General features: G+C 35.4%; 5 protein-coding genes across 7 annotated transcripts; 3 read left to right on the top strand and 2 right to left on the bottom strand.

Annotated features, from left to right (window-relative positions):
* Nucleotides 1-61,473: 61,473 nt before the first annotated feature.
* LOC123533912 (uncharacterized) lies at nt 61,474-92,424 on the top strand. Of its 2 annotated transcripts, none has more exons than XM_045315892.2 (9): nt 61,474-61,542; nt 64,407-64,494; nt 68,013-68,179; nt 77,580-77,704; nt 83,497-83,645; nt 84,553-84,625; nt 86,154-86,349; nt 88,546-88,630; nt 89,533-92,424. In XM_045315892.2, exons 2-9 carry the CDS (start codon nt 64,425-64,427, stop codon nt 89,745-89,747), a joined length of 1,080 nt encoding a protein of 359 aa, XP_045171827.2. In that variant the 5' UTR covers nt 61,474-61,542; nt 64,407-64,424; the 3' UTR covers nt 89,748-92,424. The 2 variants fall into 2 exon arrangements, with proteins under 2 accessions (XP_045171827.2, XP_045171826.2); XM_045315891.2 differs by lacking the exon at nt 61,474-61,542 and adding an exon at nt 62,987-63,013.
* An 11,985-nt stretch (nt 92,425-104,409) lies between these two features.
* On the top strand, nt 104,410-167,032 carry LOC123533792 (E3 ubiquitin-protein ligase CHFR-like). The gene is made up of 19 exons (XM_053520287.1): nt 104,410-104,597; nt 113,945-114,041; nt 118,398-118,446; nt 125,537-125,600; nt 125,892-125,987; nt 126,276-126,606; nt 126,837-126,912; nt 129,516-129,594; nt 129,797-129,861; nt 131,054-131,220; nt 136,533-136,621; nt 138,454-138,660; nt 139,348-139,506; nt 147,635-147,718; nt 148,302-148,372; nt 161,163-161,250; nt 164,310-164,429; nt 165,272-165,347; nt 165,853-167,032. Exons 1-19 carry the CDS (start codon nt 104,495-104,497, stop codon nt 165,890-165,892), a joined length of 2,061 nt encoding a protein of 686 aa, XP_053376262.1. The 5' UTR covers nt 104,410-104,494; the 3' UTR covers nt 165,893-167,032.
* Nucleotides 167,033-173,132: 6,100 nt separating this feature from the next.
* Nucleotides 173,133-217,341, top strand: LOC123534300 (oxysterol-binding protein 1-like). Of its 2 annotated transcripts, none has more exons than XM_045316470.2 (13): nt 173,133-173,349; nt 179,688-179,893; nt 181,546-181,781; nt 187,316-187,496; nt 189,169-189,268; nt 189,765-189,891; nt 191,992-192,186; nt 194,333-194,578; nt 199,026-199,143; nt 205,996-206,195; nt 207,199-207,365; nt 208,134-208,354; nt 210,550-217,341. In XM_045316470.2, exons 1-13 carry the CDS (start codon nt 173,228-173,230, stop codon nt 210,693-210,695), a joined length of 2,265 nt encoding a protein of 754 aa, XP_045172405.2. In that variant the 5' UTR covers nt 173,133-173,227; the 3' UTR covers nt 210,696-217,341. The 2 variants fall into 2 exon arrangements, with proteins under 2 accessions (XP_045172405.2, XP_045172406.2); XM_045316471.2 differs by lacking the exon at nt 199,026-199,143 and adding an exon at nt 200,869-200,986.
* Nucleotides 217,342-219,326: 1,985 nt separating this feature from the next.
* Nucleotides 219,327-221,689, bottom strand: LOC123533600 (uncharacterized). The gene is made up of 3 exons (XM_045315314.2): nt 220,955-221,689; nt 220,675-220,733; nt 219,327-220,376 (listed from the first exon to the last, which is right to left on the bottom strand). The coding sequence occupies exons 1-3, from the start codon at nt 221,244-221,246 to the stop codon at nt 220,095-220,097; spliced, it is 633 nt and encodes a 210-aa protein (XP_045171249.2). The 5' UTR covers nt 221,247-221,689; the 3' UTR covers nt 219,327-220,094.
* Nucleotides 221,690-230,443: 8,754 nt separating this feature from the next.
* On the bottom strand, nt 230,444-271,243 carry LOC123533751 (ubiquitin-associated and SH3 domain-containing protein B-like). The gene is made up of 12 exons (XM_045315580.2): nt 271,056-271,243; nt 256,257-256,310; nt 254,452-254,638; nt 253,203-253,395; nt 252,054-252,223; nt 250,470-250,678; nt 249,381-249,519; nt 240,405-240,543; nt 239,716-239,838; nt 236,245-236,337; nt 233,231-233,476; nt 230,444-232,892 (listed from the first exon to the last, which is right to left on the bottom strand). The coding sequence occupies exons 1-12, from the start codon at nt 271,163-271,165 to the stop codon at nt 232,645-232,647; spliced, it is 1,911 nt and encodes a 636-aa protein (XP_045171515.1). The 5' UTR covers nt 271,166-271,243; the 3' UTR covers nt 230,444-232,644.
* Nucleotides 271,244-272,266: the final 1,023 nt, after the last annotated feature.

Genomic DNA, 272,266 nt, shown 5'->3' on the forward strand with positions numbered 1-272,266 from the left:
AGCTAGGGGAAAAACACTTGACGTTCAACTAATTTGTTCTGGTAACTGTGCTGAGGACAAGCGTTGTGGTTATACAGGTTTGTCTAGCTAGCTGAGCTAGGGGAAAAACACTGAAATTTAACTTACTTGTTCTGGTAACTGTGCTGGGGGCAAGCGTTGTGGTCCAGGTTAGTAAAGTTTTCCCATTCACATTTTAACAAACGCAGCCTTCCAAAACGTTAACCCATACGGACCCGCACACAAGATACACACACAAAGCAAGCACACTTGGACAAAACGAACATATAAAAGGAACACCTTGGGGCATCGCCTACGAACGGTCCACTTGGGAGTTTCAACCGGTTTATGGAGCACCTTACCTTACTCTTACCCCCACAAAGTTCCAAAGTCACAGGACAGTGTAAAACAAAAGTTATCCCGGTGAATCCTCAACAAACGCTATAGCAAAAGAGGGCATGTTATGTAAAACACAAAAATGCTCTTGTATATTTATATAAAAAAGCAATCATTAAGAACCTAAAACATATGTACTCAATGCCTTTGCAGAAGACAGGACAACAGAGGAAACACCCTTAAAGGCCCGACGAAACGGACCAGAGACGGAAATCAAAAGTCAAAACAGCACAGTCCTGGTGGAATTTAAGAATGGAGTCTTCCGTCTGTTCCGTCAGACACAATCAAAGAAGAAAGCGCAGCGTACAATTGTAAAATGGTTGAACATGCGGTGTGTCTCAAAACAGTTGGTTCGTAACATCTTTTAATACAACGTTATATAACTTTACCAAATACAACTGGAAAATTACCGCGACGCAAAATTTTACGAAGTTTGTAAACCACATCTCTATAAAAATATGGTTTTGATATACCTTCTCGCAGAAGTGTATTTAAATTGTTATTGTATCTTAAAACCAAACTTGAATTACGATAGTTAAAGATAGCAAAGTATTTGCGCAGTTCATAATAACGGTAGCCTTGTTGAAGAATATTGATTACGGTCATTGAAATCCTCAACATGACAACACGCTCTTGCATGAGAAATATGATTGAGCCGCACCATGAGAAAACCAACATAGTGCATTTACGAACAGCATGGATCCAGACCAGCCTGCGCATCCACGCCATGCTGTTCGCTTTCTCAAAGCCTATTACAATTAGAGAAACTGTTAACGAACAGCATGGATGCGCAGTCTGGTCTGGATCCATGCTGCTCGCAAACGCACTTGGTTGGTTTTCTCATGGCGCGGCTCATATATCCCATGAATGGGGGAAATTTAGAATCATCCCTCATAAATTTTAGTATGTATAAAATTGTCATATATAGAGAGATGTAAATTTCGAAATGAAGCAGTAGTTTTCGAATGAATTTTTAATTTTATTTTAACTGGAGCTCCCAAGGATAAATAGTATACACCAATTGAACAAAAACGGACACATATCATCCAGATAGCGTGATGTATTATTAATTTAAGTTTTCTTAAATACTATTAGCTGTAATACACCTTCAGAGACAGTTTCAAACGGTTGACAAAATTATTAAAATATTCTTTATATTTCAGACCTTTTGTCCTTAATTTTATTAAATATTCCATTCTACTGGACTATGCTTTCTTTCTATAACGTATGTTGAGCCATACGTTTGTGATATTTTTGGTTATATAATTCGGGAAGGACTTCTGTAATTTGGACTTTTTTTCCTCTGTGATACATTTTTAGATGTTGTCTACTTCCTCCTAATTAGTTGTTTTCCTTAAAGATCAAAGCACGACACAAAACGAATAAGGAAAACATATCATTCAGTGTATTATGGTCATATTAACTGAATGTAAAAATGCATCACAATCTTGACTCAGATGGGACAGACTGATCGCGTCCGGCTTTCTAAGTTTAATCAAACTGCACTTTTTTATGCTTTAAACATGGCCAGTGATGTTAGAAATCAACTTACTGATGCTCAAAAGGCATAACCCCCTTATTTGTATTCATTTTTTGACACAAAAATAATTTCCGAAAAGTTTCCCTTAAAAAAAAAATCCAATAAAAAAAATTCCGACCTACCTTCCCTAATTTTTTTGAGCAAGTTACCGGAAACAAAGAATTTTTTTAGGCCTCTATGGCAAAGTTGCCACTGGAGGAATTTAAAAGAGGTAAATTGTACGCACCAAGCTTTAGTATTAACCCCCGCCATGTTCCAATATTACAGGACAGATTTAGTAAAAGCTATCCCGCAAGATTAATTCGTACCACACGCAATGGTATCAAATGACACAATATGTAAAACACAAACATTCTCGTGTAAAACAGATATAAAGCAAACCTAAAAAACCAAATATACATGTATTCAATGTTAAATAGAGGTCAAAGCAACAAGAGAAACACAATAAAACACAGGACCCGACGAAACAGACCAGTAGACAAATATCAAAACATACAAGCTCCAACGATCTTAAGAAATGTGTGTCTTCGATGTGTTCTGACAAATACAAATTAAGTATTACGGTCAACTGTACAGGGCTGAACAACAAACATGAGGTGCTATCTCATCACATGAAAATGAGATACATTGTATGGTCTGCGGCTTTGTGACAAGTAGCAAAATGAAATAAAAGCGATATTACTAAAGTATATACCACTGTTTGACGACAAAAGCCAATATGTAAACACAGCTTTGGAACAGTCTAAACACTCAACTAACTTGTTTGCCTGTTCCTGAATACAGACCTTTAGATTAGAAATGGCAAGGTTTTATTTTGACACTTGTCTAAACTCAGTTTTATTACGTTAGCATTGAACCTGGTAAAAGTAACAGAATCGAAAAACACAAAAGCTGCGCTGATAGATAATCGGTGGCTTTATCGGTATTCCATCTCATCCTTTCGTTTCATAGACATATTAGGCCGATTATAGGTCCAGTAATGCAGAAACCTACTGATTTAATTATTTTCAATACCTATAAAGCGTAAATGATGCTATCTTTTTTTCAGACGGCTGTTTCTCATCGTTTCAAACATTTTAAACTCTGTCGACGAAGAAATACTCTAAATAGAAAAAAATGACCTCTAGAAATGCATAACTCAAAATATAATATGTCACGACTCTACCTTTACAATGAAAAATCATGGTATAAACAGACCGCGAGTATTGATCATTTCCCTAAGATATTCCCAAATAGTAGCTGTTTATGGATCAATTACCATTAACCAGACTTTCAAAGAAAACCATAGTTATACGGACGAACTTCAATTATCTCATGTTGACCACTTCATCTAAAATGGAACTATATACTGTCACTTTGTATGCTGACATGATAGAAAAAGAAATGTAGGGACTGGCTTTAAAACTATGTTTGGTCAGGTTTAATGTCACTGTTGCTAATAAAACTAGAGTTTAAATAGCGGAGATTTTACCATGGAATTTAAAGCTACTCGCTTGAGATTACAAGCAGTGGGGCGACATTAGGAAGTGATGATTTTCGACCATGACATTGAAAATGTTGATAATGCCTGGATGTGTACACATCCGTCAACTTGTATCCGCTGAAAGCACGTCGACGTCAGTACCGACATTTTGCTTGTCAATGAAATCTAAAAGAAGATCCTTTGAAAGCTAGTAAACATTGTAGCAGACTCTGTTTGAGTTTATTATTCGGATAAATTTAGTAGGCTCCATGCATAATCTAAACACGATTAAATCCATCTCAGAACATCACATTGTATCGTTAATGAAAATGCTTTTGTTTTCTTTGGATAATAAAATGCAAAAACAGAAAACGTGGAAGTTCCACAGGTCGCTCAACACGAAACAAATGAAATGTTGCAGGCTCGGTTTGACCGGTTTGAGCAGAACTCGACATTTACACATGCTACAAATACAGAAACAAGAGACATTCGCAGACGTGTTCAAGCGGCGGTGCACACGGAACCTTCAATGATACACATGTGTGTAATTCCGTGAAAAGCTGCGTAAGGTCCCAAGTTAAAATAACTGGTTTGCCCTAAATGAGAAATCAGTGGGCAGAACTAAACAAACTGGAATCTAGAAAGAGGATCTGAAGTTATTGAGCCTGCATATCGCAGAAACTGTCAAAATACAAAATTAAAAAGCAGGCACCATATCCAAGGGGTGATTATACAATACCCAAAGCTATTGGAACAACCCAGGCCAAAATGTTTAAGTTGAGAAACTAAACAGTACCAATAATAGGATATAAAAATTGTGCTGAACGATCTGAGAAGATCGTAAAATAACAGCCCTGATTGAATGTACAGGGTGACAATTTACGGCCGCTACACGATGAAGTCAATTTACATGGAGTTACCGTCGATTTTAGGTTGAGTTTTGAAAATATGTATGGAACAATACATGTTTTAACAGGTATTGGTAGGCATTTATGTAAATTATAGAAACCTAATATTTTATTTTGTTCTCTCAAACTCCAATTTCTGTCCTTTGACATAGCATTTCTGTGGGTAATGAAATAATAAAAAGATAGAAAATATAAAGTAGGCATTTAAGAGGTATAACTACAGTAATTACATCAGATTACGAAGACCTACTACAATATATGTAAATATAGAAGCAGAACCTTATTAAATAATTAAAATAATAAATGGCCAGCATTAATCTTACATTCATCCAATATATACATTTACTGAACCAAGCAAGCACGACCATATACCATTAAATTATCGTTTTAGGGTGACAATAATCGCAAATACGTTGGCTATTTCGAATTTCTTATTTTTCTGCAAATCTATAGGTAACTAAAATGACGCGGATTAGTTATTTTTGCGAAATCGGTATCTTAAAAGTAACAAAAACATGTTTGAAATGCAGGAAAACGCACGGAATGGCACCCTCGAAAAAAAATCACGGGGGAGCATGCCCCCGGAACCCCCTACAAAGTTCCTTCCTGTTTTTTTAACTAGGTCTACTGGCCTGGACTTATCTTAAATTGAAAGCAATATACTTATTCTTTTATACCAACGTTGTTGAAGTATATGATAAGGTCATAAATATTCCGTCCTGTACTGCAGTTATTCCGAGAATCTAACAAGGCTAAAAAGTTACGAAGGATGATCACCTCGTGAAATGGTTGCTACATTTCATGGACCTTCTTGAATTTGAGCCGTTCTGACACGTCACCCTCTATCCCTATCCGATTTTAAAAGAACTTGTATGAATTAGCTACTTTAAACATTTTGTTTGGAATTCGCCTTTCTTATTCAAGACTAAATTCCACAAATATAAGTTTTATATTCCTAGGGGCTGATATTTTCGTTTCTGTAGTTATTTCACTTTTCGTTCATAAAATTGCTGATGATTGCGGAAATTGTAAAAAAAAACATTTCCTATTCAAATTTTACCACTAACAAAGATGTCAGAAAAGGAAGCATAGAGTCAGTAAGTCATTTTAAATGATTTTGAGTCTGATCTTTTTCAGCTTACTGCTGATAAATTTTCCATTGGTCGAGGTTTTGGTAAGATGACACAAGGAACCTGTACAGTAAACGGACAGTGTTCCTTGCGGATAACTTAATGCATAAAACACCATGCGGATGATTTATGATTATAGTTTCCATTGTCTGGTTAAACTGTGCTATGATAAACTGCATTAATCTCAATTAATGTAACAACATTTCTCAAAGGCTGAAAGTAAATTGTTTGTAAATGTTGTGTTGAAGCATTGTAGTCTAATTAAAAACCGCCTCGGTAGCCTAGTGGTAGAGCGTCCGCTTCGAGTGCGGGAGGTCGTGGGTTTAATCCCCGGCCGCGTCATACCAAAGACGTTAAAAATGGTACTAGTAGCTTCCTCGCTTGGCGCTCAGCATTATGAGGTTAGTGCTAGAACTGGTCAGCCCGGTGTCAGTATAATGTGACTGGGTGGGGTATCATGTCACGTGTCTACGGCCTGATATTCCAGTGAGGCAGCACTATAAAGTTGGGCATTGTGCTCGTTGCTAAAAGTAGACACCGTCGTTTATATTTCTGAAAAATTGTTGAAAAAGACGAACCCGAACACACGCACACCAATTAAAAGTTCAAATATAAGGAGGTTTCGGGACAGCGTGATAACTTTTAACGGTCGCTGTCTCCGTCATGTCAAACTCATTCTGCATATTTCTGTTACAAAATCCCCAATGAAATCCGTTGGGAACGTTTTCTAGTACATGTATATGTAATGATTACATCTGTGATAATGAATTTATGTTGACATTAAAACATAAACTTACCTCGCTGATATTTTGTGAATGTATATTTTGTGTTTTGTTTCTGCAATTTAGTGGCATTGGCAGTTTGCTGTATATTGAAACTGGTGTAAGGGGAGATATCTCCTCTCACCTATCACACCATATGTTCGAAGATTTAAGTTTCTTATTAAATCTTATTAAAGAATATGGATTAAATTCAACCCATTTGAAGTTTCTACATGACTATTATTTATTTAAGCAAGTAAGTCTGACCCGTATTATTATTATGATTTTTTTTATATTTTTAGTGTCTTCGTTTTCCTAACAGTAAAATTCTGATACCGATTAGGCTTAGAGGGATGACAACTATGAAATATCAGATCATAAAATTAAGCTCAGTGAGTAAGGCTATAGTCCAATTAGTTGGTTGTGTCAATATGTTGTGTTGTTTTTTGGTGGGGATGGGGTAGCACGGTTTTTCAACAGTATTTTATTTATGCAATGCGAAGCCAGTGTTTGTGGATTCTGAACCAATTCTAAATTGTTCCCCGCAAGTTATTTCTAACATGTCCACTTGAAGGTAAGAAAAGTTTTATGTCGGTAAGACGCTGTACAGCATATGCAGTAAATGAGCTTTTAACCGACTACACCATCTTAAAGGTGGAGGATGAATTAAATCATCATTATTTCTTTTATCAAATTGTCACTGAGAATATACAGCTTGCCAAAGATTGATCACACCATCATGGGATCCATAGATCTGCATTCTTCCTATTGTCGTATTGAGCTAAGTGGGTTGGTCAGGTGGTGTTATATGTCTGACATTTCAAACACTATTAAGGCCATTATAGGCATTTGGACTGAGCTGGATGATTTGAACCGTTGTGGTACAAAGGCCTAAAAAAATCTTTGTTTCTGGTAACATGCTCAAAACAATTAGGGTCGGTAGGTCGGAACATTTTTGTGAGCAACTGTTTTATTAGGAGACTTTTCGGAAATTATTTTTGTTTCAAAAATGGATACAAGTAACGGGCTTATGCCTTCAGAGCATCAGAAAGTTGATTTCTAACATCACTGACCATGTTTAAAGCATAAAAAGTGCAGTTCTGCAACTTTTTGTTAAAAAGTTGGAAAAAAGGTTCTCCATGGCCATAAAACATTAGGATCGGGCCAAAAATTTAGGGTAGGTCGGGATACCGGAAACAAACAATTTTTCACGCCAAATGAATCATATTCTAACATGTAAACATGGGCTAAATGACCCATAAAGTATTCAGCATATTTATATATATGGATCTTACATTCCTGCCTTTGTAAGAAAAAGTTTTTTTTTTCTACTCTGTGGACAGCAGCAAATGAAAAACTGAGCGTTATTCAGGTTTGTTACATATGCAGTCTAGAGAGTTTTAAAAACAGCTGTCATTCACAGACATGACTTGTACGGTCATTTTTCTTGTTTATCAAAATGAATTATGACGACAACTAGCTTTGGGTATTTCCCAGAATTATATTTGTTTATGACGTCACACTACATAATTATATAACTAGATCTAATAATGACATCATTTTATTGCACTCTATTTAAGATATTTTTCCTAAGGAAAGACAGCAGTATTTATGTGTCTCTGGCTTGTGATTTGTCAATTGTTTACTTTCTGTGTCAGGTATGCGAGAATTGTGAGATTTTAACAATGGTTAATTTTAAATAAATTATGTTGTATATGTTATATTGCAGATTGTGATTTGAGTCTTTCTGACAACAAGCTAGTATCAGGTCATCACTGTCATATTCAGTGTGATAAAGATGGAAAGATCACATTAAATGATACATGGTCAGTGGTGTTATTTTTCTTCTGATTTTGGAAAACCCGCAAAGGTTTTTTTTTTGGCTAATATTCGGAAACAGCATGACTTGTGGTAACTCTGTTAGACAAGAACTGAAGTAAAAGCAGCACACAAAACCTTAGGAAGACCTCATTAGCTCATCAGTTTGGGATCCATTCCACGTATCAGATATCAAGAAATAGAAAGTATTAAAAAGAACAGCTTGCTTTGTAACTAATAACTACTCTAAATCACCTGCAACTTTCACAGATATTTATAACCAGCTAAATTTGGAATCACTTGAACATAGAAGACAAAATGCTGATTTCACTTTTTCTATAAAATCCATTATGGACTGTAGATAAAACACCTACACACTACTTGACCCCTTACTCTAGACAACCACGCCATTACAACCATATGGCATACCAAATACCACACTCACTATCAGTTTATACATTATACATAGTGTGCTGCACATATGTAGGCATTTTAATGCTAATTTTGGGTTTGCACTTATTTTTATCACAATTTTCATTGTCCTCCTGAGTGGACTGAGTAGCTTGGTAGACTTAACAGTCAATCTCTTTTTAATCCTTTTAATCCCACGCATGGCCATTAGAGTCAGTTGTGACTGTTTACCATTATCAAAGAAGAAGAATGAGACCTTCACCGACATTGAAAACTGACAAAGGTGGGGTTGCATCCTGAAGTTTGGTCTCCCAGATTCAGTTATATATTTTTAGCCAATATTCTGTGTTGCTGTATAACCGGTTGTACTTTGTTGTCACTTATGAAGTAATTGTAGGGACATAAGCCCAGTTTGAAATCATTGTGTATCAGTAGTGTTCCAGTGCATTGACAATGTATTTTGTTTTTAGTTTACCTCGTGAAGTGCTCAAGGTGAGATATTGTGAACGGTCATTTTCCGGCGTTCGTAAGCGTTCGTCGTGCGGCGTGCGTCGTCCGTCAACATTTGCCTTGTGAACATTCTAGAGGCAACTGTTTGACCCAGTATTCATGAAATTTAGTCAGAATGTTTGTCTTGATGATCTCTAGGTCAAGCTAAACTTGGGTCATATGGGTTTAAAAACTAGGTCAGTAGGCCAGATCAAAGGAAAATCTTGAAAATTGATCAGAATATGTGTCTTCATGAAATATCTAGGTCAAACGTGCTTACATTGTCATGGAGTGTTACTCAGATGAACGACTTGGGGCCATCTTGGCCCTCTTGTTTCATGTAGTGCCAAGTAAAGATTAATGCTGCAATTTTAGCATTAGAATAATGCTAATTTAATGCCAGACTTGCTCATGCTAAGCACCACTGGTGCATTTCTTCTAGAGACATTTATGTAATTTTTCTGTCCATATATTAAACTTTAAAAAATAGAAATCATATAAATGATTTCTAGAAAACAGATACTTTTTACAATTTGTTACATTTATTACGTTTACTTATGACATCTTTTAATATAGTTGTTGTTTGTAAACGTGCAGTGTTTGTACATATATACAATGTACATGCATATAATTGATAGCATATAGGCCAGACGCCTAAATCACAAGATGGTACATTATTCAATATACAGTAAATATTTACCAAAGGAAAGGGATGTCTTCAAAAATGACCAATTATTAAATTTGATTATTTTCTTAGTATATTTTGCCTGGAATAGCTATCCCAATTCGGAGCTGTTAAGACTACCCAACAAATAACAAGGTTTTTCTTGACTCAGTCTCTCCTATTTACTTTGATAATGGGAGTGAATCATTAAGTCAACATGATTTTTGCATTAGAATTTTTTAATTGTGGTGCTTTATAATGCTTCCTGAAGGGGACTGTAGCTGAACGTCGTCCTGATGAGAACGAAGTCTTTGGTATTCTGGAAAAAATTGAGCTTCTAGTCAGATTCCAGACGTGGTCTTTTAACATACTCTCTTGGAGGTAAAGTGTTGCCTTTCCTCTCATAGTGGCTTGAGTAGCCGCTGTAACGGGAGCTAATATTTGGTAAAACATCAGATAATTGTTTAGAAACTTCTTGTTTGCTCTTTAGTTTTTGATCAAACTGAACCAAATATACCATCACTTGCAAGAGGTAGAGACATAACAGTAGATGCGTAGTATTTGTATTCACTAAGTCCTGTGTCATATAGAGCAGACTTTCTTCTTATAAGGTGGTGTAGAGCCCCTGATCTTCCAATTTGTTCAAGCGTTTTTGATGTGATGGCAAATAAATCACGTACATTTTGAACAGCACTGTCCACATTAGGATTTATTTGAGGAAGTGTATCCAAAAGACTACCTAGGGCTTCTTGAACGTAACAAGTAGTGATAAGAGCCATTCTTGAAGCAAGCTAACCTTGGAAAGCTAGTTGTTTCTAAGGATTTCATATTTCTAGCAAATAAAGACGGAGCATTCCCAAAAGCTGCCCTATGCCCATATCTCTTTGTCAATAGCACTTCTATTGTATTTTCAAGAGTAGGTACCTTGAGACAGTCCTCACACGATTCATGGATAGGAAAAGACTGTAACTGTCCCGAAAACCAGACATTTTAGATGGATCAGCTGAACGCCAAGATTGTCTCAAAATGTCAGTTTGATTCTTTTCTAAAGCAAGACCAGACTGCGATTTTGGTTTAGAAACTAAGGCATCATGTCCAAATTATTTTCCTAAGGTATCTGGCTGTGCTAAAACTTCTGGAGTTTTATGTTTGCCTGTAATATTTTGATATCTGCTAAATCTCAATTTTACCTTCTTCAGGCGAGTCGGACAAACCTGATTGGGAATGGCTAACCTTAGAGCTATTTTCTGACAAAATAGAAAGATGTGGCGAGATAGACCTGCTAAATGACCCATCATGTAACATTTGTCTCATTTCATTATTGCCAGGTTGCAAACTCAACTCGTCTAAATCTCTGATTTGATACTGTTCACTTAAAGCATTGTGCAAAGAAATTCTACCCGAAGTAGCATTGTTATTTTGATCTGTAGGGATTTGAGACTGTATTTTCTCAAATGTAGACAATAAAGTTGAAATCTTACCGTCCAGCTCGGCGTACTGAGATTCACTTTCTTTCAAATCTCGCTGAAATTTTGTTTTCTAAAACCAACAGTGAGGCATCCGAGGTCGAGGTTTTTGCTGTCGAGGTTTTTACTGTACCTTTATGCTGTGTATTTGATGATGAAGCTTTTGAGGGTTTTCACTGTACCCTCATGCTGTGTATTTCCTTCAGGCTGTTTATTTGAAGATTTCTTTCGTCCTTTCCCAGTGGAAGACGACTTTATAGAACGGATCGATGCATTATCATCATCCGCTAACTTCTGTTTCACTTATTTTGTCTGCCATAATTGCAGAAAATACAAACACACTGAGTCACTGAATAATGCTTAAGGCAAACTAAGTCCACAAAATTTTACCACAAAGTCAAAAAATTGAACAAGAAAAACACCTGTTCCGATCAATCGCAGAAACAAAACTCGATTCACTCAGTTAGTCACATGTATTTATTGTATAAATGTGACTTCCGGTTTGGGAATATCGTTGTCATCTTGACTAGAGTTTCCTCCCCTGGGTGAGGTTAAGTGTTTATACTGCGAGTTCCGATTTCTTGGAAACGAAAATCTTAATGTAGAATATATGTACAGTGGTAAGAAGAAAACGAGTAAAATCAAATCGGGACGCCGCCTCGGACGCCGATGCGAGTCCAATAGCTCTACATGAAAAACCTTAAGTGCTGTTTTTCTTTCACCCTGTTAGCACCCGAAGCTGTGTGGCTTGGTACAAGAGATGTCATGAAACACTTTAGTATTGTATGGTGCAAAAAAGGGGGACTACTTCTTACATTCCCAGGTGTTTTGATGGTAAAGACATGAATATCTTTAAGTGTTGTATGGGGCCAGAAGCTGGAAAAATCTACTTGCATTAATTAATTAATATATGTCTAAAACTTAAGTATATGTATTGTGTGAAAAGGGAGGACAACTTCTATGAAAAACATTACATACCCAAATGTTTTTTTAAATGCATCAGACATGACAATGACAATGACATATTTTATTTGCTCTAAGGCCACCGGCGTATGCAAAACAAATACAACAAATATTTTCAAATTGCATAGCATTTGCATGGTAGATCATGCTGACAAACATATAATATATAATATTCAGCTATAACATATTTTTACGTAACAAACAAGTAAAAATCAATTTAATACAAAAATAAATGGGTTCTTCCTACTTATGTCATTCTTTGCAACTCTTTTAATCCATTTTTGTTTTTCTTAAAAGCGAAGTACAAATATACTGGTACTGACTTAATCGTTTCTCCATTTTTTGATAGGCATTAGAACATTAAATTTCTTTATAGTTCGCGGTGATATATATTTTTTGGTATATGTAGCTGACGTAGTTCGGAATAAAATCCACATTTTAACAGAAAATGATACTCATCTTCAACAGAGTTGGAATTGCACATTTTACATTTTCTGTTTTGTCTTGGTAAATTAATATATCGATCTCTTTCAATTTCTAAGTCATGCGAACTTACTTTAAAATTAACGAAGGTATATCTAAATGTTTTAACATCTAGTACATCCAGATACATTTCATAGTTAAATTCATTCTTAAATAGCACATAGTTTGAAAGTTTAAGATTTGAATGTACTGCTACATTCCATTCCTGTAAAAGTATGTCTTTCAATCTATTTTCAAACGTTTGTTTTTAAAAATGAGAATTAAGACTGAACAAATTAATTAGCCCATACATACCCAAAGCCATAACTTTTAAAACAATGCCTAATGGAAGATACCCAATTATCATGACCATTTATATCATCATTTAGCATCATGTTATAAACTGTTTTTACCAATCGGCTATTCGGCATTTTTATAATCTTCAGCCGATATTTTATACATCTTTTATACGTGGTTATGTACAAAGGGTATATTGCACAGTCACCCAGCCTAGCAAAATTTGAGGCACTTTGTTAAGCACACATAAAAGGTTTACAAGCATAATACTGTGCCCGTTCAAGTTCATTGAACCTACATATTCTCCAAAACTCTGAACCATATAATAGTTGTGGAAAAATTTTACTATCAAAAAGTTTAAAAAATAAGTTTTAGATACCTGACTAAACTCATATAGTGATTTTAAAAGAGATATTACTATAATGTGTCTGTAAGACACAGGGTGTGCCCCCATTGGTACATTTGTCACAAATAAGGGGCAATAAATCAAATGTTTGCAATGTTAATTGAGTTTAGCCTAAAAAAAACATTCTATGAAAAGGATTCATTATTCTAGGCCATATATTTTTGAGCTATGAGCATCACAAACAAAAAATCCACTATTTTTGCTATTTCAAGGGTCATAACTCTGTAATAAGTGCAAGATTCTCAAGAAAAATGCCAAGTGTGAAAGGTCACATCATGATAAAGACTCAAGCAAGGTTTCAAGAATTTACTTAAATACTTTTTGAGCTAGGCACATAATTAGGTGAAAATGTGCATATTTTACTATTTCAGGGGGCCATAAAAATAGGGAGTGGAGCCAGCCAAAACCTCAAAGGTGTGCAAGTTTTAAACCATTTATATTAAATACATTTTGGGCTCAGAGCGTCAAAAGGTGAAAATGTGCATTTTTGACTATTTTAGGGGCCATACCTCTGAAAATAGGGGGCGGAGCCAGACGAAAGATAGGAGGTGCGCAGGTTCATATCATGACAAAGACTCGTACAAGGTTTAATCAATTTATATGAAATACTTTTTGAGCTGGGCACGTTACAAAGTGAGAATGTGCATTTTTGACTATTTCAGGGTCCATAACTCTAAAAATAGGGTGCGAAGCCAGACAAAAATTGGAGGTGCACAAATTCATATCATGATAAAGACTCATGCAAGGTTTTATCAATTTATATGAAATATTTTTTTAGCTAGGCGCGTCACACTGTGAAAATGGGCATAGGGGGCAGACTAAAATGAAAAATAGGGGGTTCGCAAGTTCATATCATGATTAAGACTCATGCAAGGTTTCATGAATCTATATCAAATACTTTTTGAGCTAGACGTGTCACAAGGTGAAAATGTTCATTTTTGACTATTTCAGGGGCCATAACTCTAAAAATAGGGGGCGGAGTCAGACGAAAAATAGGTGCACAAGTTCATATCATGATAAAGACTAATGCAAGGTTTCATCAATTTATATCAAATACTTTTTGAGCTAGGCGCGTCACGAACTTCGGACGGACGGACGCACGAACAAGACCAAATCTAAATGCCCCCACCTTTCATGAGGGGCACAAAAACTCTTTTGCCCTTGATACATAGTTCATGAACCATTGCGTTCATAGACAATTGTCTAGTAAAAGTTAAACCAACATAACAAATTTATTCACAACTGCAATATTTGTATTTCTGTACGTCCACTTTTCATTTCTTGCTAATACACCTGCATTATAAAAAAACTACAATTTTTATTTTTGTTTCATTAATCTTTAACTTATAAGTGTCACAAAAATCACGCAATATATCTAATTGTCTTTGTAGACCAAATATAGTATCTGAAAGTAATGCAATGTCATCAGCAAAGATGAATAAAATATAGTTGAATGGTTTCAGGATCAATCTGACTAAAGTACATCTCCTATTACGCTACGCATAGGATCTGACAACGACCTATTCATAGCCTCGTTCTGACGACCCTTTCGCTAGCCAATCAGAGCTTAACTTACAATATCTTGCAAATCTACCTGTAGACTTGACTTTTGATATTTACAATTCTTATGTCGTAATGTGTTAGATAGCCGGTTAGCTCAATCGGTAGCTATATAGGCCACTTGCATTGTAAGCGAGGGGTCACGGGTTCGAACCCTGGAATGACTGCACATTTTTCTTACTCTTCGACATTCCAACAAGTCGTCTGATTGGTTAAAATAAAAATAGCAATACTGGAAATCCAAAATATACAGAAGACGTATATGAATGGGTCGTTCTCAGATCTTCGTTTAGAAGATCAAGTACTTAAGTCAGATTGGTTTCAGGATGTAGCTGAATATCATTAACATTATTGTCAGTCAAAGTACGTTCTAGTTCATCTATAATAAAGAAAGAAAATAGTATGGGACTTGCTAAACAGCCTTGTTTTAAGCGTACAGAACTGTACATAAATTCGCTTCTAATATTAGTACACCTTACACAGGATTTCACAGTGTTACACATACTTTTCAGTGCTCTAAATAGATTACCAATAACACCATTCTCATTCAATATAGTCCATAAGAGATCTCTGTTAACAGTGTCAAAACATTTCTCAAAATCTACGAATGCGACATAAAGTTTACGTTGTTTATTTCTTAAAGTTCTATCAATAACAGCTTTAAAGATAAATGCGTTATCAACAGTTGAATACCCGGCCTTAAAACCTGATTAATGTTCAGAAATTTTGTGATACATTAGGGCGAAAAAAATTAATCTTGAAACAATTATACCACAGTATATTTTATTTAACACATTTTGCAATGAAATACATCTATAGTTTCCTACATCGTTTTTATCACCTTTTTTATGAAAAGTAACAATTATGGATTCACAACAGCTATCACGATACTCTCCAGTGCTAAAAATCCTATTAAACAATTTAACTAATACATGTAAAAAGTTTTCTATACCGTTTATAAAATATTCTAGTACAATATTATCAGGGCCTGATTTTTTTTATCCTGTTTGAGATGTTTAAATGCTAATCTAACTTCGTCTTCCGAAATCTCTGTATTAAATATATATAATTTTCAACTTCATATCAGGCTGCTTAATTTCTATATCATTATATCTTATATCATTATCATTAGCAATGATGGGATTAAGAAGTCCTTCAAATTATTGTACCCCTTTCATTGGTAGTTGCAGTATTTATAGACTTTTTGTTACTGTTGGTCATTCGTTTTAATTTTGACCAAAATGATTTTGGGTCGTTGACCTTTAATGTTAGATCATAGAGCTCGTTTATCTGATATTCTCGGTGTTTTATTGTACATAGTTTCTTAAAACCATGTATAATTGTAAATTGTCTTCAGATCTGTGATTCCTATACTGTCTTAATAACTTGTATTTGTGTCGTTTGAGTACGTTACATTCGTTATCAAACCATAGAGAACCAGCACGTCTTTTAACAGGTGAAAATTTGCATTCAAAATATTTACCAACTTCCTTGAGCGACATTACAAAATTAGAAACACATTCATTATATCATTTTCTGAATTATCAGACTGACAACACATATTGTGTAACAATTCTCTTGTAAAATATTCTGTTGTCCTTTCTTGTTTGTATTTTTGTGGTATATTATATTAAGTATTTCTCTAGTACCTTTAGTCTGTCGAGTTTTTGTATTAGAATCAATAGAAAGTTAAGAGGAAAGTGTTTTGATTCTCCACGTTCATCTACACAAAAATTTTGAACTAAATCAATAACATATTTTGAACAAATACAACAGTCTATAAATGTATGGTTACCTACATTTTTGTCTTGGCTCATTCTACCATTCATTATATATAAAGAATATATTTTACAAAAATCAACTAATACCCTGCCCTGTGTATTTACATTTTTGTCACTGGGCTTCTTAAGGTATTTTTGCATGTTAGGTTCGAAATTTTTTCTACAATGTAGAATTTAATTAAACTCTGATTTTTCAAAACTTTCGAATATACTAAGAAAATTCAGCAAAAAAAAGATAGGGTTGTGTGCTTGATTTTTTGCTAGACGGATTTGAAAAGTTTCGACCTCACGCATTTTTTATAATGGGAGTCTATGGGAAAAACGCAATTTTCATAACATTAGATTTTAATGAAACTTCTCACAGTTGTAAACAAACATGTGGCCTATAATATGGTGAAATAAAATGTTTAGGTCCATGTGCTTATTTTTGAGATATCTAGCTATGAGTAAAGCGAACCACCTATTTCAAGCTAATTTTAAGACATTATTTTGCATTATTTAACGTGTAAGATGTTTTAATATATCATTTTAACTTAAGAAAGATAGCAGCAGTGCCATTATAATACATTTACTCACGGGTTGTCCTTAACTCATAAACTGATTTTCGTTTCCGTACGCCGAATCCAGGCATTATTCTACGTTTTCCAGATAAATGACGTTACGCCATCACTTCCGGTTTATCAAACGTGCAGAACTACCTTAATATATCGTTATATTCTTCAAGCTCCCTAACATTATCTTCCGTAGTTTTACATTCAATTAATTCTCCACTTTTAGCATTTAGATCACCTATCATCATCATGTCAACATCTTTGTATTCACCAATGACTGATATTATGACATCTTCTAATAATGCAAATGGCGGGACATAAACAAAACATATAATTGTGTCATTACTCAATTTAGTCAAAATTTTGTCAACAATAAATATGATACCAATACAACAATCATGATTTCCACGTCTTATATACGGTTCTAGTTCATTTTTTTTCACGTAAACTGACATTCCGCCCATTGCTCGACCAAAACGTGCATTTTTAACAGCTGGTAAAAATAACAGTTATGAGGAGCTAGAAAATCCTTCGTTGTAGCATTATCTACTTCCCAAGTTTCTGCAAGGGCGAACACATCAAAACTATTTACATACTGTATAAAATCTACAAATTCAATTTTTTCAAAATACCCTAAATATTTCAAAATGCAATGCTAATACTGTTATTTAGGCATTGGCCTGCCTGCTAGTCAACATTTACTTCCATCGGATTGCCACTTTTTATGAAAACTGACATCACTGTTAATACCTTCCGTAAAATGCTCAGACTTATTCTTTCTTTAGCATTAACGAAAATTCTTCCGCTTTCATGTTAAGCATTATCCTGTCAAATGTGTAATTTCCCCCTGTTAAAATATCCTGTTTTCCCACGCTCCTCAGCTAAACATGACCTCTGTCTAGTGGTAAGTTCTTCTGAAATTCTGATGTTACGTTCGCGTAGACGATCTCTACCAACAAACAGATTTTGTTTATTTTCGACTGATCTAAATTTCGCTATAACAATTCTATTATAATCCCTTCCTGGTCTACCTACTCGATATACTTCAGATAAGCAATCAATATTCTATGCGTCATCTGGATACGCCACTTTACATACGTTGTTAATGACTTTGTTTTTCAGCGATTCCTCCGTTTTATAAGTAGACTCTTCGAGCCCAAATACACGTAAATAAAATCTGGAAAGTAGATCCCTCGGAAGCACCGAGAACAACGCAAATAGTGACAATTGCAGTTGGTTTTCAAAAGTTGACGTTCCTCTCTCTCTACAGCATCTTCAAGTGTGACAAAGCTTTCGAATTTCCGTTCGCAGCTTTCCTGGGTGGCATCAACGTCATGTCTTTGTTACACCGTATATCTTCAACACCAGACTCCAGTTTAAAAACATTTTCTTGCTAAACTTTATGTTCATAATCAAGCCGATCAACTCTGGTTTTCACTTCATTACATATAATTCGTACAGCCTCCACATCTGATTTTATCTTTGTAACATCAGTCACATTATTAATTTCCGCTTTTAACTGTTCCCAATCTAAATTTATAACTGCCAAAAAATCCTCTTTATCTTTATTGGGCAAAGGACCAGGATTTTATTCAACATTCCTTGAAAGTATTAGAAGTCTGGATGAAAATCTTGAATATATTAAGTGAGTCCTTAACGTTTCCTGGTGTGCACAGATTTTAAAATTTTCATAAATGTTAGGAGGCATATTACAACCATTTATCAAGAATGGGACTACGTTTGTAGTTGCCGCCTTGTCAAGGATAGTATTTGCAAGTTTAATACTTGTCCCTAGTGTCAGGATAAGCCAGATCCCCATCAAACGCAGACTAAATTGTATATCTGTACCATTTGTTAATGGTGTATACTTGTCATGATTTATATGTCCTTTATAGCCTCTGCCTGGCCCGAACATCCGGATCCTTAAACGGTATGCATCTAATTCAATGTTCATTTTTTGCCCGTAGTTTTAATTCAGTACAATCATTTATATCTAACGATTAAATACAGGTATACATGTGTAAATGTGTATATACATGTAAACTATCTACCGCCGATGTTAATCCGAAGGTCATCCAAGTATGACCGTGTCGAGTCAATATAATCAATCTATTGTCTTCTAAAAAACCTTTTGTAGAGTCAAAAGTATGTACAATTTTCAAAATATGTTTCAATATGAAGAACGTGCGTACCTTGGCATTTATTACAGTATAAATTTTATTAATATATGTCAAACATAAATCACTTTAATTTCACAAATAATCACACTGTGAAAAACCTTAAGTGTTCTATGGGGCCAGAAACTGGAAAACTCTTCTAAGAAAAACTTACATTCCCAAATGTTTTTAATGCAAAAGACATGACAAATCTTAAGTGCTGTTTGGGGCCAGAAACTAGAAAACTCTACTTACAATAATTAATTAATATAAGCTTTTTTGCCACACACAATACAGAAAGTTTTTCACCCTGTTAGCACCTAAAGCTGTGTGGCTTGGTACAAGAGATTGCATGAAAATCTGTAGTATCGTATGGTGCAAAAAAAGGGAGACACCTTCTATAAAAAACATTACATTTCAAGTGTTCTTTTTTCTTTAATGCAAAAAAAAAAACATGAAAAATCCTAACTGATGTGTTAAATGGGGCCAGAAACTCGAAAACTAAACTTACTTTAATTAACTAATATATGTCTAAATCTTAAGTATTTTATGGTGTGAAAAAGGGGGACAACTTCTATGAAAAACATTACATTCCCAAGTGTTTTAATGCAAACGACAGGAAAAACCTCAAGTGTGGAATGGGGCCAGAAACTGGAAAACTCTACTTACTTCAGTTAACAAATATATGTCTAAAACTTAAGTATTGTATAGTGCAAAAAAGGGAGACAACTTCTATAAAAAACATTAATGCTAAAAAGCATGAAAAAACCTAACTGATGTGTTCAATGGGGCCAGAAACTCGAAAACTAAACTTACTTTAATTAACTAATATATGTCTAAATCTTAAGTGTTTTATGTGTGAAAAAGGGGGACAACTTCTATGAAAGACCTTACATTCCAAAGTGATTTTAATGCAAATGACATGAAAAGCCTTAAGAGCTGTATTGGGCCAGAAACTTGAAAACTCTACTTACATTAATTAATAAATATATGTCTTTTTCCACACACAATACAGTAAGTTTGTTCACCCTGTTAACACCCAAAGCTGTGTGACTTGGCACAAGAGATTGCAGGAAAACTTTAGTATTATATGGTGCAAAACATGGGAACAAATTCTATGAAAAACCTATCTTTCGAAGTGTTTTTGATGCAAATGACATGAAAAACCTTAATTGTTCAACGGGGCCTGAAACCGGACAAACTCTACTTACATTAATTAATTAATATATATCTTTAGCCACACACAATACAGAAAGTGTTTTCACTCAGTTTCCATCCAAATTCGTGTGACTTGGTACAAGAGATTGCATGAAAATCTGTAGTATTGTATGGTGCCAAAAAGGGAGACAAACATTACATTCCCAAGTGTTTTTAATGCAAAAGACATGAAAAACCTTAAGTGTTGTATGGGGCCAGAAACTGGAAAACTCTACTTACATTAATTAACTAATATATGTCTAAAACTTAAGTATTTTATGGTGTGAAAAAGGTGGACAACTTGTATGAAAGACCTTACATTCCCAAGTGTTTTTAATGCAAAAAGACATGAAAAAATCTTAAGTGTTGTATGGGGCCAGAAACTGGAAAACTATACATGCATTGAATAATTAATATATCATGTCTTTTGCCACACACAATATAAAAAGCTTTTTCACTCAGTAGCCACCCAAAGCTCTGTGGCTTGGTACAAGAGGTTGCATGAACATCTTTAGTATTGTCTGGTGCAGGAAAGTGGGACAACTTCTTTGAAAACCTTACATTTCCAGGTCGTTTTTGACGCAAAAGACATGAAAACCCTTAATTGTTGTATGGGGCCAGAAACTGGAAAACTCTACTTACATTTTCATAATTCATCAAAATCATCATCATTAATACTTTTAATTGTCATTACTTTTTATTATTACTATATTAATATGTATTTTGTCACAAACAATACAGATTGGATGACAGACTTTAGCATGGTATGGTGCAAAAGAGGGGGGACAACATCATTCCCAAGTGTTTTAGTGCAATAGACATGGAAAACCTTAAGTGTTGTATGGGGCCAGACACTGGAAAACTCTACTTATATTATTATTATTATTATTAATCATCATCATCATCATCATCAATACTTTTTATTATCATTACTTTCATCATTATCATCATCATCAATATATTTTATTATCATTACTTTTTATTATTACTATTATTACTATATTAATATGTCTTTTGCCACACACACTACAGAAAGTCTTCTTCACTGTGTGTCAGGCTAGGAAAAACAGATTGGATGAAAGACTTGAGTATGGTATGGTGTTAAAGAGGGGGACAACTTCAGCCTTAACACCACCTTTGCACAAAAGACAACAACAACAACAAATGCTTATAGTAAGGGCGAAACGCTGCATTTATTCACAGTGAAGAGAGATGCATATAGAGTATACGTACAACCAACATGTATATACAAATACAATCCAATATACACAAACCAAGTGTTTACATTATAAATAACTACATAACCTCTAATCATAATAATCATAACATGATTTCTTAATTTTCATTAAAGGTTGTATGTAGTAAATGCCAGTCTATATCCGTCCTGGAAGCACCAAACCGCACAGTAAAAACATTCTTTTTGGGGTGAAAACTGTACCCGTGACATGATATTTATCTTTTTTATTATTATTATTATTATCATTTTTGCTAAGCTGCCTCTCTGGATAAAAGGTGACGGGATATTCATACCTTAGGCCCTCTGTATGACCTCGTTAAATTTAAAATACAAGTACTTAAAGACGAATGTAAACAGATTTTCGTACAATGAACTTAAAATATTCAAATATGATTTATATCGTGAGTCAAGTGCGTATGCAATACCATGTTTAATCAATCTTCATTGTTTAAAACCCTAAAAAATTTGAATTTGTATATTCGTATGAAATTTGGTCTTCACGGTAGGAACGTTTCGTGTAGAATGACCACATTTCACTATACGTATACCTTTATTGGTTATTTTCCGCTCCACGGAACACACAAAACTCGTTTATATATGTAAACTTTTGTGTCCCGGCTGTGTTAAGACAAACGTTCTCGGCTTTACGTTGAACGCTGAGAACTATTAAGTCTTAACACCACCTTTCCACAAAAGACAACAACAACAACAAATACTTATAGCAAGGGCGAAACGCTACATAGACCTACAAATGATAGAGGCTGTTATCATACGTTTTAACTCGTACAAATTCAAATTTTCTTCTTTTAACTATTAACTCTGATTACAATTTCTATTTCTTAGTAATACAACTTTTTGTGTGTAGAGTCTTGAATATATCTATCTTTAGAACTATCAGATTTCCATCTGCCGTGCTTTTTAAGACATCTATCAGAAACCCCTTCTGAGTTTGCTGCCATGCTCGCTCCACTAGCACGTAACGAATGTGTGCCAAGATTAAGTGTTGGTTCGACTAAATGCAATTTTTTTTACCATGCACTCACGTGCTCTTGTATAACTAAGATTTTTGTTTTGATAAATCAAAAAAACACCGATCTTTTGATCTGCAAACTGGTTTAAACAAATAGTGTTCTGAACTTAAATCTATTTTAGCACAATTAACATAGCGTTTTAACATGTCATACGTACATGCGACTGTGTTTCCTTTAGCGACCAAGACTTCATTTCCAGACCTATATTGGTCAGTTTTACTTTTTGTGACCTTCAAAATTGAATGATCAGCATTAAAAAATATGTCATTGCATTTCAAATTACTGACTTCATTATAACGCAGAAAAACTGCATAACTCAACAAAATCATCGCTAAATCTCGAAGATGCATAACGTCATTATTGCTTGAGAATAATGTGCATAAGTTTATTAAATCATTTGAAGTAATAATGTCTTTCTTAACACATGGAGTACTGTTCATTCTTTTGCCCGATTCCAGTAAATTTATCACAATACTGTTTTCAGTTGGATCAACCATGTCATTCATAAAATGATGCCACTTAATACTGTAGAAAATTGCTGAAAGAACTTTATCTGATTTGTTCATAGAAATCATGTAAGATATACACATGGCTACGTGAATCGCATTCGCCAGTAGAGATACTAAATGGTGCTTATCACAAAATGTTTCAAAACCTTTGAAATAAGATTTATACTTTCTGACTGTACTGTCTGCTCTATAGTGCGACAACTGATCTGACATAGTTTCTATAACGTCCTCCATATTGGGTACATATACTCCGGCATCTTCGAATTTGTGTCGTAATGTGGACTTAAGACCTTTCACACTAGTGCCTGTAAACAAAAAATTCCGTGAGTTTCCAACATGTAAAAGAAATTGTTTTTATCTGCATGAACCTTAATTTTAAGCATAATAAATTAAACTTCCATTTTGCATCAACAAACATCCCCTTATTTTCCTTGCATTTACATACTGCAATATGCTTTGGAAATAAGTAATTGTCTACTATATAAGACTTAAATTTTCCGTTTTCTTCTAAAAGTAAAGGCCAGTAAGAAGCAGATTTCCGCTCGGGTACAATTAAGGTACCACATTTATTCTATTTTGTGAATACATTTTGCAATTATTCTAGGTGGCGGAAAGATCCAGTTGACAGCTCCGTGCCAATTCCGAGAAAAGCAATCTATTGCTTCAATACCAGGTACCCACCAGCGGGCGTTAAAACGCATGCATTTGTTGTTAAGACCCCAAACTTGTCTAACAATGAGAAAATTGATGGAGTAATACTCCAGTCATCACTTTCTAAACAACGACTTAAATTATCAGCCTTTCTGTTACAAGATCTAGGAATCCATTGACATGACATTATGATGTCACGTTTGTCACAAACGTCATGTACATTTTGTATATCTAAATCGATTTCATGTAATTCTAAATTTCTGCTTCCTGCTTTAAGTATAATATCGACATTTTTATTGTCTATGAAAATGTTTACATTTTTTGACTTTAGTTTGTACACATAGCTGTACAATACCCTTCTTACAGCTTCCAACTTCCTCCACGTTGAACTTTACCTGTTTCTATATTGCTCCATGAGCCATAAATAGCTTTATCTCCATATTCAACAAACGAGTCTTTTTCAAATAAAGAATCGTGTCCTTCATTCATATTTTGTTTATCTGATAATTGCATGTTCTTTTGTAAAACAGATACCTCAGTTTTATCTATTGTCATATCCGAAGAAATGAACTGGTTATCATGTGACTCGTTGCTAAGTGCAAAATGACTCACTTCCGGAATCATAACCCGGCTCTCTTCCGGGAGTACATCTAAGTTATAATCTCGAATACAGAAATAACTTTTAATGAACTTCTCTCAATTTTATTCATTTATGTTAAATCTGATTAAACAGGGTTGTACACCTTACAAAAATGATAAAAAGTTGTTTCTATTGGAGAGGTTTAGCTCATGGAAATTCATTCACGAATGCGGAAATTTCCTATGCGCTCGCCGAATTTCAATCTCGTATAAAACATTTTGCGCAAACATATTTTATTTTCCTATTGTAAATTAATCTTTATATTATATATGAATGAATTTTGCCATAAACCCTACAAAAATACCATTTATTAAAAAAATACGGCTGCATTTCGGTTATGGAAATTTCCCGCGGGCTCACCAAATTTCAATCTTGTATAAAACTGTTTTGCGTGAACGTATTTTATTTTCCTTTCTTATGTTAATTATCTATGTTATATATGATTGAATTCTGTCAAAAACCCTTCAGAAATACCATTAATTAAAGAAATACAGATTTATACAGGTTATGGAAAGTGTATTCCAGTTTATAGGTGGATTCCGGTTATGCATGTTATGCATAGTTTTTGACCCCAGATGACCCAATATCGAACTCATACAAGATTTTATTGACAGTAATATTCTGACCAAGTTTCATTAAGATTGGACCAAAATTTTGACCTCTAGAGTGTTAACATGCTTTTCCTTTGATTTGACCTGGTGACCTAGTTTTTGAACCTAGATAACTCAATATTGAACTCGTCCAAGATTTTATGAAGTGTAACATTCTAACCAAGTTTCATTAAGATTGGGTTAAAATTGTGACCTCTAGAGTGTTAACAGTCAAATTGTTGACGACGACGGACGACGGACACAGGGCGATCACAAAAGCTCACCTATGAGCACTTCGGGCTCAGGTGAGCTAAAAAATTAAGTCTCAAATAACAAAATATTTCACAGTAGCTTCAGTATATTAAAAATTGGGAGTGAAAAAGTCTAGGGTTTGTTAAATTAGGGGTGAAAAGTCTATGAGAGGAAAAGTCTTGGAGGTGAAATGTCTGGAATTCGACTATACGAAGTATGGAGAGCTGTCCTACTCGACCCGGCGTCGGCGTCGGCGACCTTCCGCGTCCGCACCTTGGTTAAAGTTTTGATGCACTTTCTCTTTATCTCTGTAATTACTTGATGGATTCGTTTCAAACTTTAAATAGTTATTCCTCATCATCACCCACATCATATGGCACAAGGGCCATAACTTTCACACCAATATTTCATGAATGTAGGAGTATGCCTACTCGACCTACAGTTGCGACTTTACATATATTTGTAGCTTCTTATCTGGTAACTACATTGAAGTTTAACTTTAAATGATGATTCATTGCAAGTGATGACAAGGACCTACAACGATAGTTTCGATCCCAATTTTATATATGTAAGGTATTGACTTCATACTTTACATATTTGTAGAGGTCAATGAAAGGGAGTGCAGTGACAAGGAACTACAACGATAGGTGATCCCAATTTTTAATTAACTTCCTATTTTGACACTTCTAGTCAAAAGGACAACTCCAAAAGTATTGAAGATACGAGTTGTAACTTTATACAGTGAGTTATTTATTTATTTATTTGGGTTTTACGGCGCACCAACACAGTATAGGTTATATGGCGCCAAGCAGGACTATAAATTTTGGTTTATACAGTGTTATACAGTGAGAGGGAGTGCAGTGACATCAAGAACGATAACTCTAGATGGTCCCATCTTTAAATAATTTACCTGTTTCGAAAATCTTGTTTGAGGCGTAACTCGAATGCTATGTGAACTATTGACTTCATACTTTACATATTCATAGAGGTCAGTGAGAGTTAGTGTAATGTTAAAGACCCACGACTCTTGCTGATCACATTTCTACTTAACATAACTTCCGTGAGTTAAAAGCTCCTTCAGCTACAGTAATTTCGGGGAACATCCACTAATGTTACAGAAACCGCTCTGACATGGCAATTAACAGAATGGCACTGAATTCCCAAACAAAATAATCAAGTAACAAATGGTATCAAAATCGTGAATAAATGGTGAACAAATCGGGATTTGCCGATTTATTAACACCATTTGTTTACGATTCATTTAACGAATCGGAAGCAAATCGGGTTTTGCAGAGAAAGTCCCTCCCCCCCCCCCCCACCCACCCAATTCATTGCAAATAACTGATTTGTTTACCATTCATTAGAAACAGATATTTTGTGCAGTACCATTTATTACCGATTCATTAAAAAGTAAAGTTGTGACTTTTTGGGCGGGAAACATGAGTATATTGTCAGCCATCTTTAATGCATTTTGGCGGGATAACTGAAATACATAGACACCACATCCTCTAAAATACTGGAATTTTAACTGTTATGGAGTAAATGCAAATGTTTGATTGTCTAATATAGTTGTAAAAGGACATGTTTAAGTGCATACATTAACTCTTTACACTATATCTGAAGCTGTTAAGTTTTAGGAAATAATTACAAGATTGTCATATGTTTTCATGACAACTTTAAAGAAATTGTATAAATTAGATCTGATGCATATGTTCAAATATGTATCATATTTTTGAATTTTGCAATTGCTATACTGTAAATAGAATCAATATATTTCATGCTGTTCTTTCCTTACTAGAACATTTAGTTTGCCATTTTTATAGTTAATGCTACCCTTTCTGGTATGAAGGTATTAAATGCCTCCGCTACTATTTTCTATATAAAATTAACAACTTATAACATATTTTTATCAAGATTTCTAGCCTTTCACTTCCTGCGAGACTACCCTTGTCTTGAAGGTCTGTCTTTAGGCAATCAAAATATACCCAAAAAATATGGGGTTGACCATAATGCAGTGAAACCATGGTCACGTGACTGAGACACGTGATGAAAACGCTAATACTGCGTAGGTAGACATCAGGAAATACCTACTTTCACTTTCATTTTACAAGGCAGCTTCCAATCAACTTTTGAAGCATATAACGTAGCTTAAAATCATCTGCGGATATTCCTTTTTACAATCAAGCATCAATAAAGCTTATATCTGGCATGAAAATGGCCTTTTCTAGGCGGGAAAATTGCACTATATATTGATATGGACTACATTCGAGTGGACCACGGAGGCATATCCGGCTAATTGCCCCCTTCATGCCTATAAGAAATACCAAAGTTTTCAAAATCGTTCTGTTGCAGTCAATTATTGTACGTAAGTCAATTGTCAACAATTTTGCCAACTTTCAGTTTGAAAGAATGGCTACTGTCGGAATTATGCCCCATTCAGACGGACAGTCCACACCTGCAAAAAAACGTGTCAGGGGCATAGATAATGCCAATTTTTCATTAAATATAGTATCATACGGCCTTACTTTTCTTATTTCTATTATTCGTTTGCAAGAAACAGCTAAAAGTACACGAAAAATAATCGAATTCTGTCATTCTTACCTAAAATGGTGTCGCTGATGCAAAACTGAGATGTGGGGAATCACCTTAAAAATCAGAATTTTGCCTACTTTCCGAACAAAATCTCCAGTCTGCCCAAAATATGCAAATGATATGCCATGTTTGTCTTAAAATGGTGCTTACTGCTCAATTCTGATCAGAAAGTACCAGTTTTACATCGGTTGAAGCAATTTTCACGAAGTGCAAATTTTCCATTTTAGGTATGAAGGTATTAAATGCCTCCGCTACTATTTTTTATATAAAATTAACAACTTATAACATATTTTTATCAAGATTTCTAGCCTTTCACTTCCTGCGAGACTACCCTTGTCTTGAAGGTCTGTCTTTAGGCAATCAAAATATACCCAAAAAATATGGGGTTGACCATAATGCAGTGAAACCATGGTCACGTGACTGAGACACGTGATGAAAACGCTAATATTGCGTAGGTAGACATCAGGAAATACCTACTTTCACTTTCATTTTACAAGGCAGCTTCCAATCAACTTTTGAAGCATATAACGTAGCTTAAAATCATCTGCGGATATTCCTTTTTACAATCAAGCATCAATAAAGCTTATATCTGGCATGAAAATGGCCTTTTCTAGGCGGGAAAATTGCACTATATATTGATATGGACTACATTCGAGTGGACCACGGAGGCATATCCGGCTAATTGCCCCCTTCATGCCTATTTCTAGAGAATTACAATTCGTCCTCAAACTTTTTGTACCCATGCTTTCGTCCCTTAGAAATAATGCTGAGTTATTAGTACGATTCATTACCGATTCATTAGCACGATTTATTACCGAATTATTAGTGCCACTGATTTCCAAATTCCTTTCATTTCAACTTCAGCATACCCGATTCGTTACCGATTCATTATTTAGCAAAACAATTTAAAGTCCTGATTTGTTACTGATTTATTAAACGATTTGTTTACGATATATTACCGATTCATTAGCTCATTTGCATACCATTTGAATGCGTTTCCATAGAATCACGAGCCCCGCGACATATATATTTAAGCTTATATTAGAAAGCTAACGCTCATTCTACATGTAGTAAAATCATCAAATACACAGATTTCTAGGATAACAGTGAAACCGGAAATCACTGAAAAGTGTAAAATATCTGTATTTTCCTTCTTCTTTCAATATGAAGTACCTTTGGAGAGTCACGTACTTCGAACCTGCATAAAAATTGTACTTGAAGAGACAGATACAAGCGGATTTGAGACTGTAGCAGCTAAAACATTAATTTAAAAAAATTAAATACAATAAATTGTTACGGTTCAACTAATTTGAATAATTTACTATGGTAACAAAGTATACTATCTATCTCCTTAAAATCATTTTATGTGGGCAGCGAAGCGTGACCACAGATTTACCATACCACACATTTACGGTCAAAATGCTTATCCGAAACCGAAGAACAAGTAGTTCCATGTCCTCCATAAATTTTACGTAACTCAAGTCTGTTTTACCTTCAGAAAGCTTCTAAGATTCAACTTTATCAACAAAGGTACTGCTTAAGTACAAAGTTGTCATAATCTATATTTTATAACAAAAACAACGCGTATGAAAATGAGCATGTTTGCTTTGATCACATGACCAAAACAATTCTTCATAATGTGACCAACATAAACTATAAATAACCTACAAAAATAGTATAGTACTATATTGTACTTCAGCACCATCCGCGTAGATCTATAATCGGTATTAAACCAAGTTGCGTCTTTTGTAAACATTTTAAATTAAAACTCAGTTCCTGCTAGAAAAGTTAATCGAGATTTTATTATAAATAACAACACCAAAGAGCTTGTTTTGGTCACATGATCAGAAAACATCTAACTAGCACGGCTTGCGTTCTATTTTCGGATAAAATTGCACCCGTGTATCCGTTTAACTTTGTAGTATAGAAATTGATTTATGGAACGATATATTGCATGAAATCAACAGAAGAGGTCTAATCCTATTTATTTTTCATAGAGAAAGATACGATCCTTTCATAATATTTACGTATTAATAATTTTTATTTGCACGACTTAGGAAAATAGCCGTAGCGGAGGCGAAAAATTCGTATCTGTTTCCAGAAAATACGAACGTATGCACATCAATTTGATTTAATATTACATTCCAGCTGGTTTTTGTGAATGACATATCTTTAATGGGTATAATTTAATTGAAAGAAACATTATTTTTAACAAAGTCGCCTTTTAATCGCCGGTAGATTTGCGGTGTTTTCGTCCCCAAATAGTCACGTTCTGGCGTACGATTTCTTCTCGGAAAATTACACAATAGCAGGATTCGGAAGATTGCAGTGCAATCATTTGAGATCATTCAAACTAAGTTAGAAAAATTTCAATTTATTTGAATTTGAAAATAAAATTTGTAAAAAGATCCTTTGGAAGTATAGAATGCAACCAAGAAGAATAATAATAGCAGACTCGGTTTGATTGAGTCTGTTCATGAGAGGTAATGAAATGTGCAACACCTCTTACGCCCCCTAGCACCGGCTTAAGCAGAACTCTATTACACATATGTTGAATGGACTCCATGATCCCAAAGGACCAGAAAAGATAACAACACTAAAACATGCATATTGAGATGATTATGAGGAATATTATATTAATATACAGCTGAAAAATGATTGAATGCGATCTCATTTGAAAAAAAAATAAATAAATAAAAAATCACCTGTCAATGTCACACTCGTTTCTGATCAATAACTTGAGGACCACTTGACTCAGAATGTTGAAACTTCATAGGATGATTGGACATGTAGAGTAGATTACCCCTATTGATTTTTGAATCACTTGATCAAAAGTTAAGGTCACAGGAACCAGAACTTTGAAAACAGTTTCCAACCAATAACTTTAGAATCATTTGACCCAGAACCTTCAATCACGATGATAGGAATTACAAAGTCGATGACCCTTAATGTTCTGGGGTCACTTGACTAAGGGAAAGGTCACTGAGGCATTAAGATGGAAAACTCTTTCTGGATCAATAACTTTAGAATCACTTGACCCAGAATGTTGAGGATGATTGGACATGCAGAGTAGATGACCCCTGTTGATTTTGGACTCATTCGATCAAAAATCAAGGTCACAGGGGCCTGAACATGGAAAACGGTTTAACTGAGGACCATTTGACCCAGAATTTTGTTACTTCATAGGGTGACTGGACATGCCAAGTAGATGATCTCTATTGCAGCCAAACATTAGTGTCTCTTTGTCTTTCGCTCCTATCTTCTATTGACCTCTTGCCTATTACGACTATGCATTGGGGAACTAGGGAGACATGGGCATCTTCTAATTTGAAATTTAATTGCCCTCATTCGAAGGAGGAGGGGTATATTGCAAATATTAATGTCTGATGATGGATGTTGGTCGGTCTGTAGACAAATCAGTTTCCGGGTGATAACTGGAGAACGCTTGGGCCTAGGATCATGAGATCGGGAGATTTGTCATGACCAGCAAATGGCCCCTATTGATTTTGAGTTCAGTAGGTCAATATCACATTGACAATAGAACTTTTTTGCCAGAAAACTAGATTATGCTTTGGTCTAAGATCACATTTGATACGGAGGTCATTTAAGACTGGTAAATGACCCATGATTATTGATTTAAGGTCAATACGTTAAATGTCCAGTAGGCAGTGACCAAATAATTTCTTTTCCTTGTCAGTTAGTTCATGCAAGTGTTCTACAAGCTCTTGTTATAACTAGAATCTCCAAACGTCATATAATTATCAATTAGTCCATGACCATTGCTCACATTTACTGTTATTCCCCTTGTTCCAGTAAAAGCGGGGTGTTTCCCAGTGATTTGTTAAAAAATGCTTATAATTCAAAAAAGAATTTGAGCAAAATTAACCAAACCTCACAAAATTTTCAAAAAGCACATTAGCTTTGCTCATATATTATTTTATCCCCTTTGACAGAGTAAAAGCAGAATTTTACCCCTTGATTTGGTAAAAGAAAGGTTGAAAATGCTTATTAATCAAAAGTAGTTTAACTAGAATCACCAAACTTAAGCTAACTATTCATGCCCATTACCAGAAGCTGTCAACCGCTGCACACATCAGTCCTCTCAATGCTTTGATAATCATTAAGGACACGTCACGGCTGAGATAGTTTAGCATTATTACAATACATAATCGGTATTAAAATTGTGTTTCCAATACATGTGCTCATTAGATAAATCCTCAATATCTATGTGAAAATAAGGGATGTGTTTTGTATGATTACAACATGTACAAATTATTCTAAATTCACCTAAGGATCTTCTTCTACGCATATTGTCTATTAGTCATATAACCCGCCCGCTTAGATCAGTAGGGAGAGCGTTGGTCTACGGATCGCGGTGTCGCGAGTTCGATCCTCGGGCGGGGAGTATGTTCTCTTTTACGATTTGATAAAAGACATTGTGTCTGAAATCATTCGTCCTCCACCTCTGATAATTCATGTGGGGAAGTTGGCAGTTACTTGCGGAGAACAGGTTTGTACTGGTACAGAATCCAGGAACACTGGTTAGGTTAACTGCCCGCCGTTACATAACTGAAATACTGTTGTAAAACGGCGTTCAACCCAAAACAAACAAACAAATTAGTCATACATTCGCGAGATAAGCCTGCATCGGTTTACACAGTCTTCCTGTAATTTGATATTTGTTGGGATACTATAGAGCACGTTTATAAATATTTGACATAAGGGGATCCGCAACATGGGTAACAGATTTTTTTTAAATCTTATTTTAATAGTTATACTTATTAATGTTACGTATTTTTTTCAAAGTGTGATGCATTATGTTTTTTACTTTAACAAGGCAGTCTGAAAGACAGCTAAATCCCCCGCCACTGCTATGGATAGTGAAAGGATAAAACCTTTGATTTTAGCTGTGACCTTGACCTTGAACTGACACGGCTGACTCATGAATTCTGCACAACGTCTTGATGAGGTGATCATTTGACCAAAGTTTCATGAAAATCCTTCAAGGGGTTTAGGAGATACAGAGCTGAAACCTTTGACCTTCAATTGTGACTTGACCTTGAGTTGACATGGCTGACTCATGAGTTCTTGATGAGGTGATCATTTGACCAAAGTTTGTTGAAAATCCTTCAAGGGGTTAAGGAGATACAGAGTGGACACCAAATGGAAGGCTCAAACCTTCGACCCTTAGTTGTGACCTTGACCTTGAGCTGGCATGGTTGACTCATAATTTCTGCACATCGTCTTGATGAGGTAATCATTTGTCCCAGGTTTTATAAAATTCCTTCAAGGGGTTTAGGAGATATAGAGTGGACACGAAATGGAAGGCTCAAACCATTGACCTTCAGTTGTGACCTTGACCTTGAGCTGACATGGCTGACTCATAAGTTCTGCACATCGCCTTGATGAGGTGATTGTTTGACCCAAATTTGATGAAAATCCTTCAAGGGGTTTAGGAGATATAGAGCGGACACAAAATGGAAGGTTCAAACCTTTGACCCTAAGTTGTGACCTTGACCTTGAGCCGGCATGACTGACTCATGGGTTCTGCACATCATCTTGATGAGGTGATCATTTGACAAATGTTTTATAAAATTCCTTCAAGGGGTTTAAGAGATATAGAGCGTACACAAAATGGAAGGCTCAAATCTTTGACCTTGAGTTGTGACCTTGACCTTGAGCCGGCATGGCTGACTCATGGGTTCTGCACATCGTCTTGATGAGGTGATCATTTGATCCAAGTTTTATAAAATTCCTTCAAGGGGTTTAGGAGATATAGAGCGGACAGAAAATGGCAGGCTCAAACCTTTGACCTTGAGTTGTGACCTTGACCTTGAACCAACAGGGCTGACTCATGGGTTCTGCACATCGTCTTGATGAGGTGATTATTTGACCCAAGTTTCATGAAAATCCTTCAAGGGGTTTAGGAGATATGGACCGGACACGAATTTGTTACGGACGGAAGGACGGACGGACGGAAGGACGGACGCAGACCATTCCTATAATCCCTCCGCCACGGCGGGGGATTAAAAAGCAATTACGTTTAACACAAAACTTCATTATATTTTACGAAGTTATGGAAGATTTTTTGTATAGAATTTAAAATATTACATGTTTGTTTTGCACGTAGTATTTATGCTCTTAGTACTAGCACTAGTATATTTGTATAAGTCTTCGATTTTTATGATTCGATAAAACTGTCAAATCTTATACATTTCAGTTGGAAATTTTAGCAGAGTTGAAGAATCATGCAAAAATGACTAAACTTGAAAGCTTCAATTACTGGATTACCTTTTTGGATTTATTATATTAGACTTAAGTCGCAATTATATGAAATAAAGGTGATAAAATACATGTGTTGCTTACTTGTTTGATTGCAAATTACATCGAAAATTTGGTCAGATTCTGGTTGAAAAGTGGTTAGATTTAGGTTGGAAAATGGTCGGATTGTGACGTCTAACCAACGTCGGGATCCGACGTCTAAACGGTTCGCAAATCCAACCAAAATCCAACGTTAATCCGACTTCGGGGTCCGACGTCTATACGACGACTAACCAACGTCAAATGTTTACCGGGTAAATTTCATCTATATTTCCTATCATCTGTTAAACTAAAGAAATATAGATAGAATAAAGGAGAGATAGGGAGGGCGACAGTTGGTATACGCTACTTGTGGTATATGGTTTAGGCTTGGTCCCAAGTTTACAGAAACTTTGGCTTTTATAACCTGAATTTCCCGCTAGAACTGAAATACACACTTTGAATTAAAAGCATGCTATATGAAATTCAACATTAGAAAAAGGGATGTTGCATAAATGTCAATAAAAATACTGAGGAATTACACTTTAGATATACCAAAATATAAACAAACTTAGGTTAGAACTTGATGAAAAACTCTCTTTAGATGTAGAGTTTACAGAACTGTGTGTAAGAATGAGAATCATGCAATAATCTGGGAAACACTCTCAGACAGCCGTTATAAACACCTGCTTATCATGTTCTTCAAAATGAAATCTAATTTGACTCAAGCTTATCTATCCTCTCTTGTTCCTGATTCAGTTGATACTCGCTACCATTTAAGAAACTCGGAAAATAATCATGGTGTACCTGCAAGAACAACCTTTTATTTCAATTCTTTTCTTCCCTCTGTTGAACGTGACTGGAATTTATTGTGACCAGATAATGTGGACAGATCGAAACAAACTTCCACTTCTTCTTTGAATGCAGATTTTTTACCAACTGTCGAAAAAAATCTTTTTAATAAAGTGTGGAATTTCGATATTAACTTGGACACTGTTCAGTTTGGTTTCCCAGACCTATCTGATCAGGATAACATGACTATTTACTCATGTGCAGGCATACATTTCCAAAAGTAAGAGCTTCTTTTAGCTACTAAGACTGTCTCATTTCCTTCTTTTCTCATTCTTTCTTTCTATTCCTGACTTATCTATTATTCTGCAATATCTACTGACATACATATTTAACCAATCGGGGCCTCCGTGGCCGAGTGGTTAAGGTAGCTGACTTTAAATCACTTGCCCTTCATTGATGTGGGTTCAAGCCTGACTCGAGGCGTTGACTTCTTCACGTGAGGAAGCCATCCAGCTGGCTTACGGAAGGTCGGTGGTTCTACCCAGGTATCCGCTCTAAATGAAATAATTCACCAAGAGGCACCTGGGGTCTTCCTCCATTCAAGCTGGAAAGTCGTCATATGACCTATAATTGTGTCGGTGCGACGTTAAACCCAACAAAATGAAATCAAATTTAACAAATCATACTTTCTCTTCTGTCACATACTGTCCCTTGTCTACTGTTTACATTAGTAACGATTATTATTTTCATGTTTTAAGACTATGTTCCAAGTCCCATAAAATATTAAGCTCGATATGTCCGTATAGTACGGTGTTCCGTTTAGACAATCGTGACTTTTTATTTAATACTAAACCGCGATGCACGATGGTGCGATGACGAAAACGATGGTGAAAACGCGATGACACGATGATGAAATCGCGATGGTACGATGGTGAAATGTCGATGTAATATCGCGTTTTCATCATCGTACCATCGCGTTTTCATCATCGCACCATCGTGCCATCGCGTTGTCATCATCGTACCATCGTGCCATCGCGTTTTCACCATCGTACCATCGCGTTTTCACCATCGTGCCATCGCGTTATCATCATCGTACCATCGTGGTTTCACCATCGTACCATCGCGTTTTTCACCATCGTACCATCGCGTTTTCACCACCGTGCCATCGCGTTATCATCATCGTACCATCGTGGTTTCACCATCGTACCATCGCGTTTTCAACATCGCGTTTTCACCATCGTGCCATCACGTTATCATCATTGTACCATCGTGGTTTCACCATCGTACCACCGCGTTTTCACCATCGTGCCATCGCCTTCCGGTTAGAAATGCATAGTTGGTTTAAACTTTATTTCAGAAAGTTTGACATACATGGTATACAACAAAAAATACATGAAATTAATGGATCGGAAAACAAGTTATTTAAAACTTATATAAATTCCTTTCCATATATGAAATAACTACAAATCATCAAATACCATATTGTCAGGAATCATGGCTAGTGATAACTAATTTTATATGACAAATAAGAATTATATAACATGGTTGTAATGCTATCTGTTTCTACTAAATTTTGTAAAATAAAAAGGAGTGTTGCTTGAATCAAGTATATACTCACGGTACCGGGGTGCAAATCGACAGAGCAGAGCCGAATTAGGTAGTAAACCTTTTTGTTGCGAGAATGTAACGCTGAACATCAACGATTAGAGATTTATTCTGCTCGAAAGAAAGCCTATCGTTGCCATTGAGAAGATTGTTTACTGACAATGGAGTATTTAAGAAAAACCTTTCACGAATTGTTTGATATTTACGACAACGAAGCAGGTAGTGATCGACAGTCTCAGTGTTTCCACAGGTACAAAGAGCGGATTCAGTTAAAGATCTTCTTTGGATGTCATAATTCAGAGAACTGCACCCAAGACGCAATCGAGTATGTAGAATTTGTCCCTTTCTAGAGCCACAGTTAAACAGAGGAGAAGATTTAGATAAGTTTTTGTTTAGCGCTGATTTGAAAGCTGTTAGGGTAGCTGCTTCTTTTGTCGTTTGTGGTAATGCATTCCAGTCACGGATTGTTTTGGGCAGAAATGAAGAATTGTAAGACTGTGTCCTGGCGTTTACACTTCTTATGTTTCTTAGATTGTAGCCTTCATCGTTAATTTGATCACGACCTGGAATGAGATCAGACATGTAAGATGGAGATAGACCATAAAGCATTTTGTAGAATAAGATGAGACGATGTTTTTTCCTCCGCTCTGCGAGGGTCTCCCACTTCAAATCATGTAACAGTTTCTGGATATTGCATAATTTTGTTGCACCGGTTACTATACGAGCTGCTTCGTTATGGACTGCCTCAATATCATTTTTCAGAGCTTCACTACAGTTGTCCCAGACTACATCTGAGTATTCAAGAAGAGGGCGAATGAATGAAAAATACATTCGTTCAAGGCTAGAGCGGTTAAGCACAAATTTCAGCGACCTCATTATTCCAATCCTCTGCCATGCTTTTTTCAGTATGATGGAAATATGGGTTGACCACTTCAGGTCGTTTGAGAAAGTTAGTCCAAGATGTTTATGAGTAGATACCTCTGTGATTGCTGCATTGTTCATAGATAACATTGGATGATGTGGTTTGGAGTGTTTGCGTGAGAAGACCATTGATTCAGTCTTTGATGGATTGAAAGATACTAACCAGGACTCAGACCAAGAATGAATACTTTGGAGATCTGAATTTAAGGCAGTTGATGCCTGATTGGGATTTTCGACTATTATGTACAGACTGGTGTCGTCAGCAAAAAGACGAATGTTAGAGTTGGTAATAGAGACAATGTCGTTGATATAGGTCAAAAACAGAAGAGGTCCGAGTATGGACCCTTGAGGAACGCCAGCATTAATCTGAGACCAACTAGAAGAGGCGTTTGCATAGACGACACGTTGTTTACGGGACGACAGATAGGAAGAAATCCACTGAATAAGTGAACCCTTTACACCCAGTGAAGACAGTTTCTGTAAAAGTCCACGATGCCACACCCGGTCAAAGGCTTTAGAAATATCGCAGAATACTGCACGCACTTCCTTTCCTTCATCAAGGGCTCGGCAAATATCATTGTAGATAAATGTAAGCTGGTTGACGGTGGAGTCGCCCTTAATAAAACCAGATTGAAAAGTTGTGAGGAGGTTGTTGTTGACAAGGTAGTTGTAAACGTATTTATGGACACAGCGCTCCATGAGCTTGCCAAGACAGCTGAGTAGGGATATTGGACGGTAGTTAGATGGTTTTGACAGATCTGACTTTTTGAATAACGGTGTGACATTTGCAAGTTTCCAAGAATCTGGAAAGTAAGATTCCATCAATAGTTTGTTAAAAAATTTGGAAAGTGGTTCGGATAGTGCTGATGTGCCTTCGCGGAAAAGTTTTGGACTGACAAGGTCTGGACCACTGGCTTTTGATGGGTCTATAAGAGTAAGAGCATCTTTTACATTCTGGGGAGTGACAGTAATATTAGATAAAGATGAGTTGGTTAACATTTGGCTATGTGGTAAGGGACGATTTTGGTCGTCAATGGTAGATTGTGAGCAGAAATACTGGTTAAGAAGTTCTACTTTTCCCTGGTCTGTGGACGCTTCCATGTTGCCTTCGTATAAGGTTGGGATAGTTTTGGATGTTTGTTTGTGTGTAAGTTGTTTTGCTGTTTTGAACCATGATTTGGCTGAAATATTGGATGAGTTAACTTTTTCAATTAATTTATTTTGATAATCTAGTTTTGCTTTGTGTATCTGATTAGTGACCTCGTTACGTACTTGCCTAAATGTAGCCCATGATTCAACTGTGTTAGACTTTTTTGCCCTTTTATGTATCTTATTGCGTTTTCTAATGAGTTTACGTAATTTAGTGTTTAGCCATGGGATGTTATTTGGTCGGATGGTTACTACTTTATTTGGTATAGATTCTGATGCAGCTGATAAGATATTCTCTGTAATGTCTTGAGTAACCTTTTCGAGGTCATTACTGTCCATCAGAGTCTCCCAGTTAGTTGCTTGGAGTTTTGCTCTGTAGTCATCATAGTTACCTCTGTCGTACAGCCAAATCTTGCGCTTAAATGAAGTATGTTTAGGTTTGTCTAATTTTAGAACCGCAACGACTGGACAGTGAAAACGAGTGAGGTTTGGAATGAAAGGGTCAGCAACAAAGCTAGAAATGACTTGGTTCGTGTTCTTCACAAACATAAGGTCAATTAGAGAATTAGAGTGTTCAGTGAAGTGGGTAGGGAGTGTTATGAGTTGTTCTGCATTGTACGATGCCATTAGGTTTGTTATTTTATTTGAAGTGGTGTTAAGAACATTGATGTTAAAGTCTCCTGTAACAAGTATGTTATCACACGACTGGTTGAAAGCTTGATCTATGCTTTGTTCTAAGAGAAGCCAATGGTTATTGTTTGAGTCAGGTGGTCGATAGATACCTCCCAAGATAATTTTACGTTTGTTAACAATAAGTTCTAACCAAAGCGCCTCAAGACCAATGCATAGTTTCGTACACATGTATTTTTGTCAATAGAAAGAATCGAATGTATCTCAATGTATTTTGTGAGACGAAATTTACCATTTAGATTCTGCTGTTTTGCAAAATGTTTTACAAAATGTTCAGTGCTTAGTTCATTAAAACTGTAAAATCTTCAAGGCCACGTCCTTTGTATTTTACTGACAAATATACTGTACCACTGCTCATGACCACCGGAAGGCGATGGTACGATGGTGATAACGCGATGGTACGACAGTGATAACGCGATGGTACGTTGATGAAAACGTGATGACACGATGGTGAAAACGCCATGGTACGATGATGAAAACGCGATGGAACGATGATACGATGGTGAAAACGCCATGGTACGATGATGAAAACGCGATATTACATCGATATTTCACCATCGTACCATCGCACCATCGTGATTTCATCATCGTGCCACCCCATTTTCACCATCGTACCATCGTTGTTTCACCATCGTGCTATCGCGTTTTCGTTATCGTACCATCGTGCTTCGCGGTTTAGTATTAAATAAAAAGTCACGATTGTCCAAACGGAACACCGTAGTATAGGTTTATTTTGTCCGCGAGGTAAAGAATTCCACTTCTTATCCTGTCTTCTGTTGCTTTGATCAAAGTATGACATATGTATTAGTGTTTATACTTTATTTTCTGGGAATAAATATGTTTAAACTAACCACATCTTTTCAACCAACAGAAGTGGATTGAGTCCGGCTTGCCCCACTGTGTTCCTTTGTTTGTTCGTTTCGTCTTATGTGTTGGCTTTGTGTGCGTGTGTGTTGTTCGTTTTGTCCTTATGTGTTGGCTTTTGGTGTGTGTGTGTGCGTGTGTGTGTGTGTGTGTGTATGTTTGTGTGGTGCGCGCGTCTGCGTGCTGCGGGTTTCGTTTTGAGGAGGCTACGTTTTTGGTGCGTGGCATTCCCTGTTTGATATTTTTCTTTGTTTTTTGGCAATGAAACCTCGCTCTTCCCACATGTATAGCGTACTAAGTCGTTTTCATTGCTAAGCCGGGCGTTAAAAACGTTTTGTTAAAGAAATAATTGACTCTATATCTCATCTAGTGATTTGTCGTTGAAAAAAAATCATTGTTTGGAGTTCAGATGCGAAGGAATTATATCACGCGGGCACAGGCCGAGTGATATAATAATACGCATCTGAACGGTAAAGAATGATTTTATTCAAGAGGAAACCACTAAATGAGATATATCATTTTGATTTTAACACGCAATGATTTTCAAATACATCATTGACGACGTCCGACAGATAGTTGCCCGTTTTTGTTGGTTTCTTTTTCAACGCGCCGCTATGATGTTTGGCGCTATACGTAATAACTGTGACGTCAGAACATTGAATTGTTAAGAAATACATATATCTCATCCAGTGATTTGTCGTTGAATAAATCATTGTTTGGAGTTCAGATGCGAAGGAATTATATCATGAGGGCGCAGCCCGAGTGATATAATAATACGCATCTGAACGACAAACAATGATTTATTCAAGAGCAAATCACTTAATGAGATATATTATTTCGATTCTAACACGTTACCAAGGATTTTTAAGTACATCCATGGCGACATTCATTAAATAGTTGCCCGTTTTCAATTGGTTTCTTTTCCAGCGCGCCGCTATGCCATATGACGCTATGACGTAAGAATTGTGACGTCAGAACAGTGATTTGTCGTAAAATAATTCACTGTTTTCAGCCTTCTTTGTTTAATAGGAAAATGAATCGGATCGTGTTAGAATTCTTAATTACATCATTAAAAAGCTAAAATTCTATTGAAATGAATTGAAATAGTGAAATAGAAAACTCAAATTAATAATTACGATTTTAATGAGCTTGACTACTTTTTCATTTTATGACAATATACTGTTGTACCTTTCAAGATCTAAGAAAATGATAAACAACGTAAGGATTTCATGACCTTAATTGAATTGAGCTATAATGGTACTAAATTATTATAAAACCATTGGTGTTTAGGTCGATCCACACCACAGGACCGGAACGTAGAAAAAACAAAGACAAATATCAAACAGGGAGTGCCACGTACCAAAAACGCAGCCTCCCCAAAACGAAACCCACAGCACGCAGACGCGTACACCACAAACACACACACACGTACACATACACGCGCGCACACACAAAGCTAACACATTAGGACAAAAGGAACACAGTAGGGCACCGCCTTGGAACGGTCAACGGCAAAAACACCACTGGGAAGCTTAAACCGGTTTATGGTGCGCACCTAACCTCACTCTTACCCCCACCATGTTCCAAAGACACGGGACAGTGTACATAAAAGTAATCCCCTCCAGGTGAATCTCTAACACACGTAATGGAAACAAAAAGGCATGGCATGTAAAACACAAAAATGCTCGTGTATAAATATATAAAAAGCAAACCTTTAGAACCAAAAACGTAGGTACTCAATGCCTTTTCAGAAGACAGAGCAACAAGAGAAACACCCTTAAGGGCCCGACGAAACAGGCTAGAAGACAGATATCAAAACAGTTCTGTCCTGGTAGGATTTAAAAACTGCTTATCATAGAGTCCTCCCACTCTTCCGTCAGACAGAATCAAAGAGGGAAGCGTAGTGTCCAACTGTAAACGGGTTGAACACTAAACATGCGGTATGTCTCAAAACAGTTGGGTCGTAACTTCTTTTAATAAAACGTTTTATAATTTTACCAAATACATTTGGAAAATTACCTTGACCCAAGATCTTACGAAGTTTGTAAACCACATCCCCATATAAAACGGATTTAGAAATACCTTCTCGCAGACGTGTCTTTAAATTACTATTGAATTTTAAAACTAAATCAGAATTACGATAGTAAAATTTAGCAAAATATTTACGCAATTTGTAATAACGGTAGCCTTGCTGAAGAAGTTTACTTGTAATATATTGATTACGTTCATTGAAATGCTTGACATGACTACACGCTCTGGCAAACCGAATTAATTGAGAAATATATACCCCATAAGATGTAGCATGAGGTACATCCCCATCCAAATGGGGAAAATTTACAATACTAAAATTAAAATCATCCCTCTTTCATAAATTTTGGTATGTATAATATTGTCATAAATAGAGAGATGTAAATCTAAAAAAGAAGCATCAGTATCAGAATTGTTAGTTTTAATTACCTGAAGCTCCCTATGATAAATAGTACCCACCAATTGACCAAAAAACGGATTATTCATATTAAGAATATCATCCAGATAGCGTGATGTATTATTAAATGCAGTTATAATATCTGCCTGCGTATCTGGAGAAAGGCTCAACATAAAGTCTATTTCATAACAATTTAAAAACAAATCTGCGACAAGGGGTGCACAAATTGTTCCCGTGGGAATACCAACTACTTGTCTAAAAACTGCATTCCCAAACCTGATGTAAATGTTATTCAATAAAAAGGAAAGGGCTTTACAAACTTCGTCACAGGTCCATATTGTATAATGTTTAATAATAGTGCTAGTAAAAAAAGCTTTATCAAAATTGCAAGCGAGAAATGTAGCATTCACTCTGGCAAAAGTCTTTTGAATTAGGGCAGTTAGTTTGACATTTATTAAGTTATGTGGTAAAGTGGTATACAAAGTAGAAAAACCGTTTGTACTGACTGTAGATACCTTGTAATTATTAATTCTAAACTTATCCAGGATTTCGCCAGAATTTTTAAACGACAAAAATAAGTGTTTACCAGAGTTTTCGTATACTTTATTGCAGTATCTTTCCACGTGGGCTTTCTCAGCAGTTAGACATGATGTTAATAGTTTTGAAATATTTGTAGTTGTACAAGAGCTTGAATTAGCGATGAAGCGAGCTTTATATGGTTGTTTATGCAATTTAGGAATCAAGTACATGGTTTGTAGTTTTATTTGTTGATCGTCTATACGAACTTTTAAATTAGAAACTTCAGTGATGTGATCAGTGACCAAATTATTTTCAACAGAAGGACTCAATGTATAAGTTTTAGTGCTATTTAGTTCGTTTTGTAAAACATTAATATAATGTAGGCGTCAAATGATGATAATATTGTTGGCCGCCTTGTCTGCTGGAACTAAGACATACTTAGAATGAAATACTTGGATTTCCTTTTTCAAATGTCTTAAAGTAAACTTGGGTTTTGGTGGAAATAAGTGTTCATTAGGTTGATAAAATTTTATACGAGAATCATCAATGTTAAAAAAGTATGAAATCTGGCTCAGTTATAGATCAAACTCTATATTTTCGGAATGTATGTATCTTTTCCGATTTTACGCTTGTGCATTCATGTTAAAAGCACCACTTTGTGTCACCCGATTTTGCACATCAGCTGCTCGTTTCTCTGTCATAATTTCTCTAAAATATTGGCGATTTCATTTTTCACAGGTATTTAGATTAGATTTCTGATTATCAAACATGGTTCATATTTTATTGTTTATTTGTTTCATCAGTGATATTTTTTATGTAACTATATCTTACTGCATGTCTACATGTAATGTTTCATGTTACGAATTACTGGAAACTTAGAAATAAAACACTGAATGCAATAAGTGTCAGTATTGCTGTTTAATTTTCTAGTATCTCCAGTAGTCATTGGACAAAGCGAGATCATCTGCGGATAATTATACATAAAATATTATATATAATCATTGTAACGGTTGTGAGTTAATATAGCATATACACCGACCATCTTCTGCACACAGTACTTCCGAAAGCCACAACACAAGCACGGCAATTCTGCAGGCGCAAAGATCGTCTGGCCATAGATTCTTCTACACAATCTACCAATACCAGATAGATCGTTACCATCAAAATGCAAATTTTATGCATTTTGATTTGTATTCTGAAAAAAAAAAGAAAAATAAGTTCCGGATATAATCTTCTCTAAAAGTATTTTACATGTTATGTGTTTACTAATTGTAGTGTAGAGGGTGTTTTAAATATTTGCTCATCAAAACCGGAAACCTTACTCGTGACAAAGCTATCCAAACTTACATGTCTTACCGCAAAGTGTTTTCCTTTCAAAACTTCCAGAACAAGCTTGTCTTACTGCAGTATTAGGAGTCAGTCAATTGACACCCTTTAGTAAAACAGAATATATACCTTAAACCCCCTAAAAACGTAATTGAAGCAAATTTGAAATATAACTTTTCCTTTTAAAGTTTTGTAATTATAAGATTTGGAATGTTTAGCTTTCAGAATTCAGATCCAGTTCTTAATGAATAACTTCTATATATGTCCAATGAATTAAAAAACTAGCCCTTTCCTGTACTTTGATACGAACACAACATATATAGCCAAAGATCACGGCAAGCCAACAGACAAAAGTATTATTATCATATAGTTTTCCTTGTCAAAATCAATGTAGACTTGGCGATTTTGTTGTTTATGTAGTTTCTTTCTTTATTTAAGGTATGAGATACCTGATAGTGAATATTTTAAATGTTCAAAACATGTTACAGCAATATACTGTATCAAATGAGAGACTTGTATGCAAAATTTAAACAGCTTTTATCGTGCCGTTTTTTTTTATAAATTTTGTATAATTCATGCTATTTCCTGAAACCCAAGTAGAGACAAACCTCAAAGGGATGGCCACTGTCCAAAAGCTTTGCAAAGGATTCATTTTACCATCATTTTTGATAAAAGAAACTTCAAACTATTGGTAAACAATTATGAAACACAAAATAAAACTGTGAATATCATGTTTCTAGGGTGCCTCAAGTAAACAGATTTAATGAGACAGAATTCTACAACATTGAAAAATTAATGTCGAGTCATGTGGGACTGTTATAAATTTTGCTCACTTCATTCAAAAATAACCTTAGGGCAGAAGTAAAACTTACCTATATTTCTTCCACAATATGTAATCTAAAGAATAAAGGCAAAATAGAGAACTCTTACCGCGTGTAACTCACTACTTCTAAAGATGTCTAACTCTGCCCCTTCTGTTTCAGAGGTAAATTCACTTTGAACAGCAAGAAATTACTTATCAAATGAAAAATGTTTACTGTTGTACAATAAATCAATAATAAGTCTTGAAAAAGTAAAAACTTACCCAAGAAAAGGGAAAAATGGTTCCAGTGGAGCTTGAACCTATGCCCCCTGAAAAATTTAAGAGTCGAAGTAGGTTTCTTGTAAGAATGCTCTTCAGAAAGGAGGTACACTATTACACGGGTCATACTTTAAGTCAAATTGTACAGCTTTGCTTATACATTCTACATTATTAAAGGTCTCAAACAACATTTATAAAGTCCAAATCACAATATTCGGGATAAAATGGTTATGCATAAAAACTGACGCAAAACTACAATTAATTTCCAAACGGCTTATATTTTTAAGAATATTTACAAATTAATTAAAAGATTTTACAGTCTTATCTGATTGAGGTAAAATATAACTATCTGTAGACAAACATAAAATGAATGAATGAGTTAGGTTTTACGGCAAATCGACACATAAAGGTCATATATCGCCGAGAAAAAGTTAAATTGATACCGTTAATTGTAAACGTATCTAAATCATTGAAGTAAAAACGTATGTACATATATCGTGTTAAAATCCAGATACAAACATAATAACATTGTAAAAGATATGAATAAAAAATTATTTGAGGTTCAGATTTTATTATATAAGCATATCTATTTCAAAAAATGTAAAATTTTGTCGACAGAAATTTGCTCAAACGATTGAACACCAAAGTAAGAATTGTGCTTTAGATCGAAGTCTACACAGTCGGTTAAAATATGTTTAATAGTAAGCGGTGTTTGACGTGGTACACATTCAGGTTAATCTTCATTCTTCAGAAGATAAAAATGAGTCAAACGGGTATGACCTATTCGACAACGAGAAAGAACAACTTCCTCCCTGCGAACTGATCTGTTCCCTTGGTGCCATTCACCTAAAGTAGGTTACGGTCTGTGGAGTTTCCACTTTTTCTATTTTAATATATTGAAGTTTATTGAACGAAACATTGTTCAATGACGATTGACATTTAGTTAAATTGTATTTGTTGATAATTGGCTTAAAATCAGTATATGTTAGTTTCAATTTAGATTGTTGTAATGAAATGGATTTCTTTGCTGCGGTATCAGCATCCCCATTTCCCTTAATACCAACATGACTAGGAACCCAACAAAATACAATAGACTATTTAAAAGATTGTTTATGAACCATGAGAAGAATATTTTGAATGAAAGGATTTTCCATGTTTCGGTTGTGAAGTGATTGTAATACTGAAAGCGAGTCGGAAAAGATAATCAACTTTTCTTCATTATATTTTGAAATACAATTCAGGGTCATATCAATAGCTATTGCCTCGGCTGCAAAAATTGTAGCGTTATTTGGCAATGTAATTTTGATTGATGTAGGTGGCTGACGGCGGCACGCACAGCCAACACTTAAATCATCTTTTGAACCATCTGTGTAAATTCGAAAATGATCCTTGTAAGTCGACTTGATTTCATTATATTTGGACTTGAATATTTCAGGGTTTCTTTAAAAAACAAAGACAAGTATCAAACTGGGAATGTCACGCACCAAAAACGCAGCCTCCCCAAAACGAAACCCACAGCACGCAAACGTGCACACCACACACACACACACATACGCCCGCACGCACGCACACACACACACACATCCGCGCGCGCACACACACACAAAGCCGACACATGAGGACAAAACGAACAAACAAAGGAACACAGTGGGGCACCGCCTTGGAACGGTCAGTGGCAAAAACACCACTGGGGAGCTTTAAGACTTTTTGAAAAAGAACTGTGGAAAATTAAGAGCCCATGTTGGTGTATTCGGAACTGAATTTTCTTTTTTATTATCAAACTCAAAGTCAGTTTCCTTCATAGAATTGTTGATGCGAAATGCAAAAGGTTTAATTTGTTTTGATTTTCATCCATACGTATCGAGGTACTTAAGTTTTAATATGATTTTATGAGCAGGATTTGATTTGTTGGAAGCCATCCTTATTCCAATGCATATTCCAATGATAGTTTATCACGTTGGGTGTAAAGGGAGGATTCGTTTGCTTCAACATACATGCTTTCAACAGGCGATGTTCTAAATGCGCCAAGAGCAATACGAAGTAATAAATTGAATAGTTACTGAAAGTTATTTTGTCAGTTTCCTTTGAAAATGTTTCACTAAGGCAAATATGTGAAGGATTATATTTTGATAAGATATTAGAGAGAATTTCATTAAAGTTTGCTTTAAAGGTAAGATATTAGGGAGAATTTCATTATAATTTGCTTTAAAAGTTAAGGCCACTGCAATTTTCATACCTCATGTTTTTATTTCGATGTAAATGAGATGTGGAACCAAAATTTGTAGTCCTGTTTGGCGCCATATAACCTATACTGTGTTAGTGTGCCGTAAAACCCAAATAAATAAATAAATAAGTCCACGGCAATTCCATTGTATAATTTTACTTACCATTTACAATGAAATATTTGTTAAAATGGGAAACAAAAATTGGACGACTGGAAATTTAAACAATAGATTCATGATGCAATGACTCAGGAGGTGGGACCCTTTTGATCTTCACCTCCTTTGTGCTAGTAAAACTGAACGGAGGAGACAATGGCGGATCGTCATCATCCTCCCCCGTCAACCGGTTCAAATCAAGAGGGAACCAGATATGGGTTTGTATGTGGTCATTTGATTCCTTTCCAAACCCATCAGTTTTCAAGTCAATTTTTTGTCTGGGTGTTTGACTCCCTCCACGTTGATTAGAATTTGACATAACGTTTTATCTTGACGACGGCGTATTTGAATGTTTGGATGCATTTTGCACAACTGGTGGTAATTTGGTTTAGTAGCTGTCTTTTCAACTTGTGGAGTCTGCGCAGGTTTTGCTGTTACTTTCGGCATGTCCTTTAGTATGTCTGGGACAGGTACAGAATCGGTTTGCGTAGACGCGTCAAACACGTTGTTGATTTGATTTTAGTTGATTTTGAAATTGATGAAAATGTTGTGAGTGTTGGAAACATGAATTTAGCAATCGCGATTCGTCTGGCTTCAGGAAATCCAATGCCCTATGTGAACTTGACATGGAAGACCTTCTTTTCGATCTTCTATGTCTTGCAGTCGCGAGACCTGGCTGAATTTTCTCGCCGCAATTCACACAGCACAATGGACCATTGCATCTGTCAGACTCATGAGAGAAACCGTTTTGTTTGCATTCATGACAAATGTAATCTCCTTTGTAGTTCGACCCGTTGTGGCCAAATTTAAAACAGTTATAGAATTGAAGGGGAATTGGTATTTTTTGGTGACCTTTGTTTGGAGATAGCCTTTCTTACCAAAGACGTCTTAACAAAGAAGGTTGAAATGGAATGCCAAAAGTAAGTAGTATAGTGTTTGTAATAATTTCTTTTCCATCTCGTTTTATTTTGACACGTGTAGCTGCAGTAGCATGTTGTTCATCAAGGCCTTGCACAATTTCCGTCTCTGATACCCGAGTGAGATGTTAAGAGTACGGTGTGCAATGCACTTGCATGGATGGCCGAAAAATATGTTTTACTAAGTACGCTTTATCAACTTCACAAGAAGATCCCCAGTACGTAACTTTTTAACGGATTTTTGTACACCAGCTATACTTTAAAGATTTTCTCTATTACAAAAGGTGAGATTCTTGTCATCTTACAGTTTTCGACTGTCGACTGAATAAGAAGGAATCTCGGAAGCGGAATGTTTGATGTGAAAGGTTAGTGAGTATAATTCTCACTCCCGTGCGGTCGGAATTTGTTTCGGTATGCGGTCTTTTACATTTGTTTTGGTTATTCATATTAAATGTTTTGTATTCGTCACTCGCAGTCCCATCCGCCACAGAGTCCAACAAGGGAACATGTAAACAGAGCGGATATCCAGCTGATACATGTTAGGGATACTGTAGTGATATACTCGGCCAGGTATTTTGCATCTTGTTATATCACCAGCTGTATTGCAGAAAAGCAATCAGAGGATTCTACCCACTTGATTTGCCCTAAGCCACCGCCTTCTAGGAAACACAGATTGATGTACATATGAAAATGCATTGTTAAATCAATTTTTGTTAACGTAATATGAAGTTTGCTGAACGCAGTACAATGTGACAGTAGTAAAGTTACAGTTTGAAATGAAAAAGAAAAAAGAAAATATAAGCGTAAAAGTGAGATTTCCTAGAGCTTGACATGATTAGCCGATTGAATAAGAAATGAAAAAAAATATCAAGTGTTCGGTATACGTCAAAGAAGTTGGCAACAATAACAAAGATACATGAATTGCATTTGTACAACATATGAATCATTAAATCGTGTTTACAGGATAACTGCGCATTAGACTCAACCAATCTATTTGTATCAAATAAGGAAAACAGCGCGTGTAAATACGTTGATATGCATTAATTATCGCTACAATTTTTAAGTCATTAAGGACATATTGCCATCATAATCATTCCCACTGAGCATAAAAATGTAAGTTGTTTCACGCGCATGATTCACCAGACGCGAAATCCATAGATCCGTATAAGCGACCACTTTGTAATATTGCACGACGAGGCAAGGTGATTTTCATGTCTTCCCCGCATCATCAGAAAAAGCGGTACGAGTATTCCAACCTACGTGATACTCTCCCCTACTATGACAATATATAAGTTCCATCAAAATAACGATTACGATACTAAATTCCAGAAATAAAACAAACGTTGTTGTTATGGTGTATAGTTTCTAGATTTTGCCTAAATGATCACTTTAGGAAATTGTGTTATAATTTATGGATTTGATACACATACCCACGCAGGCACGCACACACATGTCGCCGTTTGGCTTGCTCAGTGTTTGGGGTTTTATGGGTTCTATAAGGGCTTGTCGGTGTAATGATGTAACACTTTAATTTGTAAATAAACAGACTTTAATATTCAATGATATATATGAATGTATAATTCATAGATATAACAGTTCTCAGATGTAATGGCGATTGTCTATTATCAATCTATTATATTGTATTATATTATTTTAATGTAATGTACAGACAAAATGTAAACAAACATGTAAACAAACATGGCGGTCAACGGCCGGAGGTCAACTTAAACAACGGTACAAAGAAAACTTACAAATACATGAAAACGCAACAATATATCAAATATTCATTTGCATATAGGTCTTGGGAAAAGATCACACAATGTTTTGCAATGCATTACCTGTAATTTGTAAATAAACAGACTTTAATATTCAATGATATATATGAATGTATAATTCATAGATATAACAGTTCTCAGATGTAATGGCGATTGTCTATTATCAATAGCCAATCGGCGTACACCAAAGACCTGAAACTAATTTACATAATAGTAGAATTCAATTATTCTAATATTTCTTCTACCTCATGTGTCTCTTCTGTTTGTAAATATATTGATCATTTTAGGAATACCTCTTTTGTTCACTTTATTCAAGAGCATAGTTCCAAATCTCGACACACTGGATACAGAAGTGATGGATTTTGACATTACCTCTACAGAAGTTTGTTCCGCATTTTCTCTCTTCTGATCTAATTCTTCACTCATTTGCTAAGTCCGAAAGAAAGAAACCTCAAATTATTTCGATGGACTAGTATATTATGTTAAAGAATATAATCATAAAAAAAACGCCTCGACCATGAAATAAAGGGTACTAAATGCATTTGGATAAAAATTATATTTTTCAACAAAGACATTCTAATTCGAGATTTTACAGATCATCAAATACAGATCCAAAATCCGCGAGTCAAAGATACAAAATTTTGATAATCTAGACTCGAAAATAAAACAATAAAATCGAAACGTGGACTTTTTTCAAATGCTTCATTAAACCGTTTTCGCCTTTCTCAATACCCACACATTTTCTGACGAAAGAATTTTATCCGACGACACTGAAAAGCGAATCTCTTGAAAAACATTTGAGACAACTTGTCGCGAATTTATGAAAGATATTCTCTTTCTCTTCTCTATTCTCTTCATGTTTCAGTCCAAACTTTGGACGATATGGTTCATACTTCTGGCGTGGCTGAGTTAGTATCAAGAATCGAATATTTATTTATTGATCTTTCATATAAACTCAGTAGTCCCCTCAATTCCCTCTTCAAGTACTATTCTATTCTTACCTCACAAGCTCCTCGCACATTTAAATCTGATGTTCCTTCGATAGTTAAAAACTGTCGTCCTGTATCTCATATCATCACTGTCAATCAAGAATTGCATTTCATTGGTGCAATAATCTTTCCCCTCCCTCTATAATCCGATGTTGTCCCGAATGACTCCACTGTTATCCTACTTACATACAGCTATCTTATTTCTGTAGGCTTTTGACTCTGGTAAAAATGTCGGAGCTGTATTTTATTACATAAGTAAGCCCTCAGTCGTGTCTGGCACACGGGACTTGTTTTTAAATTGAATTCTGACGGTGTTTTCAGACGTGTTTCTACATGGTTCGCTCTTCACCTCAGGAACAGAAAAAAAATCGCTCATCGTCTGAAAATGTTCCTCACTGCTGGAGTTCCAGACAGGCCAACTCCCGGGCCTGTACGTTTTCATATTTATATTGCTGATATAGTCATAGACATCGAAGATGATAATGCTCATCTTTTCATTGTAGTGGATGACCCTATTATGATTCGAGAATCTTTCACTTGGACCCTCAAAAATAACTTCTTTGGTAGAAAAAATGGTTGGTAAAATTTAATTTTTTTTAAATAAAAATCTTTACTGATATCGCGTAAAACGCAAAAGAAAATATTAAACATCGTCTAATTCAAATGCAGGGCATATTAATTATTATAATCAATAATCACAAACACTTTGGCATCAATCTCTAACATAATCTGCTCTGGTCCGCACATATCGAATACATAAAAAGTAAATCTTTAGAAAAAGATTATTATTATAAAAAATCAACTGAACTGATATAAACTTACTTCAATTTATAAATATATCATTTATTTACCTTTTGAGATACCGTCGACACAAGCTTTTAGGCCCTTGGTGGTGCACTTTTTCTTTTACTGTCAAGAGCCAAAACTGTGGTTTTACCTGTAAAATCCAAAATTAAACCCATGATGCGCAACTTCACATGCTGTATAACAATCCTAAAATGTCTGATAACTCTGTCAAATACTTTTGCGACATATACAACACAAATTAGTACGGACAAAAACATACAGTGACTCATTATCATAATATCATGTTTTTGTGGAACAAAACATCAAACTACTACTTTCCCCTTCAACTTCCTCCCCCACCCCATCCCCTATTTTACCCCTAACCACTTCCACACCCTCTTTCTATATTTGGCATAAATTTATATGTACTTGCTAGATATTTGAAGCAACAGCTTGTTTTTGTTAAGGGCCTACTTTGCAAATGCGTGGCTCTGAGGCTGTGTTTTTTGGTGCTCTATGCTTCCGAGAAATCTACCCTTACCTATTATCTTTGGTACAAATTTGTACGGCTGTTATATGAATAAGAAAACAAAAGGAAGTTGCTGTAATATGCAACATGGCAGACTTGTCAGCCATTTTAAAAATGGCCGCCAAAAAAAAAAATACCTCCTACTCTGTTATCACGCCAAATATTTCTCAAAACACACAATTATGCAACATATTTATACAGTATGATATGCACAGTTTATTCGTTTATGACATATATTGTATGTTACTGTGGTGTCTAAATGACCGTCAAATCTACAATGGCCGCCAAAGTTATGAATATTAAATAGTAATTTATTTCCTCCATCGAATCGTCATTGTACTATCAATTAAGAAATATTGATAATAAATATATGTTATAATTTTTGTCAATATTGTCTTGTCCGCTCAACGCAGTCATGATAGAGATTTTCAGTTTACATCGACACGTAATGCGAACCACGGACGCGAACTTGCTTCAGGGGTTTTCTCTAACTGTATATGAGGAAGTTATACATAACAGAACAGTGGCATATTTAGCATCCGATTCTAATGCCGTAATACTGATTCCATTTAAAACATCTGAGAAAAGACAGTTATAAGATTTATTAATATCAGTCTTTTTGGTTTTGAATTACCGATATATTTTGTCTTACAAGCATTCTTAACAGCGTGAGAGCATTTTTATTTTTTTTTTTTTTTACCCTTTTTACCTTTTATATCACTTTTTGATTAATGTATCTATTACAATCTTTCAGCTACCGTACTTTTGAACAAGAAGCTAGAGGATCGGTATCGAAAGCCTGTTCTTTTTTATTTGAAGTGCTGCAATATATTTATATGCTTGCTGTCAATAGCGTGTGTTCTAGCCAGTTGTCGCTAGCAGTGAAAACGGCTATTAATTCAACGATCAACATACCTTATAATCCAGGATTTGAACCATGATCTCTGCCCTTCCCATGCGCCGCAAGAGGTTCAACATATGTTACAAGTTATTACTTATTACAATAATTAAATATTTGATATCAAAGAATGTATATAGTGTGTATGGAAACATAGAATTTCGTATTATTGCACTTGCGACGCTGAACAGCTACTGTACGACGCACAATTGGTTAGGTAAACTGCCCGCCGCCACATAACTGAAATACTGTTGGAAAACGGCGTTAAACCCAAAACAAACAAAGAAACGAAATATTTTGAAAACAGAAGTCCAGGAATTCAATCTTTGCGTAACATCAGTCATCAAGACTGAGCCTGTTTTCGTTATTTTTCAAAATCTTATATTAGATTATGTTAATACGAAGTGGGCTTTTTGTGATTTTCAAACATGCTGATACATAACTAATTCAGGATGTTTTCGCTTAATTATGGTAATATATCAGATATGCTGTTCTTTTTTAATATTTTCAAACATGCTGATACATAATTAATTCAAGATGTTTTAGCTAAATTATGGTAATGTATCAGATCTCGTTTGGGCGGTGATGAAAGATACATACTAGTATATCAGAACTTCCTGTATGTTTAGACAAAAAACAAGCTATTTCATTAAAACTTCTATTTTATGGAACATTCTACAATTATCAAATTTAATGAAAATCAACGACATTTTCCGTACAGAAGTTCACCAGAACTCTGTATTTATACTATGTAAAACAACTAAACGGATGTTCATTTTATTCAGAATGTTTTGTTTTTTGTTGGGTTTGTTTTTTTCACAATAATATTTTGTACTGTTTTTTTATCTTGTTGCTAGGAAGAACAAGTCTAGAAATCATGAACGAACACAAGTTAAAACCCAATTGTTTTTATAGGAATCACCATTTCTCCAAATCCATGTTTCAATTTGTACTTTTTTAATACAGAACATATTAAGGTGAAGTATTATCGTAGCACCGTGGGTTCGAAACTTCACATGATGTATCGTTCGAGTCGCGCGGAAAATAGGTAACACCAGAAATGTCTTAATATCAAAATAAAATGTTAAAGCGAACGGATATATAAAGGACATGTTAGAGGCAAGTAAAATGCAGCAGAGTATTAAGATGACATCTGAAAATTGCGATTACGTGTGTTAAATGTAGCTGTTCTCAATCTATATATTTTCAACGAATGCATTGTACAATAGCAGATAATTATATCCCAATATACTTATTTCTACAATGAAAGCAAAAGTTACTGCACATATAGGTAAAATAAACATATATACCTTATATATATTTTCTTTATTGCGAACCTTTAAATATTTTGAGAAAACCTCTACTGTTACTTCGCAGTCCGCTGTCCGCGTCGAAGTAATTTGAAAATCTCTATTGCGGCCCGGCTGGCCCTGATTACGGACGACTTTTATGAGGCAACATTAATCTAAAGCGTAAGCTTGAATGTACGCGACTAAAAAAACTAAAAGCCATAATCAATTATCGAATATACAGAGATAAGTCTAATCAGGCTCAACTTGATTATTACTCTGAATGGGGCTTTTCCAAGACGTCATAAACTTGATTATTACTCTGAATGGGGCTTTTCCAAGACGTCATAAATTTGTCTCGGCGATATATGACCATTTTGTGTCGATTCGCCGTAAAACCCAATTCACTCACTCATAAATTTGTTGGAAGCAATAGTGATCTTTTATTTCCTTTCGAGTTATCCACCAAGGAACTCACAGAATTTCAGCGATTTTTTCATCAACAACATTGCCAATTTACGGAATATATTATAAAATTTATAAATACATTTCACGGATGGACCGATGCGGATAAGACCTATGTGAAAAAACCTGGTTTGGAACCCAACAGTCGAAACAAGTATATGTATGCTTGTATCCCATCTCCCGCTCAATTCAGAAGTTTTTGAAAAGGCGGTTGATATCCCGTAAGAGTATCACTAGATACAAACAAAATTGATAAGGGACTGCAGTCTGCATATAAACGTTCCACACAACCGAGATGGTTCCAATGAACTAAAAAAAAGTGGAAACTCCACAGGTTTGTTGCAGACACGCTTTGATTGATCCTGCTCGTGAACGGTTTTTGAAATGCATGCTACTGTCAACGCCCTCTAGCCCTGGTTTGAGCAGAACTCGGTATGTGTACAAGTACGTAGATATATTTTATACATCCGCAGAGCTGTTCATACGGCGATGTACATGGAACCTTCAATGATACATTAATGTGCAACTCCGCGAAAAAAGCAACATAGGTTCCTCAGTTAAAACAAAGGATTGACCCTAATCGAGAGAACACCTGGTTACACATGCCATCTATGCCCTGCAAATTTATTAATTAAAACTTTCAGGTCTACCTTTCACTCATATACGCTGCTGTTTTTGCACCATGTAGGTCTAGATCATCTGTCATTACTACGTCAGTTTTCAATTAAATTACCAAAACCAAAAAGAGATAAGTCAATAAATAAAATAAAACACAAAAGTAACACTTGAGTCTTTTTCTCAACTAAAAAAGGATTTCAAAAGCAAGCAGGTGGTTTAATGTATATAGATTCTACATAAATCCCAATATTTGAATACGAGTTCCCTTTATGGATGCATTATGCTTGACACGCTACAGAACTAAGGAAACTTCAGGAATTTTCTAATTACTTTCTTATTTTCATTTTACTTCTTTTTCTCATGCGTTTTTTTATATTTGTTCTGTTTTGTTATCTTTAATCCTTTAATTTACCTATTCCTTATTGTCTTATTTTAGTGTTTTCTTGTTTTCAATCACAAATCGTAAAAGATATAATAAGATTATTTTTTTAATGACAACACGAATAAAAGAGTTTAGTGAGTATTATGAGTCTCCCATTGCCTCTACGGTGCATCGCTGTTTGTTTTTTAAATAGCTTGATGAAATAATCATTATGATCTGCCTATTAGATTTTAGATGAAGTATAACGTACCTTGTTTACGTGATTTTGTCAGATAATTTTTATTTAAAACCACGTCCAGTTGTAAAAAGTAAGAAAAAAACATTTAGTGATGTGTGGATAGTATTGATTAGCATGTTCAAGTACGTGCCAGAACTCTTGTTTACGAAAAACAAACGAACGCGGAAGATCTGATGGGTACAACGCAATACATCATAAAAACACAACCCAAGACTAGGGAAAACACCTTATTGTTTATCAAATATTATTTAGTTTTATAAAACTGGTTTTCCTATCACTAATGTTAAGTAAGTTCATGCATTATTTTTTTAATGTAAAACAGCACAAAGAGAAATACAAAAATCACTATTCAAAAAGTAATTACACGAGAAATCTTTTTATCACATGTAAGAGTTTCCTGCTGAAATATTAAAAAATCTTCTTTCTTTACCTATTATAGATCAAGTAAATATGACCAACGTCCCCTATTCTTCAAACGACGTGAACGTCTAAACTTTATTACAATAGATGCTTGCATGCCTGTCTGTGTGAGACGGGTTTTCCCTACCCGAGAGACAATGTAGAGTGAAAAGCATTCCCGAGGGTCGGAAAAGCAGATCTTACACAGGCAAACATGTAAGATATTTTTTCACCTAAGTGCACGCTATATTAGACAAGAATTTTCCCTACGAAAAGACAGGAATATCTATTCCTAGCGCGCACTCTAACAAATGTATACTTTCCCCGCTAGTTAGGCAAGAAGTAATTTAAGAAACAATTTAAAACAAAACCGTGTTTAAACACTATTAATACACGATGGGCAGTTAAAAATCGGGCGTAATAATTTCACGAGAGCGCCTCGTGAAAGGACATTAGAGTACTCTAGTGACTGTCATTTTACTAATACCAAGCCTTCGAAAAAAACGGCAAGTTATTGTTCGGTTTGTGTCAGTCGATAAGGCTGATCTATAGACTTAAGAAAAACCTGAAGAAATCCCTAGTACTAGAGTATCAGTCTGTATACATAACAGATGATGTTACACTGATAAAATTGCGACTTGGGTCAATAGTTGCCGACATTCCAGGGCTGGAGAAATTTTTTAAACGTCCACTGTATTTATGAAAATAAACATTATAAACTCACATCGCCAGATGATATTTTTGAGGGCCCAGGGATAAGGATCTGGGCCTTGGTAGCTCGGAAGAATGAAATCGGTGATAGCTGGCGGGATGGTCATGATGTTGCAAACTTTTCTTTTAACTTTGATACAGCAGAAAGCTGTAACTGTTTAAATGACAATGTAATTGTTTCAAATATTTGTTTAGAAAAAGGCAGTGTAAATGCTTCAAATATTTTTCCTGAGGATGCTCCGGATTGTGTTTACACTCAAACTGTTGATGTCATAGTTGATCATGAGTATTGTTCTAAGAAAAACTATCGTGATGCTGATGTTAATCATTGCTCACTAGACATTTTAGTTGATCACGATTACTGTTCAAAGAATAACAGTGACAGATATTTTTACCAACAGAGAGTATTCGGATGATTTTGATCAGTCTTATTGGCAGAAAATCATATAGAGATACAGAGAGCTTTAAATGCGATGCATGATTATTGTAACTTATGGGGGTTTGCAAGTTAATAAGGATAAGACCAAAGTGGTTGATTTTAGTAGATCTACGTTAAAACGTGTTCCTGACTTTTTCTATTATGACAAAAGGCTGGGCATTTTTGAAGATTTTTTGTACCTTGGTATTAATTTTTAATTATAATGGCAGCTTTTTATAAAGCCAAAGCAAAACTTGTGGAACAGGCAACACGAGCCATGTTTTGGTTAATCAGAAATCCCGTAAACTCAGTCTTACTATCTCTATGCAGATGCATTTATTTGATACCACGACTGCACCAATTTTGTTGTATGGAAGTGAGGCCTTGGGTTTTTAAAATCTTAAGGTTTTAAAAATATTTCGTTTAAAATTTTGTAAATTCATCTTGAGCTTGAAACTATCCACACCAAGTTTTATGTGATACGGTGACCTAGGTATTATGCCAATAACTCTGCAGGCCAAATCTCGAGTATTATGTTATTGGAACAAATCATTAAATACTTAAGATGATAAAATTTGTAAAATATTGGTATAAAACTATTTTGTTGATTTACATTAAAGAATAAATACAATTTCATTTGGATATTCTATTTTAAAAAATGCATGACGAGTTTTAATTTTTTGAACTGAGTATTTTTTATCAAAATGTTTCAAACTTAAGACGTTTAAAATCAGAGGAAAGGTTCAAATGTCAAGATACACTATTTGTACAAAAATAAAAACTTTTTACATTTTGCTAAATGCGGGATTGTGTATAAAAAATACAAATTGTATTTCATTAAAGTATTTGTTATTTGTGTTTAATATAATTTAACTGAAAGAATCTTGTAAACTTTAAGACACTATTGCATATCGTATTCCGATTGTGAAAGAGAAAAATAGTTGCAGTTTGTGTCAAAATATTTAAGTTAGGGAATGAATTTCACTACATTGAATGTGACTTTTTCTGTGTCAGTACAAAAATATCATACCAAAATATTATTTTAACCATCCAAGTTCATTCACACTAGATGAATTGCTAAATTAAGGTAAAACTTGTTAAACTAGCATTATTTTGTAAGATCATTTTGTCCCAGTTTAGATAATTTCATTCTCCATAAAATGCACTGATCTCATAGTTTGATGCACATGTTTAACTTCTAGAAACAGTAACTTGATATATAGCTCTATTTTTAGATAAACGGTATGTTGCATTGATTGTCTTGTACACTTAGTATTGTCTTTATAAATACTGGTTCAATATGTGTATCAATGTTTTCATCACACGCATATTATATGCCCTGATGTTGAAAAAAAAGTTGAAACTTGAATATTTCAGCCACCCTAGTATATAAAAAAGTATTCAAACACGGTTTTCGTATAAATTATTTCGTTTCTAAAAAATCTTTTATTGTAAAATTTTGATAAAACATGATAAAACTGTTTATTGGAGCATGTATGGCGCCAAATAGTAAGTTGTTACGCTGTTTTGTTATACACGTCAGGACCGGAAATACGTCTTGCAAAATAGTTCCGTGAGGGCGCAAATGATGGCGAATTATTTTTCACAGCTAATAATCAACTCCGTGTGTGGTGTAAATTGATTTTGACAATTATTGTATTTGACATTACGTTTTAAACCTGTTTTTATATAAGATCAAAGTTGAAAGCGCTATTTCTAGATGCGTACATGGTGGTAAATGTTACATCGACGTGACTTCAACATAAAACCGCTTTTATGATTAACCGTTTCGCTGCCAACGGAAAATTCAAAATAAGCCAAAGTTATTTCGATGACGTCGCAAGCCGTTAGAGAATCCTGACATCAATAGCCACGTTCATCTTAACTGAAGCCTTAGTTGATTTGTTTTACTTTTGGTATATATATTTTTTGTAAATAAAGCTTTCATGAAGCCGCTCATATATAGAGGATATTTGTTTGTTTAAAATATGATTATAAATATCTTTCATGAGTGAACATCAGATGCAATATTTTTACTAGTGGCTTAGCCACGAGTGAAAATGTAAGATATGGTGTTCATGACATGGCGTCAACATAATATTGTCGTTGCTAGTCATATTAGAATAGTAAATTTGAAATGGCCTTATGTCACTCCCACGACGTCAAACATGGGATAAATAATGCCATGCTACAGATGATAAAACTTAGCCGAAACACGGTGATTTTGTATACTTTTGAAACTTCATGACGTCATCTAATAAATAATCTATAGCAAAGCAGTGTTTTAACACTGTCTATACACGATGAGCGGTTATACGTCGGGCGTAATAATTTCATCATGGCGCAGCCAGAGTGAAATTATTTCGAAGGACGTATAACCGCCGGAGTGTATAAATAGTGTTAAAACACGGTTTTGCTATAAATTATTTCGATTCTATGTCTTTGTTGTAAAATTTAGATATATGATAGAACTTTCCTTTGCGCATGCATGGCGCCAAATGGTAGGTCGTCATGCACTTTTGTTTATACACACCAGGACCGGAAATGGCAATACGTCTTGCGGAAGAGTTCAGTTTCGGCGAAAATGGTGAATTATTCTGCCAAGCGAATATCAAGCTTAGGTTGTGTGTAAATTAATCAAGACAATTATGCAATGTGAAATTTTGTTTAAAACATGTTATTAAGTAAAATGTTGGATCAAATTTGAAAGCACTACTTCTGGATGCATATATGTCGCTAAAAATCACGTCGACGTGACGTCAACATAATCATGACGTTGTGACGATTTATGCATTGCTTGTCATATCAGAATTCTGTTTACGGATGTGCGTTTAACGTGTTTCGTTAAATATGCTTCTAAAAGTTAATTGTGCTGCAAAGAAAACCATTCGTTTTACATTTTTCTAGTATTTGTATTATTAGGTATGCGAGAAAAATAACATATTCATTTGTAGCAGTCCTGGACGGGAATATCGATGCATTCTGACACATGTTATTAAATATGTTGGCCTTATATAGAAAAATACATAAATAAGATACGTCACGATATTACAAGTTTTTTTTTTACTTTTATACCCGGTAATCTATATATTTGCACACGATCAAACATTTTCATATTGCGCATTTGTTGTTGGAAGAATTCGTACGAATATTATTAAGAGGTAGAGATTTGTTTACAGACTTTTAAATTACTGATAATTATTTTGAATATGAAATAATTTTGTTATATACAAGTAATAAAATTAATAAATAGTAATACATTTTGCGATGGAAATATTACTTTTTCTTAATGTTTAATAAGGTTTTTTTTTTCTTTCATGACTCTGTACTAGAATAGCCACTATATTGATTCAGAATTTGTCAAAACATTTCGACTTTGTGACAAATGTCAGTCTATTTTAGAAATTTTCTCAGAGAACTGATAATATTATATTATAATATTATCAGTCTAGTATCATCCGAATTGATCTCATCTAGATATTTGTTCTGAGAAATAATCTTACATGGAGAGAAAAATGTGTTTCTTGATACAAATCTAGCTCAGGATGTTAAAGAAGACTTAGGAGTTTGTAATGTAATGGCATTTGTGTTGAAACGTTGACAATGTATAACCTTTTTAAATCAATGATCAGAGTTTAACACCATACTTGGAAAATAAAAGAATAATGCTTCTATTAAAGAAAAATTGTAGTCTTTTAAAATACTGCTTAAAGTTTATGAATGAATCTGTCTGATTACGCATTCGATGAAATTACTTTTTCTTACAAATTTATCTCCTTAATAAACAGAAGTAGCAACATCATTTTTATCGAAAAAGGATCTTGACACTACAGCCAAAATCTGATATAATTTTGAGATCATATTAGAATTTTGCAATCACAACAATCAGCTTTCTTACCTAGCGGGTGCTACAAATGAAGAAAATTGAAAAACTGAGATGGTTATTTAATTCTTTCTGGTTCAATTTTCAAATAATATATTAACTCAAATGCTAAGTAAAATAACTCAAACATCATACATTTTTACATGCCCTATTTTTATCCTGATATTTTCCTCTGTATACCCATTAACATGTTCAGACTTTTCTATTCATTGTATTCTAAAACCGGACTTGATCAGTTCTTCACAGGGGCGAAAGGTTACACAGTGCCCACGGTTTTATGATAGACAGACGGATGGTCCAAATAAAGTACAAAATGGGGACAGGATTATTATTCACACTTGAAACTAGATGATTCTTAGGTTGCTTTGTGAAATCAAAATTTTAACGGGTTGAATTACACCTAGTAGTATTAGGAAAACCGTGTTTTAACACTACTGTACACGATGTTCGTTTATATGTCGGACGTTATAATTTCACGAGTGCACAGCCCGAGTGAAATTATTTCGAACGACGTATAACCGCCCGAGTATATAAACAATAGGCTTCTCCTATAAATTACTTCGATTCTGATTTGTCTGTTATTCTAAAACTTAGATAATATATGATAGGAATGTTTCTTTGCGCATGGCAGGCCGTCACGCTCCTTTGTTCATACACACCAGGACAGGAAATGGTAATTGGTCTTGCGAAATAATTCAGTTTAGGTGAAAGTGTTTGGGAGTTATTCTTCAAAGCGAATGACCAGCTCAGTATGTGTGTTATTTAATCAAGACAGTTGTGCAATATGCCATTTCGTTTCGCCATTCAACGTTATGTCAATTTTACATACCGTTACTTTCATATTATGTTTTTTTTTGAAAAGGCATTGCGCCGAAACGTCGATGAAATAAAAATCAAACAAAAAAGGCTGAATATGTGTGTTATTAAACATCAATTCATTCATGACGTCACAATTATTATGCAATACCGTTAAACGACCCAGCGGCGCGCTGAAAAAGAAAACAACAGAAAACAGGCAAATATTTAATTGATATCGTCAAGAATGTATTTTAAAATCCTTTGTAAAGTGTTAGAATCGAAATAATATATCTCAATTAGTGATTTGCTCTTGAATAAATCATTGTTTGTCGTTCAGATGCATATTATTATATCACTCGGGCTACACCCTCGTGATATAATTCCTGTGCATCTGAATTCCTAACGATGATTTTATTCAGCGACAAACGGCAAAATGAGATTTATTACTTCCAAAGTACAATAATTGTTAAATTATTGTGTTGGTAGAATCATTGAAAATAGTAGGTAGTATCATTAAAAATAATACACGTTTACTGATTTATTTCCCAAGGAAATTCAAACTTTTATTTTTTCTGACCATTTTCTGTTAGACAGCATTGATTTACCGAGAAGTTATATTATACAATTATTGCCTTTTGGTGAGGTCGATAAATTCACATATTGACCGAACCTAAAAGGCAACAATTGTTTTATTATTAATCCAGCCTACTTAAATAAGTATAAAACTTGACTACAAGTATCTGTAGCCTTTGGTCATTTTTCGCGGTAAATTGTGTACGCCGTCGCATTGTTTTGACGATTTCGATCACTTTCCTTTCTCACAGTCTACTTAGACAGGTAGGTTGGATCAATCCCATTCCAATGACAGAAACAATTTATTCGTCCCTTCTTGTGTAACGTCACAAAATTTTGGACGACGAAAACAATCAGAAAAAAAATCGCAATATCAATGTACAAAAATGACCAAAGCCAACAGAGCCAATTGGGCACTTGAATAAATTCAACTCAGACAAAAACTTTTGTTATTTTCTGAATAGTAACTAGATATGTCCTCTTTCGATTTTCTTTGTCTTTGCATTCAATGACTGGCAATATTATGTAACAAACATCAAGGAATTGATATGAGTTTTGGCAAAAATATTTTGATAATTATCAGAAAAATAACATCAAATAAGTACGGAAAAATTTGTTATAACATTAATGTTATTCAGTCTATTTTCAGCCATTTTCCAAGCTCAATAGTAATTCTAACATCCACCATTCAGATTTATTTTATTTAGAGCCTAAGCTGATCTCAAATTATGTTTTGTCACATATATTATCTTTTACCATTTCTGTTTTCAGATTTTGTTGAATCTAGACATGCACGAATTACTCTTACTCTTTGTCACGACACTGATGCTGTGTCATATACACGGAGAGCCCAACATCAGTAAGCTCAGTCTATTTTTTTGAAAGTCACAAAGGAAAATGATCATAACTAATATATACATTTGTAAAATATATTCTGATTAACATTTTACAACAGGTTTTAGCACTTACAAAACGAATCACGTCGCTATATGTTAGAACATCCATATCAAATAGCTTTACTTTTTTTCCTTTAACGAATTCAGAAAAATGATATGCTGCTGCTAGTAGCTTTTAAGTTATTTCAACATCGTGACAATGGCTACGTCTTTAAAGGCAGTTTACATCATACTGGTCAAAAGAGAATGGGCTGTTACATTTATCTTTTACAACGCTATATTGACGTCCAAGTAAATTATGTTTTATGAAAATATGTCAACTGTTATCAAAACATAAATCAAATCATAAAGCCCGACGTTACTATGAGCAATGTTGCCACCACAAACATGTCCGACGTTACTATGAGCAATGTTGCCGCCACAAAAATGTCCGACGTTACTGTGAGCAATGTTGCCACCACAAAAATGTCCGACGTTACTGTGAGCAATGTTGCCATCACAAAAATGTCCGACGTTACTGTGAGCAATGTTGCCACCACAAACATGTCCGACGTTACTGTGAGCAATGTTGCCACCACAAAAATGCCCGACGTTACTGTGAGCAATGTTGCCACCACAAAGTTACTGGGAGCAATGTTGCCACCACAAAAATGCCCGACGTTACTGGGAGCAATGTTGCCACCACAAAAATGTCCGACGTTACTGTGAGCAATGTTGCCACCACAAAATTGTCCGGAGTTACTATGAGCAATGTTGCCACCACCACAAAAATGTCCGAAGTTACTGTGAGCAATGTTGCCACCACAAAAATGTCCGACGTTTCTGTGAGCAATGTTGCCACCACAAAAATGCTCGACGTTACTGTGAGCAATGTTGCCACCACAAAAATGCCCGACGTTACTGTGAGCAATGTTGCCACCACAAAAATGTCCGATATTACTGTGAGCAATGTTGCCACCACAAAAATGCCCGACGTTACTGTGAGCAATGTTGCAACCACAAAAATGCCCGACGTTACTATGAGCAATGTTGCCACCACAAAAATGCCCGACGTTACTGTGAGCAATGTTGTCACCACAAAAATGCCCGACGTTACTGTGAGCAATGTTGCCACCACAAAAATGTCCGACGTTACTGTGAGCAATGTTGCCACCACAAAAATGTCCGACGTTACTGTGAGCAATGTTGCCATCACAAAAATGCCCGTCGTCACCACAAAAATGCCCGACGTTACTGTGAGCAATGTTGCCACCACAAACATGTCCGACGTTACTGTGAGCAATGTTGCCACCACAAAAATGCCCGACGTTACTGTGAGCAATGTTGCCACCACAAAAATGTCCGACGTTACTGTGAGCAATGTTGCCATCACAAAAATGCCCGTCGTCACCACAAAAATGCCCGACGTTACTGTGAGCAATGTTGCCACCACAAAAATGCCCGACGTTACTGTGAGCAATGTTGCCACCACAAAAATGTCCGACGTTACTGTGAGCAATGTTGCCACCACAAAAATGCCCGACGTTACTGTGAGCAATGTTGCCACCACAAAAATGCCCGACGTTACTATGAGCAATGTTGCCACACAAAAAATGCCCGACGTTTACTGTGAGCAATGTTGCCACCACAAAAATGCCCGACGTTACTGTGAGCAATGTTGCCACCACAAACATGCCCGACGTTACTGTGAGCAATGTTGCCACCACAAAAATGTCCGACGTTATTATAAGCAATGTTGCCGCCACAAAAATGCCCGACGTTACTATGAGCAATGTTGCCACCACAAAAATGTCCGACGTTACTATGAGCAATGTTGCCACCACAAATATGTCCGACGATGTCAGAGGGCTAACACCCCCGTGGTTCTGTTCTTGCGCATCATAATATATCAGGCGACAAGCCTATCGAACGCCTTGATTCTTTGTTACTTAGATCAGTGCTTCAGTAATAAACGGGTCAACTAAACTTTGTCATATTCAAAATATTTACAACGACCTAAAAATAAGAAACCTCATCCACAACAAGAAAACACTTCATCTTTTATCTATTTTTTTAAAGAAAAAATGACTGCACACTAAACTACTCGTCCACCTATTAAGAGTAGATAGCTTTTATACGATCGAGCTACATTTGATCCGCTGCCGTACACAACTGTGTCGTGGTTCTCACATTCCATCAGTTATACTTGAGTGTGATCGGCTACAAGAAGATACTAAAATTAGCAATTTTCAAGTTGACTAAACTTTTAAACCCGTCCTACATTATAATGTCAAAAAGCGGAAAGGATATGTTTTGCAACATCGACATCGTTTAGACTTAGTTCTTTCTCGCAAAGACATTTTTTATTACTTACACTGTTCTTGCCCTTTATATGGATTCTTTTCTTTTAAGGGTGAGACAGCTTTATTAAATGTACAGGGATGGATATGTTTCTTTCTGCTTAAACCTCTGAATTAGTCAGATCCTTCCAGTCATTACGTCATGTCCCAACTAAGTGACAAACCTTCCTTAATAATCTGTCGTACCTACCTTAAAAATCGCGTTAATAGAAATGAACCGCAGACATTATATTCCAGTTCCATCAATATAAATGTTACCGTGGTGAGGTCCGGTCATAAGCAACTAAGCGAGCGGTACCTGTGCCGGTTGCTAGGGATTTACACGTAAGCGATGTGAAATACTATCTTTGATTTATTACAAAGGAACATTTCTAATTATCAATGTTTCAAAATATGCACTCAGCTTTTCTGAAAATTACTGATTCCTCTTTTCAATAAATGCCACGTTCATACGAGTACGAGTTAATACATTTTACATTTCTTTTTGTATACCCAAAAATTAACCCAAAGGAGGCGAATTTTCGTATGCTTTCTATGAAACCTTAGATGCAAAAAGATATAATTTAATACATGTATTGTTGTATTCAAGGACATGTACATGAACCATGAAATAAAAGCTTTAAGCCAACAGTTGTCTGTTTCCTGAGTAAACAGAAACATAAATTTATATATTTATGACACGAGGGAATTAAATCTGTAATAAGTGGATTGAATTTCTCAATGGGTGACTTGTTGAACTCCATAACTTGTTCTTCTAATAGGAATGAACAACATGTTTCTTACTTGCGGCCTGATAAAGAGTCGCGTGAATGAAACAGCACATTTTGCATATTTTGATACATTATTTGAAACTGTCTAATAGTTAGAACATACCATTTGCATTTTTTGTTTCTTTATTCTTTCTTCATACCAACTCTAATTTTGTATAACACCAAAGTAGGTTATGCTAAAACAACAGTTCTTGTTTTCAAATGATATGGCCATTAAATTAAACGTATTCGGTTATATTAAGGTATATGTATACGGTTGATCAAAATGAATTACTATAGCTAATTGTTACATTTACCTGTTTTGCAAAAGACCGTTTTATTACATTAAATATTGTCATACGTATTCGAAACAACACGTCATCACTTTTACAGCGGAAGTAACATGTAAAGCCGGACCAGAATATACCTTTACAATTGAAGGGCAAACTAACACAGGTGTCATTTTTGTCAGTGGCGTATGTGCGTCAAAGACAACAGATACAGCAATTTCTGAATATACATTTGCAAATGCCGATTGTAATGGTTCTGCCCCGGCACTGGTAAGTAAATAACTTGTTATGAATTTCCATCATACTAGCATAGAAGAATAAATATATGTTTCTTTAGGTGAAAGAACTTGACATTTCAGAACCGCCGCCACAGCTATTTAATAGGATTTGAACCAGCAACGACCCTGTCTGGATCTTCAATTTGGCCAAATCCATTAAAGACTGTCAAACAACATTATAAAGGATCAAAAATATATTTTTGATAAATTCAATGCACTTTATAAACTGTGAGAAGGGCAAATAAATATAACAACGAATAGAACAAGTACGAGGAATCTTTTTAAAGCCGGTACATGACACTTACTTACAGCTTTTGTCTGTTTTTTTTTTTTTTTTTTGTATCCAGCTAAACTGGAGCGGTGTTTACATGTATTTGTCGAGCTGTGTGGAAAAATCGGCAAAATTCTTTTAGCACTAGGTAGCATCCTGTTGTGAAATGCACGAAAATTGCATATTGCCATTACATCCGCAAATACATGTGTCATAATCTACATGTATTTTGCACAGAGAAAGTTATGGTGTCCTTTCTTCTTTATGTAAAAAAGATGTAAAATCTCCGAATTACTCAAAAAATAAACGTCTTCTTTACTAGTGCATAATGAAATCAACAAAATCTCATATTAAAGCAGCCGACTCGTAATTTCAATCTGACCGGTGATTTCCATGCAACTCGTATCATAGTATGCAGTTCTGGCATCCTTCGGCCATAATAGAATTTTGATTTTTGCATAACAACCGGAGAAAGCCAAAATTGAAAATGAAAAATAGTTGTGTCGGAAACCCCAATGTAAAAATGGTTACAATCATGAAAACAGTCACAAATGTGAGATACTTAATAATTTTACAATATATGTAAAAAGGATCCAAAAATGTGAAACCTACATGTAGTTGTTCTAAATGTAAATATGACGCTGGTCACAAACGTCATAAAGACGTCACAAATGTAAAAACATATTTTTTAGTCACAAATGTAAGAAAAACATTCCTACAAATGTAAAACCGATTTTAAAACACAAATTTGATTTTGAAAACACAGTAGTAAACAATAATGGGCGAAAACTTGCTTCAAACCAGGTCAACACATGTACCCCGTCAGCACTGATAACGTTAATAAACTTAATCTTACAAACGTGAAGCAAGATCAGTGGCTAGATAATGTGATAGATAGCACGAAGCTGAATAACAACCCTCGGCAAATGTTTGCGTCATTGCATACATGTACAAGGGCACAGCATAATTTTCCTTTCTTGTCACAAGAGACGGAACACTTAGAATTGGTAAGTCACACTTGACTGAGCAAAACTGATCGCGAAAACTGTTGTCATTACAAGCTGGCCAATCAAACTCCGTGACCTAAGAAATAACCTCTGACGTTAAAATCACTTTTTTCCAAATTGGGGCGACTCTCTGAACGCGTCCGCAGATTACATATAAATAAACGCGAGAAGAATTGAAAAAATGCGTTTTTGAAACATGCCAAACATCTTATATGTCACAAAGGATAACATACGTCGTTACCTTCGAACGCATGGTCAATATGTGAAAATATAATCCAATGCGACCCTCTAATTGTGCGCAACAATTTCACGCATCGAATGCTCGGATGTCGCACTCACGAGATTTAGGACAGACAGTACTAAATTGCAGCCACAAATTGCTTGATCATTGACCACTAAGTTATTTTGTGTGCGAGGACGTAGACTGTTATCGCATTAAATCAAAACACGAGGATGCTCACTAGAAAAAAATAAAGCGAATATATGTCAATAAGGCAGTAGCAAGGGTTCCAGTAACATGATATTTACACAACTGCCTCAATAACTCAGTGGTAGAGTAGCCGTGTTGAGTGTGAAATTTTAACGATGTGTGCCAGTCCATTGCACAGCTAAAAAAAAATTTCTTTACTGAAAACTTTAAAAATCTTCTTATCTGAAACCACAAGGCCTAGGCCTTTGATGTTTGGTATGTAATACTGCCTAGGTCTTCTCTACCAAGATTGTTCAATTTTTGCCCCTAGGGCAGAATAGAGGACCTGCTGTGGGGTCCCAAGTTTTACAAAACTTATATAGGAAAACGCTTTAAATTCTTCTTGTCTTAAAGTACAAGACCCAGTCCTTTGATATTTGGTATGTAATATTGCCTAGTAGTCAGTCCTATGCCAAAATTGTTCAAATTATGCCTCTTGGATGAAAAGTGGCCCCGCCCGGGGGTCACAAGTTTTGAATAGACTTATATAGGAAAAGATTCTTTAAAAATCTTCTAGTGTTAAACTTCAAGGCCTATGCCTTTGCTATTTGGTATGTAGTATTGCCTAGTGGTCATCTACCAAGTTTGTTCAAATTATACCCCTAGGTTGAAAAGAGGGCCCGACCCTTATATCTCTCCTTAGGTTAGACCTAAAGAGTAGATGACCTTGAAGTCAAAAGTCAAAGTTACTGTAACCTTTAGTTCTCTTCAATGCTTATATGTAGAACCCTCAAACTTAGCAAGGATTTTGGTCCAGACCAGAAGGTGACCCTGAAGGCAAAGGTCAGGGTCAAGATCACAATGACCTTTAGTACCAAAATGCTTGATAATTCGGCAATGCTTGACACTAGGACCTTTAAACTTAGTAGAGAGGTTGATCCTAACTACTAGATGACTCTGAAGCCAAAGGTCAAGTTCAATATGACCTTTAGTACCAAAACACTTATAACTCTGTATAGATTGGGTCTAGGACTCTCAAACTTAGTAATTACAGTCTGTGTAGTAAAATCGATCATCTCTTCTGACAACGCTCACTGGTGTGTAGCATGTTAAGTGGATCAAATGCTTGCACGGCTGGCCATTTCTCAAGCCGTCACAATGAGCCCATTTAACGAAGATCAATGAAACACTTTTTGACACTCCTGAAGTGGAAAATTTTGCATACACAACACTTATCTTCCTCTTTGTCGTAGTCTGATGATGTTTTTTCACCGCTGTCTTGAAAATTGATATGTGGTGGACCTGGCTGAGGCTCTAGGGTGTTGTAACTGAGCTATCCTTGTTTCTTCGGATTCATACTGTTTGGTTTCAAAGTTTTCTTTTTTGTTTTATCGCGTCGGACATTCTGCTCTGATTCATGATCTTTCAGTTGGTTCAAAATACTATTTGTGATTTCTCGACCTGAAACAACTTTACTAATGGTGTTACGTGTTTTCTTTTCTTTACTTCTCATTTCTCTAAGCTTTTTCTTCTTCTACCTGAAGAGGTCCTCGTGCCGTGGTGATACATGGTCATTGTTGATACCTCCAGGTACAGTATCTTGGCTGCCGTGATCTAATTCATTGCTTGATTCTTGATACACTTCTGCTGGTATCAGGTACTCCTGACGAATTGAATTGAAGGGGGACATATGCCTATCTTTTTGAAACGAGACTGAACGGGCTCTAGAATACACCTTGCATACTATTTCACAAACATTGTATCTACTGATTACAGATGTTGTCTGCCCCATTAGCTGGTGGCATGCAGCGTCATACATTCGTTGGAAAAGCACATAACAGTAAACATCCAATGACTGAAGCATGTGCGAAGTGTGGGCATGCAAAATACAATTCCTTGATCCTTAGCCCACTCATACAAACCAGCTAAAACATGAGACCTGTGGTCATCAAGAAAAACCAGCAACTTCTGTCCTTCACGACCTGAGACATATTTGATAAAGTGTGTTGTCAGATACTGCCTTAAAAAGGAACAGCCTGAGTCGATTACTGCACCAACGGCACCTGAAAATTTTCCTTGCAACAGTTCTTGTTTAATTCTTTTACCAGGAAATATTAAAAACGGTGATATACTTGACCCATATGCACTTGCACCTCCTATCAAAGTGACGGTTTTTCCTTTACCAGAGGTAATAACCACTAGACAGTAATCACAGCTAAGCTATGATTATGCGGGGACTTATGATCAATGATGAGCCCTTTCTCATCAATATAATAGATTAGGTGGGGTTTACGTTGAAATTCGTGTTCTTCAAGAGAATTTTTGGCTTTGCAAAGTATGCTGGACAACAGCTTCTAATGCCTTTCTACCGCGGGCGTTTTCTAACCCCCTTGGCTCTAGAACTCTAAGTTCGGGCCATCTTCCCAAAAACCTCTAATCAATTTAATTGTTAATGGCCGATTTTTTAGTTCTTTTACCTAGTTGAAATGCAAAATCAGCAGCAATGTTAACACCTTCTGAACGGATATAGCCATATCCAAGACTTGCCATGAATTTAAAGCGATTTTTGTCGAGCCCGCTTGCGGTGAGCTCGACTTAGTCGCCACTTTTATGGCGGTTCGGTGCATGCTCGTCTATGCGTCCGTCCGATTTTGTCCGGACCATGACTTTGACATGCATGGAACAATCTTGTTTATATCTGGCGCGAATGTTAACCTCAGTGTAAGGAGTGTACTGTGCTAACTCCATGTTCTTATCTCAAAGGTAAAGGTCACAGTTTGATGTCAAAGGTCAAATTGAAGAATGAGTTTATCCGGAGCATTTCTTCTTAATGCATGGTGGGATTTTGATGCAATTGGCATGAATGTAGAATTAATGTAATGACCATTATGAGACGGATTGCCCTGCCTACGAACACGGTCCCTAGGTGTTTAGGTCAAGGTCACACTTAGAGGTCAAAGGTCATACACATGAATCACTTTGTCCGGAGCATTTCGTTATATGCATAGAGGGATTTTGATGTAACTTGGCACAATTGTTAACCATCATGAGACGGAGTGTCATGTGCAAGAACCTAGAATTACTTGCCTTTTTGTTACTATAAATAGCTTATGTTGTATTTTTTTATTACTTGCCGTATGGAAGAATCTAGACAACTTCCCTGTATTTCAACATGCTAGTTGAGGTTAATTGTGACCTATCTCTGCTGGTACGGATTTTTATGCGGACTCACTCCCATTCCTTTTGACAGCTGGCGGGCTCGAGATGCTGCTCTTGGGCATCTTGTTTAACTTAAGCTCTGCATCTGTGGAAAATATTGGTGTTTTTCCTCCGTGAACTGCTATTTCATGATCAACTTTGCCTAATACCCTGTCCCTTTAAGTTGTTGCAGGCACCTGGTAATTGACAGCTGCTCTTTTTACAGGTATCTAGCCCCAGTCTCAGTATCTTTAGAGAGAGGCTGGCGGGGGTCAGTATGTAATTCTATTGCCTCTGTCCCATTTTAACTGTAGCATACTGTCTTTTTAGCTTTTATTCTTTTATCATTGTAACATATCATTTCTTTAACAAATGTTTCTCTGACAGCGCCGCCCAGTGATAGTCGGAAATCAACGGTTGGGTGAAAGATGTAGATGTAGATGTATCTTGTTTACTTTACATTAGTGGTAGGCTTTGGACAATGCTTCTCTTTGTCTATGTTCTACTGCTTAGCAATCGTTAACGATTACGACTAGCAGGCGCATTGTCAGGGATAGCTTAACAGGTCAGGTTAAAAGTAAAAGCAGAAAGTTGAATAAGAACTAATACAAGGGTGGCAGCTGACCAGCAAATATTTCTAAGCTTGGACTGGCTTGCAAAGACACAGGGAGACTGTTCCACAGATATTTACTACTGTGAAAAAAAGCAATTTGCATGATAATGTGTCTTTGAATACGGTATCAAATAGTTCTTCTTAGGTGACTTTTGTCAACAAAAACAAGGTGTTGTTGGATCTAATACAACATAGTAACTGCACTGATCTTACGGCGTTGTTCTTTGGTTTTTCAGTTTAGTTCATTTTACATTTTGAAACACTACTGGTGTACTGTTGTCATTATAAACATATCTTACTGCAGATCTTTGAACTTGTTCTATTTATAGAGTCAGGTATTTTGCTTTGGATGCCATATGTTGGAACAGTACTCTAACTGGGATCTAACAAAAGTTTTATTTGCAACCACTTTGACTCTTTCATTTGGGATTTTGACATTTCGTTTAAGGAATCTTAGGGAAATTTTTGTATTGGATGATATGTTGTTGATATGTTCTCTGGATTAGAGCCTGCCTTTAGGCTGTTTCAAATGCTCGGAATTATCCTTAAAAAACACACTCATTAAAAGTGAGAGTTTTCAGAAAAGTCACGAAACCCTGATTTTGATAAGTTGGCCTAATACCTTATTTGTTGCATCACAAGATGTTCATTGATGAAATGTAAACAAAGCAGACGTAAATTTTGTCCTGAAAATGTAGCTTTTATTACAGAAAATTCTTATATAAAATATTTTGAGAAAAGGGAAAAATAATAAGTTTTAGTTGATTTAGAATGAAATTATGCCAATAATACCTGGTTATTTTCGCATAATTTGTCTTCTTCTACCAAGAGAAAATTTACTACGATAGTAAAAACAATTCCACTGTTTGCGCATTCGCGGTGAAAAGATTTCGCGAGGTATACGTCAAGGGAAGGAAAACCTCAAAGATTTTTTTTTCCATATGTGTTTAAAATTTCAAAGGTATTGAATTGAGAAATTAAAAGAAGGACATTGGCATAAATCTAACTCCGGCGTTAGAAGATTTGCTTAGTGTATAGTTGTGGTTTGATTAGTTTCACTGAGACCGTTAGTGAAGTAAAATGTATACATCTGCAGATAACGTATTTTTCAATGTATAACATTGTCCTTTTTAGCTCTTGCATATGTCCCCTACCACACCATCATCGAGTAGGGTACATACACCTTCAAACGTACCAAGGTACGGTCTTTGTATAAAATGCATGATCTTAAAGAAACTATGTACCAAGGTCTGCCTAGACACTGGAATTATGGCCTTTTAATTGCCAAATTTGTCATAATTTAGCACTGTACGCACATTAACTTGGAAAGTTTGTTTAAATCCTTTATCCAAACTTCAGCAAACTTCGTCAGGATGTGTATAAACATTATATATAGGCCAGGACCGTTAACCATCCAGATTGCCTACGTCACATTGTAGTTATGGCCGATTATTTCCCCCAGAAAGTGTTTTCTGTAGCATTGTTTCGGCGTGCGAATTTTTTGACAGTTTGGCACCCTTATTATTACAGCTCTGATTTACGAAATGAATCTTTCTGCGAACTGAGTATAGATACAATCTGTATAAAGCTCCACGTGGAGCGGCAAGCGTTTTATAGTTAGGCTTGATACCAATCGCTGCTGGGAAGTTTCATCGAAGCGCGGCGGAAAGCCTTATCCGCATATGGCTCAGTGCGTTGTTACAATACATACAGATTTTTCTACTTACTTACTCCCGATGAAGAAAATGCTTTTGAGTAAAGTAAAAATGTGAGAGATAATTTAATAAGTATGAAGCTCAGAATTTTTGTTCATGCATTGCTGTCTGTTACTGTCTCAACTTGTGTTTAAACAACGTACCATCATTATATCCCCTCATGGCATAATATAAACAATCTAAATGCTCTTTTGCTATTTTGGTCTAGATAAAACTTTCAAGGTGACTGTGAAAAATTCTTTTTCACATTTTTAGAAATATTTTTATTACATTTGTAACTGAACAATGTTTTTTGCCCGCCCGGTTAGCTCAGTAGGTAGAGCGTTGGTCTACGGATCTCGGGGTCGTGAGTTCGATCCTCGGGCGGGGTGTATATTCTCCGTGACTATTTGAAAAACGACATTGTGTCTGAAATCATTAGTTCTCCGCCTCTGATTCATGTGGAGAGGTTGACAGTTACTTGCGGAGAACAGGTTTGTAGTGGTACAGAATCCAAGACCACTGGTTAGGTTAACTGCCCGCCGTTACATGACTGAAATACTGTTGAAAAACGGCGTTTAACCCAAAACAAACAAAAACAATGTGTTTACATTTGCGGACTTTTTGTGACATTTGTGACCAGCGTCAATTTTACATTTAAACAACTAGGTTTCACGTCTGGGGAAAGTTTTTAAATATGTTGTTAAATTGTCTCACATTGTGACTGTTCTCATATTTGTAACCATTTTTACATTTTGGAGTCCTACATAGGTGATAGAACGGAAAATGCCAATTTCTGGTCCTCTACCTTAAGTAAATTTTGTTTACTTCTAAGACAGGGACTTTATATTAATGGGGTCATCATACTACAAAGTATATTGATATTTTTAAAACAATACATAAGAAATGAAATATTTTTTCGGTGTTCATGCAAATTTAACGACAGAATAGGATCGGCAAATCCATGGCTCTGGTTCAATATGCCGATCCTACTTTGTCGTTCATTTCGCATGAACACTGAAAAAAAGTTTCATTTCTTAACATTATAGATCTATTTCCTTTCCATTTGTAAACAAGATTAAATTAGAAAGTGCACATATTTTGTTGCATTTAACATTAAAATCAGCTTCCTTACAATTCTGTGCACCAGACGGAACAACTGAGACGTCATTTAAGGAACGTTCTCCCTGACTATACGCGGACGTCGTCAAAACAGCGATCCGTTAACACTACGCAGAGCTGACGTAACTTTCGTGCCTTTCCGTTTGCTGTTCATGCGAAATAAACGTCATAATTTTCAATGGGAAAGAATAGTACGAATGTAAATATACATAAATATATTAGTGGAGCGGTGGTCTAGTGTTTAAGGTGTCGGCCGCTCAACCCTGAGGTCGTGGGTTCGAGTCCCACAGGGGTCACGATCATGAATTTTCATATGACATCAGAACTGTTTTTTTTTTCAGGAAGCAGACTCGAGAGTAGTTCAAATAAGCTTGAAGCTTTTATTACAATCCAGCTAAAATAAATTAGTATATTAACTAAATATCTTAGTTCTAGATATACATACTTTCAGCGTATTTTACTGAATTAATTTTGTCGGCACATTCTTGCATAAAACTGATGTTCTTATCATTTTCATGGAGAAGTGTTAATAGTAGAGTAAATATATCAAGTGAGAAAATATTGCACCCGCGTGCGCCTAACAAACCCTTTCACATATGCACGTTACATGGCGAAGCGTAAACGACGTGTGCATATAACGGCCCTATTAAACAAAAGAAATTGACACCAACGTGAGAACTCGTGAGCAATCAACACTAACATTCCCGCGCATTACATAGATCTTTAATGACAATAATTCAATATCTAGCTTTTTACACATTGAATGCTACATAAAATGTTTCGTGTTATGATATCTGCAATATCCCTCGTGATATGTCGGTACTCTCGCCATACCTGTCCCAACCACTTACTAATCCCTTGGGATACTGCAGATGTATAACACGAAAAAGATATGCGTTACCCCTACATTAAATATACTTTTAAGATGAAAGATAACTAATAAATGCAATGTTCTAAGATTGGCTATATAAAATTGTAATGGCATATGAAGCTAAAAAAAAATTAAAGGTTATATATTCTCGTGTACATTGTCAATGTCTTATAAATAAATATTACGTTTCTTATTAACTTTACACAGGGAAGCGAAATGATTGTAGTAGTACAAGAAATTGAAGACATCAACACAAAAAGAGACTTCAAGGCTAACATTACGTGTAGCCTTGACACAGGGTCAGTTATAACAGAAGTGACTGTACAAACAGCGTAAGTTAAGTTATTATATGGACAGTGGTCTAGAAGCGATCTCAAATTTGGGGGCTTAATGTGGGTTGGGAATGGGGGAGAGGGGTTCGGGACGACCACTTAATCCACCCATATTTTCCATGAATAATTTTAGACAACCAAAAAATATGTTATTCCCCTTATTGATAGAAGAAATCATATCAAATCTATATCAGTGAATATACATAATCTCTAAAATTGCTGTTCCCCTTTATCTATTGCTATTTCTAAAATAAGATGTCCGTCCTCCCCTATCCCACTCTTCCACCCCCTTAAAATTGTAGCTCTATGCTAGTTGCAATGATGCTTTTGATTACCAGTTAAACATTTATAGTTAATTAAATATTTTTAAACCTTAACTCCCTTGGGCTATTCTGCACCGACAATGGGTTCCTGCGGTATTTGTGCAGCTTGCTCCAGTCAAAAATTCTTGTTGTTTGATTCTTTGTTTAAAGTAAATTACGCCAAACTGTTTCGTATATTTCGACTTTAAAAGTTTTTTATTTAAACTTGAACTTGACAATCTAAATATGTATCCAGCGAGTACAAACTGTACGACCACTAATTATAAAAGCTTACTTGATGATAAAAGTTTAAATACTGGTTGTCAAGGAGTCAACTCAGTGTAACACTTTTGAGGTGTAGACTGGCATCAGTCGCAAGAGACAGGCATCAGTCGTAAGACACTGGCATCAGTCGTAAGAGACAGGCATCAGTCGTTAGAGTCCTTTAAAATAAATATATCTGCCATTAAATCATCTCGAAATGCACTTTTTGAAGAAAAAAATACAATATCACCGACTCTGCATGAACCTTGAGAGAAAATTATCAGTGTCAGTATGAAGAAAGAATCTTTATTATAGATTACTTGATCTCAACAGACTTTGTAAGTCTACTTTGAGGTCATGTATGGTAGTTTTTCTTCTGTTCATCCTACTACATAAAATTTTTATGACAAAATTGACGGTTATAACGATGCACTGACTTCGAGATTTCTTTCACACATATCACATTAGTTCTATATTTATTTTACGCAGATGTTGAAACAATTGTTAAAGGCCTCCAATACACGATATTTCACCTGCCTCATTTACATTTGAAAAGTGTGTCTTGCTAAATTGATAGTATAATCTCCGTTTTCAATGTTTGTTTTACTTCCGGCAAAGTTTCATAGAACATAGTGAAAATCTGGTTGATGAACAAAATGGTTTAATCAAGGCGTAAATCGTAATACAATAGGTCATATTTCTTCGCGCCAAACATTTGAAAGGACAGTAAAAGCAATCGAAGACTGAAATTTTTACAGTTCAGGTAATGCGCCACGAATTTGCCATGAAGACGTGCGGTCAGTGCTGATAGCATTCGGGATGGTTTTATACTTTCTCTCATCATATTAAAGGTAACTTACTTATCACATTTCGATTTTAAGGAGGTAGTATACCTTAATATTTGTTTGTCAGGTCATTAATAAATAATCAAAATATAATATCAGGCAAGTGATATCAGGCAGTTTGTATAGTAGTTGCATGACAAATAGAGGATGAAGCCATCCAGCTGGCTTACGGAAGGTCAGTGGTTCAACCCAGGTACCCGCTCGTGATGAAATAATGCACGGAGGGGCACCTGAGGTCTTCTTCCACCATTAAAGCTGGAAAGTCGCCATATGACCTATCATGTGTCATTGCGACATTAGATCCAACCCAAAAAAGAGGATATTTGTTTGTTTTGTGTGAATATGGAATATATCTCACTGAGAAGTGAGACAATTTCAAATATTTTCATGAGCGCGTAGCGCGAGTGAAAATGTGAAAATTTTCTCACTTTCAGGGGAGATATTCTATATTCCCGAAAAACAAACAAATATCCTTTTTATTTTATGCTTATTTACGTTGAGATATGCATTTTGCAACAAGCGGGAAACAGACGCGCGTAAACGAACATGACGTCAGACGTGTTGTGACGTTAGAAAGACACACACGACATAAAGTTCCATTTCATTTCATTTTTTGTTGCGTAACGTTATAAAATTCTCATTAAGTAAAATAAATTGAATCGAGAAATATACTATAAAGAACAAAGTGCGACTACAATTTTCATCCTGTTTTAAGCAAATAATTTAGAATGTTTACGCAATGTACAAGTAGATCGACAAAGCTATTTCATTTACAGTGAGTGATATGCAGTGAGTGTTATAGATTATATCTCACTGATAAAACTAAAATAAGTATTTCAACAGTTAACATAAAATAAAACTGCATAAAGCTGCAAAACATTGATCATTATTCAAAGCGAAAGACTCATAACATAATTGCGGCGATTGATGGCTGTTTTAAAAATAGCTCAAATAAAATAAGATGCTCAGAATGACGTACTTGCAAAATAAAAGCTCTTAATTTACGTGGTAACTGACACGTACCGTCATGACGTCATTAAAGCGAAACAATGTTTTGTAGCATTTCATCTGTTGTCGATCTGGGAAATAGATTTTAGTTTTGCGTGATTTGTTGGAAAATAAAACATGGTTTTGAGTTCAGATACGTTGTAATCTAATCATGATGGCCGGATTAAATTCGGCCTTAATCAAAAATAAATACATTGTCAAGGGTATTGTAAACATTTCCAAGAATCGATCCATGTAAACATTATGATATCATGATGAACGTTACACAATGACGTTATTAAGTGCTATTGTCTGTGTAATAAATGTAGAGCATATTTAAGGAAATTGGTTGAGATTACAGAATCTGTTTAGAAAAATGTCGTGCAACATTAAAACTCCACCAATATTAATGGACAAGCCTTTTCTTCAGTTTCCTTCCACATTATCGAATTTTTTATAGAATCCAGATTTAATGATAATGGATTCATTGTTATTTTCATAAGAATATCAGAAAGTCAATAAACATTGTCGAAGTTGAATTCATTATGGCTGTCGTATTGTTTCGTTCAGAAGTTCAGGGGCGGATGAATTTTCAAATTCGTAAAATATGAATTTATTAATTTTTGCTTCAGGAAATAAGAGATGAGGATATATGTTGTTCTAGGCCGTTCTATGAGTTTCATGATAAATAGAATACAGGCATGAATGCTATCATGCTCTGCAGATATAGGCTGGAAGGGGTTCGGTTCCCTCACCCCATCCAGCCCGTATCAACCTCAACCTGATAACATTAATATCAAAGGACAGTAGTCTGTTATTTTCTATATACTGATATGTCATGCAGCTGAACGTAAGAAAATGGATGATGGTTACTGGTGTCATCTGGAACATTGCTGGGTGCAAGGTTACTTATTCCTGTCATTTTCGAAAACAAATTTGGCAAATTGATTTGGAATACCCATTTTTCCGTTTCCATTCATAATAAGGTTCGTATATATTAAAAACTATGCTCTAAAGTTATAAATATTTCTGTTGACGATAGAGATATCTTTGACTAAATTGGTGTTACCACGGACTCGACCCCCTACTGACCTATAAAAGAACATGTAAATGTAAAATTTTAAGGCGTTGAATAAAACACAGAAATATATCACTATGAATTGAATTCACGGTTTAGGAATAACAGCCCTTTGAACTTTACAACAAGAGGGCCAAGATGGCCCTAGGTCGCTCATCTGAGTAAGACACCATAACAGTGCAAACATGTTTTTCCTAGTGATTTCATGGAGACAAATATTCGGACCAATTTTTATTAAGTTCGGACCAAAACCTAGTCTTTGTTCCCACATGACTCAGATTCGAATTTGTCCAAAAACAAACATTCTAACAAGGTTTCGGGAAAATTGGAGCAAAAACGTGGCATCCAGAGTGTATACAAGCTTTACCTTTAATTTGACCTAGTGACCTAGTTTTTGACCCCACGTGACCCAGATTCGATATCATCCAAAACTTTATGATAACAAATATTCTGACCAAGATTTTTATCTGTATTTAAACACTATCCATTAGAATGACAATGTCAAATTTTTTTCACAAAACAGTCAGATGAGGAATACTGCTGTAAGTATTTGAAGCTTTGATATGCAAATAAAACGATCATACTACTTACTTTGAAAATAAAATATCTTAAAGCTACATTTAAAGAAAAAGATAAATTTATCAATTTTTTTTTCTAAGAAATGACGAAAAAGGCAATATATAACATATCTAAATATCTCTGTTGCCATGGTTACTTTCAACGTTAATATATATAGGATACCATGTGAAATGTTTGCTATTCTCCTTATAAAATTATCCTATTCCGGTCATAAAGAGAATGGTACTGAAGCCGTCGAAACATCCGTTATCCCACATAGTCGTTTGAAAATGAAAGAAAATGCGTTACCATGGAAACACTAGCCCCGCGACATATACATTTTAGCTTGCATTTGAAAGCTAACGCGCAGCGCATTCTAATTAACTTATCATCGACGGATAACAGTGAAAACAAAATACACTAAAAGTGTTAGATGGCCGTATTAAAACTGTACTTGAAGCATAAGAGATTAACGAACTTTTTTTAGCAGCTAAGACATTGAATTACACGAAATAGTATGACAATAACTTGCTTCGGTTCAATTTTTAATACGAATTCACCCTGTTGACAAGGTATACTACCTCTTTAACAATATTTTCAGTTTTGAAGAAAATTTAAATTTTGCAAAATGCTATTCCTTAAGTATTTTAGGTACTTTTTGTACATTTTGTAGTTGTATTTAGTGTTGTTTCATATAATTCCGCTGTTTTTTTTGATAAATAACTCTAGGTTTACACTTTTTTCTTTTTTTCTTGTAAAAATTCGATATGATCTACTAAGTTTATTTTTGCAGAATGGAGTGTGCAAGATGTGTGAGGATAATTTTCAAACTGTACAAAAACAGAGTTCAGCTTTGAACATTGTACGGGTTCGAAGAAGCAAAGTGTTGCTATGAAGATCCCCGTCATCACGGCTTAAAGAAGACAATGAAATAGTTTAAATTCATACTTTGTTTTAGAATGGATTAAGTTAATATCAAGAAGAAGGCTAATTTCAGTCAATTGTAATGAGAATGAAATAAAAATGTAAGAAACATGTATGTTTGCTTCTCTTTGACAAAATAGTTCCCAGCGATCCTGAAATTAGAATAACATAGACAATAACACAGGTCAAAATACCGGCAGGTTTTCGCCTTTGTTTTATATGAAATCTACAATATTAATTGGCGTAAGATGAAATCAGATATTTGCACAAAACATGTGGATTGCTTAGATTGTTTTATCGTTCCAACTACTTTTTGTACCATATACGGTATATCTTTGCAAGAGTCTATATAAATCAATTTCTACATTACTCTTAGTACTTAACAAACTTTGAGAGGTCTTCATTTTCACAAAACCATGAAGTTTCAATTTAAGGACATTTTTATGCTTAATATAGTTTCTTTGTAGAACATAGTTGAAATATTCTTAAAAGTAAATCTCACGGGTATCGGAACCAGAATAAAACAAGTATGACCAGACAGATAAAACCACCTGTGTTCATACAAACTCAATTAAAAAATGAAAAATATGTAGGAAAATATGAACCCCTTTCATATGATGTATTCCAGAGACAATGCTTTATTCTCAGATACCGTTTAAAAGGAATAGTCCACTATGTAATTTTTTATTTTAGTGTCATTTTCATCCGAGATCAAATACTTTTGCGTATGGTATATTTAAGGAGGTTGTATCCTGTTGAAATGTTTTTGCGTATGGTATATTTAAGGAGGTTGTATCCTGTTGAAATGTTTTTGCGTATTGAAATTTACTTCAGAGGAGACGACGATAAAAAGACAATAACTGCCACTGTCAAACCAACGTTCATCATTCAAATGGTAGATCAGGGAACTACTGTTCCAGTATCCTCGGGAGAAATTGGCCAGGCTGTAAACATTACACTAGAGATGGATGCTGATTACCAAAGTATAATACTCTACATCATTTAAACAACACATTATTCAGATTATGATACATATTCAGTTTTTATTGCGATTTTTTTCTTTGACTTTCTGACATACAAGCAAGGCTGCTAGTACCTTTTTAGCTGGAAGAAGTTAATACTGTTGCTGTAAAAAAAGTGTATGGCTATAAACACTTTTGTAGAGATTTTATTGTCCTTTATTTAAACGAAATTTGCGAAAAAAAAATTAAGAGAATTATTACATCCTCTTTAGATCTTTTGACACAGATTTTAGCGAAAATGTTTGACATATTAATTGTGTTCATTAGATTATAAGAATCTTTCACTGGTTGCGGGTAAAGATGGGAATATCCGGCACGAGGGTAACCGCCTAAGCAGTTACCCGAATGCCAGACATTCCCATCTTTACCCGCTGCCAGTGATTGATTCTTTTTCTTGCATGCCTTATTCTTCAATTTGTAGAAAATATAAAGAAAAACGAAGGTTTTTCTTTAAGGCGCTATTTTGTTATAGTAGTGTATGAATTTACGCGTTCATTCATAAATTCAAGTATAGCACGCGAGTTATCGTACCGTACACCCCTTGGTGTAAGATTGTAAAACAGTATTCAATCATTCAATAATACTCTCGCATCTATAAAACTAAACCGAATGTAGCAAAGCTCGAAGTCCAAAGTCACACTATATACATGTATATGTTTTGTAAAATACATGTACTTTAGTTGTTTACTAGTATATGATAACAAGGGATTAATATTGAATTATTATTTTTACAGTTGAATATTGTTCCTATACGTGAAAAACTGTTAAATCCAATGTTCACTTGAAGGAAGTCTTCACCCTGTAAATGCATCTTCCAATAAAATGCATTACTCATGACTTTTATCTTAAAGTGTGAGTTTCATTTCAGGTACATTCATGTTCCAGATCGAAAAGCTTGAGGTGAAAACATCGTCTGCCTCTACAGATGTGATTTCAAATGGGTGAGTAAATCAGTTAGAAGGAATAAAATGTGTTAACACGTCACTTCCGTTAGTTTTTATTCAATTAATGTCATGATTATGTAATAAGATAAATCGTAATAAAGGATTTTATGTTAGTGTTGATAAACGGTTCTGTTCAAACCGGGACTAGAGGGCGTGAACGGTAGCTTACATTTCCACTACCGTCCATGAACAGGCTCACTCAAACCGAGCCTGCAACATTTTCATTTATGCCGCGTTGGGCGGTGATTTTTCACAGTTTCTATTTCGTTACCATTCCATTAATAAGAAATTTTATGTAAGAATTACAAGAACTTCTTACACAACAGTTCTTCCATATATACTAAAATGTTCCGGACAAATAGCAAAGGTTACCTTTAAAGGTTGCTGCGTTTTAAATCACATTTATAAATTTACTACCGATTGCATATTTCGTAAAACGTGAGCTTTTGTAGAACACACTTTACACATTTCTGTTGAAGTCCATCTCAAAGATTTTCAAGAATTCAAATGAACACACAGTGTTTGCAATATCAAGTTTATTGTTTTTCATTGTTGCCACTACCTAATAAAGCATGTTAGATACACAATTGTAACATCAAATTTGCATCAACTATTTCTGCAACTACAGCTATTTTCATGTATTCCCCCAAAATAGACATGGACAGTTAAAATATTTGTTACAGATGCAAATACAGCAAACCCTCTAGATAGATTATACGACCTGTAGGTATAAATAATCTGTCGGCTCGATTGTAATGGATGAAAACTTTAAGTTTGTTTGAATTATTTTCTTGCTTCCTTAAAATAACAATTTTGGTGTCATATGAGGATTGGGAATCGAAATCACAACATACATATTTTCATCTGTGGTCTTTAAAGGACAAAATATAAATATATCTTACAAAATACATTTCAAATGAAAGTCATAGTCCGACTGTTCAAAACATTGAGAAAGAATCGAAACTTTGCAGCTTTTAGAAATATATACTGGTGAAATAAAACAAAAAATATGCCTGGTCATTAAGGCACCTAGTGTAGTGTTTATGATGCCATTTTACACACTAGTACACTTTTAAAAAGATTTACTATATTTTCAAGACTTTCAGAGACAAAAAAGAACCAGAGCCTTACATGTACATTGTGTATAGAACTAGGTAAATTTGATTACAATGAAGGTCAACACATAAACTGAGTCTATCATTTACTTTACATTGTCATAAAAACAGATGTTGAGCTGTTCGTATTCTTCAGGGACATAACAAAGAACAAATATAGCATAACAGTAAGATTTGAGTCGGATATAATTTGGTTGGGCATGTAACTTTGAACATGTGTATTCTTTTGGTGTACCAATTGTGAAAGAACATATGCAAATACTTTAGATTTGATATATGGTAAAGGCCATAAGGCCGATTCTTCAATGAAATAAAAAAGACTGAAAGTTAGAGTCTTTGAACAGTCGATATTCCTTTTGATAAAAACGATGTTATGTCCCTTTGAATTTAGTTTTATTTCATATCTTAAGGTGTACGGATAAGAAGTATAAAGATGTTGTCTTTCCACAACCGGGTCCACCTACAGCTACAAATATGAACTTTCCATTTAATTTATTTTTGCCATCGGATACATCTGGCAATACTCCTGTGGTCCAGGATACATCTTCTATCGCTGTGACATACACTTTTACCATCCAAGTATGTGTTATTGGTGAGTGTACACAGGTAAGTAGTTAAAATTGCATGGTACCTTCATGTTTTCTAGAATGAGCATATCAACTGCATTTGTACTGACAAGTACTATATATGATTTTGAATGCCTAAAAGAAATAGTGTTGTTTATAACAATATAGCAGAGCGATATTTCAATATATTGTAACACGACGAAGAGATTTTATGTCTGTTGGATAATTTCTTCACGGCATATACCGATTAGGGGTGTTTGAATACATTAAAATACGATTCTTCTATATTTCATTTCGAACCTAATTTTTATGTGAACAATTGATTGAGTTAGATGTCCTCTATGCTTTATGTAGTAAAATTATATCTTTCTGTAAATTGAATTGATATTGAATTATTGATAACATGTCAGTCTAAAGTCATGCTTAAAATATACATTTCAAGATATTGGTAAAATAGCAAAGCACAGGTTACTTGTTTTGATCAGTATAAATATATCAAGTATGTCAGCTATAAATTACAAAGGAAGAAGAAACAATACGAGTCTGGGTATTAGTTTTGTTTCCCTTATCAGCCAAAGTTTGATTTGTTTTATTTTTTTCCATAGTATCGCCGAACTATTACAATACATTTGCATAAAAGGTGTAATGAAAGATCGAGCTATCGGTATACTTTGCTTGTTAGTGCCCCGATAGTATGCATCGATGCTGACAGTTAGGATCCAATAACTATCGGCGATTGTTCCTTCAACTATCTGTGTTTTCAGTAGTTTACAAAAACATAATTTGAGCGTAATTTTCATCAATTGTCCTGTATTTTCATGGTATTAAGTTTCCTCTAAAATGTTGGCATACATTTTCCGTAAAATCAAAATTTGTACAAAAGCGGGACCCACTTTGATTCTTCCTTCGAACCTTTGCTCAGTTTAGAGATGAATGTGCAACAAAAAGTAAAGGACATCATCAGGATACAACTATATGATATACTGAACAAAATAGCTAACCGGCATACTTTTTTGCTCATATCTTAAACATTACTGAAAGTATTAATTTATGAAATTTTGTGTAATCTAAAATCAACATATTATATAAATCTACACATTTTACAGATTCAGACCATTTTTGAAAATCACAAAAAAATACAAAATATATATGTCTGGAATTTTCAAACTGGCAAGAAACACATTATCCACCATAGGAAGAAAATGACAACCAAAACAAATTAGATTTGAGTTCCTGATAAACAAAGAAGACTGAAAATTATGTGTTCCTTCGCATCTAAACTCCAAACAATGATTTAATTAAACGGCAAAACACTGTTTGGAGTATATCATCTCTTAGATAATGTCTTTGTTATGCCCTATCGAAAAAAACAACAACATTTTTTTTCAATATTGAACACGTGACACTCTATTTTTCGTAGATGTAAAATGTGCTCTTCAGTGATATATATATATATATATATATATATATATATATATATATATATATATATATATATATATATATATATATATATATATATATATATATATATATTAAAAGTGAATTGTTATAGTAAACAGAAATTAAACCGATGATTCAATATTTTGAAGTTTTATTTGTTTTATTAGCAACAAATGTTCATTCAAAAAAACTACTTTCAATAATTATTAAGGTACTTGCTAGATAGCAAATAGCAAATGGCGATTTAGATATTTGGATCAGCGTATTATCATTAGTATTTAGGGATAAAGCCAACTATTGTATTCTGTGATATCGATATTATCGCAAAAGTCCTTTCTACACTATCAGTATCATCGCAATTATCCATGCCGCAATATCAATAATATCGCAAAAGTCCTTTCTACAATATCAGTATCATTGCAATAATCCTTGCCGTAATATCAATATTATCGCAAAAGTCCTTTCTACAATATCAGTATCATCGCAATAATCCTTGCCGCAATATCAATAATATCGCAATATAGTCCTTTCCGCAATATCAATGTTATCGCAATAATCCGTTCCGTAATATGATTATTATCCAAATATTATCGTAATAGACTAAATAAACGTCAATGAGTATCTCTATTCATAATTATTATATGTGCATTGATAATATTGAATTAATTTAGTTTCACGTTAAATCTATTATACTTTACGATTTCAACATTATAAAATGGGACATTTACCCAGCTTTATTACCAAGGTAAGGTATATATCAGAGTTTAGATAGCTTATTGTAATCTAATTTCAGCTTTGCAAAGCCCGTCGGCGTAGAAGTGTTGACTCCACAATCGAGACGGTACAGTACGCAACCTCTGTGACCATATACCCTGCAGGTAATACTCGACTCCATAAAGTGACAGCTGACAAATGTCCTTTGTCTATACATGATAAAGGACAGAGATTTGTCCAAATAATGTGCACGAGGATAAACGTGATATTTCAAAGGCAACGATTATAACTGTGTTTTAAATTTAGTTGATGCCGATGCTGCTTGTGATGATGATGATGGTGATGATGCGAGTGTTGTTTAGTTAGTATTCAAATGTAGAGGTTGATGTAGAACATTATGACTGTTGCATCATCTGATATTTTTTATACAAAGACGAAATATAAGGAAAATGATTTTAAAGAGTAAACTTTGTTACAAGGAGGTGATCTTCCTTCCCAGCCAAAATATTTTCATCTCCTTCTTATCCTATTACTCACTGACGGCACATACTCTTTAATTTCTTACTTAGATCGGACAAGGAAAATGTATATAAATATTAAGTTAGTATTTGATTAATTGAAAAACCACTAGTTCAACAATTATTCTGACATGTACTTTCCTCATTGTAAAAAGATAGGTTTTGCTATTGTTTTTGTTTTTCTTCTTCTTCTTTTTCTTTGAAAAGGGGAACTACTACACAACTCCATGCTTACCTAATGATAAATGTAATTGTAAATATGTTTTGTGTAAATATACAGGAATATGTTGGTGGTTATGTTTGCTTTTAATCAAATTTATATGTGAATTTGCAAACAGAAAAGCCAGCAAACCTTATCACAGCAAATGTAAATCAAACATTTACCTGTATTTTCATAAAGGTAAAGCAAATGCGTTATAATTTTTAGGGCTTACTCTTCCATTATGAGAGCTTTTATCAAATATAGTTGTCTTATTCATACACACACTCACATAAAAAAATTTTCTCTTTAGTGTAGGGATCTCAAAACCTTTAAAACTCAATTTCAGGTCAGAGGAGAGTGACTAACCAACCAAAAACCAACACAGACACAAACACCCAAGTATGTTTAGCCCAGGCATCCTTCTATGCTCTCGCTGTTTCCCTCCTAGCCGCCCTCGCCGTCTGCATAGGCATCAGTGCATGCATGTGTTATCGTCTGAAAAATAAGCCTGGCTACATGGACAAGGATGCATCTTACAAGAACAAGGCATTTAATTATTGAGATTGTAGTGAAGAAGAAAGATATTGCATCAAGAAAAAAAACTACTCCAGATGTGTGTTTTTCCTTATAAACAATCTTTCATTCTATTATATACCTAAACATGTTCTATCTGAAATTCAGCCTATAATTCACTAAATACGAAGCCCTTTATTTAAATAGGTCACCGTTCTAAACGAGTTTTCAGTTGTATTTGTCTAAAGCAATAGTATATTTAGACTTTTTTTATTCTATATAACGGCATAAATAACTGTATGTGTGTAACAAACAAACAAAATGGGTCATTAAAGCATAACTTTCATCTGTAATCTGAATGCATTTGGCTGTCGTGGATTTTACCAGACCGAAACCGCTTCATGGGATCCAGGTCAGGAAAAATCCAATCAAACCGAATACAACATTACAGATCAAGGTACCACAGTAATAACCATATTCTATTTTTGTCAGTAAAATATATAAATGGATATTTTGGGAGCACAAAATGCAGCGAAGCAAAACAATAACAGACTTGGCTTGACTGAGTCTGCATATGAGAGGTATAAAATGTACAAAACCCCCACGTCCCCTAGCACCGGCTTAAACAGAACTCTTTTATAGATATTGATTGCACTATGTGATCCCAAAGGACCAGGACATCTAACATCACTTAATTCAAGTGCGAGGTTTTCGAGTTTAATTTCTTAATATTTATCTAATTAGCTGCATTCGTGGTTTATTATGTACAGTGTTAGTAATTCCATGTACATGTACATCTTGAAATGCACATATATATTTAAGTTTCGTTGCTAATCACTGGAATTTATAAGTGAAAAGGTGTCTTGTTCACGTTAGCACGCACAAACACGCGCATAAATGCATACATAAGCTTACATATAACCAGAAGAATCTATTATACGTTTCTGTTTTTCATTTGTTAGCTTTTCATTCGTTTCCAAGCTATGTTGTTTTTTTGTAAAACATCACTGTTTTGTAGCAATAAACTATCTACAACTGCGACTATCGCAACGGCAATGAAAGACCTCTGATGTATAACTTACGTATAAGTTGTCCTTTACCAATTACGAATACAAACTTAAGATTTTGATAATGATACTCGAAATTTAAAACAGACTTCCTTTTAAAAAAATAGCGAAACTGGCTGACTCGCGACTTCTTATAATTATAGACCAAATTTTCTTTACGTCTCTATGAAACGCTCCTATGGCGATATTGTTATTTTCTCTGTTATTGTTTTAAATGAATTGCTATTTTCAATGATATTTTTATTATGTATTGATTCGCTTATCTTATATATGCCTGCTTTTCTTTGTATTGTTATTCTTTAGAACATTATCCCTAAACTATCATACTTTAATTTTTCATGAAAGGAGAAATTAGAGTATCTTTTAAAACGTGACATTTTAATCAGTACATTTCAATCTTGACTTGAAGCTAGACCTACACTAAACCGATACAAGAAATCTTTGCAAATGAAATACATTGAAAAATAAACGAGATAAATATATCAATTAAATTTAGAATTAAACATGATTTTACTAATATATTATTCAGTTGTAACTCTCATCGAAAAAAAAAAACTATACACTTTTTACTCTTGAACGAGGGATAATTGATATACATTGTTTTTGTACATAGGGTATTTATTGGTTTGTAAACAAGAAAATTTATTATCTTATCAATTTCATATCACTTTGTTTAAATTCTTTTACTCCTCCCCCAACCCCCCCCCCCCCCCCCCCCCTCCACCAGTCCCCCACACACCGCTACCAACCCCAGTCGGCTGAGGGACAACTTATTCTCATCAAAGATGCACTCAACTATTTTGGCAAAGAATCGATATTGTCTCAAAATTCAACCCCAAAACTGCCCCCAGAGACCAGCATTTCATAACTGTATTTCAAAAATTGCCAGGGGGAGACCCACTGACCTAGCTAAATCGAGGGAGATATCCCCTCCTGTACCTCAAAATTTAGACCAAAAATGCACCAGAGGCCATCATTTCATACCTATATTTCAAACATATCTATGGGAGATATCACTCTAACCCCATAACAGGAGCGGAGTACCCTCTCCCGTACCTCAAAATATAGACCCAAACTGCGCCAGAGGCCATTATTTCATACGTGTATTTCACAAATTTCCAGGAGATGACCCATTAAGCCGCCTAAAAGGAGGGAGGTATCCACTTGTCTACCACATAATTTCGACCCAAAAAGGCACCAGGGGCCGCCATGTATACCTATATTTCAAAAATATCCAGGTTGGATTCTCACCTGACCTTCTCTAACAGGAGGATTTGGTACCCTCTAGACCAAAAATGCAACAGAGGCTGCCACTTCATACCTATATTAAAACAAAATTCCTTTAGGAGATCCCCTATCACAAGGGGATACCCCCTTCCGTACTTAACCCTACTCCGCGCTATGCGCATCCACGATGACGCATTCGTTCTAAACTGGTGTCCCTAATCAATTTTTTCCTGGATCCAAGCCTGTACCCTCTCTTTACTTTTCATGTAAATACAAATGTACATTTATAGGTTTATGGAAAATTGATTTTCATTGTTTTTGTACATGGGGTATTTATAGGTTTGTATACCAGAAAATTAATTATCTTAACAATTTCATATCACTTTGCTAAATTTCTTTTGTCATAATTAATAAACTGTACCTATTACAAGTATTTTGTTGGAATTGATTTACTTTGAGTAAGTTTTCGTGGCTCCCCTTTGTTTTGGAAGCCGGAATCCTAAGACGGTACATGATTGTTTTTTTTTCTACTTTGTGGGTGGGTGCGGTTGTATGCTTGTGAGTCTATAACGGTGCCCTACTGTTTCCTTATGTGTTGCTTGTTCGTTTTTCTGTTATTCAGTTAGTCGTGGTTGTATGTTTATCTTTGGTACACGAGTGTCTGTGCCATCGTGGTGTACGTTGTAGTGTGACTGTTATTAAGGAACGTGGCATTCCCTTTGTATATTCATCCTTGTTCAACTTTACCCTTCGGGAATTTTAATTCTATTTTAATTTTTAACAGTAAAATAACAGTAGCATCAATATTATTTTGACGAGTGATCTTCCCAGCTAGCAAGATATATGGGACCCATATGGGCACCTTATTGTTTTCTATATGGGGCCCACATGGGATTTGCAAACGGGACCCATGTAGGTCTGGTATTGGACCCACTTATGACCTGCAATCTATACAGACCCACATAGGCTTTCTATAAAGTTCATTCTTTTGTTAAATTCAGTAAATACAATAATAGACGAACATATGATTGTCAAATCATTACAATTTTTTTAGAAAATAAATAAACAATTCTGGAAAACGTATTTTTGAGACCAAAGAAATGTATTTAAATTCGTATAAAACATAGAAAAATATACTAGCGACAACACTTACTGACTTGAAATCGAGACGTTGATATTTGACTTCACTGAGACATTGTATATGGATTACATATGGGTCCGATATGGGCAAATACTTACAATATGGGACCATTCTGGGAAACAGGTTTCTTTTGAGACCAAAACAAAATGTTGTTTTTTTTTTTTGGAGGGGGGGATTCAACACAATTATAGGTCATATGGCGACTTTCCAGCTTTGATGTTATAGAAAGACCCCAGGTGTCCCTCCGTGCATTATTTCATCACGAGCGGGCACCTTGGTAGAATCACCGACCTTCCGTAAGCCAGCTGGATGGCTTCCTCACATGAAGAATTCAACGCCCCGAGTGAGGCTTAAACCCACATCGATGAAAGGCAAGTGATTTGAAGTCAGCCCCTCCAAAGAAAATGTTCAAACACTCGAAGAAAACATACAAAAACGAATTTCCGTTCTAGTGAAACAACTTATAAGTCAAAATGTATACATAGGTGTATCACACCGATGAGACATTGTATATGGATCAAATATGGGTTCGATGTGGGCAAACACTTATAATATGGTTCCCATATGTGACCCGTATGGTACATCTGCCCAGATATTAGTATCAGTATATGTTATATATTTATATTGGGTTCAGGCCTCACTCGGGGCGTTGAATTCTTCATGTGAGGAAGCCATCCAGCTGGCTTACGGAAGGTCGGTGGTTCTACCCAGGTGCCCGCTCGTGATGAAATAATGCACGGAGGGACACCTGGGGTCTTTCTCCACCATCAAAGCTGGAAAGTCGCCATATGACCTAAAATTGTGTTAAATCAAACCCAAACAAAAAAAAACACATTTTGTTTTGATCTCAAAAGAAACCTGTTTCCCAGAATGGTCCTATTTTGGTCCCATAATATGATAAGTACTAGTATAGCCGATATGGGTCCCTTATAGGCTTGCGTGCTGGATTTTCCCTTTTTCTGTGTAGCCCGACTTTATCACATCCAATACGCCAATCGATAACTTTACACAAATACAAGAAACAAAATTAGCGTGAAAAATGGAAAACGTGTATTTTTATACTTTCAGTAACGGAAACACTGTCCGTTAACTGTTTACGTTCTCTGTTATCACTGTTTCTATTTATTGGATACATTACCATTGACATGAATTATTGAGTGACGCTTGTAAAAAGCAATCATAAATATCAAACAGGGAAAGCCGCATTCCAAAAACACAGCCTTTCCAAACGTTAACCAAACACGCGGATCTGCTCACGACATACACACATAGTAAGCACACTTGGACAAAACGAACATATAAAGGAACACAGTGGGGCACCGCCTTAAAACGGTCAGCGGCAAAACCACCACTGGGGAGTTTAAACCGATTTATGGTGCACCTAACCTCGCTCTTACACTCCCCCCACCCACCCCCAACCCCACAAGCTCCAAAGTCACAGGACAGTGTAAATTAAAAGTTATCCCCAACAGGTGAAGCCCTAACATACGCTATAGCAACAGAAGGCTTGTTAAATGCTCTTGTTTTTTTATATATACAACAATCCTTAAGAACTTAAAAGACATATACTCAATGCCTTTGCAGAAGACAGAACAAGAAGGGAAACACCCTTAAGGGCCCGACGAAACGGACCAGAAGACAAAAATCAAAATAGCTCAGTCCTGGTGGGATTTAAGAACTGAGTCCTCCACCTGTTCCGTCAGACACAAAGAGGAAAGCGTAGCGTCCAACAATAAAAAAAGTTGAACACCAAACATGCGGCGTGTCGACAGTTGGGTCGTAACATCTTTAAATAAATCGTTTCATAACTTTACAAAATACAATTTGAAAGTTACCATGACCCAAAATTTTACGAAGTTTGTAATCCACAGCCCCATAAAAATCCGATTCTGATATACCTTCTTGCAGAAGTGTCTTTAAATTACTATTGTACTTTAAAACCAAATCTGAATAACGATAGTTAAATTTAACAAAGTGTTTCCGCAGTTTATAATAACGGAATACTGATTGCGTTCATTGAAACCTTAACATGACTACACGCTCTTGCATGAGAAATATATATCCTATGAATGGGGGAAATTTAGAATCATCTCTCATAAATTTTAGTATGTATAAAATTGTCATGAATAGAGAGATGAAAATCTAGAAATGAAGTAGTCAAGATTCTAGTAATTCAAGAAGGATTTCTGTAATTTGGGAAGTACTTCTGTCCTCTGTGAAACGTTTTACATGTTGTCTGATTCCTCCTAATTTGTAATTTGTTGTTTTCCTCAAAGATCAAAGCGCGACACTAAACGAATAAGGAAACATATCATTCTGTGTATTATGGTCATAATAACTGAATGTAAATAAATGCATCACAACCTCGGACAGACTTATCGCGTCCAGCTTATCTTCTATCCTCATACTTGCAATACAGTTTAGGTTTATGATAAACAGAAAATAAATATGTTCGTTTTAAGTTTAATCCATATTACACTAAATATCTCAATTTCTTGCTTTTCTCCTCCCGAATATCGAAATTCAAAAAAAACATCAATGACAAAGATCCAATACGCATTATGCAGCCTCCCCAAAACGAAACCATACATCAGTGTGTGTGTGTACAGATGTTGAAATAATTGACATTTAGTATGGAAGACTGGTGTGCCATGCTAAGTGCCAAATGCTAAATGATAAGTATTTAATGCTAAATGCCAATTACTTAATGCTTAATGCCAATTACTTTATGCTAAATGCTACATATCAAATGCCATATGCCATATCCTTAATATTAAAAGCCAAATGCTGAATGCCAAATAGCCTATGCTTGTTGCTAAGTGATAAATGCTAATCGTCAAATGTTTTAACTTTATGAATTAATGAACTGTAACTCTTAACCTAATGACTGTTACTTTTTATCACGTGAAAACAATTAAACAAGTCTGATTTGAAGCAACAACATGTTCTAAAGGTCATGGGAATATGAGACCGAGACTCTAAATTGTTCAGAGATTTTTTTTCTAATAGAGACAATTAAAGTTGTGTAACAAAGGCCAATGACTATTTAAAGGATGCCATTATACGCAGATATATTCAGCTCTTTATCCGAATAAGCATTTGGCATTTATTGTTTCATATTTCGCAATTAACAATTATCATTTATCGATTGGCAATTACCATTTAACAGTCAATCCGACGAATCAGGCCAGAAGACAGTATCAAAACATACAAGCTCCATGTAAGTCTTCGACGTGTTCTGACAAATACAATCAAAGTGTTACGCTCAACTGTACAGGGCTGAACATGAGGTGTCTCTCAAAATAGTCCAATCATAACTTTTTTTAATAAAACTTTTCAAATAATGTTAGAAAACTGTCGTGTGGTTGGCACTCTTTTAGGTTCAAAATGATTTTAGAAAAGGTTGTAGTAATTCTAACATGACGTCTGATCATGGCGAGATTTTTTAAAATATATCACACTGAAACACGAATAATTGATTTCGTAAGAGTTTACAGTATCAAGAAAAAAATGATACACGTGAGACAAAATACGAACAAAGAATTTTCACACAGAAACCAGAACTGTTTTAGTAGCAGTTATGCAAGTTAGTACAGTAGTTATGCGAAATGAAAAACATGCTATCTCTATGAAAATGACATATGGTCTGCAACAATGAAATGAAAAGCGATATTACTAAAATATATGCCACTGGTTTGACGACAAAAGTCAATATGTAAACACAGTTTGGGTACAGTCTAAACGCTCAACTTACATGTTTGGCTGTTCTGTGTGAAGATCGGCAAGGTTTTATTTTGAAAGTGGTCTAAATTCAGTCTTATTACTTTAGCTTGGAACCTGGCAAAAGTTACATAGATGTTGGATCAAAAAGCACAAAAGCTGTGCTGATTGACAACGGATTGTTTTATTGGTTTTCCATCTCATCTGACATATTAGGCCGATTATAGGTTCAGTAATGCAGACACCTACTGATTTAATTATATTCAATCTCTGTTAAGCGTAAATGATGTTATCTCTTTATGGTTCAGACAGCTGTTTCCCATCGTTTCAAACCCTGTCGATGAAGTAATACTCTAGACCACCTGAAAAGCATAAACCAAAATATAATTATGTCACGACTCTACCTTTATAATGGAAAATCATGGTATAAACAGACCGTGAACATTGATTATTTCTCAGATATTTCCCCCAAAACGTAGTTGTTTACAGATAAATAATCATTAAACAGACTTTCGAAGAAAACCATAATACGGATGAACTTCGATTATCTTATGTAGATCACTTCATCTAAAATGGAACTATATAAAAGTTGGTATGCCGACATGATATAAAAAGAAATGTAGGGATCGGCTTTTAAACTATGTTTGGTAAAGCTCTATGTCACTGTTACTAATAAAACTAGAACTTAAACAGCGGAGATATTACACTGGAACTTAAAGCTACTCGCCTGAGATTACATGCAGTTGGGCGATGTGAAAGCGATGATTTTCGACCATGAGATTGAAAATATTGATAATACCTGGATGCGTATGTGTCCGTAAAACCTGGATCCACTGAAAGCACGTCGATGTCAGTACGGAAAATTTTGACATTCTACTGAGATCCATTGAAAGCGTAGACAGCAACTTAGTAAAAATTGTAGCAGAATCGGTTTGGTTTTTTATTCGGATAAATTGAATTAGGCTCCATGCATAATCTACACGATTAAATCCACCTTAGAACATCACAGTGTTCGTTGATAAAAATGTTTTTGCTTTCTATTTTTCGGATAATAAAATGCAAAATGCAAAAATAGAAAACATGGAAATTCAACTGGTCGCTCAACGTGACAAAAAATGAAAATGTTGCAGGCTCGGTTTGATTGAGCCTATTATGGATGGTAGTGGAAATGCATGCTACCGTCCACGCCATCTAGCCCCGGGTTGATCAGAACTCGACATTTATACATGCTACAAGTACAAAATCAATTAAGAGACATCCGCAGACTTTTTCATACGGCGTTGCACATAGAACCTTCACTGATACACTTGTGTGTATTCCATGAATGTACGCCTGTGGCGGAAATTGCCGAAGCTCACTCAAGTAATATAAATGGTGAACACTCGTCAGTCTATTGTATTGTACATGTCTAATCGTTTCGTATGTTTCATGTTTTTGTATGGGAGTTAGAATGAGAGAAAGAAGTATATTGGTTCTTTTTGAATAACAGTCTTTTCTGCGCAGGCGTCTCCTTTCAAACCCCGCACTTTCACTAGTCCACTCCTACGAGCCAGACGTATAGTCTAAGAAGAGAAAAACTTCAACTACAGTAACTTTATTTCAATTTCCATTGAAATAACTTATACAGACGCTGCAGTAAGATTTTATCCAATGTATTGATATATTATTATGTATGTTGTATTTAATCCGTGTTGATTGAATATCTATGTGCAATATTGTATTGTTTTAGCTATCTTTTATGTTTGTCTAATATATGTTTATATGTATGTTTTAGGCCAACTAATTATGGAGAATGAATAAGAACATCGAACCTACGCCAGGCTAGTTTGTATTATTACACACTGTGACATAGAAGTAGAACCTTTTTAAATAACGAAAATTATAAATGACCAGTCACAATCTTATATTCATGACTTAGCTAAAATTGAAAACAATATACTTGTTCTTTTAGATATACCAGCATTGTTGAAATATAAGATATCGTTTCAAATCTTCTGGTCTGTAATTCCCAGTATCTAAAACTCATTATTCTGGCATTTTGCGACGTAACAGGGCTAAAACGTTATGAAATCTGATCATCTCGTGAAATGGACAAATATTCCTGCAGCTCAGATTAAGAAGTTACTTGCCTTGCTTTTTCCTACATTGCCAGTTACAACATTTTAAACAGTGCATGCAGTTTGCTTTTGTTTGATTCTCTTGTTCTGTTTTGTTTTTGTAGTTTCTGGGGGAGGGGGTTGTATAGCACATATATCTGATCACAAGGTCCTCATCTAGGAAATAATTTATTGTCTATTTCACTGAAGCTTTTGGTGCGTCTGTCCATCTGTCTGTCTGTCCATTCACCTGTCTATACATCATAATTCGTGTCCAGAGCATATATTAAAAACAATTAAATGCATTGACTGTAAACTGTGAAGAAGCAAGAGTCTTCAGGTGTCTCCCCTCTGCGATGCTCGGACGGTTTAATCCATAGCGACTCTAGCACAAAAGCCAACATCCTCAACGCCCAGTTCCAGTCAGTATTCACCAAGGAGGACCTAACTACCATGCAAAACAAAGGTCCAAGCCCATATGACCCTATGGCTCCTATTACTGTGACATTACCAGGCGTTGAGAAGCTATTGCGAAACCAGCAACCCCACAAAGCCGCAGGACCAGACTCCATACCTGCACGCCTCCTGAAGGAACTATCGACTGAGCTCGCTCCTGCCCTCACACACATGTATCAAGCTTCTCTGGATGCTGGATGTGTTCTAGAAGACTGGAAAATGCTCCATGTCGTTCCAATCTTCAAAAAGGGAGATAAGAACAAGGCAGCCAACTATCGGCCGGTATCATTTACCTCCATCTGCTCAAAAGTAATGGAACATATTCTTCACTCCAGCATCATGGACCACTTCCAACTGCACTCGATCCTAACAGACGCTCAGCTCGGATTCCGCAGCAAGCGTTCATGCGAAACACAGCTGATCGCCACGATTCAGGACTTGGCTAGCGGGCTGTCAGAGGGCAATCAACTAGACGTCATTCTCCTGGATTTTGCCAAAGCCTTCGACAAAGTTCCCCATCAACGCTTATTGTACAAACTTTACCACTATGGGATCCGTGGTTCCACCTTGAGTTGGATCGAAAGCTTCCTCAGTGAAAGGAAGCAGCATGTCCTCATAGAGGGTGCCATATCAAATGAGGCAGATGTAGACTCGGGTGTTCCACAAGGCACTGTCATGGGGCCTCTGCTATTTCTGGCATTCATCAACGACCTCCCGGAAGTTGTCAGCTCGCCAGTAAAGCTCTTTGCAGATGATTGCCTTATATACCGGACCATCAGATCAGAGAGTGACACCACCATACTCCAGCAAGATCTAACCTCACTAGAAAAGTGGGGAAAAGACTTGCAGATGGCATTCCATCCAGAAAAGTGTACCAACATTCACATAACAAGGAAGAGAAAGCCAGTCAGAGCCAGCTACCACCTACACGGCCACACCCTGGAAAATGTATCCGGAGGCAAGTACCTGGGAGTCTACATCAGCCAGGACATGTCAAAATAAATCAGACATCAGCGAAGGCACATCGATCTGTTGGATTCCTGCGGAGAAATCTAAGGAGCTGCCCGCAAGATGTTAAGGCACAAGCATATACTACACTTGTCAGGCCTGTCCTAGAATATGCCTCTACAGTATGGGACCCTTACCATCACCAGCAGATCCAACAGCTTAAAAATGTCCTACGCTAGGCAGCCAGATTTACTACTGGGAACTTTTACTCAAGAGACCCTGGATGCGTCACCAGCATGCTGCACCAACTAGAATGGGAGCCACTTGCACACAGGAGAGCCAGGAATAAGATCATCATGCTCTATAAGATCACCAATTTTATTGTAGAGGTTCCCGTGCTCCGCCTACTGCATTATACCACCAACAAGACTCGAGGCTCCACTGCCAACAACACCAGGCATATCAGTGCCAGGGTTGATGTATATAAATACTCTTCCCTTCCAGCCACCATCAAATTGTGGAACAACATCCCGCCGTCTATGAGAGGGTTACCATCCCTAGACAGCTTCCGGACTGCCATGCAAGCCATGAACATGTCCGACCTCCTAAGAAATTAGACAGTCAAGATTTTTAGCAGTTTTTAATTGTAAATACGGAATTTTTAGCTGTTCGTCCATCTTGCGCTGGAGTAGCAACACTCGAGTACGAGTTCACTCCATAACGGGAAGAAGAAGAAGAAGAAACTTGGCATATAGGTAGTTTGCGATTAGATGATGTGCACACATATGCATAGCGCTTAACCGGGCCGATAGGTCAAAGGTTAAGGTCACAAACTGTGGTCAAATGTAAAAGAAAAAAAAATAGATAAATACTAGTATATATTTTTAAAAGTGACCAACATTTACGTTTACTTCTTATCTATTATATTTGTTTAAGAACATACAGATAACGATGAAACTAAAGTCACAATTAAGAAAATGGAACAGTTGATTAAAGTTGGTAACCTCAGATCCGAACAAATGACCGTTAGTTCCGGCGTTCCACAAGGGTCAATTCTCGGTCCCCTGTTATTTTTACTTTATATCAATGACATAGCATTATTAACAAACGAATATTGATCTATACGCTGATGACTCGACAATATATGAATCTGATTATGATATGAAAATTGTTGAAAGTAAACTCCAAGAAAATTTAGATAAAATCGAAAAATAGTGTTTTGCAAACAATATGTTGTTACACCCATCAAAAACAAAATGTATGCTAATATGTACAAAGCACAAGAAGCGCAATTGCAGCAATTTGAACTTAACTATTGGTGGATCTATCATAGAAAATGTAACGGTTCAAAAAGTTTTAGGAATTTATATCGACAATACACTTTCGTGGAATATACAAATAGATAAAATATGTTTGAAAGTTAACTCAAAAATTGCACTATTGAAGAGGATTGTTTATTTTTTAACAGAGGATATGAAGAAAATATTCTACAATGCATATATTTTGTCTGTTTTAGATTACTGCTGTACAATTTGATCTACATGCAGTAAAGGCTCATTAAATAAGATTTTTGCACTTCAAGGAAGAGTTGCTAGAATTGTTTTTAAAAAAAACTGCAGACAAGTAAATCTGAAATGTTAAAAAACTCGGATGGATGAAATTTTCTGATCGATGCAAATACCATACTTGAGTAATGATATTTAAAACTACAAAAAATCTGGTACCATCTTACATATCTGATATTTTAACATTTTCCAGCAATGAAATTTATGGCCTTAATATAAGTAAATCAGTTGTACATAATGATATTTCAATACCTAAATGTCGCACAAATTATATGAAAAGATCATTTGGCTATAATAGTGCTAAAGTATGGAATATCATTCCACAGAATATTAGTTTTGTGGATTCACATACTTCTTTTAAAAGCAAATACAAACAAGAAATATCTTTAAAAATGATGGTCGGCGAATTGTAAGGAAAGAAGTTTATGAATTTTTCATCTAACATTCATCTTTCATCTAACATTTTTCAAATTGCAAAACTAAACACCGCACTTTAACAATTTAAATGGTTCTCTTTTAATTTTTCGCAAAGGTTTCGTAGGGTTGCAATTTTATTTCGTTTAGCCTTAGACGAATAATTACAGCAGTAGTTTGATGAAGATTCATGAAGCGGTTCATGAGAAGGGGTCATTAAACGTGTTTATATTTTTAGCTAAATTGGTCCCTATCCCCATTTGTAACAAAATAGCAGGAGACCTTACGATATTGTTACACATCGAGTTTGATAAAAATCCATTACATTTTAGTGGTTAATGCGAAGAAAGGCATATCTACTTTATGCTATAGTGGTCCCTAATAGGGCCCAAGTTCCTATATAAATAAATTTGGAAAAGGACCTTATAATGATGCTCCAGACCAAGTATGACAAAGATCCACCAAGCTGTTCATGAGACGCTCTATAAAGGCATTTCTAGTTTTAGCTCTAGCAGCCCCTAAAAGGGGTCAAATGTCCCAGCTGAACAAAGTTGGCTGCGGGCCTAATAAAGATGCTACAAATCAAGTTTGATTAGAATACATGAGAAAAAATCAATTAAAGGATTTTTTTATTTATTGTTTTTATTTATTTCTAAAATAGGCCAGCTGATCCCGCTTTAACAAATAGCATATTCGCTGCTCATGAATCTTTGAATCACGTCACACCTATAAAAAAGTGAAGGTCAAGCAAAACATACAATTGTAATTATTTCAATATTTCTGTTTCATAAGAAAAGTTTGACCGTAGTTATATCACATAGATAAACTGTATGCAGCGTACCTTCATTTCAGTGTAATGAGATTCAGTCATTATATAGCATATATATAATAAAACAGATTTCAACTGAGTTCAATATTTGCATACCATACTAAAGAAAATTATTCATATATAATAAATCGGTTAAATAATTTATAACAAATATATCAAAGCAAACAAGTACTCATTTTAATATGCAATCTGAATAAGTCACAAAAGCAAGAAACCTTTTCACATACAGACGACAATTGTAACAAGGAAAATCTTTTAAAAAGCACTTCTCTACATAAAAGACTCTTATCACACCCTTATTCATGTGATACGCAGACCGTATTCAGCTCTTTCTTTAATTTGATATATGTTGGTATTTGAACAGGTTTTTATCATATTTATTAAACTTACTTATCATTTTGAGATATGTCAATATTCTTGCTAAATATACTGAGTCAAGGTTAGCTTTAAAACTGTGAACAGCGTCGTTTAGGATAAACGCTTTGTCTACAATTCACTCAGCGTAGCACAATCAACAGAGTGAAAGAAATTGACACTCTCGTCCAATCAGGCAGAGTGTTGCATAAATCTTCCATTTTGATAAATTATCTATAATGCGTTATCAAGTAGTTTGATTTGCAAACTGAAGTCACGTGGCATAGGTAACGAAAACGAATTTAGACGGCGTTCGCCGAAAAATACTTATTAGGATCTGAATAATCTACAACTTTTTTTCTGCAACTGCTATTTATTTATTTTCTTTTAACGGGTGAATGCATATCTGAGTGAATTTACTTTTTTTATGATTGTATACATATTTTTTTTTCTAATTAAATGGAGTGTTTGTCAAGAGTGAATGCTGTATTTAGATGTTTATCATTCAAATTCTGTCATATATTATAATTCGATAATCAGTTTTAATTTTAAAATCTATTTTTGTGTGTTAAACTGTTTTATTAATATTACCAAAGGCCACATTGAGACTTATGATATTTAATATGTTCTATCACTGTTATATATCTTTATGTGTTACCTTCTTTAAATAAAGTTATAATTATTATCATTATTATTATTATTATTATTATTATAAAATAAAAGTCCATTTCGCAGACGTAAAGTCCATTTCGCACTATTCCTCCTTGATTTTTTACATTTTTTGCGGAATTCGTCAATCTTTTCAAGCCTTAATTTCATAAAGGATATAAATTTTTAAAATATTCGTAGGCTCGATTTTTTCTTTTTCTGTAGTTATTTTACTTTCCGCTCATAAAACTGTTGATCATTGCACTTCCGTGGAAATTGTAAACAACAACAGCAACAAAAGTTCACACCCAATTTTTACTACTAATAAAGATGTCAGAACAGGAGGCATGGGGTCAGTTAGTCAGTTTAACTGATTTTGAGTCAGATCCTATTCAGCTTACTGCTGACAAGTTTTCCATCGGTCGAGGGTTCGGTAAGTTGACACAAGAGATGTATAGTGAGCGGACAGTGCTCTTTTCGGATAATTTAATGCATAAAATACCATGCCGATAATTTATGATTATAGTTTCCATTGTCTGATTGAACTGTCATATAATGTCAGTTAATGTAACAACATTTTTCAAAGGCTGAATTAGTGTTGTAAAATCGGTTTCAAAACAAAATCGATAATCGAATCGAATCTGAACAGCTATTTCGATTCACAATCGATTATATAATCGAAAGTAAAAGCATTCAGACTTACCTATAATTATATTATAGATTCCACTTAGGCAAAACATTTCAGATAATTTCATAAAACAAAAATATACTATGCTTTTATCATTACTTGGGACTAGGGATGTTTATTAAAATTGTACTCGTAAATACTTTTCTTGATAAGTAAATTAAACCAATAACAAGTGTCAAGTGATCATGGTGAATACATTTAATGTATTTAGGGAATGCATTTTTACTTTTAACTATAAACTTCTATAAGTATAAAATTGATTAATTTAATCTCAATCTCGATGGCTTGATAAGATAAATATAAAACAAGACAGTTCAAGACTATTTCAAAATAAGGTTGACAAATTGACAGACACAGAGAGGTACATCGGGATCATTGTTTAATAATTCACAAAGTCCATACGAATTACGAAGAGTTCGAATAGTTTGGGTACGAAAATATACCTTTGTTCACATATGATTTTCGGCAGAGTTTGCAAATAACAGATTGCAGGTTGAGGTATTCTTTAATAGGTGGTCCTTGTTTTGTTTTTTCGAAGCCAAAATAAGCCCACACAGTCGACCGAACTTTTCATGGACACTTTTTTCTGCCATTTTACGTGTGAGAGTGACGTCCCTTGCGGTTTAATTAACGAAATGTATGAAAATTACGGATATATGGAATGAACGGAAAGGGATCAATTGCGCGAAAAGCGCTAGCGACATCGATTTCAGAACTCCAACATCGATAGTCGGCGACCTGCGGCTGCCGGCGACGATTATTCGATTTAACTCGATCATCGTTTCATCACTAGGCTGAATGTAAATTGTTTGTAAATGTTGTGTTGAAGCATTGTAGTTCAATTAGTTGGTTGTGTCATTAAGTTTGTTTCGGTCAGTGTAAACACCCCGGGATACCCCGGGACACCCCGGGATTCATTAATTACTTTAGAAAACCATTGATTTAACGGTGATTTAATTGTTAATGGGTAGATTTTATGCTTGTAAACAGGAAATGGAGAATGATTACATGTGTACCAAAAAGCTGAGTCATAACAAGAACCTCGGGACGCTTGAAAATTCTTCACGGATAAGAGCGTTCAGTTATAGCTGTACTCTGTCTGAATATTAAATAATTTATTTTCTTTTTTTAGTAGAAAATTATGTCCCATATTATCAGAAATAATGATTTATTCTATAAGAGTACAACTATATCCAGGCCACACCACGGGGAGGCGCTCTTGTCATGGCCCGTTATTTTTTTTTTTTTTTTTTTTTTTTTTTGTTTTTTTTTTTTCTATTCTATTCTTTTTCTATTCATTTTTTTGGGTTTCTTTTTTTTTCTATTCTATTATTTTTTCTATTCATTCATTTTTTTTTGTATTACGTTTATCTCTCTATCTCTCGCAAATTTGACATTTATATAAATGCTAAAGCAGTTAAAATTAGATGCATAATAAAACAACAATGTAAATTTCTAGATAGATCAATTTTTTATTTTATTGGAGTATTGAATTATATCAATTTGAAAATAGCGTGCGAGAGTTAGGCCTACATGTACAGTTGCAAAAAAAGTCACAGTTAGAGACATCCATTCATAGTAGATTACGGTGGTTGTTAAATCATAATTGATTTGTATTGGTTTATTTTATTATTATTATTTGTGTCAAATTAATATGAACAAAAAGATGGAAAGAAATAGAAAAATCTTGCTTGTGAATGAAATAAAAATTCTCTTAGAAACATACTATGAACGGGTGTCAAAATATACATAATGAACAGAATTACAAGTGTCAAACAAAATATACATGATAAACAGAGTGATTGGTATCAAACAAAATATACATGATAAACAGAAAATATACAGAGTATCTGAGTCGGGCACACTGCATATCGGCCCACGTGGGCAGGACTAGGTGTCCTATACCGACAGCATTATGTATGAAAGAAGCAGTTCACGTCGGCCCACGTGGGCAGGACTTTGGGTCCTATACCGACGGAACTAGCGCTTCTTTGTTCGTTCATTTAACCCCCGTTTCCTGTGTCCCGGTTTTTTTTTGCGAGACCCTTGGCCTTATTTATAACAGTGAATTTGCCGTCTTTTGATGTGACGTGCGTATTTCTGTGCCTCTTTCTCGTGTCCTTCAAGAAATTTACAAAGGCAGCATGCTTTTCATCATTTGCCTTACACCGCCACACAGAATCATGAATATGGTACTGTTTTTCGTCCGGTGCAAGGACATAATTCCCCTGTCCATGAATTGCCGCCCTGTAATCTATATAATGTAATTGAACAATGCCATACAATTTCATAACCAAATCTTTAGTATTTTGCGGCCTCCAATTGACGGACAATTTCATTATGTTGTTAATTGATTCAGCACTGTTGTTGGTCCAGTTCTTTTTGGACTCGTCTGTTCTTGTTGGCTGAAAAACAAATTTCTCGATTCTGGGTTTTAATTTATCAGTGAAATATGATTCCAGATTTGGGTGATTTTCTCTTAATTTTGTCTGTAACTCATGAGTTTTCGTTTCAAAATCCACAGTGCTATTGCAATCAGTAATCCCACCCGGTCCAAAAATTTCATTTATCATTTCAACCCTTTCATTCTTGTCCATTCCTACTTTATTTTGAGCATAAAAGTTTATATTGTTTGGTACATAGAAGTCGCGTTGCGTTTGGAAATACGTGGTCAATGGCTTTCGTCAAAGCTTTCTCGTCATCACTGCCAAACTCCATCTGATCCGACATTCGCATCTCAACATTATCAATGTCACAGTCGACCGCAGTTGCCACATGTTCTAAGAAGGACTTGTATGTTGAATATGTTGCATCTTTATGCAACAACATAGGCCCGATGAAGACAGGATTTGTATTTGTGTCCTTCCTCAATATTCTTTTGTTTTTATACACAAGTGTAGTGACATAAAAGCTCCCAAGATTGAAAGTTTTATCGATGCCTATGGGTTCAGATTTCTCGCGAGTTAAAAAGTGGCGTAAATCAAACACTTGCTCTTCTGTATAGCATATTACTGACGGCACCTTGTCTTTGCTATGTATTACAATCTGCACAAATGGATGCGTGTTTATCATATCCAGTACCTCTAGTATTTCGTCAGCAATGTTCTTTTTACTTGTGCGGCCCTCTTCCTTCTTTGCTTTCTTCTTGGCGTTTTTTATTACTTGAAAATCACGCGGCGCGGTAGTAGAATCATCCAAATGCATTTCTTTAAATATTTCTCTAGGTTTGATGTTTTCAGGCTTATTCCTGATTTTGACTAAAGTTTCTGGGTTTGTTCGTACAAATGTCTTGCCTTTTTTGGCATTACCATGCGGCTGGGAATCAATCGGTTGTGTTCCAGTGTACTCATATAGCGCGACATTTCCAAGACTGCTATCACTTCCAGATTGAAAAAATGTTACGCGCTTTTGAAAGTTGGGATCGCGTTTCAGCACAGTATGATATCTGCGCATTATGACTATTGATTCCTGACTTGGTTGAGGTTCAAGTGGTTGATATATGGTTTTGCCTTTTGCGCGCCGTTTTATACAATATTTTGATTCTTTTAAGTTCACTTCTTTCAAAGAATCTCCGTCACGGACAAATATGCTTTTTCGAGTATTTCCTTTACTAGAATCCCATACACCACAGTCATCGTAGTATTCGCATTTTTTGTTAGCGTCTATACGTTTGATATTGTTTTCATTGTTAATCAACATATATGAGTTTGACTTGTTCCCTGGTGGAACCACAGATTGAACATCCTCGCGTTCTAGCAGTAATTTGAATGTTTCATCATATGAATGAGGTTTGTTTAGCTGTTTAATTGAAGCAGGAGCTGGAAATGTATTATCATCAGAACAAGAATCATTTTCAATTGAATTACTGTCACTACTACTTACATCTGTAGTCACGTCGGCCCGCGTGGGCAGGACTTGAGGTCCTATACCGACGGAATCATTTCCAGTGGAACTGCTATCACTACTACTACTACTTATATCTGTATTCACATCGGCCCGCGTGGGCAGGACTTGAGGTCCTATACCGACGGAATCATTTCCAGTTGAATCGCTTTCACTTACATCTGCTTGTGGACTAGTACTTACATTTAAATCTACCTCATTAGCTTCACTAGGTATGTCAGCCTTGTAAATTTTGTACTGATTCCCAGAATTGTCAGAAAGTTGAAAGTACGCTTTTCTTTTCTTTCCGCCGACCGGTGTGCTTGTATTGAATGAGAGATCATGTACAGAACGATTACTGTCAGCACTGTGAACTGAACTATCAATGTTAATTTGCGACGTATTTTCTTGAGTTGCATTTTCTGATGTAGGAATCACTGGCACAAAGTGATTTGCGGACCATATAGTAGTTTTTCTACTTTGTCTGCTCCAAAGAATGTTGACATAATCATCAACGGATCTGCCTAGAGACCAAAAAACTTTATTGAGAGCCAGATATACAGGATCAGACAAGCTGTTCATTGGTGGATACAGGGATCTTATTGGTTTTCCAATAACGATAGACAGAGACATGATTGTGAAGACTGACGACCATTCAGTGTCCTTACAGCAGTAGGCTAAAGAGTCCTCATATGATGGGGAATGATCAAGCAATTCATTGAAGTCCCGACGCGATTTGTATATTTCACTATTTATTGTCATGTCTACAGCAGTTCTTAGTCTCAGCTCTGTGGAATAGCCTTCATGACCGGAGAGTGCGATAGAAACGGCATTAAATAGACAATTCCCGTCACCGGTGGTTAAAGATGGTACGCCAATGGCAGACATGTGACACTTTTCCATAACTGCTTTTGAATTTAGATCAACCTCAACAAAATCTGATGATATGACTGGTCTGCGGTATAGTTCAAATTCAGGTAAGATCTGATTTTCCCGTTTGGCAACTATCCTGAGAATTTCCTCCCCGTAGAGCAAGGCCTGAAATGTACATTCTTTGTACAATTTAACCTAATTTGCAATCTCAAGCTTTCCGAATAAACCGTGTTAACTATGCAGTCTGATCGTGATCTGCAGTGTTTGCAATACAGCCGGTATCTATTTCATATTAACGCATTTTATGTGCAGATCATGACCAGACTGCATAGATGTACGTATTAATAATCTGTTAATTTGGAATAAATGGCTAAGTATGCCAATCATGACCAGACTGCATAGATGTACGTATTAATTGACCTTAACTAATCTCTAATTTGAATCGGTCCATCTTTTAATTTGGAATGAATGGCGAATCCATTGAATGCACGTGCTAGATAGATGTACATATTGATAAATTCGTTTTTAAAAGTGGCCAATCAGTTGATCTTAATTCTGCTTAATTTCTTTTATGAATCTGGCAATCTTTTAATTTGGAATAAATGGCTAAGTATGCCGATCATGACCAGACTGCATAGATGTACGTATTAATTTGGAATGAATTGCGAAATAATTTACGTAAAAAATGAAACAGGAAAAGCGTGAAAATGCTCCGAATGTAAATCGGATGAAGTAGAAATATAGATAAAGAGATATATTTGGACTCGTACCCCAATGGGAAAAATCATACTGGACTCGCCTTATGATAAAATGAACGCTTAAATAACACTTACCTCAATCAGACGCAACAATCCTTGGTGGTAGCTGTATTGTCCCTCATCAACTTCAATTTGAAAACACTGATTGCACGTATATGGAAAGTTAGATTTTTCAAGAGTATCCATCTCTTCTACACACAAGTTTTCACAACTAGCATGAAACCACTGTTTACACGATTCACAATATATGCTTTCGGTCAATGAATTTCTCCTACATGAACCACACGGCCAGAAATCTGTTTTACCAGAAGGTTTAATTTTGCGTTTAGGCATTTTGAAAGCAATTGCGTATATTTCACTGACAATAAAATAGCGCACTTTAACAAAATCTTTAATAATAAAGATGTATAACAAGGAAATCGTACAATATTTATACTATTTATTACAAAAGTTTGTAACAACATCATGTTTACGTTACTCAAATGTGCAAATCATATATAGTTTACATGTAAATTCCTACGTTTTCAAAGACCCGACGTCTTTAATCTAAAATGATGTTCTTTAATTCATTGCCTACAAACGCATATTCATTAATAGGCGCTAATAGCTGCAATCGAAAGATCACACACGGGTATGATGTAACAGCCATGATTTAATCATCACACCTGTTAAAGTGTCGAAATTACCGTTTTACATTTTCTTTTGATCTGACTTAATTGCCTAAATAAAATATACTATTGTATTAACAACATTATTATGTTTTCATGATGCCAGATAATTTGAAATTTTATGACCCTCAAAAATACAAATATAAAGTTAAGAGATATTACAATATTAAAATGGAACCGGTGTTTTAACTATTATATTGTAGACTTTTATTTAAGAATGGCCAATCCGTTGACCCTCTGCTAAATTTCTATAATGATCGGTCCATCTTTTAATTTGTAATAAATGGCTAAGTATGTTGATCATGACCAGACTGCATAGATGTACGTACCAAAGTACCAATAATAGAAAGCAAAAAATAAAATGAAATAAAATGTCAGAAGATGTTGCTCAGATGTGATTGCTTATTTTTAACGGCTTGTTATATTCACAAACAGTTAATTAATTTGTCAATCAATGTTCGTTGTTTGTATCTATTTTCCTAATTAATGAATACGTCATTATAATGACGTAAGCTGTGAAGTTTTAGTAAATCATGCCTAATTTGATAAGTATATATAGAGAGAGAGGAACACATTTGCCAACATTACTATCACGAATTTCATTAAATATATATCATTTCTAAGAAAACTATATCATGGCTTTTGCAGTAATAGGAGACAGTTTCATATCGAGGCTCGAAGATTACGTGAGAAAAGAAAGGCACCCGGCAAGGCAGTACGCTTATTTCGGCGTTCCTGGAATGTCAACCAACAGGAAATTTGAAGCAGCTTTTCAGAGAATGAAGGTCTTCAATCCAAGGTAAAGTGTGCTTGCTGTAAGGATTTAGTGTGCAACAATGCTCATGACTGCGCATGCTTTTTGCATGCCTTGTTTTCATTTAAAAAAAAAACTCATTACGGTTTTAATATACTCTACTATATTTGATCCTTTTCTTATAATTGAAAGAAATAATGAACATTCAATGTGTAATGAAATTTAAAGATTCTTTGTTTTATATTTTCAGATACGTTCTTCTCAATGTGGGTGGCAATGATCTGAGATGGGACAGCGACATCTACAGTGTATTTACTGACATCGTGCAATGCGTGGACAGAATATTAAACGAATGCGAAGATGTGAAGGGAATCTGGGTATGCAGTATTATCGAGAGAGGGAAGTTTCCATCCTGGAACGGACTAACAAGAACATCTTTCAACCGCATGAGAAGGGAATTAAATAAACTGCTGAAGGAACACTTTGAAGGATTGTTTGTGGATGTACAGAGAAGTGTAAAGTATCCTAAACATTATGAGAATGACTTGGTACATCCGAGATATGGTATTGGACTGAAGTTGTTGGCTGACATTGTAGTGAGGTGCTTTAGGCCTTACAGTTAAAACAGATCAAATTGTACGTGTGTATATTCTTCATTATTTCATTATTATATGTTCTTGATTCGTGTTTATTTTATAACAATAAAAAACATATAAAGGATTATCTTCATTTATTTCATACTAAGACACAATAATGATCAAGGCATTTTTACATTTTACTCCTTCCCATTAATTGCTGCAATCTATGGAGTCACTGATAACATTTTCACGTCTTTGATATGCCGCGGCCCGGGGCTTGTGTTGTGAGTCTGCTATTTTGGATACGCCTATAAATATGGGAAAAAAGAGAAATTTATTCAAAGCTTTTCAATAGAAATAAGGGTATATAACTGAACGCTCTTATACGTGAAGAATAATCAAGCGTCCCGGAGTTCGTATTACGAGTGAATAATAATCAAGCGTCCAGGGGTTCGTATTACGAGCTACACCTGTAATCATGCTCGATTTCCTGTTTACAAGCATAAAATCTACCCATTAACATTTAAATTTATGGTTTTCTAAAGTAATTAATGTATCCGGGGGTATCCCGTGGTGTCCCGGGGTAATTACACCGACCCAGTTTGTTTTGGGGAGTTTAGCACAGTTTTTCAACAGTATTTCATATATGCAATGGCAAGCAATTAACCTAACCAGTGTTTGTGGATTCTAAACCAGTACTAATTTGTTCCCCGCAAGTTACTACTAACATGTCCACTTGAAGGTAAGAGAAGTTTTATGTCGGTAAGACACAGTTCAACATATGCAGTGAATGAGCTTTGAACGACTACACAATATCTAAGGAACAGGATGAATGAACTCATCATAATTTCTTTTATCAAACTGTCACAGAGAACATACACCTTGCCAAAGATTGAACACCCCATCATGTGATCCATAGATCTGCACTCATGAGCTAAGTGGGCTTGTCAGGTCGTGTCATAAGACTAAGATTGCGTACATTATTTAAGGCCAAAGACATAGCTCATTTGGACTGAGCTGGATGATTTGAACCGATGTGGTACAAACGAATCATATTCTGACATGAAAACATGGGTTAAACCCATAAAGTATTCAGCATATTTCAGACACACTAGGGGGTAAAGTTAACAAATACAGGTCCTTTTGTAAGGATATACAATCATACTTATATATGGATCTTGCATTCCTGCCTGTGTACGACAAAGTTTTTTCTACTCTGCCAACAGCAGCAAATGAGAAACCAAGTGTTAGCCAGTTTTCAATCCCGAGGGTTTTGAAAACAGCTGTCATTCACAGACAAGACATGTAAGATCAATTTTCTTGCTTATCAAAATGAATTATGATGACAACTTAACTTGGGTATTTCTCAGAATTATGTATGTTTATGACATCACAATTCATGTATGACTAACATAATATTATAATGACATGATCTATGTTAGACATTATCTTTCCCCAGGGAAAGACAGCAGTATCTATCTCTGGCTTGTAATGTGTCAATTAATATTGTTTACTTCTCTGCCAGTTAGGCGAGAATTATGAGTTTTTAACAAAGTATGTTGTATATATTATATTGCAGATTGTGATTTGAGTCTTTCTGACAACAAGCTAGTATCAGGTCATCACTGTCATATTCAGCGTGATAAAGATGGAAAGATCACATTAAATGATACAAGGTCAGTGATCTTATTATCCCCCCCCCCCCTCACGCCCCATTCCTCCACAAGAAGTTGGAGGGATATGGTTTTGGCGTTGTCAGACCGTCTTTATGTCCATCCGTCCGTCCGGAGCCATATCTAGGAAGTGGTAGGGAATATTTAAATTAAACTTCATAATTATACATGTTCACCACTATTAGGTTATGCGGCCTGTCAAGTTTCAGTCAGATTGCCCAAGTAACACCAGAGTTATGGCCCTTAGAAGTTTCTAGTGTTAACTATATAGGTACTATAAATATGGCAATTTCTGCTTCATAACTTGTGATATATTTGACCTAGAACTACGAAACTTAAATTGAATTTAGATCACCATGTAATGTTTATGGTTGTGCACACACAATTTCGTCCAGATTTCTTTAATAACTTCAGAGTTATTGCCCTTTAATTGTTTAAAACTCCTTCTTTCATTCTTTTCCGTGAACACTTTATATAAACTTGTGAAGATGTGTACCCACACCTGGTCACCCCCTTGCCGTGGTCACTCCCACTCTGCTCACACCCCTTCCCCCCCCCCCACAAAAAAAAATATATATAAAAAAAAATTTTCATTCCTTATTTTAGATTTTTTCAAACCAAAGTTGTACCGTTCCTCCACCCAGTCATGCCCACCACCCGATCATGCATCCCCCCCCCCCCCCCACTCCCTCCCACCATTTTAATTTTCCACCATCACTATAATGAACATGTGAAGTTTTGTACCCTCACCCATTCCACTCCCACCCCCCCCCCCCCCCCCCCAAAAAAAAGATTTTTTTTTTTTCCATTCCTATTTTTATCTCACCTGAGCACAAAGTGCTCAAAGGTGAGCTTTTGTAATTGCCCTGTGTCCATCGTCCGTCGTCAGCAATTTGACTGTTAACACTCTAGAGGTCACAATTTTGGTCCAATCTTAATGAAACTTGGCCAGAATGTTACCCTCAATAAAATCTTGGCCGAGTTCAATATTGGGTCATCTGGGATTAAAAACTAGGTCACCAGGTCAAATCAAAGGAAAAGCTTGTTAACACTAGAGGTCACAATTTTGGCCCAATGTTAATGAAATTTGCTCAGAATATTACTCTCAATAAAATCTTTGACAAGGTTGATATTTGGTCATCTGGGGTCAAAAACTGGGTCACCAGGTCAAATCAAAGGAAAAGCTTGTTAACATTCTAGAGGTCACAATTTTGGCTCAATCTTTATGAAACTTGGTCAGAATGTTACCCTCAATAAAATCTTGGATGAATTTGATATTGGGTCATATTGGGTCAAAAACTATGTCACCAGGTCAAATCAAAGGAAAAGCTTGTTAACACTCTAGAGGTCACAATTTTGGCCCAATCTTAATGAAGCTTGGTCAGAATGTTACACTCAATAAAATCTTGGACGAGTTCGATATTGGGTTATCTGGGATCAAAAACAAGGTCACCAGGTCAAATCAAAGGAAAAGCTTGTTAACTGTAGAGGCCATGTTTATGATGTATCTTTAGGAATCTTGGTCAGAATATTATCTTGATGGTTTCAAGGTCCCCTTTGAATCTTGGTCATGTAGGATCAAAAACTAGGTCACCAGGTCAAATCAAAGGAAAAGCTAGTTAACACTATAGAGGCCACATTTATGATCATGTCTTACTGAAACTTGGTCAGAATGTTGATCTTGATGATGTATAGGTCAAGCTCAAATCTGGGTCAGGTGTGGTCAAAAACTAGGTCACTAGTTCAAATCAAAGGAAATGCTTGTTAACACTCTAGAGGTCACATTTATGACTGAATCTTCATGAAACTTAGTCAGAATATTAATCTTGATGATCTTTAGGTCAAGTTCGAATCTGGGTCATGTGGGGTTAAAAACTAGGTCACCGGGTCAAATCAAAGGAAAAGCTAGTAACACTTTAGAGACCACATTTATGACCATATTTTAATGAAACTTGGTCAGAATGTTAATCTTGATGATCTTTAGGTCAATAGGTCAGGTGAGCGATATAGGGCCTTCATGGCCCTCTTGTTTAAAAAATTTCAAATTTTCAACATGTGAAATTGTAACCACACCCACCCTGCCGCCAGTCATGTTCAAGATATCTTACTTGATTGTGCTCTGTTAAGGATATCTGTTATTTTAAGTCCAAAATGTACATGTTAAACAGCAACACTTGGTGCCAAACTACTCGAAGACAATATTTTGTTCTAGTTACACTTCACGCTCACATTTCAAATAACTCCATTTAATTCTAAAAGCTAAGCTTATTACAGTAAACATATTCCATTCAAAATAATTCCTTTAGTCAGGATCAACATAACATACATTTATTATGTATACTTCAAACATTCATTTTCTGCTAAATTGACTTTGACTAATGAAATTATTTGCTTCTTAGTAACATCCTTTACTTTTTGCTGGATATATTTTTATGCCCCTGAAGGGAGGCATATAGTTTTTGAACCGTCTGTCCATCTGTCTGTCTGTCCGTAATTTTCGTGTCCGGTCCATATCTTTGTCATCCATGGATGGATTTTCAAATAACTTGACATGAATGTGTACCACAGTAAGACGACGTGCCGCGCGCAAGACCCAGGTCCGTAGCTCAAAGGTCAAGGTCACACTTAGACGTTAAAGGTCATTTTTCATAATAGTGCATTGATGGGCGTGTCCGGTCCATATGTTTGTCATCCATGGATGGATTTTCAAGTAACTACGCATAAATGTGTGGCACAGTAAGACGACGTGTCGCGGGCAAGACCCAGATCTGTAGCTCAAAGGTCAAGGTCACACTTAGACGTTAAAGGTCATATTTCATGATAGTGCATTGATGGGCGTGTCCGGTCCATATCTTTGTCATTCATGCATGGATTTTAAAATCATTGGGTATGAATGTGTACCACAGTAAGACGACATGTCGCGCGTAAGACCCAGGTCCATAGCTCAAAAGTCAAGGTCACACTTAGACGTTAAAGGTCATATTTCATGATAGTGCAATGATGGGCATGTCCGGTCCATATCTTTTGTCATTCATAGATGGATTTTAAAATAACTACGCATGAATGTGTGGCACAGTAAGACGACGTGTTGCGCGCAAGACCCAGGTCCGTAGGTCAAACGTCCTAAACTCTTAACATCGGCCATAACTATTCATTCAAAGTGCCATCGGGGGCATGTGTCATCCTATGGAGACAGCTCTTGTTTTGCCATTCCTCACCACAAACCCTTTCCGCAGGGGATACCAATTCATCGAGTTTGCTAGTTTTTCTTCTGATTTGAGAAAACTCGCAAAGGTTTTTTTTTTTGCTAATATTCAGAAACAGCATTACTTGTTAATTTGTAATAGATGTGAATATTAACTAGGGCCGTAATTTATAAAAGTATGTATCGAGGCTTAAATTACGGAAACTGGAAACCGACCAAAAGTGGGATTGCATTCTGAGGTTGGTCTCCAGGTTCAGCTTTTTATGCTTTGAGCTAGTAGTGTGTGTTATTGTATAACCAGTTGAACTTTGTTAATTCTTATCAATTCAAATAAATCTCCTGTCACTTAAAAAATTACTGTAGGGACACAGAAAAATGCCCAGTTTAAAATTATTGCTTATCAGTAGTGTTGTTGTAATGCTTAATGCCAGTGCATTGACAATGCATTATGGTTTTTCATGCAGTGCCAACTAAAGATTAATGCTGCAATTTGAGCATTAGAATAATGCGAATTTAATGCCAGAAGCTAAACTTCTTCCAGAGACATTGAAATTGCAGTGTTTTAATATTATGTACAGTCATAAAATTACAGATACTAGTATATATATATATATTCTGTCCATGTCTTTTTTTTTTCCATTTCGGCAAGTTACATGGATAGGCATGTATTAAACTTAAAAAACAAAATAGAAATCATCTACAAATATGTTTTCTAGAAAATAGATGCTTTTTTCAATTTGTTACATTTGTAACATTTACTTTGGTCATCTCTTAAAATAGTTGTTGTTTGTAAACGTGTTATGTTTGTACATATATACATGCATATAATTGATAGTGTATGGGCCGGAGGCCTAAATCACAATAAAGATTTTAGTAGTATTTGACTTGAAAATTAAACTTACATGCCTTATCCAAAATTTCGCTGTCTCTCTGTTCTGGGTGCTTCCTCAGGTCAATTTGTGTCAACACTGGTAGAGGTGAATATCATACCGTTAAGTGGCTGCAGTGTGTATGTACAGCACTTTTGAACGTTATCATGAAAAAAGTGCTACATGAATTTGGTATAATAATTATTATACTTATTACTTAATTTTATAGTTATGAGGAGAAAATTGTGTATAAATGTCTTTTTAAAAATACTTTTCTATTTGCAGCACAAATGGTACATTACTCAATATGCAGTATAGACTTACCAAAGGAAAGGTATGTTTCTTAAAATGACACATTTTTGTTTTTAGCTCGACTATTGAAAGAATAGTCTAGCTATTCTACTCACCCTGGCGTCGGCGTCACACCTTGGTTAAAGTTTTGCATGCAAGTACATACAGCTATCATTTAAAGGCATATAGATTTGAAACTTACTTTATTGTTTTTTAGATCAATTACGAACCTCACTGGATCAAGTCCCATAACTCTGACATGTATTTTGGGCAAATTATGCCCCCTTTTGGACATAGAAAATCCTGGTTAAAGTTTTACATACAAGTTACTGGTAAAAGTTTTACATGCAAGTTACTATCTCCAAAACTAATGCAGATATTGAATTGAAACTTCACATGTGTCTTCGGGTTTATAAAACTAGTTGATAGCATCAAGTCCCATAACTCTGACCTGTTTTGGCCAAATTATGACCCTTTTGGACTTAGAAAATCCTGGTTAAATTTTTGCGTGCAAGTACATACAGCTATCATTTAAAGGCATTTAGATTTGAAACTTATTATTTCTTTTTCTAGATCAATTACTAACCTCACTGGATCAAGTCCTGTAACTCTGACCTGTATTTTTTGCAAATTATGCCCCCTTTTGGACTTAAAAAATTCTGGTTAAAGTTTTGTGTGCAAGTTACTATCTGCAGAACAAATGCAGATATTAAGTTGAAACTTCACATGACTGTGCCTTGGGGGTTATAAAACTAGTTGACAGGATCAAGTCCCATAACTCTGACATGCATTTTGATCCAATTATGTCCCCTTTTGAACTTAAAACTCTTTTGATATTTTAACATTTGGGTAATATTTTCCTGCTTCTGGGACAATATTTCGAATAGTCGAGCATTGGCTGTCTTACGGACAGCTCTTGTTAGCTCGACTATTCAAAGAATAGGTAGAGCTATTGGACTCACCCATGCGTCGGCGTCAGTCTCAATCTGGTTAAGTTTTTGTAAGTAAGCTGGTATCTCAGTAACTACTAATGGGAATGGATTGAAACTTTTGTGATAAATTGACTTACAATGCACAGGTTCCATAACTCTTTTGCTTTTTTACAAATTATTCCCCTTTTTCGTAAGCTGGTATCTCAGTACCCACTATTGGGAATGGAATGAAACATCACACACTTGTTCACTGTGATGATCTGACATGCAGTGCATAGGTTCCATTACTCTAATTTGCATTTTAACAAAACTATGCCCCTTTTTCGACTTAGCAGTTTTTAGCTCACCTGTCACATAGTGACAAGGTGAGCTTTTGTGATCACCCTTCGTCCGTCGTCCGTCCGTCCATGCATCCGTCCGTCCGAGCTCACATTTGCATACTTAGGTGGCTGTAGGAACAATAGGTAACTGTACTTTTTCTTTGGTGTCATTCATTCCATAAGGCTTTTATGTGGCTATTTTTCTCTTACGTGGCTTAAAGAACAATAGAGAGAACAAAAGAGTAGCCACATAAGTATCCATATGTAGGAACTTCCATGCGTCCGTCCGTCAACAATTTCTTGTCTGCATGATAGTGGTTTCATTTATATTTGATTTTAACCAAACTTGCACACAACTTGTATCACCATAAGATCTCGGTTCCTTTCTTGAACTGGCCAGATCCCATAATGGGTTCCAGAGTTATGGCCCCTGAAAGGGCCAAAATTAGCTATTTTGACCTTATCTGCACAACAGCAGCTACATTTATGATTTGATTTTTACCAAACTTGCACACAACTTGTATCACCATAAGATCTTAGTTTCTTTATTAAACTGGCTAGATACCATTATGGGTTTTAGAGTTATGGCCCCTGAAAGGCCCAAAATTAGCTATTTTGACCTTGTCTGCGCAATAGCAGCTTCATTTATGATTTGATTTTTACCAGACTTGCACACAACTTGTATCACCATAAGATCTTGGTTCCATTCTTGAACTGGCCAGATTCCTTCATGGGTTCCAGAGTTACAGCCCCTGAAAGGGTCATAATTAGCTATTTTGACCTTGTCTGCACAATAGCAGCTTTATTTATGATTTGAATTTAATCAAACTTGCACAAAACTTTTATCACCATAAGATCGCGATTCCTTTCTTGAACCAGCCAGATCCTTGAATGGGTTCCAGAGTTATGGCCCCTGAAAGGGCCAGAATTAGCTATTTTGACCTTGTGTGCACAATAGCAGCTTCATTTATGATTTGATTTTAACCAAACTTACACACAGCTTGTATCACCACAAGATCTCTGAGCCTTTTTTGAACTGGCCAGATTCCTTTATGGGTTCCAGAGTTATGGCCCCTGATAGGGCTGGAATTAGCTATTTTGACCTTGTCTGCACAATAGCAGCTTCATTTATGATTTGAATTTAATCAAACTTGCACAAAACTTGTGTCACCATAAGATCTTGGTTCCTTTTTTGAACCAGCCAGATCCTATAATAAGTTCCAGTGTTATGGCCCCTGAAAATTAGCTATTTTGATCTTGTCTGCACAATAGCAGCTGCATTTATGATTTGATTTTAACCAGACTTGCACACAACTTGTATCAGCATGACATTTCGATTCCTTTTTATAAGCCCGAAGGGACGTATTATGTTATCACCTCAGTGTCTGTCTGTTTGTCTGTCTGTTGGTTAGCAATTTCCCTTCTGCTCTGTAACTCTTGAACCCCTTGAAGGATTTCAAAGAAACCTGACACAAATGTTTGCCTCATAGAAATGACATGCAGAACGCATGTTTCGGATGGCTCACTTCAAGGTCAATGTCACACTTAGGGGTCAAAGGTCATATTACTTTGTTTTGTGTGTATATTGCTCTGCATTTGCGTTGCGTTGCAGTGCTCTTGTTTTTATTTGGCAGATCCTTCTTTTGTTCGCTTACGATAATTTTTTTTGTAATTACTTCCCTTTTATGTTACTGTAAATAGCTTATTTAGTAACTTTTTTATTATTTGCCGTAGGGAAAAACTGAGACCACTTTGCTATTGTATAACATGGATGGTACCTCCAATTTTTAGATGTATTTTGACATACCTGTACCTTGCAAGAATTTTTTCCTTTTGTTTTTGGTTAAAGCAATGGTACTCAGGTGAGCGATATAGGGCCATCATGGCCCTCTTGTTAGTTAAGATTTTTTGTATGTAAGCTGGTATCTCAGAACCCACTAATGGGAATGGATTGATACTTTATACACTTGTCTGTTGTCTTGAGTTGATATGCATTTTACAGGTTCCATAACCCTGTTTTGCAATTTTACAAAATTATGCCCCTTTTTGACATTTATATACATTCAGTTGACAAGGCTATTGAATAGTCGAGCGTTGCTGTCCTCCGCCAGCTCTTGTTGATTATTTTCTCAGTATATTTTGCCTGGAATAGCTATCTCAATTCGGAGCTCTTAATAACAAAGTTCCTTCTTGACCTAACCTGGCCTGTTCACTTTGATAATGGGAGTAAAGCATTGTCAGTGTGCTTGTTGGCTTAGAATTATTTAATTGTGGTGCTTTATTTAAAGTGTTGTGTTGCTTAGTACTGTAAGATTTTCAGATTGCTTTTATACTTCTCAAAATCAGTGGAAGAATGTAACATCAAAGGAAGACATACACGGCTGTGAACTGAGCGACATCTTTAGTCCCGTAGTTGGACTGTCGCTTAGTCTCATTTTCTGGTCCAAGATTATCTTCTGTCATGTTAGGAAGCCTTCCATTTGGCATATTTTATGATCATAGCTTCAAGGTAGTTCTGCATGTTTGATAAACCGAAAGTAACGCATAACATCATTTATTAAAAACGTAGAATAATGCCATGACTTGGCATATAGAAATGAAAATCATTTTATGAATTAATGGCAACCTGTGAATAAATTTATTTAAATGGAAATGTTAATATCATTCTAAAGTTAAAAGATGATATGGAAACATGAAGTTAGCTTGAAATGTAAGGATCTCTTAAGAAGGACAAATATCTTAAAAACAAGTTCACAGACCATATATCTTAGTTCACCATATTATAGATCATATATTTTTATTTAAGACTGTGAAAAGTTTTGTGAAAATCTACATTGTAGAACAATTTCTGTTCCCTATAATGTTATCAAAATTGTGACTTTCACATAGACTCCCACAAGAAGAATTGCATAAGGTCCAAATTGTTCAAATCAGTCTGGCAAAAAATAAAGCCCCTAACCCTATTTTGTTTTATTTGATGAATTTCTTAAGTATATTCTGAAGTTATTTAAAACTGGCATTTAATCAAATTCAGTAGGGTCGAAAACATTTGATCAGAACCTACAGAACCTTCTTTAGTGCAATTTTATGGCCACTTGGAAGTGTAACTTTATAGGCACTTCAATGTAACTTTAAAGACACTTTAATGCAACTTTATAAGTACTTAATGTACATTTATAGACACTTTTAGTGTTAAATGATAAACAAAACAAACAAATTATTTAATAATCAAACTGTTATACATGTATATTATTTCTTGTAATATTGTTATTAGCTCACCTGAGCAAAAGGCTCATGCTGAGCTTTTGTGACCACTCAGTGTCTGTCATGTGTTGTGCTTTGTGTGTCAGTCAACATTTTCTAAAAAAATCTTCTTCTTGAAAACCACTGGGCAGAATTACACCAAACTTCATAGGAATGATCTTTGGATGGTCCCCTTTCAAATTTATTCAAACAATTTAATTCCATGCAGAACTCTGGTCGCCATGGCAACTGAAAGGAAATTTTTTTAAAAATCTTCTTGTGCAAAACCGCAAGGTATAGAGCCTTGATATTTGGCTAGTGACATCATCTTATGGTTCTCTATCAAGATTGTTCAAATTATGCCCCTGGGGTGAGAAGGGGCCCTGCCCCGGGGGTCACAAGTTTACGTAGACTTATATAGTAAAAAACTTTAAAAATCTTCTAATCTAAAACCACAAGACCTAGGCCTTTGATATTTTGTATGTAGAATTGCCTTGTGGTCCTCTACCAAAATTATTAAAATTATGCGCCTTGGATGAAAAGAGGCCCAGCTTCGGGGGTCTTAAGTTTTATATAGGAAAAAAACTTTAAAAATCTTCTTGCCTGAAACTGCAAGGCATAGGCTTTTGATATTAAGTATGTTGCCTTTCCTTGTGATTCTCAACCTTAATTGTTCAAATTATATCCCTAGGGTGAAAAGAGGCCCTGCCCTGGGGGTACCAAGATTAACATAGACTTATATAGGGAAAACAGTTAAAGATATTCTTGTCTGAAAGTTCAAGGCGTAGGCCTTTGATATTTGGTATGTAGCATTGCCTGGTGGATCTCTAACAAATTTGTTCAAATTATGCCCCTGGGGTGATAAGAGGCCTCGCCCTGGGGGTCACTTGTTATAATTATGAGTTATATAGGAAAAAAATACTACAAAAATTATCAGGTCATATTTCCTAGACTGTTTAGTTATAATTACCTGATGACCCCAAGCGATTAGGGATCAGTTGACTGTGACCTTGACCTACTGACCTACTTTCTTGTTTTTAGCCCACCATCATCAGATGGTGGGCTATTCAAATCACTCTGCGTCTGTGGTCCGTCGTCCTTCCATCCGTTAACAATTTCTCGTTATCGCATCTCCTCAGAAACTACTGGGGGGATTTTGACCAAACTTTGTCAGAATGATGTATTGGTACCCTAGTTATGTCCCCCTGAAAATCAGACTGGTTCAATAATTTTTGAGTGAGTTATGGCCCTTGGTTTATTTTCATAATTTACATAGATTTATATAGGGAAAAAATTTGAAAATCTTCTTATACAAAACCACAGGGCCTAGGGCTTTGATCTTTGGTATGTAGCATCATCTAGCGGTCATCTACCAAGATTGTCCAAATTATTTCCCTAGGGTCAAATATGGCCCCGCCCCATGGGTCACATGGTTTAATTATATAGACTTTTATAGGGAAAAACTTTAAAAATCTTCTTGTCATAACCTACAACATTCAAATTTGGACCTTATGTATAGTTTTGATTGGCTATATGAACCTTGACATGAGTTGACCTTGATCTTGACCTAGTGACATACTTTCACATTTCTGTAGCTACAGCCTTCAAATTTGGACCACTTGCATAGGTTTTTGTACCGAAATAATCTTTGACCTTGACATTGACCTAGTGACTTACTTTCACATTTCTCAAGCTACAGCCTTCAAATTTGGACCATGTGCATAGTTTTATGTACTGAAATGAACTTTGACCTTGAGATTGACCTAGTGACCTACTTTTACATTTCTGTAGCTACAGCCTTCACATTTGGACCACTTGCACAGGCTTGTGTACAGAAATAAACTTTGACCTTGACATTGACCTAGTGACCTACTTTCACATTTTTGAAAGTACAGGCTTCAAATTTGGACCACATGTGTAGTTCTGTGTTCCAAACTGAAATTTGACTTTGATTTTGACCTAGTGACCTACTTTCACAATTCTTATGCTACAGCCATGAAATATAGAACACATGCATAGTTTTATGTACCGAAATGAACTTTGACCTTTAGATTGACCTAGTGACCTACTTTCACATTTTTCAAGCTACAGGCTTCAAATTTGGATCACTTGCATAGTTTTGTGCTCTGAATTGAAATTTGACCTTGATTTTTATCTATTACCAACATTTCTCAAGCTACAGCCTTCAAATTTGAAGCACATGCATAGTTTTGTGTACAGAAATTAACTTTGACCTTGAAATTGATCCTACTTTCACATTTCTTTAGCTACAGCTTCAAATTTGAACCACATGCATGGACCACATGCACAGTTTTGTGTACCAAAATGAACTTTCACCTTGATTTTGACCTTGATCTATAGTCTTGAAATTTGGAACATTCAAAAATGGCTCAGTGGTGGGCGCCAAGATCACACTGTGATCTCTTGTTTAAGATGCAGCCTTGAAATTTGGATGACATGTACAGTTTTGCACACTGATCTTAAAACTTTCTATCAGTTACCATGACTGTGACCTACTGACCAACCTCCTTAATGTTTTAGCATCAGTTTGCCATTTGAAACTTGTGGCTCATATTACTCAGGTGAGCGATCCAGGGTCATCATGACCCTCTTGTACTGATGTATTTCTATTTGTCAGTCAAAGGAACTTCAGCATGGGGATGAGTTTTACATTGTGTATAAGAAAAATAATGAGGAACTTAGTAAGTAACAATTCCATTTCTTTTCTGTATTGGTGTGATCTAAAACTTATCAATTGAACAGACCAGTGAAAGTTTTAGTGACAATTATAAGCTCTGAGATTTTGTTGTAATTAAAATCATATTACTTCAGTTTTGCTGTGTTTATGTTCATGTTAGAGATTTCTAAGAATGGTTCAGCATCAAATTCACATTTACTGTCCAACTAGCCAAAAATTTTGTTCTTACTCTTATTCCAAATCTGAAAATTCTGTAGAAAGGGAAAGAAGGCAATATACTCCCATGTTATTTCAGATGTAGGTTTTATGTTCCAAGATACAGAGGAACTACGGAAAGAGGAAGGTACACAAGAATATTCACCTCAAGACTTGCTTGATGCGACACTTGAAGGTATGTTTTGTATCTGACAATTTACAGTGAAATACATGTTTTTTGTATGGCTGACAGAACATACTATGTGATCAAGTTGGTCGTCTGTTAGCAACTTTGTTTCCAATTAGTAACTTAAGAATGCTTTGACCCATTTCACTCCTGTGAGGAGTGGATGAGCTCTATTGATTTTGAGGTCAGTGGGTTTACGGCCAAGGCCACAGTGACAGTTAGTACAGATTCTGTTTCTGCTCAATATCGCAGTAAATATTCTACATGTATTTTCTATAAATGTCTCTTTTTTTTCAGACACAGACTGTAACTATATCAGTCCTGAAAGACTCTCAAAGAAACGTAAATCAGATGATGAAGATAATGATCCAAAAGATGCAAAAAGAGCTAAAACTGAAGATTCTGATAAGAAGTTGAAAGAAACTGAAACTGAAAAAAATAAATCCACTGAACCCAAAGATGCTGTTACTGAAGGAAAGGAAAGTGTGAAAGAAGAAAATAAATGTTCTGAACAAACAAAAGGTGGAAGTTCATCTGCGGCATCCAAACCTTGTGTGCAGGAAAGAGATGACATTGAAGAAAATCTGCAGTGTATGATTTGTCAGGAGATAATGCATGACTGTATAAGGTATTTTAATTTTGGAGACTGTCTGAAATATATCGCATAGCTTTTTCAACTTCATAACTCTTTAATATCTAAAAATGGGTCATTTTTCACTTCACAAATTCATCCTAAAACTTCCATTGAAGATACATGTATGTATTAAAATATGTTCCTGAAAACACTGAATAAAATCAACAGCTTACACTCTTCCACTTCTCTCAAACTGGGCATTAAAGGTGTATTTTTCTTTGCAGTCTACAACCATGCTTACACTCGTTCTGTGCAGGATGTTACTCTGACTGGATGTCAAGGTCACAGGAATGTCCCTCAGTAAGTACAGGATTGCAGTGTGATTTGTAGTTTCTGTAACAGATAGTTTATGGAGTCTTTCTTCAGGAGACATCTACAGTAAAATCATTCCATTTCATGGCCATAGAATTTCATGATTTGCCCACAACAACTTATCCATGGTGATATAAATTTGTGAATTTTAACTGTTTAAGATAAAATGAATAGAAATTTTATGCATTTGTTGGATTTTAATTTCAAAGATTAATGCATTCATGAAATCTGTAAAGATAAATCCAGCATGAATATAATGATTTCACATTACACTATTCCATATGCAGACAACTGGTCTTTACATATTTTGAAGCAAATTTTTTTTAGCTCTGAGCCAAAGGCTCATGGTGAGCTTTTGTGACCTCTATATGTCCGTCGTCCATTGTGTGTTGTGCCTCCGTCAACATCTTCTTAAAAGTCTTCTTCTTGAAAACCACTGGGCAGAATTTCAAACTTCACAGGAATGATCCTTGGGTGCTTCCCTTTCAAAATTATTAAAGGAATTGAATTCCATGGAGAACTCTGGTTGCCATGGCAACCGAAAGGTAAAACTTTAAAAATCTTCTTGTCCAAAACCGCAAGGCGTAGAATTTGGATATTTAGCATGTAAGATCATCTTATGGTCTTTTATCAGAATTGTTCTTAATATTTTAGTGTCAGTTAGCCATTTGAAACATGTGGCTCATATTATTCAGGTGAGCGATCCAAGGTCATCATGACCCTCTTGTTGCATTTCATGTTCTTTGCTTTCTTTTTATGCCCCCGGCATCTACTGATGCGGGAGGCATATAGTGATCGTCCTGTCCGTTCGTCCATCCGTACGAGGTTAACCAAATGAGACCATTTCGTCTAGCATCAATACCCCTTACTAGAATGACTTGATACTAATGCAGATGTAACCTGTGACCATTCCTCATCTTCAGACATCACCTGACCTCAGTTTGACCTTGACCTTGACCTAATTTTGGACTTAGGTTGTTTTATATGGGCCATCTCTTGGTTAACCAAATGGGACTGTTTCGTCTAGCATCAATACCACTTACAAGAATGAATTGGTACTAATACAGATGTAACCTGTGACCATTCCTCATCTTCAAACATCACCTGACCTCAGTTTGACCTTGACCTCATTTTGGACTTAGGTTGCTTTATATGGGCCATCTCTTGGTTAACCAAATGGGACCGTTTTGTCTAGCATTAACACTGCTTACAAGAATGAATTGATACTAATACAGATGTAACCTGTGACCATTCCTCATCTTCAAACATCACCTGACCTCAGTTTGACCTTGACCTCATTTTGGACTTAGGTTGCTTTGTATGGACAAGGATGCCACCGGGGGCATCAAGTGTTTATTGAACACAGCTCCTTGTTTCATTTGAGGCCCACCTGGAAGATTGGATAATCCAAATGTGTAGCCTCTTAAAATAAAGTCATTATTATCTCTTCCCTTTATAGGGTGATAGGGCTTTACAGAGAATATGACCCCTATTATTTTTGTTGTTACTAGACCCAAGATCAAGGTCACAGGGGCCTGAACATGAAAACCCGTTTCTGATCAGTAACTTCAGAACCACTTGACCCAGAATGTTGAAACTTCATACTAGGATGGTTAAACATGTAGAGTAAATGACCCCTAAAGCTTTTTGGATCACTTGATCAAAGGTCAAGGACACAGGGACCAGAACATGTAAAACGGTTTCCAATCAGTAGCTTGAGGACCATTTGAGCTAGAACCTTCAAACTTAATAGGGTGATAGGACTTAAAAAGTAGATGACCTTATCATTTTTGGTGTCACATGAGCTACGGTCAAGGTCACAGGGGCCTGAACAAAGAAAACACTTTCCAATCAGTACCTTGGGAACCGCTTGACCCAGAATGTTGAAACTTAAAAGGATGATTGCACATGCAGAGTAGATGACCCCTACTGATTTTGGGTTCACTCAATCAAGGTCAAGGTCACAGGGGCCTGAACATGGAAAACCATTTCCAGTTCATAACTTGAGAGCCACTAGGCCCAGAATGTTGAAACTTAGTGGGATGTTTTGACATGCCAAGTAGATGATCCCTATTGCAGCAAACCATCAGTTTCTCTTCGACTTTCGCTCATGTCTGCTATTGACTTCTTGCCTATACCACTATGCCTTTAGGGAGACATGTGCTTTTCTACGAAAGCATCTTAGTGGCTTGCTATAATAATGTTCTGTTTTGAAGAAAATGGTACTGTAAAGTCATTATTATTGTTTTGGAGACTATTTTCATGGATTCATGGTTGTGTTTGTCTATGGGTTATGCCGCCTAATAAAGAGAATTCCTTTTTTTTCTAACATTTATAAATCCCAACTGTTTCACCCTTTGAAATTGCCGTTTTGACCAAAACTACAAATTTTATGTCAACAAATAAAACTTATTTGGACTAAACATCTGTTTGTTATTGAAAAATTATCCACTACTTGAGGTGACTAAATTACATTTCGTGAAAAACTTCAGGAACTTATTAGTGTATCAGCTTTTTAAAGGTTTCATTGGTGTATCTTTGTTCTTTATGTGTGAATATTTAAAGATTAATGTTTCTTTTTATTATTCCAGTGTAGGAAAAAAGTGGAAAGGATCAACAAAAACCATATAGTCAATAATCTTATTGAAGCTTATCTAAAAGAGCATCCACGTATGTATACATTACACTCCTTTACAAATGTGCACTTCAATCTCCCTAGAGTCAGGTTACCTGTTAATTTCATATATTGATATTGTAGTACATGGCTCCATGGTTGTGTGGTTAAAGTCACTGAGTATAAATCACTTGCCACTCAACCATGTGGGTTCAAAGCCTCATTAGGTTTGTAGAATTTTTTCATGTGTTTCCACAGGTAAGAAGAGACCAGCAGAAGATATAGAAGAGCTCAATAAGAAAAACAAAGTAACAAATGATATGGTGAGTGTTTATGATATGATATTTGGCCTATAAGTGGGTTTAAAATTGCCATTGGTTCCCATTATGGTGACCGATCTTAAAGAGTGATACTAATACTGTAAAATCATTTAATTATCTGGGCATGAAATTTCATGGTTTTGGACCAAACAGCAATTTCATGGGGATATGAATTCATGGATTTCAACTTCTGAACATAAAATAAATGAGAAAATTACTTGTTTGTTTGGAAGATGGCATTTTTGGGGAAAATGAAATTTTCAAGGGCAGATAACTTTTTTTCAATACCTGTGACCTATGATTTTTATTGCATATTTTTGTTTCTTAGGTGACTGTCCTTCAATATCCAAAGTTTGAAAAAAAAACTATAATTGGGAAAAATTTCTCCCAGAATTGTAGCGTACATCCTTAACAAGAATTTCATATTATTCTGCAAACAATAAAATGAAAAGGAAACTATATGTTGTGTGCATCTTTGTAAGGCCACAAGAGATCTGACATCAGTTTTGTTTATGAGTGTCAGTTTTGTGCTTTAGGTTAAAACTTGTCTAACACTGCTTATTTCGATGTAAAAAAGAAAATTTGTTTGTTCTGGGTGGATATGGAATACATACCACATTGGACACAAAAATTAAAGCAACAAATATTCTGTATTTATCAGTGAAATATAATCTATATCCCTCACACTGTGAATAAAAAGAAGTCTGCCAAACTACTACTTTAAAGTTAGCATCAAATAAAAGGATTTTTTGTAAATATGGGATAGCATTGACACAATTTTCACATTTTCGTTTGCCCCTGTACTCCCGGACTTTATAAAATTGTTTCATTCCTTAGGCGTAAAAAAAATTCTTTATTTCCAGTATCCCGACCTACCCGAAATTTTTGGCCCTACCCAAAATGTTTTTATTGCCTTGAAGAATATTTTTTTTCAACTTTTTAACTGCTTTAAACATGGTCAGTGATGTTAGAAATCGACTTACTGATGCTCTTAATGCATAACACCCTTATTTATATTCATTTTTGACACAAAAACAATTTTTGAAAAGTCTCCTTTATTAAAAAAAAAATTGAAACAAAGAATTATTTTTTAGGTCTTAGTGAGATATAATATATTGCTTTTCTACAGAAAAGTATACATCCTCTGTATTATTCAAGTTTTACTGCAGTTACATAATACAAAGTATATTTGCAGTTGTATCCAAAAGAGCAGTTAAAAGATGAGAGCAGTGATTATAGTGATACTGATGATGATGATAATAATGATGATGACTACACTCCTGCACCACCAGTATTTGCCCCTGCCCCAGCCCCTGCCCCAGCACTGTTTGGATTTGGTACCCCTATATTTGGAGTTACCAGGTAATTATTAGTGCAAATTCTTATTTATCCCCCCACCAAAGGTGAAGGGGATATTAGAAATGCTCTCCGTCCGTGCGTCCGTCTGTCCGTCTGTCCGTCCGTCCGTCCGTGCGTCCGCAACGATCTTTGTCCGGACCATAACTCCAAAAGTACTTGAGGGATTTTCTTCAAACTTCATACACTGATAGAACACATTGGGAGGAAGTGCAGTGTGCAAGAACAATAACTCTACCTTGCCTATTTTTTGAGTTATTCCCCTTTATCTTATTTTCTTAAAAAAATTTGTCCGGAGCATAACTCCAAAAGTACTGGAGGGATTTTCTTCAAACTTCATACACTGATAGAACACATTGGGAGGAAGTGCAGTGTGCAAGAACAATAACTCTACCTTGCCTATTTTTTGAGTTATTCCCCTTTATCATATTTTCTTAAAACATTTTGTCCGGAGCATAACCCCAAAAGTACTGGAGGGATTTTCTTCAAACTTCATACACTGATAGAACACATTGGGAGGAAGTGCAGTGTGCAAGAACAATAACTCTACCTTGCCTATTTTTTGAGTTATTCCCCTTTATCATATTTTCTTAAAAAAATTTGTCCGGAGCATATCTTCTTCATGCATGGAGGGATTTTGATATGTCTTGGCACAAATGTTTACCACCACGAGGCGGAGTGTCATAAGCAGGAACCAGGTCCCTAGGTCTAAGGTCAAGGTCACACTTAGAGGTCAAAGGATACAAGAATAAAAACCTTGTCGGGAGCATTTCTTCTTCATGCTTTGAGGGATTTTGATATAACTTGGCACAAATGTTCACCACCACGAGACGGAGTGTCATGCGCAAGATCCAGGTCACTAGGCCTAAGGTCAAGGTCACACTTAGAGGCCAAAGGTCAGATACAAGAATGACTTTGTCCGAAGCATTTCTTCTTCATGCATAGAGGGATTTTGATGTAACTTGGCACAATTATACACCATCATGAGACGAAGTGTCATGCGCAGTTCCTTTCTTTAGAATTACTTCCCTTTGTTGTTACTTTAAATAGCTTTTATTGTAACTTTTTCATTACTAGTCGTAGGGAAAAATCGAGACCACTTTTCTGTAGTACAACAAACATGCTAAATCCAATTTTGAGGTGTATTTTGACCAGTCTCTTCCTGATAAAGATTTTTGTGTGGACTTGCAATTTTTTTTTTTTTTTTTTTTTTTTTTTTTTAAAGATTAACTTCCCTTAGTTGTTACTATAAATAACTTATATTGTAACATTTTTATAATTGACCCTAGGGAAAAAACAAGACCACTTTTCTGTGGTACAGCATAGATGCTACTCTCCAGTTTTAGGTGTATTTTATTAATTTTATTATATATAAGGTATCTCTACCTAGTAAGGAGTTTTTTTGTGGACTTTAAAAAACAAAAGACTTACAATGATTACTAAACAACCACAAAATTAACATTCCATTTGCAAATACAGCTGCCCGGTGGGGGGATTAGCCATGTCTGACATGGCTCTTGTTTGAGGTGTTTGACAAGTGATATAATCTCATTCATTCAGTTGCTTCATTCAAATTATTCAGATATATAGAAAAGGGGATAATTTTCCACAAGTCGTTGTAGCTCACCTAAGCACAGAGTGCTCATGGTGAGCTACTGTGATCACGCTGTATCCATCGTGTGTTTGTCTGTCAAGTTGTCCATAATTTTACAAAAACTGTCTTTGTGTGACCCTCTACCAAGATTGTTCAAATTATTTTGATTCACCTAAAAACACATCTGCCAGAGGGCAAGGTCACTTTTCCCTGAATGTATATTGTCGAAACTTCAGAAATCATCTTGTGTGAAACTGCTGGCCTGATTTTGAAATAATTTTACACAAATGGTCCTTGTGTGACCCACTACCAAGATTGTTCATATAATTTTGATTCGTCAAAAAACATGGCTGCCGTCACTTTTCCCTATATGTATATTGTAGAAACTTAGAAAATGTTCTTGTATAAAACTGTTAGCCCGATTTTAAAATAATTTCAAATAGATTGTCCTTATGTGACCTTTTACAAAATACTATGTTCAAATTTTTCTAATTCGGCAAAAAACTTGGCTGCCAGAGGGCGTGGTCACTTTTTATCAACAATTTCTTTAAAAGAACATCACCTCCAAAACCACTGAATGGATTTTGATGAAACTTTACACAAACGATCTCTGGGTAGCCCTCTTTCAAAATTGTTCATATAGTTCCGGTTTATTGAACATATGGGTCTTTTCAGTTGAAAATATGTTTTCAGGTATCAGAATTTAAAAAAAATGTTTTTCTCTAGAGCTATAATATTTGGCATATGATATAAGGGTTTGACTCCCTACCATTACTGTCCAAATTACTGCTCGAAGGTCAAAAATGGCAACACCCCTGTGTGTGACATGTACTTACTAAAAGGCTTATATATGAAACGACCTTGAAAATCTTCTTCTCTAAATCAGTAATAGCTAGAGCAATGATATTTGGCCTGCGATATCAAAGTTGAACTGTCTTCCGTAATTGTTCATATTATTGCCCTAGGTTCAAAAAATGTGTGACATGTATATAATATAGGCTAACATACAAGAAACCTAACTCTGTACCTTGTACACAGGTGAGCATTTTATGGTCAATGACTATCTTGTTTTTAGCTCACCTGAGCCAAAGGTTCATTGTGAGCTTTTGTGACCGCTCAATGTCTGTCGCGCGATGTGCGTCGTGCGTCGTTTGTCCGTCAACATTTTCTGAAAAAAAATCTTCTTCTTGAAAACCACTGGGCAGAATTACACCAAACTTCACAGGAATGATCCTTGGGTGGCCCCCTTTCAAAATTGTTCAGGGAATTGAATTCCATGCAGAACTCTGGTTGCATGGCAACCAAGGGGAAAAACTTTAAAAATCTTCTTGTCCAAAACCTCAGGGCTTAGGGCTTTGATATCTGGTGTGTAGCATCATCTAGTGGTCCTCTACCAAGATTGTTCAAATTATTCCCTTAGGGTCAAATATGGCCCTGCCCCGGGGGTCCCAAGTTTTACATAGACTTATATAGGAAAAAAAGTTTAAAAATCTTCTTCTCTGAAACCACAACACTTAGACCTTGATATTTGGTTTGTAGCATTGTCTTATGGTCCTCAACCAAAGTTGTTCAAATTGTACCCCTGGGGTGAAAGAGGCCCTGCCCTGGGGGTCCAAAGTTTCATATAGACTTATATAGGAAAAAACTTTAAAAATCTTCTTGTCTAAAACCATATGACCTAGGCTTTTGATATTTGGTATGATGCATTGTCTAGTAGTCATCTACCAAAATTTTTCAAATTATGCCCCTGGGGTTAAAAGAGGCCCCGCCCTGGGGTCACTTAGCTATTATGTGAGTTATATAGGAAAAAATGCTTAAAAAATCATCTGATCCTATTTCCAAGACAGTTTAATTATAATTACCTGATGACCCTAAGTAATATGATGTCACTTGACTGTGACCTTGACCTACTGATCTACTTTCAGGGGTCATGCTGTCGATCGCCACTTGAGCCATTTGCGACAAAAAAATAAATGTGGCTCCGAAATTTTCTAAGTGGTGAAAATGGCCCGAAGCTACATCTGTTGGCAAAACTACGATTATTGCCAGTTTTAGGAACCAAAAGGTGTGAAGACAAACAACATCTGTTATTTAAAGGGAGAAAGCCAATTTGCAAAATTTTTATTTGACCAGGCAGTTAACTGGCGATAATTAGATTATTGATTAACAAACAGGATAATTATAATCATCATTTTGTGTGCTTGATACCTTTTTATGAGCAATCGGCCGTTAGACAATCTGTAGCAAATTTTCTTTAATCATATGTTAGTTGCCGAGGGTTAGTTTGGGCAAAAACAAATAAAAATGCTTTAGATAAGCAGAAATTGTAAGTATTGAATAGATATGATGACAGAAAAGCAATAAAACATAGGTATTTTATGAAAAATTTAATTCTAACTTAAGTTTCCCATATTTGTCACCCGTTTTAGCGACCTTCATTTTCGGAAATTTCTGTCATTTCTGACGAGATTTTGTAGTGCAGTCTTAAATAAAAACCCAATAAAGAGTCTACATTTAAGAAAAATATGAAAACTGTTGCAATAGGAGCTCATATTTTAATGTTTTTTGAGAATAAAACATGCGAAGGCATCAAACCCCACCCACTCATAGGCAGTGTGCAAAATAAGACACTGCTTAAACAAAATTTCTTCTTTTTTGACATCTTTATTTTAAATGTCATGTTCTGAATTTTTTTTATTAAATGGCAGATGTTTATAGAAATGATAATTTTAGAAGTTAACAAAAATTAATTTTCTAAATAGCTTTTTAAAGGGTTACTAAGAAATATGTAATAACTACATTAATTTCTTGAGTGGTATGAGTACTTTGGTACATATAATGTAGTCCTACAAGAACGTAAACGCTATGCGCTTCGCCGTTGTTAGCCTCATAATTTTATCTTCGGAAAAAGCAGTGGCTCAGAGAAAAAAATCCCCAGGGTGACCCCTGTACTTTCCTGTTTTTTAAGATATAGCCTTGAAATTTTGATGACGTACACAGTTTTGCACACCAATCGTAAAACTGAATTTCATTGACCATGAATATGACCTACTGACTTTCTTAATATTTTATCATCAGTTTGACATTTGAAACATGTAGCTCTTATTACTCAGATGAGCGATCCAGGGTCATCATGACCCTCTTGTTTATATATGTCAGATGATTTTCTAACAGAATATTGAATAATACAAATCAGCTCTGTTTTGCTACTGGTTGCTAGCTTGTAGTAGAAGTCTTCCATGTAAGGATGCCATCCAGCTTGCTTACGAAAGTTATATTGATGATTCAACTCGGTGGGGGGCTAGCCTGCCCTTGCCTGAAATTATACCTGGAAGGACAATGGACATCTTCTTATGCCATCAAAAGCTATAAATTTTTCTTATGAATTATCATTGTGTGAATGTGATTTAAAACTTAACTAAAAAGCTATTAGTGCCTTAGCACCAAATGCAGTACTCTTGCTCTATGGTGTAATTTTTGAACTCAGATACAAAAGTTTTCATAAGCATGGGCTATTTTGTTTAAGACATAAGCCTATGGATTTTAAACTTTAAAGATAAAATGAGTTTTAGTGGTTCTGTTGAAATGAGGGAACCATGAAAGCCACAAATATAAGTCCTGTACAAACAGTTATGATTTCACAGGTATAGGGCATTTCTTAATATTAGAACAACTATTAAGTTTACCCAAAAATAACAGCTGAAAAATTGTGTATGAATTGCAGAGCATTTAAGACAGTGTGTCGTCAGTGCCCTGAATATAAAGATCCAGCAGATGGTAACACTGGTGGTGTGATAGGAGGGATAAAAACAGGTATGATTGTATCAATCTCTCCTGCTGTCCTAATATGTATTTACCTTCAGGTATGATTAGAATATTGCTTTATTTGACATTACCTCTCCTGCTGTCCTAATACATATTTTAAGGTAGTGGACCCCTAATAGTAATGTTTACAAAATAGCATTTGCTTGGTACATTCTTAAAGTTAACCATGTTTTGCACTGTGTTGCAAATTTTAAAAAACTTTTACTGTGCCGTTTTTTGAAAATTTTGTATAATTTATGGTATTTCCTCAAGCTCAAGTAGAGACAATTTCAGTGTGATGGCCACTATCTAAAACGTTTGCAGAGAATTCATTACAGCATTAATTTTGATAAAAGAAACATAAAACTATGGTTAAACAATTATAAAACACAAAATAAACTGTAAATATCATTTTTTCTAGGGTGCCTCAAGTAAACAGATTTAATGAGACAGAATTCTAACTCCAACATTGAAAAATTAAGGTCGAATCCTGTGGTTCAGTTTTGAATTTTGCTCACTTCATTCAAAAATAACCTTGGGGCAGAAGTAAAACCTACCTGCATTTCTTCCACAATATGTAATCTAAAGAATGAAGGCAAAATAGAGAACTTCTACCGCATGTAACTCAGTATTTTTAAAGATGTCTAACTCTACCGCTCCTGATTCAGAGGTAAATTCACATTGAACAGCAAAAAATCGCTTATAAAATGAAAATTTTCCACTTTTGTACAAAACATCCATAATAAGTCTTGAAAGAAGGATAAACTTACTAGAAAAAAAGGAAAAAATGGAGAGAGAAAAATTTGGTCCCAGTGGGACTTGAACCTACACCCCCCTGAAAATTGCAGTCAAAGTAGGTTTATGGTAGGAATTGAATACTCTTCAAAAAGGAGATACTCTATGACGGGTCCAATACCTTAAACCCTCAGGTATGATTTAAATATTGCTTTATTTGACATTATCTCTCCTGCTGTCCGAATACATATTTTAAACCCTCAGGTATGATTTAAATATTGCTTTATTTGACATTATCTCTCCTGCTGTCCTAATACATATTTTAAACCCTCGGGTATGATTTAAATATTGCTTTATTTGACATTAAAGTTTTAAGCCAGTCTGACTTAAGTGCTAGAGGTCACTTTCCATGATAAAGGACCAGAAATAATATCAGCAAAGACCAAGTTCTGGGCAACCATTGCCAGATCACTGCTGTTGTGAAAGAAACTGTACCTTTGATAAACCCAGCATAGATAAAATGTCTAATTAGGAGCATTTCAGCGGTTAATGGTTGAACTCAAACCACTCAGTGACCCAAACCACTCACTAGAACAGAAACAATATCAAAACAATTAGAAAAGAAGTTAGCATTGTTTTAGGGTGCTAGATATTTTTTTCAGTTATGAGACCCCAGATTTTGAGTAAGGATTACACATTAAAAATGAAGTAAAAAAGGGATAGAAAAAATAAATGAACAATTAAATCGTAGCTTCACAAGAAGATAAATTTGAGCTATAACTGTTTGCAAGCATTTTTACACATTGTAATGTAAATGAGATGAATAGATGACAAGCTGAGCTTTTTAGCTCACCTGAACTTTGTTTAGGGTGAACTATTAGTATAGATGAATGGTCCATCATCCTGCATCAACATTTATACTTAAAAGTCTTCTCTAAATCTATTGGTAAGAATTACTACAAACTTGGTCTGTAGCATCCTGGCATTGACCTTATATTTGTTTATGTGTTTGTACTTGGCCTCTTATTGGGCCACCTGAACTAAAATATCTTTAAACAACTTATGCTCCTGAATCACTGGATGAATCTTCTATTTATATTTTACAGCTTTAAATAATGTAAAGAACATAATTACTGGAACTGTGAATCAGGCCAACACAGATGCAGCAGCTGGTTCCCCTGCAAAAGCTGATGATCCAGGAACTTCAGGCAAAGATGCGGAACCAGGAACAGGAGGGGAACCGTCAACTTCTGGAGAGACTGCAGGAACAGGAGAATCTGCAGCCTCAAAACCATCAACATCAGATGATGGAGGTAACTGTACTGTTTTCAAGATTACCAAACTGAATGAGACCAGTCTGTCTCTCAGAAATTGAGAATACAGTCTTTATACCAGAAAGTGTCCAACCCTGAAAATTGTAAATTCCTGATTTTAAGACCAGTATGAAATTAAGCTTAAATAAGTATCATACAATTTGATCTAGAATGGTTTTGTGGGCATGTGAGCGTGCATGAAAGGTGAACTATTGATTCTATTCCATGTTGTTTTTTAGCTCACCAGTACAAAGCATGCTCAAGATGAGCTGTTGTGATCACTCTTCAGCTGCCCACCGTCTTTACGTCTTTCATCATTTTCTTCAGATAACATCACCTGCGAAAGAAGTTGTTTGAAACTGTTCAAGCATATAGGAGGTCCTTTTTCAAGGTTGTTCAAACGATTCTGTTTGGTTGCCTGTGCCACTGCTAAAAATAGTAAAGCCTTCAAAGGACTGCAGGTCCTGTTATGAAATAATTTTATAGAAAAGGTCCTTGGGTGACCTTCTACCAAGATTGATGAAATTAGTTTAATTTGTTAGAAGGCATGGCCGCCAGAGGGTGTGGTCACTTTTCTCTTTATACATTGTATGTATATATGTTACAATATTTTACATTGCACAATTTTGCTTATTGTTGCTTATTAAGTGTCCAAAAACTGACCATGATTACTGGTATATTAAACAGTGAAGCCTTTCAAGGAAGATCCAAAAGTGATGCCAACACCTCCAAATCATGTATGTGCTCCTAACCAGAACCATGTTTTGTGCCAGTGTTGCCTGCAACCCTTTCCAGATTTCAGGCATGTTTTAAACCAGCCAGCTGATAATGTTCGGCCAGCAGCCTGTAAGTTGTTTTTTGGTGTTTTAGAAATATGTTGAAAATAAATTTACAATCTGATATATTAGATTTGTGATACAATTTACTACTTTTGTCTTTAAAAATCACAAACACATCTCAAGTGGTGATTAAATATTATTGGATTTAATCAAGTTTTAAAGAGTTTAACAATAGTTATGCTATATACCCTTTAGGGGTTAACTGTGTATGAAACACTCTGTCTGATACCTTTGTATGACTCACTGGTTTACATTTATAACAAGCAGTACTCTAGCAATGCATTCAGTCTTTCTGCTGCAGCTGCCTAACTCGCTAATATAATAATTTGAGTAAAATTATTAACTACTTTGTAATATTCTGTGTCTTGGACTATATGAATTAACAGTGACTTATTGGAAGTTTTAAAGAATTATTGAGTCATATACTGTATCTAGGCTTGATTCAGCTGTGCTGTGAAATTATTGTTGGATATTGTACAGGATTAGTACAAACAAGACTACAGAAGTGATAAAAAAAAAAAAAAAAAAAAATTAAATAAAAATAATAAATATAATAAAATAAAATAATGCCACGTAGGAGGGGAAGAGCCCAGGAAAGGTCTGGGATAGACAGTAGAGTGCGCTCCCGGGCTGTGTCTCGTGCCTCTGAAGACACACAGAGACAAAGAAGCAGATCCCCTCTAAATAGACTTAATATGACAAATCCTGCCAACTGGACCTTAGCAATGCTAAAAGAAAAGTTGAAAGCAGAAGGTATTGTTTTACCCAACAATACACCTCACAAAACATTGCTGAAACTGTACCAGCAAATCCAGAACAGGAACAGTGACAATGTGGTCAATTCAAAACATGATACAAATGCACAAGGAGTTGTAAATGCTATGGCAGACATACCGGGGAAACTTATCACAACTACAGGAAGAAATGTTGAAAATGCAGGCTACTTTGGCTGAACTTGCCAAGAGAAAGGACAACTCAGATTCAGATGCAACGGTTCCGAAGACTAGCACCAGATGCTGACAAATATACCACCAAAGTGCCACCCCTATGCAAGCTACACCTTGGTTAGAGAATACTGTAGCAAAACTGTGGAATGCAGCTCATGAAGTTGGTACAAAAAATTTGTATAACTGTGCATTTAAATTGTTTATATTTTTTCATGGAACAAAACTCTCTGTGGCTTACAAATACCAGTATACCTCCAGCAATTGATGAACAAACTTTGATTTATTTTGTGGCTTTTTGTACTGAGAGAGGTTTAAAATATCCCACAATTAGCAATGTCAGGACCTCGTTATCACTATTTGAAGAATAAAGTTCAATCACCCCTCTCAAACGGGTCAGAACTCCACCAGCTACAAGTTATTCTTAGAGGTGTAAAAAGTCACAAGTGAACATTAAACCAATACCAGTACCAAAGATTTTATTCGCATTAAACATTATACAATGTTTATAGCAATACAAATACTATTCAAAGAGAGAAAATATGAAATATACATTTTCTGAACAGTGAGATAGTTATTTAGTTAACAGTTGCAAAAATACATTTTCTGGAAGGTAAAGTAATTAACATCTGCAACAGTGAAAAAGTGAGGTGAAACGAACACATGACAAAAATGGTCTAAATATTTATTTAAATGGCTATTCTAGATTTGTTTGCAAAGTAAATATATTGTGAGAGGTTATTAAGAACCGTTTTAGAGGTAGAACTTAACAGTAAATCAAATTTTGACAAGGTAGGCCAATGACAAAAATATGGTTTGAAGAACTTCTTTCTTAAATCTCTATATTTCTGACAAACTAATAGGAAATGGAACTCTGATTCAGTTTGGTTCATATTACAAGATTTACAGATTCTTTGAGCCCTGGGTGTGTTATTATATCTTCCAGTTTCTAATCACTTACAACTGAAGATCTGTTTACCCATTTTAAGGAAATGTTTGGGGGTACCTCCTCGGCGAATGATGAGCCAATTAACGAAAATTCAAATTTAAATAATCAAGAGCTAGATGCAGAAATTTCTGAGGTCGAAATCAGAGAGGCGGGTTTTTTTTTCACAAAACAATAATAAGAGCCCAGGAATAGATAATCTATCAGCCGAAATATTTAAATCAGTATTTGATCTACTGTCACCATTTTTAAAATGCCTTTATAACAGGATTTTTGAGAGTAGGGAGTACCCAGTCTTATGGGGACAAGGTATAATTACACCAATATTTAAAAAGGGCGACGTTAACATGGCAAGACATTACCGAGGTATCACCTTGATAAATATATTAGCAAAGATATATGCCAAATTCTGTTAAACAGGCTAAATAAATGGAGCAAGGAATATGACAAACTGTCAAAGAATCAGTTCGGTTTTCAAAAAGGAAAATCCATTACTGACTGCATATTTATTCTCCAAGCAATTATAGCCAGAGCACTTAGTGTAAAACAAAAGGTTTATTGTATATTTCTTGACTATCAACAATATTTTGATAAAGTCAACAGACAGCATCTATGGCAAAAATTATTAAATGAAAATGTCAGTGAAAAGTTTGTACAAGCATTACGCGCGATGTATTCTACAGTTAAGTCGTGTGTGCGATTTAAGTCGGATACTTCTAACTTCTTCAACTCAGATGTCGGTTTAAAACAGGGAGACCCGAGCTCGCCATAACTTTTCATGTTTTTCGTGAATGATATAATACAAAATATTAATACAAATATTGATGATCTTATATGTATTGATGACTTGAAATTATTCTTAATACTTTATGCCGGCGATACGGTCTTATTTGCATTGTCACGGAATCTTTGCAGTCAATGCTTAAGGATGTTGAAAATTACTGCAACGTTTGGGGTTTGAAAATTAATGTAGAAAAAACTAAAGCTATGATTTTCGAACTAGGTCGTCCCACAACAGCTGATTTTTACATATACGGAACTAAGTTAGAGAACGTTAATTCATTTAAATACTTAGGCGTTAATCTGTTCAAAAAATGGAAACTGGGCTCGAACCCAAAAACTGATTGCTCAGCATGCCTCATTTTCATTACATAATTTGTTCTCAATATTTCAACAAATTGAACTTCCAATATCTAAACGAATTCATTTATTTGATACGTTAGTAGGGTCCATCTTAAAATTTTTGCTCAGAAATTTGGGGGTCACATCATGCAACTGATATAGAATTGATACACCTAAAATTTCTAAGACGTATGCTAGGCGTAAAGAAATCAACTACTACCTCTGCCCTATATGGAGAATTCGGCCAAGTACCGTTGTACGTATTCCGAAAAATTATTATTTTGAAATACTGGAGTAAACTGATATCTGTTGAAAATTCTTCTCTGATTTTCAAAGTGTATAGTATACGATGCTGAAAAACGACGCGGATAACAACATATCATATAAATAACAGGAACGGTTACCAGTAACACATTAGATCTTGACAGAATTTGTGAGCCTACTAAATTGTAGGTATCTTGGCCTTTATGACAGTTTAATGTTAGCAGCTGCATGTACGATGGCATTCTTTGGATTTCTGAGATGTGGAGAGTTGCATGCTCAAAGGTCAAAGAGAAGCAGTGCACCATTAACTCTGCAAAATATCCAGTTCTCAAACAAAAACAGTTCTTATGTATTATTTCTGCCAAATTCCAAAGCAGACATATTTAGATCAGGAGTCAAACTAACAATCACAGCTACAAATTCTTCAACCTGTCCTGTGACACATATGGACAGATATCTTAACTTGAGAAGACAACGCAGAGCATGTGCGACTGATCCGCTATTCATTAATTCCAAGGGAACAACACTAACGAGGGAATTCTTCATTCAGAGCATTCACAAACTACTACTGCTTGGAAAGGATACCAAACTCTATTCTGGCCACAGCTTTCGAATTGGTGCTGCCACAACAGCAGCGCGATTTCAAGTCCCTGATCATCTGATCAGAACCTTAGGAAGATGGTCATCCGATTGTTATACAAAATACATCAGAACTGATGGTGCTCTTATACAGGAAGCACAAAAAGCTATGTGTGGCCTTTAATTATCAAATCATCTAAGGGTGGTTTAGCAATTGTGCAAGCCCATAGGAAATAGCTATCATTGCAATCTAGTAGATGTACCTGTGCGTTTCAGTCTTCTGCTTTGTCATTAATAGGTAGAAAGCATGAGTGTTTGTAATGCTTTCTAAAGTCAGTGTTAGGTTCAATTCATATTTTCTCAATGGAGCTATAACTGCAATTTAAGAGATGTATATGTGTTTATTTTTAAATGTCTGCTACTACGTAAATATTATTCAGAAAGCACAATAGTGTAACGACGTCAGCTGCAATTCATTCTTTCACAATGGAGCTGTAATTGCAATCAAGCAGAAGTACGAGTGTTCTTAGTCTTCTGCTATGTCAGTGTTAGGAAGAAAGCATGAGTGTTTGTAATGCTTTCTAAAGTCAGTGTTAGGTTCAATTCATTATTTCACAATGGAGCTGTAACTGCAATCTAATAGACGTACATTGTATATGTGTTTAGTCTACTGCTTTGTAGATATAAGACTGGAACCAGGAGTGTCCTTTGCACTTTCGTTCTTGGTTAACACACAAAAAACAAAACAAAAACAACAATCATCAGTACTCTATTATGTCTGTTAATTTATCATACACCGCAGGAAGCTCATGCTTCCCAATGCTTTGTTGTCTTACTGCAATTTTTGATTATGGACAAGCTTGCTATTTATTATAAATATTGGAGCTCAATTACAAGTGTTTTGTTCCGGTATCACTGTAGTGTCATTCATTGGGAATATTGAACTGATTAAACTATATAATAGGTATAATAACACAAAGTGTTTTCCGCTATTGAAAGCAGTTCATGAATCATGATCTACTTATTTTGCTGCAAATGTATTTTAAATTTTTAATATCTACCTTCATCATTGAATGTAATTAACAGTATCTTCTAGCTATATCTCTTTCCAGGCCCATTAGTTTGCCTAATTTCATACTCCATACTCAATTTAATCAGTGCTGCTGATCTTTATTGTCTAGCCACAATTAATGTCCCACATGGGATTTGTTTTTCTGTATTTTCTCCTTGTTATGATAACATTCATTCCTGTTGAAAGCTAATTGGCCTGTAGCTTAGAGGGGCCTGTCACTGATATGCTATCTGTTGCAATTAAAGCACCCCTGTGCTAAAGAACCCATTGAGTGATGTGAAACTAAAAATGGTTCCTTTTATTCAATAATATGACTATAATCACTATTGACATCATTTGGTGTACTTTAAAGCATTTAAAAAAAAAAAATCAAAAAAAATCGTCTTTTCATTTTAAGAACATTTAGACACAGAGCCACTTTAATTATGGCTTGTTCACCCTGTGGAGCATTTTTATGTCTGTCATTAATCACCAATTACTGAGTTCAGTTCGGGACATGCAGAGTAAACAAGCAATTAGCACTGATTGATGGTGATACTCTGGTCTAATCTAAACTTGATAGGATATGTCAATGCCTCTTGGTTTTGTTGTTATTATAACTGCCATGTAAATGTTTTATCTCACTGCAGGATGTAATTGCTCTCACAACTGCAGATTATTGACATTATTCTGTTGTTTTATGTTATAAATATCTGTGAACTTTCAAAAAGGTGTTATATTTTAAATGGGATATACTATCAAAGCTGATGTTATGATGTTAAGAGCAGCAGGAGAGTTTCTATATCAGCAACAAGTTTGCAAAAGATTGCTATTTAACACTTTCGGGGGCACTCGTTTCGGTTCATTGCTTATTCACTCACCTCGTTTGGCCATATATATAACTTTGTTATATATGGCCCCCTTCAGAAATAGCAAATCTAACTATGAAACAAACGTCAGAATATGCCATGTCTGCGGGTTTATGAGTCCCATGTGGTTCTGATACGCTATTTCCATATATGCAGCCGTCTATCGTCCCAAACTATTTTCATACTTGCCATTCAACCTTTCAGCCTTGTATGCCTTGCATCACGACTGGCCTGCAGTTCAACTTTGTTGAACTGTTTCGATGAACATCATCATCATCTGTCATTCAGTTCATGGAAAATAAATCATGAACTACCAGAGATGTTATAGTCCTGTTCGCTCGAACAGTGGCCGACCCATCTCTGAGCCATTCACCATGGCTTCTTGTTCCCGGGCTGTTAACCAAAGTCTGGTTCACCGGGAACTCCAGTTCTCTGTCCGAACCCTAGACTGGTTCCAGGAACTGCGGCAGTATCGCCTGTACCTTTACACTGGTCAGGATCTGCCTACTATGATCCGCAAGCGTCATAGCCTGCAGTCGTGATGGCCTTAGCCGGCCGGCCAGCTTGCAGTGATGGACCGAGTGGGGCTGCCCCCTTTCTCCAAAGATATAATGTTTAAGATGTATGTAATATTTGTATAATGTAGTTGTGTATCTCATATAATTATATACTTGTAATCAACCAACTGTGTCTGTTTTTTGTTAGACTCTTTAAAGTGGTGATTAAATATTATTGGATTTAATCAAGTTTTAAAGAGTTTAACAATAGTTATGCTATATACCCTTTAGGGGTTAACTGTGTATGAAACACTCTGTCTGATACCTTGTATGACTCACTGGTTTACATTTATAACGAGCAGTACTCTAGCAATGCATTCAGTCTTTCTGCTGCAGCTGCCTAACTCGCTAACCACCATCCCTCCCCACCACCAGCTCTTACATTCCAAGTTCTGTCACCTGGAGTATGCCCTACAGGTCAATCACTTACTAAGGTAATATATGGCCATATATATAACTTTGTTATATATGGCCCCCTTCAGAAATAGCAAATCTAACCATGAAACAAACGTCAGAATATGCCATGTCTGCAGGTTTATGAGTCCCATGTGGTTCTGATACGCTATTTCCATATATGCAGCCGTCTATCGTCCCAGACTATTTTCATACTTGCCATTCAACCTTTCAGGCTTGTATGCCTTGCATCACGACTGGCCTGCAGTTCAACTTTGTTGAACTGTTTCGATGAACATCATCATCATCTGTCATTCAGTTCATGGAAAATAAATCATGAACTACCAGAGATGTTATAGTCCTGTTCGCTCGAACAGTGGCCGACCCATCTCTGAGCCATTCACCATGGCTTCTTGTTCCCGGGCTGTTAACCAAAGTCTGGTTCACCGGGAACTCCAGTTCTCTGTCCGAACCCTAGACTGGTTCCAGGAACTGCGGCAGTATCGCCTGTACCTTTACACTGGTCAGGATCTGCCTACTATGATCCGCAAGCGTCATAGCCTGCAGTCGTGATGGCCTTAGCCGGCTGGCCAGCTTGCAGTGATGGACCGAGTGGGGCTGCCCCCTTATCAACCAACTGTGTCTGTTTTTTGTTAGACTCTTTAAAACTTATTTGTTCGTTTGCATATTCAGTAAAATTCAGTATACATATTTCTGCATTCAATAATAATTGCAGTTTTTAATCTGTAAATAAATAGACGCACATTTTCTTGATGAGTAGCCAGTGATCTTTTTATTACATACTCTTGAAGACTTACAAAAAATACGTTAATTTTAATATTTGTACGTATACTTGAACATTTTAATCCTTACCAGCTAAATTTCTATAATGAACTTGTCCATCTTTCAATTTGGACAGTACTTTTAACTGTTAAAAAAGGTGCTTACTATCACAGCAATACATAATAAAATGATACAATAACTGACATTACACACCTAATATTCAACACTGTAGAAAAATATTGGCGTTAAGGGTTCTACTGTGATTTAAGGTAGATTGAAAAAATTAACAATTTATAATACAGTATTTTAATTTGGTCAAATGTGCCCTTTGAATTGTCACCAATTAACTTCCCATTTACTAAAACTTCTTTTGTATTTAATGTTTTCTGCAGCAATTACTTTGAATTTTACGGTGCCCCTAAAGTGACATGATACACACTTTTTTTCCAGTTAGGTATTGTGAGACTTTTTTTTATTTCATTTAAACGTTATTTCGTCTAAACGAAATCATTTCGTTTAAATGAAATAAAAAAAAGTCTCACAATACCTAACTGGAAAAAAAGTGTGTAACATGTCACTTTAGGAGCACCGTAGAATTTTGATTAACAGTTGACTTTATTTTTTCAGGTGGGATATGTTATAGAGCATTCTGCCATGCATACTGGGGATGTAGAAAAGCTGACTGTCTTGGCTGTTTAAACAAATTCAAAGGTATAATTAACTTCAGTCTAATTTTTAGTGAATATCCACTTTCATTTAATTTCCTATAAAAGATGGAGAGATAATTGTCATTTAGTCATTAGTCAGTCCATCAGTGTGTGTTTCCATTTTTTTCCAGTCCATATTTCCTTAACCCCATGAAGGATTTTCTGAAATTTGGTATGCAGAATAAAGGTCAAAGATATGAGCCTTAGTTTCTATGTCTGATTCATATTAGGCCAGTTTGACCCAAGTTAAAAGATACCTTTGTACTAAGGTAGAACATTTTAGTACAGAATGTAAGGCATTTTTCTACTGAAAGTATGTGCAGAGTAAATACTGTGCAGTGACTGATACTGGCAATGATGTTGTAAAATAAACAATGTTAACTTGAAGTTTGAAATCCTATCTTCATTTGATCATTTAAATAGTGATGAATAACTACATTGTAGTCCCTTATTAATGCCCTTGGGGTGTTACACTTTGCAGAAGTGGGGATGCATTTATCAAGGCTATAAAATTAAGCAGTTTACATTTTATTTTGTAAATATACTGGTAAACAATTAATGCAGCAGCTCTATACTTTAATTTTCAGAGATGAATTTTGGAAGAAAGGCTCTTGCAGGGATTATACTTGAAAATCAGTTTGAGTCAGAAATATTTAGGGTAGGTCTTTATCATTCTGTTAAAAATTATTTAAGAGTTATAAAAAAAATTGAACAAATACAACTACATACCAAAAGTCGCTCTCCATGATTTGGAGCAAGTTCAGACTCGCAAATTTAATTATCATATTTTTAGCTCACCTGTCACAAAGTGACAAGGTGAGCTTTTGTGATCGCGCAGCGTCCGTCGTCCGTGCGTAAACTTTGGGCTTGTGACCACTCTAGAGGTCACATTTTTCATGGGATCTTTATGAAAGTTGGTCAGATTGTTCACCTTGGTGATATCTAGGTCAAGTTCGAAACTGGGTTACGTGCTGTCCAAAACTAGGTCAGTAGGTCTAAAAATAGAAAAACCTTGTGACCTTTCTAGAGGCCATACTTTTCAATGGATCTTCATGAAAGTTTGGTCAGAATGTTCAACTTGATGATATCTAGGTCAAGTTCGAAACTGGGTCATGTGCCTCAAAAACTAGGTCAGTAGGTCAAATAATAAAAAAACCTTGTGACTTCTCTAGAGGCCATATTTTTCATGGGATCTGTATGAAAGTTGGTCTGAATATTCACCTTGATGATATCTAGGTCAAGTTCGAAACTGTGTCACGTGCGGTCCAAAACTAGGTCAGTAGATCTAAAAATAGAAAATCCTTGTGACCTCTCTAGAGGCTGTATTTTTAGCTCGACTATTCGAAGAATAGTCTAGCTATTCTACTCACCCTGGCGTCGGCGTCGGCGTCGGCGTCACACCTTGGTTAAGTTTTTGCATGCAAGTACATACAGCTATCATTTAAAGGCATATAGCTTTGAAACTTATTTATTCTTTTTCTAGGTCAATTACCAACCTCACTGGGTCAAGTTCCATAACTCTAACATGTATTTTGAGCAAATTATGCCCCCTTTTGGACTTAGAAAATTCTGGTTAAAGTTTTACATGCAAGTTACTATCTCCAAAACTAATGCAGATATTGAATTGAAACTTCACATGTGTCTTCGGGGTTATAAAACTAGTTGATAGCACCAAGTCCCATAACTCTGACCTTCATTTTGGCCAAATTATGCCCCCTTTTGGACTTAGAAAATTCTGGTTAAAGTTTTGCGTGCAAGTACATACAGCTATTACTAAAAGGCATATAGATTTGAAACTTATTTTTTCTTTTTCTAGATCAATTACCTACCTCACTGGGTCAAGTCCCATAACTCTGGCATGTATTTTGGCCAAATTATGCCCCCTTTTGGACTTAGAAAATTCTGGTTAAAGTTTTGCGTGCAAGTACATACAGCTATTACTAAAAGGCATATAGATTTGAAACTTATTTTTTCTTTTTCTAGATCAATTACCTACCTCACTGGGTCAAGTCCCATAACTCTGGCATGTATTTTGGCCAAATTATGCCCCCTTTTGGACTTAGAAAATTCTGGTTAAAGTTTTGCGTGCAAGTACATACAGCTATTACTAAAAGGCATATAGATTTGGAACTTATTTATTCTTTTTCTAGATCAATTACCTACCTCACTGGGTCAAGTTCCATAACTCTTAACATGTATTTTGAGCAAATTATGCCCCCTTTTGGACTTAGAAAATTCTGGTTAAAGTTTTACATGCAAGTTACTATCCCCAAAACTAATGCAGATATTGAATTGAAACTTAACATGTTTCTTCGGGGTTATAAAACTAGTTGATAGCATCAAGTCCCATAACTCTGATATGTCCCCTTTTGAACTTAAAACTCTTTTGATACTTAACATTTTGGGTAATAATTTCCAGCTTCTGTGACAATATTTCGAATAGTCGAGCTTGGCTGTCTTATGGACAGCTCTTGTTCAATGGATCTTCATGAAAGTTAGTCAGAATGTTCACCTTGATGATATCTAGGTCAAGTTCGAAACTGGGTCACGTGCCATCAAAAACTAGGTCAGTAGGTCAAATAATAAAAAAAACTTGTGTCCTCTCTAGAGGCCATACTTTTCAATGCATCTTCATGAAAATTAATCAGAATGTTTACATTGATGATATCTAGATCAAGTTTGAAACTTGGTCACGTGTCGTCAAAAACTAGGTCAGTAGGTCAAATAATAGAAAAACCTTGTGACCTCTCTAGAGGCCATATCAGTGCTCCAGCTAGCTATTTACAGCAGGGCGCATCGCCCGTTCCGAAATTCGTTCCGCCCTGTTGCCCCGCCAGGCACCCTGCCCGTTTTTACAACCATTCATTTCTTTTTTAAGCCAAACTTCCCTTTTTTGCCTCAGTGATTATAATACACTACTTTATTGCCCCCTTTTTATCGAGTGATACACGCCGGGGTGCATTGACATAATTAACAAACAATTAAACAATTACCTGCTGTAATCGTGCCCGAGGCAGACCATGATATTTTAGACTGCTCCACTAGCAATTAAAACCTTAGTGTTAAAACAGTTTGCAAACCAGTCTGAAATCATTATCATTTCGCGCCACCTGTCAAAGTGTACTTTCGTTTTCGGTAATATAGTCGTAAATACCCCTTTATACATATCTGAAACTATGTCCAGACAACAGACATTTAAATCTAATTAATAAAAATTGATCACAATCAAATTCAAATAGGAAAATATTTTGATTTTATCTTTTTACAAGTTTTTGAAATCGAAAGTAGCTTGTCGTCTGCTTTGTGAAATTGCCGATTTTTCATGAATATTTCTTTGAAATTAGTTTACTAAGATGTAATGACAGGGTACACTTTAATGTCAGATACTGTAAAATGCTGTTAAACAGTCTTTGCATCATAATAATTTTTCAAAAATATTGTTTAAACTGGACATTCGACGACTTTTAGAAAAAAGTGTAACCATATCCGGATATAAAATTTTGGATACCCGGAATATGTCTATTACAAGTGCTAAACTTGCTTTGAGACTGTTGTAAGTTAAAAACTTTGCCTGATTTCATTTATTTAAGTGGAAGTTTAAACTTTATTTTCTGTATATAATATGTTGCAGTATAAATTTATAAATATCAAGTAGCCTACATGGAGAAGATGTGTACTGAAATTGTAACAAAATAGGCCTAAGCACATAGATATTGTTATTCAGTATGCAATTACAAAGAAATGTTACAAGTTGAAAATCAATGCCAAGTAAAATACAAACAGCAGAATTTTTAGTTAATAAATAGGTGCATTAGAGATGACAGACATAGCCTATTAAAAGACCATACCTAAAGTTTGCCAAAAAACATGTCTAAATTATGCCAGATTCCATGCCTAAAGTATGTTAAAATGAACTGCATGCATGGACCAGTTATATTTTTCCCCGGGGGAGCACGGTCCCGGACTGACCACCACCCCAGAAGTGCCATTTTCAGTGCCAGCACCCTGCCCTTTTTTAATCCTAGCTGGAGCACTGCATATTTTTCATGGGATCTGTATGAAAGTTGGTCTGAATGTTCATCTTGATGATATCTAGGTCAAGTTTGAAACTGGGTCACATGAGCTCAAAATCTAGGTCACTATGTCAAATAATATAAATTATTTCCTTAAAATAATTTCATTTATTCCTCGAGACTTAAAATGTTTGTTAGTTGCTAAGGATTCGGGATTAATCGGCCTTTATTATTCAGTTGAACTGGTTCTCGTTTTATTAATACAGTACTGATGTGCATGTTCAGCGAGCCGAGAACACAGCCAGTTGTTCGATATAAAAGCAAAAAGCCCGTGCAGATTTCTCACATTGCGTCTGAAAGGCGAATAGAACCGTTATTATACACTGACAGAATCTACAGTTCTTCTACATGTCGTTCAGTAAAGATAAACTTAAAGTAATCTTAAATTGAGATGCTGCATGAACGTGTAGACCTAAACGACAAGGCCGGAAAGGAAGGACGAAGGTCACAGGCAAAATGTAAGAGCAAAATCGTCAACAACAGGAATATCACCATAGGACGAGAAGAGAAACAAAAGGCCGGCCAGGAACGAGGTGCGGAATCAGATACCTCCACATGACCTTGGAACACGAGGGACCGGTAATTGTGCAAACGATATCGAGAAGGAAGAAACAGACAGTTACAAGATAATGCTGGTGGGTGTATTAATAATATTATTGATTTTTAAGTATTTTATATGGTTCGGGTATTTCACAAGACTATGTCATGGTTAGAGGTAAAATTTCAAGGAGGGTGTGGCGTGTAGTGTATAGGTCATCTATACTAGGCTCGTCTGTATGGTCAGCATGTCTAATATTGAACAAAAAGTTACAGTCTGTAGGAAGATGCGCAAATTAAATCATACCTTCTGTTAGTCTTACCAGTGTCTTATTGGCGGCACATCTGCTTTCCTCCCTTGAACAGATTTTCAGAGATGAATATATCAATTTGGCATTATTGCCGGTCAAAGGGGGCATTTAGTTATCAAAACGTTTTTTGTAAGAAAGACATTTTAGACTGTCTACCGACGGTCAGGCTGAAAACACTCGGGCAGAATTATTCTATATGCAGTGGTCGTAAGCGTTCATTATTTATGCGGCGACATATCTAACCAATCAGTGATAAAGTTCAGAAATGCTTTGTTACATGTACAAGTTTTAGCATGGCGTGTGCTCGGTGGGCAGTTTCAGTTGCGTCGGGTGATATCGCCCGCATCCTGGTCTTAAAACATAACAGACTTGTGGTGGCGATGTGTGCAGGTTAATGACGCAGCGGAAAAGGTTCGGCGAGTACACGTCACTGCATGTGCAATTACTTCATTAATATTCAAATTTTCCATAAAAAAGCACATACTTCGCTCCACATTCGGAGTGTCCTGCAGTCAGTATAACTTTTCAGTGAAGTATCAAAACCCACATCCCGGATAATTTGCAAGTAGAACATTTCAGAGACAATTTAGGGTCAAGATTGGGTCGCGCCCGGAGATGAAGTTCAAATGAAATTTCGTCTCAGAGCTCAAAAAAAAAAAGAAATATCGATATAGTTAACTTAGCAAATTCACCGGTCAAAGTAGACTAAATCGACCCAAAATAAACAGCTGTTAAATTTCTAAAATAGGTCAAGATCTAGGTCAAGGGACTTGTCATCAAAAAACGCAAAACGCATACCGTCTAGTACGTTTAATAGTCTTCTCTGCTAACACAAACACGGACTGACACAGAAAGTTTTTATTTTGATACAACACTTCCTTTGAGGAATGGATAACATTGCAAAATTTGCTAGGATTTAAAGATACCCACAAAATACCTGTATTCTTTTGTATTTCCACGACGGTAGTTTTACATGATTTGCATGAAAAGATTGAAATATACAAGTATTTAGTAACAAGTTGACGGTGACATAGATTAGGCCAAAACAAGGCGTTTAATGACTTAATACTATATTAATCAATGTAACAATATGTACAGAAATTAGTGTATTTAGTTAAATTTCGAACACATTTGGTTTCTTCAATGTAAAGTAGTCATTCTATGCTATGCTCTTAAAACTATGATGATAAGAGATTGATTGAATAAGTTTTTGCATACGAAGCTGTAAAACTCATTTATTTAAGGAAGGGCCTTGATTATCCATCATGGCTGTATATTACTTGTAATTTAAGAATGATTTTCATGAAGTTTCCGTGTTAAAAAGAAAAGGTTACTAGGTCGTGTGGGCATTTAAGAATTTTGTGTTGAAATCAAACATGAAATCAGGCAAACAGCAGAACTATCTAGACGATTTTACTGGAGGTGGTTTTGCGCTTTAAATGTATTTAAGGATTTGATAGCTGTTGGCAAACGAAAAAACAAAGCAATAATGATTGAAATTTTGGGGTTCAGAGCCTGATTTGTAGACCTACAGATGGTGATCCGAATTCTGACCACTACACTTCAGAAAGTAAATTAAAAAAAAAAAAAACAAACAAAAAAACGATTGTTTCACAGATAATTTTTATTCTGGACTGCAGATGTATGTGGATTGTTTCGTCTCTGCTTCATCCGGCTCATTCGTTGATTTAGCAAGCCTATCACCACATAAGGGTTGAGATTTATTTAGATTTAACAATACTAGGATTCTTGCGATATTACAGTCGGTATACCCGTTTTTTTTAGGACTATTTTGGATTACCAATCAGGGTAAACAGTTGTTTTTTCTGCAAATGCTTGGGGTGAAGGTTTGGATTAAAGGTCATTGGTGTCACGCAAACTGTTGCCTGACACGTGGCATAAATGTGGCATAACTTCCGATAGAATTGTTCTAGAACTATTATATTTCCCCATTTATCTGGGTACCGACTTGTCGAATAAAGAAATCAAATTCAGTGGCGATTATGTTTGGGTGCCTTCATATAAATATTTATTCAAAACCAATCACGTGCCTGGTCGTTTTAATGGCATTTGAAATGGCCTGCTTCGCCTTCAAATTGAAAAGTTCAAGACATTCTTTATTTAGAACAAAGAAGTATAAAATACACATTTTATTTCATTGGTCGGAAATCTCTACCGATTCTCTGATAATGTGTAGCACTGCTTTTAAAAGCATTTGAAATATTTCGACAATTATAACCGGTAAAAGTATAGCCTAATACTTAGTGAATACGTCATCATGTTTATTCATGACGTATGGTTTAGTGTAAGGGTTCTCATCAAAGTTTATCATACCTTACGAGCATTATTTCATTAGTTTTTTATATGAGAGTGTTTTAAAGTAATCTATTACAGGGTTGTCATACGAATCAAATTCATTTTTGCGGCGGTAGACATAAACCTGTTTTATTGCAGATTTATTATAACTACGAATAAAGGATGTTTACAGTTGTTTTCATATTAGCCTATTTTGGCAGGCCACCTATTCAGATTAATAAGTGTACTGGTAGATTGAAGCGTCGGTGGATCCGGTATTTAGAGAAGAGGCTGACCTGTCTTTTACGGACAGTATTTGGTTATACGTTTAATAAATTCTAAGACAAATCAGAAAGGGGATTTTATTTTGTTGAAAATACAAAACGAAACCAGTGAGCTTGCCCATAATTCCATTAATTTAACGCGATTCTATGAAATATTAAGATACTATTTTCTTATGGGCAATATCCCCCGAGTCAAACATTCAAAAGACCAAATAGTTCAAGCAGTTTCTGAGAAAATGTTCATCGCTACCGACGCTTTACATGCTAGAGGTTTAAATTTATGACAATTATTTCACAATTTGGACACAAATTCAAATAAAAACTTGTGTGTGCCAAAAGTTGATACAATTCTTCATTGATTTAGGTAAACTATTAAACAATATCCGAAATTACGAATTTTTGGTGATTTGAAACTATGTATGTACTTTTACCATGTATACACGCAAATAAAACAAATAATTTTTCATGACTACTTACTGTGATTCAGAAGTTCTGACGTCACAAATAACCTAACATCGAATTATTTTGTTAAGATCTAGTTTGCCCAAGATTTTTACGGTTAACCAAATCACACTATAATGTGTTATGCCACAGCAACTTTTTTCCCGGTAAAATGTTGTTCAGATTTATGCTATTAGGGATAAGTGCATCAATACGCTTAATTAGTTTTTCCTGTACGTACTGATCATTCGTATTAGAAATATACAGTATCTTTCGGTAACACCGCGTGATATTTCGACTCCAGCGGTTGGCTTGCCGTGTGGATTGAATGTTTACCTATATTTTATGCGTTCGCTATAATTTCTTTCGCGCGATTCATTGCATTTTACTTGAGATTTGCCGCGGTCACAGAGATGCTTTAATAGAAAATTGTAAATGTTTAATATTTCTTTGTGTTGATTTTTTGGGATAAATTTTGCAAAATTTATTGTGGCGGAAAAAATCAATAAATCGAGAGGAGACGGGACGCATGGTGTTGTTAAACAGCTTTCTAGCACTGAGTGTTTGGTAGCAGCTCTTGACTTGCTTCGTGGCATCGTTTTGGTGCGGAGCCGTGTGAGCTGAGGTCTGCTGTCATACATTCGGGTGTGGTCCGTGTGCTGGGTGCCGTCTGCGGTTTTTAGGGGTCATCGCATCGCGTGTTGTCTCATGCTTGCGCCTGTCTCCTCTCGCTTGAAGATAGAGCGGCCAAAAACATGCCAACTTAACTTTTCAATGTTTTTCTCAGATCTATTGATGCATTTACCTTAGCAGATGTAGAATATATTAATTTAGAAATCAAGTATTTTAAGTCATTTGTTCGTCATAATGTGTTATATGATCTTAAAAACATTTAACAGTATAACAATGAGATAAATAAAAGACAAAGAATGGTACATGTTCTTATTTTATGTCGAGTAATAGGAATAATATAAATTATTTCCTTAAAATAATTTCATTTATTCCTCGAGACTTAAAATGTTTTGTTAGTTGCTAAGGATTCGGGATTAATCGGCCTTTATTATTCAGTTGAACTGGTTCTCGTTTATTAATACAGTACTGATGTGCATGTTCAGCGAGCCGAGAACACAGCCAGTTGTTCGATATAAAAGCAAAAAGCCCGTGCAGATTTCTCACATTGCGTCTGAAAGGCGAATAGACCGTTATTATACACTGACAGAATCTACAGTTCTTCTACATGTCGTTCAGTAAAGATAAACTTACCCTCCCGCCACACCCCTAAGGTTGCTAATGCAGTAGTTTTTTATGGTTAACTTAGTTTTTTTGGTGAAAGACCTGACATTCTGGAGAAATTGTGTCAGATTGCTGCGTTTTGTATTATACTTTCAGGTACAGATTTCTTATATGGCGTTTATTGAAGATGTCAGTGAGCTGTTAGTGCAACGTACACTGTGAAGTCTCCGATATCCCAATTATAATCATACTCAAAGAAGTTACGAATGAATGTTCTGTGATAGAAGCCAAGTCGAAGGAACTTCAAAGTACCGTAGATAGATAATTCCTGGAAATTAACTTTGGATAGTTCCCGATTATGGAATTCAGGTGTATTGTGTTGATAAATAACAGCATTCGTTAGAATGTTTTTAACTGGAGCTGTCTGCTTTTTTAGGGTATCGAAATTAAATTAATGTTTAAGACATTTTCTGTAAAAGAATATATAGGAAAGAAATTACATGAACTTGTGTATACTTTAGCTTAGTATTTTCATTTATATCTTAGCTTCTAGATAAAAGATAAGGCTCACTGGCAGTTATTTATGTGTTTTGTAATTTTTATGAATCGGTAATTATACCTTAAATGTTAGGACTGTCGCTCAAATAATGTTGAATTGAGGGGATCAGGCGAGATATCGAGTTAATTAGATTGCTAAACAATAACCGGTTGGGTGTTGTTTTGTGGCGATTTATACGGTAGACGCCGAACTAGAGATATATCTATGCGTTTGGTGTGATGAATTTTATTCGGAACAGTTCAGTGTAATTTGCGTTGTCGTCGTCAGTTATGGACACGGTCCGCTCAGTTTGGTGAAGCTATGTTTGCCTTTATCGGCCTATCACAAGGGCATTATTGTCTTAAACAGTGCACCAAAGGTTTTTCATTGCAAAAGATGCACCTTGCTATTAAGGTTGTTGACCTGAAGTTGCTTCGGGTCACTAGGATTTCGTCCTTATAGTACTGGCGAGTCCTAGATTGCATTGCGTTGCGTTGCGTTGCTTGCTTGTGAAGTGGTTGTAGTGCACCACTATAGGTTCTGGTGATGCCTAGGTTGCTTTGCTTTTTGCGTAGTGAAGCTTCTATAGTGAATAATTACAGTATTGGCGAAACCTATGTTGTGTCTGTAATGTATCACTATGGTACTGGTGAGGCCCAAGTTGCATTCCGTTGTCCGTAGTGCTTCACTATAGTGTTGGTAATGCCTAGTTGCGTTGTTTCTTGCGATATGAAGTGTCTGTAATGCATCACAATGGTACTGGTGAGGCCCTGGTTGCATTCCGTTGTCTGTAATGCTTCACTATAATTTGTGTGGTGCCTATGTTGCGTTGCTTCTTGCAAGGTGAAGTGTGTCTGGGGTGCATCAGTTGGTGTTTGTGTGGTAGGCCCGGTCAGTCCGTATTTTAGTTTTACTAGCTGAAGAATTGGCTGTCTCATGAATATTTAACGCGTGCCGTTTTCGTGGACAATAATGCCAATATTGTCGTTCTGTTTTAGCACAGACATATATCAGACAGCTTTCTAGCACTGAGTGTTTGGTAGCAGCTCTTGACTTGCCTCGTGGCATCGTTTTGGTGCGGAGCCGTGGTGAGCTGAGGTCTGCTGTCATACATTCGGTGTGGTCCGTGTGCTGGGTGCCGTCTGCGTTTTTAGGGTCATCGCATCGCGTGTTGTCTCATGCTTGCGCCTGGTCTCCTCTCGCTTGAAGATAGAGCGGCCAAAAACATGCCAACTTAACTTTTCAATGTTTTTCTCAGATCTATTGATGCATTTACCTTAGCAGATGTAGAATATATTAATTTAGAAATCAAGTATTTTAAGTCATTTGTTCGTCATAATGTGTTATATGATCTTAAAACATTTAACAGTATAACAATGAGATAAATAAAAGACAAAGAATGGTACATGTTCTTATTTTATGTCGAGTAATATGGAATAATAGAAAAAACCATGTCATACTCAGTTCAAAACTGAGTCACATGTGGACAGGTGAGAGATTCAGGACCATCATGGTCCTCTTGTTGTCATGTAGTGACAGTTCAGTTTTAAGATGTTTTGACATTGTTTCAGTCATATTAATTCTGAATAAGATGACACTTTTGTAAAAATTCCAAAATTTTAAAGGATTTTTTTCATTTTAAGCTCGAGTATTCGAAGAATAAATAGAGCTATCCTACTCTGACACCACAGCGTCGGTGTCACACCTTGTTTAAGTTTTTCATAGCAGTCCACATTTTGACAAAGTCTTTTGAGATAAAGCTTTGAAACTTTCAACACTTGTTTACCATCACCATGGCCAGTTATAGGCAAGAGCACATAACTCCATCAAGGATTTTGGCTGAATTATGGCCCCTTTTGACTTAGAAATCATGGTTAAGTTTTTTGTACCAGTTCATATTTTGACAAAGTCTTTTGAGATAAAGCTTTTAAACTTTCAACACTTGTTTACCATCACCATGTCCAGTTATAGGCAAGAGTACATAACTCCATCAAGGATTTTGGCTGAATTATGGCCCCTTTCGACTTAGAAATCTTGGTTAAGTTTTTTGTACCAGTTCATATTTTGACAAAGTCTTTTGAGATAAAGCTTTGAATCTTTCAACACTTGTTTACCATCACCATGTCCAGTTATAGGCAAGGGTACATAACTCCATCAAGGATTTTGGCTGAATTATGGCCCTTTTTGACTTAGAAATCTTGGTTAATTTTCGTACCAGTTCATATTTTGACAAAGTCTTTTGAGATAAAGCTTTGAAACTTTCATCACCTGTTTACCATCACCATGTCCAGTTATAGGCAAGAGTACATAACTCCATCAAGGATTTTGGCTGAATTATGGCCCTTTTTGACTTAGAAATCTTGGATTAAATTTTCGTACCGTTCATATATTTTGTAAAGTGTTTGACATGTGGCTTTGAAACTTTTATCACTTGTTAAGTATAATATTCTCTATCTGTGGGAAAGAGTACATAACTCTGTCATCTATTTCGGCTGAATTATGGCCCTTTTTGGACTTTGAAATTGGTTCTGTTTTCATACAAGTCCACATTTTGTCAAACTATTTGACATATGGCTTTTAAACTTTGAACACTTGTTTATCATCATGATTTCCATCTGTAGGCAAGAGTACATAACTATTTTGACTGAATTATGGCCCTTTTTGGACTTTGAAATTGGTTCATACAATGCCATTTAGTGCAAGACTTATAGAAATCCAAGAACTACAGGAAAATTGTTTGTATAATCTATTTATTTCTTTTGTCTGAATATCTGTGGAAATATTTTGACCCCATTCTTCAATCAATTCTTTGAATAGTAGAGCGCGCTGTCATCCGACAGCTCTTGTTTACATACCTCCATCCGGATTTGAAGTTTGACAGCGTTTGAAACTTTTGGACCAGTTATTAAATCAAATCATTGTCCTCAGTTAAATTTCATGCTAATAAATTTCTGTACTAAATGCATGCTTTGAATGATACTATAATTAGAATTTAAAATAATTCATGAAGATAAATTATGTATACATTCAATTATTTTTAAACTGCTAATTATTATCTGATTATCACAATCTTAATCAGTATTTGACCTTTTGTTTTACAAGATGTGATTCTAATGTGTGTCAAAATAATCGGCCACTGCTAATTGGTAAACATTGGAATCAAAGATGATGTGCATTCAAACAAATATCTTCTTGTTTGTTTTGTGTGGTTTTGGAAGTAAAGTTGTTTCGAAATAAGTCATTTTTTCAAAAACATTGTCTGGTGTTCAGAACTTGGAAGTTCCAGTATTTAGAAGTCTGATGGTCTGTATAGCAAATAGAAGGGGGAAAATTGAGACCAAGAATGTTGTCTGATTTTCAGATGTTTACGTTTTTTTGAAAGGTGTGGTATCCAGAAGTTTCACTGTATTATAATATTTTGCCATCTAAACTTCTGTAACAGTTTTTTCTCTAATGTTCTGAGCAGACTTTAAAAATACCCTGATAAACAAGATGAGCAGGCAGCTACATAAAACAGAAGTATAATGCATCTGAAAGAACTTCCAATTCTTTTAATTTATTTGCCAGTTCACTGGCATTCATGTAGCGTAGTGGCCTGAAACTTAAAGTGACTCTGTGACTTATTGGCAGTAATTTTGCATAAATCTAGAGTGATGTCACTTTTAAATTTTAAAAAGCACCTTATCTGAAAGTTAATGTCAAGTTCTTCAGCTGTTTCTATTTCTATGTATTGCAGGATTATATAGATTCAAAAGGCATGTCTGTAAAAGATGTGTTACAAGAATGTTGTAAGCAGATGGAGGCTGGCAGATTTACTGCAGCAGGTATATAGTGTATCAGAAATTAAACTCTGTTTTCTCACTTATGAGTATTCAAAACAAAATATTAGTATAAGTTAATCTACCATCTCACATTGATCACTATTAATTTATTTACTCACTTGAACTTTGCTCTGGGATATTAGTATAGCTGGATGGTTCAGCATCTGCCATCTATTGTCCTGCATCAACAGTTTTTACCATACCTGAGCACAAAGTGCTCATGTTGAGGTATTGTGATCATGCTGCACCCGTTGTACGTCTGTCCATTTGTCAAGTCATTGATTGTCAACAATTGTGTTTAAACGACATCTTCTCCAAAACCACTGAGCAGATTTTGATGAAACTTGGCTTATATGTTTAGGATGGTCCTGTATCAAAGTTGTTCAAACGGTTCCGCTTGGTTGCACGTAGGGGTCGCCAGAGCGAAAAACTAGAAAAATCATCAAATTACATCTAAACCAATGGTCTAATTTTGAAATAATTCCACACAAATAGTCCTTCAGTCATTTTAACTTTAAAAAAAGTCAGTTTGACTTTGTTCATGAATAAATTGATAAGAAAAGGGTATCTTAGTTAGCATAAAAGGAATATTTCCATGCAGAAAAAATCGTTTTATATAGGGCCGTAGGAACCTCCAATGATTTAACAGATTATAGTAATTATCTTAGCAATTTTTTGACAGCGAGGCAATTTTAGCTGTCTCCTGTCACCAGACATGCAGTTTTATAATTATGTCTCCCCCAGGAGACATATTGTTTTTGCCCTGTCCGTCCGTCCGTCCGTATGTCCGTACGTCACACTTCATTTCCGAGCAATAACTGGAGAACCATTTGACCTAGAACCTTCAAACTTCATAGGGTTGTAGGGCTGCTGTAGTAGACGACCCCTATTGTTTTTGGGGTCACTCCATCAAAGGTCAAGGTCACAGGGGTCTGAACATTGAAAACCATTTCCGATCAATAACTAGAGAACCACTTGACCCAGAATGTTGAAACTTCATAGGATGATTGGCCATGAAGAGTAGATGACCCCTATTGATTTTGGGGTCACTCCGTCAAAGGTCAAGGTCACAGGCGCCTGAACATTGAAAACCATTTCCGATCAATAACTAGAGAACCACTTGACCCAGAATGTTGAAACTTCATAGGATGATTGGCCATGAAGAGTAGATGACCCCTATTGATTTTGGGGTCACTCGGTCAAAGGTCAAGGTCACAGGGGCCTGAACATTGAAAACCATTTCCGATCAATAACTAGAGAACCACTTGACCCAGAATGTTGAAACTTCATAGGATGATTGATCATTAAGAGTAGATGACCCCTATTGATTTTGGGGTCACTCCATCAAAGGTCAAGGTCACAGGGGCCTGAACATGGAAAATCATTTCCGATCAATAACTAGAGAACCACTTGACCCAGAATATTGAAACTTCATAGGATGATTGTACATGCAAAGTAGATGACCCCTGTCGATTTTGGGTTCACTCCATTAAAGGTCAAGGTCACAGGGGCCTGAACATTGAAAACCATTTCTGGTCAGTAACTTGAGAACCACTTGACCCAGAATGTTGAAACTTAATAGGATGATTGCTCATGCAGAGTAGATGACCCCTTACAATTTTGGGGTCACTCTGTGAAAGGTCAAGGTCACAGGGGCCTGAACATTGAAAACCATTTCCGGTCAGTAACTTGAGAACCACTTGACCCAGAATGATGAAACTTCATAGGATGATTGGTCATGCAGAGTAGATGACCCCTAACGATTTTAGGTTCACTCTGTTAAAGGTCAAGGTCACAGGGGCCTGAACATGGAAAACCATTTCCAATCAATAACTTGAGAACCACTTGACCCAGAATGTTGAAACTTCATAGGATGATTGTTCATGCAGAGTAAATGACCTCTAATGTTTTTGGGGTCACTCCGTTAAAGATCAAGGTCACAGAGGCCTGAACATTGATAACCAGTTCATATCAATAACTTGAGAACCACTTGACCCAGAGTGTTGAAACTTCATAGGATGATTGAACATGCAGAGTAGATGACCCCTATTGATTTTGGGGTCAGTCTATTAAAGGTCAAGGTCACAGTGGCCTGTTCATGTAAAATCATTTTTTGGAAATAACTTGAGAACCACTTGACCTACAATGTTGAAACTTAATAGGATGATTGGACATGCAGAGTAGATGACCCCTACTTATTTTGAGGTCACTTGATCAAAGGTCAAGGTCACAGGAGCCTGAACAGTGACTTGACAACCACTAGGCCAAGAGTGTTGAAATTTAGCGGGATGACTGGACATGCCAAGTAGATGATCCCTATTGCAGCCAACCATCAGTGTCTCTTTGACTTTCGCTCCTGATCCCTATTAACTTCTTGCCTATAGGACTTTGCATTGGGGGAGACATGCGCTTTTTTACAAAAGCATTTTCTAGTTGTTTTAGATTGGCTAAGCATGCACCCTGCTAAGTATGCGGCTTAGCTCAGTAGTGCTTATTCCCTCTTAAACTATTTATAAATGTGATCAGTGCCTCGGCTCACTTAAGTTAACCCTTTTATCATAACTCACTATTTAATCTTTATTAGATTTCTAGAAAGCAAAAAAAAAAAATTTTTAAAAATTTAAAAAACTGCCTGAGAAAAGTGTTCCTTTGTCAGTTCGAAGCTAGAGAAAAAGGTGAGGGGTTTTATACTAAACTATATTCATATGATCTGGGTCAGTAATAGGTCGGCTGAATCTGAAAATGCTTCCTACAGGCTGATTTTGCCTGATTTTCACAATGGGGAAATGTACGTTCAGTGAGATGCTATTACCCTACATAGAAACCTGTAGAATGCTGTATATTCAATATCTGGATCTTGCAGAAAAAAGCCATGATTTACAAAACATCCAGTTATATATAAGACAGACATAAAACTAGGCATAAGTTTTGCTAAATATTTATGAAGTTAGTCCAGATACAGGATAGATATTTTTGTCAGTACGTGTTCATTTATAAAATACAAGCCGACTTTTTTTACAGAGTGTTTATGTGTATATAATAAAGAGTATTTATAATTTCAGCACAGAGAAACCTCCACAAATTGACCAGTGAAACACCTGTTTGTTATAATTGTGGGCTGCAGAATTTTAAAGAACTAGCTTTCCAGTATAGAAAAACCTTGAAACAGCAAGATTTACCTGGTATGTAAATTTTGAATGACCTTATTGTAAGTAGCTAATCTTTCGGTGAAGTCATAATCCTAAGAGACTAATCTTGTTGTAGTGTCAATCCACAGAATCAAATACCAGGGACCAAATGAGCCACGCCATGAGAAAACCAACATAGTGGCTTTGCAATCAGCATGGATACAGACCAGCCTGCGCATCCACGCAGTCTAATCAGGATCCATGCTGTTCGCTAACAGTTTCTCTAATTGCTATAGGCTTTGATAGCGAACAGCATGGATCCTGACCAGACTGCGCGGATGTGCAGGCTGGTCTGGATCCATGCTGGCCGCAAAGCCACCATGTTGGTTTTCCCATGGCGCGGCTCAAATAAATTGCCTGTTCATTTTGTCTTCAGATCTCAGATTCATAATCTCATGAAAAGAGTAGTTTTGGCCAAATCCATGAAATTGAATGTATTGATGCAAGGTTGTAAACCTGGAATCTGGCAAAAATGTATAAAATTTCTGCTGTACTGCTGCATGCAAAAGGCAATAACATTGAAAACAGGTCATTGATGGTGTATTTGCATAAAGGAAGACAGTATGCCCCTTTTACGAATTTATGATTTGTTTATTACACACAAGATTTCAGAGTGGTGGAGATCTACAAACACTTTTAAAATTTAAAGATATATACTCAGACATAAGAAAGGCTTTAGAAATGAAATTCTTGTTCATAAAACTTGACATTTGATTAAAGTATAAACTGTAGAAATTTTTTATATGAGTACTTGCTTTGAAATTTTAACATTTCATTTAGTGTTTCTGCCAGAATATTTTATCCCTTGTTTTTTTTTTTCTATATTTTCTCTGTAGACAAAGCTCAGAATCGACCTGACTGTTACTGGGGATATAAATGTAGGACACAAAAGAATAAACCTCACCATGCTAGGTAAGGATAATGATTATGTTGTTTTTATAACTCCCCCTCCCACATTCACATAATAAACGTTGTATTGTTATGCTCATGTTGGCCATTCTGTCAGTATGTCGGTTTTTCTGCAAGTTCGATGTAAGACAGTTTAATATCTAATTTATTACTTTGGAATTATTAGTATTGAATGGGGACAGATTCAGAGTCTTCCAAAGTGTTCATAAATGTATAAAATAGTGACCAAAGGGGGGCCGGTTTAAAACATGAAATATGCTAAATGTCCTTCATAGTTTCCTATTTAGGAATACAATGGGTCTTTCTTAAACACAATAAAAATGTAGCAAATTAACTAATTAAAGCATAAACACTTTAACACTTTGAAACTTAAAAAATGTTATTTTTCTTCAGAATTTCAGAGAACATAATGAAGAGAGTAATAACCTACTGAGTGAGAGATTTTTTTATCTGTATAAGAGTTTGAAATTAAAAAAGGAGTAATATTGCTTTTTTTGTTCTCTTTCAGAAATTTCAACCATATCTGTGACCAGACAAGACAGTTTTAGTGTTCTGTTATCTAGCATCATATCTGTGATCAAACAATACAGTTTTAGTGTTCTGTTACCTACCATGACATTGAAGATGATTGAAAATGATTAAAGGAGTATATTACCTAGTAGTTTGTTAAAAGGTGATGGAGGAGGATGGGAGATGAATAAACAAGACAGTTTAAAGGAGTATATATCTTTTCAACCCAGGTCAGGGATGTAAGGAATGGTTTAACATACATATACACTGAGAAGGGGCTAGACAAGTGTTTTCCTATTAGACTTACATGTATTAAGAGAGACTACTGTATGATCAGGAGGAATTTCAAATATGGTTATCATGCATTGTTGTTGATTTTGTTATTTTTTATAAGGATTATTAGTTATAAAGTTTATATGTATGTATGTACTATATAAAGTAGTTTGTATTACTTGTACAGATCCACATTGGATAACTACCTTTTTATACAAACATTTTATTTTTTGCACTGGTGTTTAGTCAAGAAAATATTAATTGAAGTGAACCAATACTTGTTTGAAATATTTTATTGTTATTTGATTTAGGAATGAATTACTGGTATGGTTTTGTAGTTTTTCATTGAGGGCATGTTTCAAGCATTTGGGTGCCAAATGACATAACTCATACTTTCACCATAAGCATGTTTTTATACCCAAACAAAAAATATATATTGTTTAACTAGATGGAAAGATGTTCATCAAAATTATCAACAGAAAGTTAGGGTAGTGGACCCATAATGACACTGAACAGTTTCCATGGTAATTCGAAATCCCACTTGGCAATTCAGCATTGTTCAGAGGTAGATGTATCTCAATGCACATATGACTTTTCAAAAAAAATAACGGAAAATACCAAAATCGCATACAAAGAATGTGCAATTGGCTGATTTTCATGGCAGGTCCACTACATGAAATTGATAGAACTCTGTGGAAATGAATTGTTTTTTGTTGTTGTTTTTTTTTCACCTTGAAATTTTGACATAGATATCTACATATATAATTTTATACCATGATATTTCATTTTCTAGTGAAGCTGTATTAATATGTTTTTATTTTTTTAATTGACACGACAGTAAACATGTGGGTGTTAATAGATTTGGAGAATCAAAAATTAAAAAAAGAATGAAAAATTTAAACAAATTATTTTAGTTATATTTTGTGGAAGATTGAGAGCTGTTTTCATTTTGTATCTGATATCTGGTCAAATGTTCAAATGAGCCAAGCCATGAGAAAACCAACATAGTGCGTTTGCAACCAGCATGGATCCAGACCAGCCTGCACATCCATGCAGTCTGGTCAGAATCCATGCTGTTCGCTTTCAAAGCCTATTGCAATTAGAGAAACTGTTAGAGAACAGCATGGATCCTGACCAGACTGCGCAGATGTACAGGCTGGTCTGGATCCATGCGGGTCGCAAACGCACTATGTTGGTTTTCTCATGGTGCAGCTCAAATTATCTTTGATCAGTATGGTTTGCTGAATCCTATTCCAGTCATTACAGCCATAGAACAGGATCGCAGCTGAAGGTTTGAGCCATAGAATTAGTGTCCCGTCCATATCTCACAATATCTAACTTTAAATACATTTGTAAACATTTACATATTTAACTTATAAGGTCATATTATGGAAAAACCTTGTTATCAACCTTTAGGCTACATTTTCTACCAGTTCTTGTCAGAATGTTTGTGTCTGTGAAATGTATTTCAAAACTGGGTGCATTCAAACGAAGTTTGTGTGCTATATATATATATATATATATATAGAAAATAGTTCCATTCATGAACATGACTAATTAAATATCATTGATTAAGTACAGAAAGTCAAGCCAGTGGTACCATCACTGGCTGCATCAAACTGACCAGCTAGATTATGTAAGTAAAGTAGTCCAGTGTATGGTTATATCACTGCATGACTGAATTTCAGCTGACCGTTTCTATTATGTATGTCATGATTCATGTCTGGCTGCACTGAGTTCAGCTTAGATCATTGGTATACTTGCTATCATTATTTTTCAAGACAGGATGTAGTAACATTTTGACATGAAACAGAAAAAAGCTGCCATGATTTGCTCCCACAATTCCTTTCAGCCTTTGATTAGATTAACTGAAGGAGGTCACAAATGTCTCTAGGTCATGTCACCGAACATACTTCTTATCTGGAGTACTTTTTGGCCATACTGGTACTATAATAATTGTTCTCTATTTGGGTGCAAGAACTAAGATTGAAAAGAAAGTAACAGATCTGCAAGCTGCTCAGCTTATCAAAATAGGGATAAACTGTCAGAAACGTATGTTAGCTTAGAAAACTGGGTTGACCTACTTAGAAAAAAAGGAGTATGAATGGTCCACAATATGAGATTTTAGAACCAGATTGTTCATGCAGTTTCATGTACTGTAGGTATGAGATGGTTATGGTAACTTGTAACAAAATTTTACTTTAGATACTTGGATTCAGTGTTGTTATATTTTCTGGTCCATTGGGATCATGGAGTCCACTCAATGTTCATGGGTAAAAGAGTTCCGCTTAAGCCGGTGCTAGGGGGCATGAGGGGTGTTGCACCTTCCACTACCTGTCGTGATCAAATCGAGTCTGCTATTATCTTGCTTGGTTGCATCCTATGCTTCCAGAGGATCTCTTTACAGATTTTATTATTATTTATTTTATAAAATATACTGCTAGCGGTTTGCTTAAAGGATTGTCAATTTGTTTTGTTTTTTATGTTATAAATTAAAATGAAACAGTAGATTTCCTTAAGGACTGAGCACAGCAAACACCGCTAGACCCGCACATTGCAAAGAAGGCCAACTACAAACAGGAACTGCTGCAGAATCCGTTAACAAGAGGAGTTATAAAGGGAAATGGTAAGTAAAAAAAGAAGAACATAAAAGGCAGGAGAATAACACAATATAAATAACATACAAAATGAAATGGGCAATTGGAAAAGCAAGTTGAAAATAGTGGCACTGCCTTGGAATTGTTAGTATCCTAAACGTTGGACAGGTTAGAAAGTAGATCTACTAAATGTCTCAGCTGCTATTTTCTTTGTGAAAATAGCAATGTATAACATCTTTATCGTCAGCATTTCAGTTCTTGGGAAATAACCCTTGTCTTAAAGTTTGTTTTGGGTTTAACGCCATTTTTCAACAGTATTTCAGTTATGTAACTGCAGGCAGTTAACCTAACACACACCCGTTAACTGCTGGTGTGAGCAAAACAGTTCGTGGCGGACAAAACAGTTCTCCGATATTGCTGGCATCTATATTGGGGTAAGTATTTTCGATCCAAGAATCGGTTGGTGCAAAATATGTTGAAGATCTTTATTTCTATAAAAAGGAACATGAACAAAGAACATGCCATGTGATTCCCGTTTAAAAGTAATGTATATTGAGCAAGTTAATGGCGAGTTAAAAGTGTGTTTTTGTTGAAAAAATGCGAAAACGAAAGTTTATCAGGGATATATTTAATTCACTTTTCAACTTACAGCTATACTATTAACATCAACCGTTAAAATAATGTTTGCTCTGAATATTGTCCAACTTTTAATCGACAAAACACAATATTCACCAAGTAATAAACATCCAAATATGACATTGTCAACAAAAAAATGTGGCGTCATTGCACAGTTCAAAATTATTTGTGTGGCGAGACAGAGCAGTTCCATGTCCACTTCCTGCCAGCTTATCTGGCTCTGCCATCCCATGATTCGTCTCTGTCTTATGCCAGCTATATCTGGAAATGGCATCCCGTGACCTGTCCCCACAGTCTGAAGCTATATTAGGCAAAACCATCCCGAGACCTGTCTCCACTTCGGTTGTAGGACATTTGCCCCCCAGGACATTTGCCCCCCAATGAAAAAATGTACTACCAGACATTTGCCCCCCCCCCCCCCCCACCCCAGTTGAAATGGCAGGTAGAACATTTGCCCCCACCCCCCACTTCTTATTTTTAGAATGGACATTTACCCCCCAATATTTTTGTCCTATGTGCCAGTATATATACTGTGTTTTATGTTGTTTTATTGTCAAAATTACTCTAAAAGGCAATTTTCAGTAAACAAGAGGGCCATGATGGCCCTATATATCGCTCACCAGAGTTGATCTGGCCTACTGACCTAGTTTTTGACCCCACACGACCAAGAGTTGAACTTGACCTAAAGATCATCAAGACAAACATTCTGACTAAATTTCATAAAGGTTTGGTTACAACTGTGGCCTCTAGAGTGTTCACAAGCTTTTCCTTTGATTTGACTGGTGACCTAGTCTTTGACCCCACATGACCCAGATTCAAACTTCACCTATAGATTATCAAAACAAACATTCTGACTAATTATCATGAGTTTCTAAATTGTAGTCTCTAGAATGTTGAAAAGATTTTCCTTTGCTCTGGCCTAGTGACCTAGTTTTTGACTCCACATGACCCAGATTCAAAATTGACCTAGAAATGTTTAAGACAAACATTCTGACCCAGTTTCATAAAGATTGAGTCACAATTGTGGCCTCTAAACTGTTCACAAACTTTTCCGTTGATTTGACCAGGTGACCTAGTTTTTGACCTAATATGACCCAGATTCAAACTTGACCTAGAAATCATGAAGCCAAACTTTCTGACTAAGTTTCATAAATATTGGTTCACAACTGTGGCCTCTAGAGTGTTCACAAGCTTTTCCTTTGATTTGACCAGGTGACCCAGTTTTTAATCCAACATGACCCAGTTTCGAACTTTACCTAGAGATTATCAAGACTAACATGATGACCAAGTTTCATAAAGATTGGGTCACAATTGTGGTCTCTAGAGTGTTCACAAGCTTTTCCATTGATCTGACCTACTGACCTAGGTTTTGACCCAACATGACCCAGATTCAAACTTGAACTAGAGATCATCAATACTAACATTCTGATCAAGTTTCATAAAGATTTGGGCACAAGTGTAGTCTCTAGAGTGTTCACAAGCTATTCTGATTTACTGACCTAGTTTTTTACCCCACCTGACATAGTTTCATAAAGATTTAGTCACAAATATGGCCTCTAAAGTGTTCACAAGCTTTTCCTTTGATTTGACCAGGAGACCTAGTTTTTGACTCGACATGACCCAGATTCAAACTTGACCTAGAAATCATCAAGCCAAACTTTCTAAGTTTCATAAATATTGGGTCAAAATTGTGGTCTCTAGAGTGTTCACAAGCTTTTCCTTTGATCTGACCTACTGACCTAGTTTTTGACCCCACATGACCCAGTTTCGAACCTGACCTAGTGATCATCACGACTTACATTCTGACCAAGTTTCATAAAGATTGGGTCAAAAATGAGGTCTCTAGAGTGTTCACAAGCTTTTCCATTGATCTGACCTATTTTTTGACTCCACATGACCCAGTTTCAAACTTGACTTAGAGATCATCAAGACTAACATTCTGACGAAGTTTCATAAAGATTGGGTTAAAAATGTGGTCTCTAGAGTGTTCACAAGCTTTTCCTTTGATCTGACCTACTGACCTAGTTTTTCACCCCACATGTTCCAGTTTCGAACTTGACCTAGAGATCATCAAGACTAACATTCTGACCAGGTTTCATAAAAATTGGGTCACAAATGTGGCCTCTAGAGTGTTCACAAGGCAAATGTTGACTGACGACGCACGACGGACGACGGACAATGACCGGTCACAATAGCTCACCTATGGAGACCTGTCTCAACATCCTGCCAGTCATATCAGGCAAAACTATCCCGTGACCTGTCTTCACTTCCTGCCAGCTTATCTGGCACTGCCATCCCGCGATACTTCTCTGTTTTCTGCCAGGTTTATCTGGCAAAGTCATCCTGTGACCTGTCTCAACATCCTGCCAGCTATATTCACACTAGGTAACCCGATATGTTCGGTGCAGGATGCTATTGTTCGGCGCAGGATCGATACATAATTTGAAAACTTTAGTGGTGTTTGTGTTCTCCTTATTTCGGTCTATAAAAACAAATAACCAGTAAAATCACCTTACTAGTCTTATCACGCAATAAATGAAGTTTCCAAAGCCGATTTAAAATCCTGAAAAGATGTCACCTTAAGCAAAAACGGCGAAGTTAAATGTTAAACTTTACGCAAATTTCAGCAATTTTAAAGTTTATAGCCACATTTCTTTGAAAAATATTGCAAAACAACGCCAATATCTGTATGGACTATATTTATCAACCTTTTCCCTGTCAATCTTCCAAATCGTAATGTCTAAATCGGTGTTTTAGTGAAAAATTTTAAGTTTGGAATACACCATATGCACGAAAAAAGGCGATGTTTGGCGCAAGATAAAAAAATTGCGGCGATGTTCGGGAGCAGGTTATTGTAAACTTCATCACAAATATTGCAATGACCGTTTTTGATGCCGTGAAGCTAATTTTTGATATCTTATAGATTTTGCTGTATGTATTTAACGTGTTAGTATACGTTGTACAGGTTTTTATTTACAGACGTGTTCACATTCATACATACATACATACATACATACATATTTAGCATACTGGAATTTATTTAATTATTTCTTCTTATTTCATTATGACATAATAAAAGAAAATAAATTATGAATAAAAAGTTATAAATTTGCTTAAAATAGCAAAAAGTGGAAACTTCACAGGTCGCTCAACACGACAAAAACGAAAATGTTGCAGGCTCGGTTAGATTGAGCCTGTTCATGGATGGTAGTGGAAATGCATGCTACCGTCCACGCCCTCTAAATTCATTTAAAAATAACAAATTGATAACTTTTTTTCGTAATTTATTTTCTTTTATTAATATAATAATATATTAATAATTAAATAAATTCCAGTATTAAACATATGACAGGCCCTTTCGATCATGTTAAGTCCTTTTAGCCGAAAGGGCTCTTACCTTTAGTGTAAATGATGCAGAATCCTGTTGATTCAATCATTGAACTGTGGATGCATCGTAGATGATGATGTTTACCAGGCGTAAAGATACAGCTATTTTCTGGTAACAATGTTTTCATCATTGGATGATTATGAGAATCACATTCACATTTTTTCCTATTACCGACATGGGAAATATTTAGTATCGCCCGACCTTCGTGTAATGATAAAATTCATGCGCGGACACTGTTTTCAAATTGATATTGTTAGTAATGCTCAAAACAAATTTGAAAAAATAGAAAGAAAAGCATAATTGATCTTTTCGTCAATGTTTAAGATTCAGATCATATGAATACAATTGTGGACTATTTTTTCTTTGGAGGTCACCGGAAGTCGGATGAAGAAAACATTTGGGTGCGACGTGGAATCATCAATCAGGAAAACATGAGTAACAAAACTTAACACAAAATCAAGAATTGTGTATCCATAACGATGTCAGAGGGCAAGCAGCAACAGTCAACCTATAAAGGATGGCTATATAAATGGACCAACTACCTGAAAGGCTACCAAAAACGTTGGTTTGTCCTGCAGAATGGACTGCTTTCGTACTATCGGTATGCAAAAATGAGTGGGTGGGGGCATAAACTGCATCCGGATCAGAAGAGTTCTATTTACATTTAAAATGTTGCCTTAAAGTTTATGTGACTAAGCTAGATTTTGATATTGAAATTATTCCTGTATCGATTTGAATGGTTAGAGACGTGTTCAGGTTTTAATCTTAGACTGACGTGTTCACATTCATACATCCAACATACATAATATTGCAATACTATTTATTGTAATATTATTATAACTTCTTTGCTTTTAGTTACTAACAGGATGATAAAATGACCCAAAGTTATATGTAAATACACTTACATCCGGGCTATGAAAACGATAAATTTCACTACGTTTGATTGACTGTTTTGGTTGGAAGAGCCATGCTCGCCACGTTGTAAATTATTTTTAAAAAAAACCGATTTATTCTTTTATTAAATAATAAATCATTTAGTTCAAATACATATTCCATATAAACATATTCACCTTCCAAAAGCATGTTATATACATATTACAAAACTCTTACTTTACTGTAAAATGATGCAGAATCTGTTGCTCAAATTAATGGTGGATGACAGGACGTACCAAGGTGCACAGATACACTATTTTATTACAATTTTCAATAACATGGTGAAAGGAACAAATATCAATTTCTTGTAATATGTTTATTGCCCTGGAACAGAAATCATCGAAACAATTGTTGAGAAGCCCAAACAATATTTGAAAAATAGAAGAAAACATTAATTGGTCTTTGAAAGTTTAAAATTTCAAATAGCAATACAATTACATTTCTATGAGGTACCGGTTGAGATTTTGCAACTGATTTGAAACAGAGTAAAATTTAAACAAATATCAAGATTGTTTCATACTTGGCACAGCAACATCATATTGGTTTTCACTTATCCAACTTTTTTTGTCTGAATGGACCTTTACGTACCGGAAATGTCAAAATGAGGAGAAGTGGGAGCACAAATGGATCACAAAAATATTACATTAACACATGGTGATTAAAAGTTATGTGCATTTATTAGCACAATTGTGCCATCCAATAAAAGTGGAGGCAGAGCCTAGGCTAGCATAGGTTCCGTGACCTTATTTTCGGACACAACCCGTTTTTCGGCCGGCCCCGGTAATGTTTTAGTTTTCCTGGAAAACACGCCCCTTCCAGTTTCCCACAAGCATGCTTTGTTTACAAACATCATACAAATGTCACGCTGATGATTTTGAAGAAAAATAGAAATTAAAAGGGTAAGCAAATGATAAAAGGCAGTGGCTTCGATTACGGTACCGTAATCCTAGCCTCCGGTTCTAGGATTATGGAAGTTCCGTATTCCTAGACAACCCTATGAGGATAGGCTAGGATTACGGAAGTATTTAAGAGACATCAAAATATGTTAGGACATGCATGAATGATGTTGTAAACTTCTTATTTCACTTTATCAAAATAGCGATTTTTGATGCCTGCCTTATTATTCCGTGTTATCTATCCGCCATTTTGGGTTAGTATAATCTTAAACGCTATATTAATGGCGGCCCGCGGAAATATTATAGAAATATGAGGGTAAAAGTTAGGTTTAAAAAAATATTCTATACTTGAATTTTTTAATTTATAGCCATATTGTATGTTATTCAAGACCATTTGTGTTGATCTGATGACAAAAATTGCAGGTATATATGAAACATAGATAATTCTATCGTATTTCCGCGTGCCACCATTTAGATTATACTAACCCAGAACAGCGGATCGATAGCAGGAAATAATAGTGAAATAAGTAATTTTACGTCAGTTACGCATGTCCTAAATTTGAAGCCTCTTAAATACTTCTGTAATCCTAGCCTATCCCTATAGGGTTGTCTAGGAATACGGAACTTCCGTAATCCTAGAACCAGAGGCTAGGATTACGGTACCGTAATCGTAGCCACTGCCATGATAAAAACTTATATACTGTTACATTTTTAATATTTTCACTGTTCCCAAAATATCACTTCCAAAATATGTGTTTTTTTAGAAATAAATCCACTGTTTTCATGTTGAAATAGATGAGGTTATTTTACAGGCTCTGCCCCCACTATCAAATTTTGCAAAAGTATGCTTCACACAAAAAGTTACCACTTATAGACCCGTGTACCTTACAAGGTTTTCTTAATCAATTGGTTAATTAAATTTTAAATAGTACAGTAGTAAAGCTTTTTTTCTCTGTTTCTTTTCAGAATCATGTGCCCACTAGGGGATCATACAGACCTTATGATGATAATATGTAAGGGATGGGTACACTTATAATATTGTATGTAACAGTGAGGGTAATCGGAATAGGAGATACAGAACTTTCGTAATCCTAGAACCAGAGGCTAGGATTACGGTACTGTAATCATAGCCACTACCTTAAATAATGGTAGTGGCTAGTGAACCATCACCGGTGCAGCAGACCCAAGGTCTAGTGCACCATCATTTTTAATATATATAAAACATAGCCTTTATGTAAAGTTAAGTTGAAAGATATTTTCACCAGTAATAAGCAAGAACATGATTAAAATTGAATGTTAGATAAACATATGACTTATTGTTAATTTAGTCAAAATTTATCTCAAGCCTGATTCATTTCGGCAATATAGTCGTCATTTACTAATATTTTAATGACAAATGAATTATTCGATTTTTTTTTTAATTTTCATGAAAACCAAATTTTTGTCAATTTAAGTCAAATAATTTTAAAATTAATGTCTGTATTGGTGAATAAGTAAGTTACATAAAATTGAAATTCGATTTTATTTCGATTATATGTCATGGACCGTAATTCGAAATTGAACTTGCAACAATATTTTATAGTCTGCCGTGAAAATTATAATTTCATATTGTATATGATAATCTCATCTAGAAATCATTAAAACTGTGAAAGGCAATAAAGATTAAATTAAGACAATGAATGAAGGTCTACAAATGTAGGCGTTGTTGGATTGCTTGTTAAAGTTATTTAATGACTGGATTGGGCGTGTTTGTCTTTGTGGTGGCAGCTCTGATCATGAGATAGTGAATCTGAAATAATGTTGCCGAAGAGTGAAGATTGAGGTAAATCGGTAAATTAAAAGGTAGATCAAGGTTTATCTTACTTCATTCTTTTAATAATGGTCATACATATTACTGGTGACAAGATGTTATAATTATACTTCAAAGAAAGGCTATATTTTATATATAACGAAAATGACGGTGCACTAGACCTCAGGTTTGCTGCACCGGTGACGGTGCACTAGACCTCGGGTCTGCTGCACCGGTGACGGTTCACTAGCCACTGCCTAAAATAATACATGCAGCATAATTTGAACACAAGTTATATACACACAAGTTTCAAACTGGTACCCCTGTCAGCAATATTTTGTCCGCCATTGCAGTTGTCACCTGATCAGGGTACTCTTCATTTTGAAAACCAATAGGCGGTATAGAATCGTTATTTATTGACCTTTTCTGAGAATTTAAACCTTCTAAGGTATGTTTTTTGTGAATTTTACCTAAAATTGTTATATTTATGATTAAATTAAATTCATAAATAGGTAAAATTTTGATCTTGAATTTCAAAAATAACCACATGATCTGAACTGTTGCATGACGTCATCAGTTTCTCACAAGAGACTGTGCGAGATGTTGCAGTTAGTTGGTTAGTTAACCAAATGAGGTTTCTCCATAACTTAATGGACGTGACCATCAAAAAAAAACCAGTACTGGTGTCATATGAGAAGTCATGGTGGTGATCCCAGTGGGACTCGAACCCATGACCCCTGGATTGAGCGGCTGACACCTTGTCCTTATCCACTAGACCACTGCTCCCCTTGCAAAGTATTTGTTATGATTACATCCCTGAATCTGATAATGAATTTATGTTGGCATTAGAGCATAAACTTGCCTAGCTGACATTTTATGAATGTATATTTTGTGTTTTGTTTCTGCAATTTAGTGTCATCGGCAGTCTGCCGTGTATTGAAACCGGTGTCAGGGTAGATATCTCCTTGCACCTGTCACATCATATCTTCGAAGATTCAAGTCTCTTATTTAAAATTATGAGATATATTTAACCCATTTGAAGTTTCTACATGAATATTAATGTCTAATTTATTAGAGCAAGTAAGTCTGACCAGTATATTACGGCTTTTTTGGATTTTTTAAATAAATTTAATGTCATCTGTTTTCCTAACAGTAAAATGCAGATAGAGGGATGACAACTATAAAAATATCAGATAACAAAATTAGTCATCCCGATAAGCCAAATGAGTAAGGCTAGATGTCTGGTAGTCTCAGTTTTTCAACTGCAAGGCAGACCGATTTTACAGACTGACATTTACTGTATGTCAGACTGCCTCTACATCTCAAGTAGATCAAAACTGTGGTGGAAATCAATGTGATTTATTGTTTTACATACACATTTTTTCACTAGGAAAAATACAAACAATGATTTAAAAACGCCAAAATATAAACAAAAGTTAAATGGCATACTTCCATAACACCTTCCGTGTACATACTCAAAATTTGAAATGTATAAACGTGTAACTAATAAAATGCACAGAACGTATAAGGTATAACAGGGTTAAAAAATAAACCGATTGATACACACAGCTTTACATGACTGCGGTAGAAATTTAACGGTGTAAGTGGAAAACAAACTGACATATATGATAAAAAATTAAATGGAGTTTAAAAGTGTTTTGCCTATGAAACGGAGGTTTTCTCATTAGTTATGACATTATAATGATTGTATCTGGAATGAAGTGTACTTGGAATGAGCTTTTCAGACATATAATTTTTAGTGTGAAAAATTGGGTTTAAGTATGTATTTGAAGCCTCCAAAGTTAGTGACGTGATTTGCGTTGCTGGCTATATACACATAGAAGGAAAACTTTCCGCATTATTTCGAATCATAAGTGGGTTGTACGTGGAGGATAGTTATTGACCTGTGCCAAAATTATCACAATATCGCAACCGGCGTACAATTAGTTGGAGACCCGGTAATAAATAGGAAGTGGCTAGGGGTCCGGTAACTGAACCTTTAGACCTGGAGTCTAGTAAATAAGTGTTAAAACATTGTTTTGCTATAAATTATTTCTTAAATATAGTCACTGTCTCCTCTTTTTTAATACCATTCTCAGTGTTCATATTGATGACCGGACCTCTAGACAGCCCTGTATGGGTTGTCTAGAGGACCGGTTACCGGACCCGTAGCCACTGCCTAATAAATATGAATGTTGGAAATGGTATTTGCAGACTTGATATCATCAGTAAATATCAAAGCTATGAGATAATTTCATATTTAAATTCTTTAATTGCTTCGTTGTTTTTAAGTATAAGAAGTGTCTAGGGGTACTGATCCAGATTTTAGAGGTACAGATCCATACTTTTAGACAAGCCTGATTGACATTGTCCAGGAGTTCGACCTCTGTTTTATATTATGGGTTCTTTATATATTTCACTTTGTTACAAATGAAATAACAAATAAACTTAATCAATATTCACCCTACACTTGAATATACATGTAAATGGTTTGCAGATACGATTAAGAAGTGTTTTCCTGATTGACAATTTGTTTATATTTTCTTTTGAAACGTATAAAACTGAGGAAGCTTTTTCAGATTTGTGTTTTCTCAGGATTGGAGGATTAAAATAATTATAATAATAAATTATTTTATTGTCTTCATAATTTTGCATTTCTATTGTTCAAATAAAATGTTGAATTTATTATTTGTTTCAAGTTTTGAATAGATAGCATTCAGTTACTTATGGAAATTATTCTTAAACTTGCATATTCAATATGGCTCAAACACATGTAAGAGCTATTTATAAAAATATTAACAAAAGTTTATGTAGTAACAACAACGATAAGACAACTAATTATAGCCTTTCCAGTGATGAGACCAGGGATCAGTTACTTTGAAATACATTTAATTAAATTACAATTTAATACTAAGTGGAATTACAAATTAAATGTCATGTATCATGTTAGCATACTGCCTTATGTCTCAAATGTTCAAGGTTTCATAAGTACAGTCTTGGCTGAAAAAATAAAAAAAAATTAAACTTCGGAAATTTTAGCTTTGAAATTTGGAAAAAAACATACTATTTGCCATTAGGATTGGGGCTGAATTTCAACCCCAAATTAACTTGAAAAAACTCTGAGCATATAATTATAATGCAGATAGTGTCTATAACATCTGATTGCACATTTGATACCAAAAAATGACACTATGAATCTGACTTTAATTTAGCATGGTTTCTAATTTGATTCACATTTTTCTTTTTTACCGGTATTCTTCGGAAATTTTGCTTAGGATTTTAAGAAGAATTTGCACTTTTATAAATATGATAAAATTTCAGGAATCAAGCAGAAATGACACATACTTGTCGAGGAACTATCAACCTAGCCACAGCATTTATTACAACGTCAGACTCATGTACAATAGTCATATCTAGTGGGGGAAATCATACCTTTCATCTAAAGGCAACTTCAGAAGTGGATAGGCAGAAATGGGTAACTGCATTAGAGTTGGCAAAAGCTGATGCAATCCGAATGTTAGAGCCAGGTTGGTTGTTTATAAATATTCATGTATGAACACAAAAAGGGTAATGTGCTGTAAAAGAAAATAAGTGTAAATATGATCAGAGTTACAATAGCAGCCAGCTGACACAAATCTTTAAAACACATTATTATGTCTCCCACCACACAGTGGTGTGGGAGACATATTGATTTACTCCCGTCTGTGTGTGTATTTGTGTGTCACAAAGCTTGTCCGCACTCTAAGTCGAACATTTCTCATCCGATCTTCACCAAACTTGAACAAAATGTGTTTGACCATTTGAAAGTCCTCGGCCAAGTTCAATAACTAGCACTTCAGAATTGTCGCCCTTGAATTACCGAAAAACGCTCATGTTTTAGGCACATGAGTAGTATAGGGTTCCTTTTGGCTTCATGAATGTGCATGCACCCTTGCAGTACATGAGTAGTATAGGGATCCTTTTGGCTTCATGAATGTGCATGCGCTCTAGTAGTAAAGGAGTCCAGGTTAGGTAACTAGCCAAATCGGCAAAGACACTTCAGAATTATGGCCCTTGAATTACCCAAAATCAGCCTTTTTACTCTTCAAAGGTATATTTGTAGTAAGTAAACAGTATATAAAGACTTGACTTACTATTTAGATGATTAGGCAGTTGTGGGAGACATGTGCTTTTCTCAAAAGCAGCTCTAGTTCTATATTAAAATGATAATAAAATATTGTAGTGGTCAACAGGGTTCATAAGAAGATATATATATGATCTAAAAACAGGCATTAATTTAATTAGGAATATCATGTCATTCATATCGTTTATTTAAAAGTTCTTCAGAAATTTGAATTAGATAATTTTGACATAATTAGATTTACTAAACAATCAAAAAGGAGCTTTTAAGTTGTTTGTAACATGTCATATGATCAGCCAGTGCCTTAGGCAATGTACTGTGTGTATTACTTTCAGTAATCAACAAATGACTGTACTGTCATTAAATTCTCCCCTTATTGTTAATGCATATTAACTGGATTAAAATTAATCGAGATGGTAAAACTTTACTATTTGTAAAGAACTTGAGCGTATTTCCTAAGAATTCCCTATACATGTATAGTATATTTCCTACTGTTCTTGAAAATATGAGTATTTCCCACTTTAATGCCAACCCTGGCATAAATAGCTAGGTGTCACAGTGTTTTTAGCTTGATTATACAAAGTAAATGGAGAACTGTCCTTGACCGGGCATCAGTATCCTTCAGCGTCTACACTTTGGTTAAAGTTTTTGATGCACTTTCTCTTTATCTCTGTTATTACTTGATGGATTTGTTTCAAACTTAAATAGTTATTCCTCATCATCTCACATCATATAGTGCAAGTGAAAATTTTTGATGCACTTGCACTCTTATTTCAGTTAATTCTATATGGATTTGATTCAAACTTTAAACAGTTGTTCCACATCATCATTATGAGATGTACATATTTTTATTTAAATGGCATATGACATATAGGACTAGGTCTGAAATTTTTAGCCTTGTTATTGTCTTAACTTGCTGACAAGTTTCTACTGGAGGATTATTCAGGCTTCAGCAATTTTGTATTCAGTCACAGGTCTGAGTTTTCTTACAATCCAAAAATTCAACTGAACTGAAGCAGTTTTGTCCATTCTAAAAATAGAAACATGTTCTATTTATAGATAGTGATGAGGAAGAGCCAGATAAGACAGACATACAGACGACCATCAAATCCCTCAATTCAAAGCTTGAGGACCTGAATACATGTAATGATTTGATTGGTAAACATGGCAGTGCGTTACAGAGGGCACTAACAGAGCTGGAGCAGTTAGAGGGAGCGCCGGATGTCTCAAGCAAAACTAAAGTGATTAATGAGCGAGCAACCATGTTTAGGATTACTTCTAATGCAATGATAAATGTAAGTTTTCTTTTATTACACAGTGTGTTAAAGCTAGATTTTAAGACAATTCAAAATGCTACATAGATCCCAATTCTGGAAGGTGAGTTAGTACTGTTGTTTTCAGTTTTATCATTACCACGCCTAATTTTCTCAATTTTTGGAAATAATAATAATATGCTTTCTTTGCCAGTTTGTGAAAAGGTCATGCTTAATTTTCCATTGATGTGTTTTTCATGTGTATTGTTGTAAATTCGGGATAGAAAATTCAGTAAGAGCTATTTTCAAAATATTTACAGAGAATCTATGACCTGAACAGTGAGTAAATACAGGGAATTTCGTATAAACCCTGTATTAAGAGTCCCTTGTATACCAAATTAGAATCGGGTACATAACAGACTGTACAAGGGCCGTATTTTGGTCCATGCCATTATTCGAAACCATTTGTCCTTATCGTTGATGCAATTATTGTTTAATTATCAATAAACTGACAATTTCTTCAGAGCTCAACATTTCAGTCAAGTTGGGAAACTCTGAACACTTTTGTGAGAAATTCATTGCTTCTGATTGAGAAATTTTGCCTGATTTTAGAATTGGGAATATTGGCCTCTGTTATTTAAGATAAAAAGGCCCGGCTTTAAACGTGTACTTAAAATTAAGTAGACAATTGTACACTGTCTATTCAACAGATCTTCTTAAACAGATAATTAAGTGTACAGTTGTTTGTTGCTCATTCAACACCTACTGTTAAACATATATTTGAAAAAGAAGATAACTGCGTACGGTCTGTTAGGTAGCTCTTGTTAGACAGACATTTGATGAAATAGGATGTTGCATGTTTTCCTTCAGCCAGCTTCTGTTAAACATGTACTTAATAAAGAAGACCATTGCATGATGTCTGTTAGGCAGCTTTTGTTAAACATGTACTTAATAAAGTAGACCATTGTATGTTGTCTGTTAGGCAGCTCCTGTTAATCATGTACTTAATAAAGTAGTAGACCATTGCATGTTGTCTGTTAGGCAGCTCCTGTTAAACATGTACTTAATAAAGTAGACCATTGCATGTTGTCTGTTAGGCAGCTCCTGTTAAACATGTACTTAATAAAGTAAACCATTGCATGTTGTCTGTTAGGCAGCTCTTGTTAAACAGATATTTCATAAGGTAGACCATTGCATGTTGTCTGTTTGACAGCTGTTGTTAAACAGATATTTCATAAGGTAGACCATTGCATGTTGTCTGTTAGGAGCTCTTGTTAAACAGATATTTCATAAGGTAGACCATTGCATGTTGTCTGTTAGGCAGCCTTTGTTAAAAGTATGCTACTACATGTTGTCTCTTGTCCAGCTCTTGTTTAACAGACACTGTTTAGTTGGGTAATAATCACCTTCAGTGATTGCTCTAGTTTACTTACTGTTGAATTTAATGTAAATTTAGTGCCCTTTTTCTCTATAAGTTAATTCTGTTGAGAATCCTAGCATTTCTCCTAGTCCAAAAACAGAAGTGATAGTAAGAGATATTCCAGATATTGTAATTTGTTATTGTGACCCTCCTGGGAGCGATGTTCAGGTATTAAAAAAATGAGGAAGTTACAATGAAAGACTGTTTTGTGCAAAGTTTTAAAAATGATTTTTTTTTTCTTGTAATTAAGGTTTTATGTGGTTAATAAAAAAGCAGGTCATGTGGATGTTAATAATAAGGAAAATTGTGTGGAGGTTTGGAGAAAGAATGTTTTATCCAATGTTTTGATAAGAAAGAGTAGTATGTGTTAGCTTATTGTGTGTTGATAACAGAACATTTTTTTGTGGAGATTTGGTGAGAAAGAACATTATGTGAGGGAGGTTAATAAGAAAGAACATTATATGTAAGGTTTTAATGTGAAAAGATGTTATTGGGAGGTTTTAATAAAAAAAAAAGAAGGTTGTGTGCAAGGTTTTGAAAAAACAGAACATTGTGTGTAAGCTTTTAATATGAAGGAATATTGTTGGTAGAATTTAATAAGAAAGAACATTGTGTGCAAGGTTTTGAGAAGAAAGGACATTGTGTGTAAGGTTTTAGTCAGAAAGATTCTCAAAGAACATTGTGTGTAAGCTTTTGATAAGAAAGAACAGTGTTTAAGGTTTTAAACAAGAGAGAACATTTTGTGTAAGATTCAGTTAAGGAAAAGCATTGCGTTCAGGGATTTTATATAAAGAAACATTGTGTGTAAGGGTTCGTTTTTTAAAAAAAGAACATAATTATGCAAGGTTTCGCTAAGAAAGAACTTTGTGTGTAAGGTTTTAATATGAACATTGTATGCAAGACTTTGATAAAGGTTTTTATGTGTAAGGTTTGAAGAAAAAGAAGTTTGTGTGCAAGGCTTGAATAAGAAAGAACATTGTAGGGTGTTTGATGTTAAATCAAGAGATACAGTAAAAACAAAAGGTATTACATCATACAGCACTTAAGGGTAAAGTGACAGAATGAAGGAATGCTTTGAAATTATGATAAATAATCTACTTCTTTATTTTGCTTTAATATGATTTAATGCAACAGATTAGTAGATAGCAGAATAATGGCCCTTACAAGTTGCCATTACCTGTGATGTAAAGTGTTATTTACAAAACTTGAGTGCTGATTGATTTTGGGAATGTTAAATTAATAGTTATACCCTAAGTCAGCTACATTGTCTTACTGCCCAGTCATTGATCAGGAATTACTGTGGACATACTGTTTGTTGAACATGGAACTATTTTTCTTGGATAGACGTGATCTTACCCCAAGAGTGTTATTAGTAAAGTTGAAATTTCATACTTGTATAGGTATGTGTACATGTAGATATTTGATAACCATTAAACTTGAGAGATGTTAAATTTTGAAAACTAAAATTGTAAAAAAAAATTGATGCGCACATTTATAAAAATTGTAAATTCAGTGTTTTTAACTATATATTTATTTGGTAAACTGTAACCTTGATTCATTAGCAAACATTAGCAAATATTACTTCCCTTTGGGAGTAACAGCATGAATACGTCAATGCCTAATATACTTTAACTTGTTTATTTAATGAATAGTATGTCCCAGAAATTATTCTGTGTATACGTGAATAAATACTGATGTCCCATGTTTTTACATTGTCACCGTGTTATTGAATGATGTTTTGGTATAGTAGGTATATCTAGCTTTCAAATTATGGTTTTGAAACAAAATTGAAAAGAAAGTTTTTCTGGCATCTTACAAGCATAGTGGAAAAAGTGTTTTATGTTGAATTTTCTACACTAGTCTGCATTTTATAACAAGTGTAGCAGAAAAATGCACAACCATATTCTCTTTCAAGATGTACAAACAAAGTACTTGTATATTTTTATGGTAATATTGATCTATCAATTTTGCTTTAAATGACTTTAAGTGCATATTTCCCAAAAAGGTAATGAAATTACTTGAAAGTTATTAAAAAAAGAGAGTTCTGTCTCAGTCTGTTGCAGAGAAGAAAATAGGGAAACGGTTTTAGTCTTAAGTTTTGTTTAGTTCTCAGTGTTTCCTGTTGTATTTTATAACTACATTAAGTGCACAGGGTTTGTAAACATTATCTTGCTTGACATTAAACAAGGAAAATTAATCCTGGTGAGATAAAACTGTGTCGACCTTCGTAGCTATTTTTGACTAACAGGCCATATGTAACGAGAGTCCAAAGTACAGTGAATATTGTATGACAGTAATTGTTGTGGATAATTGGAGTTACCCTTAAAGTCTCGTGATCAATAAATGTATATGTAAGGTTATGAATTATTTATTAGTCACTCTTACATATCAGCTGTTTCTTTAAGAAAAACAGTTACATGCTGTTAAGAAATGTTACACTGTTAAATAGGTATATATTTTGACATTTAGAAGACATTTTATGATGATACTATTATATGCAAATAAAGTTACGTGTAAACTATGTATGCAAATCTTCAGTAAGATGTATTCTTAAAAGATGATACTTTGAAGTTGGATTTTTTTTTAACAAAGACACACTATTTTCATTCCATTTACCTGTCAAATAAACTTTAGCTGGTCTGTGAATCCAAAGGTTGTAGGTTCAGTTCCGAGGAATTGTGTATGTTCTCCATAACAATTTGACAAAAGGCAGGGTGTCTGAAGCCATTACTCCTCCATCTGATTCATATAGGGAAGTTGTCACTTACTTGTGAAAAATAAGTCATTTTTACAAAACTGAAATACTGTTGAAATTGGATACTTTGTTAAATCCAGTCATTAAAAAGAAATAGACAAATGTTGTATGATTTAAACTGATATTTTTAACTTTAAGCCTGCTGGCAGCAAGTGATTCTGCTTTTGCAACCAGTGCAGACCAAGATCAGCCTGCATATCCGTGCAGTCTGATCATGGTCTGCATTGTTCGCCATTCAGTCAGCATCTTTTTGGTAAGCACCAATTTTAACAGTTAATGGTACTGTCCAAATTGAAAGATGGACAAGTTCATTATAGAAATTTAGCAGGGTAAGGGTTAAAGTCAAATACTGTTTCATGACACAGTTTCGTGACAAAGGCGTTTCCACATTATTACTTTGTGTTTCATACTAAGAATTGACCATATTGACAAAATTTCAAAGGAAAAAAGCTAGTACAACTAAAATCTGATGGCAGTACCCTTTCCCAAATATTTTGTTGATGTCTTGCCAGTACAGTACTTAAATTATGAGACAGTTACAAGCTGAGGAAAAACAATTTGCAGTGTAGAGGCATCATTTATTATTTATTTTTCACTGCTATTTTGTTTGAATACCGTGCAGTATTAGGCTGTACTTATTATATAGATATCATGATTAGAATAAAGGACAAAATTGTGGCTTTAATAACAGCTGAAAGGTCATTTTTGTTAAACTATATTGGCAAGAAACAGAAGGGAAAGTTGTCCGTCTTCAGTGCTTTAACTGCATACAGAAAAGAAATGAAGAAATTAATAAAGTACAATTTACTCGTCTTTCAACATTTTAAAAGCTAAAGTGTCTGAAATGTCAGAGGTCTGGCTTTAATGATGCTGTTATTAACAGTAACCTACATATAGGTGATACTTGTACAGGTATGAAGTCTCAACTGATCTAAAAGAAAGAAAATTCAAGACTTTCACATTCTTGGTTCGTGGAGCAGTACTCGCTTATTTAAGAGATAATTTATAGCAAAGGAGTGTTTTAACACTATTTATGCACGATGGGCGGTTATACGTCTGGCATCATAATTTCACAAGGGCGCAGCCCAAGTGAAATTATTTGTTCGACGTATTACAGCCTGAGTGTATAAATAGTGTTAAAACACGGTTTTGCTGTAAATTATTTCGATTCTAATATGCCCATAATCTAAAACAGTAGATAAAATACAGTAGCGCTCTTTCTTGGTCGCAACAAAAACTTTGACGTCACTGCACGTTAACAGGACGTCATTCTAGCGTAAGCGTGTTTTAACAGAGACAAGCATATTAGAATATGATATACCAGCTGAAAACTTGAGGTGTTGTAATGTCACAGAAGAGCAACAATTCTGTTTAACTCAAATGAGAAACTTTATTTTTCAGGCATGTGCAGAATTTCTAGAGCTGGCACAGACAGATGGGAAAAGATGGCACAAAATGTTAGAACATGAATATAACCAGAAACTTAAGCTGCAGGAGCTGCTTGAACAGCTTGCCAAAGATCAGAACAGCCTGGAAATCCAAGCCAAAAAATCTATGTTACCTGTAACAGCTGATAATCCAGGTACTCTCATCTTCTTTGCGAAAATAATACATAAAAGTTGACAACATGATCAAAATTTTTATTTCTGGTTCTATAAAAGTACAATGTTTCAGTGCATATTAGAAGGAAGGTGCAGGCTGTGAATGGGTTCTCTAAAATCAAGAGAAAAGTCACCATTTCTAGAAACACAGTTCCTTTTCACTGAATAGAGTGCAGAGATTTCACTAAGACTGTCTCTGCTCAGGTTTAGAAGTAAGACTCTTGAGTGTTTCCCACCTAACTAAGAGGCCTGTACTTGTTCTTCCCAGGAAAAACGGCTTTGTGTGTATTGGTGCTATACATGGGGCACGTTAAAGAACCTGTGTTTATGCTGTGTAAAGCACCTTTGAACGTGTTTAGCATGAAAAGGGCACTATATAAATCTGGTATAATAATAAGACACTGGAGGTCAGTGTCACTTTTCTTAAGCAGTGCGCTTAATTGGATGGTTTCTCATCTGAAAATGTCTTGGCAAATAGAAGACATGTTTTCATGTATCTTCTTGTTTGTTCCCAATTTACAGTACAAGATAATGTCATAATAACAAATAAAATGTCAAATGACACTTGTCTTTTCCAGTAACTGTTTTTGTAGAGATTTATTACAACAACATATTAAATTTTATGGTTTCAACTTCCTGGTAACATGAATTAGCTGTTTTCTAATTTTAAAGGAGAAGTAAATGGGAATTTTATCTGTCTGTTGGAGTTCAGTTTCTTGGACCTTTAAACCCACGAAAATAAGTACCAAATGATTTCACTGTTTTGTAGTTTAGGTCATTCATCTTTGGCCTTAATTTGGTGAGGAAAGTTATCAGTTGCTTGTGGAGCTATCTGGTTATGTACATGATAGGTAAACAGACCATTGTTACTGTTAAATAATACTGTTTAACATTACAAAAATAAACAAGTGGTTCAAGCTGTAAAAAGGTTTGTGGTAGGATTGACAGGGTCTCTTAGGATTGTGAACTTCCGTTGACGCCTTCATAATGTAAAGCTCTGATCGTAAAATTTGTTTTGAGCTTTGGCAACAATATAACGCCAGTCTGAATTTTAGCAGTACTGGTAGACGTGTAGGAAAGACCACCTTTGGACAGAAACCACTTTGCTTGACAGACCACTGATTTTATTTCCAAAATTTGCTGTGTATTTTAACCTCAGAGTAACTTTGACCTGTATATTGTCAACATTTTGGCTCTCCAAACAGTGCCTTGTCATAAAAGACAGGCTTGACTGTACAATTCTTTGCAGAACTTTCAAGTTGATATTGGTTACTTCATCTCGAAATATCAGCCAATTGAGGCTGTACAAAGCAGTTATTGGAAAATGGTGAGGGATGATCTCAAACATGATATTTATAGCAAACTTTGAATACTGTAGCTTCAGACTATCACATAACATCATGATGGTATTGATTTTACATTGTTATTAAATTTAAATTCAAGTTCAAGTTGAACTGTAAAAATTGTTTACAGCAGAAGGATTGAGTACTGTGACTGAAGGAAAGAAAGTGAGTTAGAGGCTTGAAAGCCTGCATCAGCTGTTCAACAAGGGATCATTGGATTGAACTTTGCTAGGTGGTTATAGTGCCTGTGGTATGACGCCCAGGGTTATGTATAACTGTTTAGATACATTGAAAATTATATATATTCCAGGTAATGTAGTGTCAGGATCAGAGGAGGATGACTTTGAGGATGCTCTGGATTACCAGGAAGTTGTGACTTTACCTGGAGCTATACAGACACCTGCACACAGGTAAATAGTCTTGTAATGTTGTACTCTTGATTTTTTTTTGACACCAGGGGAAGTCCCATGTAACTTGTACATTTTTCAACTCTGTTGATGTGTCATTCTAACTTCCGTATTGTAAATTCAGAGCTCTACTTTGTCTAAAATTACGTTTTTTTCTAAATCTTTATACCTAATAAATTGTTAGATAAGATTAGTAACTTCAATGAATGCATTCCAGGGCTTCTTGATCAAGTTCAAAATTGTAAAACTTAGTTTAATCACCAGTCTCAAATCTTTTGAAATCTGATTGGCTGTTCCTGGGCACAATTTCAACAGTTACCAATGGCAACGGAGTGTTTTGAGACTGGTCTCCAAACTGTGTTTTATAATCTTGAAATCCATTGTCAGAACTGACTGTCTATCAGGTTTGACCCTTTGGCTACGAAATAAGATGTTTGACTCTCAATTCTTGTATCACTGTGCCTTACAAAAGTAAAATCTTTGTATTGGTCAATTGCAGACGGACGGATAGTGATGTTAGCTTTGAAACAAAGTTGTTTGATGGCGAGGAATATAGTACAGAATCCGATATAGATGAAGCTGATGCACCAGAACAAACAGTGGCTGGTGTATACCAGACCAAATCTGTAAGTTTCCACATGGGGATGGTATTACATCTATACTCACTACCATCTGCTATATGAGTGAGAAAAATGTTCTCAGAATGGGTGATACTGCACAGTACCGCAAAGATGGCAAAATTACAAAAAACTTTTCTATTTCTATCAGATCAAACACAGATATACATGAGTACTCGATTGAGGTTGAAATTTTTGTTGGCCGAATTTTATTCTCTATTGTCATAACTGTTCAGCAGTTCCGCTCATACTCTGTGATTAGCTAAGTAGATAGAGAAGAAGACTGTGAACTGAGAAGTTATGAGTTTGATTGTCTAGCACAATAAAATGTCTCCTTGACATTTTGACAGATGTTTGGTCGTTCTTCCTCCATCTTGTATTCCTGTGGAGAAATTTTTTCAGAAACAGTTTGTTTCGTCATATGACCACCATTGTATTATTTAGTATACTGGTAGAAAATAGCCCAAAACCTGCATCAGAGAAACAAAATAGGTCTTGTTTTATATGAAATATATACTTGCTTAAAGAATTATGGCCGTTATGTTACTTAGAATTTATATCTTGTTTATCCTTACTCCGCTTTGCTCTGGTGAATATTTTTCTGCCAAGAAATAGTTGTCAGATATTTGTTCAGAAGTTTATCCTGATAGGAAGTCAAAGAATATTTTATGCTTACCAACCCGCCTGCTTAGCTCAATAGGGAGAGCACAGATATGGATCGCAGGGCCGTGAGTTCAATCTCTGGGCGGGGCGTATGTTCTCCATGACAATTTGATAAAAGACATAGTGTCTGAAATCAGTCGTCCTCCACCTCTGATTCATGTGGGAAGTTGGCAATTACTTGCGCAGAACAGGTTTGTTCTGGTACAGAATTCAGGAACACTGGTTCGGTTAAGTGCCAGCCGTTACATAACTGAAATACTGTTGAAAAATAGGGTTAAACCCAAAATAAACAAAATTAATGCTAACCAATAATCACACAAGTGTTAGACAAATCCAGATGTAGAATCTGGTACTGGTTTTCAGTATTTATAGTAGAAATGGAATTATAGAGTGGATGTTTGTTCTTTTCAGTGTAAGATCAAAATATTTTTCACAAGTGCATCTGGTACAATATTTTCGTTATTGGTGTAGCCACAAGGAAAAATATGAGAAACAATGTCCATGAGTTAAGATATTTTAATTTTATATGTTAAAAGTGAAAATTTTCATTTGATACATGTTTTAAATAAATTTACCTTGCCAGTGAAAAATATTAAAATTTGATATTTTTCACTGTGAAAATATTAGATAAATTTCACTCTAATTTTCCAATTATTCACTGAAGAACATGTCATATATCTTAACATTTAATGAAATCATGTAAAACTAGACATACAACTGCATTATCCTTTTTATATTGTTTTCAGTATTTTGCCTGGGTATTTACATAATTTATGTGTACTAAATTTTCTCCACTCCTTTAATCTCAGTTTGGGAATTTACTCAAATATTGTCTTTAACTGTTAACACTTTATGTATTTACATAATATTATGTTTATTACTCCATGCATTATTAATATGTTTAATACTGTTTTCTCAGTGTGGTACAATATGACAGACTGTAACTAATTGGGTGTATTAAATGTTTCTACTCTCTGGGTGTGGTTACTCTTAAAGTGGCCCATCTCCAGGTTTATGTTACATCTTTCTGAATGTAGAGAATGTGAAGTGCTTTTATTTGTTCTGAGTGGTAATAAAAGTAACAACAGAGTAAATCATTGAGTTCTAGTCACTACTTATTGTGAACTGGTTAATTTTTGTGAGGGACAAACTTTCATAGGTTTTGTGATTGCGTCCATCCCAAAATTGAATCCCAGGTAACAAACAGAATTTCTTTTCATTTTATTGTCAGAAGTCTGAATCCACAAAATCTTATCAACATAGTCATTTTGGCCAAGACTGCAGAATCTTGTCTTCAAAATTAAATGATTTCACAGTATAATGATACTGATTTACGTTTTGTGTTGTTAAGAAGAGATTGTCATTTGTTTGAAAATTTTGATATTGTGATATACATCTTTAAAAGCATGCTCTTTTAACTAATGTGACTTTATTTCTGTTCTGTAGAAAAAGTTGAAAAAGAAGGGTAACAAATTGGGCAACTCGGAGAACAACCGAGAACCTCCCAAACAGCCAACGACAGCGTTGATCCCAAAGAAACAAAGACGATTGACAATACCTCCAAAACCAAACTATAGTCTCAACTTGTGGGGAATCATGAAAAATTGTATAGGAAAAGAACTAAGTAAAATTCCAATGCCTGTAAGTAGCCTTTGACCTTTTGAAATGTTTTTTCATTTTGTAGCATGTATTTATGGGAGAAAATCACCGTAAGGAAATTTCAGGTCTCTATGAGACAGTCTATGTACTTGTGGTAAGACAGTTACTGTTAGGTTATTAAACATTGCTCTGTACAATACAGTGATATATTTGGACATGAAACATATTGGTCAAGCCTATCAGTTAGTCAAGTATGTTTTAGGATTGGTGAGAATCCAAATATATGCCGTTTTGGATAAGACAGTGTTCTTTTCATTCTATGCTTACTTTTGCTTAATAAAAACTGGATAAACCACCAGATGGACTCAACGTATATGAAACATGGTCTCAAGGATTTTCTGATGCTGTTACTTCGGTTGGTCAACAGCTTTTATTAGCTCACCTGTCAGAAAGTGACAAGGTGAGCTTTTGTGATCGTGCGGTGTCCGTCGTCCGTCCGTCCGTGCGTGCGTCCGTCCGTCCGTAAACTTTTGCTTGTGACCACTCTAGAGGTCACATTTTTCATGGGATCTTTATGAAAGTTGGTCAGAATGTTCATCTTGATGATATCTAGGTCAAGTTCGAAACTGGGTCATGTGCCATCAAAAACTAGGTCAGTAGGTCTAAAAATAGAAAAACCTTGTGACCTCTCTAGAGGCCATATATTTCACAAGATCTTCATGAAAATTGGTCAGAATGTTCACCTTGATGATATCTAGGTCAAGTTTGAAACTGGGTCACGTGCGGTCAAAAACTAGGTCAGTAGGTCTAAAAATAGAAAAATCTTGTGACCTCTCTAGAGGCCATATATTTCACAAGATCTTCATGAAAATTGGTCAGAACGTTCACCTTGATGATATCTAGGTCAAGTTCGAAACTGGGTCATGTGCCTTCAAAAACTAGGTCAGTAGGTCAAATAATAGAAAAACCTTGTGACCTCTCTAAAGGCCGTATTTTTCATGGGATCTGTATGAAAGTTGGTCTGAATGTTCATCTTGATGATATCTAGTTCAGATTCGAAACTGGGTCACGTGCGATCAAAAACTAGGTCAGTAGGTCTAAAAATAGAAAAAACCTTGTGACCTCTCTAGAGGCCATATATTTCATGAGACCTTCATGAAAATTGGTCAGAATGTTCATCTTGATGATATCTAGGTCAAGTTTGAAAGTGGGTCACGTGCCATCAAAAACTAGGTCAGTAGGTCAAATAATAGAAAAACCTTGTGACCTCTCTAGAGGCCATATTTTTCATGGGAACTGTATGAAAATTGGTCTGAATGTTAATCTTGATGATATCTAGGTCAAGTTCGAAAGTGGGTCACGTGCCATCAAAAAGTAGGTCAGTAGGTCAAATAATGAAAAATGTTGTGACCTCTCTAGAGGCCATATTTTTCATGGGATCTGTATGAAAATTGGTCTGAATGTTTATCTTGATGATATCTAGGTCAAGTTTGAAACTGGGTCAACTGCGATCAAAAACTAGGTCAGTAGGTCTTGAAATAGAAAAACCTTGTGACCTCTCTAGAGGCCATACCCTTGAATGGATCTGCATGAAAATTGGTCAGAATGTTCACCTTGATGATATCTAGGTCAGGTTTGAAACTGGGTCACGAGCCTTAAAAAACTAGGTCAATAGGTCAAATAATAGAAAAACCTTGTGACCTCTCTAGAGACCATATTTTTCAATGGATCTTCATGAAAATTGGTCAGAATTTTTATCTTGATAATATCTAGGTCAAGTTCAAAACTGGGTCACATGAGCTCAAAAACTAGGTCACTATGTCAAATAATAGAAAAAAGGGAGTCATACTCAAAACTGGGTCATGTGGGAAGAGGTGAGCGATTCAGGACCATCATGGTCCTCTTGTTGTTAGTTATCACAAAGATTGAATCAGAAGTTGCCGTGTTGTCCCAATATGGAATGTAATGTATCCAATACAGAAATTTAATTGATAGAAATGCAAATCCATGATTAAAAGATGAAAGTTTCGAGTTACTAAATGAATAAAATTATAAAAATGAAAGTCCATTGTTTGGGTTCTTTATTAATGCTTTATACTTTGTAAACAAAATCAGATAATTTCTTGAATATAGCAAATGCTTGTATTCCAGTTAGCACATGATTAAATAGAAATTTCAATGCTTTCAGGTAAACTTCAGTGAACCTTTATCAATGTTACAAAGAATTACGGAAGATTTTGAATACTCAAGTTTATTAGATGAAGCTGCAGAGTGTGAGGATTCTACGGAACAATTAGCATATGTTACAGTGTTTACTATATCATCATTTTCAACAACAATAAATAGAACTACTAAACCTTTTAATCCTTTACTTGGTGAAACTTACGAGTGTGATAGAATGGATGATTTAGGTTGGCGATCAATAGCAGAACAGGTAAATAAGAATTGTTTTAACTTGTACCCTGCTAAATTTCTAAAATGGACTGGTCTATCATTCAGTTTGGGCAGTACCACTTACTATTCAGAGGGGTCGTTTACTGAAAACTTACTGACTGAATAGCCAACAGTGCAGACCATGATCAGTCTGCGAAGACATACAGACTGATCTTTGTCTGAACTGGTCACAAAGGCAGATTCACTTGCCGCCAGCAGGCTAAAGGTTAATTGTTACTTACACAATCATTTTTGTGGAAGTGAGGTTATGTTAAAGATATTTATTTTATAGATGGATAACTTTAGCTTACAATAAAATGGTTCTTTTAATTTATTTTATAGACTTTAAAAGTAGATTTTTAGCTCACCTGTCACAAAGTGACAAGGTGAGCTTTTGTGATCGCGTGGCGTCCGTCATCCGTCCATACATGCGTCCATCCGTAAACTTTTGCTTGTGACCACTCTAGAGGTCACATTTTTCAGGGATCTTTATGAAAGTTGGTCAGAATGTTTATCTTGATGATATCTAGGTCAAGTTCGAAACTGGGTCACGTGCGGTCGAAAACTAGGTCAGTAGGTCTAAAAATAGAAAAACCTTGTGACCTCTCTAGAGGCCATACTTTTCAATGGATCTTCATGAAAATTGGTCGGAATGTTTACCTTAATGATATCTAGATCAAGTTCGGAACTGGGTCACGTGCCTTCAAAAACTAGGTCAGTAGGTCAAATAATAAAACAAGAGCTGTCGGAAGACAGCAACGCTCGACTATTTAACAGCCTTGTCGCTTGAATGAATAAGAAAGTCGAAAAAGGGGCATAATTTAGTAAAAAAGTAAAATAGGGTTATGGAACCTGCATAGTGCTTATCAGCTCATGACAGTGAACTAGTGTGTGAAGTTTCAATCCTTTCCCATTAGTGGATACTGAGATACCAGCTTACATACAAAAACTTAACCAAAAATTTCTATGTTGAAAAAGGGGCATAATTTTGTAAAAAAGCAAAATAAAGTTATGGGACCTGCTTTGGGCATGTCAGATCATGACAGTGAACAAGTGTGTGAAGTTTCAATCCATTCCCATTAGTGAGTACTGAGATACAAGCTTACATACAAAACCTTAACCAAAAAATTCTAAGTCGAAAAAGGGGCATAATTTTGTAAAAAAGCAAAATAGAGTTATGGAACCTGTGCAGTGTAAGTCAGTTTATCACAGTAAATAAGTGTGTGAAGTTTCAATCCATTCCCACAAGTGGTTACTGAGATACCAGCTTACATACAAAACCTTAACCAAAAATTTCTAAGTCAAAAAAGGGGCATAATTTTGTAAAAAAAGCAAAACAGAGTTATGGAACCTGTGCAATGTAAGTCAGTTTATCACAGTGAATAAGTGTGTGAAGTTTCAATCCATTCCCACAAGTGGTTGCTGAGATACCAGCTTACATACAAAAACTTAACCAAATCGGGACGCAGACGCCCAAGCCGACGTGGACGCGGACGCAGACGCATGGGCGAGTCCAATAGCTCTACTATTCTATGAATAGTCTAGCTATAAACCTTGTGACCTCTCTAGAGGCCATATTTTTCATGGGATCTGTATGAAAGTTGGTTTGAATGTTCATCTTGATGATATCTAGGTCAAGTTCGAAACTGCCTCAGCTGCGGTCAAAAAGTAGGTCAGTAGATCTAAAAATAGAAAAACCTTGTGACCTCTCTAGAGGCCGTACTTGTCTATGGATCTTCATGAAAATTGGTGAGAATGTTCACCTTGATGATATCTAGGTCAAGTTCGAAACTGGGTCACATGCCTTCTAAAACTAGGTCAGTAGGTCAAATAATAGAAAAACATTGTGACCTCTCTAGAGGCCATATTTTTCATGGGATCTGTATGAAAGTAGGTCTGAATGTTCATCTTGGTGATATCTAGGTCAAGTTGAAAATTGGGTCAACTGCGGTCAAAAACTAGGTCAATAGGTCTAAAAATAGAAAAACCTTGTGACCTCTCTAGAGGCCACTATTTTCAATGGATCTTCATGAAAATTGGTCAGAATGTTCACCTTGATGATATCTAAGTCAGTTTTGAAACTGGGTCACGTGCCATCAAAAACTAGGTCAGTAGGGTCAAATAATAAAAAAACATTATGACCTCTCTAGAGGCCATATTTTTCATGGGATCTGTATGAATATTCATCTTGATGATATCTAGGTCAAGTTCGAAACTGGGTCAACTGCGGTCAAAAACTAGGTCAGTAGGTCTAAAAATAGAAAAAACTTGTGACCACTCTGTAGAGGCCATATTTTTCAATGGATCTTCATGAAAATTTGAATGTTCAGATATCTAGATAAGGTTTGAAACTGGGTCACGTCTGGTCAAAAGTAGGTCAGTAGGTATAAAAATAGAAAAACCTTGTGACCTCTCTAGAGGCCAACCTCTTCATGAGATCTTCATGAAAATTGGTGAGAATGTTCACCTTGATAATATCTAGGTCAAGTTCAAAACTGGGTCATGTGCCTTCAAAAACTAGGTCATTGGGTCAAATAATAGAAAAACCTTGTGACCTTTCTAGAAGCCATATTTTTCAATGGATCTTCATGAAAATTGGGTCATGTGGAGACAGGTGAGCGATTCAGGACCATCATGGTCCTCTTGTTTAAATCATGCTCTGAACAGAACGTGTGTATCTTTTAAAGACTTTAGACACTTACCTTAGGGGAAAGGTTAGTAAAGAAAGCTATTTTAACAGTAACTGGAATCACCTTGGCAACTTCTAAGATATGTTTTTATCATAGTAAACCTGAAACTTGCTTCATGTACATTATACTTGAATGGAATATTGATTTTGTTTGAAATATTTATGACAATTGAGATATTTTCAAGAAAAGGTCCAGTTGTCACAATGTTGCTGAGGTATTTAAGGGCATTAATACAGAGTAATTTTTGTCTTAGAAATCATGCTAGAATGCTATTTGTTACCTTTACCTAATTATGTTTTCTGACAAGGTGAAACAATGTCTTGTATTTTATGATATTTCAAACAGACAGAATTTTATATAATCTTCTATTCATATTTTTGAAAAAAAAGAAAAAAAATCTTCTTTAATACAATAAATGTCATTTGTTGGGGAGTTGACATGAATTTGTTCTGTTATGTTAACAAGTGATACTTTATGTCTAGAGCTGTAGGAAACCTTTAACCTTTTATCCATTTCCAGCATAAAGTGATACACAACCACATAAACCCATGTGTACTATAGCTTATGATATATCCATTATGTATACAGTTGAACCTTCCTTAGCAACCATCCATATTAAACAGCCACTTGTCATTAGTAGCCGGTCAGCTTAATTCCCAAAATGGGCTTTTTGTTTCTATCTTCAACTTTGTCTTAAACAGCAACCTGACTTAAGCAGCCAGAACTTGTCACTCTCTTAACTGGTTGCCTACTACAGGGTTGACTGTACTAATACTTATATCCTTAGCTTGGCTGGTTGTCTTCTAGTAGTAGGTAGGAACACAAGACTTTCTGCTGAGAGTTTTCTCTTCAGCAACACTATGTTAACCATGTTGATGTTAGACAATGCAGCAAAGACCATGTTCTCCATGGTAGAGTTCATCCGTCTTAATACAAAATAGTTCATCTGGTGAAGTAAGTCACTTGCAGAGAACAAGTTAGTATTGGTTAAGAATGCAAGAACACTGCTCATCTAACTGATTGCCATTACAAAACCTAGAATTATGTTGAAAAATGAATTTAAAGTTTGTATCCATCATATAGATCACCATTTCAGGGATTTCAGTTTGCTTAGTCAATTTGGACGTAGAATAACGTTTCTTAAACTTAAACCTAGGTCAAGAACGTGCTGATAATGTTGGGTAGTATTTGGAATAGTACAAATCAGCTCCATAGAAAAATGGTTTCAAACTGAATATATTGCACTTGACTGAATACAGACTGCCCAGGGGTTTAGACTACTGAATCACATGGGTCTTTTGTTTGATTCCTTGGTCGGGCAGTTATATTTTGGTAGAGAACACATTTATGAGATATTACTTTATACGAAATAATTAAAAATTTTATAGTTCCCTACATAAATACATATATACATTATATTTCTCCACTAATGAAAAACCTATGTTAACTGATTGTTTATTTTTTTAACTGTTATAGACTTACATTGAGGTTAATGATTATCTTGGACTTATTCTTGACCAAAGAGGTAGAAACATACATAATAATAATATACCTGTGTCTGTTACGTGGTTTACCTGAAAAAAGTGAGACAAGTAAGAAACTTCAGACCTGTATTGTCTCGAGTCATTATCAGTTTTCGAAGATGTCAGCTTGCACCTCTAGGTACCAATCAGATGCAAGGTGTATGATATTTCATTAAAAGCCTTATCAGCATTCCCATATATATGTATACATGTAGTTTGCACTGATTGCTTACAGGTGAGTCACCATCCTCCAACTGCTGCCCTTTGTACTGAAGGTAAAAACTGGAAACTCTGGCAGGAATTTACCATGGGCAGTAAATTTAGAGGAAAATATCTACAAATTATACCTACGGGTATGTTGTTGGGGCTTGATTGAAATTTTGATATTGGTTGTCCTTAAAACACAGACTGTATTTGTGACAGATATTGCAATGCCATTAGTTAATCATGAAGTCAGGAAAGATTATTTGCTTTGCACAGAAATATCTCCATTCTTATACCACCCCAGTTTGAATACTTGGCATTCAGAGTTACTGATTTCTTAGAAAATTGATAACCAAGCCCAGGGCTTGACAAATCTGTCTACTCGTAATTACAAATGGATCTAGGCAAGTGAAACTTGCTGTGTACTTATCCATTGGAATGAATGCAATTTTTGACCAAAAATATAATAAATTTAATGAAAACCGAGCTGCGAAAAGTAGGGACTTATCATTATTTGAAAACGGGGGTGATTTGTTGTTCAAAGCTCTAAAATCACCCACTTTCCGACATGGCAGCACATATGTTATATACAGGATAGTCCCTAACGCCACATGTACTATTTCCACCGGACATTAATGTAGACTCATTTTGGGTGCTGCAGTATAATAGTAGAGATTGCAGCAGGACGAGAGAAAATTCTGAAAAGCTGTAGTTGCAGGACAATTTGCTTTTAAAGATTTTGTCGAGCCCTGGACTTATTACACATTATAAATTGTGATATTGATATTGATTTTGTCAGTGTTTAAAATTGTAACAGATGTCACAAATGCACTTTGTTATGCATGATTGCTGCAGGTAAATACAGACATTTTTAGGGAACAAAGATTCAACAAAACTAGATTTAGAGGTGGACTTAACCATTAAATTTGTATTGGCATATTAAGTCTATTCATTTATTTGCTAGCTGACCATATTAGAATAAAGACTTAAGAGCTTTCCTTCCACCACACTTTGTTTAGGTTTGTTTTCTCTGTCAAATAATGGCATATTTCAATGTAAATTGGACATATTGTATAAATAAACCTTACACCCATCATGAGCTGGAAGACACTGTTGCTACAAATTATGCCTCTTTTATGACTTAGCAATTTTGGGTTAAGTTTTTGTATGTTAGCTGGAATCTCAGTACCAACTTACAGGATTGAAACTTCACACACTTTCATAAAAAATACTGTCCATATTTGGCAGAGATAACAACAAAAAACAATCAGTGATGTTTGAAAAGTTGTCAAGTGTAATACCTGACAAGGTGGACAAAACATTTAAATTAGGTAAAATATTCATACAAAAGATGCATAGGAATTTATTATAAATTCCAACAAATTTTCAGTAAAATGAAATCCTTTTAAAAATGTCTGTTTTTACAGCATATGGTGATCAGCTTTGTGTGGTTTATATTTTGAGCTAAAAGGTTTTGAAATAACCTGCTTTGCTTTGTTACCCATTTATCCCTAGCCACTCTGTATCAAACCTTTTCTGTCAGCTTATTCAAGTATGAGCATATATATAGTGTCTGTTTTTCACCTGTAGTTTACTTCCTTCCCTTGCATGCAATTCTAGCATGAAGTATTTATGGGGTTGAAGTGGGAATTTGGGCAGGGGCAGGGAGAATATTGAAAGGTAAAAATCTTGAACAATTAAGCTGTTTTTTGGGGGGTCTGTTTTGCCATTGAGTTCAGTTTCTAAGGTATATATAGTTAAGTGAGCAGGTGGTTGTTTCTGGGAACCGTTTTGGTAAAAGAGACCTTGGAAGAAAGGCTGTTTGTAACCAGAATGCATTTAGATTGAAAACTTACAGCTTACTTGCATGTCAGGTTAGTCACCATCCACCAACAACATGTGTCCATACAGAGGGTAAGAAATGGACATTATGGCAGGAGTTTACAATGGGAAGTAAATTCAGGGGAGCTTATCTCAATATTGTCCCTACAGGTAACATTTGTCTCCTTACATGATTACTAATTTTAGTTTAGAATTTCTTTAAAGAGACGGTACACAGGTAGAATAATGGATGAAAAAATATTTTTATGCCCCCAAAGGGAGGCATATAGTTTTTGAACCGTCTGTCCGCAATTTTCGTGTTCGGTCCATATCTTTGTCATCCATGCATGGATTTTCAAATAACTTGGCATGAATGTGTACCACAGTAAGACGACATGTTGCGCGCAAGACCCAGGTCCGTAGCTCAAAGGTCAAGGTCACACTTAGACGTTAAAGGTCATATTTCATGATAGTGCAATGATGGGCGTGTCCGGTCCATATCTTTGTCATTCATGCATGGATTTTAAAATTATTGGGCATGAATGTGTACCACAGTAAGACGATGTGTCGCGCGCAAGACCCAGGTCCGTAACTCAAAAGTCAAGGTCACACTTAGACTTTAAAGGTCATATTTCATGATAGTGCAATGATGGGCATGTCCGGTCCATATCTTTGTCATTCATGCATGGATTTTAAAATAACTACGCATGAATGTGTGGCACAGTAAGACGACGTGTCGCGCGCAAGACCCAGGTCCGTAGGTCAAAGGTCAAGGAGGCACTTGGACTTTAAAGGTCATATTTCATGAAAGTGCATTGATGGGCGTGACCTGTCCATATGTTTGTCATTCATTCACAATCACTCTAACATCGGCCATAACTATTCATTCAAAGTGCCATCGGGGGGCATGTGTCATCCTATGGAGACAGCTCTTGTTTTATCATAAATTCAACATTTCTTACAGTTTACTGATATGTTTAGTTAAATTAGATTGATTATTTCTTACTTTGACAACATGAAATTGAATGCATAATTTGAATGATTATGCTAACCTGACTTGCATATGCCAGATCAAGAAAATGCCTGAAAATTACTACAAAATGTCGTGTTTCTCTTCTTTTTCTTATTGGAAGTTATTTTTAACATGGACAAGGTAAGAGGTCAGATTATAAATCGAACAGTTTGTCACACATATTTTGCGACTTCACATGTAGTGACTGTCTTGGCAAGATTTAATTAAATAAAACAGCTTCTTCCAGTTGCCTTTGATTGAGTAAATTCGTATGAATAATGCACAAATCTATTTCCTGAAAAAATACCAGAGTATTTCTTTAATCTTGGAGGGAATGGTCAGATTCTTATTAGTAAATAATCTTGGCTAGTTTTTATGCCTCCCTAAACTGGGGGAGACATATTGTTTTTGCCCCGTCTGTCCGTCCTTCCATCACACTTCATTTCTGATCAATAACTGGAGAACCATTTGACCTAGAACCTTCAAACTTCACTGGATGGCAGGGCTTATGAAGTAGATGACCCCTATTGTTTTTTGGGTCACTCCATCAAAGGTCAAGGTCACAGGGGCCTGAACATGGAAAACCATTTTCAATTCATAACTTGAGAACCTCTTGACCCAGAATGTTGAAACTTAGTGGGATGATTGGACATGGCAAGTAGATGATCCCTATTGCAGCCAACCATCAGTGTCTCTTTGAGTTTTGCTCCTGTCCCCTATTGACTTCTTGCCTATATGACAATGCATTGGGGGAGAGATGCGTTTTTCTACAAAAGCATCTTCTAGTTATATGGGTGGGGTTCCATACCATACGTTTCGTTGCCTAAGTGTATATGCATTTTATATTTTTAGCTCACCTGTCACAAAGTGACAAGGCGAGCTTTTGTGATTGCGCAGCGTCTGTCGTGCATCCGTCCGTGCGTGCGTGTGTAAAATTTTGCTTGTGACCACTCTAGAGGTCACATTTTTCATGGGGTCTTTATGAAAATTGGTCAGAATGTTCACCTTAAAGATTTCTAGGTAAAGTTCGAAACTGGGTCACATGCGGTCAAAAACTAGGTCAGTAGGTCTAAAAATAGAAAAACCTTGTGACCTCTCTAGAGGCCATATATTTCACAAGATCTTCATGAAAATTGGTGAGTATGTTCACCTTGATGATATCTAGGTCAGGTTCGAAACTGGGTCACGTGCCATCAAAAACTAGGTCAATAGGTCAAATAATAGAAAAACTTCGTGACCTCTCTAGAGGTCATATTTTTCATGGGATCTGCATGAAAATTGGTCAGAATGTTCATCTTGATGATATCTAGGTCAAGTTCGAAACTGGGTCACGTCCGGTTCAAAACTAGGTCAGTAGGTCAAATAATAGAAAAACCTTGTGACCTCAGTAGAGCCCATAATTGTCATGGGATCTGCATGAAAATTGGTCAGAATGTTCATCTTGATAATATCTAGTTCAAGTTCGAAACTGGGTCATGTCTGATCCAAAACTAGGTCAGTAGGTCAAATAATAGAAAAACCTTGTGACCTCTGTAGAGGCCATATTTTTCATGGGATCTGCATGAAAATTGGTCAGAATGTTTATCTTGATGATATCTAGGTCAAGTTCGAAACTGGTTCATGTGCGGTCCAAAACTAGGTCAGTAGGTCTAAAAATAGAAAATCCTTGTGACCTCTCTAGAGGTCATATTTTTCATGGGATCTGCATGAAAATTTGTGAGAATGTTCATCTTGATGATATCTAGGTCAGATATGAAACTGGGTCACATGCGGTCCAAAACTAGGTCAGTAGGTCAGATAATAGAAAAACCTTGTGACCTCTCTAGAGGCCATATTTTTCATGGGATATGTATGAGAGTTGGTCTGAATGTTCATCTTGATGATATCTAGGTCAGGTTTAAAACCGGGTCAACTGCGGTTAAAAACTAGGTCATTAGGCCTAAACATAGAAAAACCTTTTGACCTCTCTGGAGGCCATATTTTTCAATGGATCTTCATGAAAATTGGTGAGAATGTTTACCTTGATGAAATCTAGGTCAAGTTCGAAACTAAGTCACGTGCAGTCAAAAACTAGGTCAGTGGGTCTAAAAATAGAAAAACCTTGTGACCTCTCTGGAGGCCATATTTTTCATGACATCTTCACGAAAATTGGTGAGTATGTTCACCTTGATGATATCTAGGTCAAGTACAAAACTGGGGCACATGCCTTCAAAAACTAGGTCATTATGTCAGATAATAGAAAAACCTTGTGACCTCTCTAGAGGCCATATTTTTCATGGGATATGTATGAAAATTGGTCTGAATGTTCATCTTGATGATATCTAGGTCAGATTTGAAACCGGGTCAACTGCGGTCAAAAGCTAGGTCATTAGGTCTAAACATAGAAAAACTTTTTAACCTCTCTAGAGGCCATATTTTTCTATCGATCTTCATGAAAATTGGTGAGAATGTTTACCTTGATGAAATCTAGGTCAAGTACAAAACTGGGGCACATGCCTTCAAAAACTAGGTCATTATGTGAGATAATAGAAAAACCTTGTGACCTCTCTAGAGGCCATATTTTTCAATGGATCTCCATGAAAATTGGTCAGAATTTTTATCTTGATGATATCTAGGTCAAGTTCAGAACTAGGTCACATGAGCTCAAAAACTAGGTCACTATGTCAAATAATAGAAAAAAACGACGTCATACTCAGTTCATGTGGGGACAGGTGAGCGATTCAGGACCATCATGGTCCTCTTGTTTTGTAATAATAAACTAAATGGTTGTAGCTTATGTTTCATTTTGATATTCTAGACACCTAAAGAAATTGGAACATAGATCAGGTTTAAGTGTCCCTATTAGCAAGTGAAAAACTTCCAGAAAAAATGACAGGAAAACTCATTTAATCTGTTTGATAGTAAATGAAATAGAAATGACTTGGCTGTGAATAGCGCTTGATTTTAATGTTGCTTTATTTGTCAGACTTTAATTTTGTGGGAAAAGTTCTAAGTTTTATGCAACTAGCTATCAAATTCTATCACAGTAATAACTAATGTGTTTGATTGAAACTTAACACATTAGCAGTCATAAGTCTAAGACCTACTGAAATATCCCAGTAAAGTCACTCTTGGATAAGTTCATTATAAATTATAGCCCATTTAGTAATTTTGTATAACACAATTTCGCTTGTGCAGTTGCTATGTAATGCGAGGGGTATTGCTTGGAACTTCATATAGATTTTATGCAACAAAAACATCCTATTTGTTAAACTGAGTGGAGTCAGATGACTGTGATGAAATCAGTTCAAATTGTGGCACAAGTTTGATTAGTGTTTTTGTTATCATTGCAACAATAGAATTTTGATTTGTGATAAATAGTAATAATTTTTAGCTCGACTTTTCGAAGAAAAAGTAGAGCTATTGTACTCGCCCCGGCATTGGCGTCGCCGTTGGTTAAAGTTCTTGATAAAGTCAAATATCTCTGTTACTATTAAAGCTATTGACTTGAATCTTAAAATACTTATTTACTATCAAAGTCTACACCGGGAGACACGATTCCCATAACTCTGATTTGAATTTTGACAGAATTATGCCCCTTTTTAACTGAGATATTTTGGTTAAAGTTTTTAATAAAGTCAAATATCTCTGTTACTGTCAAAGCTTTTGACTTGAAACTTAAAATACTTGTTTACTGTCAAAGTCTACACAGGAGAAACAATGCCCATAATCTGATTTGAATTTTGACAGAATTATGTCCCTTTTTAACTTGGAACTTTTTGTTAAAATTTTTGATAAAGTCAGATATCTCTGTTGCTATTAAAGCTTTTGACTTGAAACTCAAAATAGTTATTTAGTATGAAAGTCTGCACCAGGAGACACAATTCCCATAACTCTGATTTGAATTTTGACAGAGTTATGTCCCTTTTTAACTTGGATTTTTTTTTACTGGCAAAGCTCTAATTCAGAGTCAAGCACTTCGAAAAGTCGAGCGCGCTGTCTTACAAACAGCTCTTGTTGTATGTGTTGCCTCCCCCTAATAGCACTTGTTCAGCTTACAAATTGTTAATAGTCTAGATTGAACAAAGTCTTGTTGACAGCTACATTTAAAATTAATTTTCTAGGCCATCAGATAAGCATTTTTATTACAGTTGTACAAGGTTATGATAAGCTATATATATACTTGCAGGTATTGCCCATCTTGTATTTGAAAAATCTGGTAATCACTATACATGGCGGAAGGTGACAACAACTGTGCATAATATTATTGTTGGTAAACTGTGGGTAGATCACCATGGAGAAATGGACATCAAGAACCATAAAACAGGAGATAATTGTCACCTGAAGTATTACCCGTATAGCTACTTTTCTAGAGATAAACCCCGCAAGGTGAGATAGTCTTTCTTGTAAGAAAATGAAAAAATTACAGACAGGTGGTGAATTTATTGATATGTACATGTATTTTGTTTATACATTTTAATCAGCAAAATTTACACCTTTGCTTTATTTTAACTCGTTACGTATACATCGTATAGTATAGGGGCCTCCGTGGCTGAGTTGTTATGGTCACTGACTTCGAATCATTTGCCCCTCAACGATGTGGGTCCGAGCTTCACCTGTGGCATCGAATTCTTCATGTGAGGAAGTCATCCAGCTGGCTTATGGAAAGTCGGTTCTACCCAGGTGCCTGCCTATGGTAAAACAATGCACGAAAGGGCACCTGGGGTCTTCCACCACCATCAAAGGCTTGAAAGTCTCCATATGGCCTATAATTGGGTCGGTGCAACATTTAACACAAAAAAGTATTTACATATATGTATAGTACAAGATCAGTACTACAGTTTATTTGAATTACTGTAAAATCATTTCATGTCCTGGCCTTGAAGCTTCATGGTTTTTGGCCAAGACAGTTAATTAGTTACAAATTCATTTATGAATTCATGCTTTTCAACTTTTAAAGATAAAATGAACAGGAGTTTCACATGTTCATTTGGACTTAATTTTGTGAATTGACAGAAGTCCATGAAAATTAATGATTTCACAGTATCAAACAGTTGCAGTAACTGTTGCATTTCACTGCCAGTAGAAAATTTATGTTTGTTAACATACTGAAATCCCAGCTCTTCCATTATCATATTTGATATACAAGCCACGTATACAGTAATCATACTTTATCTTATGTTGTAAAAGGGAGTCATACAACTTCAGCATGAAAGGTTGCATCCAGTAACTGGTCTTTGAATTCAGTTCAGTTACCCTTCAGACAAATTTTGAATGTTATGTCACAACCCGATACAAACTTTCTCTTGCAAGGTGAATGTTCAGTTCAACAGAAATAAAGAATAACATAAACATAATGACATTTACAGACATATAACTTTCTGTGTTACAGGTAACAGGAGTGGTAACAGATGCAAATGATGCAGCTAAATGGGTGATTACAGGGACTTGGGATACACAAATGGAGGTTGCTCAAGTTCTTCAAGTAGACGAGTCATCTAAAAGACCAGTTTTTGCTACTGGTCCTAAAAGACTTCTATGGAAGAGGGTGTTACCACCGTAAGAAATTACTTTTATCTGTTTATTTGCATAATCCTGTTGGAAGTGTATAATATTTCTGTTGAAAATGTCATAATTATTCAAAGGTGGAGGTAAAATGTAAAATGCTCTTCATTTTCACAAAATTTGGTAAGGTTTATTGTTCAGACATCTAAAATAGAAAGTGTTTTTTTCATATATATACATACCAGACATAGATGACTGTACAATAATATAAAATGGTTTCCTTTGACGTATGATAGTCAGAATTAGCCACCCTCACTTGTAAAGCATCAAATGTGTGTTGCCAACCAGTATTGCGGTGTACAACCCAGGTCACTGTACAACCGAGGTCACTAGGTTCAAGGTCAAAGTCACACCAGGTCAAGGTCATGATCACAGCGTTTTACTTTTCCTGTATCAAAGCAGCATCTGGAGGTATTGATCGCCTTTACTGGTAAGCTCTAGTTAGATTGGTTTGTACAGTGCAGTTGAGTGAACACCACTGTGAATACTGAATCATTTTTGGGCTGCACAGTGGATGTTACTGTACTAAAAATATACTCCACAGTGGATGTAACTGTACTAAGAATTATATGTCCTGGGAAACAAAACCTTTGTAGAGAGAAACTTGCCGCTGATAATCATCTTTAGCTACAACTATACTGTATCTGGTAATTGGTACATATTTATTACAGGATCATTATCTCCATGAATGTGATTATAATCAGACTGGATGCAAAATGACAGGAGAATGAATTGTTTGTAATTTCTTTGCTTTTTAAACAGACCAGGATCAGATAAGATGTATTTCTTCACACAACTTGCAATACAACTGAATGAGCCAGAGGATGATGTGGCACCTACAGATTCTCGGAAGCGACCAGACGAGCGGCATATGGAGAATGGAGACTGGGATGAAGCAAACCGGGTAAAAGTTCAGCTGGAGGAGAAACAGAGAACAAAGAGAAAGAAGATGGAGGCTGAGGCAGAGGCTTGCCTCAAGAGAGGTGGGGTTTTAGAGAGTTTTTGTGTGCTTTGTTTTATTTGTTGTTTTTTTTTTTTTGCTTTAATAGTATCTATATAGACCTGAAAGATGTAGGGTATCAAATTGTTTGATCGTTACCATGCAGACTGGGCTCAAATTTTCATTTACATAAGTTTTAGAGGTACTTGCAGAAAGGAATTTTGAAGGGACCACGATTCATGGTACTGTAAAATCAGAAATTTTCGCGAGGCACATATTTCGCGAAAATGGATTACAAAACTAGTTCGCGAGGTAAAGTTTTAGCGAGGGGAGCACGTTCGGTATAATTTTCGCCAGTTAAGTCTTACCTGTGGGTGATTCCGCTTGCTATCCTACTTCGACCGTTCAAAGTCAGTTGTTATGTTCAAAAACAGTTATGTTACCGATATTGAATCCTTGTTTACAATTACCAAGGTGGGTGCAATTATTCGCACGACTACTTTTTAGCTCGACTATTCATAGAATAGTGAGCTATTGCACTCGCCCATGCGTCGGCGTCGGCGTCTGCGTCCGCGTCCGCGTCCCGATTTTGGTTAAGGTTTTGTATGTAAGCTGGTGTCTCAGTAACCACTTGTGGGAATGGATTGAAACTTCACACACTTATTCACTGTGACAAACTGACTTACATTGCACAGGTTCCATAACTCTATTTTGCTTTTTTACAAAATTATGCCCCTTTTTCGACTTAGAAATTTTTGGTTAAGGTTTTGTATGTAAGCTGGTATCTCAGTACTTACTAATGGGAATGGATTGAAACTTCACATACTTGTTCACTATCATGATCTGACATGCACTAAGCAAGTCCCATAACTCTACTCTCTTTTTTTTCAAAATTATGCCCCTTTTTCGACTTAGCAGTTTTTGGTTAAATTTTTGTATGTAATCTGATATCTCAGTATCCACTAATTGGAATGGATTGAAACTTCACACACTTGTTCACTGTCATGATCTAACATGCACTGTGAAGGTCCCATAACTCTACTTGGCATTTTTACAAAATTATGCCCCTTTGACTTAGCAGTTTTTTGTTAAGTTTTTGTATGTAAGCTGGTATCTCAGTATCCACAAATTGGAAAGGATTGAAACTTCACACACTTGTTCACTGTCATGATATGACATGCAGTACAGAGGTTCAATACCTCTACTTTGCATTTTACAAAGTTATGCCCCTTTTTCAACTTTTGTATTCATTCAATTGACAAGGCTGTTGAATAGTCGAGCGTTGCTGTCCTCCGACAGCTCTTGTTTGATAGTTTGTTACTGTCGTCTATTGTGTAGTACAATAGCCATTATGTGCGTTTATCGTAGGTGACTGAGATGTGCTCAGAAAATGAGAATAAAATATTTAACCATTTACTTGAGTTTGTTATTCCATAATTCAGTGTATCTGTGTGTTTGCCTGTGCAGATGTTTTGCTAAAATAAATAGGATGTTGCGTTGGTTGAAACAATCTGAAAATCCCAAAACAATGGATCAGATCCCGAACAAACAGTTCAAAGATATAATCAAGTCTTAATTTTCTGAATATTATACAGAACAAGTTGCGAAGGGGTTACGTGAAAATAAACCCAGCGACAGTGTTGACATTTCCACAAAAACGGGGAAGCCTCTTCATGCTAAATGGATCCAAATAGCTTTTGAAAAAATGAGCAAAACAGCAGATCAGTTCGTTAAGGCATTCAACAACTGTGGAATTTACGCTAAGTAATAGTATTCATTATGATGCTCTGTTGGATGATTATCGGAGCAGATAAAGTTCGTAATCATTTTGTAACCCGTTTGTTAGTGTTTTATTCATTCCCTTGTGCATAACCATAAAGTCCGTGTAATCCGGACTGCAGAGTGGGGGCCGCCATGTTTATTTTGAAATGGACGTTCGTGAAAATTTATGGATATATAAGGTAATATTTCAGCGAGGATAAATTTTCGCGAGAATATTCTATTCGTGAATATAGCGAAAATTAATCCCTCGCGAAAATTTCTGATTTTACAGTAATATGATAATCTTATGATAACAGGGAGGAGGGGTTGGGTTCTAGAGAAATATTTGTGTTTGAGAAACTGTCTTGTCATTAAGGAGAAAAAATTAAGAGAATCAACTGGAATTATAATAATCAAGGCAGTTTCTTTTAACCCAGTGCAAAAATGAAATATTCATAAAGTGATTGTGTGTTACAGGTGAGGAGCCACCATGTCATGAGCCCATGTGGTTTAAAAGAAGTAAAGACGAGATTACAGGAGAACCGATTTACAAGTCAACAGACAAATACTGGAAGTGCAAGGAGAGCCAGGATTGGACGGGATGTCCTGATATATATCTGTGATACACTGATAAACTTGTGTAAACTTTATAATTTATTTTGTGCGATTTTTCCCCGTTGATGAAGAGAATACAGAGCGATTATGAAAACTATAGGAAAGGTGTGGTAGTCAGCCATTGAAATGTTCAAGGAGTGTTCATAGATGATGAGACATGTTTGGAAGTGAGTTGATTTTGCGACAGCCAACAGGAATATTACCTCCAGTAAAAGAGGTTTTCATTTATCTTGACCATTGATATGATTGCAATATTTATGACAGAATTGCTTCTTTGATTCTACAGGTAAAATCTGTATGCCTAACGTAAATCTTATATGCATTTGCCTAAATACCATTTATACATTTAGGCAAGCAAAAACTATGTTAATACTTCCTTGAAAAATTTCTGTATCAGAAATATAGTGTGGGTGTTGTTAGACAAGAGATTGCAGGGATAAGAATAAATGAAAACCTATTAAGCTTGTTGAAACTGTTGGTTTGTCTGAAAATTTAGATTTGACATATACTAAATTGTTACATTTTTTTGACTTACAAATTTTGTAGTTCCCTGAAATTTAAGATGGTCATTAATGTTTGAACTAAAACTTGATTAAATAGGTTGAGGAAATGGTGTATCCGGAAACTAAAGCATCAGCTAAAAGTTTGACAAATGTGCCAACAAGAAGTTGTGAGGTTATGAATGTAACAGTACATATATTTATCAATGCAGTCAGCATACTTAGGGACTTTTTGGCACAGTCTAATTTTGGACTATTTAACAAAAACTGTGATTTTAGCATGCCCCATGTGGGGTGCGCTACAGTGAATTATATCAAAGCTAGTTACAGTACATATGATTTTCATCTTTCAATGGATGAATGTTGCTAATTAGGCCAATTAAGCCATGACCAAAATTATACCCCAGTATGGTATAGGGTTGTTACCAGTATTTTGTTGTATTCAGAACAAAAAAAATCATCCATTCATATACATCCAACATCATCACAAATGGAGTATTAAATATTGATAATCTGTGACATTTTGTCATTTAAGGGGTTTAAAAGCAATAACTAATTTTTATGCCACACTTTTTTTGCACTTGAATATATTTCTTTTCCTGTACTGCAGATTGACTGTGGTTTTATTTTTTGCAAATTTTTGTGAACAAAATGACCAATAAAACAAATTAGTGTTTAAATGCGTGATCTCAAAACCAGCTACATGACTTGATTTCCAGATCACAAGTAAAGCTTTTGATTAGCAAATCTCTAGATAAAACTGATCAGAAGTTTGCGTGCTACTATACATTTTGATCATTTCCAGTGATAACTTTCCACCTTCACAAAGCACACAGATAAGTTGAACACTGCTAATGCAAAGTGTTTATTTGATTCACAGGCATTAAATTTACTGTTCTTAGAGTTTTAACCAAAGATTGCATGATACCCCTTTCAGGCTATTTGTTTAACTTAGACATTGTTTGTTGCAAATACAGTCTTGGGTGGCTTTAAGCAGGTGAAAAACTAAAAATGGCTTCAACCCACTCTGTACAGTTGTTCAGTGTTGAACAACTGTTGGGCTTCCAAATAAGTAATATTTTTTTTACATATGATTAACTATATCTTGTATTAACATAAAGTGGAGGTAGTAACTAAGCTCAGTGTTATCTTTAAAAAATAGGTTGACAAACTTATTGTGCTGAAACTTCTTATAAATATTTAGTTTTAGCCTCTAGTCAAAAAGTCAACCTTAGAATGTTGGTGAAAATATACCCAATGTTAGTTGTGTACAACAGATATTAATAGGGTTAAAACAAGAAACATTTAATTGCATCTTTTTTAATCAAGTGTAATCTTCTTTTTTTTCAGTAAAATTTGAATATGTGATAGTTTGCATTTCAGTCAGGTTATACATTGTTGTTATTTCTAAGATTTCATCTTCTAGTGCAATTTATTTTGTTTTTTTCATCAATGAAGAACCTCAAAATCATTTACCTAACTGTATATATTATCCGATATATACCCCAATTCTAAACTTACAGAAGATAATTTGTAACTCAGACTCACAGCTAATGTACTAGGGGTACAAGGTTATGTACCAGGGGTACCAGCTAATGTACTGTGTTTCAGCTAGGGTACCAGATTATAAAACCAAGAGACCGATCTCATATAACTCAAGAAGCTGATTGGTTGATTCTGATCTCAATCATGACCTTGACAAATGGCAAGAAAGTGGTCAAGTGGTCTGAGACTTGTCGCCAAACCGAGGTTTATAATTGGTAACCAGGTCCTGCTTTCAACCATGTTCTCAAACTCATTGGTGAATGAACATTTCTTTGGAAAAAGAAACAGAAAAAATGTCAATTTGTGAAATAAAATTGATCTGCAGAGCAAGATGAAAGTCAAATATGAATGTTTTTTCCAAGCTATTTGAGTGGGGTGGGGGCGGGGGCGAGGGGGCTCTGCTTGAGAATGTTGGATTGGAGGCATGATGAAGTTTTATGGAAAACAGTTTGTTACCTCCCCTCATATTATGAACTGCAAGGGACTTTGTAATTTGAAAATAATGAAATTTTTCATCTTTGGGGAAATAACAAATCACTTCACATGAGACTAAACTGCAGCATGTGGCTTTATGCATGAGATTCATGGGCAAATTTGTGCTAAATGTGACACTGGTAGTCCTAATTGTATAGATTTGTGATATATTTATCATGTCCTGTAAATTCTGAAATATGTTACAAGCCAAAATTTATATATTATCTGCAGTATTTAATCATTGTATGTGGTTGAAAGTTAGTAATTTTTTGTTCAATTTTTATATTTCTTGGGGGGAAAACATGTTTTGAAATGGTATATTCTGAAAAAGTTGTAACTGAACTTGTTAATGAGCTATGCTTATGATTGTAAATCTGTCAACAATGATTTGTTTCACAAAATGCTTACAAATAAATTTGTATAAAATACTGGCTGTCCGATATTTCAAGCAGTTTAATTCCCATTATGCTGTGAAATCAGTTAAATTCTCTTCTTCTTTTTTTTTTGGCAAAATCAGGTAGTATGAGGTAAATTGAAAGTTAGAAAATTAAATAGGAACTTCTTTTGTTCTGTTAGGATATAATTTTGGTAATTGAGGCAACCTGAAAATGTACAACAGGAAGTACCCCTGAAATTATAATGACGCTGAGAAGTATTTGATTGATTTAGAATAATATGTTCCGAAGGGAGATAATACTTCTGATTTATTTCTTCCAGCCATAAAATGAAATTTACTTGCTCATGTATGGTCCATCTTGACACATATTGTAAATATTCACTTTATATATTAATACCTGTACAGTAAAACAGTGTATATGAATTGACAGTAGATACGTGTTTATGTTATTTGAAACTGTGATTTGATGTTTTAATGCAGTGTAAGATTTATTGAGAATTGTAAGTTCTTCCTGTATTAAGCATCCATGAAACCTGGGTTTATATGTATATTATTCAGCGTAGAGACTTAAAAAACAGGGTTCGAGATTGTAAAACTGAGTTTTGAGACAAGTCTCATAATGCTGCCTTGCCATTGGACAGTTCCAATTTTGAGCTCAAAATCGACCAATCAGATGCTTGATATTGGAGACTGGTGTCCAAACCCATTTTATAACCTTGAGTCCTGTATTTGCAGCTCTTGAAGCAAGAAACTCATTGGCTAATGGCATTTTGTACTTGTGACTTATTCCAGGAACTAGTAAAACTCCATGTGTTCATTATTGGCTTAAAAGTTACGTAGACTTCCAATCTTTGAATTAGTTTTATTTTATGTTTATGTATCCGTCATACTTAGCAAGTTAAAATTTAATGTTAAAAATGTACAGGTTTATTACTGTTTTTCCTGTTCAGTCAGTAAATTACATTTGCAACACATGACAGTCGCAGTGTTTTTCCATATTGAAAACTGTATTCCATATTGCACTGTTCAAAATTTGGAACCAGTTCCTGTATTAACAAAGTGGTTTAACATGTTCACTGATAAAAGACAGTAAATTCTACCTCAGTATTATTGACACACTTTTTCTTTAATACAGACATTCATTTTGATAACCTTTATGTATAGGTTCTGCTAGTCTGTTTTTGTTTTTCGTTTAACAAAAAGAGAAAAATAAAGTTTGTAATTGAAAGTTTTTTTCGCAATTTTCAGTGAATACAGGATTTGCACAACTCTTTACCCAGCTAAAGAAGGATACTTGACTTGTTGGCAACCTGTTGGCCGGGTCAGTAGGTTTTTCTGCAGGTTTTCAGCCAAATATTTTCATACTGTACATAGATATATGGAAAAATATCTACAACTACAATTCTTTCAGTTGAAAAAATAGGGCTGGTGTGAATTGAGGATGTTAACATCAATTTTGATATTCAGTCTGTCTCCGCTACTTCCAGATTATGTAAGAAACAGGCTATTTTGCATTGTTCTTTCTGTGATAAGGATAAAACAATACATGTATCCATCCTTCTTGTAATTTGAAAGTATTTCATACTTTAACCTTTACCCTGCTAAATTGCTTAAATGGACTGGTTTATCATTCAGTTTTATTCAAAGGGGTATTCACTGAAAAATTTACTGACTGAATAGCGAATAGTGCAGATCATGATCAGCCTGCACAGATCTTTGTCTGCACTGCTTGCAAAGGCAAAACCACTTGCCACAGCAGGCTAAAGATTAACTGATTCATATAGCATTCCTTTTTAGATATTTCAGTAAGTATGCGCAGTGTCAAAATTCAGATCAGTTCCAATTTAACCTAATTTACATGTATGCATTACTGAAATATTTGATTGGAATTTGACATTAAAAATTGTGAACATTTCTGTTCAAATAAGCACTCAATTCAATGATCTTAAATTTTTTTTTAGCATTCTCTTACTTATCTCAATCTTCCTATTATGTTATGTGAACCGCGTTTCAGAATATTTATTAATATACAGTAAAACCTGCTTTAGCGGTAACCTCTATTTAGCAGCCAACCTGTCTTAAGCAGCCATTGTCTCATTTCCCAGAATGGTCATTCATTCTATAAATTACCTGCATTAAGCAGCAGACGCTTTTTCCCACTCCCTTGGCTGACTGCTTAAGACAGGTTTTACTGTACACATGCTGTTTTCTATTCCCTGTATGCCAACATATCTATTTCTTTACTACAACATGTTTTATATTTGCACTGAATCCTATTCTTGCCAGTATTCCTAGTAGATATACATGTTTGAATAGACTTTTGCTTCTTCCTTTTTTTCCCAAAAAAGATTGTAACTCATTTTTATTAGTTGCCAGACATGCCTGTACAATCTATTCAACATTAGGTCACATTCTTTGAAATAATAATGTACACATAAGTAGATGAATTATTTCATTTTGATTTTTTAAGTAGAACTAAATAATTGCTTGAATTTTAGCACACACAAAAGGGAGTGACATGGAGTATACACAGCCTTGTTCAGTTTTCCTGAATTTAAATAGTATTATTAAACTACCACATTGTTGTCTGTCATATTTGATTGCTTTCGTATTTAGTCAGATAGTGTTATTTACTTATAATTAAGATTGATCACTCTTACCTTACTTCCGCTAATGACAATTTGAGTATGAAACAAAGTGGAACCTGTACTGTCTTACTTTTGCATGATGTAAGAAATGCGTGATAAGGTCTGAACATTTAGTTTTACTGTATCTGATTCCATACCTGATATTTTTATTTTGAGATGTTAAACCAAAAATTTTAATCCACCATATATTTGCACTATGTTGATGCGCTGTTAAAGCCAGAACAACATCTGTCTAAAGCTTTGATATTATGTAACATAACAAGATATAAGGCACAAGTTCCTATAAATGCAGTTTAGGTTGTCGACTACTAAAACATGAAATAAAATGGACTAAAACATTACCCAGTTTCCTTAAATTTCTGTCTGATCTATTTTCCTTTTAAAATAATAACAGATTTAAGGACACTTTACATGAACATTGTAACATGACAGTTGTGCAAAATCTTAGTTATGTCAGTTTGTTAGACAGACTTGATATTGGCTGGTTTTTAGTATTAAGTCTTGATTTCAAGCTCATCTATTGATAGATACCATCAACAAAAGTGATATTTTACTTGTCTGAGAAGATAATTATTTGACAAATACTTGCTTTTAATTTGTATGTAAAGTTTCATTAGTTAAATGAAGTTATGTTTCACACCATTACTAAAGCACATGTGTGCCACCATGTTAAGGATTTTTTTTGCAAAACTATTTTCTATTGACAAATGATGTGTTCATTATGTTTTGTTGGTCCCATTATATTTGGAGAATATTTTGAACCATAGAAAAGGATTAAAATTTCAACAAGTTTTAACCAGATTGTCCATTCTAATTTGACGGCTCACATGTATATGTTATGTATTAAGTGTCACAAAATTTCCAGAGGTCGGCAGTTTGCATTTTAGCCATTTTGTATGGTTTAAGACTCCCTTTGTTAATGAACATGAATTAGAAATGGTACATACTTGCAACACATTGAAATGTTTCAGTTTTATGTGCCATTCCTTTGTGTTAAATTAATACTGTGTTTTGTATTTATATTTTGTTGGGTGAGCACCCACAGATTTTGTTAATTATGTGAAAAATTGGCAATAAAATATGATCACCACATTAATAAATCTGAATTGTTTTATCTATCCTTGAATAGAGTTTGAAACTGTTGTTGGACTCCGGGCTAGCAGTGCATCTGTCTGTTTGTCTGGATGGAAATTTGTGTGCAGTCTCCCAATATTAATTTTCATGTATGAAGTAATTTTGAAAAAAAAAATTCAATTCAAGATGATTGCAGACTCAGGTATGCAGTAACTTTGTTGAAATATATTGCAGCCCGTTTGCTTAGCGGGCTTCTTTATAAATTAATGAACCTTGTAATTAATAGAAATGTTGTCTCGTGGATTAGATCTCTTCTGAAAAATTGCTCACAAACAGTTGTAGAAGGCTCTCGTTCAGATTCAGTAGCGGTGCTGTCTGGGGTACCCCAATGTTCTGTCCTGGGTCCCTATCTTTTCCTCTGTTACATAAACGATCTTCCCAATTTAGTTTAAAGTCCGGCTCTTTGCCAATCACTCCATACTATATCTAACAATTCACTCCTCTATAGATACTGTTAAGACTCCAAAATGATTTAACTAAATTAGAAAAATGAGTATCTCAATGGTCAATGGAATTCAATCCTGATAAATGTGAAGTAATCAGAATTTCAAAAAAAAAAAAAACAACATTTTGTCCACTTTAATGCTGTCCCCGACCTCTCAACCTTTATCAGAAATTGATACTTGATAGTAGTCTTGTAGAAGTAGAAGAGCGCAGATCTATGGATCACAGAGTCATGAGTTCGATCCTCTGGCGAGGCGTGTGTTCTTGACGATTTGCTAAAATACAATGTACATTGTGTCTGAAATTCGTCCTCCACCTCTGGTTGTCAGTTACTTGGGGAGAACAGATTATTACTGGTACAGAATCCAGGAACACTGGTTAGGTTAACTGCCAGCCGTTGCATAACTGAAATACTGTTGAAAAACGGCGTTAAACCCCAAACAAACAAAAATGTACATGTATTGTACAAGCCAGACTTACATTGCTCATTGTTGTAATATCCTAAATAGTATTCCCTGTATATTCTGAATAAACTTTTCTAGTGATGTTACACAACCAAAGCCTTTTAAGAGTCAAATTCTTAACTTCATTTTCAAGACTGACTATCTTAAAACTGACAAAACGAAGAGAAAACTGCGTCAAGAGAGATTTACTAGTATGTCAAATTTGCACACTACTTGGTCATCATTACACTGCTATGGCCAGGTATTACACTGCTATGGCCAGGTATTGTTAGTCAAGATTGAAATTTAAGTTTTATTTCATCAAATTCAATATTATTTCTCGCTTCTACCAACAAGTTAAAACACACCCCAATGAAATGTAGGGTAAGCAAAAAGCTAGTATATTCTCCAGATGGTTTCCTGTGCTGGTTCATTAGTACTGTTAAGACCACATTGATGGTTTTGCATTGTGGTAAGAAGCAAGATAGGAATATTTTGGGCATGTTCCAAGGAAAATGCCTTTTCTCCAAGATCAGGTTTGTTAGCAATTTTTCAACAATTTCTCTGTTATGTTCGGTGGGCATTTCCTGAATTCAATTCCAGTACTAGTCTTTTTTTTTTTCTCGCAAATAACTGCCAACGTCTCCACGGATCTGAGGTGGAGGACGAAATGACTTCAGACACAATGTTTTTTATGAAACTGTCGCAAAGAATATACACCTCCGCGTGGGGATTGAACTCACAGCACTATCATCTGTAGATTGCACTCTTCCTATTATTATTTTTTTTAACTGAACAGACACGCTTCCAAGGTCAAAGTAACCTATCTGTTACTTTGTCTGCATTGTAGTTACACAGTAAAATGTATGACAGCACAGTTGGAAGGCAATATTTCATATTTTTTATAAGGGATTGTTGTCAAATTTGAAATAATATTACAATCTCAGTAGAAAGTGGAAATTGAAGTTTGTGTTACAGCAGTTCAATTTTTATTGTTATCACAAACAACAGAAAACAAGCAACATTTTAAGAAATGATCAACAAAATGAGACTATGGAATGATAACAAGGAATGGTTTAATTGCAATACTGAAAACAAATTTATAAATTATATATTTAATGAACAAGAATCGTAGAAATATGAAGAATTTAAAATATAGATCTTTATAGTACTGGCACTAAATCAAAATTGTAGGTTAATTAGGTGTGCAATCATTTCAGACATTCATTACCAATGAAATATGTTTGAGTCACAAGTCTGTATTATGGCACTGAAAATTCCATGATTATATTTGCAAGATATTGTGGTAGATAATCATGCTTTTAATAAGCTTTAACTTTTTCTAATTATTAATATACTAAATAGTAAATATTGGCGCAAATCTTAAAATTGTAATTGTTTAAAATAGTTTATGTTTTATGACAAAGAAACTTCACACCTAATTAAACAAAGCACGGTATCAAGTAGCATTTTGATTACATTTTGGTATACAGTTTTCATATCTTCGTGGGTAGTAAAATTATTGGAATTCCGTTCTTCAGTTGTTCAAGGACCGTAATGCTGTCACAAAATGTTGAGCACTTGTCAAGCACCATTTGTAGTGAATAAATCTGCACTAAATAGCTGGCAAAATTCAAACTTTCTTTCAAGGTTTTAAACAGTGCTTACAGCTGAATATTCAGTGTGAAGTAACAGTTCTTCTGATTTTCTTCGGAGTTACCACTAGCACAGATCAAATCACTTTTGAGTCTAATTTTCCAGTTTGGTTCCAGAAGTACATTCTGGCTGATAAATCCTCGTCTAACCTCTTTGACGAGATATTTCAGTGAGCTAGACTCTCGCTCGTAAGAGAAAACCTGTTGAAGTTCAGTGTTTTAAACAATCCGTTCAACTCCTCATTTCCTTCCGATACCTCTTCCAACGTTTGTTTCAACTCTTTATTAAAGTTTACGGTGTTATTGTTTTTATTTTTGCAGTCCAGCTTAGTGAGGACAAAAGTTGCAAGTCTCTCTAGTTGTTGGACATCCTCCATCTTACTGTCTACAGACAGCATTTCCTTATCATTCTCATCTATCCGCCCTTGTTTCTTCATTCTGTCTGGAATCTGGAGTCGGAAAAGATTTTGATTATAAACTAGTTTGAAGCAGTACTTTCAGAAACATTAATGATTTGAAGTCAATATCACTTGTTGTGCGACTTAAGACTTGTTACAGCAGAGCATTGCTGGAGCTATTTATTTCTTCCACTTTAAAAGATAAAGTTTTTGACAGTATTGCAATTTATTCATAAATTATTTAAGTTATTAACAACAAAGGAGAACCATCTTTTTAAAGAAAGCAATTTAAATAACAACAACTGGTCCAGGAATATTTTTTGTTTTTGTGTCCAGTGTAAAAACTTACTTTTAGATCTGGCAAAACAAATGTTTTCCCTCTTTCTTCTGTCCACTGCACAATATTTGCTGCAAATAAATTAATACAAGAGTTAGATAGGAAGTCAATGTCATAGTATCCATGCATGTCTTTGCTTAAAAGGTGACTGCAATTGATACAGTATGTACATGTCTGTAAGACCTTAAGGTTACAAACTTGAAAGCCAATCACAATAATTAACATTACGATAGCCTAGACATAACGAAACAAACTAGCTTAGACTTAAAATACAGAATACTACACTGCTTACCAGTAGGTCCAGAATTTTCCATGGCAGAAACAATTTCATGGTGTCCCATATCAATTAAAATATTTTTGAATGTTTTGTAAGAATCTTTTCCACTACGCAACAGGTGATTGACAAAAACAGCACACTGTAACTGAGGCAGACGACATTTCATTTCTTGTATTTCCCGCCGGACTTCACTGGAGAACACTTTCTGTTCATAAAGTTTGTCGGTTATATAATTAACATCGTCTTTTAATGCCCTCTGTATACTCATCAAATTTTTAGTAATCTTCTTCTGATCAAAACAATTCATTTTTGCAGATTTCACTCAATTCAGTCTCATCTATATAGATATCATAAAAATAAAGATAAATATCAAAACGTTTCTCCCATTCTGCTAATATAATTCTATCTCATTATAGGACAAATGGACTTATATACCCGTTCAAACAAAGCACCATATCAAATTTTGCTTATCTTTTGTGGGTAGGTGTATTGTTTAGAGAAATAATTGACATTCTTTATATACTTCCTAACATGATCAGGTTTTTAAGTTAAGTATGTCAACAATGTGTTATCTTATGAAACATATACCATTTTAAGACTAAATATGACAAGAGAAATGCCATTTAAAGCGGGTATGAATAACAGTGAATCAGTGGAAACAATTTATTTTGTTCCACACATGTGCACACATGTGGACATTTACTTGTTTAACCTTTAGCCTGCTGGTGGCAAGTGATTCTGCCTTTGCAGTCTGATCATGGTCTGCACTGTTCGCTATTCAGTCAGTAAATTTTCAGTGAACACCCCTTGAAATAATAAATGATACTGTCCAAATTGAAAGATGGACCAATTCATTTTAGAAATATAGCAGGGTAATGGTTAATACAGTTACCACTTAATCTAACAACCTCGAACAATTCAGTGAATTCAAGATAAACTGAATTAGAACTAAAGACATTAAACTTATAGTTCTATAAGAGGATGCAAAATAAATCTCTGGTCCCCAAACTAAATTCTAGGTACACTACTCTCAAGCAAAGTAACATTCCTGAAATGTTTGATTACTCTAGGACAAATACTTTTCAAAACATTGATGGATATAGGCAAATAAAAGTGCAATCATCTTAAAAAGATAAAACATGTACACATTTTTTATTTTTATGCATGCAAAACTTGCCACAAGTCCAATAAAAAATAAGTCTGGGAAACAACTGAAATTATCCAGGTTTAGGTAAAAACGGTTATATTTTTGGAATTTGAATTTGTGGGTTTTTAAAATAAGAAAACTAGGAATTTTTAAATGAATAATTCACAGTGCCATTTAAACTTCAAGATACGATAAGTCAAAATTTTAGCAAGTAAGTTCATTTGTCTCAGTCGCATTCAAGGTCTTATCTGGCTTTCAAGACTGATCTGTATAATGAACCGAAACTACTGAAAACTTACCGATATGCATTTGTTTGGTGCACCTATTTTGGCATTCCTTGAGGTCTGGCCAAGCTGTCTACAATGTGAGGTGACTTAATGCCATTCAAGAAGCGTATTACCATTGCATGCCAACAGTATTGCTCATAATATGTGTACTAAGTGACACAAAGTAAAAAAGAAAACTTGGCAGAAACATGTTGGGAAATCAACAGGTTGGTTCCCGACCCAGTCAGTTTTTTTCTAAAACTTCGAAAGCAGAGGAGCAGGGCAGGGGAGTGGGGGCCCTGACTAGACAGTTTGTGCGTGCGTGTGTGCGTGCATGAAATATGTTTGAAATAAAAAGAGAAAAGGAGGAAAAGATCAGTTGTTAAAAAGTGCAGTTTGCGGATTCACGAAAATATTATTGCAACAAAAATTATCCATTATCTCGTTAAAAACTAGTTCAACCAAGTTTGCTTTGTCAGCAAAATACTTTTCAAGAAGGTTGGCAACTTTTGTTACCTGTGGCAAGATAAGTTGTTAAGTTCCTTACTCTTCGAAAAACTAAAATAGATTAATAAAGACTAAACTAAGCTTGTTTTGCTTTATTCATTTACTGGTATACATATTCATGAAACAGTTTATAAAAGTATAAATGTAACAGTCCTAAAGTTAAATAGAAACAGAAAATAAAAAACAAAACATGTAAATGAAAATCAAACATTCTATGTCAACTGAAATCAGAAAGTTGTCTACAGTGAACAGCACACTAAAGTAAGCTGTATTTCATATCAAATTAAATGTGTCCTGCACACTTGCCTGTAACAGGTATGAAAACTGTGAGACAATTTCCTAATTAGGCGGGAAAACGTTTTTGTTCTTTTTTAATCCGAGGTATCTAAAACGCTTCACAAGTTAACTATCTGAACACTTTCTAAGGAAACTTGTGGTTATGTTGAAGGATAAACTATCCTCTTGAGGAAGCTGATGAAGCTATACAAAGCATGACTATTAAAGGCAATGGCCTTTAGATTGTTCAACAACAACAAATTCTATTATTTTTAGATATCTGGAAATTAGTGCTAGATCTATATTTCTTAAGAATGCTTTGAAACTTAATTACTGACAAGACTATCTGTTATGGAAACACATAAGAATTAGTTGTTTTTACTTTTTTTTACGATGAATTATAACGCTTTACTCGAGGTAAACTGCCTCAATTATAAATATCTATATTTAACTCACATGATTCACTAAATACTCTATAGTGGTATTGGTTAAGTAACATGTTTTTTTGCTGCGACGGTCCGGGTTGGATTCCCGACGTGATTGTCTTTTTTTCTTGATTTGGCATTTTAAACATAGTTTAGAAACAAAAACTCATATTCTAATGTTCATAATATAACCAAACTTCAATTTGATAGAAAGATCATTTTTTAGCCAAAATTTTGGAGGTCAGTGCCTTTAGCACATAAATCTCTTTCATGCAGAGGAACCATCTATTGTGCTCCTTGTTTGGGTGCAGCCATTAAAGCCATTAAAATAAGTCATTTACCATTAATACTATTTTAGTTTAGGAGACCTGTCAGAAAAGAATGCAATCAATTATACAAAAGTTCATCAAAATTCACACATTTGAGGGTCAAGATGACCTTACTTTGTTCATTTGAACACACATTCAAAATATTATCAACAATTGTGCAGAAATGATATACGAACAGTGGACAGCTAATGAAAAAAAAAGCTAATTCTGCAAAACCAAGGGCATGTAACTTCTAATACAATTGGTCCTATCTGGCCCAAATACAAACCAGTCGAGGTTTAATAAGATTTTTTCTTCAGTTAGTGAATTTAATTAAATGAATAACTGGAATATAGCAATTTGTCCATAGGACACTGATTCCCCTGCTGTGTTCTGTTAGGACATGCAAGTGAAAATAGAACATTTAGACTATACCCCAACTGTGACCTGGACCTTTGTGGAAGGGGTCTCTTGGCTTAAATATGTAATGGCCTTACTGTCTTCTTCTAGTCAATGTGTATGCCCAGAAGTTACAGACCTGATATAATACATCTGACCTCTCATTGTGACCTTGACCTTTAACCTATAGGTCCTGCAGGCGACACACCATTTTATTGCAGTTACCATTTGTGCAATGTTAGTTTGAAATCTGACAACAAAAGACGAATTATCAGCCAGAGACAATTTTCCAAACACAGCATGAAGGCAGTGGCTATGACTGGGGAATGGACGTGGACTTCATACTACACTAGAAAGACTAAAGAAACTATCAGGCAAAATAAAGCTGCCAGCAGCCATATATGCATATAATAAAAATTGCTGTAGTCTATTTACACATACACTAAAGTGAGAACTAGAGCTATCACTGAAGGTGATGAATGTACCCGTCGTATGCACTGACACAGTATATTGCAATTTGATGCACACAAAATTGCATAATTATGTGGACTATGTATATAGATTGTATATATACAGAATTGTAACAAAAAACAAAGTCCCATTACTCTGCAGAATACTTATCCAAAAGAAAGTAACATGCACCACGCACAACTAGGGTAGGTACTGATCACTTGTGTGAATTTTCATTAACTTGTGTGCAAGGGTAGGCGCGCACAAGATTGCATATGCAGACTGTTTGTACATAGTATGTAAAGAAAAAACAAAGTACCGTAACTCCGCAATTTTTTTTCTGAAAGAACCTAACATGCCCTATGCTCAACTACTATTGTTACTGATCACTTGTGTGAAGTTTCATTTAACTGTGTCAAGAGGATGAGGAGAGATAGTGCGCACAAGATTGTGTCTATGTATATAGTATAGTAACAAAAAACAAAGTCCTGTAACTCTGCAAATGTTTTTTCTGAAAGAACCTCACATGCCCCACGCAAAACTACTGTTGTTACTGATCACTTGTGTGAAGTTTCATTAACATGACCCATACACAACTACTGTTGTTACTTGTGTGAAGTTTCATTAAATTGTATAAAGGGGATGAGGAGAGATAGTGCGCACAAGATTGTGTCTATGTATATAGTATAGTAACAAAAAACAAAGTCCCATAACTCTGCAGAATTTTTTCCTGAAAAGAAACTAACATGCTCAATACACAACTACTGTTGTTACTGATCACTTTTGTGAAGTTTCATTAAATTGTGTCGAGGGGATGAGGAGAGTTGGAGTGCACAAGATTCTGTCTACAGACAGACAACCTGAAACCAGTATACCCCACTTACAACTTTGTTGTCAGTTGGCGGGGTGGGGTTTACAACTATTGCAATATCATAGCACTAGTTGATAACTGATAACTATTGCATATCATAACACTACAGTGATAACTACTGCAATATCATAACATAACAGTGATAACTACTGCAATATCATAACACTACAGTGATAACTACTGCAATATCATAACACTACAGTGATAACTACTGCAATATCATAACACACAGTGATAACTACTGCAATATCATTAACACTGCAATATCTAACAACGTGATAACTACTGCAATATCATAACACTACAGTGATAACTACTGCAATATCATAACATAACAGTGATAACTACTGCAATATCATAACACAACAGTGATAACTACTGCAATATCATAACACAACAGTGATAACTACTGCAATATCATAACATAACAGTGAGACAGCACATATAGCAGAGGTTGAGATTTTCAAGACAAGTAAATTTATACCTACATGCCCATGTAGAAAACCTCTACAAGTAATAAACATATGCTGAAAGTTGTCCCTTTGAGATGATCCATGTACATGTAAATGTTTTAAACTTTAAATTTAGATTTTTAAGGTACATTTTGAACATAATGGCTAAATTGTGAATACTGACCCCTGTGACACTCACAGAAATAAAGAATGAGATCCTATAAATTCACATGTATAAAATCTCAACCTCTGTTCATTACTAAATCACATAACAGTCAATTACACAAACTTGTTGAAGTAAAATATTGGGTAAAATATGCAGCTGTATAAAACTAGTTTTCTTGTGTATAATTTGAAAACTGACACAACTGAATACACAGATTATAACATTTTATAAGAATTATATAAACATCAATCATATACTCAAATGTCTCTTTCAACAAAATATATTTCTATTTTATAAAAAATTTTTTTTACAAACATATCACTATATATCATGTTGCCATTTTGGAATGTTACGACAAAACAAATGTATTTACATATACAGACAATTAACTAATTTATCTTTTGAATATTATAGTTCTGAAAGCATTGTAAACTTCATGACCTGTATAACATAAAATAATCTGTACATGCTTTTTGCTTAAGGAACCATGTTCTAAGATTTTAAACTGAGCTATGAATCAAGTTTCAAAACATCAATTTCAATTGCTCAAAGGTGTAATACACCCAAAACGGGACCCTTGTTATTAATATTATAGCAGATTTATATTTATCCCGATATTAGTACTGTAGTTGGAAGAGCAGGGACTCAAACTCAAGACCACTGGTTCCATAGACAGACAGAGTTACCACTGTACCACTGCACCCGCTCTTTTATAATATTACCAATTCAGCGCTACATGTGTATAAATATACAAAGATATTTTACCCTAACATATATCATAACAACTTGGGGTTTGAACATTTACCCATAAAAAAAGACAGTAAAAAGCTACAAATATCTGCTACAGAAATGTAATTATAAACATACATTCTCACAAACAATATCACAAATTACTTTGAGCATTGATTTATTTTTTGTTAAATTACTCTGTGCTGCACACGTATATAATTGTAAATAATGGTAAGATTAAATCAAACACTAAACAGAACATTTAACTATAACACTGAATACAAAAATATGTTCATTTCATACAATATTAGATACGTTACTAAACTAGCATATACCTATTTTTCTGTCTAGAGCCAGACCAAACAAAGTATTAAAATATCTATATCTATAACTCAGGGGACTCCAATTCCTGAATGTTGATGTTGTGACTCCTCCATAAGACTGAGTAATTTTAGTGGAAGGACTGAGACACTCCAATTCCAGAAGCTTTCCTTCTTCTTTAGCATGCCAAGTGTAAAGCACCTATAGATGGAAATCTTATTTCAAAGTTAATCTTTAACCTGCCGGCGGCAAGTGGTTTTGCCTTTGTGACCAGTGCAGACCAAGATCAGCCTGCACGATCATGGACTGCATTGTTCGCTATTCAGTCAGTAAATTTTCATTGAACACCCTTTCAAATAATAAACTGAACTGCTCAAATTAAATGATGGGTCAGTCCATTTTAGAAATTTAGTAGGGTAAAAGTTAATAAAATTTCTTTCGGGGTTGGAAGCTCAAACTCCTCACCACTGGTTTCTTAAGTCAGAAAGTGTTACAACAGGACCACTGTGCCACTCTTTCAGCAAAACAAGAGGGTCATGATGACCCTGGATCGCTCACCTGAGTAATAAGAGCCACATATTTCAAATGGCAAACTGATGCTAAAATATAAAGAAGGTAGGTCAGTAGGTCACATTCATGGTAACTGAAAGTCAGTTTTAAGATTGATGTGCAAAACTGTACACTCATGTCATCCAAATTTCAAAGCTGTATCTTAAAAAAACAAAACAAGAAAGTAGGTCAGTAGGTAAAGGTCACAGTCAAGTGATCCCTAATTGCTTGGGGTCATCAGGTAATTAGAATTAAACAGTCTTGGAAATATGATCTGATAATTTTTCCTATATAACTCATAATTATAACAAGTGACCCCCAGGGTGGGGCCTCTTTTCACCCCAGGGGCATAATTTGAACAAACCTGTTAGAGATCCACCAGGTAATACTACATACCAAATATCAAAGGCCTAGGCCTTGAACTTTGGGACAAGAAGATCTTGATTATTTTTTCCTATATAAGTCTATGTTAAACTTGGTACCCCATGTGCAGGGCCTCTTTTCACCCTAGGGACACAATTTGAACAAGTTTGGTAGAGAAACACTAGGAAAGGCAACATACTTAACATCAAAATCCTAGGTCTTGCAGTTTCAGGCAAAAAGATTTTTAAAAAAAATTTCCTACATAAGTCTATGTAAATTGAGACCCACCAGGGCAGGGCCTCTTTTCACCCTAGGGGCATAATTTGAACAATTTTGGTAGAGGACCACAAGGCAATGCTACACACGAAATATCAAAGGCCTAGGTGTTGTGATTTTAGAAAAGAAGATTTTTAAAGTTTTTTACTATATAAGTCTATGTAAAACTTGAGACCCCCGGGGCGGGGCCTCTTTTCACCCAAGGGGCATTATTTGAACAATCTTGATATAGGACCATATGCCAAATATCAAGGCTCTATGCCATGTGGTTTTGGACAAGAAGATTTTTAAAGTTTTTCCTTTTGGTTGCCATGGCAACCAGAGTTCTGCATGAAATTAAATTCTTTGAACAATTTTGAAAGGGGACACCCAAGGATCATTCCTGTGAAGTCTGGTGTAATTCTGCCCAGTGTAATTCTGCCCAGTGGTTTTCAAGAAGAAGATTTTTTTAGAAAATGTTGACGGACGGACGACGCACGACGGACATTGAGCGGTCACAAAATCTCACTATGAGCTTTTGGCTCAGGTAAGCTAAAAATCAATATTGCTTTATTACTGATTCTCTTCAGCCCCAAAATGCCAACTATATGCAGAACTAGCCGTGTTACTGAGCATTACTATAAAGTTTTATTGAAATCTCACCTGTAATTTCAGAGGAGTTATCCAGACAAACTTTTATGACAGACAGACTGACGGACAAATTCAATATATCTCCTCACATATTGGCGAGACATAAATACGAGGAGACATAATTTTTGTGTAGTAAGACATTCTAATGTTTTAAAAAATTTGCAAAAGCGTAATTACTCCCTATATCTCACTAAGTATATCTGGCACACATGTACATGTATATAAGTATGACATTTCTACCACTCTATTATGCCTTGAAGCACCAGTATAAAATCAATATGAGTACATTGCAGATCTTAAAATATATGCTATATATTCATTTCATATTAAACATTCCTGAACAAAGGAAAATAATACAATAACTAATATTTCTAGAGTAATTTGTCCATTCAAAAATGGATTATTACTTAATACTACGATGACTACCATAATGTGATCTACAGATCTAAGCTACAGACCCAGATCTTGTGCATTACATACTATTGCTACTGTAAAATCATTAATATTTGTGAGGGAAGTAATTTTCGTGGATTTCATGCTTTTAGTCAATCCACAAAATTAAATCCAAATGAACAAGCAAAGTTCCCATTCACATATTTATATGTGGAAATCTCCCCATAAAATAACTAGTCAGAGCAAAACCACAAAATTTTTTACCCATGAAATGAAATGAATTCACATTATTGCAATACTTTGGTGAACATGGTCATGTACTGGTGAAAAAGTTATGATTTAAAACACAATAATACTTATACTGTACTGGCTAAAATTCTACTTCACTGTCTAACATTGTTCTTCACTGTCTAGCATTGTTCTTTACTGTCTAACATTGTTCTTCACTGTCTTACATTGTACTTACTAGCTAACATTGTACTTACTAGCTAATATCGTACTTACTGGTTAACATTGTACTTACTGGCTAACATTGTACTTACTGGTTAACAGTGCACTTACTAGCTAACACTGTACTTACTAGCTAACATTGTACTTACTGGTTAACACTGTACTTACTGGTTAACATTGTACTTACTAGCTAACATTGTACTTACTGGTTAACATTGTACTTACTAGCTAACATTGTACTTACTGGTTAACATTGTACTTACTAGCTAACACTGTACTTACTAGCTAACACTGTACTTACTGGTTAACATTGTACTTACTAGCTAACACTGTACTTACTAGCTAACACTGTACTTACTAGCTAACATTGTACTTACTAGCTAACACTGTACTTACTAACTAACACTGTACTTACTAGCTAACATTGTACTTACTAGCTAACATTGTACTTACTGGTTAACATTGCACTAAAAGGTCATTCTGAGATTTTTTACAATAAAAATGCATCAAAAATAACAAAGTCAAGTCAAGTTTTATGCTGTTTTGCTTAATGTTTTGAACCTTACAATCTGATTATACTGGTAAGTGCTGAGAATTGTAATACAATATATCTAAAGTCTGAAATAAGTCTAAATTTATCAGAATAATTTTGTTTCAGTCATTCTTAATGAACCCTTCACAGTAAAAATGAAAATTTTTGGCCTACAGAGTAACAACAGTATAACTTCAAGGATTGACAAATAGACTACAAAATGAATGTACACACAAAATAAACATAATATGATCTAATGCATAGGAATAAAAGTGCAGGTGAACCTACTGCACTGAATCAGCAAGATAAGCAAAGGTCAATTCTAATGAAAACATTACAGATATACTATGCTCTACTTACACTATCTTCTCATTATTGACTGAAATCTAGACTAGATTCAATCTAGATTCCCCATACACCCCCTAAGATGTGATGTTAGGACACTGATGGCCCCACTAAGTGATGTTAGAACTCAGAAAATGTGAGTCCTGTGAGTAACGGCACTTTGACAGTAGAACACAGGAACTGAAATTATGGACTGGAACAGAAACAAAATGTAAATATTCATTTCACTTTTCAATGATTTAATATTACATTGTCTTGAAGGGGTGAAAGTTTGTTCTAAATAATTAAATATCCTAACATATGCATATATAACATATGCATAAAAAGTTACAGACCAGACATGAGAAGTGACATAAAATCGTTGAATGCTAAAAAAAATATTGACCTTTTAGCTAGGGTCTAAGTCTTGCACTTGACACATCATGTTATTATGGTGACTGTTTGTGCCAAGTAATTCAAATATCTATCTATGTATAAACAAAAGTACAAAACTTCTTGAATGAACAAGAAAAATGATTAAATCTTTGGCTTCTAAGTGGGATTTTGACCTTTGAAATAATGGCCAATGTCTTAAACACAACATATTGTCTAGTAATGGCGACGAATGTTTATAACAAGTTAAAGAATATTCATCCATTTATACAAAAGTTAAAGGCATAAAATCTTTGACCTCTTAGGATGACCTTGACCTTTAAGCTAGGGGTCTAGGTCTTGCACACAACATGCTGTTTATGTTATAGTGAACGTTTTTGCCAAGATATTTGATTACCAATCTATTCATACAGAAGTTACAGACTGGACATGAAAAATGATGTAAAAGTTTGTCATGTAAGTCTGATCATGACCTTAATGGAGAGGTATGAGTCTTGAACTGACACATCATTCTGTTATAGTAAATGTTTGTGCCAATATAATTAAATATCCATGCATGCATAAAAAACTCTAAGCAGACGAGAAAAATGATCTTAAATCTTTTACCTCCAAGTGTGACATGAACTTTCAAAATTTTCATGTGATTTATCATCTTGTTATGGTAGTTATTTGTGCCAAGTTATTTCAAAATTCAACAATGTAATACAAAGTCATCAGCCAGACATGATTTTGTGCACTCCCAAACATATGGATGCTTGGACATACACATATGTGCACACGGACAGGAAAACATTATATGCTCCTCCCATCCCCACCATTTTTAATGGCAGTGGTAAAAAAATTTCATCAACTATATCTAACTTGGCTAAATATATAAACTAACTGTGTATGCACAGCTTCAACCATAGTTAAATGTCATTGTGGCATTACATATTCAAACTATGTTTACTTATACATTGATCAGAGTGTAGTTTGATCATAAACCTAACATACAGTACCTATAAATGAGCCGCGCCATGAGAAAACCAACATAGTGGGTATGCGACCAGCATGGATCCAGACCAGCCTGCGCATCCGCGCAGTCTGGTCAGGCTCCATGCTGTTCGCTTTTAAAGCCTATTGGAATTGGAGAAACTGTTAGCGAACAGCATGGAGCCTGACCAGACTGCGTGGATGCCCAGGCTGGTCTGGATCCATGCTGGTCGCAAACCCACTATGTTGGTTTTCTCATGGCACGGCTCAAATATATACACAAACATGTTTATTTCATGTCTACATTGATACTGCAAAGTAACTGTTCATATTTTAAATATGAAATCAGAGCATATGTTATCCTTAACTGATATATTTGCTTGTATTTACAGCTTCATAAAGCTATTTTCAGTAAAAACAGAATCTGGCAGAGTGTTAGTCCGCATGAACTATACATGTAAAGTCTCTTGTAAAATATATAACAGCACTAACAAAACAAATATGAACTAAGAAGGATAAAGTAGATTTTTGACGTGGATCTTCTTGTTCTGTCCATGTGTCAGGGGTAATATAGGTGTGTCTATGACCGACCATTTCTTTGTCTTTACATCTTCCTGACATACTATAAGTCCACAGTATGGCACCTTCGGACATATTTCTCGGAAATCTTGTGTACTTCTTGGACTTTTCCCAAGAAGCTGTCGTACACAAACCTCAACAGAACCAGCGTGACCTAACATCAAAACGTTCCCACCTGAAAAGTAAAGATATTGATGCGCATTTTATCACTTTACACTTATCAAAGGATAATCATATGGAAAAAAGTTAAACCAGGATAATCTGGGTTATGAGTTTGCTAGATAGCCAATGTTTCAAAAACATTCAACCAGCATTTTTGTTTCAAGTTGAGAAACCCAGATAAACTCATGAAAATGGTTCTTGTCAAAAAATAGAATGTTAATTGACAACAGTTACTGTTTGTTATATAAAGTACTTCCAAAAATCAATATTAAATCATTATAGACAAGGAAGGGCACTAATTGTCTTAACACTGCAATTACATACTCTGAAGATTTTTAAGGTGTAACCTACCTTCATGCTGATGTTTGGCAAGTATTTTTTTGGTTGTTTCTCCGGATCTTTTGTAATAATCTTGAATATCTTCATCCATGTCAAACCTGGATGCTGGGGTTACTGGTGTGTAGGAAACATCTATGTTATATCCATGGCCTTTCAACTCAGTAGGGGTAAAAAACCTTGGTAATCCTAACTGGTACCAGCCAAGCCATTCAAATATACCAGGTTCCACTCTTATAACTAGATTTTGGAGACCCATACCTTTAAAAGAAACAAATATACCAGATTACAGAATGCTAACAGTAAGGTGCAAAAATTGCAATGCATCAAATTTGATCAATGTTGATAACACAAAACCACCTACAGTCCAACTTTGTTTACTCAGACTCGGATTGCGCTATTACGCCCATTCCCTCAAACTCCATGTCCTATCCAAGTAAATCCTTTTATACTATGTAATTATTATTGTTCTACCTTGGATCCCTGGAACAATGATGGCTCAAACTCTAGAAATGTACCTCTGGTCCTAACAATTATATAGTGTATATAATACTTTTTTCTTGAACAACAAACAGCTCATCAATTGGCAAGTGAAGGTTTAACTTTCTATAACTTTGTTTTATTTCCCCATTGTACCACTTCATGCTTTTACAACTTTTAAGATAATTTATAAACCGTTTTAATATGATTATGAAAAACAAAGACGAAATATAAAATGGTACACAATTGATAAAAATCTAATACTTTATTTGATAAATTGCAACAGTCTATCGATATAATGCTTACCTTTAAGATTAAGAAATGCACAAATTATGCCAGAGCAACAGGCTTAAACACAATTTATTTTTCATTTGGGATATCCTACTTCAATATGTCTTACAAAACTATTGCTTTTAAATTAATGATGTGTTTATAATTGTTTAGAATAGGTATTAAACCAATTACATTTTCGTATATTCCTTAATTAGTTACCTCTTATGATACAAAGAACATCTTAAGATGTTTCTTGGGTAAATACAACTTAATTATATATGACACTACTGGAAAATCAGTTTGCTAAAACTACAAATGGTTCCAACACATTTCAATGGCCTCTGCAAGCTTGAGTGAAATAAGTTGTATTGTATTTGCTTTGTGATGTCACTATCAAAGTGGAAAGTGACATGCATCATATTTGGAAGGACTTTAGTTGAATGAATTTACATCTAACAGATCTACCTTCAAAAACCTATATGGTCAGATTCACCACTTTAATAGGGGAAAACTGCAGTTATTTTTGTTTGTGTCAATACATCAGTAATGAACAAAACCCAGCTGTATACAAAACCATACCAGCAAGATTTCTTCCTTACAATCCAAGTTACTGCTTTTTAGCTCACCTGTCACATAGTGACAAGGTGAGCTTTTGTGATCACCCTTCGTCTGTTGTCCATCGTCCGTCCGTGCGTGCGTCTGTCCGTCAACAATTTCTTGTCTGCACGATAGTGGTTTCATTTATAACTATTTTAACCAAACTTGCACACAACTTGTATCACCATAAGATCACGGTTCCTTTCTTGAACTGGCCAGATCCCATTATGTGTTCCAGAGTTATGGCCCCTGAAAGGGCCAGAATTAGCTATTTTGACCTTGTCTGCACAATAGCAGCTTTATTTATGATTTGATTTTTACCAAACTGGAACACAACTTGTATCACCATAAGATCTTGGTTCCTTTCTTGAACTGCCCAGATTCCTTAATAGGTTCCAGAGTTATGGCCCCTGAAAGGGCCAGAATTAGCTATTTTGACCTTGTCTGCACAATAGCAGCTTCATTTATGATTTTAGTTTAACCAAACTGGCACACAACTTGTATCACCATAAGATCTCGGTTCCTTTCTTGAACTGGCGAGATTCCATTATGGGTACCAGAGTGATGGCCCCTGAAAGGGCCAGAATTAGCTATTTTGACCTTGTCTGCACAACAGCAGCTTCATTTATGATTCGAATTTAATCAAACTTGCACAAAACTTGTGTCATCATAAGATCTCGGTTCCTTTCTTGAACCGGCCAGATCCCGTAATGGGTTCCAGAGTTATGGCCCCTGAAATGTCCAAAATAAGCTATTTTGACCTTGTCTGCACAATAGCAGCTTCATTTATGATTTGATTTTAACCAAACTTGCACACAACTTGTATCACCACAAGATCTTGCTTCCTTTCTTCAACTGGCCAGTTTCCATCATGGGTTCCCGAGTTATGGCCCCTTAAAGGCCCAAAATTGGCTATTTTGGCTTTTGCAGCCATATAGAGACTTCATTTATGATTTTATTTGATACAAACTTCCAGAATATCTTCAACAACATTAAATCTTGGATTCCATGACAAATCAGATCCAATCATAGGTTCCAGAGTTATTTTATATCTGATTACCTCCCCTGATTGGAATCAAAATGGATTTATATCAGTAAGTACTTACAGGACTTATTTGAAATTTCATTATTGTTATTAGTTGGACTGAGACAATCAGGGTAGATAACTTTGGACTGATTTTATGTCAAATTACCTCCCTTTATTTCAAATTAAAATTGTTATATCTCCATAACTAATGAAGATACTGATCTGAAATTTCATTTATGTCAACAGATTTATCTGGCAGATCCTTCTTTTGTCCACTTACAATATTTTTTTTTAAATACTTCCCTTTTACGTTACTATAAATAGCTTATTTTTAGTAATTTTTTTATTATTTGCCTTAGGGAAAACATGAGACCAGTTTTCTGTGATACAACATGGATGGTACCTCCAATTTTTAGGTGTATTTTAACATATCTATACCTTGTAAGATTTTTTTTTCTTTTTGGTTAAATTTCTTCCCTTTGTTGTTCCTGTCCTTTGGGCTTAGATATTTTTTCTGAGGACCTTCTTGTCCTCAAGTGCAATGATAACAGGTGAGCGATATAGGGCCATCATGGCCCTCTTGTTTGTTTTATGTTTTTAATAACACGTGAGTTTTACCATAACTGGTGAATGTATTTTGTGTTGTGCTTACTTCTAAGAATCTCTGTAGCTGTTTGAACACATCTAAATGAAGGTGATACATACACATGATGAAATACTACCCCTTTACTCTTCAATGCTTCCCCTGAAATATTCAACACAAAAATATACTACACCTGAACTCTTCAATGCTTCACCTGAAATATTCAACACATAAATATGCTACACCTAAACTCTTCAATGTTTCACCTGAAATATTCAACACATAAATATACTACACCTCAACTCTTCAATGTTTCACCTGAAATATTCAACACATAAATATACTACACCTGAACTCTTCAATGTTTCATCTGAAATATTCAACACATAAATATGCTACACCTAAACTCTTCAATGTTTCACCTGAAATTTCCAACACATAAATATACTACACCTCAACTCTTCAATGTTTCATCTGAAATATTCAACACATAAATATACTACACCTGAACTCTTCAATGCTTCACCTGAAATATTAAACACATAAATATACTACACCTGAACTCTTCAATGCTTCACCTAAAATATTCAACATATAAATATACTACACCTAAACTCTTCAATGTTTCACCTGAAATTTCCAACACATAATATACTACACCTCACTCTTCAATGTTTCATCTGATATATTCAACACATAAATATACTACTCTAAACTTTCAATGTTTCACCTGAAATTTCCAACACATAAATATACTACACCTCAACTCTTCAATGTTTCATCTGAAATATTCAACACATAAATATACTACACCTGAACTCTTCAATGCTTCACCTGAAATATTAAACACATAAATATACTACACCTGAACTCTTCAATGCTTCACCTGAAATATTCAACACATAAATATACTACACCTGAACTCTTCAATGCTTCACCTGAAATATTAAACACATAAATATACTACACCTGAACTCTTCAATGCTTCACCTGAAATATTCAACATATAAATATACTACACCTAAACTCTTCAATGTTTCACCTGAAATTTCCAACACATAAATATACTACACCTCAACTCTTCAATGTTTCATCTGATATATTCAACACATAAATATACTACTCCTAAACTCTTCAATGTTTCACCTGAAATTTCCAACACATAAATATACTACACCTCAACTCTTCAATGTTTCATCTGAAATATTCAACACATAAATATACTACACCTGAACTCTTCAATGCTTCACCTGAAATATTAAACACATAAATATACTACACCTGAACTCTTCAATGTTTCACCTGAAATATTCAACACATAAATATACTACACCTGAACTCTTCAATGCTTCACCTGAAATATTAAACACATAAATATACTACACCTGAACTTTTCAATGCTTCACCTGAAATATTCAACATATAAATATACTACTCCTAAACTCTTCAATGTTTCACCTGAAATTTCCAACACATAAATATACTACACCTCAACTCTTCAATGTTTCATCTGAAATATTCAACACATAAATATACTACTCCTAAACTCTTCAATGTTTCACCTGAAATTTTCAACACATAAATTACTACACTAGCTTTTCAAAGCTTCATCTGCAATTTTCAACACATAAAAGCATAATATCCTTATTCTTTAATGCTTCACCTGCAATTTTCAACATATAAATATAGATAAACTAAAATGTTTGAGTCTTTTGTCGCTATTTGTCGGTATTCATACCGCACTTTAACTCTTCAAAGCTTCACTTCCAATTTTAAACATTCAAATATCAAGTCTATACAAATTCAGACATGAGGTCCAAATGACCCTAAGCTGTTCACCTGTGGAGAACCTTGACCTCTTGACCTAACTTCTGACCAAATTTGGTTAACTTCAATTCAACTTATCGAAAGCTTTTTTTTCTATTTTTGCCATTATTAAAAATATGTAGCCATCTGAACAAACCTGAAAGAGGTCCAACCAAGGGTGCTACAGATTAAGTTTAGTTCATCAAATGGTAAATTATGGTTTAGCTCTAGCAGTCCCTATATGCTGTCAATCAAAATTGAGAAAGGTCCACCTAAGGATGCTGAAGACCAAATAAACAGAAGATCTTTCAAGTCTTTCATGGCAAATTTCTATTTTTAGCTCTGCCAGTCTCTAAAAGGCATTAAGCAGAACAATTTGAATAAAACAGAGAGATGCTATAGAACAAGTTTGTTAAAGATCAAGCCAGATGTTAAAGAGCAGTAGTTGAAAGTTTTTTCTCTCTTCTAACATTAAAGGCGTCGATTTTGTTGGATTTAACATAGCACCATCACAATTATAGGCTATATGGCAACTTTCCAGCACTGATAGGGGAGGGTGACCCTAGGTACTCCTCCGTGCATTATTTCATCATGGGCAGGCACCTGGGTAGAACCACCGACCTTTCATAAGTCAGCTGAATGGCTTCCTCACACGAAGAATTCAACGCCCCAAGGGAGGCTCGAACCCACATTGGTGAGGAGTAAGTGATATGAAGTTAGCGACAGTAACCACTTGGCCAGGGAAGCCCCCTTAAAAGGAGTCAAGAATATTAGTAACCATTTAATCAAATCGGAGGAAGGCTCATGCAATGCTGCAATACATCTTTGGAGAAACAGAAGAGAAGTGATTTAAAGGATTTTCCACTTTAAACCCCTGGTAGCCCCTAAATGGTGCCAAGCTAAAATATTTAAACAAACTTGAAAGAAGACCATACAAAAATACTACAGACCACACTTAGTGAAGATCCATTATATGGTTTTTCCGAAGGAGTCATTTAAAGGCTTCAAAATCTTTAGCTCTGGTGGCTCCTACCATGTGTCAAGCTTTACCATTTGAATAAACTTTAGAGAGGTCTGCACAATGATGCTACAGACCAATTTTGGTAAAGATCCAACAAATGGTTCATTAAAAGTTGTTTAAATGTTTTTCTATATTAAGCTCTGATGGCCCATTAAAAGGGCCAAGTAAAATCATTGAATGAAACTAACTGAGAAAAGACCATACAATGATGCTACAGACCAAGTTTAGTCAAGATTCAAGTGGTTCATAAGAAAACGGTATTGAAATGTTTTCTACTTCTTATTCCTGGTGGCACCTAAAACGGGCCATTTATACACATTTGAGAGAGGTCTATGAGATGATGCTTCATGGCTAACCCTATAAATGGCCAAGCAGGATCATCTGAATAAACTTATGAGAAGTCTATCCAATGATGTTAAAGACCAAGTTTGGTTTAATTTTTTCACCACTAGTTTCTGAGCAGATGGTGTTTAAGTGTTAATACAGGATGCAGAGTGATGGACAATCAATGCCAGCCATCCAGCTAATACCATACACTGAACAAAGTTCAGGTAAACTTAAATGTTTGAGTCTTTTGTCGCTAATAAAACCTAAAGCTGGCTGTGTGTCTTGTAAAGAAGTGCATGGTTAAAGGAAATGTCTTCTCAACTTAACATAAATAAATAACATTACTTTAATTCAACTATCTTAATAAGCACATGAAAATGGATTACCTGTCACAAATGCCTGGAACTTGCCCATGCACGTCAGAGGAGCATCTTTAGCATAGTCCCACTGGTTAGAGGCTCGTTTTGGTATCTGTTTTGGCATATTCAGGTCTACAGGGGTATAGTTGCCTGTACAAATATAAGAATGAAACTGCCTAAAACAACAATCTTTAGTTGTCTGGAAAATATCAATCGTGTAAAAAGAATTACAGTATGTATTTAATATAAACAGGACCATAAACAGAGTGGAATTCTGACAGAGGTATATCCTCTTCATTATATTTTATAGTGAAACTGTGAGCTCACAAACTGGCAGCTCAAGCACTTTGGCTCACTCCAGCTTGTCATGTGGTCCATACCTTTTTCCTAATTATGTTGGCCAGTTCTTGAATTGGTCATGATTCTCATACCAGACTGCATAAATCTTCACCAAATTATACTGGATACAGGAATGTGACTATGAGTGAAATATAAGGGAAGTTACAGTATGCAGTTTACTAGTCAAGCCTGTTCTGAATTCACAAGTTTTTCAAATTTTAGTGAAAATAAGTGCAATATGAACTGTATGATAATCTACAGTTATGTATATAAAAACACTGTAAAATTGATCGGGGACCACATTAGTGAGCTCGAGCGTCTGAGCTATGAATTGTTTGACCAAGCTGTATTTGGATGTATGTAGTTTTCAGACATACCGGCATCATCAAAAATTGTATCACAATAACTTCTTCCAAACAGGAAGTCCATCCTCTCTGCATGTCTAATCACAAACAGTTGGCGAGGTGGCTGTTCTCTTTTCTCAGGGATAGGTTTCTCTTTTGCTGGTTTGTTCACCTGAAATATATTCTGTAGTCTACAGCTGCCTGTTTTAAATATAACTGTATTTGATTGGTGTAGACTTTCTTAACAAAGAGTACTATGTGTAGTTTTTAGATTTGTATCGAGAAATATGTGCGGAACAAATTCTGTAGCAGAAATATTGTGCAACATACGAAATACAGTACTGTTTTGTGGTAATGACAAAATTTTCTTGACTCTGAACGAGACTGCTGGCCTAAATCTATAAAAAATACCAAGAAACTATTGATTCTGAATAAAATCTATCAGCAGGGTTTACTACGAAATCATTAATATTCGTGGGGGATTAATTTTCGTGGATTTCGTGGTTGAGTCAATCCACGAAATTTAATCCCAATGAACAAGTAAAATTCAAATTCATTTGATGTTCGAAAGTTGAAATCCACACATTCTTTTCCCCACGAAATTGCTGTTCCGACCAAAACCACAAAATTTCATGCCCACGAAATTAAATGATTTTACAGTATACTCCTTGTGTGCCAAGCTACTAGCATTCTGAAGCCATAAGCACTGATGTTGTTTAATTGTTTAATTACCGCAAATAAGGGAAACAATGGATGTCCAGTGCAGAAAATTATCTTAATCAAAGAACAAACAAAAGGTCCAAATGACCTTTAGACCTTGCTTCTGAACAAGTTTGATGAACATCTATTAAACAGTTTATCAAAAGTTGTTTTAAGGTTTTTTTCTATTTCTTACTGTGGCAACCCCAATGAGCTGCAAAGTGGAACCATTTGTGGTAATACTCATTAATAACCATAATGTGAGAGGTCCATACAAGAATACTACAGACCAAGTTTAGTGAACATCTATCATGTGGTTCATGAGAAGAAATCAATTATAAGTTTTTATCAATATATTGTTTTGGTAGTTCTGCAAGTTGGAATGGAAAAAAAAAACTACAATGTAGAATTTGATTCCATCTGAATTTTTCAAAACTTCAGAATATATTTAGAAAATTTGGCAGGTAAAAACATAAGGCAGTGAGTTTGATTTGAAATATTTGAAAGATACACAAGTTTTCATTACAGAAGTCTATGGGAAAATCATAGTTTTGATAACATTTTCCCAAATAGAAACTTTTCCACAATGTAGATTTAAATGAAACTTCTCAGTTGTAAATAAACATATGGTCTATAACAGGGTGAAATAAAATGTATATGTTCGTGTGCTTGTTTTTGAGATATTTGCCAATGATTTAAGCCATCCGAATATTTCAAGCTGATTCCCAGACATTATTTGGACTTATTTAATAAGTTATATCAAATATTATAATATTACATTTTATGTTTAAACAAGAGTGCCAGAATGTCACAATATACGCCCGTCACAGCAAATTTCTTTACATTAGCACCTGTATTAGTCTAGTCCGATTTTGCAGATATATGCTTATTTAAGAAGTTACGAGCATTTTGTTAGTATTTGGTCCAACATACTTTTTTGACATAATTTGGGTATGCTGAATCCAAAAATATATGTTGGCCATCTGGCAAATGCCTCTGAAAGGGTTAAAAACAGGGGCAAAAATGACCACTGTTTTTTACAATTTTTATTTCCATTGATATTATTTTATGATACAAATGTTTATCTTTAGATATGTTTTGAAAATATTGTTTCATATTTTAGTATAATTGAGTTAATATTTATCAGTTAACTATTTTACAAGTTAAAAATTTGTACTTCAGGGGCTCAAAAAGGGGAATTTGAAGACATTTTATATTTTTAGAAATATTCAACGTCATTCATAGAATAGAAAAAAATGAAAATAAGTATAAGATTAAAAGATTAAAAGCTTCTGCTGGAATTTTGTCAAAAAGAAAATAATACTTTTGATGAAATGCATTCTTTTAGAAAAATCATTTAAGACAAAAATAATGGAGAAATTAAAACTTAATTAACATAGCATTGTCTTTAATAGAGAAAAGAATAACATGTATAACATTATGTAATCCTTGTAAAATTTTATTGAACAATAAACTTTTTAATACCTTTAAAGAAGCATCATAATAATTGGTGAAAATTAAGTGTGACAGGGATTAAGATTATGGCTAATGTGAGCTTAATTAATATAACAATCCTGGTCTCTGTTACAATAATAATCTGAGTCTGATCATGTTATTGTAAAGTCCTTATCTAAACACTCTGAAATGCTTTACCTGTTAATTAATCTACATAAATTCTGACAAGGACACACTCTTTTGTGGTCATTACGGTTTTAGAGGTGTCAAGAATACTTCATGAAATCACTGCTTTGCAGGTAGGAAAAAATTATACGTATTTTTTCTATAAAATTTTAGAAATGCTTTGTTTAATATACATCGTTAAATTTTCATATTTGGTGAAATTGCATTTATTTTAACTTTTAATATTTGTGATAGGTTTAGTAAAAAGTATCTGTTAAAGCTAGCTTTATATATTATTATTGATTGTAAATGATAAGTAATACAATATTATTTTGTTTTTCATAGGTGTTAAAATATTCCACAGTAAGAATGGACAAGACAGTGCATTTAAAGAGACCATTTCAAGATAGCACAGAAATATGCATCATTTGTCAGGAGACAAAATCTGACAAACTTGAAACTAAACAGCCTCAAGGCATAACATTTCTAAAACACTGTGCTGAATCAAGAAAAAAATTCAGAGATTATTCTAACTATGAAGCCATTAGTAGAATTGAAAAAATAGATGAAAATGACAAAATACTTTGCCATAGAAAGTGTTATTCTAATTTTGTTCACAAAAAAACAAATACAAGCTCTTCAGTCAAAGCTAAGTGTTAATATACAACAAGCCTCCAGACAAACAGCAGATAAAGCTGGATCCACATCAAACTTATTATATACTCCTATAAGGAGATCGGTTAGACCAGTAAACTGGGAGATGTGTATGTTCTGTCAAGACAAAAAACATGAAAAACTCTTTAACATAACTACATGTACCTTCCAAGTCAGTGATATTATTTTAAAGGATGCTAAACTTGACAACACAATGCGACTGCGTCTGTCTGATGTCAACGACCTCATAGCTGCAGAGGGCAAATATCATAACAAATGTTTAAAATCTTTTAGATAGGGAGTTCGCAAAACCAAGTCGGACAGCGCAAATACAGATCTTGCCATGATCTTTCTTATGCATGAACTTGAGTATGCTGCAACGATATCGCAAATACTGCAACTTTCAGACATTTGGAACAGATACTGCACACTTATCGAAGAGACTTCTTCAACAATTTCTTTGTCATTTAATTCTAGAAGATCATCATTCAAAAAAGCCTTACAACGTAAACTGAGAAACCAGTTTCAGTTTGTAACTCCACTTCATAGATCTTCTAATGAAAGTAATACACTTCTTGTTCCATTTTAATGTGCTGTGTCAATGCTTAGTGATGCGCATTATGATACTACAGCGGCTGACAATACCGAAATATAATTCCAGTGATGACTTGTTGTCATTGGTACACGTATCACTTAAATTAAGGGCTGATTAAGGGCTGATCTGCTCTCTCTTGAAGGACATTCTGGACTTAGTGTGAGTGAAAATGATGCAATAAAAACTGTATTCCGGAGAGTCTGTTCATGTTTCTGAATTTAATGTAAAGTGGCCAGGAGCTTCTTGATTTAGAATTTGACAATAAAGATCCTGAATCAGATAGACAAACAAAAATATTAAGCGTAGCACAAGATATTGTTTATGGAGTGAGTGATGTTAAAAACATTGGTCTTACAAAACATATAGTTAACCTATTTCATAGTGCAGGACATACATTGAGCTACAGAGACATACTAAGGGTAGACACATCCTTAGCTGAAAAAACACTGAATCAATGGATCCAGAAACAGGTCATGTTATTCCGCTATATCTTACTGAGAATGTTTTCACACATTTTACTGCAGATAACATTGATATAAATGATTCAATACTGGATGGAAAAAATACTTTATCCTGTCACTTGCAGTATTTTCGACCCGATATCAGGGTGCCGTATATCTTTCTTGATATACCGTCAGTTGATCATGTGACCAGTGATATACGGTCAGTTGATCATGTGACCTTATGATCGATATTGTTGTCATAAGAAATTTTGCAACGAAACCATCATCATTGTGTTGGAAATGTCCGAACTAAGAAAATGAGTGGTCAAATAATGAGTTTTTATTCAAAAACGAAGAAGTTGTTGCGATTTTGCCGGTAATCACGTCATTATATAAGTGACGTCATTACGAATATGACGTCATTAAAGCGGCTGTCGCACACTTATTTTTGTAAAATAAATTGCCAAATATCGGAAAATGAAGTATTGACAAGATAAATAGAATAATAGGTTAGTGCCTAAGATGGAGAAAGTTTATCTGGCTCGGCTCCGGACGTTATCAGGTTCGCCTTCGGCTCACCCGATAACCTCCTCCACCTCGCCAGATAAACTTTCTCATCTACGGCACTAACCTATTATTCTCTATTTCCATGCTACACAGGTCGCTGCTTGGCAGAGAGGTAATGAAGATGATTTCAATCTGGCAGAGATCACCACTTCAGGAAGAGAAACATTAAAAGTCCCTGAGCAGATGGATACTATTTTGCCTGCTAATATTTGCAAAGGGAAAAGTATTCCAGTGTTTCGTAAAAATGTTGAATCAAAACAATTTTCATTGAAAGAATCTGAAGTAGAATCAGCAAAACAAGAAAGAGCCCTCGATATGGCATTCCATCTACTTCGGAATAATGCAGATATTCGTCCAACCTGGTCATCTTTCAACCAGTCTATCAGTAGAACTGACTCAGCACCAGCCCATGATATCGACACATTAAACACTGTTGTTCAGAAGTGTATGCATATATCAGAAAGACTGGGGCAGTCACATACAGTTATAACTGTAGACCAGGCTCTTTACTTTAAGCTTATGGATTTGAAATGGGCAGTGCCTGCATACAGGGACAAGCTTATACCTAGAATGGGTGGTTTGCATATATCAATTAACTATCTGAAAGTAATAGGTGACCATATGAAAGGGTCAGATTTACATGAAATATGGGTTGAATCCAATCTTCTGGGTCCTATAAGCCGCAGATCAGGTCTTGGCAGGAAAGCACTATAACAGAGGAATGAGGGCTCACAGATAACAACACAGGCTCTCTGGACATTGTTTCTTCCACAATTACTGAATTGTAAACATTGAAGAAAGAGACATTAACTTGCATGGGAAATTAATGGAAATGAAGTATTCTGGGGGCGTAGAAAATCTTGTGGCTGAATTGCAAAATGGCAACTTCAGAAGCCACCTTGACGATTCTGTTAAGAATGATCAAAATCCTAACTTCCAGTTTTGGTGGGTATACCTGGAAATGGTTTCAGTGCTTCTGATGTTCACGTGCTCGAAATGTTATGTTTGGCAGGTCTACAAGTCCTGAACACATGCCCCCAACCAGTGATGCTTGCTCATTTCACATTAAAAGAGCTCATTATCAAGCTCTGGTATGGAACCAAGCAACTGTTCCTAATCCAGATCTGCCTGCACCTACTGACATGGGATGGAAGGTAGCAGATGACACACTTAAGCCAGTTCTTCTTGCCCGTGATCCGATTCCTCAAGCTTGTATGGAGTTCATTGCTTGCAAGTGTACATCTGGATGTAGGACTCTCAGATGTAGATGTAAAAAGACTGGGCTTTTATGCACAGATATATGTCAATGCGATAAAAGCATTACCAGCTGTATGAACTCGAGGCAGTAAATTAACATATGAAATGGGACTGTGAACGCATACCTTAAGGTTCAAATATTTCAATCTATATGATTTTGAAATAATTATATGATAAACAGTTGAACTGTAAACTGATTCAAAACATTAAAAAATTAGTGTACTGTATCAAAAATAGCTTTGCAAATATAACCAATTTGATTTTAGTTGAATAATATAAAAAAAATCAAGTTAACGTTTTTTAAAGCTTTTTTTCCCTGAACAGAGCACACATTTGGATTAAAAAGTATTTATTTTTGAACAAAAGTGTTATTTCTTTCATTTGTGACTATGTTACACATCACTTTGATAAAGAAATCTACATATTTCTCGATAATTGTAATAATATTACCCATTTCTATTAAAAATATCATAATTTGGCGGCCATTTTGTTTTCCGCCATTTTAACCTATAAAAAATCATTTGTCAGATGGCCAACATATTTTTTTGGAATTCAGCATACCCAAATTATACTAAAAAAGTATATGGAGCCAAATACTAACAAAGAAACCTAAATATTTCTGGATAATTGTAATAATATTACCCATTTCTATTAGAAATATGATAATTTGGCGGCCATTTTGTTTTCCGCCATTTTGACCTATAAAAAATCATTTGTCAGATGGCCAACATATATTTTTGAATTCAGCATACCAAAATTATGCTAAAAAAGTATATGTGACCAAATACTAACAAAATGCCTGTACCTCTCACATTTATTGAAATTTGGACTAGACTATATTTGCAAATGGAATTTTAATTTTGTGGTAGTAATTATTGTAATTCTTTTGTTTTTCTAAATCCACATAAAAACTCCTTACCAGGTAGAGATACCTTAAAATACACCTAAAATTTGAAAGTAGCATCTATGTTGTACCACAGAAAAGTGGTCTTGGTTTTTCCCTATAGTCAATTATAAAAAAGTTACAATATAAGTTATCTATAGTAACAACTAAGGGAAGTAAATCTTAAAAAAAAAAAAAAAAAAAAAAAAAAAAATCCCCCCCAAAAATTTATAAGTCCACACAAAAATCCTTACAAGGTAGAGATAGGTCAAAATACACTTCAGAATTGGATGTAACATGCATGTTGTACTACAGAAAAGTGGTCTTGATTTTTCCCTACGACTAGTAATGAAAAAAGTTACAATACAAGCTATTTATAGTAACAACAAAGGGAAGTAATTTTAAAGAAGGGACCTGCGCATGACACTTCGTCTCATGATGGTGTACAATTGTGCCAAGTTAAATCAAAATCCCTCCATGCATGAAGAAGATTATGCTCCGGACAAAGTCATTCTTGAATTTGACCTTTGATCTCTAAGTGTGACCTTGACCTTAGACCAAGGGACCTTGATCTTGCACATGTCACTCCGTCTCATGATGGTGAACAACTGTGCCAAGTTTCATCAAAATCCCTCCATGCATGAAGAAGATATGCTCCGGACAAAGTCATTCTTGTATTTGACCTTTGACCTCAGTGTGTCCTTGACCTTAGACCTAGGGACCTGGTTCTTGCGCATGACACTCTGTCTCATGATGGTAAACAACTGTGCCAAGTTTCATCAAAATCCCTCCATGCATGAAGAAGATATGCACCGGACAAAGTCTGTGGATGCCGCCCGCCCGCCCACCAGCAACAGGCGTATAAAAAAGTAACATAGCCAATTAGGTAAATTTACTCAGGGATTACATTTAGCTTTATAAAATGATTTTCATATCTGTATGCCAAGTCCAGACTTTATTCTGTGTTATCCCTATAAATTATGTTATGCCAGTACTTCCGGTTTACCAAACATCCAAAACTACCTTAAAGGGGCCAAACAGAATCATTTCAACAAAACTGAGATAACATCACACAGAGATTTTACAGATCTATACACTGATTCATGCGAAATTGTTCTTTTTTTTATTTTTATTTTAACCTCTGGCAGCCTCTAAACATTGCCAAATGAAGCCAATTGAATAATCATGAGAAAGGACTACACAAGGAAGCTGCAGACCAATTATGGTGGAGTTCTAATAAGTAGTTCAGGAGAAGATTGAAGTGATTAAAACTGTTTTGTTTTCTATTTTTACATCTGGCTGCACCTATAAGAGGCTAAGTGGACCCATTTTTAATAAAGGTTAGAGAGCATCTTATGGACAATGTTTGGTGATGATCCTTCAAGCGGTTCACGAAAAAAATTTAAAGTTATTTTCTATCTGAAGCTCTGGCGGCCCCTAACTAGAAGTGGCAAAGCTAAACTACTTAAATAGATTTGAGAGAGGTCCATGCCAGAATACTACTGGCCAAGTTTGGTGTAAGTATCACCAGTAGTTTCAGAAGAGAAGACGTTTAAGTAAAAATGCTGACACAGGAAGATGGACATCAGATCGTCCCCCTATACTAACAGCTCACCCTGAAAAAAGTTCATGTGAGCTAACAAGAAGCGAATGAAATTTCATTTAAATTCTCATGGTATTCAGTGAAGCTCTAACAGCTTTGTTGGGCGTAATAATTTTTTTCCAACAGTATTTATATGACATACACACTGCAGTTCATTAAATGTTTTTTGCCACTGGGGTATTTTAATTCCTTTGAAATAATTAATAACATTTACATTTCTGTTTTTGAGCATACCTCATGTATTCTAGCTTCTGATTGGATAATTCCTCACAGACAAGTTATGGTTCTTTAACGATGCATGTAGTCATGCTGCAGACACAAGTGTTATGATCAAATCAAAAAGAGGGTATAATTCAGAAAGTATGCAATGTAGAATAACAGCTCTTTTACACTGCACTCCTTACAATGGCCTCTGTCATTTTATGAAGGTTTAATAATGTCCCTTCAATAGGTTTGGAGTTCTGCTCCTGACAAAATCATAGAAGGGGAGATAATTCAGAAAGTAAGCATCACAGACATATGGTTACTGCAAAGTGCATTTCCTCTCAATAGCCTCTGGCATTGTGTGAAGTTTTAACAAAATCCCTTAAAATAGTTTAGGAGTCATGCTCCAGGCAAAAAATTGTCACTGAAGCATGCAGCCATTACCATATCCCATTCTCCTTTTGTCTGGAGGATAATAAAATACCTTGGCATATAGATCAGCAGGGGATTTCCACAAGGCCTCATATTCTTCCTGCTCTTGTACCTGACTAACTCCATTGGTCAGTGGTGTGGTCAGTGGTGCAGCCGCTTGGCTCTCCTCATCTGGACCCAGCAGATGTTCTCTAAAAGTAGAAAGAAACTGCTGAACAAAATAAAAACATTTCAGATTAAACTAAAATTCATAAAAATCAATAATTCTCTTGACAGTTTATGAATATCGTATCACATACAAAAGCCATATGGCACTTTTCTTGTATGAAATTATAGCAGTGCTATATTATCAATGAGCCAAGTTAGTGGAAAGGTATTCTTACACTGTCAACAAAACTTCCTACTTAAGCTTATCAAGTTTTCAAACTGCTTTTATCAGCTACATTGATAACAGAAATTTTTCAAGACTAAAAAACAGATAGCCAAGGTTATGATATCTTCCTTGTTCACACAGAAGCAGAATCAATGTTGTTCATAGACACTTGAACTTGATTTTTATAGAGTATAAAGATAGCACAATGTTTCTGAAGTATCAATACTGAAATTATTAAACTTGTCAAATAAAAACGGGTATCACTAGAGGTTCAATTTATGTAACTTATCCAACTCATTCTGTCAATTAAGCACTAAAACTACACTTATTTCAAAACCAATACAATGTATATATGATTACCAACAATTTCAAAAGCACAACGTCCTTTTTCCTTATATATTTGCATTTCCTTATATATTTAAGATATCAATCATCTCACTGTTGTTGCTGCCACAAAATTTAAGATATCAATATAAAGCATAATCATCACTGTTGCTGCTGCCATAAAATTTAAGATATCAATATAAATCATAATCATCACTGTTGTTGCTGCCACAAAATTTAAGATATCAATATAAATCATAATCATCACTGTTGTTGCTGCCACAAAATTTAAGATATCAATATAAATCATAATCATCACTGCTGTTGCTGCCAGAAAATTTAAGATATCAATATAAATCATTATCATCACAAAACCTGACTGGTCATCTTCTTGCGACTGATAAAACTTTTGCAAATTGTGTGACGTTATTCTGCTAAACTTACTCATGAAGGGCCCAAGTCCACATTTCAGCAGTTCTCTCAGTGAAAGGTCCGGGGAACATTCCCTGTTGTCCAGTCAGCCATGAGGTTCCATGATACCACTTATCTGTGCTTCTCGTACTCTCATTAGTGTCCATGAACACATAATCCCCCATAATCAGATCTAGCTCATCATCTAATGACCCTTTGTAAGCTTGCTTTACCTTTCTTACCTAAAAAAGAATAGGGTAAAGGGGTGAGATGATATTTGAAGGTTTTTTCATCTTTTCAACTGCAAATCAAAACAATCTGAACAGGACTGTTACAAAGTCACCCAATGATCATTTGCATCAAATTTTTCTTAATCATGCCAACAGATTTTGATAAAAAATTGAAGATTTCCTATATACATCTAACATTGAGAGAAAGCCCTTAGCTTAAATATTGACTTTTAAAGTCAAGGCCCTGAGAGTATGCCCTCAGTTTTCATACCTTACTTTTACCAAGCCTAGGATCCCGAGAGTATGGCCTCACTTTTACCAAGCTTAAGATCCAGGGAGTATGCCCTCAGCTTACACGCCTCACTTTTACCAAGCCTAGGATTTTGAGAGTATGCCCTCAGCTTACATACCTCACTTTTAAAGCCAAGGTCCTGAGGTTTACGCCCTTAGCTTACATGCCTCACTTTTACCAAGCCTAGGATCCCGAGAGTATGTCCTCAGCTTACATACCTCACTTTTACCAAGCCCAGGTTCCCAAGAGTAAGCCCTCAGATTACGTACCTCACTTTTACCAAGCCCAGGTGCCCAAGAGTAAGCCCTCAGATTACATACCTCACTTTTACCAAACCTAGGATCCCTAGTCAGCCAACAGCCAACATACCTCACATTTACCAAATCTAGGATCCCGATAGTCAGCTCTCGGCTTACAGACCTCACTTTTACCAAGCCTAGTATCCCAGAGTAAGCCATAACTAACATACTTCACTTTTATCAAGGTTAGGATTCCAAGAATATGACCTCAGCTTACACACCTCATTTTTACCAAGCCTAGGATCTTGAGATTAAGCCCTTGGCTTACATACTTCACTTTTACCAAGCCTAGGTTCTCTAGTGTGTGCCCTCAGCTTTCATACCTAATTTTTACCAAGTCTAGAATCCCGAGAGTAAGCACTTAGTAAACATACCTCACTTTTACCAAGCCTAGGATCTCGAGATTAATTTGTTGGGTTTAACGTTGCACAGACACAATTACAGGTCATATGGTGACTCCAGCTTTAATGGTGGAGGAAGACCCCAGGAGCCCCTCCGTGCATTATTTCATCACGAGCTGGCACCTGGGTAGAACCACCCACCTTCCATAAGCCTGCTGGATGGCTTCCTCACATGAAGAATTCAAACCCCCGAGTGAGGCTCGAACCCACATCGATGAGGGTCAAGTTATTTTAAGTCACTGACCTTAACCACTCGGCCACGGATCTCAAGATTAAGCCCTCTGCTTACATACCTCACTTTTACCAAGCCTTGGATCTTGAGAGTAAACCTTTGGCTAACATACCTCACTTTTACCAAGCCTTGGATCCCAAGAGTAAACCTTTGGCTAACATACCTCACTTTTACCAAGCCTTGGATCCCGAGAGTATGCCCTGAGCTCCCACATACATTCAGCTCCGAGATCTATCTGTTTTGCTAGACTTGTTAACTTGTCATGGAGATCCCCAGAGTACTGGTATGCCAGTGTAACATGAAGCTGCTTCTTTGGTGGTTCCACATCTATACCTATACAGTAGCGTAAGGGAATGATAGTTCAATGTAGTCAAGTGTTGTGTTTTTTAATTTATGCAGATGCACATCTGACCTTTATAGGCATCACTGGGCACACCTGTAAAACCACTGACCTTAAATAAGCCAGATGGATGACTTACTCAACTGAAAGAATTCTGCCATGAAACAACAGCAAGTGCTTTGAAGTCAACAACCTTAACCAACTGACTCCACAGAGGCCCCAGCAGCCAAGAATACACATAGCTTAATGTGGTCAAATACAAAAGAATTATATACTGTGGTAACACACATAGTGAAGTATAACTATGATAAACATGTACTGTAACATACAGAAATACATAATGTGCTGAATTAAAACCAATACATAATATGGTGAAGAATAATGAAAACATTGCTTTGATTTTTACCAGTAAAGACTAGGAACATGTGATCAATACATAATATTTGGCAAAATAATAGCAACAACTGCACTAAATGGAGTGAATCTGGTAATGATGCATTTATGGGTGGTAATGTGTAACACCTCTCATACCCCACAAGCACAAGCTAACACTATGATCTGTCTATGACTATCTATGATGCACTAGTGTGGTCAACAAACAGACACAGCAGTAGATGAACATAATACAGAGAAAAAACTAGAACTGTCACAGGAATGACGAGTTATACCTCCACACTACAGCCTTGTCACAGAAGTATGGCAAATCTTAAGTTGGAAAGAGGCCATAACTATGTAAAAAATGGTGGTTTGTAGCCAAAGTCAAACTTGACCTGTATTTTATGATGTTATACCTGTGTACCAAAAATTATTTAAATCTGTCAAGTCTTTCATGAGTCATTGTCCTGAAACCATGAAAACCAAATGACCGACAGACAGACCAACCGACCGACAAGCTCACTCCTATACACCCCCAGACTTCATTTGTGGGGGTATAATAATGGATTTCTTTGTTATTAACAGATCTATACATACCATATGCCTTGCAATCTTTAGCAAAGACATTGACCAGTTCAGACAGATATCTATAGTAGTCTTCCTGTACAAACAATCCTATAAAGTTTGTCTGACTGAAAAAATCCAGTTTCAGCTGACCTGGTGTGTTCATCAAAATGGGCTCAATGTTTTTCATTACATCTCTGATTGCCCGTGTTTTACTGTTTTCAACCTGTTTATGTATAAAATTATGATACAGATTATGTGTATATCAACAGTGCTTGATTGCACAATAAAGAAGGACAAATAACAGAAACATTTCTGACAAGAAAAGCAACCTGTTTTACAATTTGACATTTCTTTTACAGTGGAAGTACCTTATTAAAAATCACAAACAGTCTACAAGCAAATAACCAAAGATGAAACATCGAATATAGCTTGAAAATGTTATTTTTCTTTATAAATTTTTAATTTCTAAATAAAATTTCTTTTTTTAAGTTTATTACATATCATTTGCTAAATCAAAGTAAATCATCTGCACTCGAACAAAAAGTGAGAAGAAAGTTACATAGAGCAAATGCTAGTTTCAAACATGTCTCTATAAAACTCACTTTAATAGAGACATTTAAATGGGAAACAAGGAGCTGCATTCAATAAACGCTTGATGCCCCCGGTGGCATCCTTGTCGATAGATTTTGCACCTTAGTTCAAAACGAGGTCGAGGTCAAGGTCAGACTGAGGTCAGGTGATGTTTGAAGATGAGGAATGGTCACAGTTCACATCTGTATTAGTATCAATTCATTCTTGTAAGGGGTATTGATGCTACAATGAAGATGAGGAATGATCACAGGTTATATCTGCATTAGTATCAAGTCATTCTAGTAAGGGGTATTAATGCTAGACGAAACGGTCCCATTTGGTAAACCTCGTATGGACGGACGAACGGACAGGACGATCACTATATGCCTCCCGCATCAGTAGATGCCGGGGGGCATAAAAATCTAGCCAGTGTAAAAATTTTCTTCTTTTTCCCCCAGAAACATACAAATTTACAACTTTTCCAGCTTTGGATGATGGAGTATGATCCTAGGTACCCCTCCGAGCATTATTTCAGGCATGGGTGCGCATGTGGATAGAACCATCAGTTTTCTATAAGCCAGCTAGATGGCTGCCTCACATGAAGCCTAAGTAAGATTTCGAACCCACATCAGTGAGGGTCAAGTGAGCTGAAGTCAGCGACAATAACCATGCCACAGAGATCCCAAAATACATTTTGTAAGCAACTTACAGTAAAGAAAGGACACAGTGTTATGTGAGGAAAGTAAGAATGTGATCCATTCCAGCCACAGGTCTTCAGAGAGTCACGATAAAACTGCATCATCTGTTCCTGCAGTGGACCTACTGGGCACAGATAGAGCACATACTGCCGTGGTGCCAGAGAGTCTATCTCTGGATCATTGACATGGGACAGCAACCTGTAATATCAGCAATGATGAATGAAGATTACAATCATAAATGATTAGTCAATTAAAAAAAAATACAAGATATAGTAATGCTGATGCTTTTGCTTGTTTTTATATATATGCTCAGTATAAAATACCCACTAATTGGACCTCAAATGAAAGTCTGTCTGTCTTTTAATGTTAGCTTGTGGAGAAGGGGATCCAACCATAAAGATGAATGTAAAAAAACTTCCATGGACAGACGATACTGTATACATCTGTCATATCATGTTATCAATCATTTACTTTTTGTGAAAAGTCATTAATGCCCTTAAAACCATTTTACAGTACTCACCGTAAACCTATTACAGCACTCACTATAAACCAATGCCTTTAAAATGATAGACTTTTGTCAGTAAAGTACATAATAAAAATATGAGTTTCAACCAGGTCTTCAAGCAAGAATTGCTAAATTCTGCATTAATCAAAAGTTAATTTATAATATTCAACTTGAAAGAAGACTAAACATTCCTGTACCGGTATATCAAATTATGTATTTAAGTAGCATTTTACAAATATAGCAATATTATTTGGAGCTATCAATGAAGGTAATTCAAACTCTACCAAATTTTGTCTGAAATGGCTATGTGAAGGCTCTATACGCTTGCAAAAGAAAGAGCTTTAACACGTTCATCCCCTTCAGTGGAGCCAAAGTAATTGTCTTAAGTGTTTAACAAGAGCACCGCCTTGCGGGTGCTGATGCTCATCTGATTTTTTTTGTATAATAGAAATATTGTTCTACCCATGATTTTCTAAGTCTAAAAAGGGCCATCATTTTTGCAAAAAGCAGGACAGAGTTATGTTTCTTGATGTACAGTGTCCACTTATGATGGTGAAAAACTGTTGCAAGTTTTAAAGCAATAGCTTTGATAGTTTATGAGAAAAGTTGACTTAAACATAATACTCAATCAAGTAAATGATTTTCTAAGTCCAAAAGGGGCAATAATTATTGCAAAAAGCAGGATGGAGTTATGTTCCTTGCTGTACAGGGTCAGCTTATGATGGTGAACAAGTGTTGCAAGTTTTAAAGCAATAGCTTTGATAGTTTAGGATAAAAGCTGACCTAAACATAAAACTTAACCAAGAAAACTGATTTTCTAAGTCCAAAAGGGGCAATAATTCTTGTAAAAAGCAAGAAGGAGTTATGTTTCTTGATGTACAGGGTCTGCTTATGATGGTGAACAAGTATTCCAAGTTTCAAAGCAATAGCTTTGATAGTTTAGGAGAAAAGCTGACCTAAACATAAAACTTAACCAGGCAACGCCGACGCCGACAACCGCTCAAGTGATGACAATAACTCATCATTTTTTTTCAAAAAATCAGATGAGCTAAAAATGTGAAAAAAATATGTTCATAAAGGGAGATTATTCTAAATCATTCAAGATAGGAGTTACGGTTCTTGTGTTGTATAATCATCTCATTGCCATCTATCAATATCATTCTGTCACATTAAACTCCTTTCAGTGGAATCAAAGTTATTGTCTTTTCTTGTTTCAACTGATACAGATGGACATGAAAAAGTGATCTAAATATACCTCCCCCCTCCATCAAATGGTATGATTGTGGCATAATGATAGGAAAGCATACTTACCAGTCCGAGGCCAGATTGACTCCTTTATTTCCTGTTGCAGCAACAGCCTTCTCTCTAAAAGTTAAAGAAAAACTAAGAAATATTTGAACGATAAATTAAAATTTGCATATTTTACAGTATGCATTGTTATAACAATTTAAATGCCAATCACAAATTCCATATTGTTGCCCCTTATTGGCTGTGCCACTCACATGTATCAGACCTCAATAAACAAGAGCTGTCCATAAGACAGCCAAGCTCGACTATTCGAAATATTGTCACAGAAGCAGGAAATTATTACCCAAAATGTTAAATATCGAAAGAGTTTTAAGTTCGAAACGGGACATAATTTGACCAAAATGCATATCAGAGTTATGGGACTTGATGCTATCAACTAGTTTAATAACGCCGAAGAAACATGTTAAGTTTCAATTCCATATCTGCATTAGTTTTGGAGATAGTAATTTGCATGTAAAACTTTAACCAGAATTTTCTAAGTCCAAAAGGGGGCATAATTTGCTCAAAATACATGTTAGAGTTATGGAACTTGACCCAGTGAGGTTGGTAATTGACCTAGAAAAAGAATAAATAAGTTTCAAAGCTATATGCCTTTAAATGATAGCTGTATGTTCTTGCACGCCAAACTTGAACCAGGATTTTCTAAGTCCAAAAGGGGGCATAATTTGCCCAAAATACATGTCAGAGTTATGGGACTTGATTCTATCAACTAGTTTTATAACTCCAAAGACACATGAGAAGTTTCAATTTAATATCTGCATTAGTTTTGGAGATAGTAACTTGCATGTAAAACTTTAACCAGAATTTTCAAGTCCAAAAGGGGCATAATTTGCTCAAAATACATGTCAGAGTTATGGACTTGACCCAGTAGGTAGGTATTGATCTAGAAAAAGAAAAAATAATTTCAAATCAATATGCCTTTTAGTAATAGCTGTATGTACTTGCACGCAAAACTTTAACCAGGATTTTCTAAGTCCAAAAGGGGCATAATTTGCTCAAAATACATGTCAGAGTTATGGACTTGACCCAATGAGGTAGGTAATTGATCTAGAAAAAGAAAAAATAAGTTTCAAATCCATATGCCTTTTAGTAATAGCTGTATGTACTTGCACGCAAAACTTTAACCAGAATTTTCTAAGTCCAAAAGGGGGCATAATTTGGCCAAAATACATGTAAGAGTTATGGGACTTGACCCAGTGAGGTAGGTAATTGATCTAGAAAAAAAAATAAGTTTCAAATCTATATGCCTTTTAGTAATAGCTGTATGTACTTGCACGCAAAACTTAACCAAAATTTCTAAGTACAAAAGGGGGCATAATTTGGCCAAAATGAAGGTCAGAGTTATGGACTTGGTGCTATCAACTAGTTTTATAACCCCGAAGACACATGTGAAGTTTCAATTCAATATCTGCATTAGTTTTGGAGATAGTAACTTGCATGTAAAACTTAACCAAATTTTCTAATCCAAAAGGGGCATAATTTGCTCAAAATACATGTTAGAGTTATGGAACTTGACCCAGTGAGGTTGGTAATTGACCTAGAAAAAGAATAAATAAGTTTCAAAGCTATATGCCTTTAAATGATAGCTGTATGTACTTGCATGCAAAAACTTAACCAAGGTGTGACGCCGACGCCGACGCCAGGGTGAGTAGAATAGCTAGACTAATAGTCGAGCTAAAAACTCAAACAATTTTTTATGGAAGTGTCTAGCCGTTTGGTAACCGTATGCCTAGCCTGCGTTCTAGCCGTCCAGTTACCAGATGCCTAGCAAATCCTCTAGGGTTTTTCAAGGTGTCCGGTAATCAATTAGTTCAAGAAATATTTTTTTCCATGATTTTTTGTATAAATACTTTACATGACTACATATGATCAAGAGTTAAAACACTGCAGCTTACAGCTGAAGTTACTGTCGCTGTTTAAAAGCATTCTAGTGCTGTGGTTGTTTTGCTGTAGATGTGCCAACACAATATTAACCATATTAAACAAAATACAGTATTTAAATAGGAAGTGTTTAGGGGTACGGATCTGTACGTCTAAATTCAGATTCTAGAGGTACGGATCTGTACCTCTATACAAGCCTGTTAGATGTTTTCTAGGGGTACGGACCTCCTTTTTCTAGAGATTTAGGGTTATTTATATAACTTAAATTTTGTTGAAAATGAAATAACAAATAAGACTTAACCAGTCTTTACTTAAAACTTGGATCCAATTGGTTTACAGATACCAGCATTCACACCCCATTGTTTACCTTCTCTTTCAAAACCTAAATAACCGAGGAACTCCAAATGAATACACTGTTCCATGCCGACTAGTTTGTTGTTAAATAAACTGTTGATAACAGCTAGATTAATGAATGAATCTATCCCTTAAATGTATTCTATTTGAAATTAAAAACAAAAAACAAAAAAAAGGCATCATAACATGCACCTATTTATTTTGTTATTTAACAAGGTATAACAATAATTGGCACGGAACCGATTGTTTAATAATAAAGTAAGTGACATTAAGTAAAAGAAATTGTTTGTGAAAAAGTCTCTTGTATCTCGTATAACGGCTACCAAATGTGTGAAAAGCATAAATACACTTGGGGTTAATTATCAATTAAAAGTAGTTTTTGCCCAACATATTTAACATTATCAGTCAGGGGTGTAACTGTTTCAAGATATCACAGTTTATAACCCATTTGAGTTATTGCTTATTCTTTCATAACTTGTTTCAGTTATCATAAAATATTAACAAGAGTGCAAGAATGTCACAATATACGCCCGTCACAGCAAATTTCTTTACTCTTGCACCTGTATTTGCAAATGGAATTTTAACTTTGTGGTTGTTTAGTAATAACTAAGTGTTTTGTTTTCCTAAGTCCACAAAAAAACTCCTTACCAAGTAGAGATACCTTAAAATACACCTAAAATTGGAAAGTAACATCTATGTTGTACCACAGAAAAGTGGTCTTGGTTTTTCCCTATGGTCAATTATTGTACTACAGAAAAGTGGTCTCGATTTTTCCCTATGACTAGTAATGAAAAAGTTACAATATAAGCTATTTATAGTAACAACAAAGGGAAGTAATTCGAAAGAAGGGAACTGCGCATGACACTTCGTCTCATGATGGTGTATAATTGTGTCAAGTTACATCAAAATCCCTCCATGCATGAAGAAGAAATGCTTCGGACAGTCATTCTTGTATCTGACCTTTGGCCTCTAAATGTGACCTTGACCTTAGACCTAGGGACCTGGTTCTTGCGCATGACACTACGTCTCGTGGTGGTGAACATTTGTGCCAAGTTATATCAAAATCCCTCTATGCATGAAGAAGACATGCTCCGGACAAGGTTTTCATTCTTGTATCCTTTGACCTCTAAGTGTGACCTTGACCTTAGACCTAGAGACCTGGTTCTTGCGCATGACACTCCGCCTCATGGTGGTGAACATTTGTGCCAAGTTATATCAAAATCCCTCTATGCATGAAGAAGAAATGCTCCGGACAAAGTTTTCATTCTTGTATCCTTTGACCTCTAAGTGTGACCTTGACCTTAGACCTAGGGACCGGGTTCTTGCGCATGACACTCCTTCTCATGATGATGAACAATTGTGCCAACTTTCATCAAAATCCCTCTATGCATGAAGAAGATATGCTCCGGACAAAGTCATTCTTGAATTTGACCTTTGACCTCTAAGTGTGACCTTGACCTTAGACCTAGGGACCTGGTTCTTGCGCATGACACTCCGTCTCATGATGGTGAACAACTGTGCCAAGTTTCATCAAAATCCCTTCATGCATGTAGAAGATATGCTCTGGACAAGGTCTGTGGACGCCGCCCGCCCGCCCGCCCGCCAGGGGCGTTCCCATAATACGTCCCGTTTTTCAAACGGGCGTATAAAAAGCCCTCCTGTGCCAATTCCTTATTTTGAATGTGACTAATACAATTATTTCCTGAATCCTTGATCTTTTATCTTTCCAGCTATGCAGTAAAAATATTTACGCAAGGCTGATAAAGTTTTACGCAAGAGTTTTAAAGCTATAAAACTCTTAACATTCCATTATGCTTATCAGGTCATGATCAGACTAAAAGAGAATTTGATTAACCACAGTTTGCTACTAATTTCACTATAAAGGTCACTTTGTGAGAACAGCAAAAAGACTTTTTTTTTAATAACTTACCTGAGTTAACTATATTTTATAACTAATACAGGTTATAAAATGCTTGAAAAAGTGACTGAAATAGGTTACATAACTTAAAAAAGTTACACCCCTGACTAATTATTTCGTTTAATCTTTATATCTTTTTTTCTGCCAGTTCGAATCCTTGTGATTTATTTGGTGTTCCTCGGTTATTTACGTTCTGAAAGAAAATGAAACAAATCGAATGAACGCTGTTATCTGTAAACCATTTAGATCCAAGTTTTATGTGAATACTGATGAAGTCTTATTTGTTATTTCATTTTCAACAAAATTTGAAACATAAATGACCCTTAATCTCTAGAAAAACAGAGGTCCGTACCCCTAGAAAACCTCTAACAGGCTTGTCTAGAGGTATGGATCCGTACCTCTAGAATCTGATTCTAGAGGTACGAATCCGTACCCCTAGACACTTCCATTAAAATAAGAACCTGAATTCTAAGTAAAAAGGGGACATAACTTATGTCCCTTTTTTTACTTAGAATTCAGTTTCTTATGTCACATAAGTCACTAAATACTGGTGGCAGCCAGAATTATGGACCTTTTGTCAAATATGAGGATGCTGATGTGGAAGAACTATTTTAAGTTTGAATCAAATTCATTAAGTAATAACAAAGATACAGTGAAAGTTCACCAACATTAACCTGAAATAATAAGTAATGCAGGGTACTGGGCTCGGGTACCAACCAATCCCTCGGGATTCTGCAGATGTTATAACATGAAAAGAACATGCGCTAACGCTATTCTAGCATAAAACGTGTAAAAACCAAGTAAATGAATATATATTGTCCCTCAACATCATTAAATTTCCATGAAATGCGCGGTAAAGTCTACGTTGCTTTTTCACGTTGACGTCATTTCCTTTTGAATTATCCGTTTTGGGGCCGTAACACGTTTACGCTTTGCCACGGAACGCGCATATATAAAAAGGTGTTATAACAGCATGTGAGCGAGAGAATCTCTCTGTTAACACACATTTTCTCTCCTGTTAAAACACCCCCAAAAAGTGACAATAACAGCAGTTTTATGCCAGGTTTTTTTTTTACGACTGGGGGAAGAGGCCCCAGCCTGTCATTGGGGGGAGAAAATAGCGCGCGACGAGCAGTTTTGGGGGATTTTTTCACTCAGGGGGGAATTTACAATTATGCATAATAAACACTTTAAACTATGTTTTTATTACATATTCTTGCAACTTTTAGCAACTATACACACTGTCACTTAGCAACAGATGGACTTGCACTAATGTTCACTTATCATTGTAACAAGGTGGGTGGGGAGAGTTGAAATGTTCAAATCATTGAATATTTAAAGGTCACATGCTTTTATTCACAAAAAATGCTTTAAAATAAGAGTTGCTTTTGCAAGAGTCATCATATTATTTTTAAATGCATACTTTTGTTGGCTTTTTAATTTCAATTGTACTAGAAAATCTTGTAAGAACGGATAAAAAAGTCCGAAAATCACGATCGCGAAAACTTGTGACAAACATGAAAAAATGAAAGCAAACATTAAAAATTCTTGATAAAATACTCGTTTTAAATTTCATCTTTTCACCAGAACTATTGCATACTTATAATATCTGATTACTTAAAACATTTATATTTTATTTTGCTCTAGCAAAATACCTTGGCAAAGATAATAAATTTGCGTAACGGCCGACCGGCTTATTTAATCGAATCAAGCACATAAAATAATTACTTTAAATTAACAACACATATTACACAATACAGCATAAGCTGTTACCGCTAATTAACAAGAGGTACAAACACAATAATCTGACTCTGCATTGTTAATCAATCATCTATATTACATACTGATGATAACCAAGTGTCAGTCGGCACGTGGCGTGATTGACATGTCAGTAGCTAATTAACATACGACGCTCCGCCTACTGTCATACTTACGCTGGTGTTGACAAACAGTATGAAGTTCACTGGGATTTTGATTGACAAGGGGCAGAGCTTTCGAACTCGTTACGCATCAGAGTATTACCGCGAGACAAGCAGACGCCCACGGCATATTATGTGCGGGTCAGATACGAGTTTTTATCGATTTTCGCTGGTCAAAACCGGAACCTCGGGTCCACTGAACGCTCTTCTAACATTTTTCTACTATTTCTAAAGGTTTTCACACCCACTGAAAATTGTGAAAGACCGTCTGCAATTGTGAATGGGTCCGATATTCAGTCGGGAAAATCGCTGGGAGTAATCTCCATTGCTTTGTTTACGATTTTGGAGGGGGGAATTTCGTACGTAGGGGAATTTCGACTGCGGTAGGGGAAATCCTTGGCTGTGGGGGAAATCCTCGGCTGGGGGACGAGACCGATATTCGGCCTCTGCTATAGAATAAAAAAAACCCCTGTATGCTAGAATAACAGATATATCATACAGTGAAAATGCATCAAAATTAACCTGAAATTTTAAGTAAAAAGGAGGGTCAATCATAAAATATTGGTACAAGAGTTATGGACATAGAAAACAGTAACTATGATGTATGCCTGTTACGCGCATATAGCCAATCTGCGCATTTGGTAAATCGCGCAGCGCAAATAACCAATTTGTTACTGCGCAATGATTTGTAAATCGGGCAAACTTATATATTACTTATATGCGCAGGGTAACTGTCTTGCGCGTTTGGTAAATGAGTCTGCGCTTTTAACATATGGATGATATCTCCCGATAAAACTGAATATCATTAGAGGGTTAGACTTGTAGGCCTACATAAAACTGTTTAATTTTAAAACTGACGGTGATCAGGCACGCGTAAAGGTGTGAATTGACTGTGCTTAATTTGTAAAGAACATTTTTTTTAAAGTAAATGAGCGTATTTATGCGGTAATTTCAATGAGATGCTCAAGTCCCTGGCAGTTTATGGACTAAAAATTTCTGTTGACGACGGTATTAAGAGACATTTGTCATAGGTGTTAAAAAACTTTAAAATGATACAAAATATCCAAAGTATATTTAATAACACAAGTTTTTTTTATTTATTTTTTTTTTATCATTTTAACTTTTAAACGCCGTAGCCTGTGCGGGATGTCGATCCAGCGCTAATATCAAATCCTGAAATGACACCGATATTTCAAATATATATTGATCATTTCTTACAGATCGTATTGATATTTTTTAATGTTTTGTAGTACAAAAGAGTAATTTTCGCCAGAACGTGAACGGATTTTTGTTGCTGCGCAAGATGTGTCCTGCGCTAATAGAAAATCTGGAAATTACTCTGATAATATGAATAACTGCCATAAACCATGCTAACTTTTACATTGTTTAACAATTACAGACTGATATTACAAATCTTGGTTTTAAAAATGTGTCATAAATTTATTTCAACATCAGTAAATTCATGGGAGTCGGTCACCAGGTTTCAATATCTACAGTATGATACAATATGCAATAAAACTCAAACATGCGTGAAGGTGTGATTTCCTTCGGATAGCCACATCGTCCTCTCTATTCTTTTTATAACTAAAGTATTTTTACTTCATTCAATCACACGCAGTCATTTTATACCGGATATAGAACATAAAGGAGACTTACATAAAAGACTGAATTGCCACACTTTTACCACAATTCACCATATCGCTTTTTTTCATCATATTAAAAAAGCGCAATTCTTTTTTACCAACGTGAGCATATCTCTTGACATGGCCAAGATTAAAAATAAAACAAAAATAAGCAGAATTAAAAGACGATTCTTACAGATCTTTTATACTTATATCATTTTTTAATGTTTTATAGTGAGAAAGATAGAATAACTAATAAGTTTCGTCAAAATGTGAACGAAATTTTACATTTTGTAGGTGCGCAAGATGTGTGTCCTGCGTTAACAGAACTCTGAAAATTACTCCAATAACTTGAATATATTTTATAAACCATTTTAACTTTTAATTCGTTTTTCGATTACAGTCTAAAAATGTAGCTTTTGAAAATCTGAATATAATGTTTCATCCGTAGCCTGCGCGGGATGTTGTTCCTGCGCTAATAGCAAATTCTGAACTGACGCCGATATTTCAAACATATTTCAATTCTAAAAGATACTATTTATGTAACTTCATAAAAAATGTTTTCGGAGTAGAAAAAAAAAATGAAAGAAGCATGATTTCCGTCATAACGAGAACGAAATATTACATTTCCTGCGCTAATAAAAAATCTGGAAATAATCCTGATAACTTGGATATCTTTCATAAACCATACTAACTTTATCATTGTTTTGTGATTACAGGCTGTAATTGTAGCTTTTTCCAAATGAATATTTTGTTACATCTGTATCTTGCGCGGGATGTCGGCCCTGCACTAATAAAAAATCTGGAAATGATCCTGATTACTTGAATATCTTTCAAAAACCATGCTAAATTTAACTTTGTTTTATGGTTACAAATAATTGTAGCTTTTGCAAAGACAAATATAATTTTAATTCTGTAACCTGCGCGGGATGTCAGTTCTGCGCTAATAGCAAATCCTCCTGAATTTAAATATATTTAATTTATAAAACATATCATTTATGTACCTTTTAAAAATGTAGTATAAATAGATAGAAACAAGAGTGGTTTCCGTCATAACGAGAACGAAAAATTATATGTTTTATCTGTGCAAGACGTATGTCCTGCGCTAATAGAAAGTTTTAACATCACTCCGATAATTTCATACGCTATGTCAACTTTAATTTTGTTATTACAATTACAGACTAAAATTGTAGCTAGAATATAAAGTTACTTCTACATAATTCGCGGGATGACGGTCCTGCACTAATCGCAATTCCTGAAATGTCAACAATATACCAAATATATGTCATTTCTTACAATTCTAATTGATATTAATTTTTTTTTCGTGCTTTTATAATGCAAAATAAATAGAATAACGAGTAAATTCCATCAAAAAGTGCACCAAATTTTACATTTTGTAGCTGCGCAAAATGTGTGTCCTGCTCTAATAAAAAATCTGAAAACTAGAAAATGCTTTTGTAAAAAAGCGCATGTCTCCCCAAATGCAAAGTCCTATAGGCAAGAAGTCAATAGGGGTCAGGAGCGAAAGTCAAAGTGACACTGATGGTTGGCTGCAATAGGGATCATCTACTTGGCATGTCCAGTCATCCCGCTAAATTTCAACACTCTGGGCCTAGTGGTTCTCAAGTCACTGTTCAGGCTCCTGTGACCTTGACATTTGATCAAGTGACCTCAAAATAAATAGGGGTCATCTACTCTGAATGTCCAATCATCCTATTAAGTTTCAACATTGTAGGTCAAGTGGTTCTCAAGTTATTTCCAAAAAATGATTTTACATGAACAGGCCACTGTGACCTTGACCTTTAATTGACTGACTCCAAAATCAATAGGGGTCATCTACTCTGCATGTTCAATCATCCTATGAAGTTTCAACATTCTGGGTCAAGTGGTTCTCAAGTTATAGATCGGAACTGGTTATCAATGTTCAGGCCCCTGTGACCTTGACCTTTAACGGAGTGACCCCAAAAACAACAGGGGTCATTTACTCTGTATGAACAATCATCCTATGAAGTTTCAACATTCTGGGTTGAGAGGTTCTCAAGTTATTGATTGGAAATGGTTTTCCATGTTCAGGCCCCTGTGACCTTGACCTTTAATAGAGTGACCCCAAAATCGTTAGGGGTCATCTACTCTGCATGACCAATCATCCTATGAAGTTTCATCATTCTGGGTCAAGTGGTTCTCAAGTTACTGACCAGAAATGGTTTTCAATGTTCAGGCCCCTGTGGCCTTGACCTTTCACAGAGTGACCCCAAAATCGTTAGGGGTCATCTACTCTGCATGACCAATCATCCTATGAAGTTTCAACATTCTGGGTCAAGTGGTTCTCAAGTTACTGACCGGAAATGGTTTTCAATGTTCAGGCCCCTGTGGCCTTGACCTTTCACAGAGTGACCCCAAAATCGATAGGGGTCATCTACTCTGCATGACCAATCATCCTATTAAGTTTCAACATTCTGGGTCAAGTGGTTCTCAAGTTACTGACCGGAAATGGTTTTCAATGTTCAGGCCCCTGTGACCTTGACCTTTAATGGAGTGACCCCAAAATCGATAGGGGTCATCTACTTTGAATGTACAATCATCCTATGAAGTTTCAACATTCTGGGTCAAGTGGTTCTCCAGTTATTGATCAGAAATGGTTTTCCATGTTCAGGCCCCTGTGACCTTGACCTTTGATGGAGTGACCCCAAAATCAATAGGGGTCATCTACTCTTCATGATCAATCATCCTATGAAGTTTCAAAATTCTGGGTCAAGTGGTTCTCTAGTTATTGATCGGAAATGGTTTTCAATGTTCAGGCCCCTGTGACCTTGACCTTTGACGGAGTGACCCCAAAATCAATAGGGGTCATCTACTCTTCATGATCAATCATCATATGAAGTTTCAACATTCTGGGTCAAGTGGTTCTCTAGTTATTGATCGGAAATGGTTTTCAATGTTCAGGCCCCTGTGACCTTGACCTTTCACAGAGTGACCCCAAAATCGTTAGGGGTCATCTACTCTGCATGACCAATCATCCTATGAAGTTTCAACATTCTGGGTCAAGTGGTTCTCAAGTTACTGACCGGAAATGGTTTTCAATGTTCAGACCCCTGTGGCCTTGACCTTTCACAGAGTGACCCCAAAATCGATAGGGGTCATCTACTCTGCATGACCAATCATCCTATTAAGTTTCAACATTCTGGGTCAAGTGTTTCTCCAGTTATTGATCGGAAATGGTTTTCCATGTTCAGGCCCCTGTGACCTTGACCTTTGACGGAGTGACCCCAAAATCAATAGGGGTCATCTACTCTTCATGATCAATCATCCTATGAAGTTTCAACATTCTGGGTCAAGTGGTTCTCTAGTTATTGATCGGAAATGGTTTTCAATGTTCAGGCCCCTGTGACCTTGACCTTTCACAGAGTGACCCCAAAATCAATAGGGATCATCTACTCTTCATGACCAATCATCCTATGAAGTTTCAACATTCTGGGTCAAGTGGTTCTCCAGTTATTGATTGGAAATGGTTTTCCATGTTCAGGCCCCTGTGACCTTGACCTTTGACGGAGTGACCCCAAAATCAATAGGGGTCATCTACTCTTCATGACCAATCATCCTATGAAGTTTCAACATTCTGGGTCAAGTGGTTCTCTAGTTATTGATCGGAAATGGTTTTCAATGTTCAGGCCCCTGTGACCTTGACCTTTGACAGAGTGACCCCAAAAACAATAGGGGTCGTCTACTCTTCATGACCAATCATCCTATGAAGTTTCATCATTCTGGGTCAAGTGGTTCTCTAGTTATTGATCGGAAATGGTTTTCAATGTTCAGGCCCCTGTGACCTTGACCTTTGACAGAGTGACCCCAAAAACAATAGGGGTCGTCTACTCCAGCAGCCCTACAACCCTATAAAGTTTGAAGGTTCTAGGTCAAATGGTTCTCCAGTTATTGCTCGGAAATGAAGTGTGACGTACGTACGGACGGACGGACGGGGCAAAAACAATATGTCTCCTGGGGAGACATAATTACTCTGTTTACTAGAATACCTTTCATAAGCCATGTAAATTTTATCATTGTTTTACTGGCTGAAAGTCTAGCTTTTGCCAAAATGAATATCTTGTTACATCTGTAACCGGCGCGGGATATCGGTCCTGCGCTAATAGCAAATCCTGAAATGATGCCGAAACTTCAAATATATAATTCTATTTCTAAAGCATTCTATTTATGTACTTTTTTCTAAGAAAAAAAGAAGAAACAAACTGTTTTTGTGGTAGAAAATAAATAGAAAAAGGAGTGAGTTATGTCATGTATAGTACGAAATATTACTTTTTTCTCTGCGCAAGGTATGTGTCCTGTGCTAATGGAAAATCCTGATATTACTCCGATAGCTTTAACTTTGCTTTACGAGTCCAAACTAAAATTATAGTTTCTGCAAAGCAGAATATAACGTTACATCTGTAACCTGCGCGGGATGTCAGTCCTGCGCTTAAAGCTAGTTTGACCCTTATCATGCTGGACACGATTGATCCCGCCTTTGCTACTTGTTGAGTTGGTTGGCCTACACGTGGTTAAACAGTTAAAATTATGGAAAGAAAAAAATATGGCATTTCCTTTGCGTATATAGTTGATTAATCGTGAACTTGTGATTAAATCAGTGTTATATTTAAGGGATAAATTAATTTCAATGTTTTTTTGTTTTTTTTAAATTGGTGACGTAATACTACAATAAACATTTGTTGGCTATAAACTCTTGATAAACAGAAGAGAACAGAACATATCTTTTATTAGCTTTGTACATAATACATCAAAAATATAGAATTGACATTTGCATAACATACAGTATTACATCAGGTCTGACTATATGATAAAATTATAATAAATTTACAGATTATGAAAAGGATGATCATATAAAGCGCAAACTATATGGACAGGCAATCTATGAAAATGTATATATTATCTTGCTTTGATGATAAATCATCTGTAGCGAATTCCTGTGAATGTTCAGTATTAGAAAATAGTGTTTATTTCCTTAACCTTTTAAAGTATTAAGCAATACATTTGATAGTTGTGAAAGATAGTAGATAGAATTAAGTTTAGAAAAGATCACTTTTACATTTTTCTATTGTAGCCCCGTACGTCCAAATGACCAGATAGCAAAGAAATATTCCTGTTTTGTTGAATTTATTCAGTAACCTGTTCAACCGATAATGCATCTCATTACAATCCAGATGAAAGTTGCTTCAAAATACAATACTGGTATGCTTAAGTCTGATGTAATTAAGTTTAATATTTTCAAGCAGTGATAGTAAACAAGTAAACATGGAAATCAACTGTACTATATCAGGGTGTGTTATTTGTGCAAATTTTTGTCACTCTATATGTTTCATTCTAATATGCCTGCCTCTGTTAAAACACTCTCACGATAAAATGACGTCATGTTAACGTGCATGACCTCAATGATTTTGTTGCGACAAAGAAAAAGTGCTTGTATATTAATTTTATCTACTGTTTTAGATTAATGGCATACTAGTATTGGAATCGAAATAATTTATAGCAAAACCATGTTTTAACACTCTTTATACACTCGGGCGTTCATACGTCGTAAGAAAAAATCACTCGGGAGGCGCCCTCGTGATATTATTACGCCTGACGTATAACCGCCCGTCGTGCATAAACATACATAGACATACATCTGCGCAGATAACAAATGTAAAATTTCGTTCTCGTTATGACAGAAATCACTCTTTTTCTATTCATTTTTTCAGTACTCATTTGAAAGTTACATAAATAGTGTGTTTTATGAATTAAATATATTTGAAATACAGTGTAATTTCAAACTTTGCTATTAGCGCAGGACCGACCTCCCACGCAAGTTACAGGTGTAACATTATAGATCCATTTAGATTTGTAAAAAACAACTATAGTTTTAGTCTGTAATCGTAAATCAAAGTAAAAGTTAATATGATTTATAAAAGATATCCAAGTTATCAGAGTAATTTCCAGATTTATTATTAGCGCAGACACACATCTTGCGCAGATAAAAAATGTAATATTTCGTTCTCGTTATGACAGAAATCACTCTTTTTCTATTCATTTTTTACAGTATTCATTTGAAAGTTACATAAATAGTATGTTTTATGAATGAAATATATTTGAAATACAGTGTAATTTCAAACTTTGCTATTAGCGCAGGACCGACCTCCCACCCAAGTTACAGGTGTAACATTATAGATCCATTTAGATTTGTAAAAAAACTATAGTTTTAGTCTGTAATCATAAATCAAAGTAAAAGTTAATATGATTTATAAAAGATATTCAAGTTATCAGAGTAATCTCCAGATTTTCATTTAGCGCAGGGCACCGAACACATATCTTGTGCAGCTACAAAATATAAAATTTCGTTTACGTTTTGATGAAAATTAGGTCTACTCTTTATTCAATCGATTTTGTACTATAAAACAATAATAATAATACAGACAAAGATCTGTAAGAATTTTCTTTTATTCTGTGACTTTTTTATTTCATCTTTTATCTTAGACATGTTGAGAGATATGCACCCGTTGGTAAAAAGAATATTATTGTGAAATTTCAAGATATTTCAATATAATAAAAACGATATTTTGCTAAGTGTGTGCTCGGGTGAAGTAGAAAATTATAAAAATAGCCTAAAACATACCAGAGGACGACCTGTGCAAGCTGGAGGAAATCACACCTTCACGCATGTTTGGGTTTTATTGCATCTTGTATAAGATCGGAGGTATTGAAACCTGGTGACCGACTGCCGTGAATTTACTGATGTAGAAACAAATTTATGACACATAATTTAAGTACCAAGATATTCAGCATTTGACATCTATATTTATTAATCGTTGGTAAATCGTTGCGCATATAACCAACGTACAAATATTTGTTATATGCGCTGCGCGTTTGGTAAATAGCGCAGATTGGTTATTTGCGCTCAACATGCCTATGGCCACTATATTCCTGAAAACCGTATTTATTTCTACATTACGATACATTTCAAATGTCAAAAATTATTATGATGCACGATACAACACCATAAGTGGCATCACTTGTTCACTACGGGGGCAAACGGCAACGGGTTGGACAAAAGTTTTTCTCTTACGCTCGATGTTTAGGAAATCCCATCAGCTCTAAAATTTCAACAGTAGATTTTGTATCATCTCTTCTGATGGTGCTCGACTTTCTGCGGCGAGGTGGTGGATGCTTTTCCATGATTTTATTTTAAACAAGGAAGTCACGATTTTTTACTAGGCTCGGTTGTCACCTATCTCCTATTTGAAGAGTACTTCTATTTTCCTAAAGAACCCAACTCAAAGGAAATCTAAGCACCATAAAGAAACATGTGGTTGAAATACCTTTAAAACAGAGTGTATTCATAAAAATGAATAACAAATTTGAAAAAAGGTCGACAGCATTGTATTTCTAAACTATAGTTAATATGATTTGATTTACTGATCTAAAATTAAATTTTATAATGTATGAATAACGCGTATTTTTTCGTGTTATAACGTCTGCAGAATCCCGAGGGATTGGTTGGTGCGCCAGCCCGTAGGGCGAGGGTACTAACGTATCCCAAGGGATTGTGAAGATGTTATAACATGGAAATAACATGCGCTAACGCTATTCTAGCAAAAATCGCGAAAAAAAAAGGAATAAATGAATACATTATCCCTCAACGTCATCAAATTTCCATGAAATGCGCGGGAATATCCGAATTGTTGTTTCACTTTGACGTCATTTCCATTTGAATTCTCCGTTTTGGGGCCGTAATACGTTTACGCTCTGTCACGGAACGCGCATATATAAAAAGGTGTTATAACAGCACGTGAGCGCGAGAATCTCTCTGTTAACACACGTTTTCTCTCCTGTTAAAACACCCCCAAACAGTGACAAGAACAGAGGTTTTATGCTAGAATAAAATTCTTAATTCATTTTTTATATGGATCAAAAATACATTTTATTAAGTTAATAAGTCCTTCAAAGGTTTCTCAAAAGGAGGTGTCTAGTCAATCCTCTAGGGGTTTCTATAGGCATCCGGCAATCAATTTTTTTTATGAATTAAGTATTTTTCAATGACAGTATTATATTACAACCTGAAGTTACCAGTATTGGTGATGATAAGGATTCAGCTATTGTGTGTTTGTCTAAATTTAGTTCAAATGAATTTATTTTGATACAGTTTTACTTGTCCATCCTCAATTTTAAGAGATCCAACTTATTTGAAACTAGTTTTTATCATGAAACCAGAGTATTTTAATAACATAACCCCCATAAACAGCATATCTAAATGTCCTCACCAGAATCAGTGTACAT

This window comes from Mercenaria mercenaria, chromosome 12 (assembly GCF_021730395.1).
Source record: "Mercenaria mercenaria strain notata chromosome 12, MADL_Memer_1, whole genome shotgun sequence".
Taxonomy (NCBI): Eukaryota; Metazoa; Mollusca; class Bivalvia; order Venerida; family Veneridae; genus Mercenaria; species Mercenaria mercenaria.

Coding starts and splice junctions, on each gene's coding strand:
- LOC123533912 (XM_045315891.2), top strand. Junction 68,180..77,579: donor ATGGTTCTGCCCCGGCACTG/GTAAGTAAATAA, acceptor AACTTTACACAG/GGAAGCGAAATGATTGTAGT. Junction 88,631..89,532: donor TGTGACCATATACCCTGCAG/GTAATACTCGAC, acceptor ACTCAATTTCAG/GTCAGAGGAGAGTGACTAAC.
- LOC123534300 (XM_045316470.2), top strand. CDS start 173,228: ATGTCAGAGGGCAAGCAGCAACAGTCAACCTATAAAGGATGGCTATAT. Junction 189,269..189,764: donor ATACAGACACCTGCACACAG/GTAAATAGTCTT, acceptor GGTCAATTGCAG/ACGGACGGATAGTGATGTTA. Junction 208,355..210,549: donor AGAGGCTTGCCTCAAGAGAG/GTGGGGTTTTAG, acceptor TGTGTGTTACAG/GTGAGGAGCCACCATGTCAT.
- LOC123533600 (XM_045315314.2), bottom strand. CDS start 221,246: ATGAATTGTTTTGATCAGAAGAAGATTACTAAAAATTTGATGAGTATA. Junction 220,734..220,954: donor GGAAAATTCTGGACCTACTG/GTAAGCAGTGTA, acceptor ATTTATTTGCAG/CAAATATTGTGCAGTGGACA. Junction 220,377..220,674: donor TTGTTTTGCCAGATCTAAAA/GTAAGTTTTTAC, acceptor TTCCGACTCCAG/ATTCCAGACAGAATGAAGAA.
- LOC123533792 (XM_053520287.1), top strand. CDS start 104,495: ATGTCAGAACAGGAGGCATGGGGTCAGTTAGTCAGTTTAACTGATTTT. Junction 125,601..125,891: donor GAAAAATAATGAGGAACTTA/GTAAGTAACAAT, acceptor ATGTTATTTCAG/ATGTAGGTTTTATGTTCCAA. Junction 129,595..129,796: donor TTATCTAAAAGAGCATCCAC/GTATGTATACAT, acceptor GTGTTTCCACAG/GTAAGAAGAGACCAGCAGAA.
- LOC123533751 (XM_045315580.2), bottom strand. CDS start 271,165: ATGGAAAAGCATCCACCACCTCGCCGCAGAAAGTCGAGCACCATCAGA. Junction 250,679..252,053: donor CAAGGCTTGGTAAAAGTGAG/GTATGTTAGCCA, acceptor ATTCTTTTTTAG/GTAAGAAAGGTAAAGCAAGC. Junction 239,839..240,404: donor TACAATTTTTGATGATGCCG/GTATGTCTGAAA, acceptor ATATTTGTACAG/GCAACTATACCCCTGTAGAC.